General features: G+C 40.8%; 4 protein-coding genes, 1 long non-coding RNA gene and 1 other non-coding gene across 16 annotated transcripts; 4 read left to right on the top strand and 2 right to left on the bottom strand.

Annotated features, from left to right (window-relative positions):
* The first annotated feature begins 10,183 nt into the window (after positions 1-10,183).
* UBN2 (ubinuclein 2) lies at positions 10,184-89,459 on the top strand. 4 transcript variants are annotated; one of them, NM_001193208.1, is made up of 18 exons: positions 10,420-10,890; positions 15,985-16,077; positions 42,334-42,435; positions 48,133-48,270; positions 48,928-49,031; positions 50,918-51,407; positions 55,264-55,334; positions 59,196-59,325; positions 61,351-61,469; positions 61,945-62,058; positions 62,652-62,795; positions 63,512-63,562; positions 65,491-65,533; positions 68,512-68,556; positions 69,226-70,776; positions 76,729-76,960; positions 77,400-77,489; positions 79,278-79,744. In NM_001193208.1, the coding sequence occupies exons 1-18, from the start codon at positions 10,420-10,422 to the stop codon at positions 79,325-79,327; spliced, it is 4,038 nt and encodes a 1,345-aa protein (NP_001180137.1). In that variant the 3' UTR covers positions 79,328-79,744. The 4 variants fall into 4 exon arrangements, with proteins under 4 accessions (XP_005205927.1, XP_024846613.1, NP_001180137.1 ...); XM_005205870.5 differs by lacking the exon at positions 68,512-68,556 and having other exon boundaries at positions 10,184-10,890; positions 79,278-89,459; XM_024990845.2 differs by lacking the exons at positions 62,652-62,795; positions 68,512-68,556 and having other exon boundaries at positions 10,184-10,890; positions 79,278-89,459.
* On the bottom strand, positions 40,875-105,699 carry LOC132345134 (uncharacterized). Its single transcript, XR_009494270.1, has 3 exons — positions 105,525-105,699; positions 79,379-79,449; positions 40,875-41,216 (listed from the first exon to the last, which is right to left on the bottom strand). It is a non-coding gene; the product is annotated as an uncharacterized lncRNA (long non-coding RNA).
* Positions 105,168-105,240, top strand: TRNAR-CCU (transfer RNA arginine (anticodon CCU)). Its single transcript has one exon. It is a non-coding gene; the product is annotated as a tRNA-Arg (tRNA).
* A 160-nt stretch (positions 105,700-105,859) lies between the features above and the next one.
* On the top strand, positions 105,860-110,178 carry FMC1 (formation of mitochondrial complex V assembly factor 1 homolog). Its single transcript, NM_001076997.1, is given in 2 exon segments — positions 105,860-106,006; positions 109,884-110,178. Coding segments are annotated over 2 exon segments (342 nt in total). The 5' UTR covers positions 105,860-105,868; the 3' UTR covers positions 110,088-110,178.
* A 12,088-nt stretch (positions 110,179-122,266) lies between these two features.
* On the top strand, positions 122,267-178,844 carry LUC7L2 (LUC7 like 2, pre-mRNA splicing factor). 7 transcript variants are annotated; one of them, XM_005205902.5, is made up of 12 exons: positions 122,543-122,624; positions 125,494-125,577; positions 135,296-135,366; positions 136,938-137,032; positions 155,321-155,419; positions 158,197-158,307; positions 161,176-161,319; positions 166,062-166,238; positions 167,704-167,795; positions 169,996-170,025; positions 173,505-173,696; positions 177,555-178,844. In XM_005205902.5, the coding sequence occupies exons 2-12, from the start codon at positions 125,540-125,542 to the stop codon at positions 177,730-177,732; spliced, it is 1,227 nt and encodes a 408-aa protein (XP_005205959.1). In that variant the 5' UTR covers positions 122,543-122,624; positions 125,494-125,539; the 3' UTR covers positions 177,733-178,844. The 7 variants fall into 7 exon arrangements, with proteins under 7 accessions (XP_002687046.1, XP_005205959.1, XP_059741934.1 ...); XM_010804600.4 differs by lacking the exons at positions 122,543-122,624; positions 135,296-135,366 and adding exons at positions 128,247-128,348; positions 132,514-132,590 and having other exon boundaries at positions 125,562-125,577; XM_059885949.1 differs by lacking the exons at positions 122,543-122,624; positions 125,494-125,577; positions 135,296-135,366 and adding exons at positions 125,606-125,770; positions 128,247-128,348; positions 132,514-132,590.
* Positions 178,845-179,067: 223 nt separating this feature from the next.
* On the bottom strand, positions 179,068-205,940 carry KLRG2 (killer cell lectin like receptor G2). Of its 2 annotated transcripts, XM_010804597.4 has the most exons (5): positions 204,851-205,933; positions 199,629-199,730; positions 198,676-198,821; positions 190,207-190,310; positions 179,068-189,724 (listed from the first exon to the last, which is right to left on the bottom strand). In XM_010804597.4, the coding sequence occupies exons 1-5, from the start codon at positions 205,644-205,646 to the stop codon at positions 189,604-189,606; spliced, it is 1,269 nt and encodes a 422-aa protein (XP_010802899.2). In that variant the 5' UTR covers positions 205,647-205,933; the 3' UTR covers positions 179,068-189,603. The 2 variants fall into 2 exon arrangements, with proteins under 2 accessions (XP_010802899.2, XP_024846942.1); XM_024991174.2 differs by lacking the exon at positions 179,068-189,724 and having other exon boundaries at positions 190,207-195,169; positions 204,851-205,940.
* Between the last annotated feature and the right edge of the window lie 21,563 nt (positions 205,941-227,503).

The following is a 227,503-nucleotide window of genomic DNA, read 5'->3' on the forward strand; positions in this document are numbered from 1 at the left end:
AGAAAGCTTCCAAATACTTGACTGAATAATTTAACATAGTAACTGGAAGAGCAGGGTACTTGTGAGATCTGACCTCATGGATTCTTGTTCCCATCTAATTTTTTTTTTCCTTTTGAACTTTTTATTTTGTACTGGGATATAGCCAGTTAACAATGATGTGATAGTTTCAGGTGAACAGTGAAGGGACTCAGCCATGCATATACATGTATCCATTCTCCCCCATACCCTCCTCCCATCCAGGCTGCCACATAACACTGAGCAGAGTTCCCTGTGCTGTACAATAGGTTCTTGTTAGTTATCCATTTTAAATATAGCAGTAATTGTTTTCTGGTGTGCCAAGCATATACTGGGCTTCCCTGGTGGCTCGGACAGTAAAGAATTCACCTGGATTGTGGGAGACCTGGGTTTGATCCTTGGGTTGGGGAGATCACCCAGAGGAGGGCATGGTAACCCATTCCAGTATTCTTCCCTGGAGAATCCCCATGGACAGAGAAACCTGGCGGACTACAGTCCATGGGGTTGCAAAGAGTTGGACATGACTGAACGACTAAGAACAGCATAGCACAGCAAGCATATGCTAGGTGCTAGAGATGCAGAGAACGCACAATCCTGATCCTTAAGAAACTCAGTCTAAAAGAAGTATACCCACCGAAACACAGTAACATGTGATTGTTGTCTCAATAGGAACAAGCTACTGAGAGATAAAATAAGGCAGTGGGAATGTCTGTATCCTTAAATAAGAGACACCTCCTTCCCCATTTGGGAGAAGCAACCAGAATGGATCCTAGAACTCAACAGCTACCAAGACGCCCAGACCTCTGCCGTTTGTGCAGCACATGCAACATATATCCAAGTACACAGAAGCCAAAGGACTGCTTTCCTTCTTTATGGCTTGATACACTTAAAAAGTTTCAAGCTAGTGGGCATTAAATCACAATAGTTATATCTACTTTCTAATAACAAAAATGAATTTGTGATTTCCTTTGTTGTTTTTATTCAGTCACTAAGTTGTGTATGACTCTGAGACCCCATGGACTGCAGCACGCCTGACTTCTCTGTCCTTCACTAGCACCTAGACTTTGTTCAGACTCGTGTCCATTGAGTCGGTGATGCCATCCAACCATCTCATCCTCTGTCATCCCCTTCTCCTCCTGCCTTCAACCTTTCCCGGCATTAGAGTCTTTTCCAATGAGTTCGATCTTCGCATCAGATGGCCAAAGGATTGGAGCTTCAGCTTCAGCATCAGTCTTCCAATGACTATTCAGGGTTGATTTCCTTTAGGATTGACTGGTTGGATCTCTTTGCTGTCCAAGGGACTCTTAAGAGTCTTCTCTAGTGCCACAGTTCAAAAGCATCAATTCTGGGGTCTCTGGGGTCCTTCTTTATGGACTTACTCTTATATCCACACATGACTACTGGAAAAACTATAGCTTTGAGTATACAGACCTTTGTTGACAAAGTGATGTCTCTGCTTTTTAATACACTGTCTAGGTTTATCATAGCTTTTCTTCTAAGTAGCAAGCATCTTTTAATTTCACTGCAGTCACTGTCTACAGTGATTTTGGAGCCCAAGAAAAGAAAATCTGTCACTGTTTCCAGTTATTCCCTTCTATTTGCCATGAGGTGATGGGACCAGATGCTATGATCTTAGTTTTTACTAATTTTAGTGATTTACTAGTTCCTGTATTTATGACTCCCTTAATATGACTTAGATAAATAGTTATCTTTCTTCTTCATCCTATAAAATACTTCTCAGGTTTGTGTGTATTTTATGATAATGTCCAAACAGTCATCTGCTTATTTAGAGATGCTCTCAGAAAAGCAGAGCTAGAGACCTGATGATGTGCCCACAACCTGCCTCGACTCTGGAGGAATATGTGATATTATGAGGCAGCCACACACCAAAAGGATGTGTGAACACAATCAGCTGATGCATGTGTATTGACTGTGTAGTGTATAGACAACCTTGCACTCTTTTCTGCATCAAACCCCTTCCTCGGAGAAGGCAGTGGCACTCCACTCCAGTACTCTTGCCTGGAAAATCCCATGGGCAGAGGAGCCTGGTAGGCTGCAGTCCATGGGGTCGCTAAGAGTCGGACACGACTGAGCGACTTCACTTTCCCTTTTCACTTTCATGCATTGGAGAAGGAAATGGCAACCCACTCCAGTGTTCTTGCCTGGAGAATCCCAGGGACAGAGGAGCCTGGTGGGCTGCTGTCTCTGGGGTCACACAGAGTCAGACACGACTAAAGTGATGCAGCAGCAGCAGCCAAAGGACTGCCTTGGTGGTTGGGGCAAAAAGAGAAATGGAAGCAGACACAGCAGGCCCACCACTCAGGCTACCGAACAAGGCAACACAGTTTACAAACCTCAGATACAGGAAAGCAGGAGGCTGCTAGGTGAACCTCAGGAGAGAGGGCAGTGGGAAACACAGATGTGAGCATCCATACTGCAAATTACAGAAGCATTTGATTTAATTCACCTTTGTGTGTGTGTGTAATGATTCATGTATTTATTTGGTCAGTTACTTCTACTGTGTTCAAGAAACAATTAGAGATAAATTAGCAAATATATATATATATATACATACATATATATATATAACAAATAGAAGGCATTTAAGAGTAAAAGAAGGAATACCCTGGTGGCCCAGTGGTTAGGATTCTGTGCTTTCACTACGGAAGGTCTTGGTTTGATCCGTGGTCAGGGAACTGAAATCCCATAAGCCATGCAGTCTGGTCAAAAAAAAGGAAGGCACGAGTAAAGTTAATACACAAAAATACATACCAGAACTATGAAAAATGGGCCGTAAATCTACTTTCAAGCTTCCCACAAACCAAAGCAAAAAGAGAAATACAAGCAGATAAAAAACTCAGTCCACTTGTGTAAATGAACCCTTTCTCCTTACAGGGAAAAAAAACTGAGATCTCTGTTGATGGGGTTCTGAGTTGGGTTTCTGCATCATAACTTAGACATAGCTATATGTGTAACAAAAATTTCAAGGGAATCTTATTGCATCTCTAAATATGTATAAGTCTTTCCCACTATGTATAAACTACACATACATATTATGTACAGTTAATTACATGAGCCCTTCCAATTTTTCATTTCCTCCATAGACATATAATTATACCCTCCTTTGCTAGTTTTAAACTGAGAAGTAGCTATTAATATGGTGGTGATGAGACATGTTATTCAAGTCTTAAAAATTGAAAGTGTATGTTAGGATGAAAATGTAGATAACAGCAATCTAAAGAATAATTGCAAGGTACTGTAAAAGCAATGAAATGATAGGATAGTATAGCTTATATTAATACATTTACTGAGAAAATGTAACAGGGGAAAATACTGTGGATGGGTCACACAGAAAAGGCTACATAGGGGAAGTGCATCTTAAGATGAAACTTGAAGTACAGACTTTAACCACATAGAGAATAAGTCAATAATTATGTCCAATGAAGATAACATAAATGAAGGCTTGAATAATATTTATAAGATGTTTAATCTTAACTTTAATTGTTCCTATTTACCTACTTTCATTTATTCTTTGAGAAACAGTATGGCCTTTTTTGCAAACTTTAGCTTCATACTATGACCCAGGAATTCCACTCTTCAGTAAATGTTCAGGAGAGACTCTTGGATGTCCTTGGTGGTCTTGGGGTTAAGAATCTGTTGCCAGTGCATGGGGACATGGGTTCGATCCCCGTTCCAGGAAGATTCCACATGCCATGGTGCAACTAACCCCGTGTGTCACAGTTACTGATGTCCGAGCACCTAGAGCCTGTGCTCTGCAACAAGAGACGCCTGTCATGTCAGGAAACACGTGGTGTGTAGACTCTCCCACTTGAGAAGAATTCTATTCTTGTTAGTAGACTTGTATTACCAAAAAAATTGTGGTCAGTTTCTATTTTTAATTTCATCAATAAGAAATTTGGGAAGCTTTGTTTTCTCTCTTGTTAAGTAAATAGCTACCGAATAGTCTCAATTTGCCTCTTGGTCTGCAAAACCTGAAGTATTTACTAACTGATTCTTTATAGAAAGAGTTCTTTGACTCTTGCCCTAGAATATTACCTTATTTTCCTCAAGTGAAACTTTCAAGCAAGGTGTGGTTGCTTGAAAAAATTGTTGGGACTTCTCTGAGCTCCCATACTACACAATTACACTTACATGAAGTATCCAAAGCAGTCAAATTCACAGAAGCAGAAAGTTAAATGGTAATTGCCAGAGGCAGGGAGGGAATTGTTTAATGGATATAGAATTTCTTGTTCTCCAAGAAGAAAAAGTTCTGGAGTGTACATTATGTATGGTGGTGGTAGTGGTTTAGTCGCTAAGCTGAAACTGTTAGTCACTCAGTCATGTCTGACTCCTGTGATCCCATGGACAGTTTCCGCCAGGCTCCTCTGTCCATGGGATTCTCCAGGCAAGAATACTGGAGTGGGTTGTCATTTCCTCCTCCAGGGGATCTTCCTGACCTAGGAATCGAACCCTGGTCTCCTGTATTGCAGGCAGATGATTTACCAACTGAGCTATGAGGGAAGCCCGTATATTATATATAAAAGTTGTTAAAAGAGTAAATCCTAAGAGTGCTCATCGCAAGGAGAAGTATTTTTTTCTATTTCTTAATTTTTGTATCTATATGAGGTGATGGATGTTCACTAAATTTGTGGTAATTCATGATGAAGTCAAATGATGCTGCATACTGTAAACTTCTACAGTGCTGCTGTACATCAACTGTCTCTCAATAAAACTAGAATAAAAAGTAAATAAAACATAAAAAAGTTCTGGAGATCTGTTCCAAAACAACATGAAGGTACTTCTGAACTATACACTTAAAAATGATTAAGATCATCAATATTATGCGATTTTTAAAATCACTATGAAAAAAAAAAAGGACTGTAAAAAGATATACCATACAAATAATAATCAAAAGCAAGCTGCCGTGTCTATATTAATAACCAGGCAAAGTAGACTTTAGCTTCCCTGGTAGCTCAGCTGGTAAAGAATCCACCTGCAAGGCAGGAGACCCCAATTTGATTCCTGGGTCAGGAAGATCCCCTGGAGAAGGGATAGGCTACCCACTCCAGTATTCTTGGGCTTCTCTGGTGGCTCAGCTGACAAAGAATCTGCCTGCAATGTGGGAGACCTGGGTTCAGTCCCTGGGTTGGGAAGATCCCCTGGAGAAGGGATAGGCTACCCACTCCAGTATTCTGGCCTGGAGAAACTGTATAGTCCATGGGGTCCCAAAGATTTGGACACAACTGAGCAACTTTCACTTTCACTTCAAAGTACACTTCAGACCAAAGAGCCCACAGAAACCACTCAAATCATTTGCCTTGTTTTTGGACTGACTCTTGATGTTGCTCCCAATATCTTAGCTCCTTGAACAAAAGGCTGATTTATTCTATTTGCATACATTTTTCATTGACTGCTACAAGCAAACACAGTTTAATTAACTCTCCATTGGTAAATGGCTTTCCTTGCTTGACTAACAGATGAGCCACTCAGAAACCACTGCAGCCTCATTTTCACATTTTATTTTTGTGAAGAAATTCTGCTGTAATGAAACATTGTTTTAAATTTTCCTGTGTTTTCAAACTTTCCTTTCCTGTGAGCTGGAAATAGTGTGGGGACTGCTTAATCTGGAAATGTGACATATTGTGTTCTTCTAGAATTACTACACTGTTATTACATAATAAGCATGAAGCTTTGACATCTAATTTGACACAAAATAATTCACACTCCACTGTGCCTTAAAGGCTCCAATATCCAGGGTAAGAAGTCATTGGGGTTTCTCCGTCAAGTTTGTAGATCCTGATTATATGTTAAAGAAAGGGGAAATGACCACAAAGTGGGTCTGCCAACCAGCAGACCCACAGTAAGATGGACTTGGACCAGGGCTGCACTTATTACTTAGTTCCCAGACTCCAAAGCTGTACCAAAAGGGCAATGGTACATCCTGGGTCTCTGTATCAATGTCAACTATGACTTTGAGTCTCCTAGTCCTCAGAAAAGTGAAGTATTCCTCAGTTTACTATCATCTGAGTAAATGGCCATAGGTCCTTTTGGGAAAGGACTGGGGAAATCACCAAATGTATGTTTTTTATGGTTCGACGGTTTTGACAAATGTATACAGTCATTAGTTCAGTCGCTCAGTCGTGTCTGACTCTTTGTGACCCCATGGACTGCAGCACGCCAGGCCTCCCTGTCCATCATCAACTCCCAGTGTTTACTCAAACTCATGTCCATTGAGTTGGTGATGCCATCCAACCATCTCGTCCTCTGTCATCCCCTTCTCCCGCCTTCAATCTTTCCCAGCATCAGGGTCTTTTCAAATGAGTCAGCTCTTCGCATCAGGTGGCCAAAGTATTGGAGTTTCAGCTTCAGCATCAGTCCTTCCGATGAATAAAATATATATGTTATATATAGATTTGTTAATATATATATATGCTTTTTTTGGTATAAAAAAGCTATTTTTAAAAAAGAATACAGGGGACTTCCCTGGTGTTGTCAGTGGTTATGATTCTCTGTTTCCAGTGCAGGGGGTGTGAGTTCAATTCCTGGTTGGGGAACTAAGATTCCACATGCTGCAAGGTATAGCCAAAATAATAATAAAATAAAAAATAGAAATACAAAAGAATCCCAGGTTTAAGTTCATGCTCACCTGCTATGGTTGCAACCACTGTTTGGAAACTGGCATGAGACCTGGGCCATCTGTCCAGTGTGTCAGTGGAACTAAAAAAGATAATTACTGGAACACTGGTGACAAAGAGAACTAAAGCTTATAATGGGGAAGGTCTGCACAGATTGCAGACAAAGGCACTGGCGACCCACTCCAGTACTCTTGCCTGGAGAATCCAATGGACGGAGGGGCCTGGTAGGCTGCAGTCCATGGGGTCGCTAAGAGTTGGACACGACTGAGCGACTTCCCTTTCACTTTTCACTTTCATGCATTGGAGAAGGAAATGGCAACCCACTCCAGTGTTCTTGCCTGGAGAATCCCAGGGACGGGGAGCCTGGTGGGCTGCCATCCATGGGGTCGCACAGAGTCGGACACGACTGAAGCAACTTAGCAGCAGCAGCAGCATCCAAAAATCAAATTGATAAATGGCCTCGGACTTCTCAGTAGCAACTCTGGAAGCTTTAAAACAGTGTTGCAAAGCCTTAATAATTCTGAGGAAAAACTGTTTCCAACTAGAAACTGTCATTCAAGTATTCAGACATGTATTTAATTTCATAAAATTAGCTCCTGAGTTTTGTGCTTTACTATCTGTTCTTGTATTTCTCCATTTTTCTATTAGGTTATTGTGTGCCTGTGTGCTATCTCTTCAGTCGTGTCTGACTCTTTGCAACCCTATGGACCGTAGCCCGCCAGGCTCCTCTATCCATGGGATTCTCTAGGCAAGAATACTGGAGTGAGGTGCCATTCCCTTCTCCAGGGGATCTTCCTGACCCAGGGATCAAACCCGCTTCTCCTGAGGCTCCTACACTGCAAGCAGATTCTTTACCACTGAGCTGCCAGGGTACTGTTGTTGTTTCTCCTCGATTATTATCAGGGTAATTCACCCTTCGTGAAATGTGTTATAATTGTTTCTTTCCAATTTGTCTTTTGACTAAGGCTATTTTTCTTTCATAAAATTTATTTTAAATAGTCAAAATTATCAATCATAATTGGAAAGGCCTTTCCTAGTGTGAGTTTTTAAAAACATCTCAGCTGATTACTTCTAAAGTTTCTTTTCTTTTTTTTACATTTAAAATTTTGATTCACTACGTATTTATCCTTTTGTAAGGTGTGAAATAAAATTTTATTCTTGTCTCAGATTTGTCTCTTGCCTCTTTCCCCATCTCGCTTACTGTGCTCCAGCCACTCTGACCTTTTGTCCCACTTACTCCCTGCTGCTGCTGCTAAGTCACTTCAGTCGTGTCCGACTCTGTGTGATCCCACAGACGGCAGCCACCAGGCTCCCCCGTCCCTGGGATTCTCTAGGCAAGAACACTGGTGTGGGTTGCCATTTCCTTCTCCAATGCATGAAAGTGAAAAGTGAAAGGGAAGTCGCTCAGTCGTGTCCGACTCTTAGCGACCCCATGGACTGCAGCCTACCAGGCTCCTCCATCCATGGGATTTTCCAGGCAAAGTACTGGAGTGGGGTGCCATTGCCTTCTCCGACTTACTCCCTACACAGACCTTTTGCACTTGCGTTTCTTTCTCAGTGATACTCTGCCTTTGGATCTTCCCAAGACATTCTAGTCTTAAACCTGTCATTCTCAGAGAGGATTAACATAAAAGGAACTAACATGACACTGAACTGTCTTTAAATCTACCTATTCATGTTAATTCTGTTTGTCTCTGCTATTACCATTTAAGATTTTCCTATTTAACTCCACAAAGCAGCTGTTTTAAGCTTATTGCTAAATTCATTCTGGGGAAGACACGGATTTGGGGACAATCCTGCTGCTCTGCCTCTAGGACAGAATATTAAGGGAAAGGCATTAAATTAAGGATCAGATTGACCTGCTCTTTCTCTATAAGTATAGTTCTCCATAAGTGTAAGATTACCGCACCCTGGACAGAATATTAATCCTCAACCTGAGATTTGAGAGTCTGTAAAGTTATCAAAATTGCTGTGAAGATGTTTTAGATAGTAATTATCCATTAAAAAGGTATGAGTAGCTTGATCTCATGGATATTTTATAGATAACAAAGAATGCCTGTGCTCACAGCCGCTATGTGGGCTTCATTTGTGGCTCAGCTGGTAAAGAATCAACCTGCAATGCGGGAGAGCTGGGTTAGATCTCTGGGTTGAGAAGATCCGCTGGAAAAGGGACTGGCTACCCACTCCAGAATTCTGGCCTGGAGAATTCCATGGACTGTATGGTCCATGGGGTTGCAAAGTGTTGGACACGACTGAGGGACTTTCACTTCACAGCATTACAGTTAGATAACATGAGTATCTGACACATTTTAGGTAATCTAGTATTTTAGACAAAGATATTTTGACTTTGAATGAGAATTGACTTTGACCTCTTCCCAGGTTCTTCAAATGACCCCAAAACTAGGATTCTCATATTAGCTTAGCAGTTGAGAGCTGGGAGGGAACATCAGAACGATCGATTCCAACACCATCTTTATACAATATGAAAGTATTAATAATAAGAAGGCAAAAAACCCAGAACCAACTCATAACTCGTCTACAACATCACACTGACTCAAAGTCATCCATAGGTGTTAACACTGTTAACCTGGTTAATGGAATTAACAGAAGGCGTGGAGGGCAAGCTATCAGATTTGTTTTCCATTAAATGTATTATTAATCAAATGGACCGTAACCCTCATTCTTTTAAAGGTGAATTTCAATTAGTTTATGACAGGTGTGCCTGTGAGTCGTTTCCAACTAAGGCTCCTCTCCTACCAGAAATGGGTCATGTAGCATTCCACTTTCAAGAGAGTTTCATAAAATACCACCACACTCTGTTGAGAAGGGTTTTTTGTAAATTAAACAGTTTAGACTTTATGAATGAGTCCAGAAGTGTTCATTGGCTGGTTCAATTTCCCAACTGCAAAACGTTACTGGGCATTTTATGACCCTGTGACACAATCCGCGGCGCAGTCCGACCAAAAAAAACCAGAGGAGTCGGTTTAGGAAAGGGAGGCCTGTGGGAGTCAACGTCGCGCTTTGCGCAAGGAAGCTGCAGGGTGAGTCAGGTTGGAGTTAGCCATTTCCTTTCTTCCCCTGACATTTCGGGCTGCCGGGGCGCTGGGCGGGCAGACACCGAGGCTGGTGTTTGCGGCCTTCTACTCTTTCCCCGCATCGGCCTTGACTAACCAGCTGACAACCCCAACTCCCTAGAAGCGACAGAGACAGAGAGAGACAGAGAGAGAGAGATGACCGGGCGCCATAGCTAGGTCGGTCCCAGGCACATCTCCACGCTCGCCACTGAGCGCCCCTCGGGTTTCCAGGTGCGAACAGGAAGCTTCTCGCGAACCCCCAGACCCCTCCCCTTTAGAAAGGGCGCAGACAGCGTCTCTGTTTCCATGGAAACCGGTCCTGCCATGATGTCACTTCCGCTGACCTGTCTGGACTCCAGACTGTTGGGAGGAAAAGAGGAAAACTGAGCCACAGCCACGACGGTGGATGCGAGCGTCTCCTGTCTGCGCATGCGCCCGCTCAGCGGCCTGCTTCTATTTATGTGGGGGATCCAACATGGCGGCTGCGGCGACCCTGACGATGGCGGTGGAGCCCGTCAGAACATAGTGGCGGGGAAGGGGGCACAGTCCGCACTCACGGTGGCGTCGGCGGAGACGGCTGAGGGTGGTGGAGGGAAGAAAAGCTACAGCGAGCAAAAGGAAGGGCAGGCAGGCAAACAACTCGGCGTAGAACCGAGCGCCGGCTCGAGCGAAGGCAGAGGGCCAGAACAGTGGGGATGGCGGAGCCACGCAGAGTAGCGTTTATTAGCCTGTCACCGGTGAGGCGGCGCGAGGCCGAGTTCCCAGGGACCGAACGCGAGCCCGAGTATCCTCGCGAGCCTCCCCGGCTGGAACCGCAGCCGTACCGCGAGCCGGCCCGGACGGAGCCGCCGGCCCCGCGGGAGGTTGCCCCCAGGTCGGACGCGCAGCCCCCGCCGCGGGAGAAGCCGCTCCCTCAGCGCGAGGTCAGCCGCGCCGAGCCGCCCATGTCGCTGCAGCGCGAGCCCCCGCGGCCCGAGCCGCCGCCACCGCCGCTCCCGCAGTTGCACTTGCAGCCGCCCCCGCCGCGGGAGTCGACTTCCCGGGCCGAGCCGCAGCCGAGGCCGCCGAGGGAGACGGTGCGCCTGGAGCTGGTGCTCAAAGATCCCACCGACGAGAGCTGCGTGGAGTTCAGTTACCCGGAGCTGTTGCTGTGTGGAGAACAACGGGTACAGAAGATCCCTCCCTCATCCCCCAGACCCCGGGAGCCTCGAGACCCGTCCGCCTCCCCCCAGTGGTTTGCACCTTCCGACGCCCACCTTGCGCGTCTCGGGTCTCCGCAGAGGGTGGCTGGAAGGGGCAGGGGCCGAGCGGGTGTGCTTTTCTCTGCTCCCCTGGGTTGGCCCCGAGGCTCCTACCCGCTCCACCGACCATCCTCCCCTACCCCCCGCATCCTGCTCTCGCTCCCGCTCCAAACGCTGTTCGGATCTGGCTTTTCCTTGCACCTTTCGAAACCTCAGGTTTCCTCTGTGCCTTCTACAAAAAAAACCTGGGGGCCCTGCAAGTTGCGTTGTTGGGTTTTGCTTGCGGACCTCCAGCAGTCGGTAGAAAGGAAGAGAAAACCTGGGGGACACGCCCCCCAGTGTGAAGCAGAGACATTGTGTAACCCCTCCAGGATCATCTTCACCTTCGTCGCTGTTTGTTGTTGTGGGCGCTGAGATGTGCTTCTGAGCGTGGGGTATTTTTCTTAATTGAAGGGGATTTAAAAGTAATCTAAACATTTTCAGACTAAGGATTCCACTTTAGGAATGAAGGATACCTGAGCTAGTTATCTGGTTCCTTATTTTTCTCTTTCGTGTTGATATTGGTAAACCTTTTAAGCTTTGTTTTCTCTAGTGTTCATGCAGCAATTGAATGGGAGGGTGTCTCTCGTTTTATTTGGCGCTTACCATCATATTCTTATTTGAGTGTACATATCATTAGTTTATTGGTTCTAGTTGAAGGATATTGCACTTGGCCATTGTGATTTTTGGATGATGAAAATAATGTTAGCTTTGAATTTCTAAAAACTTTATTAAAAATACCTAGGTATGCCTTTGGTGGAACTGGTGAACAATGGAGATAGGAGAGGGGCTTGTTGGTAGCTGTAATTTTTATTGTTGGTTGGTGATCTTCAGAAGTAAGCTAGAAAGGGAAATGATGGAGTAAGTGTAATAAGAACAATTTCCTCTGTTGTTTAGAGACTATTCTGTTTATTAGGTTTTGCTTTAGCACTCGTCTAATGGACCCCAGAAGTCACTTGTTTTATTTTCATCCTTGGTTATCTTTATAGTTGAAATGAATAACTTAGTTTAAAAATACCATATTAAACAGTGTCATTAGATTTTGTTTGTTGTAAAGCCGGCCAATCTTTTGATCATTATTTACAAATACTGTTGCGTGATCAAATCATTACTAAGTGTTTGCAACCAAAATGAATTGTTAAGGATAGAGATCATTTTGGTCATTTCTACACAACATTTTGCCCTTTAGACTCACTTTAGTGCCCATGTTATTCATAAAGTGATGGCATATTTTTCCTCCAAAGAATTTTGAGAATATTGGACTGAAGCATTTTTCCAAAAAATTGTGCTATATTTGATCTTCTAATCTAAAGAAGGTTTGCAGTTGTACTCCCTAATCTACTTCATAAATTATAGGTGATTATATTGGGGAAAAAATACATAATAATGACTAACATTTACTGATTTCTCACTGTGTGCTAAACACAGTTCTAATTGTGGCTTGTGGAGTTTAAGTCCAGCAGAACTGCATGAGAAAAAACCTTCATCCCCAATTTACAAAGAGGTGGCTGGTTCCCAGAGTGCTCATATATCATCTTATTAGTACTTTTTCCCATATGCTAGTACCAATTCTTAATAAAAACAGAATTCTTACAATTTACTCATATAGTATAAATTTAGAAAGTCCTGCCCAATTGAACTGAAAAAAGAATTATAGTAGAAATACAAAAACCTCTGTTATGATCTTTATGCTATAATATTCATGGGATGATAGACTAATAATAGATATGTATCTTTTAATTATTAAGTTGATTTTGACACCCTACCCTATTAATTTGATAATATCAGAACTAATAATTAAATGTACTAGGAGAAAGGTGAATAATTCATTTAATTTTTCTTTTACACTATCAGTTTGTGGTGTATTAGTCTAGTTATCTTGTACATTCAGCCATATATCATTTGACATATTCCATTTAACCAAAATATCCATTGTTTATACATACAGTGTGCCTTTGCAACAAATATTTGCCAGATTTTCCTATGATTATTCCCAGTGAACATATTTATTACATAAGGAAGTATAGAAAACACCTTTCTAAATGAAGTTGTCACATTTCCATGAAAGGAAATCCTGGGAAGAGAAACCAGGAAAAGGCAAAATGTAAGCAATAGAATTAATCTGCAAAGTGGAGATTCCCAGCTTTGGTTTTTCTTCCCCTCAGGAGGAGTCCAGTTTATTTTCAGTGATGATGGAATATTTTCAAAATAGTTTTTAAATTTTGTGGTGACTTAGTGGCTAAGTCATGTCCGACTATTTCGACCCCATGGACTGTAGCCTGCCAGGTTCCTCTGTCCATGGGATTCTCCAGGCAAGAATACTGGAGTGGGTTGCCATTTCCTTCTCCATGGGATCTTCCTGACCCAGGAATAGAACCCAGGTCTCCTGCATTGCAGGAGATTCTTTACCGACTGAGCTATGAGGGAAGCCCTCATTTTGCCTTATTGTAATTGAACAACATACTATGTAGCAGGTTAAGAGTAGCAAGGGAAGGAAAAGAGATCTTGTAAAATTAAAAGAAGGAAACTTTCTGCAATATTGAGATAGCTGTCTATTACCCAGTAAGATTTTACTTGATAGATATGTAAGTATAAAAAACCTGTTACATGTGAGTACAATCTGTACTGGGGTGAATTTAAACCATCTTTCATAAATATATAACAGTAAAACCCCTATTAACTAAATGCAGTCAGGAATTTTTCTAAACTTACTTATTTATAAGGGAAAACATAATCAAATGAGCAGGTGTTGGCAAAATATGGAAAACAAAACCCACTCTAGTTGTCAGAACACAGATTAGCTAAACCCTTAACCTTGTCTGCAGAGCATTGATCCTGGTTGAGGTGGAGGCACTGTAATCATCTCTATCCTGAAAGAGTAATTTGTTCACCTTTTCTGGCTCAGGGGAATTGATACACAAGAAATTCTTTTTTAACTCTTAGTAAACCAGAGAATCACTTAACCAGAAAACATCTTCCCTTAAGCATGATTAATTGAGCATTTTGTATAAAAATAAATGATTACAGTGGTAATGTGATTATACTGTTACCAGAGCATTCTGTGGTATTCCATTATTTGTCATACTGCATATTTTGGATAACATATATGAAAGCTCTTCTGAAAATGGTGTTAATTAGTTAACATCAAAGGAAAGAATTGTTGCATCAATTTTGCCTATGGGTTGATCGGTTATTTTGGTATTTACTAATTATTAGGTCTTTTCACCCCAAAAATGTAAAGCTTAGAGCCTTAATTTTGAAAGTGAGTCAGTTTCCTTAAATTTACTTTTATAGATTATCAAGAGTAAATAAGTGATTTAATTTTGCTGCCTATATAAAAATCCACATATAAAATATTTGATAATGGTTTATAAGGTGATTCTTATTTAAAATATCTATCCATGTGTTTATATTTGCTCATATAGAAGTGGGTCAGATCAGTAGTGAGATGTAGTGTTTGGACTCCATCGTGATATGAGGAACAGTTTATAATGGCAAGGCACAGTGGTTGTTGACTGTCCTTAACTCTGATCTCGTGTTAAGGCTGTCCCCTGCACATGCCTGGTGCTTCTTGTTTCATCACCTTTCTGCTTGCTTGCTTGCTTTTTTTGTTTCTGTCATTTATGTTTTGTTTCTTTCCTTTCTTGTTTCATCACCTTGCTGCTGTTTTGTTTCCTTCAGGTCATATTTATATTTTCCTTTGATAACTCCTGTTGGGATAAAGGACTGTACATGTTATTTAATAGATAATTTTCAAAATTGATTTAAAAGTTCCTTTAAGCTTTAAAATGTATCCTTTCATTCTAATGCCTCCTAAGTATGATGAATTGTTTTGTATTCATTCTGTCCATGTTTTTCGATTAATCATGTCTCAGCCTTTATAGCCAGGATAAAATATCTTGGTTTCAAAGTTTGCAAAACGTCATCCCTTCTACATTTTTTCTTGACCTTCAGGGCAAATCTGTGTCTAATATTTCAGCTGTAATGTACTCTCATTTTAATTACTGCTTGAAGATGGTACGTCAGTTAAAGCATTTAGCCTTTTTTTCCATGAACTTTCTAGTCAGTTGTTCATAATTAGATTATGTGTAGCTCCTTGTTTTGTTTTTTTTGTATATTGAAATGTATCTATCTATCTATATATATATATATATGAAGTGTGTCTGTGAAATAGTAAGCTTGAGTAAAAGATGTGATGTGTCTTTTTGTTTATTTTGATCAGTAGGTGGTAAATGCAGGATCCTAGCTGTATGTTTTAAACTGTGCTTTATAGTAGATTTTAACTCTACCTGCTAAAAGGAAGCCTTGATAATGTAAGCTGTAGCTATCAAATTTTTCTGCCTTGTTTAGAAGTCGTATGAATTTCTTGAATGGATATTCATTGACAGGATGTAGATGATATAGAGCTTGTCTGTGCTTGGCCTTAGCAAAAAGCTGTAGCAGCTACAGATACTCCAGTGCTAACTCAGGGCAGATGATTAAATGATAATTGTAATAAACTTTTAGAAGCAAAAGATTTTCTGACCAAATTGGTTAATCTTTGTTGGGAAGTTATAGGTGTTTTGTTTTTTTTTTTTAACCTAATTTTCTTGGGTTTCTTTGGCCTTTTTATTTTGGATAGGGTAACCATAGATCATTTTGTGACTGAAGACAATTTGAATTGTTGAGTTTTTAACTGTTGAAAAACTTTAAAATGTGTAAGAGTCCATTAAAACTGCAAATATTTTTGCTATAAACCAACATGTCTTTCTAATTAGTTTTTTTTTAATTTTTGAATTTTTAAAAAATTAAAATGGATTTTTCAAATGAAGTGTAGTTGATTTACAGTGTTAGTTTCTTTTTAAATTACTTTTTAATGCTTCTAATTTATTTGTTAATATTTGGAAAAATTGACTTATTTACTAAATTTTAAAGATATAGTCAACTGTAATTGAAGTAATACTAATACTTCTGTTTCTTTTACCATTCACTTTGAATCAGAAAAAGCCTGTTTACACAGAAGACCCATTCAATGATGATCATCAAGAGAGGCAAGAAGTGGAAATGTTGGCTAAGAAGTTTGAAATGAAATATGTGAGTATAATAAACTTCACTCAGGTAATTTTATCCTATTGGCCTATTTTTTTTTTTTCCCTGTGACTGGTTGGGAGGGCTTATGACATCCATTGCTCACATTATCTTGTTCTAATAAATTGAACCCAGATGAATGGTTAGATGATCAAAGAAAGATTCCAGTAGGTTTGTGGTGGCTATAGTAGTAACTGTCATTTCTTGTACTCCTTCTGGAGTTTCAGCAGTTTGCTTATCATTACCTACAATCCTTGTAACAGCACTGCAAGGTAAGTGACATTGACCACATTTACAGATGAGGAAAGAGGTCTGAGCTTAAGGTTAAATAACTGATCTAAGGTCACATGTACTGATGGCAGAAATGAGACTGCATTTCCAGGTCTGTTTAGCTTAATCCTTTGCTCTTTCCACTGCCATTGAGAACACTGCTTTAATTCCTTTGGTGTAGTAGTTCTTAAGCCTTCCTGCCTCTTAAGTGTTTAAGAGATTTTGAATGTGTGTCCTTCTAGGCCACTTACAGGATCAGTCAAGAAGCAGCATGAAATTTCTTTATAAGTGCCTTGTCTACCTTAAAAATCCATGTGCATTTTATAAACTGTGCCACAATAGATTAGTGTTTGTTTTAATATAAAAATAAATTTGAATTTCCTGATTGTGAAATTGCTTACTATTATTCTCATTTTTTCTGATATAGTTGACTTGGTTGGAAAATCCCTCCCATACCCTTCCCATGTTTATTCTATGGCTTTAACTACCCCTGTCTCGTTGCTCAGACCTGACCCAAGAGAAGCAAGACCTTACCTCTCTTATGGTTCCCCTGAGAGCACTGGAAAGTATCTCACAGAGATAGGACATCAGCTCACACTAGCCCCGTCATTCGTGTTATCTTCAGAGTGCAGTTAGGGTGGCTGTAGTAGTAACTGTCATTTCTCGGTGATCTTGGTGAGCACTTGTGAGGAAACAGTTTGAGGGGAGGAAAATAGATGAGAATGTTTTGAAATGTGGGTCAGGTTCTAGGTCATACTTTGCCAGCTGCTAATTGTATCCATTGGTGAGTTTATTTAACCTCTTTGTGCCAAAGTTTTCTTCCCTGTAAATTTGAGAAGTTCAGATTTTTCCCATCCTTCTCTGGCTCTGTATTCTGTGGCTGTATAATATCCTGAGGGGTGCACTGATGGAAAGAATAGCCAAAGTTGTTACACTGATTTGTAGTGTTAATTATAATGCAGTGTTCTCAGATTATAAATCCTGAAATAGCTGTTTATAATTTTTATACAAATTAATAAATACTTGGGTTAAATTTAGTGTTTTAACCAGCTAGTACATTTTACATGGTTCAAATTCAAAAGTATGGAGTGAAAAATCTTCCTTTTATTCTCTTGTCCACCCACCTAATCTCATTTCCAAGAGGCAAATAGTGTTCTTGAGTGTCCTTCCCAAAGATATTTTATGTGTATCTTTCTGTATACATTATTCCTTCCCCTACCGCCACCCTTTTACACATATAGCAGAATACATGATTCTGCTCTTTGCTTTTTTCATTTCCTATATCATGGAGATTTTTTTTCATATCCAGGTAAAGGGAGCTTTCTCTCTTTTTCAGAGCTACATGGTATTCGGTTGTATGGAAATATCACAGTTTATTTAACTAGTCCCCACATAATTGCAAAATTGTTTCCAAAAATTTGCTTTTCTAATAGTGCTACAGTAAATTATTTAGTAGCATGGCATTTCATACTACTTCAAGTTTATCTGTAGAACAAATTCCTAGAAGGGGATTTTTTAGGTCAAAACATTTATGCATATATATTTTTGGTATATACTGTATTATCAAATTAGGAGTTTCAGTTATTACTCTCTACTCCCTCCAACACTCTTATTAAAATGTTTTTTTCCCCCATGGGTTATAAAACCAAGGGTTACAATTGCCCTTTGAAAATGGAAGACTCCCAGCATATCCTATAAAGAAGGAACCTCACAGTTTGCATTAAATCTTATTGGAGATCTTTCCTGGCATAGAAAAACCAGTGTCCAAAAGAAGTTGGTTGATGTGTAAAATTGTTTTATGTGATTAGGATATACTCAAGCACTGTCATTTTGCAAGGATAAAATGTTACTCTTGTTATCATTGAATTTAATGGACTATATTTCTTCCCTAGTTTTTTATTTTGACTGCTGACTCTTTTATTTCATTCTAAGTAGAGATTTAAAATATTCTGCCTCATCAAGGTTTTATGTACATAAATCTAAAAGCATGCCATGAATATCATAACAGTGAATGTTATGTATGCATATTATTACAAGTTATTTGGAACCTTTTAAGAAAATCATCAGACTCTTAAGTGACCTGTGAGAAGATATCTTGTCCGCTCTAGGCTCCAGGCTTCATAAAAGATCACTTAAACAGCAGAGATTTTCATTGGTGTTTAAAGACAGTATATGTAGATGTCTATATGTATAGTTATACATATATGACAATTGTTTATATAAGCACCATATGTGTATTTATATTTTAACTAAAAGAAAATCTTTTAGATATCTGCAAAATGTTAACCCACCAAAGTTCGATTACTTTTTGTGCATATGACAAAAAAATGACTTAGTTTTTTGAGGTTTATAAAACACAAATAAAACTTGTATCCCTAGCTACCTTTTCTTCTTACTTTTTTCCCTTTTGTAATATAACTTAGATGTCCTTGTCATTATTTCTGAAAATCACTTAAGGTTATTTCTGACCTTTTGTTTCTTGGAACAAGAGATGGAGATAATTTGTTAAATTCTGTATATAAATAATGAAATATTTGAGTATTTATGTTGGACATACAAAGAATCATGTTATTTGCCGCCTCCTGGAGAAACTTTAAAAATAATTGGGAAGACAAAACATATGACACACAAATGCAGTGTCTGTGGAAATGAATGACTCTCCTTTGGGGACCTAAAATTGAGTAGAAGAGCCAGTCTCATTCTTGAAATTGGGAGGAATTTTGGAGACTTGAATGGATCCTTTGAACCTCCTTTCCACCCTATGTAGACTTACACTGGATGAGAGGCAGCAGCAGCAGCGGGCTGTAGTGGAAAGAACCCAGGGTTATGATTTAATGAAGCTGCATTCTAATCTTCTCTTTGCCATAACTAGCTGGGTTACCTTAGTGAAACCTCTTGGCTTCTTTGTGCTTTAGTATGTGTGAGGTGAAAGTAAGGTCTGCTTAGTCAACTTTATAACACAAAAGTTTTGTCAGCATAAGATGAAAAATAGATTGTTAATGTTTAAAATGTTTAAAGTGCTATCTAAATGCGAAATGCTGTTTAGTCACTTAAACATATCATTCTTTTCTCTGAAAAATAATTTATTTCAGGAAATAGCAAGTAACAGATTAATTTTGCAAAAAAAGACATTAAAAAACCAATATTTTTCTCTCTCTTTTAGGCAGATATATTAACCTGGCCTCCTGATTACCCAGAGGGCTAGACCTATGCAGAGAATTACTTCATTGGATAAAACAGAAATTAAAGCTTATCATTCTTGTGGAGAGTTGCTTTATTCTGTACTTGTCGTAAATTCTTTGTACATAAACATCTGTGTGGTTTTAACCTCTTAATTGACAACCCCACTGATTTTGATCTCCTTCAGGCATTTTGTTCCATGTAGCCTTTATCTTTGGTCCTCCAATCACTTGTTACATATTCTTCTTAACTGTTTTGTCTTCTTACAGACCACAATAGATTATTTGGAGCCCTTTAAGAAAAATTATTGGCCAACAATGACTTGGGAGAAGATATCTTTTCCAAGCCTAGACTCTCACAAAAAAGAGTACGGTTAAACAACAAATGGGGATATTATTGCCCTATAGTTTATACTGTCCTGTAGTTATTTTAGTGTTTGAAATTCAGGAGTAGCAAATTCAGATGTCCTCAGTTGTGCACTGATCAATCAGTGAAGCAAGTCTGATGGACACTGAAAGTGGGGGATTCTTCCAAACGGAAGACAGACAGCACATGCCCTGTCTGAAGGGGACACTGCTGCTCGGTTCCAGCCTTTGTTAACTTTGCAGGAATTTGGCCTTAGGGTTGCCAAATCTTTCCATTTCTCAAAAGAATGCTGAAATCTGCATTTTACTCTATTATTCTTACTTTTAAATGTTGCCTTCTAACTAAAACACCTCCTGGGCTGGCCAAAATATATCTGAGGGCCGTATTTGGCTCTCAAGCTTTTGTTTGAGACCTCTGTATACTTGGTTCACCTTTTTTTTTTCCCCTAATACATTTAACTTGTCAGTTCATCTACTTTTTACATTCTGCCCTTTCTCTTCTGTGAGCAGGGTGGCTGGTGGTACATGTGGGGGCCTATACCATTTCTACTGTGATGGAGCATGCATTTGTATGAAGATTCAGAGAACTGGGCAAGCTAAACTCAGTTGGGGATTTCCAGATAAGGAGAAAAATAGGATGCATTGAGATGTGGCCGGGTCCAAGAGAGATGTTAGTGATAAATTCTGTGATTTGTTGGAAAGCCTGTGAGGCCAGTTTGTGGGCTTTTTGTATATATAGCTGTTACTTATGCTGGAGAGGAGTTACGTGAAGGGGGAGCAGGTGACCACCTAAGGGAGAAAGGAAGACTGCCTGTGGCGTATAGGATGCACTTTATCCTGCTGCCGTTGCTTGTGGATAGAAGGACTAAGACAGCTTTGGTAGTTGAAAAGCAGTGATAACAAATTATGGGGCATATAGAACCCTGTATTGAATGATTGGTTTGTGTTTTTCCCCCCTTCTGTCCTATTTTTATTGTCTGTTGTATTTCCTGTTACATTACTTGTCAAATAATGTGACAGTGTGTCAGTTCAGTTCAGTCGCTCGGTCATGTCCAACTGTTTGCGACTCTCACATCCATACATGACTACTGGAAAAACCATAGCCTTGATTAGATGGACCTTTGTCAGCAAAGTAATGTCTCTGCTTTTTAATATGCTGTCTAGGTTGGTCATAACTTTTCTTCCAAGAAGCAGGCATCCTCTAGTTTCATGGCTGCAGTCACCATCTGCAGTGATTTTGGAGCTCAAGAAAATAAAGTTTGTCACTGTTCCCATTGTTTGCCCATCTATTTGCCATGAAGTGATGGGACCAGATGCCATGATCTTAGTTTTCTGAATGTTGAGTTTTAAGCAGCTTCTTCATTCTCCTCTTTCACTTTCATCAAGAGGCTCTTCAGTTCCTCTTCGTTTTAGGCCATAAGGGTGGTGTCATCTGCATATCTCAGGTTACTGATTTCTCCAGGCAGTCTTGATTCCAGCTTGTGCTTCATCCATCCCGCCATTTTGCATGATGTACTCAGCATATAAGTTAAATAAGCAGGGTGACAATATACAGCCTTGACATACTGCTTTCCTAATTTAGAACCAGTCTGTTGTTCCATGTCCAGTTCTAACTGTTGCTTCTTCACCTGCATGCAGATTTCTCCGGAGGCAGGTCAGGTGCTCTGGGTAGTCCCATCTCTTGAAGAATTTTCCACAGTATGTATTTCCTCAGTATGTGACGGTATGCATTCAGCATCAGTTGCTAAATTATTTTTTGGAAAAAGAGCAATATAGGTATTCAGCACTTACTTCTACCTAGAATATATCAAAATGGTTGTTGTACACTCATAATAAATAGTTAAGTCCAAGTTTTGACATTTGGCATTTGTCGTGTTGGTTATTGTAGGCAGGAAGTAGAATACAGTTTAAAGAGACCACCATAACTTCCTCATTCCCAGTCTTAAGACTCCACATGTTGAGGCTAAATATGTATAGTACTTCCCAGTTCAGTTTTTAGATATTTCTGTATTGTGTATGTTTTTCTGAGGCCATGTATACTCTAGATTAGAGCATGTAATGAAGTTTGGTTTGATGGGTGTAGACTTGTTCTCTAAGCCTGCGAGGCCATAGGATGACATGTGATGGTTGGAAGATTTGTTTTAGTGATTTTTCTCACTTTCTTACCCCAGCATCTTGAAAGATCATGCTGTCCTAGAACTGGATATAACTTCAATAATCTAAAGGGAAGTGCTTAACCCAATATCTGATACCTTGCAGTTAAAACTGTTTGAATCTCAATGACTCTCTAAACAGGAAGACATGTATTCTTCCAGGCATTTATTAGCCTTTATAAAGTCACATTGTGACTTTAAAATCTGCTTATTATACCACAAAGATTTTGAACCCACCTCTAGTGCTTTGATTTTGGACTTTCTGAACCCTTAAGTGGCTTCATATTTATTTTAAAAGAGAGGATAGGGGTAGATTTGATGGTGTAAAAGTTATGAGCAGTCTTATAAGTAAGGCATTTGATGGAGTTGAGTTAACACTTTTTAGTAAAAAAGTATATAAAAAGTCATTCTTTTGGTATGGCTTTTAAAACTGATTTTGTTCGATTATGTTTTAAAGAATGGCAATGTCTTGGCATAACTAATTTTCAATGAAATTGGCTTCTTCATAGTATATACTAAACTGAGTTGAAAGGAAATATATTTTTGTACTTAAAATAATTGTAAATTATTTGAAAAGTGTCCTCAAATGTGAGAGTGATGTAAGTGGATATCAGAAAGCATTTATGTGCCCTGTCTGGGAATTTTAAGGATTCTGTCTGCTCTTCATATTATTAGATCATCATCCACACTTGCTGAGGCATTTGAGCTTCCTTGAGAACTTCCTGGGAGAAGGCACTGGCACCCCACTCCAGTACTCTTGCCTGGAAAATCCCATGGACAGCGGAGCCTAGTAGGCTGCAGTCCATGGGGTTGCTAAGAGTCGGACACGGCTGAGCAACTTCACTTTCACTTTTCACTTTCATGCATTGGAGAAGGAAATGGCCACCCACTCCAGTGTTCTTGCCTGGAGAATCCCAGGGACGAGGGAGCCTGGTGGGCTGCCGTCTGTGGGGTCGCACAGAGTCAGACACAACTGAAGTGACTTAGCAGCAGCAGCAGCAGCAGAGAACTTCCTGGGCTGGTTTTCCTCTATTTGTTTTGGCCTTATACTAAATCGTGTCCCTAAGAATGAACTTGGTAAAGCAGTTTGGGCCAGCTTGTTAATACTACCACAAAATGAATTCTACTTAAAAAGCACATGTATATTTAACTTCTGTTGACCAGTAATAGTGTGGTACTGCAAATACAATAAAAATGTAAAATAATAGCCTTTTAAAGCAGTCTGATGGGTGTGGTTTTTCAAAGGGCAAGAGAGAATTGTCCCCTCAAATAATAGTTTCTTTATTGCAGTTAACAATTCTAATTGCTTGCCATGACATGCCTTTTTAAGTCCTTGGCCTCTTTAAGCTAAATAAATTTCTCTTCATCTTCTTTAAATCCCATAGGAACAGTTGAGAATCAGCAGTTTTAGGGTATTTGGGAGGAAGGTTCTGTATCCATAAGTGGTGATTATAGAAATCTGAGTATACTGTTTCTTTGTTGTTAAGTCAGCTCTTGACTGACTTTCCACTGACTTAAATCTCTACCTTTTTCTGTTGGTAGGTTAAGGAAATTAGTAAAGGTGGAAGATAAGGTTGTGATAGGGCTGCAGCAACTATCTGTATGACCAGCAGATATTTTCTCCTTGGTTATCAAACTGGAGTTTTGGCAGTGTCATGCTTCTGTCTTCCGTAGGTGATCGATGAAAGTTGGTTATTAGTTTAGGGTTATTATAACTTGGAGGCAATAGGTGGTTCTGTAAGTTTGTTTTCCATTTTGGTGTTCCAGTATAATTAGACTTCATTGGCTTGAAACACTGATTATCAGGTTAAGTTCTAATGACTCGGTAAGCCATTTTTTTCTGAGTCATGGTATGTGAACTAGTGCCCTCTAGGAATAGATTTAAAGGGATTTCTTCATCTTATATGTAGCAAAATTCAAAGGCTTTTAAAATTTGGAAAATAAAATTTGCATTGCTTTAAGATGCATTTACTGTGTAAACTATAATATCAATAATTGCAGGAGGCCAGACAATTTATCAGGTAAGGGTTTGATGCTACTGAGAAGTATTTTTGCTAAAGATACTGGACAAGAGAGCAGCTCAAAATAGGCCTAGTAGGAAAGACATGATAATACAGTCCTTTGCCAATCTGTCTTGAGTTTCTTTAGGTGAATTTAATATTTTTAGATTAAAAAAAAAAGAAATTTCACTGGTGGCCTAGAGGTCAGGATTCCAGACTTTCTTTGCTGTAGTTCTGGATTCAGTCCCTGGTTGGGGAACTGAGATCCTGCCAGCCAAAGTCTCCCTTCACTGCTACTTCCAATTATATCCCTTCCACACTGGTAATAACCATGGTTATCCACTGGTTATAATTCTTTGAGCTTTATATATATAAAGCTATATATATAGCTATAGATGTATATTGTTGTGTTTTTCTTAAATGAAATCCTTCTGTTTGTATGATAGTTGAATAAACAACTTGTTATTTTTAATGTTGTCTCTGTGATTACCAGTTAGGTTGAGCACTTCCAGATACTTAGTGAATATCAGTATTAGTTTTTCTGTGAATAGCCTGAACTGTACATAACATTTGGTAAATTGTTCTTGTTACCTTCTATATTATTGAATAGTCTTCTACCACATTGTTTTAAAATGGCTGTTAATATTGAATAGGTTTGTCATAGTATATATAATTTATACCTTTATCATTGTTATGGTGCTATAATTGATATGAGCTTGGGAAAATCCTTATACTTCTAAGATCCTATTTTTAGAGGCATTTTAGTTTGATTAATACTCTTAGGTAAAGAATTAGCCATTTTGGTTGCTATCATTGACAAGTGTCACATTTCCTTATTTAACCATTTTACTGAATATAATAGGGATTCAGTGCTATCATTTCCATTGGTAATTACTGGTATCTTTGACTAGACTTAAATGTTCCTAAATCTCTCTACTTATGTGTAAGTTACTAGACTTATGCATAAGTCTCATTGTGCTCATTAAAATAGAACCTATTTGTTTTCCAAGATTTCCCTGGATAAGTCTTTTATAGGCAAATAATTGTGCCTAGACAAAAAAATACATTAGGAGAGCAGAAAAAGATCATTGTGATTTTGAGTGGAAAACATCTAGGAGAAAAGCTTTACAACTTGGGCTAAGCTGTAAAGGGTGGGAGTATTCAGAGAGGAGTAAGAGATTATTCCAAATAAGGGGAAAGCATGAGGAAAGATAAGCCAGCATGTTTGGGAGGAGAGTGGGTATATAAACTGAATGGATTAAAGTGCTCAAGTGAAAAAAAAGTTGGAAAGGTAGTTTTGAGTTAGCATGTAGAAGGCATTTAATTAATGCCATAGTAAGAGTTTTGGATTTATTTTGTAATACGATGCTTCTGAAGTATTTTGAGCAAGGAAATGATACGAAATGATATTTTAGAAATGTTAGATGATATTAAGCAGGATGAATGAAGGATTAATATGAGGAAATAATGTGACAAAACTAGGCAGCATATTAAAAAGCAGAGACATTACTTTGCGGACAAAAGCTATGGTTTTTCCAGTAGTCATGTATGGATGTGAGAGTTGAACCATAAACAAAGCTGAGCGCTGAAGAATTGATGCTTTTGAACTGTGTTGGAGAGGACTCTTGAGAGTCCCTTGGACTGCAAGGAGATCAAACCAGTCAATCCTAAAGGAAATCAGTTCTGAATATTCCATTGGAAGGACTGATGCTGAAGCTGAAGCTCCAATACTTTGGCCTTCTGATGAGAAGAACTAACTCATTGGAAAAGACCCTGATGCTGGTAAAGATTGAAGGGAGGAAGAGAAGGGGACAACAGAGGATGAGATGGTTGGATGACATCACGGACTCAATGGACATGAGTTTGACATCACCTGGAGTTGGTGATGGACAGGGAAGCCTGGCATGCTGCAGTCCACGGGCTCACAAAGTAACTGAACTGAACTGAATGGGGAAATAAAATGTTTGATGAACCGCACTGAACACACTCTAATGTAAACCTCATCAATGGGAACTGTGAGACAAGCACTGATTCTGTATATATGACTAGCTTCCCAAAGCCCCTGTCAGTATGTCAATGAGCAGAATCTTTATTTCTCTGAAGGGCTGATACAACAGACTTTGAGATGGAACTTCTACTATTATACAGGAAGTATCAGTGGTTTAGTAAGTGTTGTATTAGTAGTCAGTCGCTCAGTCATGTCTGACCCTTTACAACTCCATGCACTGTAGCCTGCCAGACTCTTTGGAATTCTCAGACAAGCATACTGGAATGGGTTGCTATTCCCTTCCCCAGGGGATCTTCCTCACCCAGAGATTGAACCTGGGTCTCCCTTATCACAGGCAGATTCTTTACCATCTGAACTATCAGGGAAACCCCTTAATATGAGGAAGGAGATGCTAGTTAAGGTTTTCATTACATTTAAGTGAAAACAATGGCCAGGATTATAAGCAATGGCAGTTAGAATGGAGAAGAAACTGTAGATGTGAATAATTATATGAACAAAGGTTTGTGGGGAGAAAGAGTTGAAGTAGAAGTATTAATGAAGAGTTTTTAAAAATTGTTATTGGAGTATAATTTAGGTACAATTCATTCATTTAAATATACAGTTTGGTGAATTTTGATAAATGTATGCTGTCCTATAACCACTACAGCAATGATGATACAGAACAGTTTCAACATCCCAGAAAGTTCACTTCTACCTCTCTACAGATAACCCTCTCCCCTCCAGCCCTGGCCCCTGGCAACCTCTGATTTATTTTGTGTTACTATAGATTTTCGGGTTTTGTTTTTTCTTTTCTAGTGTTTCCTATAAATGTCCTCTTACAGTTTTTTGTATATGGTTTCTTTAACGTGGTATAATGCTTCTGAAGTGCATCCAAGTGTTGCATGTTATCAGTAGTTATTTTTATTGGTGCAAAGCATGTGGATGTAACACTGGGTGATGGGCACTGGGTGGTTTCCAGATTGTGGCTGCTAAAAGTAAAGCTGCTCTAACATTGGAACATAAGTGTGTGTGTGTGAACATATGTCTTCATTTCTCTTGAGGAAATAGTAAGAGGGGAATTGTTAGGTCATATGATAAGTGTGTGTTTAACTTGATAAGAAACTGTCAAACTTTTCCAAAGTGGGTGTATCATTTTGCACCAGCCACGAGGGTTTGAATTGTTCCACATCCTTGTTAATAATAAACATCCCAGTGTCATCAAATTGTGTAATTTTAGTTAATAATGAAACTTTAAGGCAGAAAAGTAGAAGAATAAAATGGAACGTCTAGTGGGGAAGCTAATTTGGAGATGATTGACGGTAGGAACACTGGTGTTTTGTATTGAGTTTTATGTGTCTCTGAGTGGAAAAATGACCCAGAGGTTCTATAACTTCTCTTACAGAACTTTAAAAAAAAAACTTTATTTTTAATTGGAGGATAATTGCTTTACAATACTGTATTAGTGTCTGCTATACATCAACATGAATGAGCCATAAGTATACATATGCCCCCTCCTTTTCTTACAGAACTTTTAATAGAATAATACTTTAGAGTCAGATGGTCATGAGTTTGAAAATTGACTCTATTACTTTCTCTATGATCTTGGACAAGTTATTTATCTTCTCCAATCTTTAGTTTTTCCCATTTGTTAAATGTGAAATAATACACAGTTGTACTTAGTGTCGGTGCTGATGCAAGTTAGCACTCAGTGGATGGTGGCCATCGTCTTTATCATGATTGGTACTTAAGTATATATTTTATGCCCCCAGTAACTTGTGACTTTCTTGCAAATCTCTGCAGTTTTTCTTTCCTAATTGATCTCCTCAACTGTGTTCATTCCCCACCACTGTGGCCAGAGTGATTTTGTTAAAGCACTGATCTTTCTAGGTTATTTCCCAGTTCCAAGTGAACTGGTTACTTCCCAAGTGAACTGGGCTTCCACAAGTGATTACTTCCTCTTATCCTTGTCTGGGCATAAATATCTCAGGAAAGGCTTGATTTTGTCTTCTGTTAAGAAAAAAACCCAGTACTACTTATATTTTCCTATTTACCATTTATTTATCTTTCTCTTCTCCACAATACTGTAAAATCCATGAAGGCTGGCATTTGATAGGTGCTCAGTTAATTTGTTGAGATTATTTTCAGGTTCTTTCAGGACAAAGACTTCTTACTTAAACCTAAGGTCCTTCTGACGTCTAACATTGTTGTTTTTTTTTTTTTTAATATATACTCACTTTTTAAGAGAAATTTTATTTATTTTGGCTGTGCTGGGTCTTTGTTGCTTCATAGGATTTTCTCCAGTTGTGGTGAGCAGGGGCTACTCTCTAGTTGCGGTGCACGGGTTTCTCATTGTGGTGACTTCTCTTGTTGCAGAGCAAACTCTAGGGCAGGGGGTCATCAGTGGTTGTGGCTCCCTGGCTCTAGAGCACAGGCTTAGTGGTTCTGGGACCCAGGCTTAGTTGCTCCATGGCATGTGGGAATCTTCCTGGATCAAGGATCGAACTTGTGTCTCCTGCATTGGCAGGTGCATTCTTTACGACTGAGCCACCAGGGAAGCCCTGCTTTCTTCTTTTTTTAAAATTATTTTTTCTTAAATAATTAAGGTATAGTTTATTTGTAATGTTGTATTAGTTTCTGCTGTACAGTAAAGTGAATCAGTTATACATGTATTCACCTTTTTTTAGATTCTGTTCCAATATAGGTCATTATAGACTATTGAGTAGAGTTCCCTGTGATATTCAGTAGGTTTTTATTAGTTACCTATTTTATACATAGTAATGTGTGTATGTCAATCCCAGTCTCCCAGTTTATCCCTGCCCCCTCAGCCTTTCCCCTTTGGGTAACCATAGTTTGTTTTCTATATCTGTGACTTTATTTCTCTTTTGTAAATAGGTTCATTTATACCATTTCCTTAGATTACACATATAAGTGATAACATATAGTATTTGTCTTTCTATGTCTGACTTCACTCAGTATGGTGATCTCTAGATCCATCCATGTTGCCGCAGATGGCATTATTTTGTTCTTTTTTAATGGCTGAGTAGTATTCCATTGTGTATATGTATAACTGTTTCATGTCTTGGCTATTGTAAACAGTGGTGAAATGAATATCTGGGTACATGTACCTTTTCAAATTATGGTTTTTCTCTGGTTATATGCCTAGAAGGGAGATTGCTAGATCATATGCCAGCTCCATTTTTAGTTTTTTTTGAAGAACCTTCATACTCTTCTCCATATTGCTTCTACCAGTTTATATTCTCATAAACAGAGTAGGAGGGTTCACTTTTCTCCACACGCTTTCCAGCATTTTCTGTTTGTAGATATTTTGATGATGGCCATTCTGACCAGTGTGAGGTGATAACCTCATTGTAGTTTTGATTTGCATGCCTCTGAAAGTGGAGAGTGAAAAAGTTGGCTTAAAGCTCAACATTCAGAAAACGAAGATCATGGCAACCGGTCCCATCACTTCATGGGAAATAGATGGGGAAACAGTGTAAACAGTGTCAGACTTTATTTTTCTGGGCTCCAGAATCACTGCGGATGGTGACTGCAGCCATGAAATTAAAAGACGCTTACTCCTTGGTCGGAAAGTTATGACCAACCTAGATAGCATATTCAAAAGCAGAGACATTACTTTGCCAACCAAGGTCCGTCTAGTCAAGGCTATGGTTTTTCCTGTGGTCATGTATAGATGTGAGAGTTGGACTGTGAAGAAGGCTGAGCACCGAAGAATTGATGCTTTTGAAGTGTGGTGTTGGAGAAGACTCTTGAGAGTCTCTTGGACTGCAAGGAGATCCAGCCAGTCCATTCTGAAGGAGATCAGCCCTGGGATTTCTTTGGAAGGAATGATGCTAAAGTAGAAACTCCAGTACTTTGGCCACCTCATGGGAAAAGTTGACATTGGAAAAGACTCTGATGCTGGGAGGGATTGGGGGCAGGAGGAGAAGGGGATGCCAGAGGATGAGATGGCTGGATGACATCGCTGACTTGATGGACGTGAGTCTTTGTGAACTCTGGGAGTTGGTGATGGACAGGGAGGCCTGGCATGCCGCAATTCATGGGGTCGCAAAGAGTCGGACATAACTGAGTGACTGATCTGATCTGATCTGATCTGATAATTGGTGATGTTGTGAATCTTTTCATGTGTTTCTTAGCCATCTGTATGTTTTCTTTGGAGGACTGTTTGTTTAGAATTTCTGCCCATTCTTTGATTGGGTTCTTTGGTTTTTTATTTTTTTGATACTGAGCTGCATGAGCTGTTTGTGTATTTTAGAGATTAATACTTTGTTTGCAAATATTTTCTCTTATTCTCAGGGTTGCCTTTTCATCCTGCTTGTGGTTTCCTTTGCTGTGCAAGAGCTTTTAAGTTTAATTAGGTTCCATTTATTTATTTTTGTTTTTATCTTCATTACTCTGGGAAGTAGATCAAAAAAGACCTAGCTGTGATTTATGTCAGAGAGTGTTTAGCCTGTGTTTTCCTCTTAGGGATTTATAGTATCCAGTCTTACATTTAGATCTTTAATCCATTTTGAGTTTATTTTTTGTATGGTGTTAGAAAATTTTCTAATTTCATTCTTTAACATGTAGCTGTCCAGTTTTCTAGTACTACTTATTAAAGATACTGTCTTTTTTCCATATTGATATATTCTTGTCGCTTTTGTCACAGATTAGGTGACCATATGTGCGTGTATTTATCGCTGGAGTTTTATGGCAGTACCATACTGTTTTGATGACTGTAGTTTTGTAGTATAGTCTGAGGTCAGGAATCCTAATTGATTCAGCTCTGTTTTTCTCAATATTGCTATGGCTATTCAGGGTCTTCTGTGTTTACATAAAAATTGTAAAATCTTTTGCTCTAATTTTATGGAAAATGCTGTTGGTTATGATAGGAACTCCATTGCATCTGTAGATTACATGTTTCTTTCCATACCATGCACTTTTATCTGATACTTTTGGGTCTAACTAGTGGTTCAGAGTAAGTTGAATTATCAAGTCAAATATGAAGTTTTAAAACTTTAGTTCTCAGTTCAGTAGCTCATTCCTGTCTGACTCTTTGTGATCCCATGGACTGCAGCATGCCAGGCCTCCCTGTCCATCACCAACTCCCAGAGCCTGCTCAAACTCATGTCCATCGAGTCGGTGATGCCATCCAACCATCTCATCCTCTGTCGTCCCCTTTTCCTCCCATCTTCAATCTTTCCCAACATCAGGGTCTTTTCCAATGAGTCAGTTCTTCACACCAGGTGGCCAAAGTATTGGAGCTTCAGCATCATTCCTTCCAATGAATATTCAGAACTGATTTCCTTTAGGATTGACTGGTTTGATCTCCTTGCTGTGCAAGGGACTCTCGAGAGTCTTCTCCAACACCACAGTTCAAAAGTATCAATTCTTTGGTGCTCAGCTTTGTTTATGGTCCAACTGTCACATCCATACATGACTACTGGAAAAATTATAGCTTTGACTAGATGGACCTTTGTCATCAAAGTAATGTCTCTGCTTTTTAATATGCTGTTTAGGCTTGTCGTAGCTTTTCTTCCAAAGAGCAAACGTCTTTTAATTTCATGGCGGCAGTCACCATCTGCAGTGACGTTGGAGCCCAACAAAATAACGTCTGTCACTGTTCCTCTTGTTTCCTGATCTATTTGCCATGAAGTGATGGGACCGGTACCATAATCTTCATTTTTTGAATGTTTAATTTTAAGCCAGCCTTTTCATTCTCCTCTTTCACTTTCATCAACAGGCTCTTCCATTCCTCTTTGCTTTATGCCATAAGGGTGGTGTCATCTGCATATCTCAGGTTACTGATATTTCTCCCAGCAATCTTGATTCCAGCTGGTGTTTCATCCATCCTGCCATTTCACATTATGTACTCTGCATATAAGTTAAATAAGCAGGGTGACAACATACGGCCTCGATGTACTGCTTTCCCAATTTGGAACCAGCCTGTTGTTCCATGTCCAGTTCTAACTGGTGCTTCTTGACCTGTGTACAGATATCTCAGGAGGCAAGTAAGGTGGTCTGGTATTCCCATCTCTTGAAGAATTTTCCACAGTTTGTCATGATCCACATAGTCAAAGGCTTTGGCAGAGTCAATAAAGCAGAAGTAGATGTTTTTCTGGAACTCTCTTGCTTTTTTGATGATCCAGTGGATGGTAGCAATTTGATCTCTGGTTCCTTTGCCTTTTCTTTCTTTTTTTTTTTTTAATTTTTATTTTTAAACTTTACATAATTGTATTAGTTTTGCCAAATATCAAAATGAATACGCCACAGGTATACATGTGTTCCCCATCCTGAACCCTCCTCTCTCCTCCCTCCCCATACCATCCCTCTGAGTCATCCCAGTGCTCTAGCCCCAATCATCCAGTATCGTGCATCGAACCTGGACTGGCATCTCATTTCATACATGATATTTTACGTGTTTCAATGCCATTCTCCCAAATCTTCCCACCCTCTCCCACAGAGTCCATAAGACTGTTCTATACATCAGTGTCTCTTGCTGTCTCGTACACAGGGTTATTGTTACCATCTTTCTAAATTCCATATATATGCGTTAGTATACTGTATTGGTGTTTTTCCTTCTGGCTTACTTCACTCTGTATAATAGGCTCCAGTTTCATCCACCTCATTAGAACTGATTCAAATGTATTCTTTTTAATGGCTGAGTAATACTCCATTGTGTATATGTACCATAGCTTTCTTATCCATTCATCTGCTGGTGGACATCTAGGTTGCTTCCATGTCCTGGCTATTATAAACAGTGCTGTTATGAACATTGGGGTACACGTGTCTCTTTCCCTTCTGGTTTCCTCAGTGTGTATGCCTAGCAGTGGGATTGCTGGGTCATAAGGCAGTTCTATTTCCAGTTTTTTAAGGAATCTCCACACTGTTCTCCATAGTGGCTGCACTAGTTTGCATTCCCACCAACAGTGTAAGAGGGTTCCCTTTTCTCCACACCCTCTCCAGCATTTATTATTTGTAGACTTCTGGATCGCAGCTATTCTGACTGGTATGAAATGGTACCTCATAGTGGTTTTGATTTGCATTTCTCTGATAATGAGTGATGTTGAGCATCTTTTCATGTGTTTGTTAGCCCTCTGTATGTCTTCTTTGGAGAAATGTCTATTTAGTTCTTTGGCCCATTTTTTGATTGGGTCATTTATTTTTCTGGAGTTGAGCTGTAGGAGTTGCTTATATATTTTTGAGATTAGTTGTTTGTCAGTTGCTTCATTTGCTATTATTTTCTCCCATTCTGAAGGCTGTCTTTTCACTTTGCTAATAGTTTCCTTTGATGTGCAGAAGCTTTTAAGGTTAATTAGGTCCCATTTGTTTATTTTTGCTTTTATTTCCAATATTCTGGGAGGTGGGTCATAGAGGATCCTGTTGTGATGTATGTCAGATAGTCCTCTGCCTTTTCTAAGACCAGCTTGAACATCTGAAAGTTCTCGGTTCACATACTGTTGAAGCCTGGCTTGGAGAATTTTGACCATTACCTTGCTAGCGTTTGAGATGAGTGCAGTTGTGCAGTAGTTTGAACATTGTTTGGCATTGCCTTTCTTTGGAATGAGAACTCACCTTTTCCAGTCCTATGACCACTGGTGAGTTTTCCAAATTTGCTTGCCTATGGAGTGCAGCACTTTCACAGCATCATCTTTTAGGACTTGAAATAGCTCAGCTGGAATTCCATCACCTCTACTACCTTTGTTCATAGTGATGCTTCTTAAGGCCCACTTGACTTTGCACTCCAAGATGGCTGGCTCTAGTGAGTGATCACACCATCGTGATTATCTTGGTCGTGAAGATCCTTTTTGTACAGTTCTTCCATGTATTCTTGCCACCTCTTCTTAATAGCTTCTGCTTCTGTTAGTTCCATACCGTTTCTGTCCTTTATTGTGCCCATCTTTGCATGAAATGTTCCCTTGATATCGCTAATTTTCTTGAAGAGATCTCTAGTCTTTCCCATTCTATTGTTTTCCTCTATTTCTTTGCATTGATCACTTAGGAACGCTTTCATATCTCTCCTTGCTGTTCTTTGGAATTCTGCATTATGATGGGTATATCTTTTCTTTTTTCATTTGCCTTTAGCATCTCTTTTTTTTCTCAGCTGTTTGTAAGGCCTCCTCAGACAACCATTTTGCCTTTTTGCATTTGTTTTTCTTGGGAATGGTCTCAATCACTGACTCCTCTACAATGTCATGAACCACTGTTCATGGTTCATCAGGCACTCTGAAAGTGAAAAGTGAAGTTGCTCAGTCGTGTCTGACTCTTTGCGACCCCATGGACTATAGCCTACCAGGCTCCTCTGTCCATGAGATTTTCCAGGCAATAGTACTAGAGTGGATTGCCATTTTCTTCTCCAGGGGATCTTCCCAACCCAGGGATCGAACCCAGGTCTCCTGCATTGTAGACAGATGCTTTACCATCTGAGCCACCTATCAGATCTAATCCCTTGAATCTATTTGTCACTTCCACTGTATAATCATAAGGGATTTTATTTAGGTCGTACCTGAATGGTCTAGTGGTTTTCCCTACTTTCTTCAATTTCAGTGTGCATTTTGCAATAAGGAGTTCACGATCTGAGCCACAGTCAGCTCTGAGTCTGACCGTATACAGCTTCTCCATCTTTGGCTGCAAATATATAATCAGTCTGATTTGGTATTGATCATTGGTGATGTCCATGTGTAGAGTCATTTCTTGTGTTGTTGGAAGAGGGTGTTTGCTAAGATCAGTGCATTCTGTTGGGAAAACTCTTGTTAGCTTTTGCCCTGCTTTGTTTTGTACTCCAAGGTCAAACTTGCTTATTACTTCAGGTATCTCTTGACTTCCTACTTTTGCATTCCAGTCCCCTATGATGAAAAGGACATATTTTTTTCGGTGTTATTTCTAGAAGGTCTTGTAGGCCATCATAGAACTGTTCAACTTCAGCTTCTTCAGCATTAGTGGTTGGGGCATAGGCTTGGATTACTGTGATATTGAATGGTTTGCCTTGGAAACGAACAGAGATTATTCTGTTATCTTTGAGGTTGCACCCAAGTACTGCATTTCAGACTGTTTTGTTGACTCTGAGGGCTACTGCATTTCTTTTAAGGGATTCTTGCCCACAGTAGTGTATATAATGGTCATCTGAATTAAATTCGCCCATTCCAATCCATTTTAGTTCACTGATTCCTAAAATGTCAATGTTCATTCTTGCCATCTTGTGTTTGACCACTTCCAATTTATCCTGATTCATGGACCTAACATCCCAGGTTCCTATGCAGTATTGTTCTTTACAGCATCAGACTTCACTTCCATCACCAGTCACATCCACAACTGGGCATTGTCTTTGCTTTGGCTCCATCTCTTCATTCATTCTGGTGTTATTCTCCACTCTTCTCCAGTAACATATTGGGCACCTACTGACCTGGTACTTCATCTTTCAGTGTCATATCTTTTTGCCTTTTCATCCTGTTCAGGGGGTTTTCAAGGCAAGAATACTGAAGTGGTTTGCCATTCTTTTCTCCAGTGGACCATATTTTGTCAGAACTCTCCACCATGACCTGTTCATCTTGGGTGGCCCTACATAGCATGGGTCATAGTTTCATTGAGTTAGAGAAGGCTGTGGTTCATGTGATCAGTTTGATTAGTTTTCTGTGATTGTGGTTTTCATTCTGTCTGCCCTCTGATGAATAAGGATAAGAGCCTTATGGAAGCTTCCTGATGGGGACACTGACTATGGGGGAAACTGGGTCTTGTTCTGATGGGTAGGGCCTTGCTCAGTAAATCTTTAATCCAATTTTCTGTTGATGGGTGGAACTGTGTTCCATCCTTCTTGTTTGGCTTGAGGCCAAACTGTGGACCCATGCCTCCACTGGAGACTCCTGGACACTCTTAGGCAAGTCTGACTCAGTCTCTTTTGGGAACACTGCTCCTTTCTCCTGGCTACTGGTGCACACAAGGTTTTGTTTGTACCCTCCAAGAGTCTGTTTCCCCAGTCCGGTGCAAGTTGTGTAATCAAATCCCACTGGCCTCCAAAGTCAGATTCCCTGGGGGTTCTCAGTTCCTTTGCCAGATCCCCAGTTTGGGAAATCTGTTGTGGGTCCTAGAATTTTCTTAACAGTGTGAGAATATCTTTGATATAATTGTTCTGCAGTTTGTGGGTCATCTGCTCAGCAGCTCTGTGGTGGGTATAGCTGCATGTCCTAGGTCTACTGCAGCCAGAGCTAAGAGTATGGAAGAATCTTTGCAGATTCTTTTCGATTGCTTTCCAAGAGTTTTATTGGTATACTCTTGAAACCATTTATCACAGATTGGGACTTGAACCCATGTACTGGGACTTGAACCCAGCCAAAACCCAGTTTGGGACTCAAATCCACATGGCTGTGACTCAAACTCAACCAGAACCGTGCTTGGGACTTGAACCCACATGGCTGGGACTCAGTTCAGTTCAGTTGCTCAGTCATGTCTGACTCTTTGCAATCCCATGAATCACAGCACGCCAGGCCTCCCTGTCCATCAGCAACTCCTGGAGTTCACTCAAATTCATGTCCATTGAGTCAGTGATGTCATCCAGCCATTTCATCCTCTGGCGTCCCCTTCTCCTCCTGCCTTCAATCCCTCCCAGCATCAGGGTCTTTTCCAGTGAGTCAGCTCTTCGCATGAGGTGGCCAAACTATTGGAGTTTCAGCTTCAGCATCAGTCCTTCCAGTGAACACCCAGAACTGATCTCCTTTAGGATTGACTGGTTGGATCTCCTTGCAGTCCAAGGGACTCTCAAGAGTCTTCTCCAACACCACAGTTCAAAAGCATCAATTCTTTGGCACTCAGCTTTCTTCACAGTCCAACTTTCACATCCATACATGACCACTGGAAGAACCATAGCTTTGACTAGACAGACCTTTGTTGGCAAAATAATGTCTCTGCTTTTCAATATGCTATCTAGGTTGGTCATAACTTTCCTTCCAAGGAGTAAGCGTCTTTTAATTTCATGGCTGCAGTCACCATCTACAGTGATTTTGGAGCCCCCCAAAATAAAGTCTGCCACTGTTTCCACTCTTGCCCCATCTATTTCCCATGAAGTGATGGGACCCGATGCCATGATCTTCATTTTCTGAATGTTGAGCTTTAAGCCAAATTTTTCACTCTCCTCTTCCACTTTTCATCAGGAGGCTTTTTAGTTCCTCTTCACTTTCTGCCATAAGGGTGGTGTCATCTGCATATCTGAGGTTATTGATATTTCTCCCGGCAGTCTTGATTCCAGCTTGTGCTTCTTCCAGCCCAGCGTTTCTCGTGATATACTCTGCATATAAGTTAAATAAGCAGGGTGACAATATACAGCCTTGACGTATTCCTTTTCGTATTTGGAACCAGTCTGTTGTTCCATGTCCAGTTCTAACTGTTGCTTCCTGACCTGCATATAGGTTTCTCAAGAGGCAGGTCAGGTGGTCTGGTATTCCCATCTCTTTCAGAATTTTCCATAGTTTATTGTGATCCACACAGGCAAAGGCTTTGGCATAGTCAATAAAGCAGAAATAGATGTTTTTCTGGAACTCTCTTGCTTTTTCGATGATCCAGTGGATGTTGGCAATTTGATCTCTGGTTCCTCTGCCTTTTCTAAAACCAGCTTGAGCATCTGGAAGTTCATGGTTCACATATTGCTGAAGCCTACTAAGAATATAATCAATCTGCTTTTGGTATTGACCATCTGGTGATGTCCATGTATAGAGTCTTCTCTTATGTTGTTGGAAGAGGGTGTTTGCTATGACCAGTATGTTCTCTTGGCAAAACTCTGTTAGCCTTTGGCCTACTTCATTTTGTTCTCCAAGGTCAAACTTGCCCGTTAGGCCAGGTATCTCTTGACTTCCTACTTTTGCATTCCAGTCCCCTATAATGAAAAGGACATCTTTTTTGGGTGTTAGTTCTAGAAGGTCTTGTAGGCCTTCATAGAAGCGTTCAACTTCAGCTTCTTCAGCGTTACTGATTGGTGCCCAGACTTGGATTATTGTGACATTGAATGGTTTGCCTTGGAAAGGAACAGAGATCCTTCTGTCATTTTTGAGATTGCATCCAAGTACTGCATTTCGGACTCTTTTGTTGACCAGGATGACTACTCCATTTCCTCTCAGGGATTGCCCACAGTCGTAGATATAATGGTCATCTGAGTTAAATTCACCCATTCCAGTCCATTTTAATTTACTGATTCCTATAATGTCGATGTTCACTCTTGTCATCTCCTGTTTGACCACTACCAGTTTGCCTTGATTCATGAACCTAACATTCCAGGTTCCTATTACCAACCTAGACAGCATATTAAAAAGCAGAGACATTACTTTGCCAACAAAGGTCCGTCTAGTTAAGGCTATGGTTTTTCCAGTAGTCATGTATGGATCTGAGAGTTGGACTATAAAGAAAGCTGAGTGTAGAAAAATTAATGCTTTTGAACTATGGTGTTGAAGAAGACTCCGAGAGTCCATTGGACTGCAAGGAGATCCAACCAGTCCATCCTAAAGGAAATCAGTTCTGAATATTCATTGGAAGGACTGATGCTGAAGCTGAAACTCTAATACTTTGGCCACCTGATGTGAAGAACTGAGTCATTTGAAAAGACGCTGATGCTAGGAAAGATTGAAGGCATAAAGAGAAGGGGACAACAGAGGATGAGATGGTTGGATGGCATCACTGACTCAGTGGACATGAGTTTGAATAAACCCTGGGAGTTGGTGATGGACAGGGAGGGCTGGCATGCTGCAGTACATGGGGTTGCAAAGAGTCGGACATAACTGAGCGACTGAACTTACTGACTGATGCAGTATTGCTCTTTATAGCATCGTACTTTACTTCCATCACCAGTCACATCCTCAACTGGTTGTTGTTTTTGCTTTGGCTCCATCTCTTCATTCTTTCTGAAGTTATTTCTCCACTGGTCTTCAGTAGCATATTGGGCACCTGTTGACCTGGGGAGTTCATCTTTCAGTGTCCTGTCTTTTTGCCTTTTCATACTGTACATACTGTTTGTACTGAGAAATCTGTATGCAGGTCAAGAAGCAATAGTTAGAAGTGGACATGGAACAACAGACTGGTTCTGAATTGGAAAAGGAGTATATCAAGGCTGTATATTGTCACTCTGCTTATTTAACTTATATGCAGAGTACATCATAAGAAATGCCAGGCTGGATGAAGCACAAGGTGGAATCAAGATTGCCAGGAGAAGTATCAATAACCTCAGATATGCAGATGAAAGCACCCTTACGGCTGAAAGCGAGGAAGAACTAAAGAGCCTCTTGATGAAAGTGAAAGAGGAGAGTGAGAAAGCTGGCTTAAAACTCAACATTCAGAAAATGAAGATCATGGTATCTGGTCCCATCACTTCATGGCAAATAGATGGGGAAACAATGGGAACAGTGACAGACTTTATTTTCTTGGGCTCCAAAATCACTGCAGATGGTGACTGTCAGCCATGAAATTAAAAGACGTTCGCTTCGTGGAAGAAAAGCTCTGACAAACCTAAATAGCATATTAAAAAGCAGAGACATTACTTTGATGACAAAGGTCCATCTAGTCAAACTGTAGATTTTCCAGTGGTCATGTATGGATGTGAGAGTTGGACCATAAACAAAGCTGAGCACTGAAGAACGGATGCTTTTGAACTGTGGTGTTGGAGTAGACTCTTGAGAATTCCTTGGACTGCAAGGAGATCAAACCAGTCAGTTCTAAAGGAAATCACTCTTGAATATTCATTGGAAGGACTGATGCTGAAGCTGAAGATTCAACACTTTGGCCACCTGGTGTGAAGAACGGACTCATTTGAAGAGACCGTTATGCTGGGAAAGATTGAAGGTGGGAGGAAACGGAGACGACAGAGGATGAGATGGTTGGATGGCATCACTGACTCAATGGATGTGAGTTTGAGCAAGCTCCAGGAGTTGGTGATGGACAGGGAAGCCTGGCATGCTGGAGTCCATGGGGTCGCAAAGAGTTGGACACAAGTGAGCGACTGTACTGAACTGAACTCAGTCATCTTATCCAGCAAAATAAAAGGGTTTCCACTCTGTGTTGGTATGGCAGAAAGTGAAGAGGAACTCAAAAGCCTCTTGATGAAAGTGAAAGTGAAGAGTGAAAAAGTTGGCTTAAAGCTCAACATTCAGAAAATGAAGATCATGGCATCCAGTCCCATCACTTCATGGGAAGTAGATGGGGAAACAGTGGAAACAGTGTCAGACTTTATTTTTTGGGCTCCAGAATCACTGCGGATGGTGACTGCAGCCATGAAATTAAAAGACGCTTACTCCTTGGAAGGAAAGTTATGACCAACCTAGATAGCATATTCAAAAGCAGAGACATTACTTTGCCAACCAAGGTCCGTCTAGTCAAGGCAATGGTTTTTCCTGTGGTCATGTATGGATGTGAGAATTGGACTGTGAAGAAGGCTGAGCACCGAAGAATGGATGCTTTTGAACTGTGGTGGTGGAGAAGACTCTTGAGAGTCCCTTGGACTGCAAGGAGATCCAACCAGTCCATCCTAAAGGAGATCAGCCCTGGGATTTCTTTGGAGGGAATGATGCTGAAGCTGAAACTCCAGTACTTTGGCCACCTCATGCAAAGAGTTGACTCATTGGAAAAGACTCTGATGCTGGGAGGGATTGGGGGCAGGAGGAGAAGGGGACGCCAGAGGATGAGATGGCTGGATGGCATCACTCACTCGATGGACTTGAGTTTGAGTGAACTCCAGGAGTTTGTGATGGACAGGGAAGCCTGGCGTGCTGCGATTCACGGGGTCGCAAAGAGTCAGACACGACTGAGCGACTGAACTGAACTGAAAATCTTAAAACGTGAGCGACTACTTTATCTCACACCAAAATGACACTCTCGCTGGTGATGGTATTGTAATGGTTTTATTCAATGAAAAGCATACAATGAAGTCATAGTTATGGGGGGTAGGTTCTTTTTAACATTAATATGCAATACAAACAAAGCATTTACTCAGAATTACCTTACAAAATTACCTAAAAAGGAAATATTTTATGTTGGAGACATTTCTCAGTAAGTTTGTCATAATTTTTTTTTTAATGTGAACACTGGAAGAGATCCCCATTTCTTCACGTGGAAATAGATGAAGTAATTTGCTTTCATTTGAGAGCCATGTTGCAAAAAACTCAGCCATCTTTCACCGGTGGAAGAAATGGTGAAATGAACTGTGCATTGAGAGACACATGCACTGTGGAAATATAAGCCATAGGAGAGTTAGGTCTCACGTATTACAGCCTCTACAGGGCTCGTTCGCACTCAGTGGTGGCATGTGGGCAGGCAGTACCCTTAGCACTGTTGGTTTTCTCTCTGCTTTCTGAGCCTTCTTTTCCTGACTCCTGCTTCACAGCAGGTTTGACGTGGTTTTTCTCAGTAGTGACTTAACTATAGTTACCAAAACTAGGAAATTGGCATTGGCACAGTCCAGTTAACTAGACTACAGACTTTACTCAGATTTCACCAGTTTCTCCATGCATTCATTTTTTATTTTCTTGTATGTCTATGTGTATAATTAACTCTAGGACATTAAAAATACTTTTAAGAATAGTTTGGATTTACAGAAAAGTTGAAAAGAAAATACAAAGAATTTTCATATAGTTTTCACCCACTCTCCCCTATAACATCTTATGATTCTATAGCAGACTTGTTACAACTAACAAACCAACTTTGGTACATCACTATTAATCGATGTTGCAGTTTATTCAAGATTTGCTTATTTCCCCCAATGTCCTTTTTTAGTGCCTGCACGCCAGGCAGGAGAGCAGATCACATTTCGTTTTTCTGTCTATCTAAGCTTGTCTAGACTATGACATTTTTTCAGATTTTTCTTGTTTTTTATAATCTTGACCACTTTGAGGAATACTTGTAAGAATTCCTCAAATACTGGTTGCTTATAAGAATGTCCCTCAGTTGAGTTTGGTGTTTTTCTTGTGGTTCTCTTTGTCATGATGTTTATCTCACGGTTAACCGATAACTGAGGCGACAGGCTTTTGAGAGGAAGACTGCAAAGTTTCAGTGCCATTTGTGTCACATCGTGTCAAGAGTAACGCTATATCAGTATGACTTATACTGTTGGTGTCGACCTTGATCATGTGGCTGAGTAACGTTAGCCAGGTTTTTCACTGCAAACTTACTTTGGAAGTGAGTCCCTAAGTACAGCTTTCGTTCAAGATGTGAGGGGATTTAAATTCAACCTCCTGAGGGGTATTATTTACAGAAGTCATTTGCAGATTCTTCTGACAGGTATTTTATAATTTAATGGAAACAACATGAGTACTGATTCAGTCTAACATATCTGTTCTTCACAGGGTGGGAAGCCCCGTAAACACCGGAGGGATCGGCTACAAGATTTAATCGATATAGGCTTTGGCTATGATGAGACAGATCCGTTTATTGATAACTCAGAGGCTGTGAGTAATTTGTCTTTAATATAATAGCACTTCTTTGTTTATTTGGGTAGTGGAATTCAAAGTTAAAGTAAATGTTTCAGCAAGTGTTTTTACTAATTCCCTTTTGATGTATGTCTAAATCAGTTACAGTTTGGGTAATTCCCTGGCATTCCACTGCTTAGCATGCGGTGCTTTCTTGGTCGGAGCCTGGGTTCGATCCTTGGTTGGGAAACTAAAATCCCAAAAGCTGCATGGTGTAGCCAAAGAAAAAAATAAGTTTCCAGTTTTATGTGCTTATAAGTAATTGAGCCATCAGTAATATACATTTCTCTTTGTGTACTTGAGTATGCATGTAATATAATTATAGTTAAAATTATATGTATAGGTTAAGTTTCTAGTAGTGGGATTTATTGATCAGAGAGTATTTCCATCTTGAGTTTTTAATCGACGTTCCCAGGGGCAGGTGTGTTTTGAAACGCCTTCCAGATCAGAACCATGAGATTTTGAAGATTGGGGCTGCTGGGTTGTAGTTAATCTGGCAAATACCTTGAAATTGTGCTTCATGGTTTTATTGCTGCCAGTCCTTACTACAGTGGTGATAGTTGAATGCTGTCCTTCATCACAGTCTGTTTTGATGAAGCCCTACAGCTTTCCCCCTGGAATCTTCTTTCTCTTATAAAGGAAGAGGAATTCAGGAGAGCATTTCACAACTACAACAGTGCATTGGTCACATAGCAAATAAATAAAGGCATGTCATGTTTAGGGGTTGGTAAGTTGTATGTTCTTACATTCTTCTCAGCGTGCTGGAATAATCTAATCCCTGCATTATGATATCCCCTGCACTGTGTAGTGACTGCTTAGAATATACAGAAAGTGACAGTAAGGTGGCCATTGGACTACCCACAAATTCGTACCTCTTTTTCCTGTTACTACAGTGCTTGGTTGTGTAGCGGATGACAAGGCGTGTAGTGGTAGGGAAGTGATAGGAAGGACTTCCAGCATGAGGCGTACATACCCTGTCATACTCCTATGTTACTTTGGTTTCCTGACATAAACTGGTTTGCAAGCCTACTCTGTAGGAGTAAAATGTTGACAGTATCCTTTGGAGTTGAGAGGACTTTGTGTTACCAAAAAGGTTGTCAGCCTTTTTGTAGGTTCGGGCATGGAATGGTCTCAAAGAGTTTTGACCTTGATTTGACATTGAAGTCAAAAGTCCTAGATTCTAGACTCCACTTGTTTTCTAATTCACTATGGACCAGGAGCAAGTCTTTTATTTTAGCATCACCCAGTTTTCTCTGTTACGACTGACTTGCCCAGCAGAATTATGTACTCTGAGACTCAAGATAATGACATGCTGCAAAGCCTGCGTAGGTGCTCAGTCGCTTCATTTGTGCCCAGCTTGTTGCAATCCCATGGACCGTGTAGCCCATCACGTTCCCCTATCCATAGGATTTCATAGGCAAGAATATTGGAGGGGTTTGCCGTTTCCTTCTCCAGGGGATTTTCCCAACCCAGGGATCGAACTCATCTCTCCTACTGCTCCTGCAGGTGGATTCTTTACCAGTGTGCCACCAGGGAGGCCCATCGAAAAGCATAAAGCAAGTATAAAGCAACGGTACTGATGTTAACACTCTATGTAAAGTAGATTTTCAATTCTAAATAACCCAAGAGGAAACTCAGCCATGGCCATATATAAATGAATATTGCATGTACTCAGGCTTACATAAATAGCATTTAAAATTTTTTTAATTAATTTTTTTTATTGAAGGATAATTGCTTTACCGAATTTTGTTGTTTTCTGTCAAACCTCAACATGAATCAGCAATAGGAATACATATATCCCCTCCCTTTTGAACTTCCCTCCCATGTCCCTCCCCATCCCCGCCCCCAGTTGATACAGAGCCCTTGTTTGAGTTTAATTAGTAAACCTAATTTTTTTAGAGCAGTTTGAGGTTCACAGGAAAATTGAATGGAAGGTGCAGAAATTGCCCATATACTCCTTGCCCTCACAACATGCACTGCTTCCCCCATTATCAATGTTCCCCCACCAGAGTGGTATACTAGTCACAGGGGGAAAATCTGCATCAACACATCATCACCCAGAGTCCACAGTTGACCTCAGATTCACTCTTGGTGTTGTACATTCTATGGATTTTAACAAATGTATAATGACATGTATCCACTGTTATACTGTCATACAAGATAGTTTCACTGCCCTAAAAAAAAATCCTCTACCTATTCATCCCTCCCTAACACTTGCAACCACTAATCTTTTTATTGTCTTCATAGTTTTGCCTCTTCTCCAGCGTCATACAGTTAGAATCACATGGTATGTAGCCTTTCATAAAGAGCATTTTTAGTATTTTCCTTTTGTAGCATTCCAAATATTTGAATAAAAGTGTTTTTCAAACTGATTTTTGCGAACTGTAATTTCTTTATGTATCGATTTAAAGACTGGCCAGCATTTTCAAAGAGAATGAAATAGAGTAGGAGGTGTTATAGTAATCGACTGATACGTTATGCAGTTTTTATTATGTGTGTGTGTTTATACACATGCACTGGGTTTTGATGGGTAGTGTATTTTCCACTTGGGCTGGTGAAGAAAATTTGCAAGCCACTGCTTTAATAAATGAGGATAACTTTTGTAGGTATAAGTTGTTGTTATATATATATATATATTTGTTACATATATGTATATATAACTTACACAGTTACTGACATTTATAGGACAATTTTGGTCCCTATTTTATAGGAGGAAATTGAACTAAAGCACAGGTTGTTTATTGACTTGCAAAATAATTTTGCATCATTTTCTTTAACAGATTATTTCATTTTTACATGAAATAATTCAGTGATTCAAACATAAAACACTTATGAGCCAACCAAATGATTTTCTTGTTTTTTTTCAATGGGTATATTGCCTATAGGCTTTTTTTTTTTCCCTTTGAGTCACCTTCATGGGATCTTAGTTCCCTGACTGGAAATTGAACCTGGGCCCTTGGAAGTGAAAGTTCAGAGTCATAACAACTGGACTGCTAGGAAATTCCCACTAGTAGGCTTTCTCTGTTTGTATATTATTCAATAGGGATTAAAAATAATCTGGTTCTGATTCACTTTAAGAATTGTGTACTATTAATACTTACTACTGTAATATCTGAAAATAAATGCTTTTGAAGATTATTTTTAGTCTAACAAGCATGCTGCCAAATTTTTAAAAAACAAGGGAAATCTTTTTATTGTTGAAATAATACCAGACATGATTAATGGTTTTATTTAGGTTATGTCTTTTAAATTTCTCTAGAACTTAGTGAAGTAAGTAATACTGAATCTTTTTTACAGCTGCAAAGTATTGATGTGAAGTGATTTATTCTGGGTCACAATAGCTAGGCATCTCTGTTGGCAAAGGATCTAATAAGTGTGGTTTGCAGGTTCAATGATCCATTGCCTCTTAATACATTGTACTTAAAAGGCTAAAATTATTGCAGAAGTAGAAATGTCACATACTCATGAAACTTATGTAAGGTTATAAACGAGTGTTACCTTAACAAAAACAACCCCAGAATATATCCTGTACCTTTCAAGAAAAAAAAAATGCTTGGCATGTTTATAACTCACAGTGCAGTAGAAGCTGTGTATTAATCCTTGCTCTGTCACGTTGGTTGTGTCATTTTAGTATGGTTGCCAGGTTTATCAAACACAACTGTAGTCCACCTGGTTATATTTTTTAAAAAAGGCTAAATAAAATATCCATAAAGAGTTTGTTCTCCTGAAGAGTGTTTTGATAGGGAAAGCTCAGCAGAATACTGCAGAAGATAGGCACTGAGCACCTCCACATTGTCCGGTAGCCTGGTGATGAGTGTGTTTCTAACGCGAGATGCTGCTTACTATAATGGAGAGGTTGGGAAAAGTCAGTGACACTGCCATAAACCAATACAGTTACTGTGGCAAAGTTCTTAACCTCTCTGAATTTGGTTTTCACTTATAAAATGGGAGTAATATTTGCCTTCCTTGCCTCAAAAGGGGATCAGGGGAACCAAGTGAAATAATTTATATGAGGAAGCTAAAAATTGTAAAGCATTATACAAGTTTATGTAAGCAAAAAGTGCAGGTGTATTTATATTATCACAATTACACATTTTCAAAATAATTACTACAGAGACTTTTCACTTTTTAAAAAAATTTATTTATTTTTGTCTGCTCTGGGTCTTCATTGCTGTGCATGGGCTTTATCTACTTGGAGCAAGCCGGGGCACCTCTCTAGTTGCAGTGCATAGGCTTCCCATTGCAGTGCCTTCTCATTTGTACCGCATCTTCTTTATGCATTCCTCTGTTGGCCATTTAGGTTGTTTCAATGCCTTGGCTTTTGTAAACAGCGCTACAGTGACCATTGGGGTGCATATATTCTTTAGGATCATATTTTTCTCCAGATAAATGTGGAGATTCCTAACCACTGAACCACCATGGAAGTCTGATCTTTTCACTTTTAATTCTTTACTCCTCACATCACTCCTTTACTTACAGATAGTACTGGGCCCTATCAGAAGGTCTTAGCTGTAGGTCTTTGTAGTAATCCCTCAAGTGGAGCAACAAGAAAGGAGTGCATTCCTTTTTTCTTTTTCTAACATCATTCAGTTTTGGTTCAAAATCATTAAATGTACAGTCTTTCTCCATTCTCCATGTAACTTAAGAGGATACAGTTTAAAATCACAAGTTTTGTACTTAGCCTTAATATGTTTAACAAATATGTTATGTATATTTTTTGCCCGTGGCGAAAAAATTTTCCTTACAAATACGACTTTCTTAAAGACTAATTATATAATATGAAGAGAACCCTTAAGTAGAGTTCTGGGGACCTCAGGTAGCAGGTATCTTGCTTCTGTTAGACAAGTAGTTCCTTTTTTTCTCTTTTGCCATGAACACCTTCATTTACTTAAGATTGACCTTCCATTTAATGCTTGTTTTTTCTTCTTCAGGTGAGATAAGATAAACCTTGAAATCCAGACTTCCACAACTAGAGAAAGCCCATGTAGCAACGAAAGACCGAGTGCAGCCATAAATACATACATACATAAAATTTTAAAAAATTGAAGCTTAGAGGACATCAGCTTACTGTGATATTCTAGACCAGATCTTCATATTGATTTATACAATTTGAATCTTTTTTTCAAAGCAGTACCTGGATTCTCAGTGTATGCTTACTGAACAGGACAGTTCTTTTTCTACTTCCCTTTAAAACTTATTTTTGTTTTATATATTTAAAAAATATTCCTTACTTAAAAGCTTAGAACTAAGGCAGAAGAAATAACCTTTAATTTTTACAATCTATCTATGAATAAAATTATATATTAATACCAATATTGGTAAGAAATGAAGTTCATTTGTCGTCTGGCCATTAGTCTTTTTTAACTTGTTTTGATTTCTGAGCAGAACCATTTGTCATTAAGAATAGCAGTGATTGTTAAGTTTTTCTCAGCAGACAATATATTTAGAATTAGCTTCAGTGTTTGAGAAGTTTCTTTTTTTGACAAATACTGAATGATGATCAGAGCTCATTTCTGTTCCAGATACTAACTTTTTCTAAGTTTATTCACAGACATCTTCATTGCAGTTAGTTTTGTAGTTAAGATGTAAGGAAGATGCTGACAGGATTGAATTTCTTTGACGTATTTATAGAATTAAAGATAGTAAGATACATCTGAAAAATTTTTTTCAATCTAGTATGACGAATTAGTTCCTGCTTCTCTAACAACAAAATATGGAGGCTTTTATATAAATACTGGCACTCTCCAGTTTCGCCAAGCTTCAGATACTGAAGAAGACGATACCACAGACAACCAAAAGCACAAGCCACCCAAAGTGAGTTTATCCAATACTTCAACAGCAATGAGAGGATTCAATTAAAAAGATGTGGTTTTTGAATTTTACTTGTGCTTTACAGCTGTGAATATAAGGAAAAGTAAAATGCTAATCATTTTTTAATGAATTTATAGTTAATTACATGCTTTAAAGTAAAATTATATAAATATGGGGAAATATATTTTTATATCATAATAAGTTATATTTTCTGTTAAAACTTCTCTCTCCATATCTAGTCTAATAATCCACTATTTCTGGATAAGGTTGTGGTTCTAGGATAGCTTAAGACTTAATATGGAAATGACTGGTTTAGCAGTTGCTTGTTCTACGATGTAAAGCAAATTTTATAGAATATATATATTGTATTTAAGAAATGACTAAAATGTCTTTAGATGTTTCCTGAAATGTGAGCCAAAGACATATTTTCACCAGAATTATCAAAATGTTTGTTAAAAATGCAGATTAAAAGGCTCTCCCCCAGATAACCAAAACCAAGGTTTGGGAATTCTCATGGACCCAAAGAATTTGCATTTTTAATAAGTAATTCTAATGCACCCCTAAATTTGAGTAAAACCATTTTCCCTGGATGCTGGATTGATACCATCAAAGAGTAAAGCAGTAATACTTAGGTAAGTGATGTACTTTATCATTTTATAGATTCCCAAAATAAAAGAAGATGATATTGAGATGAAGAAGAGGAAGCGGAAAGAGGAAGGGGAAAAGGAGAAGAAGCCAAGAAAAAAAGTACCCAAACAACTGGGGTAAGTGAAAATAGACGTAATGAGGGAACTAGTATTGTAGCATGACAAGCACTCTTTTTTAGAAAGATATATTTAACATTAATTAGTTCAACTTAGCTGGATCTAATTTAATACAGTATTTATAAATGTCAGTGACCTATTAACTTATATTTTAGTATTTATTATTAAGTAGCAGTCATCTTAGAGACTTTAGGTGTTTTAGATCAGATTTACATATTTGTTCATGAAGTATTTTGCTCATTACAACATTTTATCAACAAGAACCAGTTTGAAAAATGGAACACGTTTTCTTAATTTTTTGCACTAAAACAAATACCCGGGGTCTGAGAATTGGCAGTAGTCTTTGTGTTAATGATTGATGGTCGTTTTAATATTTTTTTAAAAGTCACTCATTTTATTTAGCTATTCTAAATGCTGGTCACAAGTCATAAGAGGGAATTCCTTGGCAGTCCAGTGGTTAGGACTTGGTGCTTTCACTGCCAGGGCCTGGATGCAATCTCTGGTTAGAAACTAAGATCCTGTACATTGAGAGGCACAGCCACAAAAAAAAAAAAAAAAGAGAGCGAGGGAGAGAAATGGAATAAAAAGTCATAAGAATAAAATGTACCTTGCAATTATGAAACTACCAGTTGTCCCTACTTCTCTATGGCTTTTTTAAATAGAGCCCAGGGACAAAAACTTGTGAGAGGCTGGATTTTTCTCCCCTCCTTAGCAGAGGAAGAGGTACATCTGAATTTGGGACTCTCAAAATCCCAAGAGTTAATATAAGAACATATTTAGCCCCTCAGGTGGCGCAGTGGTAAAGAATCCACCTGCCAATGCAGGAGACACAGGTTCAGTCCCTGGGTCAGGAAGATCTCCTGCAGGAGGAAGTGGCAACCCACTCCAGTATTCTTGCCTGGGAAATCCCATGGACACAGGAGCCAGGCAGGCTACAGTCGGTGGGGTCACAAAAGAGTCGGACACTACTGAGTGACAAACACACTTCCTGCATACCAGACACTGTCTGGGTTTTGGATATATAATAGTATGAAATGAAACACTGGCCTACCTTCAAAGCACTAACCATCATTTTTAGTTTCTGTAGTGCCCATAGAAGCATATAAGCCAATGAAATTAGAAAAGATTTTTTAGAGAAACTGATGGCTAAACCAAGACCACCCTTGCCTTATAATCCCCACAGAGAGAAAGTTGTCACTGAAAATTACATGTATCTATCCGACACCCTCGGAGAGAATGGAAAGTGAAGAAGTATCAGAAGGTAGTAGCAGACAGAATGAGATCTGGATAGATGACATGGTGATGAATGAAGGCTCACAGATTGACACAGAGGATTTTGCATTCCTTTGGCAGTTTGTAGCACGAACCACCTGGGGTACCAGTTTGAAGGTATACTATGTAGGCTTCTCTGGTTGTGATTAAAGTCAGCTCTGTTTTCAGCAAAAGTGCAATTCTTTACTTCATTAATTCTTTAGGTGACTACTTTATAGATGTGGCAAAGAAAGAACATTCCAAAAGGTGTAGAAGTTTAAGTTCATATACTTTACTTTTTTTTTTTTTTTTTGACTTGCAGGATCTCAATTCCCTGACAAGGGATCAAACCTGCACCCTTGGCAGTGAAAGCGCAGAGTCCTAACCACTAGACCAGAGGGACTTCCCTAACTTTGTGTACTTAATAAACCAGAGCTCTATTCAGTGTTGTTTATTTCTGTTGACTTTATCCCCTTCATTTTATTCACTCTAATGGCCATTTACCCATCTGCCTTTCATAAATGACAGTCCAGATGATGAAGATGATGTTACTTTAACTCTATGCCTCCTTATTTCCATGAGGTTTTAACCTATGAAATCATACATAGCCTAACTGATCACTATTTTCTTCACAGAGTTATGGCTCTAAATTCACACAAATCTGAAAAAAAGAAGAAACGTTATAAAGATTCTCTTTCTCTAGCTGCCATGATAAGAAAATTTCAGAAAGAGAAGGATGCATTAAAGAAGGAATCTAACCCTAAAACCCCACTGAACTTCTCAACCTCCTCTCTGAATAAACCCCCCTCTGCTGCTGTAGCGTTGGGAAATGATGTCTCAGACCTGAATCTGACCAGTGCTGATCCGGACCTCCCCATCTTTGTTAGCACAAACGAACATGAACTATTTCAGGAAGCTGAAAATGCCCTAGAGATGCTAGATGATTTCGACTTTGACAGATTACTGGATGCTGCTTCTAATGGTAGCCCCCTCTCGGAGTCAGGGGGAGAGAATGGAAACACCACCCAGCCAACCTATGCCTCTCAAGTTATGCCCAAGGTGGTACCTACACTCCCAGAGGGTCTGCCTGTCCTCCTTGAAAAACGTATTGAAGACCTCCGTGTAGTAAGTGGGATAATTCTCTTGTTTTTTATTTACTGCATAAACATAGCAATAAATACTTATTTTCAAGCAAAAATAATAACCTGTAATCCTAACATACTTTTAAGTAACTTTATTTTCTATATTTCCTTTTAAGCATTGGATCTGTGCATAGGCTTTTTAAGTATAGTTATAACATGAGAATGGCAACCCGCTCCAGTATTCTTGCCTGGAAAATACCATAGACAGGGGCACCTGGTGGGCTACAGTCCAGGGCATTGCAAAGAGTCGGAAGTGATTGAACACAAATGCACACATGACATGGATACAGTTCACTGTTTTATTACCTCACTTCATCTTATTTTTCTGTATAATTTTCATAAATATAATTTTTATTGGCTTACATAGCCTGGTAAAGAAAATACAGGGAAGGTAGGAACAAATAACTGTACCTGAACTTGGTCCAACTTTGTTGACTAGTTATTCTACAGTTGATTTTACCAGCTAGTCCTGACCCACTAATCAGCTTTAGTAAGCACACATTGTGTTCTCACTAGACAAACTTTTAAGAGTTGAGCTTTTAGCATTTCACAGTGGATTCCTCTGCGGATTGACTTGGATACATAATCTTTGTTTAGCTGCAGGTTCAGGTATGTGAGTACACTTTTTCCTTTAATCTCAGGGAGATATTATTTTGACTTAAAATGTTCCAAACATAGCTTAAAATGCCACCCCCCCTTTTGTTACTCCTTTGGCATGTTTGTCTAAACCCATGCCATGTTTTTAGTCCTCTTTTTTTTTCCCCCTGATTACAGAAGTTATATATTCAATATAAGTTGTATTTTTCACTTAGGGAGGGAAACATGCCCGATAATCAGACATTTTCCACCTCTAGTATGGGACAACCCAAAATTTATATTTAAATTTTAATTTAAAAATAAGTTAAACTACTTATTTTTCTGGATTTTATTTCATGCATTTGCAAATATGTTGTTATTAAAAATAATTATTGTGATTATTAAAAATTATTAAATAATAAAAAATAATTGTTAACAGAAGTATATTCTATAACTTGTTTCTTCTAAGGTTATAGTAGCCGTTTAAATCACATTGTAAATTTATTAATCATCCCCATGTTGTATTTATTTCTCTTAACTCTTTCTAGATTTTAAGTATCTGATTAGGGGAGCAAGAGATCTATCTAATTTTTCCAACAGGTGACTCATGGTTTTAATTATCAATTTTATTTTTTTTCTATTTTTTGTTCTTTAGCATTTCTTCTGAGCTCATCGCTTATTAAATTCCCTAAAATTTTTACTTATTTTAAGGTAATTTGTTGGTTCAGGACTTACAGAAGTGTGTTCAAGTATCTCATTGCCAGTGTTTTTTAGTTTATGGCTTGTATTACTGTAATTTTTGCTTTATGTCTATGCTGTGTTTATTTGTTGGCCCATATGGTTCTTGCTGGCTAGGTCTCTGTTGTGATGTGTATCATTTGAAGATGGCCCTGTCTGTGCTATTAATGTCTCTTACCGCAAATTCAGTATTGTCTGATTTTACTGTGGATTCCTTTCTCTTTATTTTTGCATGGAATAGCTTTTCCCATCATTTCCCTTCATTTTAGCTCTTTTTTGAGTTCATTTGTTTAAGATTCTCATTAAGATTTTATCTTACCTACAGCTGTTAAAATGATAATGACATAATCTTTATTCTGTCATTTTCTTTTATATTCTGTTTTATTCCCTCCCCCTCTTTTGTTTTTCACTCTTGCTATTTTCTGTGCTTATCATCATATAGTTTTTTTATTTAATCTTCTTAACCAGTGTATGAAGTACAGGTATTGTTTCCTTTTTATAGTTAACAAACTTAAGTGGAGGTAGATTAAGTAGCTTGGTCAGGTCCCACAACTAGTAAGTGGTGGAGCCCTAATTTAAACACAAGGGTTCACCTGACTCCAAGGTATGTGCTTTTTCCTATCCCATATGGCTCCTAAAATCTTTAGTTTCTTTGATGGTTTAAATATAAAAGTGCTAGGGATGTAATCCAGGTTTTTCAACATGTAATTAATAATAACAGCTATTATTATTAAGAAATAGCAAATAGTTATTAGCAAATAACTATACTGTCCACTGAGTGTAGTGCTCCTGGGACCCACAACTTCACAGGAGCCCACTTACTGTTGAGGAGACAGTGCCCTGAGTGGAAGTGGCTAAGCTGTGATGCAAAGTCAGAATTGAAAGGGAGGCCCATCAAGCTTTATATAACTTGCACTCTGCCCACTGTGTTGTGTGCCATTCTTTCCCACTGAATAAACAAAACTGATTAGCAGTGAGTGTGCTTCAGTTTTGTCAGGTGCTGTCATATCTCATATACTAAAACTCTCTGTAGTAGCCATGGCAGGACTGAAACACCTACTTCCTAACCTCTTAGGAAGTGATCAGTAAGAAGGTTAATTTCATTTGCTAGTATCTGTAAATTCTCCATATTTTTCTCTTTCAAATAGGACATAGTATTTTTCCTCAGAAAGTAAGGATTCATCATTGCCTGCAGTGCTCACCTCTGTCTGATAAGGACTTTCTTCTTGTAGCTCTTTTCTCACTTTGTAACATTCTTCCACTGTTCAGCCTCTGGAAAGTTTAGTTTTCATTCTGGCTTTCTTTCTATATTTCTTCTCCCTACACATACCCAGTCTTCCTCCTTTCTAAGAAATGCTGAGGCACATCCCCCAAATTGTCTTCATCTATTTATAGCATTTGAGGTCGTCAAACAGTGTAAAATTATCAACAAAGTTGACAGAGTCAGCATATTTCTTGCTCAGATTATTGGATCAGGATGTTTTACATCTTGGGTGTCTTAAGATAAACTGTCTTTTGTGATTTCCCCAGTAAATTTTACTTATGGTAGTGTATTGGTTTGCATACTCTTTGTTTCTGGTAAACTGGTTAAGAGACACAGTGATGAAAATATCATTCTTATCCTTGTTGAATTGATTTTCGTTTATTCCTTGGTAATGACCGTGGCCAGTTTTTTCATTGTTAGTAATTAAGTGGAACCCAGACTGGCTGCGGGGCTTCCCTTGTGGCTCAGATGGTAAAGAATCCGCCTGCAATAGGGGAGATCTTGGTTCAATCCCTGGCTTGGGAAGATGCCCTGGAGAAGGTAAAGGTTACCCACTCCAGTATTCAAGCCTGGAGAATTCCATGGACTGTATAGTCCATGGGGTCACAAAGAGTCGGACATGACTGAGTGACTTTCACTTCACAGACCGGCTGCAGAAGCTGAGTATCTTTGTATAGAGTCACAGTGTTATACAGTTGAAGTCAGAAAGCTTCTGGTCTGAGTCTTGGATCCACCACTTACTAGCAGTGTGATTTGGGGGCATATTACGTAATTTCTGTAAGATTTAGGTTCCTTGTTTGTAAAATGGGAGCTATAATGCCAGTGTCATTGGCTGTAACGAAGATTACACATGGTAATGTGTACAGTATATAGAATATCAGACATATTGTTAGACAGTATTGTCTAGTAAAAAGTGAGACAGCTGCTTTCTGTTATCTTAGAGATAACAGAAAGAATTAATAAAACTAACAGATATTCAAAATACACAAGACACCCATAGCACTAAAAAATCTTATATGTAAAACTTATTGAATTTGGGAAAATTCAGAAAAATGAAATACAGACATAAAATTAGGAAAGAATGTTATGTATGCTAAATTTTGTTTCAGCACCCTTTAATTGCCTGTCATGCCAGGTAATAGCTGGGATGTGAAGTGAAACTAATTCTAGCCCTGCCCTCAAGGAGCTTATTCTAAAGTAAATAGATATGGAAACAAATGTGTTTACTGAGAATTATATTGACAATCTTGTGTTTCTGTAGGCTGCCAAACTTTTTGATGAAGAAGGAAGGAAAAAATTCTTTACACAGGATATGAATAATATTCTTCTGGAGTAAGTAATTTTCTTCTTTGATTAAAAAACTGTAAGAATTCTTTGAGAAATATTGTAGACCTTTGAGGTGCAGATGCTGCTTGCTTGGTTAGTCTCAGGCCTTAGCTCTTTCCTTTTGGCCTCACGACATGTGTGATAAAGTTTCTTAGCAAAACTATGTGTCTGTGTACAGTGACCCCTTAGTATAATCAAAGCTTCCAATGTGAAAACCGCCAGAGCAAGTGACCACTGTATGGGTTGAATGTAATCCTACTTTTAAATGCATTCTTTGTCATGTTATGTGAAGATATCTTTTTGAGACATCTCTGATTGTTTACATTAAAATTCACACAAACATTTTATATCCAAATGGAAAGTATGGTTTAACGAAGAATCATTGTTATGGGATAGAGTGGAGCAGTGTAGAGAAGACAGATGTTCAGTTGGAAAGGAAAGGGTAAAAGCTGCTGTATGATGCAAACAGTATTTAAATTAGTGATAATCTTCACCCTTAGGTAGAATTTGATGTTAATGAAATTGCAGGTTCTAAGATTGTGGTCAAATAAGCTGTATTTATAAACCTATTGGCTTATAAATTTTGACCATGGTTCCAAAAATTGAGTATATAATTGGCTACAGGCAGGAATGGGCAAAAGAGAAGTGGTCCTGGGGAAAGCAGTAAATTCCTTTCTGATGAAAATAATGTATGCCTACTTTTGGTGGTTTAGTAGCATCATATATACAGAAATGAGGCAATGTTTCCAATACTGTGATTCCTGTCTTTTAAATGTATAATGGAGATAGTTTCTCATGAGATATAAAGGATGAGTTGGTTTACTGGTTTTGATAACTATTTTAATTAATACATTCTCTCTTTTTCCTGAAGTACTTAAAAAAATCATTTTGGTCCCATGGACTCATAAAACACATAACCTAGTATGCTGCTAGCATGGAGACAGAGGAATTTCTTGTTCCTATTATTTATTTTAGCCAGGGGTTTTCAGATTTACTCAGTTTGCTTGCAAATGCTTCCTGTCAGTGCCACCTCCTTTTACCTAGCTCTCCTCTAAACCTTAGATTCAACAACCTGTGTAACCATTAATCATCAGAGCTGCCCCAGATTCCAGGATCAGGGATCTAACTGGCTCTTTTTCTTTTTACCTAATAGCCCAAGTTTACTAGATTAGGTCTTTTTACTGTGACAGAGAGTGTGCCTGTAATTCTACAAGCCTTAGTGTTCAGGCTTTGAATTTTTTTCCCTTTTAGTAACTTTCTTATGCTCTCTTGTCTTCTTACACTTTCCTGAACAAACAATCCCTTATTTCTCTGTACTGAGTTGATTGTCTAAGGGCATATGATACACGATTATTTGGGGTAGTAATTCCATGAATTTTTTCAGATAAATTTTAGTCATCCCCATATACTAAAAGCAGAGAAGGCAATGGCACCCCAACTCCAGTACTCTTGCCTGGAAAATCCCATGGATGGAGGAGCCTGGTGGGCTGCAGTCCATGGGGTCGCTAAGAGTCGGACATGACTGAGCGACTTCACTTTCACTTTTCACTTTCCTGCATTGGAGAAGGAAATGGCAACCCACTCCAGTGTTCTTGCCTAGAGAATCCTAGGGACGGGGGAGCCTGGTGGGCTGCCGTCTATGGGGTCGCACAGAGTTGGACACGACTGAGGTGACTTAGCAGCAGCATATACTAAAAGATTGGAATTCTTAGAAAAAAATATTAAAGTATATATTTGAGGGATGTGTACTTAAACTGCTCTCAGATACGAATTTGTATATTTGGGATAGACCAATACAGTCAGAAACCTCTAGGGTTAATCCTTTTCTCTAATTTTTGCCTAATAGGGGCTTGGGAGCAGAGTCAGTGCTTTCTGAGTTACCCCCTCTTTGGAAACCACTAATTTTTATAAGTAGGTCATTGATTTAATCTGTTCTTACTTGGAATCTCTTACTATTTGAAGTTTCTATTTTATTTTCAGCTTTAACTAACCTTTTATGATGGGACAAGCCTAAAATGCCTCCTACTCAGAGTCTAGACTTTTAATACGTTCTAACCACATTATTTAACCAAATGTTTATACACAGAACTCATGACCATAGTGATTATCTTCCATATGTACCTCCTCTGCATTTGACCCTCTGGCTCTAGTAGGTCTTAAACTTTTGTTCGTTTATTTCTTTATTGGGTTGGCTTCTCTAATACTGAAAATTTTATACTGTCGATTTTAAGGCGTATAGTTAGTTTTCCACATTTCATTGTTTCTGAAATTGCAGTGTATATTTTAAGTGTTAGGTACATTTGATCTGGCAGGGATTCTGGTTTCTTTTTTTCTCCAAAAGCTGTTAATTGAATCTTTGGATGCACCTACATTTGTGAAAGTATTTAAGTCTGTCAGCACCTTCTATAGAAGAACATGATGATTTGGACATAATTTGCTACCAAGGGCCCCAGTTTGGTCTTGGCCTTCAAATTAAAATCTGTTCTCACCTTTCTACAGTAGCAGCTGCCAGATATAATGTCTTCCATCTTAAAGAAACCTCAACTATTTATTATAGACCTGTCCTGCTAAGAATATGGTGGCTGTTACAAAATCTTTTTTTTTTTTTTTTAAGCAACTATTTGGCTAAATAACCTTTAGGAACTGGAGAATTAGAATATATTGAATAAACTAATAAATACCTAGTTTGTGCAGTGGAGGCACAATAAGGCCAATAAAAGATGGATAAAATGATCTGTGTGTGTAGCCTCTTCTGAATCTATAATTTTTTCAAACACCTTTAAGGAAAATTTACTCTGAGAACTTACAGAAATTGTAACTCTAGTATAGCGGCTGCAGGGTGGTGAGGGGAATTATGAAATCTCTTTGATGAAATGAGTTTTTGGTTAATAGTGGAGTTCCTGTGCTTTATGCAAAAATGGAGACTTTATCCCTGTCATTAGGAAATTATCTGGTTATAGCTGATTCATGTGGTGGTGTTGTACAGCAGAAACCAACATAATGTTGTAAAGCAGTTATTCTCCAATTAAAAGTAAAAGACCCCCCCAAAAATTATTTGCACGGAAGGGGAGTAAATTAGGAGTTAAGGACTTTTTTTCTGGCCATGTTGCGTGGCTTGCGGGATGTTAGGGTCCCAACCAGGGGTCAAACTTTTGCCCCCTGCAATGGAAGCATGGAGCTCTAACCACTGGACTACCAGAGAATTTCCAGGAATTTAGGGGTTAACAGATACACACTGCTGTATGGTAGAGAATATGCTTGCAGTGCAGGAGACCTGGGTTCAGTCACTGGGTTGGGACGATCTCTTGGAGAAAGGAATGGCTGTCTACTCCGGTATTCTTGCCTGGAGAATTCCATGCCTTGCTGGCTATAGTCCCAAGGAGAATTCTTTGCCTGGCAGGTTACAGTCCATGGAGTTGCAAAGAGTCAGACACAGCTGAGTGACTAACATGAAGTGATATATAAAATAGATAAAGATACTGTATAGCACAGGAGACTATATTAAATATCTCATAATAACCTATAGTTGAAAAGAATCTGAAAAAGTATATATATAAAACTAAATCACTTTCCTGTATAACTGAAACTAACACAATATCGTAAATGGCTATATTTCAATTTAAAAAAGGAAAGCAAATTATTTGCTATCTTGTTTAGGGTTATAAATTCTACTCTTAAACTAGATTCATTGAAAATTTTTTATAGCATTGTTATTTATGTTGGTTTTTTTGTTTTTTTACTTGAACAATGCTGTCTGGGAAATCAGGGAAGTATAAAATGAGAAAAGAATCTGCCTCTGTCTCCTTGCCTGTTTGTTACTACCTAAAAGAAATTCTCTGCTACATATTTGTTATTGTTTTTGGTCAGCATTGAGTTACAGCTGCAGGAACTAGGCCCTGTCATTCGTAGTGGTGTCTACTCCCACCTTGAAGCTTTCGTGCCATGCAATAAAGAAACACTGGTAAAACGTCTGAAGAAGTTACATCTCAATGTCCAGGTAAGAGGAGGAACAATAACAACTGCATCTGGGGTTTTAGAACCTGTAAGGAGACTGGTTTCTGTTTGCTGCTTTTGCATATTAATTGCTTTATAGTCATAGTATATATATTTAATAAGCATAGAATGTTCTTTTTAAGGCCTGGGATACAATTGCTTTTCAACAATCGGTAAGTTTCAGTGAGAATAATGTTTTCTGATGCTTCCTGGATGAGGTAAATAACTTCATTCCACAGGTGACACAACTTTATCCTCAACAAATAATCTGACATGTGTCACTCAATTTTCTTATTCCTGAAATGGACCTGTATAGATATACTCACTCACACAGGTATGAAGACCAGTGGAAAGAATCACAGGGTTGCATGTAAACTCAAAGGTTATTCATTGTGATCATCTGTGTTTTGCTAGGTTCTTTTCCACTACAACCCCTCTAAGTGTTTCATTACAATATCAGGAAGTTCTTCTATACGCTGGGCCAGATCCAAGTCCTTTCCCTCCTTTCGACCCTAATTCTGCTTTTGGCATGGAATTCTGTGTTACAGGTTGTATACTTCCATTAATAAAATGGTTCTTTTGAATTGAGAAACAATTCAATTCTTTCTCAGTTCAAGCAGGTTAATGAACAAATGAAATTTATTCGAGGTCGCAGATTTCCTGGACTGTGGAGTGTTAGCTATGGAAGAAGACATTTATCTAACCCTTGCTTTTCTTCATGTGGTATAATTATGTACCTTTGTATCCCTAAACATATTATGTGGTTTGCATGTTTTTGACCTTCATATAAATGGAGAAAGAGTGTCTGTTTTCTTCTTCAGCTTGCTAATTTACACTCAACATTATGCATTTCAGGTTTATCTGTCTTTACGTGTAGTGGGACTCTTATTTTTACTGATGTGTGTACAATGTTCCATTATATGAATATATTTCAGTTATTTGTTTAACTGTTGATGGATACTTGACGTTTTCCCAGGCAGATAGTCTCAACTATATAATTCTTAAGATCATCAAGAAACCATGATACTGGATTTGCATTTTTAAGAATGGTATTTTATAGCAAACACTGTCATGTGTGCTGCAGTGTTAATTAGTATGCATGAAATAAGTAAAATGCTTGTTAGTAATATTTGTGTTTTATTTTTATTAGATTTTGGTCTCTATTTAATCATTTTATTACTGTTAAAGTGTCCATATAATTTACTGCCCAAACATGGAGTATTTTTAAGAATGTAATTGAACACTATTAATTATGCTGAGGCAACAGGCAAATGGAAGGAAAGTTATGACCAACCTAGACAGCGTATTACAAAGCAGAAACATTACTTTGCCAACAAAGGTCCGTCTAGTCAAGGCTATGGTTTTTCCAGTGGTCATGTATGGATGTGAGAGTTGGACTATAAAGAAAGTTGGGCGTCGAAGAATTGATGCTTTTGAACTGTGGTGTTGGAGGAGACTCTTGAGAGTCCCTTGGACTGCAAGGAAATCCAACCAGTCCATCGTAAGGGAGATCAGTCCTGGGTGTTCATTGGAAAGACTGATGTTGAAGCTGAAACTCGAATACTTTGGCCACCTGATGCGATAAGCTGACTCATTGGAAAAGACCCTCATGCTGGGAAAGATTAGGGGCAGGAGGAGAAGGGGACGACAGAGGATGAGATGGTTGAATGGCATCGACTCAGTGGACATGAGTTTGGGTGGACTCTGGGAGTTGGTGATGGACAGGGAGGCCTGGTGTGCTGCGGTTTATGGGGTCGCAAAGAGTTGGACACGACTGAGCAACTGAACTGAACTGAACAGGCAAAAACTGGGACTCTGTTTGGCTGTCTGAGAAGTATGGTTATCCTAATTTTATATCTAATGTACATTATGAAAAGTCAGCGTTGTAGAAAAAATGTCTGTATTTGAGTATGCTAACATTTCAATTGTGTGATCAATATCTAAAACCCAGATTTCATCTTTTGAGGATCTGCTTACAAAATAGGCTATGTAAATATGCTTGAAAAAACTTTTAGTTTTTTTCCCTCAGGATGATCGTTTAAGAGAACCTCTGCAAAAGCTGAAACTGGCTGTCAGCAATGTCATGCCTGAACAGCTATTCAAATACCAGGAGGACTGCCAGGCTCGTAATCAGGCTAAGTGTGCCAAGTATGTACCTCTTCTATTTGGACTGGCTTTTGCACTTGAGAAATACTTGTTGCTGTTAGGGATTGGTCTTAGGTAGAAATCCACCTAAACCACTAGAGTGGTATAATTGAATATTTTCTAAATGGTAAATCACTTCCCACTCAGTTGCTTTGGGGTAAAAGGCAAAAGATCTTTTGATGTTGTGTATGTGTGTGATCAAAGCTAAAGCTGACACTGGTAAGACATTTCACAGGTTGACCTACTTGACTGGTTGCAGTTGGATACAAAAGATAAGTAAGTGTTCATGCCTTTATATTAGAATTTGAAGATCTTATTTACCAGAGTGCTATATAATGCACTTCAAATTCAAAGTATTATGTGGAAAGTTAAATTCCTTATTTACCCTGTCTTTGAAGCAATTCAACAAGTATCCAAGGAACATATTATAGCAATGTTGGGTTAAAACTTTACTGCATAAAATGTTTTCCATTTTTAGGTTTCAGACAGATGAAGAACGAGAAAAAAATGGGTCCGAGGAAGATGACGAGGAGAAACCAGGGAAACGTGTCATAGGACCAAGGAAGAAATTCCACTGGGATGACACTATTAGGTAAGGTTTAACGAAAACCTTCATTTTCAACCAAATAGATAATGCAGAAGTACAGTGTTTACGGTTTCTCATTAAAAAAGACTCTGTAGTAAATGGAAAATTCGATTAGAAGCAACCAAAAGTTAGTGTGTAGGAAAATTTTATTCAAGAGAAATTAATTTGGTTCTAATATCCATACAGTTCTATCACTTTTATTTTCATATAGTACTTTTCATAAACCAATCTTATTATTGAGTAAATTATACTGGTTTGAGAGGTGAAGTACTCAGTATGTTTGTGTAACGCATCATCTTTCTTACCAGTATTTCTGTACTCCGAGTAGAGGGTTTAGTTGTAGAACTACTCCTTTTAAACTTTGGTGCCTGGATTAAAGGTACCAAAGGGAATTATCTCATACTGGGGATTTGGCTATAGTGCACTGAATGATGTATGTTAGAAATTATTTATCTTCATGTCATCTTCTGAATTCTTCAGATAATATTCTTTATTATTGCTGTCAGATTTGTGTGCTTTAAAAAAAATCTGTTTCAAGCTTAATTTTCTACAATTTGCAGTCAGATTTATATATAAATATATATTTTTAATCTGTTTAGAACTTTGTTATGTAACCTTGTTGAGATCAAATTGGGATGCTATGAGTTAGAGCCAAATAAAAGCCAGTCTGCTGAGGATTATCTTAAATCCTTTATGGAGACAGAGGTGAAACCATTGTGGCCTAAGGGCTGGATGCAGGCAAGGTAAGAAATGTGACATCCTAGATTTTATTTTACTCTCTTATTGCCGTTGTTAAAGACACATATATACACACACATTACATTCATTTTCCTAAGAACCTAGTGTGTTTAACATTCTGTAAGTCATCTCAGATGATGCCTACTCTGAAAGCTTCACTCACTTAAAAGAAAAATGTCATATGGACATAGAGATACACATAAAAGTGACTCTCTTTAACTGACCACTTTTTGTTTTTTGCACCTAAATCTTCCTAATAGAGAAAAATGGAGGGGGGAAGAAGGTTATGAACTTTGGGAGGGGGACTTTATATGGATATCTTGAAGATAAGTAACTGAATACAAGATTTAGACTGCAAAAAAAGAGGCACAGCCTTAGTTCTATTGAAAATATAGTCAGTGTAGAGTGGTATCTCAAAAACTAAGGGTAGCTCAGTTTAAAGAGTTAAATATAGAATGTTAAAATCAATAGGCCTGGTTGTCTCAACCTGTCATCCTAAAGTGTTCATCTTAAATCAACAGAAATCTGTTAAAATATTTAAATAAAGAGGTAATATAAAATTTTGCGTAATATAGGTTATTGAATTTACTGTACCATTGTAAGTCTTTATTTGGTAAATAGCAAGTAGTAGCCTATTGAGTATCAAATGATTAAAATGACAAAATGATTATCCTGTTATTGTCTGCTATGGAAAACAACTTTTTTTTTTTAATTTTTCCAGAATGCTTTTTAAGGAAAGTCGGAGTGTACATAATCATCTTACTTCTGCTCCGTGAGTAAATGCAGACCCTGGATTTCTTCGTTTATTTTTATTCACATTATGATATTTCGAAAACAATATTCATTAAATGCTAGGTAAAATAGGACTTAAACATACAATCTGTCTTAACACAGCTTAAAAAAAAAATCATTTTAACTGTTGACTCTCTAGACCTAAGGACACATTTTTCTCTTAAAAAACTTCTCAGGCTAGTCTCTAAAAACTTGAATCCATAATGTAACATATTGGCTTGAAATCTGGTGGTGAGAAGCCATTTAAATAGGAAGGCTTCAGTGGTTTCCTTTGTTCCTGGACAGTCTGCCCTCCAGTTCTTCTGTATCCTTTTTCTTTTCCTCTTAATGACCATCTACAAAGGTCATCTGTTAGCCTCCTGCTTTCCACTACAGTTCTGTATATATCCTACCTAGCCTTGCCTTGCAGAGTGTTTTATTCCACAAGATTTATGTACTCTTCATGTCCTTCCTTCTGTCCCAAAGTGGATCTTTTCATTAGTGATGTAATTACTAAAGAAAGGTCTCTAGTAAAAAGGCAGATTTTTCTGTGGTTATATTTTTGGGTGAATACTGGTTATCTTGACAAGGATTCTATTTTTGGTTACAACTTAAGGCTCCTTCTCTATAGCCTAGAAGTGTAGTGTTAAGGGTTAATAAAATATAAAATTATCAGGTCACTGAGAAGTTACTGAACAACTCTAGTTCAGTACTCCATTAAGAGGTCTGGATAACATCTGGGTAGTGTTACAAAATTCCCCCTCTCCTTATATATAATTGTAGTAGATAGAATTTTTTTACAGCTTTTAGGAAGGACACTTTGTTAGTATACTATGGTAGATATATTGAAGTTGGTTTTGGTTTTCAGATCTTGCTATTTTTGTTTTTTTGGGGTATAAATTTGGAGTAGTTTGGTTTTATTTGTTATAGGTTTACTTTGTTGCAGGTGGTTTACATATCCTAGGGTCGGTGTAAATGTATTTTTTTGTGCACTTAGGTGTATTTATGTCAGTATTCTAGGCCTTTAATTTCCCTATAGTCCTAAAATCCCATTACAATTTAAGTATAGAAATAATTTATTTCTTTAATTCTAAAACATAGAATTTACATAGATCCTTTCCCTCATTTTTTTGTCTTTTTTTTTTTTTTTTAGTAACCTCATTATTATGGCTAACTTTTTGTTTTGTTTTGTATCAGAAAGTAGGAATCTGTGTGGTAATGTAGGCCTGGAAGTCATGAATATTACTGTTACCTTAATGAAGTTGTAGATTGACTGTAAACTTTTAATTAAGACATTTGTTAATTTAGTGAAGTAGAAATATTCAGACAGTTTTAGCTTTACAACCCTTTAATTATTCAGCAAACATATGAGTACTTTCTTATGCTGAAGAACCTGTAAGAGTTTTTTAATCTTTTCACTTTTTCACACTGGTTCACAAATGTTCTAAGCGTCCATGGTATTTTTTTATTGCCCTTTTTCTGTCAGCTTTGAAATTTTTTATTTGAACTATTATGTTAAAAATAACTTTCTTAAAAAACTTGAGGATTTTTTTGTTTTGTTTTTTAAATAGTATCTCGTTTATAACCTCTTAGCATGGTTTCATTTGAGCTTGAAGTTCCTTGAAGCTCTTTTCTATAAATAATTACAAATTCCTACCAATTCTTTGAAATAAGTCTCCTTTAGGCACCTTCATTACCCTGTTTTGAGTTTTAATTTTTATTTTTAGTAATTATATTTAATTAAAAAAATTTTATTATCTACATTTTACTAATGGTTTGACCTTTATTGTAGTTAATTGAGATTAGTAAAAATATTGGTGTATATTCACATATAAACTGAATACTTACATATGAGATTATGTGTTACCATTTCCTAATGAGTGACTTAACTGCTACTGAGATAACCTCCTTTTTAATCTTTTCTCTTAGGGCAAAGAAAAAGGTGATTCCTGCACCTAAACCCAAAGTGAAGGTAAGTATTGAACCAAATCTTTAGTTAGTGATAATTGGTGACTATTGAAATATGTTCTTATGATGAAAAGGTTATATGGCATTTAGCATAGATTTAGGTACTGTTCTCTTAAGATGGGTATTTTTAAGCATTGTAAAAATCCTGGAACCATTGTATTTGGGAGAACAGATGACTGTGGCAATGGGAGGTTTATATACATTAATTGAATTCTAAGGCTTAGTACTACTTAGAAATGTTGAATAAAATATTAATATGACAAATAGCTTTTAAAAGCATGGCTGGGATCTTGAATGAGTGAAATCCATGTCTCAAAACAAAGGAGAAGCTGCCAGAAAGTTAATCTGTCACTGAAACTTCAGTTGCCCTTAGGTGCATTTGCTGGTTTCTGTCACCTTTCACAGCACAGCTGATAAGATTTTCTTATAGACTTAAATAGATTGGGAATTGGAATGAAGCTCTCCATAAACCTGGGACTCTGAGAGGATGACATTTTTAGTAAAAGGACTAGAAAAGGAATCCATTCACCAGTAGAAAGATTAAGAAATTTGTGTGTTTTGGCCTTGGTTCTGAATTAGGGAAAGAAAGTCTTTCCTGAAAATTTTCCATGGATTAGTTTATACAACCTGCGTGATCTAGGAAAACCTTAACTTAAAAGTTGTTAGATTAGTATTAACCCACGACACTGGCAAATCACATTCTTTCTGGAATAACGTACCCTCATCCCAGACCTCAAAGGCTTATTACATATGTGCTTAGTTGCTGAGTCATATCCCACTCTTTGCGACCCCATGGACTGTAGCCTGCTAGGCTCCTCTGTCCAAGGGGATTCTCCAGGCAAGAATACTGGAGTGTATTGCCATGCCTTCCTCCAGTAAATCTTCCCAACCCAGGGATCAAACCCAAGTCTCCCACATTACAGGCAGATTCTTTACCATCTGAGCCACCAGGGAAGCCCCAAAATACTGAAGTGGGCAGCCTATCCCTTCTCCAGGGGAACCTCCAGACCCAGGAATCAAACTGGGGTCTCCTGCATTGCAGGAGGATTATTTATCAGCTGAGCTGCTGGGAAAGCCCAAAGAAAGGTTTCCCTGACTGGGAAACGAACCCAGGCCATGGTGGTGAAAGCGCCAAATCCTAGTCACTATATATACTGTGTCAAACATCTGAAAATATGGGATACGTGAGAAAATTGTGAGGAAGTGTTCCTATGAGTGGGTCAGCAGAGACAACCAATAGAATTGGTTGTCTGAGAACAGCAAGTGATGAATTTATTATGTATAGGACATAAAGTAACAAGTTATTTAATATTTAAAAATGTAGAAGGGTGGGGAAAAACATCAAAATAGACAAGGCAGAGTTGAACCAAGTATTGGGTTGGCCAGAAAGTTTGAGTTTTTCTGTAGGCTGTTATGGAAAAAACCTAATGAACCTTTTGGCCAACCCACAATAACCTTTAGAAGTGAAAACTATAATCATTTGAAATTAAAATTGTAATGAAAGCCCACACCTTTTAGATTTCAGACTTTTCCCATAGCCTTCACTCTTTGCATAGAGTTTCTTTGCTTGTGAGGTTATGGCCAGAAGATCTGTATTTGCTACTCTGTGGTCTTCTTAACTTAATATTGTCAGAGGCTTTTTGAATACAGATGAAGTAGTCTTCTTTTTCTTGGTTAACCTTCTTTTAACTTCTGATCCAAATAATATTGAGCCAGTATTTGATTAAATCTATTGGTTCATGTTTTGTTTTGACATTTGACTTATTTTTAAACTCCTAATACCCACCATAAAGAGTTGGTTAAATTTTGGTACATCTATTTAAACATACAATTGAATTTACCAGAACTCCGATAACGGGTGTGTTGGGATGGTACAGTGGGATTGTCTGTTATGTTCATCTTAAAAAATTTTTTTTTTATTTATTTTTGGCTGCACTGGGTCTTTGTTGCTGTGCACGGGCTTTCTCTAGTAGCTTTGAGTGGGGGTACTCTTCATTGCGGTATGCGGGCTTTTCATTGCTATGGCTTCTCATTGCAGAGCACAGGCTCTGGGCACAAGGGCTCAGTAGTTAATGCTAGTAATTGTAGGGCATGGGCTTAGTTGCCCCCAAGGCATGTCAGATCTTCCCAGGCCAGGAATCAAACCCATGTCCTCTGCATTGGCAGGCATATTCTTAACCACTGAACCACCAGGGTAGTTCTGTTTTGTTCATCTTTGTGATGAATTTACCTTTTCTTTTCCCCAAATGGAAAGAACTGTATTCTGATTTGTTTTTTCTTTCCTGCTCTAATGCCCCTTCAATACCTATTTCAGTTATAAAGGTAATACAAGGAATGCTTACAGGAGAAAATGCAAACAATATAGAAAAGTGAAGGAGGAAAGTAAAAGTATCCTGAAATTTCTGCTCACACAGAGGGAAAAAAAGCTTCTTACTTTCTGGTACACATCTGCCCTCTGTCCTTGCCTCCCCTCCTTCCTTCTGAATCCATCTGCCCATCCAGTCATTGATTTATCCAGATTGAATTAACATTTTATATAAAAGGAATAACCTGTTTTTTCCACTCAAATATATATCCTAAACAATTTGCCAGTATAAATCTACACAGTACTCTCGGGTGGATTAAATGTTATTTTTATAAAGAAAAATATTAAAGAACTTACTTTAAAATGGCAGTTTTATACTGGTAACACTACCAATATTATTTTGATACCCTCCCTCACTCTCAGTTTCTGTCCTCTTTATAGTGATGGAGTTTTTGGTATGTCAATGCCATCGTGCCTCATCTGCATTTCGTCTTAGCAGACAGGCTTGGCCTTAATGTAGCTACACTTCAGACTGCTGAAAGGCACTGAGGCTTTCAGTCAGGGCTGTTTAGAAGTTTTAGAGAAATTGCTAAGAAAGTTAGAGTGCAGTGGCATTCTTAAGAGAAATAAGAATTTACTATTCCTATTTATTGTTATCATAAAACCTTAGAAGGTAGATGGTAGAGACTCTTTTTCTCCATGCTTTCCCCACTATAGTTAAGGTAAGTGCTATGGTGGTATAAATTAATAGATAAGGCTTTGGTTTTATTTGGATTTGTGTCTTTTTTAAAAACTAATTGAAACTTTGAAATGATTTTTATGTAGTTTTCTTTCTTCTTAATTATAAAAATAAAATGTCAAGTACTTCATATTTTTCTTGAGAAAGACACTTTTTTAATGCTTTCGCTCTTTAAGTATTTTAAACTGCTCTAATTCTATCTCTTCCTTGAATTTTAAGAAGGTTAAATTCTTAATTCTCTCTTAGGTATTTAGAGTTTTAATTTCTAATACTCTTGTTTTCTGAGCATAGTACCTTGCTCATAGTGAATATATATGAAATAAATTATGAATGACTTCTACCATAATGAATAGAAAACATAATTTAAGTGTGCTTGAATTGAATCATCAATCAGTTTGATATACTGGTTTCTCTGTGTACTGTCTGTAGGTAGCTGTAAGACAGGCATACAAAGAGGCCAAAATGCAAGGAAGCAGGGAGTGATGGTCTGTATCATAGCAAACTATACTACATAAGATGGGTAAAATCCTAAGATAAAGGCAAAGAGATCTGTAGAATTTTAATTATGAAAATTCTAATGCTTTAAAAACTAATACTGTGTAAATTTTGATTAATTGTTTTTGTTTTTCCAATATAATGCTTCTTATGCTAGGAGTGTAGTCCAAAAAAGGACCAGAAAACTCCTGCATCCTCGGTGGCTTCAGTTGGTGGTCCTTCAACAAGCTCTAGCACATCGGCCGTGGCCTCTACCAGTTCTGGCTCCACGCCAGTGCAGGAGACCATCTGCCTTGATGACTCACTAGATGAAGAGCTTTCCTTTCATCCACCTGCACTGGATCTTGTTTCTGAAGCCTTAGCTGTTATCAACAATGGGAACAAGGGCCCTCCAGCTGGCTCAAGGATAAGTATGCCAACTGCAAAACCTCGTCCAGGACTGAGAGAAGAAAAATTAGCAAGTATCATGAGTAAACTGCCACTGGCTACACCCAAAAAACTAGATTCTACTCAGACTGCACATTCGTCGAGTCTCATTGCTGGCCACACGGGGCCAGTACCAAAGAAACCCCAGGATTTAGCTCATACTGGCATCTCTTCAGGCCTTATTGCTGGTTCTTCGATTCAGAACCCAAAAGTTTCCTTAGAACCTTTGCCAGCCAGGCTGCTTCAGCAAGGACTACAGAGGTCAAGCCAGATTCATGCTTCTTCCTCTTCACAGACCCATGTCTCCTCCTCTTCCCAAGCCCAAGTTGCTGCCTCTTCTCATACTCTGGGAACATCAGAGGCCCAAGACGCTTCTCCGTTAACACAAGTAACAAAGGTGCACCAGCATTCAGCTGTCCAGCAGAACTATGTGTCTCCATTGCAAGCGACTATTAGTAAATCACAGACCAACCCAGTGGTGAAGTTAAGTAATAATCCCCAGCTTTCCTGTTCATCCCCACTTACTAAGACTTCAGACAAGCCACTTATGTACCGCCTTCCCTTATCTACACCCCCACCTGGAAATGGTTCTCAAGGGTCCCACTCCCTGGTTTCTAGGACAGTACCTAGCACCACTACCTCCACTAACTATTTAGCCAAGGCGATGGTGTCACAAATCTCCACGCAGGGTTTCAAGTCCCCCTTCTCAATGGCTGCATCCCCAAAACTTGCCTCATCTCCAAAACCCGCCACGTCTCCTAAACCCTTGCCCTCACCTAAGCCTTCTGCCTCACCCAAGCCCTCTCAGTCAGCTAAGCCTTCAGTATCAACTAAACTTATTTCTAAATCCAACCCAACTCCCAAACCTACTGTATCCCCAAGTTCTTCCAGTCCAAATGCACTAGTGGCCCAGAGTAGCCACTCAAGCAGTAACAACCCAGTCCATAAACAGCCCAGTGGAATGAACATCAGCAGACAGTCTCCCACCTTGAATTTATTGCCCTTGAATCGCACTTCAGGCCTTCCGTCTACAAAAAATCTTCAGGCCCCTTCAAAGCTAACAAACTCACCATCCACTGGAACTGTTGGGAAGAATAGCTTGAGTGGAATTGCAATGAATGTACCTGCCAGCAGAGGTAGCAACCTTAACTCAAGCGGAGCTAATAGGACTAGTCTATCTGGGGGAACAGGAAGTGGAACACAGGGTGCTACTAAACCGTTGTCTACTCCACATAGACCATCCTCTGCCTCAGGGTCTTCAGTGGTAGCAGCCAGTGTGCAGGTATGTATGTTAGATGCACTTACGTGATGAAAACGTTAAGGTGGTGTAATTTCTCTCCATTTAATGATCTTATTATAATGTGTCAGTTGTTTATAATTTATAACTTATGGATGTTGACATCACAGTGATGGATAATCTTGGGGACAAAACTTGTTGGGGTGTGTTTTTTTAATCACATGTTTGCTTTCAAAATTTTTGAAAAACACAATTTAAAACTGTATCTTATCAAAGTCCAGAACAAAATCATCACTTATGATTTTAACATACCTTCGCTTGTCTCTTCTCTTCCCTGTCCTTGTCCCTTTCTCCTGTCAACTTTCATAACTTTTAAAATCAAATTTATACATTCATATTATTTTTTTCCTTTAACTGCGTCTTTTTGAATAAAATTTTTATTTTTTATAAATTTTGCAGTTGTTCATGTATAATTATCTGTCAAATTAGTATCAGTAGTCTGTTTATACCATACTTTCCCCATTCATGAGTTTTTCATTTAAATTTCTCTCTCAGTTAACAGGAGTACCTAATTCAAGGAATCTTTTCAGAAAGGCTAATGTGAAAGTTGTTCTACTTCAGCACTTATATACCTGATGATTTCTGTCACACTTGAATAGATAGACTTCTTGGGTCACTAAGTGTCTCACTCCAGATTTTATAAATACTGCTCCACTGACCCTTACTATTTAAGGTTATAAAAAAGTTTGAGGCCATTCTGACATTTTGTTCCCTTATAAGTAACATATTTTCTCTGCCTAAATGCTAATCACATTTTATCTTTTTCTTTGAAAATCAAGTGTTCCCAGATAATGGCCAGGTTTATCTAGATAGTTTTCAGTAATTTTGTACTTAGAAAATAGTAACATCTTTCAGTCTCTGACCCACCCATTTTTTCAGCTCAAGAATATTTTATTCTATTATGGGCCTGCTTATCATTTCTGATCCATTTGCCTAGGTTTTTGAGAGCTCTATTGCTCATATATTTCATCTCTCTGCCTTTCATGTCATCTTTTCTGTTATCATTTTCATCTATCTACCACTTATTTGTATTCTGAGGCTTTCTCAGATTTGTTCTTCACTTTACTCATTTGGTTTCTTTAACTTTTTCCCCTCTCCCTTGAAACATAATCCATGTTCACAGTTGGTAAAATTCAGAAAAAAATTAAAAAAGAAAAGTCATGTATCATCTCACCAGTGTTGATGTTTTCCAGATACTTTTTTTAGACTCTTCAAGAAAGTAGATTTTATATAATAGTATGTTTCATAAGCTTTTCTAAAAATAGCATTTTATGATGTTATTTCTTAGCTTCTCAATTATTCTTTGAAAATACGACTTATTTATGAAACTCTGTTGTCTAAGAAAGTGCTCTGACTTTGTACTGCATCTTATTTATGTGGAATAGGAACATCTAATGAAGTAAGTTTCCCCATGGTATCTGAGAGATTTCCTGCTGTTCAGTACAAGCTAAGTGTTGGTATTCAATGTACACCTAAAACCCAGATCATCACTCTGCCTCTACTATAGGCTTAGGAATGAATGAATTCTAAAATTCTAATATAGAACAAAATTCCATTAACTGACACTTCATTAATTGAATCTAGGATTTATAGATATTTTAGCCATATGATTTTGCTTTTATCAGAAATAAGAAAATAGCCAAAAAAACCCCTAGGGATCGTATGTTAAAATTTAAGTTATAACTAAGGTCTAGGAGTTCGTCTGCATTCTTATTTTATTATCTTTGTTAAAATATTGACTGCTTTTGAAATCAATCTTTAATTTGATTTAATTTGATGAGAGGATTATAACCAAAATGACAGTTCCATGGCCCATATCCTCCTTCCTATTGTCAACTACTTTAACTGTTAGCTTTTTCTCTTGTGTTTTTTAAAAATAAGAATGAATGGAAGTCTCTTTTAGTGTTATCTTTCAGCTTCTCATTGTGATAAATAAGGCTTTTAACTGTCTTATACTTCTCCCATTCTCTTCAGAGACTAAAATGACAACTTTTGGTTAAATCTGTGACTTTGTAAAAGATTGTCTATGTTGAGCTAACTATTGTGAACTGTGGTTTCAGTCATAAATTTTGGGCTTGTTTCCTGGAGTTAAAATTTGCTTGTTTTTTTCTTTCACTTACTTTGTTTTCTTTAAAGTTAAATCTCCCTCTGTCTTTTATCATCTCCAGAATCTATCAGTTCTGTTCCCCACGCCCCCACCCCCACCCCCACCCCGACCCTGGAAAACTTCCTACAGTTGATCATTTATCCCAAAAGAACAATTTGGTTTATTGTTTACCGGTTAGTTTCTTATCAAGGAAGCTACATGGCAAAATTTGTGTTTCTAAAATGTAACTCCTTCCTTCTGATTTCTTCCTCTCCAAAATGGCTTTATGATTTGGAGACCTTAATGTTCCTGCCTCATATCTGATCCTTTTTGTCTTTCTTATTGGTTTGACTGAAGAAAAGATCAGTAATTGAATAAGGTTATTCCTAACTTTTGTTCTCTTTTTTAACAGAACATCTTATTGATGTCTTATCAGCTACCCTGTGGCCCCTAGATCCTGTCTTTCTAAAGCTAGCCAACACGAAAAACAGATTTCCTATCTATGTCTATAAAATATTCCACTTGCCTCTGAAAGATGTCTTTAGCTGTGTGCAGATGTGAAAATGACAGGTCCTGAGGTTAACCAAAGTTAAAGTCTTTATAGGTTCAGATTGATCTCTACCTGCTTTGTATTTAATAACTTTGCACTGAAGGCTTTCTTGTTCTTTCTTGCCCTTCAGCTTATTGATTTTCTGTGAATCCAGTCTTTGCCACTCTATAATTTCCAAAATAATTCACTAAGCAAATATTTACTAAGTGTTTAATATGTGCCAGGCACTCTTCTAGGTGCTGGGAAAATTGGGGTGAGTCAAGATCAATATATGCCCCCTCTCATGGGGCATATATTCTAGGACGAAGATAAGCAAAACACAGTATTTAAAAATACTTTGTGCTATAAAAATAAAAACAGAATAATATGATAAAGTGCGATTGCTGCTAACATGGATAAGGGAGATGGAGAAAGCCTCTTGGAAGAGGCAACGTTTGAGCTGATAATTGAATGACTAGGACCAAGCCTTTTGGAGAGAAGAGCAAACAGCCCAGGCAAGAAAGGGAAGGTAGATGTGAAGACACTGAGATAGGAAAGAGCCTGACAGGGCTGGACAGTTGGGAAAGATGGGGGGGTGACAGGTCAAAAAACAACTCCAGACCATGTGACTGAGGACCTTGGGGGCTACAATAAGGACTTGGGCTTTTACTTCGTGTTCAGTGGGAAGCCGTTGGAGGGGAGTGGTATGGTCTGATACACATTTCAAAAAACCACCCTGGGTGTTATAGAGAATGTGGGGGGCAGATGTACTCACCAAAATGAAACATGTCCTTAAAAAGAAGTCTAATGCCCACCACGAAGAGCAAGGTGTTCCTTTATATTTTCCCCTGGGAATGAAATGTGGAGGTCATGGAAAATATTTCTGATTATGGGGCATTATCCTGAACTGTTTGCCTGCTTCATGTTGATAGCTTCTCCTGTAATGTTTCTGAATAATACCAACAATGGGATACCCCGCTTTTAAAAGGTCTCCGTCTTCTGTGAGAGAAAATTATAACTGCGATGTAACATTTAGATAATCTGGTGTTTGATTTTAGTTTTGTAAACAAAAGTGGATATGGAAGGTTTTTATAAGTATAAAATGTCAGACAGTTAGGACCTGGTGCCATTTTTTTCTTTTGCTATTACACATAACTTAATTTTGGAAGTTGCCCTAATTTACATTTTCTGTCAGCTTTAATGCTTCAGTGAACCTGCTCCAGAAAAGCATAAGGGTTCTCCTTATTAGCAGTATTTAATGTTCCTCACCAGGAGGGCTCTGCTTGGGGAACATGGTTTTAGAGTGTGTTCCCCATATTATCCTGAGACAGTAGTAGAATGTTGATGAAAAAAGAAGAGAAAACCCTTGTTAACTCTTGATACTGATCCTTTTTTTTTTGCTTCAAACCACTGTTGTTTCTAAGTCAGTAATTTGTTCCCAAATCACCCATTTTTAATATCATGGTTGGCACAGTAGAGGGGAACAACCGGCAAGTAAGAAAAACAGTTAAGTCCAAGTGTAAATTTGTAAAGATTTGCACTTAAATGTGGGAGAAAGTTGTGATTAAAAAAAAAAAGGATATGTTGAATATGAGATCATCTTGTCTTTCATTTTGTGTTGCTTAAAAACTAAGGTTTCAAGCCTTGAGTGGTGGGAAAGAATTGAAACTACTGATCTTAGCAGTTAACATATATGGGAGGGAAATGATTGTAACAGATGATGAGTTCAATTCTGGGCATACCAATTTGGTGAGGTTAGATATCCAAGTGGAATTCTTCACTAAACCATTAGCTAAACAGGATTGCAACTGAGGTGAGAGGTCAGAACTATAGGTACAAATTTGACACATAAATAAAGGAGGTAAGGGAAGGCAATTGGAGAACTAGTGAAAAAACAATAGAAAGCTTTTTAAGAATGTTCTTCATTTTTTCGTTCAGCAGTGGTGTGGACCATTGAGTGTATAAATATGTGAGATGATGTGGCATTTTTGCATGGGAAAATCACCTACATTTTCCCTATAGATTAACTGAGAAATAAAATGACCAGCCCTTTATTAATAATATTTACTGGTAGAAATCATTAGTATACAAAATAAAAGTAACAATTGCTAATGCTTATTATTGATTAACAAATATTCAGAGAATTCAGTTTTCTTGACCAAACTTAGAACTGTGAAAATTTTTTACCACAGAAATTTGGAGTTGATAAAATAAGGCTATAAAAAAAAGCTCACAATTGCAGATGTAGTAGGTAATATCTGATACTGAGAAATTTTGGTTATAATCTTTATTAAGTACACAAAAAAAGTCGGAATGGAAAAAAATGTTTACTTGCTGTATAGGAAATTGTTCAAAGAACTAAATTAGCTTTATAAAGTATATTTCAGTAATTTCTCAATGAAAGCTTATCAGTGCTGGCATGTTTTGAAGTGTTTTTCTTCATAATGATGGCATCAAAGCCCAAGTTGGGGTGTGTCAAAACACTCTGTAATTTACCTTTTGCCTTAGGAGTCTGAGTTCAGAAATGTAGTGGAATTGAAAATCAGCTTTCAGGGGTTAAGAAGAGATGAGATAGTGTGGAAAATGAAGGTTGCCATTCAATAAGTTTGATAATAAAAGAAAGATACATAAGTCAGGTTGTTGCTAGGGGTTAGGGAAGAGTAGTGGTTGGTTGTAAGACAGTTGGTTTTAAGATATGTCAGCAGTCTCTGTATATGCAAAAGCAGAGGAAATGCAGAGAAGGTGCAGTGCTTGGTTGACATCTGTGACAGAAAGTTCTGCAGGGGTGGTATTCATGGCATAGGTCAGGTGGTTAGCTTTTGAGGAAGAGGCAGATAAAGCTTTTGAAGAGGAAAACACGGATGGCCATTAACGATGAACGTACAGGGTACTGAGTTGAGGGATCTGAGAGAGTAATAGTCTAGAACAGAAGCTGCAGAGATTGTGCCCAGAAAGACAGTTAAATTACAGATCAGAGACCGAATTGAAATTATATGGAATTAATTCCCTGTGTCAGATGTAGAGATAAGAGCAAAAGTGGAAATCCAAGTTTAGAAATTAAGAGAGGAATGGGTGTTAATACAGACATTGCAATAACAGTTAAGGAAGCTTAACTGGTGCTGAAACGTAGAAGTATTTCCAAAGCCAGTATTGGTCACTCTTTGAAATGTAATTTACACTTCAGCCTTCATTTCTGTCTCCCAGAGTTTGTGTTAGAGTAGACGTAAGACACAGTCTCACATTCATGAGGATATTAAGTAAAATAAATCAATTCAGGTTAAAGACTTGATTTCTTATGTATTTTGACCCCTGGTTTCTGCAGTCCACAGCAGGAGCATCATTATTGGCTAATGCCTCACCTCTGACTCTCATGACATCACCTTTGTCTGTAACAAATCAAAATGTGACTCCTTTTGGGATGCTGGGTGGCCTTGTTCCAGTGACCATGCCCTTCCAGTTTCCCTTGGAGCTGCTTGGCTTTGGAACGGACACAGCTGGAGTGACAACCACCTCGGGATCTACCTCAGCCGCTTTCCACCATAGCCTAACTCAGAGTAAGTAGGGCTCTTTTTCTTACATGGCTGCCTAGTCTTGAGAGAACAGGAAACCTTACAAATTTATACTAATTGAGAGCAGTCTAGTTGGAGTTAGTGGAGATTATAGAATTTCTTTTTAAAAGAAATCCAGTTTATTTCTTGTGTATATATAAAATAAGTGGAATTACTGGACTCTGAAATTTTTTTATAGTTTCTAAAGTGAACTGGCTATTCCACATTTCTATCTTAATGAAATTTATAGTAAGAGAAAGTCAGATTTCCTGGGTTATTTGCATGCACATTTATATTTATACACATAATGTATGTGCTCTAGTTTAAAAAAACCTTTGAAGTCGAGGCCTGTGCTTGCATTGGATAAATTATTTTTATTTTTGTATCTAAGAGTGCTCAGGTCTTAGTTTGAAGAAGATCACTGACAAGTGTGTTCTTCCCCCAGATTTACTAAAGGGTTTACAGCCAGGAGCTCAGCACGCAGCAGCGCTTTCCCACGCACCTCTGCCTACACATGTACAGCAAACATTTAATGGTAAGAGAGCCCCCCGTTTCTTCCTCTATCTAATATTTATACAGATTTACCAATATATTAAATCTTTCCTGAAAACAATGTGAGAGAATGACAAAGATTGGAAAAAGTAATTTTCATATGAGCAAATCCTCATCGGCAACAAACGCCTTTTCAGAGAAAGGAAACAGGTAAAGGAGATCTTTTGTTACATGTGCAGAGAGCCTTTTTGAAGGTGTTTGTTATATGGGAATGAGGACAAAGAATAGGATTCATAAGACAGTATACAAAAATCATGTCCAGTAGTTAATCACACTTGACCTTTATAGAAATTTTCCAAAGTGCCAGATAGTCTTGTGACACACATATTAGTTAATTTAATCCTTAAAATAAACCTGTGAATGAGATCACAGTTCCCATTTTACAGATCAGGAAATGCAATCAGAGGTAAGCAACTTGCCCAAGTTGATGGGATAATAAGTGTTTAATCTGAGATACAAATCCAGGAAGTCTGACTCCATGGCCTGTATCCTTAACTATCACTCTTCTCTGCGTCTTAGCCCTGATTAAACCAATGTGATTTCAGACTCTCTGTGTTATATACTTGCAGCCCATCTAGATTCTCTGAGATCTGGAGTTGAACAGTGGACACTGCACCCAACGCTGGCCTCCAGATTCTCGCTCTCATCAGCAGCTGACCCCAGGAAAATGCTGAAACTATTTTGAGGGCCATTTTCAGCATCTTTGAGCAGCTCAGCTGCTCTCTTAACTTTGAAAGCTGACTAGGGCCTCACTGTTCTTTTTGGCCACTGCATTTAAAATGGTTGTTGAGCAAGTTTACAGCTGACCACAAAGTGGAAATGGGAGCTTCAGAGCAATCATGAGGCAGTAGGTTGTAGTAAATGCTCTAAGACACCCGAGTGTTGAGCTGCCCCAGACTAACTCCTTGAGAGAATGAACACAGGACCATAGTTGTGCCAGCGTGGGAACAAAGTGTGAGTCACTCGGTCGTGTCCGACTCTTTGTGACCCCATGGACTATAGCCTGCCAGACTCCTCTGTTCATGGGATTCTCCAGGCAAGAATACTCAGGCCTGGTGGAGCTTAATTTTCCTTGATAAGGCAACAAATGATAAGAGATTTTCTACATTTTTTGGGGGCCCTCGAGGTCACCCAGTCCTACTCTTGTCCAGTTTAAGTAGAGTGATTAGCATTTTCCCAATATAAGTTACATAGCCATATGTAAAACTAGAAAAATCATTCTTCCCATAGCAGACTTTCCTACCTTTTACAATGTTTGCCAGGTTAGGACTAAAAGATGCAGCTGGAGTTTTCACTCCCAGTGTGGTCCAATCATTTACATAAATAATTGAGAGTTATTAATTACTATGTCATGGCAAGAAATTTTCACCTGCATGAAAATGAAATCGACCTTGAAGTTGACCTTGTTTTCTAAGGGAATCAAAAAATGTGATAAGTTCCTTGAAGGAGGGGGACTGATTGTGTTTTTGCGTTTCTTTATAATCCTCGCAGCATTTGACACAGTTGACTATAAGGTAGATAACAAATACTTGTTGAAATAGTATTTGTAGGACACTGGAAACCAGTTAAACCATAGTCATTTTGAGATAAGAGAATCATTCTTCTTTATATGTCAACTTCTCTGTGTTGTAACATGTAAGGTACTAAAGGTTATCTTTCTAGCAATGTCATCATCCACGTGAAAATTAGAAGTTAATTGTATGTTTTGCTTCATATGCTTTTATTTTTTATGACATGCCGACCCATACTGATTAAACACCTCTTTTCTCAGATGGAGGCCAAAGTAAAGGGGACACTAAATTACCACGGAAATCTCAGTGACTTCCCAGCAAGCGAAGGAGATGACACACTTGGCTGGCTGTTGGAACCTACCTGATGGGAAAGTACTCGTGTGGTCATAGGGCTGCTGTTCTGTCGATGTTTACATTCTCTCGTCCCAAGCACTGTGGTGAGGAGGAAAAAGAAAAGAAAACATTACTTGAGTAAAGCCAGGTGCAGGAGGAAGAAATACTTTTGTGCAAAGTTAAGTGTGACCTTTAGTCTCTTCTAAAGAAAGACAAAGTTACCATATTAACTGACTTGAAAGAGACTCAGTTGTCAAACCCACAGAAATACAAATTTGATTTTTCCCTGGGCAGGAAGAAGGAAATTGAGGATTTGGGTAAACTCCATCCATCCTGGGGGTTGGATCTGAACACTTGTAGACATAGTTGCATAATAAAAGGCAGTATACCCCAAATTAGGCCAGTTTGTCAGGAGTAATGGTCATGTCTGAGTGGACTATGCAGCTAATTTGCCACAAAAAATATTTAATGGCCCTATGTCTGATGCAGACAATAGCTGAGTATAAATCATGTACCCTCAAAAATCCTGAACAAACTTGAATCTTCTCCAGTGTGTAGCAACTCCTGTGTAAATCAGTGGACTAAAGATGTTTCAGGAAAGTTATTTTAGCACAGTGATATATATTACATTTTTTTTAAGTCAAAAAATTGAGCCTGTTGCTCATAACAGATGAAACTTAGATGTCCCCTTTTTGTAAAAGGGTCAATTACATCTTCCATTCAGAAGCAGGTACTTAACTCTCTTCTTCAGGTGATTTGTGCATCTGGTGTTGACTGGTTAATTCTTATTTCCATTCTTGATGTTAAAATGTGACTTGTGTTCACATTTTCCTCTTGAGAAATGGGGATCTTTGTTGTAGGACTGCAGCTTTGGTCCACTTAGCCTTTGCAGGCCTGCCAGTATGAACTGTCAATTTCCCCCAACATCACTTTAGTTCACAACCTCTCCTTCTGTTCTTTTAGCTAGTGGTATTTCAGGTGATTATTAACTATTGATATAAACAGGTATAAGTGTGTATTGCAGTGCTTCTTCATTGGTCATTCAAATGGCATATATGTATTTGGGGGGAATTTTGAAGATGGTATTTTAAAGGGAGGAATTAAATTAGGATCATTGTGTACAGGGGATTATTTTTATAACAATCATAGTGTATTTTTACTCCCTATATCCATTGTAGTGAAACTGATTTGGAGCATTTGAGATTTTAAAGTTTTACTAATACTTAGAGTATTGATATATGAGTAAATCTGCAGATAATAAAACTCCGTTACTAGAGCTTCCTCATGCAAATTGCATGTTCAACAAAGGATGTTAAGGGAGAGATTTATAGTGTTTAGATACATTTTGTTGACTTTTTTCACCTCATCATTGTTCTAGTCTTTTTCTTCCTGTTTAGGCTTCCGAATGTTTTCAAACTGTTCACAAGAATGGTGTAAGCTTGGTCCATTAATAATGCCAGACACCTAAAAAAACTGCACCAGATTGGTAGTAGCAAGATTTCTTACATATGTTTTCATTACAAGTCCCCCAGTACCATTAATATTTATCCAGATAAGGGTATTAATCGGGCCCTTTTTTACTTTCATAGCAAAAGTTGCAAATAGGCTTTAGGACTGAATAAATTAACACAATGCTTTAGATCTGTAAGCCCATATTTTGACTTCAGAGTCATATTGGCTTACTTTACAGTGGAAAAAAAAGTTAATAACTGAAAACTTTAGTTCCAAGAACTTGTTACAATAAGGGGAAAGGGTTATTTCAAAGGAATCATTGATATAATTACTTGCCTCTAAGAATTTAGTTAATCAGTAAAGCAAATAAGAATGTCCTGTCAACCCTAGTAGATACTTTGGAAGGATACTGGGATGTTGCAGATAGGTTTGACTTGAATGGAGAATGTTTGATTAAAGTTTGTTCGGTTTTTTTAACTAGGGAAGCTTATCCAGTTCTTGAGTTCTTCCAATGTAGCATACCTCTTGCTTTTATCTAATTTAGAGGGGGAAAAAAGTCTGCTAATCTTTAGGAATTTTCCTTTGAGAAGCCACCTTCATTTTACTTCCCTGAACAAGGAGAGAACACAATGCAGATTCATCTCTCTTCTGGTGGAGAGTGGTGCGTGTATTCATCTGTGTGTGTATTTTTGTACACATATATTTATTGATAGATGAGTTCAGTGGTAGTTTAAGTTGAGGAATGACAACTTTAATTTGTTAAACCCATCAACTCAGTCACACCATATGAAGACCCCCCATGATTCTGTCTTCATTCGAGAAGAGTGGGATTATCAGTTCCTCCCCCATATCGAAACACCTGAGGGCTCTGGGCTCTGAGGCCTCCTCTGTGGAGATTTTATTCTGTTCTCTTCAATCCTGATTCTGTGAGAACTGCCTCACCCCCATCACATTTTCATTACCTTCATCCATTTCAATCAGACTGCCCGTTTATGTTGTACAAATCAAATAAACATCCTTATATTTCTTAAAAAGTATGATCAGAGAGTTACTGCATGTAAATACCTGTTTCTTTCCTAGATCATAACATTGAAAATGGTGTCTATACTGTACGGTCACCTATTTTTACAGCTTTTCTTACTAAAAACATACATACAAATCAGTTATTTTTTAGCACAGAGGCTTGCAACTCATATTCTATTTTTGCACTTGAAAATCAAATTATGTTATTTTTTAAAGTGGGGAGTAATTGGAAAGGCTATAGAGCAATGTGTCTTTTCTGAAGAGCATTAGCAGCATCCCAGTGTAAAAGTAATCAGCACAGTTACATCCCATGCCATGGGATTCTTGATTCAGGAAAAGGAAGCTATTTTCAACGGTCTTGTATTTTAAATTGCCTTCGCTGACGTATAAGCTGTTACTGTACATACAAGTTAATCCTCAGTATTCACAAGCAATAATGAATGATCAGCAGAGCTGTCTCCAGAGATAGCAGTGCTGAGCCTCGGCTGGAGACTGAGAGCAAAGTGTCAAGCTCATTCAGAGCCTCCACAATCGATGTAAGCAATAATTTCATTACCAGTTGGTTATAATTCTTTCTCATCTGCTTCTGAGATCAGAGGGTAAAAGAAATCATGATTTTAAAACCAACTGAAAAGATTAAGTATTGGGGGAAGAAGTGAAGTTCATCTGAGGTCCGCAAATCTTGATTTTGAGGGACTCAGAGCATTGTGTCAGCACATTCCTTCATGCCTGCCACCCCTTTGATGGATGTTGTTAGCCCAAATTTCTTTCTTTCTTTTTTTTTTTAACATCATAGAAGCTGAATAGGGTTTATCATATCACCCAGCTAGACGGAAGAACCGGGCACACACCTGTTTGAATGCTGTGGGTTTGACACCTGTATGAAAACAACTTCTACGAAAAGATATTTAACCCAGGATTTCCCCCCGACCCCCAAAGCAGATTTAAATTGTTTACTACCCAGGTTTGGAAAGGGCAGACACCTCTAATCTTTCTCCTGTCGTTGCCCTCTACCACACCCCCTTTCCACCTCTACTTGGTTCAAGACATTTTCTGAAATGGAATTCTACTGTTATTCAAACTACCATTGATTACGTGAATACTGTGTCCCTTGGGATCATCTCTTAGCACTCCAATTAATCTATCAGATTTGCTGCTACATTTGTAAAATGAACTTTGCCTGTAATGTTCAACTTCAATTTACAGTTCTTTATTTCTGGGAGGCTTTGTCATATAATTTGACCCATGTGTAGAACTAGGATACTTTAAGGGTGTACCATAAAAGCACACTGGTCCTTGTATTCTTTTCATCATTGAGGTTTTGGATTTTTGTTTGCTCTTTTTGTTGGTCGATGTTCATTTTGTCCTGTTTTAAATTAGAAGAGTGAGAGAAATCTGCAGTCGGGCCAAACTTGAGACCTTGCCCCCGTGCTGCAGCGCTGCAGTTTCTGCTGACTTTACGTTCTCAGAAGGGCACTTTTACTTGCTGTTGTGTATGTATGGTTGTTTTTGTTTGTTTGTTGTTTTGGTTTTTGCTTTTAGGGGGCTTTTGTTTTTCTAATAATGATGCAGAAGACAAATGCAGTAGTAGGTAAATGATTAGAAACATGTTAGACAGTTTTATTTTATAAAATTTAAGAGGAAAGGTTTAACTCTGTAAATCATTTCTTAGCTCTGGTAAAATGGCTTATACTACTCCTCTAAAGCATATTCAATTCAGGCCTTTGTCTTTGTTAAGTGCCTTTTTTGCTTTCTTTTTTCCCCTCTTTGGAAACTATTCTCAGATACCCTAAAGTGAAGGCTAATAACGTCAGGGGATTCAGGAGGAAGAATCTCAGAGTTGCCAAGATCATGTCATGCTGTAATATTCTTCTTTTTCTTTATATGTATATGGATATATGTGTAAGATACACACATACATGCATACATATATATGTGTGTATATTTGTATACATATGTAATATATATATATATATATAACTGGTAGCTGCTGTACCATTGCATCCTTTCCAAGCACTCCCCTTTTAATGTTTGCAAAATTTTTGCCTTGTTTATTCCATTGCCTTTAGTTGATTTGAATGGGTAGATTGGGAAATTGTCTTCTCACAAGATACTGTGTTCGCCCTTTGAATATCTGTTTGTAGAAGTTAATAGGAACAACAACTACATATAAAACAAGTCAGTTACTATAACTAAAATAAATTTAGTGGGCTCATTGGCTGCTCCTGGATGTAATCCACTGGTCTGTGCCCTTCAGACTTGGCATGTGTAATACTAGAGAAAGCATTGGAATAACAAGAGTCTTTCCAGGTCAGGTTGATAAGGTACATGATGTCAGGCAAGACTAAAGACACGGGAGAGCTAGAGTTAGAACCATGGTATTGTTTCTGAGTTTCGAAGCAAGTTAGCAACTTTGTCCATATTAAAAATGTACCATATACTCTTCTGGAAAATGGGTTTTGAAGAATTCATATAGCTGCATATCTGTTAAAAGGGTAATAAACTTAGAAGCAGAAGGACTTCAGATATGGAGAGAAACACTCATATAACCCATGGCATTCTTGAGAGAGCTTCAGTTTTCTCATTTGCCAAATAATTACATTTGGCTTAATATGATTTAATGGTTATTTATGTTTCTCCCTTGAGCAAAATAACATAATATCAGTAATTAGTGTTCATCTGTTTCTTGTTGAAAACAGATGTGACATGTGAAGGGAGACTAAGTTGAACCAATCCTCAAAACCCAGTATAAATATATCTAATAAATGCCCCCTTTTAAATACATTTTAACTGAGGAGACTGGTGGCCAAAAAGGAGAAAGCAGAGGCTCCTGGCAGTGTTACTTGATAGCAAGACTGTTATCAGGTGGCCTCAGTTCAGTCATGTTACTCTTGAATTATTGTGTTTAGGGGGAATATCGTTTAACCTTTGTGCCTCAGATTACCCATTAGAAAATTGGGTATAATAATATTCACCTACCTCCCAGGGATATCAGAGACTTTTTCAAAAATATTTTGAGTTTTTCTAAAATGTCCTATATAATTTAAAAAAGTATTATCATCTTCCTGCAGAGGCTAAAAAAATGTTTCCCTATGATGGGTATAAAAAGCACCATATGATTTTTAGGTTTAAAAAAAAAATCACTGGAATTCTAATTTAGATACATATGTGTTATTTAAACATATTATATTTGTGGTTGGATAAAATGCTTAGTTTCAGGTTAATAAGAGGGGAGGGGGTAAATAACACTAAGTTTCCTAATTATAAGTAGTTTTTTTGTTTTTTTTAAGCTGTTTATGGTATTATTACATGTGTGATTTTTGCCAAGATTGTGGAGCTGAAGCTAGCTAAAGTGTGAATGATTGGTTACTAGAGTTGATTAATGATCCCAAATGTTTTATCTGCCTCACTTTGCCATGTTCTCAGCCTAATTTCCTTATATTACTTGTTCAGTGATGAATATAGCTAAGGTTTTAACTTTCTAAGAATGAATGGGGGCTCCTTGTAGAGATTGTGTGCTATTCCTGTAACCATAGGTTTATCCAGCTTTGCACTGAAGGGGCAAGCACTACACAGTCTGCTAGGTGTACTTCAGCCAGTCTACCTTTGTAATTTATGCTTCTTTAACGTGAAAGAGTTGGAGCCATCAACTGCTCAGGTTGTAGAAAAATGGGAGAGAGGAGGCAGGTTTCTCTCTTCCTAGCTGGGGCAGCCATGGGAAGGGTCGGGGTACAAAGAAATATATTTTGCCCGGCTCCAGGGACGAGAGGAAGGTCATCTTATCCTACCCTCCCTCCATCGGGTATATGAAGCAGTAATACATAGAATTTTCCTTTTATCATTTAAAACAATAACAACAGGAAACATTGGATGCTGCTTCTCTGTTAGAGCTAGATGCTGAGCACCATTTGTGAGGAGATGTGTGTAGATTTTGTAGCACATATTCAGGGTCAGGAAAGAGAATGTCAGGTGATTAGGAACAAATGATCCAGTGTTGAGTGAGTCGGGAGAAGGCCCCAGGCCCAAGAAGACAAAGCCTCTGAGTTAATTCCCAGAACTGGCTGAGGCCCTCTCTAGTGATAGGATGTTTTTCCTTAAAAGTCACTTTTTGGTTTTTTGTTGTGTTTTCCAGATAAAGCCTTAGTTAGTAGCCTCTAAATATCAACTATGCAGATAAATATACATGTTTTCCACATTCTTCCTCTTTTTTTCATTCTTTAAATAACAGATGTTAATTAAGACTTCTACCCAAAGAAATAAGGCATAAGGGTTTTGTTGAATGTGTGTTTGTTCCTCTCGGGAAAATTAATGGAAACATAAAAATAGAGATATTTTGTGTGTCCATCTGTCCTAAAATGTGAACTTTATATTCAAAAACTAAGTACAGATTCTGGTGCACACTGTAGTTAGAATCATGGAATGTCTTCGGGTTGTTAAGATAAAACCATCCCAGTGTTCAATTCTGAGAAAGTTTTAGATTCTCTGGCACAGTGTTCAGGTTTGTGGAGCTAATAAACAGATGGTCAGACTATCATTATAAAGTGGCATTAAATATTAATGTCAGATTCTCATTCTTTCTTCACTTTCTTTAGTTTTCATTCTTCTTTTCTCTAGTCTGAGCTCTCAACCATTTCATCAACCAGTGGCTACACTAGAATAAAAGTTGCTAAGAGTCTGGGGAGGAAAGGTTAAACTTTCACCTCCTTTTCTCATTCACATTGGTCATCTACGCTGGGTCCCCACTTAATTTGAAAGTAAAGACTACAGGCATGTTGTAGGAGACTGTTTACATCCCAGCACACTCAGACAGGGACTGGTAGGATTTTAATCAGGCTGCCTTTGAAAAACTTGATATTTTTCTCAGATATTCCCAAAGTACCATTTGCTTGAAAGTAGCTATTTGCGATCTTTATTTAATTTCCTCATACTGTAATATGTAATACGTATGCTTTTCAGACTTTCTTTCATATGTCCATTTTAGAGCAGGTTAGTACTTAAATTTTGGACACTTTTCCGAACTGTTACCCAAACAGGTCAAGAATACTTAATAAATAAATAAATAAATCTCAGTAGTATAATTAAGGGGGTCTATATGTCCAGGACTTAGAATCATCACTGGTGACCTGAATTTTCTTTTCTCTTCTCCTTTGTGTTAAAAATAGATTTCTCTACTATATAATATAGAAGTAGCTACATTGCATGGCCTCTTCTCGATACTTTTCAAGGTTATTCAAAAGAGAACTCTTACTTGTTTTTATTATTTGTTGGGCTTCTATTTCACATAATAGTCTGCCTTGCTTCTTTTCATTAATTCCTCTGGAATAAACCTACTTTACAAAGTTCTGCGTCAGAAAGGCCATATGAATCCTTAGTACCAATTTTAGGTTCCTCAGAAAACTCTTGATATATTATTTGTTACTGTTTTGCCAATAATAATATAATCCTATTTTATCTTGTCTAGTTTTAAAATATTTTGTAACAAAGCACTAACAGAAACTTAATTGAAACACAAGCAAGGTGACTATTACCTTAGATAACGTGGGGGTACCGTTTTTTAATTTAACAGTTCCATCTACCCTCCAAGCACATTTAGGAGTTGGCAGTTACCAAGACTAGCCAAGTGGCATATTCTTCTATGTGACAGCCTGCTATATTACATTTCATGGCCTTCTGGCTGTAAACTTCCCTCCTTTTTCGCTTCTCTCATCTGTTTGCAGGAGTAGTGTGCCCTGTGCCAGCATATTGGGTTTTCTTTCTTGTACCTGTGAAATTACCAAGAATTACCCCCAATTTTGGCCAGAGGCATTAAAAGAGAAATTATTCTCAGTTGACAGAGTTATTACTGTTTTATATAGGTGGTCGGAAAGTTGACCAAGTTTGGCCAACTTTTAAAATCCTGGCTATGCTTACATAATTAATTACATAGACCTTCTGAGACTTGTAGATAAGCAAGGGGCCCTTGCACCAGTAGAGGTAGGTTTCCAACATACACACAATTTTTTTGGCCAGCCTCCAGAGAAGGGATTCAAGCTTTGTACTGCTCTATTGTTGGCTGTCTTTGAAAAATTATATTACAGAATGTATCAAAAATATCTAATTGTTCTTAAGAGTATGTAAATCTTAGAGCTTGCCCTTCCTTATCTGTTGCTTGCTAAACACTGGCAAGCTGAAAAGGAAAGGAAAGGAAATCTCTGGCTGGTGAAAATTTTGTGCCCCAAACAATAAGTTAATCAAAGTCTCCCAAGGTAACCAAATGATGAGTGTTTTCTCATTTATTACAAGCAAGAAAATTTATTTGCAGTTGTAAAAATTATCGTGGGACTGCAGACCGATTTGCTATAACTGATTGGAAATAAGGATTCTGATTTTTAGTCTGGGTAAGCACATATTTCCAACTCTTGCAGTATGAATTTTGATAAAGGAAAGACTTTTGTTTGGTAACAGAAGGAAAAACGGGACTTATTTATACAGTGAATGCTCACTGTATAGAGAAATGTCCCTCTGGTTACACAGCATCTTCTTTCTTGAGCCACCTCCCCACTTTATATAGATGCCAACAGGTTTTATAATGCATCTTGAAGGAAGGAGCCTAAATAATTGCTGCTCCTCTGGGTGAAAGGCCCTGACTACCATATTGCAGTTGTTTTTAGGGAGGTGTGTTTTTGCTAACTTGAAGGGATATGCTGTATTTTAAATTTAAATAAATGTGTGACTTAATATTTTGGGAATTTTTTTTTCCTCCTTTAAAACTGGACCTGAACACAGCTTTGAGTTGATATTTGTAATAATCTCAGGACCTGAAAGATTGTAGCATTTAGTGTGTCTTAAAAATTATGTACTGTACCAGCCATGGATTTTTGTAAATATACCTGTCTCCCTTTTTTGTATTATTTTAGTAAAAAAATAATAATAATAAATTTAAATAAAAGGGGGTGGTGATGAGATGTGAATGGGTGTGGGTATGTATGTGTGTATGTTTGTATAAGGCTCTTTTGAGATGAACTGGTGCTTGTTTAATTTCCGGCTCTAAGGAGAGCAGGAATATGGACAAAACTGCTGCTACCGAACCCTGCACTAAGCCTAGATGTTTCCATTGTGTTTCCTAGTGACTGATCAGGAAATGACTAAGTTAAATTCTTCTTCCCACTGCCATCTTGCCTTTGAATTCTCAGTTCTACACACTTTTTGGACTTTAATGGTAAAGTTTTCCAAACTTTGGGTGGTTTGCTGGTCTCTAGTTTTTAGAGAGCTCTTGTCACTATTTTCTAAAGACAGAGGAGGACAGGTAAAATTTTTTAACCCCCCAAAAAAATCACATTTCATAAAACCCTGATGACTTTTGGATATGTGAGAGGATTTAAACATTCCTAGATGTGGATCTGTGAATTTAGTAAATTGACCCCATTGATACATATACTCCTTCAGTGCAGGGATTTTTTTTTTTCTTTTTTTCGCAACAGCCTTGCTCATATTCCAAGTGTAGCTAAGCAAACCCCTGTTTTAAAGCAGGAGCCTTATTTGATTGTGTAGATGTTTCCTGTCTATCCTTTGCGACAGGGCCTTTTACATGAGTGTTTTTTCTTTTTGTATGTGTTACGTGTTGTTGTATTAAATAAAGAGGAATGTACATATTATTCTTGTGTCTGTTGTATCATTGAGTTAACTTGAATTTTAATATCTCATTCTTTCAGTGGTGCTGGAGTATCTCTTGCTTGTAACACACTGTGCTGGGTGTTATGGGATACAGAAATCAGAGGCATGTATTTACCTACCTACCCTCCATGTATTTACAAAGAGTCTGCAATCATATGACAAGTTACAGTTCAAAATGTGTCACAAAGGTGTGGTCCATGGCCACCTGCCACTTGAGTTCAGAGCAGGGGAGAAAATAGGCTGGAAAGATCTGAGGAGACCTTGTCAGGTTGATGACATTTGAACTGGGCCTCCACGGATAAATGGGATTTGACTGGGAAGGAGGAAAAGGGAGCATCCTGAGCAGACTCAGGAAGAAACAGGAAGGCGGCCAGGCTGGTGTGAGGTGGGTGCTGGGGTGACTAGAGGAAGCCAGACTGTGTGAGTCCTGGAACGCAGGCTTACTAGGTTCTTCCTTCAGATTAGAGGGTTGTGTGCCTGTGTAGGCGTATGCCTGCCTCCAGGGTCAGGGCTTGCAGTTGTAGATGCAGGATGCTCACCTAGTTGCATAAGTGAGCATCTTTTAGTCTTACTTGTAGAGGACTTCTTTAGGGAAAATATTGGCATGAGAAAAAAGTGAAAAAAACAATTTAACCTTAGAAATCCAGGTAGGGACTGGGAAAGAGGGTGAAAAGGTAGCAATTTGTGAGAGAAATCGAACAGTTTCGTGATTTATAACTGTATATGTGCATATAAGATACAGAAAAGAACATATGCCCTCAAATATAAACAGTCCTGGTATTTAAGTGTATTTTCAATGCACTGTCATTAAGATGAAGAAGTTTAAAGACATGGTCCTCAGGCAGGAGAGGGTAGGCTGCAAGTGCTTTTACGAAAAGCTAGTAGTTTTGCAAAAGCGTGTTTTGGGGAGTAACAGCCCCTCAAATTTGTAGCTAAGTAATCTGACTACCATCTTGCAAATGTGGATTAACGTATTAAAGCTGCCATTGTTAAATAGGATTTTTTAAAGCCATAATTTCCTCAAGCTTCGACTGTGGAATACTTTTTTTCATGTAACTTTGATTAACATTAAATTATATATAAGGCATGTGAAGCACTTAGTACAGTGACTCATAGTGAGTACTAGATAAATGTTAGCTTTTATTATCATTTATACTAGTTCTGTGTTATTATTGATTGTATGGTGTGTGTGTATGTATGTGTGTGTGTGTATGTATATATATATATATATATATATATATATGAAGTTTTTAAGAAGAAAAAACATGGCCCAAGGAGTTAAGGATTTCAGACTAACCAAGTCAATTTAGAGCCAAGAATTAAACACGAGATGCAGCCTGTTCTCTGAGGCTGAATTGAATGAGGGACACATGTCCAGAGGAGTTGGTTCACAGGAATACAGAAAACTGAAGCAGCAAGTGTGTTTTATACTTGTCCATGTAGTCAAGAAATCATCTCCAGCCTTAGCTTTAGTGCAGAAAAGTGTGAGCTAATAACTGCTCATGCACATGCATATGCACAGAAAGAAAACATGGACGTACACTGCAAAATACAGAGTGGTGAGAGAAATGCTTTATCTTTTTACATAAACGGGTTTTCAATGAACGTGGATACCATGAGTAAGTTTTTGGTTTGGGAGTTTTGTAAAGAAACAAAGAGGTGGGTTTAGTTGGAGAAAAGGGGAAAAAAATGGGAAGGAGCCTCTTGCTATCTAATCACTGGGAGAGGGGAAATAAATAATTTATTTCTTCCCACTCAGACCCCAAAACTGGATCTGGTTTAGAGGGAAGACACAACTGAACAGCTTGATATAAAGATTTTAGGGGGAAAGATCGTTCTTGCACTTGGGTAGAAGAAAAAAAACACCAAATACATGATTGACAGTGAGTGCAAAGCATCTTTCCTACCCATTGTCCCCCTTTTTCTCCCCAGACCAACTACTGCCACCAAGTTCTCCAGTTAAAAGCATAAACATGTATCCAGCTTTTTAACATTATCTTGGAGGTTATTCCATCTCAGTACATAGAGATCTGTCTTTACTTGTTGACAGTTCATATAGTATTCCATAGCTACAGTAGCACAGTTATTGATGAGCAGTTAGCTAGCTATGACAGGTCTAACTGTGCTGTCCTTTAGGTATTTGGTGTCTGTTTGCATAACCAAACCGGCAGTCGCACGTTTGTTTTGTAATGGATAATAAGGCCTGACATTCCAGATTTGAAACTCAGTGTCTGAATCTGCAACATTGCTTCATATCCATGTAAAGCTTTAAGGAATATTTGAGAAAATAAATATTTTTTAAAGAGTTTTGAAAATTGGAAGTAAAAGCAGAAGAGCTGATTCTGGGTGCTCGAAGGATTGCATTACATTGCAGGTGAGGGCACGAGCTTTTCAAAGGGCAGTGACGGGTATTGGCTCATACAGTAGTTCTTCCTCATCGGAACGTGCCCTGATGTGGCTTGTTTTTTTTTCTGTCTCTGTGTATATTTACCTCGTCTGTGTCCCTGTGTCTGTCCCTTCACTATTTCCCCACTATCGTTTCTGTACTAGGATGGCACAGCGTGCAGAACAGGCTGACATCAGACTTGGGCTCTGAGGTCCCCTTTATGAAGGTGGCACTTCAGACAAGATGTGGCTTTCCATTCAGCCTCCTCATTTCTGCAGGGATGATTCCCAGTGGAGGGTTTTGTTGTTGAATTAAGAGACAAGGTATGGAAAGCACCTAGCATAGTGCCTAGCACATGAGAACTAATACAGGGTGGCTACTATTATTCTGTCTCTTCTGCCTCTTTTTTCTCCCCTGCATAAATTCATGCTTCCTCTTGCTCTAATATTCCCAAATATATAAGTGAAACCAGTACTTTTAAAAATCTTAAAAAATATATATTTAAAAGTACAAGAGTGGATAAATACCAGTTAAGATTTCTTCCATCACAGGTGTCAGTCCCTTGGCATATAAAGTAAAGGGAGACTGCTCTAAAAGTCTGTTAAGCAAAACAATTAAGGGAATCTTTTGGTTCATGTAATGAGCAGTCTAGAGGTAAACCTAGCTTTGTTGCTGTTCATTTGCTAAGTTGTGTCATTCTCTTTGCAACCCCATGGACTGCAGCATGCCAGGCTCCTCTGTCCTTCACTGTCTCCCAGATTTTGCTCAAATTCATGTCTATTGAGTCAGTGATGTTATCTATCTCATCCTCTGCCACCCCCTTCTCCTTTTGCCTTCAATCTTTCCCAGGATCAGGGTCTTTTCCAGTGAGTTACCTCTTCCCATCAGGCGGCCAAAGTATTGGAGCTTCAGCATCAGTTCTTCCAGTGAAAATTCAGGGTTGATTTCCTTTAGGATTGACTAGTTTGATCTTGCTATCCAAGGGACTCTTTAAGAGTCTTCTCCAGCATCACAATTCAAAAGCATCAATTCTTCGGCACTCAGCTTTCTTTACTGTCCAACTCTCACATCCATACATGACTACTGGAAAAAGTAGGTTTGACTATACAGACCTTTGTCAGCAAAGTGATGTCTCTGCTTTTTAATACGCTGTCTAATTTTGTCATAGCTTCTCACCGTCCACACTGATTGGAGTCCAAATCACCACTTCCACTTTTTCCGCTTGTATTGGAGAGAAGTAAAGCTTGAAGTGAAGCCATGAAGAGAAATAAAGCTTTATCCAGTGATTCAGTTTCACCTCTGTCTCTGCCCTTGCACTCAAAGTGTCAGGTTTCACATGTAACCCTCTGACAACTACTGCCTCTCCCATCATAGTTTGCTGCTGCATTTTCAAACTGTGTGTCAGTATGTGTTGTATATAGTTCATTTCTGCTTTACTGTACCGCAAATGCAAAGCAGTGCATTAATTGTGTGCCTTAATCCATAGCGCATGGTTTTCATCTCTTTTTTTTTTTTTTTAAAGTTTTATTAAAGTATAAAGGAGATAGAGAAAGCTTCTGACATAGGCATCAGAAGGGGGTAGAAAGAGTACCCCTGGTTTTCATCTCTTAATAGAAGCTCTCGTTTCCTCATTTTATGATAAATTAGGTTTCTCCTTCCTTTCTTACTTCCCCACTCCCTCTATCCCAAAGGTACCCACCCTTAGTTTTGCTTCTTGTTCCGCTTCTTGTTCTTCATTTTTAAAAATCCTCTTTCATGTCTTCTAGTAAACCTTTTAAATTTTCTCTGTAAAGATATTGTTCATGTATTGATTTCTACCATTTCTAGGATTTGTCGTTTTTAGAAATGGTTATGTTAATCTGTTTTCTAGTGGTTTTCTTGGGATCAATGCTTTTGATTTCACAAATTGAGTTAGTAATCCAGCAGCTTTATTCTCTTCTAATTACTTGTCTGATTATTAATTTTTTAACTGAGTTGATCATATAATTATAAATAATGGCAGGTTAATTTCCTCTTCCAATTTTTTCACTTTTTTTTTGGTCATGCCATGTGGCTTGTAGGATCTTTGCTCCCTCATCAGGTATTGAACCTGGGCCCACGTAGTGAAAGTGCCAAGTCCTAGCCACTGGGCAGCCAGGGTCCCCATCTTTGTTTCTTATTTTAATGGGAAAATTTTCTCTTTTAAGTATAGCATTTATTCTATATTTTTGGTATATAGTTTTTATGAAGTTAAAATTCTATTCCTAATTTTCTGGAAATCTTGTTAAGTATGAGTTGAATTATGTCAATTGCTTGTCCTATAGCACCTATATACAATCAATCCACTTGTAGACAATTTCTTAGAAGTGTATTAAAAATATTTTTATTATATAATCTCTGTTGCATCTGTACTTGTTTTCCTGCTCTCATTCTCTGTTTTTGTTTATGTGCATCTTCTTCCTTTTCCTTCGGTCTTGGCATATATTGAGTGCATATATGTTCATTATGGTTATATCTATTTTTTCTTTTTTTTTTTCAATTGACGTATAGTTGATTTACAATGTTGTATTTGTTTTGGTTATATCTTTTTGATATATTTTTATTTTCAACAATATATAATGTTGCTTATCTTTCTTTATATTTGGCCCTAATATTAAATTTAATATCCAAGCTATCTATATCCTGAATAGTATTTTGTATGAATGTATTACATTTTTATATATCCATTTATTAGTATAGATACTTGGGCTGTTTCCACTTTTTAAATATTATGAATAATGCTGCTATGAACATTTGTGTACAAGCTTTTGTGGAGTATATGTCTTCAGTTCTTTTGTATATATACCAAGGAATGGTATTCCTGGGTCATATGGTAACTTTATGTTTCTTTTTTTTGAGGAAACATCAAACTGTTTCCCACAGGAGCTGGACCATTTTACATTTCCAGCTGATGTAAAATACTGTATATTATAGTATACAATATAGTGAGTCATAATTTTTAAAGGTTATATTCCATTTATTATTATAAAATATTGACTATATTCCCCATGTTGTATAGTATATCCTTGTAGCTTATTTTATACCTAAGTTTGTACTCTACCCACTTCCCTGTCCCCACTTGTAACCACTAGTTTGTTCTCTGTATCTGTTGAGTCTGCTTCCTTATAATATAATACACAATTTTGCTGTATATTTTAAATTTCATATGTAAGTGATATTATACAGTTTCTGTCTTTCTCTGACTCATCTCACTTAAGCAGGAGGGCTTTCAAAGAGACTTTTTGTGCTGTAAATTTTCTAAGGCCTTGTATGTCTGAATATATCTTTCTGTATGTCTGAATATATCTTTCTGTCCTTACATTTAAGTAATAGTTTAGCTGAATATAATACTCTTAGGTTATTTTCCTTAGGAAAAATATATTCTATATTCACTTAGAATTCACTTCACCAGTTTTCTTGTCTCCATTGTATTTCTTAGGAAGACTAGTATAAATCTAATTCTTAAGCTTTTGTGAGCTTTCTGCTTCTTCTCTCCAGAAGCTTTTAGCATTTTGTCTTTTAAAAAATTTTTATTTTTAATTGGAGAATAATTCCTTTACAATGTTATGTTGGTTTTTGCTGTCCAACAATGGGAACCAGCCATAAGTATATACATATCCCCTCCCTCTTATATTCTTAAATATCATGTAATATGTCAAAATTTTGATTTTTCCATAATTTTTCTATTTGGTGCTCCATGAGACCTTTAGAGTCCTTTTTAATCTTTAATTTTTGAAAGTTCTTACTTATGATTTAAGATCTCTTCCCTAAATCCATTTCTCTCTTTCTGGGTGGGATTCATGTTGTTCAGATATTGACTTATTATTATTTCTTAAATGTTCTTTCACATTTTCCATCCCTTTCCAATACTTTCTAAGAAAATTCCTTGAGCTGATCTAGATTATTATTCATTTTTCAGCTAGGTAGCCATTGTTTTTATCCACTGTATTGGGTTTGTTCAGCTATTACATATTTCATATATATTTCCATTTAGTTCTACATAATTGCTTGTTTCTTACTGTTATCCTGTTTGTGAGGACTTTTATTATGCTCAAGTTTTTGATCAGTGTTGTTCCATTCTGGTTTGTCTAGCACGGTATGTTGCGTTTATTGTCTCTGTTGTGATTATACTCCTCAAATATCTCATTTTCAAAAAAATGAGCTTATTTTTTCCTGGGTTTAGCAGTATTCTTAGCTGGTGAAGTGTACTAAAGAGAGAGGCCAAGGTCAGGGCCCTAGCATGTGCTTAGTGGGTTGGGAGCATCAGACCCATAAAGTTCTAGACACCAGAGTAAGATCTTGAACCAACTGTAGGTCCAGTCCTACAGTTTTTCTACTAACTTGCTTATACTGGCTTATTTCTGCATGTGTTTGGTGATTTCTTCTTCTTCTTTTTTTAATGCTCCCCTGCACTTTGACTTTGTGCATTCTTTGAGGCCTGGATTTAAAGTGTGTTCCTCTAAAGAGTATTTGAGTTTGCTGCTTCCAGGTTTCTAGGGACATTGCCAATCCAAGACCATTTCAAACTAAATGTTCAGCTTAAGGATTTCAAGGCCACAGAGATAGGATAACTTTCCAGCCACAGATGTATATGAGTGGTTACTGCTGGTCATTAAGAATTCTTGTACAGAAGCTTTTCCCCACGTGCCACCCAGCCCTGAGCTGAGACAGAAAAGTCTCCTCTCGGTGAGGTCAGGGGATATTGTTTTCATTCCCAGCAATAAGGTTAATTGTTGGGGGTGCCATCATTTTGTAAGAGTTTATGATCTGACTTGGGCTTCCCTGGTGGATCTGTGGTAAAGGACTGCCTGCCAATGCAGGAGATATAGGTTTAATCCCTGGGTCAGGAAGATACCCTGGAGGAAGGAAATGGTAACCCACTCCAGCATTCTAGCTTGGAGAATCCCATGGACAGAGGAGCCTGGCAGGCTACAGTCTGTGAGGTCCCAAAGAATTGGACACGACTGAGGAGCATAGCAACATGATCTGACCTCCCACCAAGGTGATCTGAGGCTTTCTCTTTTTTTTGGACTGCCTAAGGCAAATTAGAGCTTCCCTTGTGGCTCAGCTGGTAAAGAATCCGCCTGCAATACAAGAGACCCCGGTTCAATTCCTGGGTTAGGAAGATCTTCTGGAGAAGAGGAAGGCTACCCACTCCAGTATTCTGGCCTGGAGAATTCCATGGACTGTATATAGTCCATGGCGTCCCAAAAAGTCAGACACGACTAAGTGACTTTCACTAAGGCAAATTAAAATCCACACTCTAGGCCACCAGGGATAGCAGGCCACCAGGATTATCCCTCAGGGTAAATGCTACTTTTATTGTTCCCTTTCTTCCTTTTTGACTTGTGGTTATTCTGGCTTCTTTTACTCATTCACACGTTGAAAAAATATTTTTATGTGTATGGAAATTTCACCCAGCACTTTAAGGTGTCTTATATTGAGATTTCTCTGCACATCTAATCTTCCACAATGTGAAAAACGAGTCTTACAGTAATTTTCAATTTCTAGGAAATATTTCAGAATGTCAGCTAATACCTTTGCACAAAGATTTTCACACCAGCACTGTGTTTAATCAAGAAAGAGTTCATAAATACCCAACAATAAAGGAAGTATTAATAAAATTCCTTCTAAATTATATTTATGGGGAATTTTTATAAGGATATTTTTAAGACGTTTTCATGATGAGATTAAAGGTATGATTTCATATCGCAAAAAAAAAGTCTTATACATAGTTTTCATAAAAATAGCTATCTCTCTATATAAACATATGTTAAGGTCAAGGTCCCTGTCCTCAGTCGTGTCTGATTCTTTGCGACCCCATGGACTGTAGCCCGCCAGGTTCCTCTGTCCATGGGATTCTCCAGGCAGGAATACTGGAATGGGTTGCCATTTCCTTCTTCAGGGCATCTTCCTGATGCAGGGATTTAACCCACACCTTTTGCGTCTCCTGCACTGGCAGGTGGATTCTTTACCACTGCACCACCTGGGAAGCCCCATAAACATATATAATATTGAAATTTAACAAGTCAATAAGATATACTTAATAATTAATATGTAAGGGCAAAGAAACTGCCTGCAATGCAGGAGACACGGGTCCAATTTCTTAGTCAGGAAGATCCCCTGGAAAAGGGAATGGAAATCCCCACTCCAATATTCTTGCTGGGAAACCCCATGGATAGAGAAGCCTGGTGGGTAACAGTCCATTGGGTCACAAAAGAGTTGGACATGACTTAGTCACTAAAACGAAAAGACAAGTATTAATAGTTCTGTATTAACTGTACATTCAGGCAGTCTAGTTCACTAGTCGTGTTGCCTGCAGTGCCTCAGGCATCCTGATGAAAGAACAGGGGTTCCATAAGGAAGGTCTGACAATGGTACCTTCATTTACTAAAGTGGGACTCTCTCTGTGTCAGTTTCACCAGAAACCCCAAAGGCCGAGAACAAAACAGTAGGTGCCAAGTCCATCCACGTTCTAAAGGGAAAGGGAACTAGATTACCTGTGCACCACGTGCTAAGAGACTGTGAAGCGGATCCTGGGAAGCACTAGCTCAGTGCTGGGACGGATGAGCTGGCTTGGCACCTGCCTCCAGGCTCCATGAGAAAATGTGAGAAGATTCCTCTGGAAGCAGTTGTCAATATGCTGGATGTTTCCCTTCTGCTGCCCAAGCAGGAGAGGGTCAGGGTGCTTCCTCTTCAACTCGTGCCAAATGAGGGGGCCCCTCCACAGGACTGTTTGGAGGGCTTGACCCATCTCCAGTGGAATCTGAGGGACATAGGAGTCTGACTTACTCCTTAAAGTCTAAAGACAAGTGAGGAGTAGGTGACTAGCTCCTGGAGAAGACATTAGAGGAGAGAAGGCTGCATGGGGAGTGTGGCATGACTGCATGCCAAAGTTCCTGAGTTCCTGTGGGTCCGATGTGGTTCTCAAGAAAGGGAATCAGATTTGCTCATTTTAAGAAGGAACCCAGCCAAAGGGAACACCTGGATGGATGAAATGACTTCAGTGGAGGGGCGGATCCTGGAAACTAAGCGGCGGGTGCAGGCATCCTGAGTAACTAGAGGACACGGCCCACAAGGGACTGCAGCTGAGAGATCCCCAGAGAAAGAGGAACTATTGAGCTATAAAAAAAGCAACGCTGGAATCTGCTGCTCCTAGAGGTCACAGACACCAGCTTATCTCTCCACCAACAGAAAGAAACCTCATCTCTTCTCTCCCTTGCTGCAACTGCTGCTGCAACAGCAGCCAGCAAGGAGGCAAGAGGGGGTGAGAAACAGAAATGACACTGACCCTGGTCCCCCTTCTCTTCACATTTCCAGGCTGGAGGAGGAGAGAAATGTTAAATCAAAACTGGCGTTTGCAGTTTTGATCTGATACTGGATGAGACTGGTTCATACCTAAAAAGAAGACTGTTTTTTAAAATGATAACTCTAACCTGTTTGTCACCTAAAAGAAAAAAAGCCGTGAATTTCATCCAAGCATAACAAATCATTACAGCAAGTGTGTAGGGGCACTCCTGAGAAAACAACTTGCTTTCTGTTTATACAAATCCAGCTTGTTCCAGGAAGAGGTTACATTTGAAGAGTGGGAGAGTAGTTCAGGGGAGATGGAGAAGTAGGCTCCATCCTGCAGTCCTAACTGCTCACCTTCAGCCTGTGGCAGCCGCAGCTGACAACGGGGAAAAGTTTTATGGAAACAAGTTTGGAGTTTTAATGTTAAACAGGTTGAATTTTTTAAAAAACCAAAGCAGGGTCAGTGGGGGGAGGGGAGGGAAAAAAAAAAAAGCCAACTGCCTGTTATTCCCTGGAAAAGCTATGTGAACCACCCAGGATTTCATGCCAGAGAGAAAGAAGTCCATGAGCAGCAGTGGTGGGAGGGATAAATTGCATTCTGCTTACATCTAGCAAGTCTGGCTTGCTGGTTAATAGTCACCTTTGCTTCTGAGTGTTATAACATACTGCAGTCTATATGCTACAGGATGTTATTGGTAAGGTTAATGTTTAAAGTAAGACCTTTAAAAAGCAGAACTACCATGTAATGGGAAGTAGACTACATAAAAATACATAAGCTACACTGATGCAGTGATTAGCTTGCTTAAAAGGATTTACAAGAGCTGTCTAACTTAAAATTTACCTATTTTTCTTATACGATAGGGGCGAGTGTTTCTCACTTGCTGTCCCTTTCTGTGATGACAAGAGGCTCAGGAGTATGCTGCTGTGTGGGCTACAGCCTGGTTTTTGGCAGCCAGCATTCATTCCTACATCCTTTTATGTATCACAGGGATTAGAATTATGGAAACATTTCCCAAACTCCTTGCCTTCCAGGTTCTGGGTGTGATTTCTTTCTGCCAGATGTATTCATAGGCTATTTTGTGGATGGGAGGGAAAAGCGGCAGCGCCTAGCAAAATGGGCCGTCCGTGGGAGACTTAAAAGTTCTCCGCAGCTCACATGTAATCTCCTGTCAGCTCCTATATGAGTACTTGGGGGTGGGGTGAGCAGCTCTGATCAGCACTGGGGGGGTTCCCTGTATTTTCTGACCTATGTAAGAGCAGCAACCTCCTGATACTCTGAACTGCTGAATGTGAGTAGCGACTTCCCCTGGCTCCTGCAGGTCCTCTAATAGCGCCATCGGGCATCTCAGTGCCCTGCACTCGACTGCTTTCTGCTTGAAAAGCCTGCAGTTGTTTCTCTTTTTCTGATTCTTCCCTGATGGATACAACTGCCTAGCTGATCTTCTGAAAGAAGTGAACATATTTAAAGGTTCCCTTTAAGTTAAAAGTAATTTTTTAAAACTGTAAGTGACTGCCTTTTTAAAAGAAGCTCATGCAATGAAGAGAGAAATTTGAAAATGGATGTTTAGAAATGTTTATCACTATGTGATTTTGTTGCCCCAAATGTGTTAGACCAAGATTTTAAAAATAATAAAACGTATTACACTGCATTTTCAATAAAGTATGTTCATCTTTCTTTACTGAGAGAAATTAGGACTTTGTTTTTTACTGTTAATAAATAACAATAAAAATGTTTTCAAAATACTGTTTTTCATTTTAAAAAATTTTATTTCTACTTTGTGCATGTTTTAAATATATATTCTACACTAATCAATAGTACATGTATGTGATTTTAAAATAAATACAAAGACTTATGGGGAGGCACAAGATTTTTACCACTGTGGATACACAAAGAAGTTTAGAAATCACTGACTGATGGAAGCAAGTGCCTATGTATGTCTCATCTCAGAATCACCCTCTTTCATTAGTCCCGTCTCTTTCCCACTAAAATTTCCTCCAGATTCCCACGTGCATGGCCAGGTAGCCAGTCACTGCTGTAGTTGCAGAGTTAAGACTAGACCTCCTTTCTCTGGGCATAGAAAACTTGTCCCAGAACTTCTCCTGTACCTCACAGAGCTTGAAGGACAGAATAGCGGTGGCCTCACAATGGGTGGGAAATGGAGGCAGGGTCTCTACTTAAAATGTGGGCACACATACACACAAACACACACAAACACAAGCTGAAGATGCAGTTTCTGCACATCATTTGGGTCTCTGCTCAAATGTCCTTACCTTATCCAGAAGGACCGCCCAGAACCCGTAACAGGTCTTAATCCCTGGCCCCTGGCTTTATTTAGTTATTTTTCATAGCACTCCTCACCATTTGATAAATTTTATGTTCTGCTTGTTTATTTGCTTATTGTCTGTCGGCCCCTTTCTAGAATGGAAACTTTGATGAGTAGAGGAAAGGCTGACCTGTACTACTTGTGCTTCTGTTTCCCTAGCATCTAGAAGTGCCTGCCTCATCAGATCAGATCAGATCAGTCGCTCAGTCATGTCCGACTCTTTGCAACCCCATGAATCACAGCACACCAGGCCTCCCTGTCCACTAACTCCCGGAGTTCACTGCGACTCACGTCCATCGAGTCAGTGATGCCATCCAGCCATCTCTCATCCTCTGTCGTCCCCTTCTTCTCCTGCCCCCAATCCCTCCCAGCATCAGAGTCTTTTCCAATGAGTCAACTCTTCGCATGAGGTGGCCAAACTACTAGAAGCTTAATAAAATTCAATGAATGACAAAGTATTTGCTTTCCCAGCCGCCTCTGACCAGCATGGGAACATGACCCAGGCCATGTTTATTAGAAGTACTCAGCCCAGAGCTCTGACTCTTAGGTAATGACTTTCTCCATTCTGGCACAAGTTGGCGCATAAGAGCCAGCTACTGCCAGTGTCCTGGAGCCACAGGCTTGGTGCCAGTGTCCAGACCCTGTGCAGCGTCCCTGTGTCAGCACTGCAAGCTGCAGTGACTGCTGTTTTCACTGGACCACTTCTGGAGCAGGCTTTTAGGTGAGGTTCTTGGCTGTGTAGCTTCCAAACCTGGTCTCTAACCTTACCCAGTTCTGATTATGACACCCCACCTCTTTTTCATAAAAATCCCTTTTCTGCTATAAAACTTTAAGTTTAAAAAATAGGCTTTGGAGTTAAGACTGCCTGAGAGCAAATGTTGACTTTATCACTGAGCAGTCAGTAAAGCTGACTAAACCATGAAACTGCCTTGAGCTTGTTCCCACATTTCAAAGTAGGTAAAATCAGAGTACTACCTCATAGGGTCCCATGAGACATTGCCTGTGAAATGCCCTGGGACACAGTGTAAACTTGCAACCTTAGATTATATAAGGTCAACAGAAGTTTTTTATTTGACAAACAGTATTGGTTTTAACTGACTGCTAACACTTTTAATTAGAGAAGCATTGCATTGACTGATTTGGTTTTCTGTTGACACACAGTTGTTCTAAAATTTAGTGGAATTTATTCCCAAACAACAGTCATGTTCTTTTAACATGACTCTTTTCTTTGAGTTGACTAGATTCATCTGGGCAATTCTCTGCTACATATGACACCAGTTAAGACTATCGTAATTTGTGGGTGCTACTGGATTGGAACATTCAAGATGGCCCACTTCTCTGGTTGGTAATTAGTGCTGTCAGTTGAGAGCTCAGCTGGGCCTGTCTCAGGATTCTTCTATGAGCCCTGTAGTTTTCATAGCATGGTAGCTAGGTAAGAAGCACACTGTGAAAGCTAACAGTTTTAAAGCCTGAGGTACCATAGAAGTTCCAGAACATTCTACGTATTAGTTAAAGCTAGTCACAAAGCCTGCTCAGATTTAAGAGCAGGAATGGTGGGAAGGAGGGGTAAAACGCTTCACCTCTTGTTGTAATAAACAATGTATGTATGAAAGGGGAAGCTTGTTTGGAGGCTGCCTTTGGTTAGAACTAACATTTTATGATTATCTATTTACTCTGCTTTAATCTAAAAATGGAAGAAGAGTCCCTTGGCAGTTCAGTAAAAAGGAACTCAGAATTATGTCTTATCGCCCCTTACCATAACATACCAACAGTTACTGAAAACCTACTTCCAATTATTCTCCTTTCTCAGAGCATGCTTAAATTTGCAACATCTTTGAAAGCTGGATTAACAAATTTCAATTCAGGGGAGAATATCTGAAAGAGACGGGAATACCAGACCACCTGACCTGCCTCTTGAGAAATCTGTATGCAAGTGAGGAAGCAACAGTTAGAACTGGACACAGAACAGACTGGTTCCAAATAGGAAAAGGAGTACGTCAAGGCTGTATATTGTCACTCTGCTTATTTAACTTATATGCAGAGTACATCATGAGAAACGCTGGGCTGGAAGAAGCACAAGCTGGAATCAAGATGGCCAGGAGAAGTATCAATTACCTCAGATATGCAGATGACACCATCCTTATGGCAGAAAGTGAAGAACTAAAGAGCCTCTTGATGAAAATGAAAGAAGGGAGTGAAAAAGTTGGCTTAAAGCTCAACATTCAGAAAACAAAGATCATGGCATGTGGTCCCATCACTTCATGGGAAATAGATGGGGAAACAGTGGCTGACTTTATTTTGGGGGGGGGGGCTCCAAAATCACTGCAAATGGTGACTGTAGCCATGAAATTAAAAGACGCTTACTCCTTGGAAGCAAAGTTATGACCAACCTAGACAGCATGTTAAAAAGCAGAGACATTACTTTGCCAACAAAGGTCCGTGGAGTCAAGGCTATGGTTTTTCCAGTAGTCATGTATGGATGTGAGAGTTGGACTATAAAGAAAGCTAAGCGCTGAAGAATTGATGCTTTTGAAGTGTGGTGGTGGAGAAGACTCTTGAGAGTCCCTTGGACGGCAAGAAGATCCAACCAGTCCATTCTGAAGGAGATCAGCCCTGGGATTTCTTTGCAGGGAATGACGCTGAAGCTGAAACTCCAATACTTTGGCCACCTGATTCGAAGAGATGACTCATTGGAAAAGACCCTGACGCTGGGAAAGATTGAGGGCAGAAGGGGACGACAGAGAATGAGACGGTTGGATGGCATCACCGACTCAAAGGACATGCGTTCCGGTAAACTCCCGGAGTTGGAGATAGACAGGAAGGCGTGGCGTGCTGCAGTCCATGGGGTCGCAAAGAGTCGGACACGACTAAGCGACTCAACTGAACTAAACTGAAGATACAGGCAACGGTCAATTTAGGTACGGTCCAGCGGTCTTAAGTTTACTGGCAACGGGGAGCCACTGCGAGATTTTAAGCAAGGGGTAATGTCGCTGAGACTCAGAAATGAATTGTCCGATTTATGCAACTAAATAAAGAACCAAAATAAACTCCTATTTGTTTCCAATTAACTAATTCTTAATTAACTAATTCCAATTCCCTGCTGTCCCATGTTTCCCACTGAACAGCCAATTCAGAACGCAAGATAAACATTTCTAACTGGCCCCTTAACCCTGCGGAAATGGCCTCAGAATTTCAACCGGAAACAGAAAATGACCGCCAGAAACGCCACCTAATGGCAGGATGGAGGGCAAGCTACGTCCAGAAAGCCGCAACGCCGGAAGGGGCCGGCTGTTTCCGGAGAAAACCCAACGCGACAGAAACTCTAGAGGCGAATCTACAAGAGTCAGCCAGCGTCCCAAGAGGGTTCGGCTCCGCGACGTCGTATGTGCGCTTCAGCGCAGGCGCGGGGGCACCGCGTAGGAAACGTGTACACAAAACCGTGCGCGCGCCCGTTGTCCGTCCGGCGCATCGGTGCTGTTTTCGAGGGTAAAACCTTTGGAGCTATAACGTGGGATTTTGTTTCTTGAACTACAACTCCCAGCATGCCTCGCCCCCCTATTATTGGTACTAAGTGTGGTTTCCTAGGATAGGTTAAAAGGAAACTCTGACATGACGTACGAAGAAGGAAAAAAAATTGAAAACGTTGTCTGAGCGCGTTATTCACAGAAGCCCCAGTGGCCTAATGGATAAGGCATTGGCCTCCTAAGCCAGGGATTGTGGGTTCGAGTCCCATCTGGGGTGGCAAAGTTTTTGTTGCCTTTAAAATGAACTTTTCAATAAAACTTTTACCTTTTCCGCTTCTTAAACAATTACAGCGAAATATGCCAACTTGATTTTACTTTTTAAAGATGGGAAGTGTATGCGTGGTTTTTCTAGGTTTGGGGCTACATTTTGCGATAGACTCCCATTTCCTTCTGAGCCGTAATCTCGTTAAGATTTTGGGAAAGCCGATAGATTGAATTTTGATATCCCCTTTAGAAATAAAACAAAATCTCAAAGTTTTCTATTTTTAAGTTGACACCCACTTGCGATATGCCCTCCTTTTCTCCAGGTTCAGCGGTGCTCCGTCAGCGAATGGCGTCTGACATGACGCAGTCAGGAAACGAACAAGGACTTACTTTCTCTCCGCCAGGCTTTTTCCAGGCCATTCAGTTACACTCGGCTTTCGTTTGCTTTTCTCTTAGGAAGCCGCTCGGCGTTCGATTAATGCTGCTCGGCAGAGAAGGGAAGTGAGACATCCCACTGTCGTGCAATCGATAGGGGGAGCCTGCAGTCTGGTCCCAACCCTACCATTAAGCGGCTGGGCAGGAGGGTGAGGGAGCAGGAGGGTCGTAGGGCGCCATCCCGCACCCGACTCGGCGACTGGAAAATGGCGGCCTTAGGGTCACCGCTGCGCACTTGGCGAGGCCTTCTACGGGAGTTGCGCTACTTGAACGCGGCCACAGGCCGACCCTATCGCGACACCGCGGCCTATCGGTATCTCGTCAAAGCTTTCCGTGCACATCGGGTACGGAAGCCTGTGTCCGGGTGCTCAAGCGTCCCCTTTCCGGGGAGGGCGGGAGAGTCGCGTCTGGGCGGGACGGAGCGCGCCTGGCCTTAACCCGCAATTCTGAGGCCCAAGCTTCCTCCAGACAGACCCAGGCCCTAGGCCCTGGTCTAAGACCTAAGCCCAGGGACTAAGCAAGGACCGGCGGGAGAGCAAAGTCGTCCTGGGGTGGAGCCGTCCCTGGAGATTGCACTGGCTGTCTTTGGCCTGTGTGGATGGGAAGGTTAGAGGAAAGTGAAATGGAAGAAACAGAGGGACAAGCAGAAAGATGAGTGTAGGGTTACTAGTCACAGCATCTATCCAACACACACCTTCACTAGGAGAGCTATTCTGAGAAGCAGTTGTAGATGGAGCGAGGGATATGGGAGCTACTTGAAGAGCGTGACTACGCCGCCACTTTTAGCTGGCTCCGTGATAAAGAAGCCGCCTGCTAATTGAAGAGACGCGGGTTCAACTCCTGGGTGGGGAAGAGCCCCTGGAGGAGGAAGTGGGGGCTCATTCTTACCGGGTCCCAAAGAGTGGGACAGGACTGAGCACGCACGTTGTAGAGCTGAACTAGACACCTGTAATGAGGTGGTACTGTTGAATGTGTGATGTATGACCAAGTAACAATTTTTCCATCTGTAGCAGATAAATATGAACATCCATCAATTCAGTTCAGTTCAGTCGCTCAGTCGTGTCCGACTCTATCCATCATCCTTGGACAATTCCTTTATGAATTCTGCACTCCAGCACTCTGTTTACCACGGATAGGCAAGATGGAATGAAAGATAGTTTCTTTTTTCAAATGGGGCAACTGAGACTCAGGGACAGTTGAACTATACAAGCCCAAGTAGATTTAGAGTTACTGATCTGACTTGGAAAGAATTTGCAACCTATCTCAGAAGTTGAATAATTAGCTTGGGCTTTAGCGAAGGAAACCTGGTGTCCTTTGAACAGTGTGGAAAGGGGAGAACCATTATCTTAAACTCTTGATTGTCTGAGCCATGGAAGTTAGAATGCAAAATGTTAAAACTAAAGTTCAACTAAGTTTTGAAAGGTCACAATAGTAGGGACTAACAGGAACTTGACTAAAAATGATGAGTAAGATCCACATGGGTCTTGTCTTTTAAGAAGCTTGCGTTCCACCTGAGGAGCCATTTGACCAAGGACTTAGAATAAACAAATGCTAAAGGAGTAGAGACCCCGGAGTCCTGGTATATAGAAGAGGTAGGCTTTACAGGATGGAATTTATTAAAATTTATTACCCAGGAACTTTAAGAATATTAGAGTTAGCAAGTAAGTGAGGGTTAGTAAAAGTCCAAGAAGCTGCACAACTGAAAGTCAAGAGGAGAGAGGAACTGACAGTTGAGAGCAGCTGAAGGAGTACGTCAAGGCTGTATATGTCACCCTGCTTATTTAACTTATATGCAGAGTACATCATGAGAAACGCTGGGCTGGAAGAAGCACAAGCTGGAATCAAGATTGCTGGGAGAAATATCAATAACCTCAGATATGCAGATGACACCACCCTTATGGCAGAAAGTGAAGAGGAACTCAAAAGCCTCTTGATGAAGGTGAAAGTGGAGAGTGAAAAAGTTGGCTTAAAGCTCAACATTCAGAAAACAAAGATCATGGCATCGGGTCCCATCACTTCATGGGAAATAGATGGGGAAACAGTGGAAACAGTGTCAGACTTTATTTTTTGGGGCTCCAAAATCACTGCAAATGGTGACTGCAGCAATGAAATTAAAAGACACTTACTCCTTGGAAGGAAAGTCATGACCAACCTAGATAGCATACTCAAAAGCAGAGACATTACTTTGCCAACAAAGGTCCGTCTAGTCAAGGCTATGGTTTTTCCAGTAGTCATGTATGGATGTGAGAGTTGGACCGTGGCGAAAGCTGAGCGCTGAAGAATTGATGCTTTTGAACTGTGGTGTTGGAGAAGACTCTTGAGAGCCCCTTGGACTGCAAGGAGATCCAACCAGTCCATTCTGAAGATCAGCCCTGGGAGTTCTTTGGAGGGAATGATGCTGAAGCTGAAACTCCAGTACTTTGGCCACCTCATGCAAAGAGTTGACTCATTGGAAAAGACCCTGATGCTGGGAGGGATTGGGGGCAGGAGGAGAAGGGGATGACAGAGGATGAGATGGCTGGATGGCATCACTGACTCGATGGATGTGAGTCTGAGTGAACTCTGGGAGTTGGTGATGGACAGGGAGGCCTGGTGTGCTGCGATTCATGGGGTCGCAAAGAGTTGGACACGACTGAGCGACTGAACTGAACTGAAGGCTTAGGGTGTGGTGGATGAAGTGGAGGAAGATAGGTAGGCAGGAATTTAAACTTTATTTTAATTGTAACAGGAAGTCACTCTAAGATTCTTAATGTGACAAGATTATAGTTTATACCTTATGGAGGCAACATTATTTGCCCTTGAGAGAGCCTTGGAAATGGCTGTGAAATCCCTTGGGAATAAATGTGAAATTCATGCTAAATATTCTAGAAACAACTCTTTGGAATGCATGAGAGGAATGGGGTATGGTTTCTATTTCCTGCTGGCTCAGAGCTAACTCAGTAATCATCTTTGCCCATTGTCTCTCCTTTCTTTAGGCTGAAGGGATTCAATTAGGGAAAGATCTTCCCTTTCTCTATAGGGAAAATACAGCTTTCTTTTTCATTAGATCTCTTGATCTCTGGTGGTTCATTTACTACGTTATATTACTGACACTTCTTTCCTCATAATTCAGGCTTAGCTGAATCAAGATTGGTTATGTGCTGTCTTATACTAATGTAGAGTTCCTATTTAAAATTCTGTCAAACTAGACTTAAGAGATGAATGTTACTCTTTGTTGATGCTTAACGTTAGTGTTGATCTCATAAATTTTTAATTATAAAAGTTAAATTGAAAAAAAAAGTTAAAATAGATGAATTCTGTTTTTGAGCAGCTTATATTTTCATATATATGATCTGCAGATCTTAAATCAGACATATTAATTTTCAGATTCCAAACCTAGATATTCCAGTAAAGAAAGGTCAAAGAAAAGCATATGTAGGCAGTGGTGCCCAGAGCTTAATCCACACTTGGTCAGGGCTCCTTAAGTCATTTGAGGCTGTGCACACATCTCCCTCTCACCTTTCCTACGCCTTTATCAAGCCTCAGAACATAAAACTAGTCAAGTAAAGTCTGTGTTTTAATGTACTTAATTATGAAAGTTAATTATGACCAGCTTCTGATGACCTTAGGTCATCAGAATATAGATTTTTTAAATGAAAATGTACATTGTGAGGGAGTATAATTAAGTAATATCAACATATGATTCTTATATAAAACCTTCATTTTGTTACTGGTGAAGACAAAACTATTTTTCAGACAAAATAAGTTTTTAATTTTTATTGAAAGTCATGTGCCATATTAACCAAAGTCAACAGTCACATAAAATAAAGCAGTCCTTCATTTTTTGAAGGGTAGAAAGTTCTGTATTTTATTCCTTAGGTGACATTAATGATTAGTGACCTGACTATAGTTCCCCGTCTCTGCATTAACCAACGATGGAAACTCTCTGGGCTTTAGATCCCTCATTCGTTAAATGAGGATGTTGAAAGGAGGTAACTTTATTTTTCCAGTATTAAAATTTGAGGACACTCAATGAAGTGCTTCAGTGAAACTCGTAAAATTCTTCAGTTAACAGGTGCCCAAATGACAGATGTATTAAGTATACACAAACATATGTTTGTATTTCCTGTGTGCAGTTTACTTTTATTCTGGAGAATGCTTGTTTAATAATGCTCTCAATACAGTGCCCCTGTATCTGCAGCTGGGCTGTTAATAGACTATCTGACCTTGCTACTTCTCCAGGTCACCAGTGAGAAACTGTGCAGAGCCCAGCATGAGCTTCATTTCCAAGCTGCCACCTATCTCTGCCTGCTACGCAGCATTCGAGAACACGTGGCCCTTCATCAGGAATTTCATGGCAAGGGTGAGCGCTCAGTGGAGGAGTCTGCTGGCTTAGTGGGTCTCAAGTTGCCCCAGCAGCCTGGAGGGAAGGGCTGGGAGCCATGAAAATGGAGAAATTCCTTGGATGCTGTCTTCATGCAAGAGTTCACTAATTTTTGTCAATATGTATTTATCATTAAATTTTTTTTTTAATTTAGGGGTTTTCTCTGAAATTTTGTTGACTGTTTCTCAGGGAGGTTTCATCTTTACTCTCTGAATTTACTGAAGTTCTTACACTGGGCTGATTGATGTTCTTGATTTACTTTGAAAACTCTTAGTTATTTTTCAATTTAGAAAGTAATACAGCCTATTATTAAGGAATTCAAATAGTATAGACATATAAAATAAAGCCCTCTCATCTTTTCCCTGTATCTCCCTCCCCTCTTCCAAACCCATTACCAATCCTACAATTGCTAACAGTTGGTGTGCATCCTTCTAGATGCTTCCTATGCACAAACAAATAATTATACAGATGCATCTTTTATTTAAAAATACACAAATACGACGTTAAGATCCTGGTAGGAAACAGATGGTACGTTCAAACAGGGTTATTGAGAGTTAACGACGGGATATATATGTATATGTATGTGTGTGTGTATATATAAAGATATGGTTTGAATTAAGGTGAACGAGACGGGCTACAACAGTGGAGAGCTAGTGCCTCCCTAGGCCTGACCCTTAGGTAATGAGAACACAGCCACCACTCAAGTACAAGCTGCGGAAAGACCAAGGAGAGGGGGATGGATTGAGAACACTGACTTCTCTCCCCTCTGCCTTCTACCCTTCATGTCAAATTGCTCTTCCTCTTGAATTCTTTATCAAGGTGAAGGACTCTACCATGCACTTGGCTGAAAAAGTCAAGAACTTGGGCTTCATTCTGTATTTCTCTTTCTTCTCACTCTCCACATCCAATCAATAAGTTTGGAGTGAAAAACAGTTCTGCAAGAACTGTTAGCATCACTATCTCTGTCCTAGTTGAAGCACTGGAAATCATTGGGCTGAACTATTAAAGTAGACTCCTAAATGTTTCCTTTGCCTCTAACATCCTGAATTCCTTAAATAAAAATTCTCTCTGAACTACCAATAATTCTTTACCTGTGCCCCCTTTGTGGTATATGTCAGTTTCTTCTGGTATAATCGTAGACATACAACCTCTTTTTCCCTGAACTACCAGCTCCTTTACAGTAAGGAAGACACCTCTTTCATTTTTGTATTCTGTAAAGCGTCTTCCACAGTGACTTACATAGACAGTTATTCAGTATTTTGAATGCACGGCTCAATTCTACTCACTAGGAGTACAACCTAAACAAACACTCATAAAGTACTTCAAAACATCTTTTTCTTCTAAGAGATTAACATTAAAATAACAGTATTGAGAGTCAAACCAAGCATCTATTCAACTGAACAGATCAAAAAAGTAAAAATGTTTAATATCCTATCTCCCCTGTTTTATTTCATATATGCGTGTGTGCTCTGTTGCCTCAGTCGTGTCCAACTTTGTGACCCCATGGACTGTAGCCCGCCAGGCTCCTCTGTTCATGGGATTCTCCAGGCAAGAATACTGGAGTGGGTTGCCATTTCCTCCTCCAGGGGATCTTCCCTACCTAGGGATTAAATCTGCGTCTCTTCCATCTCCTTGCCCTGGTAGGTGGGTTCTTTATCACTAGTGCCACCTGGGTATATTATTATCTGAAGATGTTTTACTTTACTAAGATGAAGAAAGCAAAAGGATTAAGATAGACCAATCTTTTGATTGCTTTTGTTATATACCCAGCAGCTGTATATAATAATTTTTTTTTTTTTTTTTTGGTTACGTGGCTTGTGGGATCTCAGTTCCCCGACCAGGGATTGAACCCAACACACAGCAGTGAAAACGCCAAGTCTTAACCACTGAACTGCCAGGGAATTCCCATAGCATTTTTAAAGAATGAGATTTGAGGCAGAATTGCATAACAGGGTGGTTGTTTAGTCAGTAAGTCCTATCCAACTCCTTTTCAGCCCCATGGACTGTAACTTACCAGGCTTCTCTCCATGGGGTTTCCCAGGCAAGAATACTGAAGTGGGTAGCCATTTCCTTTTCCAGGGGATCTTCCCAACCCAGGAATCAACTTGTCTCTCTTGCTTGGCAGGTGGATTCTTTACCACTCAGCCCCAAGCCCTGAATAGCAGGATAAGAAATACTTACTATGGGTTTGAAATCATATAGTATGCATGCTCAGTCGCTTCAATTGTGTCCTACTCCTTGCGACCCCATAGACTAGCCTGCCGGGCTTCTCTGTCCATGAGATTCTCCAGGCAAGAATACTGGAGTGGGTTGCCATGCCCTCCTCCAGGGGATCTTCCTGACCCAGGGGTTGAACCCACATCTTCGGCTCCTGCACTGCAGGCAGATTCTTCACTGCTGAACCACCAAAGAAGCCTGAAATACAGATGTAGGCTTTAATCCCACCTTTATAATTTACCACCTTTATATTGTGTGTGATCTTGGCTAGGTTAATTGACCTGGGCTTGTTCCCTCTTCTGTAGAATGGGAATGCCAACAAGGTAGTTATAACAAATGAGAATAATACTTACATAAAACATTTGCACAGTACCTAAGTGCTTGACAAAGAAAATCTTGTTTTCATCTCAAACCACTGCACCCTTATTCTTTTATCACGAACCCTTCTCTAAGCCCTGGAGAAGGAAGTGGCAACCTGTTCCAGTATTCTTACCTGGGAAATCCCATGGACAGAGGAGCCTGGCAAGCTACAGTCCATGGGGTCAAAAGTCAGACAGGACTTAGCAACTAAACAACTTCTCTAAGCCCTATTGCTACCAGTCTTCTGAAATAAATTATTTCCCATGGTTTAAATGATTTGCTTAGGCCATTTCTGTCCATATATAACCAACCTGTACCTCTTATCAGTGGTCTTACTATCCAGAATTAACTGAACTCAACATTTGGAAGGAACCGATTGTGGAATATGAATTGTATTGGCGATAACCTTTCTATACTTGGAATGTCCCAAAACTAGGGACTCCTGAGGTTTGGGCACTTGTTAGCTCACTATTCTAATTTCTGATGTGGTACGTGCTTTATCATATTCCTTCACTTTAGTGTCTCTTACCTGCTATGCTTTAACTGCTTCCTTTCACTGAATTTTATTAGTATTTAAATATGCTCCAGGCTCTTCCATCTAAAAGCAACTATAATTGACTCTTGAACAATTTGGAGGATTAGGGGCACTGACCCTCCACTCAGAACTCTGAGTATAACTACAGTTGGCCCTCCATGGTTCTGCATCTGTGGATTCAGCCAACTACAGATCCGGTAGTACTTTAGTATTTCCCATTGAAAAAAGTCCAGGTATAAGTGGACCAGCACAGTTCAAACACCTGTCATTCAAGGCTCAGTTGTAGTCGGCTTTATCTCAAATATTTCTTCAGCTGCTCTCTTCTAACTTGTTCCTCTTTGCAAACGAATGTATTCAATGAATTGAATGTATTCAGTGAATTGAATGAATTTTCATTTTCTACATTAAAATTTTTTATTATTTATTTTTGGCTGTGCTGAGTCTTTGTTGCTGCATGTGGGCTTTCTCTAGTTGTGGCAAATGGGAGCTGCTCTCTGGTTGTCTGCGTGCTTCTCACTGCAGTGGCTTCTCTTGGAGCAGAGCACAGGCCTTTAGTAGTTGTTGTGCTTGGGCTTGTTGTCTCACAGTATGTGGAATCTTCCTGGGCCAGGGATCAAACCTGTGTCCCCTGTATTGGCAGGCAGATTCTCAACCACTGGACCACCAGGGACGTCCTCACTTTCTATATTTTTTAAACTTGTAAAATAAGTTGTATTGAGGTATAATTTACATATGATAAATACGCAGGTCAACAAATAATGACAAATGAATGCACCTGTGGATTAACCACCCCAGTAAAGCCATATAATATTTTCACCACCCCTCAAAGTTCCCCTATGCCCCTTTGCAGACATCCCTCCTTCCCCACACCTGGTCCCAGGCGACCACTGACCTGCTTGTTGTCACAGTAGATTAATTTGGCCTGTTCAAGTATTTAATACAAATGCAGTCATAATATGTATGTACTGTTTTTAAGTTGGCTTCTTTGGCTCAGCAGACAGATTCTGAAGTTAATTATCTATGTTGTCTCATGACATTTTCTATTTTTCATGGCCATTCATCCTTAATCCGCTGCAGTCTGGTTTCTCCCCTACTAGAACTGCCTTGCAAGTTTACAAATGACCTTCATCCACTAAACCCAATGGATCATTCCTTATCTTGCTGAGCTCTAAGGAGCATTTGCCACTATTAACCATTCCTTCCTTTTTTCTCTTGGCTTTCGTGATACATTTTGTTTTCTTCTCACTCGAGCCATTTGTCTTCAGTGTCCTCTTCTGTATATCCCTTACGTGTTGGTATTTCTTGGGTGCAGACCTAGGTCCTTAACCTCATACTCTACGTGCTTTCCCTGGTTGATCACCTCCATTTCAATGCTTTAATTATCAAGAGGCTAACTCCAGTCTATGCCCCCCACCCCAGTCAAGTTATAAAAACCTGTATGTCCAGTGGCCAGAAACCACTACTTAGATGACTCAAAGGCATCTCAAATTCAGTGCATGTAAAATGGAACTTCCTCATTCCCCCATAAATCTCTCTGGCATTCCCTAACATTTTTACTCAATCACTCAAGTCAGAAATCTGAGTTATTCTAGACTGCTTCCTTACCTTCACATCCTCAGTTAAATAATCACTAAATTAGATTCTACCCCCTAAGAATCTTGAACCTCTATTGCTACTACCCTATTGCAGACCTACCTTATGTCTTGCATCTTTTCTCTGAAACTTTGCCATTCCTAATTGGTCTAAATTCAAATTATGCTCTTCAATCAATTAATATTCCATAATGTACAGATCTGATCTTGTCTCTCCAGCTTTTAACCCTTCAAGCTAAACTTAACAAGGTCCTCTAGGATTTGGCCCTTGCTAAATCTCTTTAGCTTCATTTCTCCTCTCTTTACATCTGACAGTCTAGCCATACAGAAATTCATTCAGTTCTAGAAGCCATGGCTCTCTTTCAACATTCTGTTGTTCCATATGCATGGAAAGTTCTTTCTCCCAACTATCCCCCACTTCTCAGACTAATTCCTATTCACTCTTTAACTCTCAGGTTAAATTTTGCTTTCTCTCTTTTTCTCCTTCTTCCTTCAACAAGGTTTTTATTTTTTTGCACGTGCTGTGTGCCAATCAGGGGTTGAACCCTGGGCAACAGCATTGAAAGCGCCAAGTACTAACCACTGGACCGCTAAGGTATTCCCTCAACAAGCATTTTAAAATGCCTATTATGGGGCTGACTGTGGCTTCGATATCTTCTTTTCACTGTTTAAAACCTCTGTCTTTAATAGACCAATCAAGAAGCTCACTCAGTTTAGGCTTGGTTCTTGCTATTTCGGTCAGTTCACTTGCTCAGTAGTGTCCGACTCTTTGGGACCCCATGGACTGCAGCACACCAGGCCTCCCTGTCTATCACAAATTCCCAGAGTTTACTCACACTCATGTTCAATGAGTCAGTGATGCCATCCAACCATCTCATCCTCTGCCATCCCCTTCTCCTCCCACCTTCAATCTTTCCCAGCATCAAGGTCTTTTCAAATGAGTCAGTTCTTAGCATCAGGTGGCCAAAGTATTGGACTTTCAGCTTCAACATCAGTCCTTCCAAAGAACACCCAGGGCTGATCTCCTTTAGGAGGGACTGGTTGGATCTCCTTGAAGTCCAAGGGACTCTCAAGAGTCTTCTCTAACACCACAGTTCAAAAGCATCAATTCTTTGGTGCTCAGCTTTCTTTATAGTCCAACTCTCACATCCATACATGACTATTGGAAAAACCATAGCTTTGACTAGACGGACCTTTGTTGGTAAAGTAATGTCTCACTATTTCTCCTCTCCGTAAACTTCAAATGTTTATGAATTTTGACTAGACTGTTTTTGTCTGGTTTTGAGTCAGTACTTTGGTTGTCCTTTGTATGGACAAATGTTCAGGACATAAATACAAACATAATAAGAACAAAAGGTTCACATATTAGGATTATGTGGGATGGAGAAAAAGCAGTGTAGTTTTGAACTAAAGGCAGACTAATCCAAGGCACTTTATGTTTGTAAGGTAAATTTTTAATCACTCAACTAAAAAGATATAATTTACATTGATTTTTGGGGGGGGGGGGTCATGCTGCATACAGGACCTTAGCCCAACCAGTGCTTCCCTGAGGTGGAAGTACAAACTCAACCACTGGATCACAAGGGAATTACCCCAGAATTTGAATTTTTTAATTTGTATTTAAATTAACAGGAACATGTTTATAAAATTTGTTATTAGGTAGGTACTCATGACGAAAGAATCACTGCAATATTAAATTTTACTATATAGCCTTTATTTACTAGATTAATTTATAAATTACAATAAAATGAAGAGTTGTCTGCTCTGGATGGCTAGCAAAATGTATGCTATTTAGGTTGGTGCAAAAGTAATTGTGGTTTTGGATCATGAATTTTAAATCATTATAACTAGACTCAAACACATCTTTATTAACCAAAATAGGAACCATTACAATCAACATATTTTTGCCAACAAGAAATAAGTTTGTTTATTCCTGTGGCATAAAAATCCATGCTTCAGGATCCCATGAACTCCTGGAAAGCATTTTCTGCCTCCTGCTGGTTGTGGAAGCGTTTTCCCTGCAAAATTTGTTGAGATGCTTGAAGAAGTGGTAGTTGGTTGGCGAGAGGTCAGGTGAATATGGCAGATGAGGCAAAACTTCGTAGCCCAATCCGTAGTACTTTTGAAGCACTGGTTGTGTGATGTGCAGTTGGGCATTCTGGTGGAGAAGAACTGGGCCCTTTTTGTTGACCAATGCCAGCTGCAGGCGTTGCAGTTTCCCGAGCCTCTCATCAATGTGCTGAGCATACTTCTCGGGTGTAATGGTTTCCCAGAGATTCAAAAAGCTGTAGTGGATCAGACTGGCAGCAGACCAAACAGTGACCATGACCTTTTTTTGGTGCAAGCTTGGCTTTGGCAAGTGCTTTGGAGCTTCTTCTCAGTCCAACCACTGAGCTGGTTGTCATATAAAATCCACTTTTTGTCACATGTCACAATCTGATTAAGAAATGGTTCGTTGCTGTTGCACAGTATAAGAGAAGATGACACTTCAAAATGACGGTTTTTAAAATTTTCGATCAGTTCATGAGGCACCCACTTATCGAGCTTTTCACCTTTCCAATTTGCTTCAAATGCCAAATGACCATAGAATGATTGACGCTGAGTTCTTTCAGCAACTTCTTGTGTAGTTGTAAGAGGATCAGCTTTGATGATTGCTCTCAGTTGATCGTTATCAACTTCTGATGGCCAACCACTGCACTTCTCACCTTCAAGGCTCTCATCTCCCTTGCAAAACTTCTTAAACCACCACTGCACTGTATGTTCGTTAGCAGTTCCTGGGCCAAATGGGTTATTGATGTTTCAAGTTGTTGCTGCTGTTTTACAACCCATTTTGAACTCGAATTAAGAAAATTGCTCGAATTTACTTTTGGTCTAACATCATTTCCTAGTCTAAAATAAATATAAAATAAACAGCAAGTAATAAGTCATTACCAAAACAGCAAAGCAAGAAATGTGCATTAAAATAATGTATAATACAACCACATTTAAGAATGTATTCCAATATCAAACAGCAAATTTTAACAATGCAAAAACTGTAATTACTTTTGCACCAACCTTGTACCTATTCTAATTTTTAATTACCTAGTTGATGGCATGTATAGATTAAGAGTATATACTACTCTTGTAAGTTCCTGTTTCCTTATGACAACTTATTCCTAAAGGAATGGATATCATTGCTAGGATGTACACAAAGACATATTCACAGGTTTTGTTTTGTTTTTGGATAAGAGTAATACACAGTTACTAAATTTTAAAAATTAAAAAAAGTTTACAAAGAGAACAAACTTCTAATTCTGTTAATGACAGTCTAGGTAATTTAGATTAAAACTTGGTTGAACACAGCTAAAAACCATGGATGAAATATTTTAATTCTTAAAATCATTAAAGAGCTATTAAGATAAGTAGGAAATAGTAGACCAAATCTTAAAAGACAAGAACCAAGAAAAGTGCAGCACACAAAGGCACATTTTTGGCCTCAGGGCATTTGCCAATTTAGTAGCAATAGCTTCAGTTTTGGAGAAGGCAATGGCAACCCACTCCAGTACTCTTGCCTGGAAAATCCCATGGGCGGAGGAACCTGGTAGGCTGCAGTCCATGGGGTTGCTAAGAGTCTGACATGACTGAGTGACTTCACTTTTACTTTCATGCATTGGAGAAGGAAATGGCAGCCCACTCCAGTGTTCTTGCCCGGAGAATCCCAGGGATAGGGGAGCCTGGTGGGAGGCTGTCTATGGGGTTGCACAGAGTCGGACATGACTGAAGTGACTTAGCAGCAGCAGCAGCTTCAGTTTTGAAATTAACCTGCACTTTTGGTAGGATCATAGAGGTTAGGGAGGCAAAAGGCAAAGTCTCAGGCCCACCAAGGTGGGCATTCTAAGAAACCCACACTGACTTTAAACTAGGACTCTGGAGTTAACTCTCAAGGGTGAACTGGAAATAAAAAAGTCCTTGTCAGCCTTTCAGACTAGATTTTTGCCATTTTGGTATCAAGAGAAATTAAAGCATTGAATTTGTATTATGATGATCCTTGACATGTATTTCACATTACTATCAGAAAATAAAAATAAAAATCCTCTTTGGAGAAAGACAGCATTATATCCTAAACATATTTTTTCAAGTACATGTTCAGCAGACGAAGAGAATCAGATACATAAGAAAACAAGACCCCAAAAGAGAAATCCAGGAGAAACAACAGACACAGAACCATAGAAAACTTCAGATATTATAATTAGCAAACTCAGATTACAAAACAATTATGATCACTGGGTCAAACAATAGCCAGCCTTGGGAATTTCATCAAGGAACCAGAAACCATAAAAAATTACTTAGATTTGAAAAACAACCAAATAAAAATTCTGTAACTGAAAAAATAAAGAATTCATCAGATAGGTTTAACAGCAGACTAGATACAGCTGAAGGGAGGTTAGTGAACAATAAAACTCATCAGAAAAAAAAGCATGAAGAAGGGAGCTTGGCACAACAAGGTGGAAAATGCAAAGAGAATAAAGAGATACAGAGGAAACAATGAAAACTTTATTCGGAGGTCAAGAAGTTGATGAACGACAGTATTCAAGAATAGCTAAAAATTTTCCTGAAATTGATTTAAAAAAATATGTCAGTCCACTGTTTCTAAAAGCTCAATGAATCACAAGCAGAATAAAAATAAATCCATACCTAGATAGAGTTAGCTACAGAATAATACAGGCAAAAAGAACACAATTTGAAAGCAGGCAGCCCAGCTTTCTTCGAAGGAATGACAGCCTGGGAACTGACTTCCCAGGAGCAAGGAAGGCAGCAGAATGATAGAATCTATGTGCCAAAAGAAAATAACTTTCAACCTAGAATATCCATCTAGAATTGAGAAAGGCAAGATAAAGGTCTTTTCAGATCAACAAAAATGGCAGAGTTCTCTACTAGCAAGCCAATAGGAAAGCAAACTCGGAGGCAGGGCAGGCAAGTGTCCGCAAAGAGATAGACAGTAAATATTTCAGTCTTCCAGGTCATAGGGTATGGTATCTGCCAACCACTTAACTCTGCTGTTGTAGTCTAAAGAAACTGTAGACAGTAACAAATGAACAAGCCTGACAGTATTCCAATGAAACTAGTCACAAAAATTGGCAATGGCCTGGATTTGATGAGTGGATTGTATATTGCTGACTCCTGTCCTAAAGTTTAAACATCAGACAAAAGGGAAATGATCCCAGATGGAAAGGCAGATTCCAGAAAGAAAGAAAAAGTGGTAAATAAACAAACATTGATATGAAATTTGATTTTAAAAAGCCATAACGAACTGGGAAATCCCAGGTTGCCCAGTGGTTAAGACTTCACCCTTTCACTGCTGTGGGCCCAGGTTCAATCCCTAATCGCGGAGCTAAAATCTTGCAAGCCCAAAAAAAGAAAAGAAAAAAAGAAACCAAAAATCTAAACCATATGATTAACAAGTGCATTTATCTTGGAAAGAGGTTTAAATGTAGTGTTTTCTTGGTTCTCCGTATTAGCTCTCTGAGTGAAGTGTAAAGGCATTGATTACACCTTGATACATTAAAAATGCCCCTTATAACTTCTAGAGTAACTGCTAAAAGACTAAAATTTCCAAACTACCAGAAGTGGAAAAAATGAAATGATTAAAAGGCAGACAAGAAAGGAGAGAAAATTAAACCTATAACAGGTGAGATAAATAGCCAAGGGCTTTAAACTCAAGCACGTATGTAATTACATGAATATAAATGAGTAAATGCTTCAGTTAAAAGGCAGTGAATATCAGATTATTAAAAAAGACAAAAACTATGTTTTCTGAAAATAAGAGATTTATCTAAAATGTGAGCAATCAGAAAGGTAGAAAGTAAGCGAGAGATAAGAACTAAACTCTCTTCACTAACACAAACCATTTCAATATTTTAGTGTATTTTCCTCTTAAGGATGGCGTGCTGCAGTCCATGGGGTCGGCCAGAGTCGGACACGACTGACCGACTGAACTGAAGGATACTGTGCATGTAATAGTGTTAGTTGTTCAGTCGTGTCCTACTCTGACCTCATGTGCCACCAGGGACGGCCATATATAATAGTGCATTTCTCTCACACGTATTAATTTGTAAAGTTTTCTTTTACTGTAAATAGTTTCCAAAGAATGACATTCCACGTATTTGGAGTTGTTTGAATTTTCAACTTTCTGAATAACTGGTAGGAAACTATCTTTTCAGTTACTAAACACTGCGATGATTCTAAGATAGACCCAATATGCTTTTAAAGGATCTCGGGGGATATTCCCTGAAGGTGGGGCCTGTGGTTAGTTCTCAGAGCCTTCTCTCCCAAGCTGCACCGTAGGGCCGAATAAAAAGGGTGTGGTGGGGGGCAACTTGAGACCACAATTGCTATTTCATGTACATTTTTTTACTGATCTTGCTAATAAAGTTCAAAGGCAATGTATATAACACTTTAATGAAACAAAAATTTTCACCATTATTTACCTGTGTCTCCTCTTAAGGAATTATTATTTTACAATAAAAGTTAAAACATCGGGACAAGGCTCTGGGATAAGCATTTTCTGTGAGCTCATTTAGTCCTCACATACGTATAGCTTCATCGGAGGTTGAGATTTAAGGAAAAAAATCACTTAAGGTCCCACAGTTAGGAATCCGTCCACCTACGTCTGGAACGCAGGGTGATGGCTAAGCTAAACCCACAGGCTTTCTTTTCCATTGTCAAAGCTGTTGATATACCAAAAAGGCCTCATCCTTCAAATGTAGCTGTCAAATAGGGGAAAAAATTCTCTACAAAATGACCTCCTTTCCTTTCTTAGAATAGTGCTTAATTTTTATAGCTTCTAATTTAGACTAACAGCCTCCTGCTATATAAGTTACGATGATAAATCCGAATGGGTTGGATGGCCTGCTCCTAGTGTATTAATTTCAGGCGTTATTTCCTGAACCTAACTTATTCCAGTTGGGCGGCTTCAAGCCTCTCTGCATAGATTAAGGAAAATGACCCAGCTGTCAGATCTCCAGGGCTTCTTTCGTAGAGGGTCGGGTCACAATGAGAAAAGGGTTGAGTCTACATGATCACAGGCCCCTGGGCCTGTGAAAACGAGTTAATTGGTCAGGTCAATGAGTATTGTCAAGATTACGCCCATAATAGCTACTAACGGTGCTAACCTCCGTCGAAATGCCAGATATGGTTTCTACTTACTTTCGACTCTGGCTAACCCTCTGGCCCACTGGCTAACTTGGGTCTGGCTCGCCAGCACACCGTGCGGCGAAGCCCTAACGGACCCGCAGCCGGGAGAGCGAGGTTTCGCGCCCGGGGCGGATCCAGCTTGAGGCATCCGAGTCTCGCGAGATCTGGAGGTAGGGGCGGGAGAGGCCGGCGTGCACGCGCCCGAGATACGTTAGGGTGGAACCCCTCCCGTGCGGGGCGGGCGGAGCGAATACAGTTAGACGCCAGTTGGTGGAGCCCCCGCGGGAAACGACTAAGCGCGAGGAGCGTGCGCGCTCACGTCGCGGCGACGGTGGCGGCGTCAGAACTTGGAGGGGGGGCTGACGTCTTCTGGCGGGTGGCGGTGTTGGAGACGAGAGCTTGGTTAGCCGGTATTGCTTCCGTCCCAGGAACCGACGGAGAGAGAGGGAACGAGGGTCGCTTTCGGGGGCTGCTGACTTCCACGTACGCGTCGTCGTGAGGAGCCGCAGCCCGGACTCTCCTGCAACCCCTCCGGCTTCCTTTACGCACGCCTCGAGGCAGCGGCGGCAGAAACAGGCTTCCCCCACCCCTTCCCCTTGTCCCCCCCGCCCGAAAGGGCCCTTTCTGCGCCCCACCCCCGCCCGCCCGCTACGCCGCCGCCATGTCGGCGCAGGCCCAGATGCGCGCGATGCTGGACCAGTTGATGGGCACCTCCCGGGACGGTAAGTCTCTGCCAGTGCCCTGGGGGTGGGGGAAGGGATGGGGAAGGCGAGGGGAAGGGGCTCCGCGGGCGCACCTGGGCTTGTGTGTGTGGCTGAGTAAGGGGCTCCCAGATTGGTAACACGAGGTCCCGGCTCCCGTCCCATCCAATGAGGGTTGGGCAGGCGGGCCCGGGGGGCGGTGACCGAGCGGATTGGCGGGAACTGCTGCCAATGGGGTCAGGCGGGGCCTGGAGCCTGAAAGGAGAGTTTGCGCTCCGAGTGTTGACTTGGCTGGGACGGGAGCGCCCACGTCTCTCCTGCGTAGTCGGGCGGCCTGTCTTGTCGCTGGTTAGGTACCTGCGGACCGCTAAGGCCTCCGCCCCCTGAACTAATTCCTTAACCCAGAGCTGTGGGATCAGCTCTCGCCGCCGCCCTGCGGAGTATCCAGAGAACTGGTCCCCACCCTCCACTCCTTTACCTGGGTCCGGAGAAAACCTTTCCTAGAATCCAGTCCCAGAGATGAAACCACCATTCTTATGGGAAAATCTGACCCAAACCATGGTTTCCTGAAGCGGGTGTGTTTGGCCCATTTTGTGAAAAGAATGTTACGGCCTGTTTTTTCCGAGAGACCTCCATTTTGTTAGGCAATTTAATAGAAGCTTTGTTCAGTAAATATTGACGAACTTTGTATGTGCCCCGAATAGAACCATTTTGAAAATGTGCCCAGTGAAGTAGAATTGAGGGAAACAACGATGCTTTTAGGCGCTTAGGTTAGTGTTTGTACAAAGAACCACTAATGGCTGGTTATCTTTTTGTCACAGAGAATTTCTAGGTAAGATGAAATGCTGTTGCTTTTTTGATGATGGTAATTAGTAATATACTCTTTGAAATTCGAGTGAAGCCCATGCTAATATGGAGGAAGAGTCTAGTCCACTACTTTCTTAGAAACAAAGCCAATACTTGCTCATTTTTGTATGTTGCTTGTTCAGGCAAATAGTTTCATAGCCATTAAACCAATGCTTTTTTCTTGACAAGTTACTTAAGTTGTTTGATGTAAGAGAACAGGCACACTCTTAACTTTTGAGCAGTCGCTGTTATAATTTCCTTGAGTGCTTTGCAGCAAAATGTGAGTAGATTTAAAACATTTTATTGAATTCACATGTTTTTAGTGCATAATTTGCATGGTTTATCAGTGTTCATAATTCATTTTTAACAAAAACCCACATTTGGAAGTTTTCTTCTTAGAACGTATAGAAAAATAGGTGTAGATCGCAAACCTACTTGTGGTTGTGTATAGAGGAGGGAGGATTGGGAAGGAAATGAATTTTATTTATGTACTAAACCCTTGAAAGTTAGCATTAATTAAAAATGCCACTGGAGAAATTTCTATCAGTTAACATTTTTCACTTTTAGGTTAGAGTGGTTTTTATAACAGTAGCATGTTTTAACATTGCTCCTTTTCCATTATGAAGCTGGTGTTGAGAAGGGGCTTAATTCAGGATTTTAACTAACAGAATAACTAATCTTTGTAGTATAATTATAGAAATCATTTTGTTTAAGACGTACTTTACACGAGCCTATTAATCCTAGTAGGGTGCCATTTTTGGTCCCTTCCTCATGGATTTAGATTCCGAATTTTACTGGATGGGTAGTTGAATCAAAGCAACTATTATCACCTGATAAATTCCAAACTAGACTGCAATCTACTATTGCAAAACTGAATTAAAATATATGTGTGTGTGTACTCACTCACATATAATACATACATATTTTTCCTATGTGTGTAGTCCACAGAAACTTGCATTTCTTAAAATCCACTCTGCTTTGTATACAGATAAATTTATATTTTTATGTGTCTGTTACTGGATTTTTTTTGCCTCCAGACTGATTTACCAGTGAACTCAGGTTTACAAGTCCACGATATTATTTTAGCTGAAATGACTGGATTTTCACTGCTGTGTTGGGCTAGAAGTAAGAAACATACTACTTTCAAGGAGAAGAATGTTTTTTAGATACCCAGATTAGTTCTTTTATGTATATAGAAATCAGAGCATTCTTTTCCTTCTTACCACATAGTTAATGAGTTTATATACTCATCTTATTCAGGACCTTCAAATAATTAGGATTTTTTTTTTTTAAGTGTTCAGTCAGCTTCAAGTTATCCAGGGATAGGGGATATGGACGCCTTCCTGAATAATACCATGTAATTTGAAATTATATAATGGGAAGCTTTGTATGGGACACAGGAACAGCTTAAGGGAATGGTTTCTAAGAAGTGGAAATGGGGTCCAAGGGGTGGGAGAGAGATGGAAAGGGTAGGTTGGAGAGTGTTTAAAGCAGCTGTGTCCTTTTTTTTTTTTTTAATCCTAGAGACTAACTATAAAGCAACCACTGTCTTTTTGTCAGGGTGGCAGTAACCACCCCCTCTACTCTTAGAGTGCTGTCTGTGAGGGAATCTGAAGTGGCACAGGAAGCCCAGGGCACTTTCTCTTTCACCTCCTTTGCCCCTCTAATGAAAAATTTATTTCCTCTTTTCCATCCCCAAATCAGAATTTTTAATTAGTTCCTTTTTAAACTCCTTGGAGATTTGTCTGTTAAATGTAAGTTGGAATTACTCAAATCAGTTAATCATGTAGATGACCTAAACTTTATGGAAATTCTCAGAAGAGGGACTTTTAGTAGGGAAAAGGAGAGGTAATTTTGGATCACTGGGCACTTCCAGAAAGGACAGTCCTGGGTGAGTGGTGGAAGTGGGAGGCTTTGAACAACCAGAGGGCAGCATGATCGCGCTGGGAGGCTGGGCAGGGGGATGACAGGAGGTGGGAGAGGAATGCATAAGGGAAGTGGGAGGGCCAAAGACAAACTTTGCCTTCTTTGCAATTTTGCCTAGGGCCCTGGTGGTGGCAACCGCCTGTGTGCCACTGAAAATCGTGCCGATGCCTGGCATACTGCATAAATGGAAGCAGGGTACCGCGTGAGTTGAAACATTGGTCACACTATATAAAGTTTGTATATGTGAATCAGTGTAACTCATACACATGTAACTGGGGGTCTGACTGTATTTGGATTTTTCTGATAAGGCATCATGGGCTAAGGAAAAGAGCACTGGGCTGAGACTCAGGAGACCTGGTTTCTAGCCCCAGCTGTACCTCTAATTGTAACCTTGGGTAAGTCACTTAACCTTTTTTGCCTCAAGTTAAATCTATACTTTGTTAAATGAGAAGCCAAGTAATTTCTTATGTTATCCTCAGAAATGTTGACAAATAAGTATATTTTAAAATTTTTTAAAGGAAGAAACCATAGGTAGATATTAGCATCTTATTTTAAGATACATTAAATTTTATAAATACTTTGTTTTAGTTGTTAGCAGTGACAGAAAAGAGAGGGATAATTTGTTTTCCCCAAAATATTCCATTTAAAAAGCAGGAGCAACACAGGAGAAGTAAAACAGTGGTTCAGTTGAATTGTCTGTGATGGTCGGAGGAGCCTAGTGTCCCCACACAGACTAGCCATTTTTGTTGTGTTGGTTTAATTGAAAGGGTGTCCCTTAGCTAAAGCCCTTTCACCAGCAAGTATGGTTTAGTTATGAGAGGTCTCTAGTCCTGACCCCAGAAAGGTCTTGCAAGATTTGAGGGATAGGAGTTAAAATTGAGGGTGTATATTTAGATTACTTTCTAAGTTTAGCAACTAGGGAAGTTACAGAAGGTAGTTCTAAGGATTCCATACCTCTTGAATTGCTTATAACTCTTAAATGGGAACAGAGTCCATCTCTGAAAGGTTATATCAGGCCAGAAATGGCAATCTGCCCTCAAAAACAACCAGTAGGATTCAGAATATAGATAAGAATTTTACAGCATCATTTGTTGTCCATTATGATTAGGGAATGTTAGGGCAAGTTAAAGCTTTCGGGTAAGTTTAGCTGTTTTGGATGATAATCTTTCTGAACCTATGATGTACTTTCTCAGTTAACAGAGTACATTAACCATAATTAAATATTTTTGCTGATCATTTATAGTGTACAGTGGTTGTATCTTATGGGATGTAAAGTTAAAGGGACGTGCATCCTAGGAGATAATCAGGAAAATACAGTTCAGAAAATCAGTTACTTGTTCCTGGTACTAGTGATACATAAGTGTTGAACCTATAGGACAGTATGACCATGCTGCTTTTCTTCAAAATAAATAGTGAATCAAAGATTGTAGTGTTCTTTTCAGTGGATTTTCTTCATAAAATCACCTTGACTGTAATCTGTGTTCCTTGAGTTGTCATCAACATCGAGAGCATTTTCTCCTCATTTTCTCTCATTAACATAATGGATCATTTATTTCTTGGTCAGTTGTAAATCATTTCTTCTCTTCCACTTGGATTGTTCATTTTAAGTGAAGGAGGCGTAGCCTATAATGTGTAAGCACACAGTTTTTGAAATGATAATGGGATATATCTAGTTTTAGAGCTTGTGAATTCTTTTGACATTTTAAGAAATTTTAACAAACATTAAACAGTTTTAGTAAATATAGGATTTTATCAGAGGTCCAGGCATATCAAAACACCGAAAACTGTTAACACCCACATAGTGAATTCATTTAAAAAAAACTAGTTTTGAACTCTGGTATTTCTGACTACAGTACAATTCAGAAAACAATAATAGTATCACCTCCTACAACTCTGCATCGTTCTTGGATTTTCTACATTTTAGCTCTCCTGAAGGAAACCTGTGCTTTTGAGACATTCTTGCTTCGGGTAAAAAAAAATAAATAAAACCAAAGAAATCATTTTGTCTGTCAGTGCATAAGCTTTATAAGCAGCAAGTAAATACTTTGATTTGGTTTGATTAAGATGTCATATAGGGATAAATGTTAGTGAGCTACATCTTTAAGATGGATAGCAGGAAGTTAAGGGCAAGTAAGGTGTCATGGATGTGGGTGAGGGTTAGTGAGTCAATGTTCAGTACCAGGTGGCTCATATAAACATTAAACCTCGGAGTTGCTAGGGATTCAGGCAAATTCGGGGTTGCAAGGATAGGCAGAGGGCTTAAAACTGTGGGCAAGACTAGATAAATGAGACAGGTACTCCTCAAGAATGGAATTCCAGAAAGGTGCTTGAAATGGACTGAATCCTAAAAGCTCAGGGCTATTAGTATATTCATTGAGGACACATACATGACTGTACTACCCAACTTAATAATCAGTGTGTGGAAAAATTGTAGGTAAGAAGATGAAGAAAGTTGAAACATTTTGCTGGAGAAAGAGTGAGGGAGTGGGCGGAAGGGTAAGTTTATGACAGGAATCTTATGGATTCAGCACCTGCAGAAGTCATTCTATTCCTTTCCAGTTTAAGTTCTCATACACTAGCAGCTGCTAGGATAGAAATTAGAAGGCAAGACCTTTTGATCATTTAATCAGTTATGTAAGATTATTGAGGATGTAGAGAAAAGTAGTTTGTAAAAACTGAATTTAGGTACAGTTTTGTGTTTTAACTAAGTGTAAGACTTGAAAAGTCAAAGCCATTAGAAAATAACATGTAACTCAGTCAGCTGAATAAATGTTATATTTTGCTATTTAACATGGGCTAGAGAAAGGAGTCTTTAAAACTTTTTTCTTAAAAAAGCACTCACTAGATACTGATCCTTATGTTCTAATTTAGTTGTGAACCGTGTGCAATGATGTTTGACCTCTGTGATTCTACATGAAAAGAATTTAACCAGCTGCCCTTGCTGAATCTTTTGTCATGTCTCCTGAATGCATGGTAAATTGTTTTGTTTTTATTTTCTTGAGACCTCAGTTTTCTGCAGACATCAGTTTTTTCTTTCAGAGTTAAACTTTACAAAACTTTTCCTTTCAATAAAATTGGTTAGATATTGATGGATAGTGTCTATAGTATATGTACCTTGCTGTTTGGTGGCTCCTATATTCTGTCCTACTGCTGTGTTATACATGATACTCTTCTCTGTCTCTTGAGGGTGTGTTTTAGATCGGGGTTGGCACGACGGCCCACTCGCTTTTTGTAAGTTTTGTTGGAACATAGTTGTGCCCATTTGTGTATGTATGGTCTATGGCTACTTTGCTTTGCAGCCGAGATATATAGCTGGTAAGTTTAAAGTATTTGCCCTCTGGCCCTTTAAGAAAAAGCATGCTGACCATTGTTCTAGATCAGTGTTTCTCAAAAGTGTGGTGCCTGATCAACTTTAGCATCACCTGGGAACTTGTTAGAAATACAGATTCTTGGACCTAACACTCCAGGCCTACCAAATTAGACCTTCTGGGGTTGGGTGCAAGCAATTTGTGTTTTAAGAAGCCTTCCACATGACTCTGATGCACATTAAAAGTTTGAGAAACCCTGTTCTAGATAAATGTTTTCCAAATGTTAGTCACACATATCACTTTACTATTTTTTACCCTGTTTTAACATTTTTAATTGTCAACTCACTTTCTGAAAATTTAAGGTAACTTTAAAGTGAAAGCTTACGTCACCAGAAAAATAAATACAGTGAAAACAACATGGTGTTATAAGAGAAAACTAGATTCTGCTGTCATTTACCTGTGCTAAAAATTAGAGCTCCTTAGACATATTAATTAAACACATACTAGGCAGTAAGTGGGAACTTTTTCTTGACTTAATCATGGTATAATAATCACCACCAAGTGATTGGTGTTCAAAATGTCATGCTGGTGAAATTATATAACACCTAAAATCACTTTTTGTACAAATTCCGTACTTTAGGAAATGCAGTTCTAGTTCCTTACATGGAAGGAAAGCTGTTTGAACTGTACATATCTAAGCCCCTAAGTAGAAATGACTTTTCCTTAGAAATACACACCCATAAGATGGAATGATATAGAAGTCCCTAGAGAGGTCCATTCAGCCTTCTAGGATGAAATTGCCTATTTAGCTTGATCTTAGCTCTCCATTAATGTTCCGGGCTGTGGTGGTCAGTATCTCTGCAGGATTTCACCAGCCTGTTCCACAGTGGGATTGTGAAAAGGTGCTGGTTGTTTGTCAAAGAAAACTCATGGACTAGAAACGGGAGAAGTGCTGTGATTCTGCATTATGGGCAGGCTAAGGAAAACAGTTGATTCACCTCAGATTTTAGAAACCATGTATTTTGAGAAATTATGGTGTGAGAATAAATGATTTAATATGCCTCATAGTATTACAGGGAATACTTTCCCAGACACGGTATTCTGATACTGGCTGAAATGTTTTAGGATGTAGTAATTGTTGGTGCGACTAGAACCTGAATATCTCTAGGTTGCTGGCTTGCTTCAGATTTTTCTTGCTTTATTTTTCTTAGAGATTATGGACATATTTGCTGCTTTTGTCATTTGACTCTGCAATAAAGTAGTAACATAAGACTCTGACCCTAGATGGACTGAAAGTCTAGTAGGGAGTGAAGATGTATAGTAAGTGATAAATTCTGTATGCTGATTACATATATAGATACCTAATTTTGAAAAAATGTTAATAAATATAAAAGACGGCCAAACACCTCTAAGACTGAACAAATGTTTTGTAAGTTTCCCTTAAGTTAAAAAAAAATTTTTTAAGTGTTACAAATGAAGTCTCTTAGGTTCTCCTTCACAGTTTTAGTCCTTTCCCCCAAAGGCATTTTTTGTGAATATGTCAGTGGATTTTCCTCTGTGTTGTTTCAGTACTTATAAGGCTCAGTCTCCTTCTTCATGCTAATCTGTTTTTTCATTTTAAATTCCTTTATCATTGAGTTGTCTGTCACCTCTGTCCTTTGATATTCTCATTTCTTTCCATTTTTGTTTCTTTACTTTGTTTTAGATTTGGGGAGGCTCTGCTTAGCTTTTATAGCAATCACCAACCATTGAAAACTTGCCTCATTAATAGACAGATCTGCCAAATACTTTTTCTTCTGCTCTTTTCAGCTATTTTTTCATAGCCAGAGATAGCTTTTGTTACTTCTAATTTTGTGTATAAAACATTGTGGATGATAGAAGGCACCGGATATCCAGAGTATGAGTAGTATTGTATCAGAATTGCAGCTCTGTAAGTAAGCATCAAAATATAAAATTTAGCAGGCTACAACTTTTTAATAATTGACTTCGCTTAATGGCATATACCATAAAACAAAGTATATGTAATCCACTTTTAGGACTACATTTGTGGATAACTATTTATTCAAGACACACTTCTAATGTGTGCCTTAAATCTAAGAGGAGCGACATGTTGATTTCCTAAAGTATATATCCCCTGGCGGAAATGTGATGGCACTGACCCCTGCCAGTGGCCAAGACTGCTTTATAATGAGAGAAAATAGGGTTGTGGCAAGGGGTGGAATAGGATTCTTGGAATGCAGCTACTTTAGTATTTATTTTTGAACGTTTCTTTTACCATTCTGTTAGCTCTTAAAGACTCTGAGTAAGCTTTTTCTCTTGCTACAAGGCTGTTTCTCTGTTTCATTCCTTATAATTTTTTTGATATGGATTTTCACAGACAAATAGACTGGAAAATTTGAAAAATTATTTTAGCATTATTTATCTCTGATATTCAGCAAGAATGAACTTTCTTGGAAATTACTTCTGCAGTAGGCATTGCATTTTAAAAATGGGCTTGTCATGGGGAATATGATGGTGGGGGTGATACAAGTACCGATTTGTGATGATAAACCTATAGGACCATATGAAAGAATTAAGAGGGCTAGCCTTGTAATACCCTAATTTTTTTGGATTTTTCTAGAGGAAAGGAAAGCCTCTACTAGTACTCAGGATGATTTCCTAAGTTCTGTTAGAAAGAAATGACTTGATATTTCATTTGGAAGGGAAAATGCCCTCATTAGTTTTTCCTGCTGCCATATTTGACTTGAGTATTTTTTCTTTCCTTATATAATAAATATGTTCCTGGAAAGTTTCATATGTACCAGGTCATATTAAATATTTTCAAAGCATCAATAATCATTATTTTAAGACATGGTAGTGAATGCTTTCGTAAAATGAACTTACACTTTGTACTGTATAAATATATGATGAATTAAACTGAGTGTATTTATTAACAAGGTAAATGGAGTAATGAGTTTTTTCTTTGAAGATTATTTTAAAAGGATCCTTATAGGTGAGCTTTAGGCTAAATTTAGGCTGTAGATGAGCTTCAGGCTAAAGGAACAACAAAGGTAGGTGGGAGAAGTTAGGGGTTGGTGAGACTGTTGCAGAAAGCTGTAAAAATGATCAGATTTGTTCTTTACTATAATAGTTACTGTGCAGCAGTAGCTGTTATCTTGGTTCCACAAGAAGACCTAAGAGTTTCACGAAAAGATATGAAGATGAGTGTTTGCCAGTACAGGACAGGTCTCTTCCCACTCTGTACTAGATTAGAAATTGGTGTTTATATAGTTTCCACATTCTATGGACTCATAGCTTATGTTGTAAGAAATGGTAATAAGAAGGTGAGATATTTGAAGATATGAGGGCACAGGGAAATAGGAAACTTTAAGCTTAAAGAAACTTAAAGATTATTCACTGCTTTTTCTAGCTCTGGCTTTTCTTTAACTGAAAGAGTATGGAAATTATTTCAGAGGGAGTAAGCCTACCCTGCTCCAGCCAACAGTGACACATGGCCCCAACAAGTATACCTGTGGGGAGGGGAGGGATTTGATTGTCACATCAGAGAACGTGGGAGAGCTTTTCCCCTCTTGGCCCCGTTTATAAACTACGATGCTTCTGTTTGCTTTGTGTGCTGTTGAGTTTTTCCCTCTCTGTTTTCTCTAAGCTAAGCTTTAAGCTAATTCTGTACAAAAGAAATACTAATTAGTTGTTTTTATAAATTGCTTGCCATTAATGCCTGATAAAATGCAGTAAAATAAGGATTCTGCATACCATTATATATGTCAAATATTACAAACTTTAAGGTTCTTTTGAAATTACAATACTAAACTCAGTTCACTTTTGCTTAGCCTTCACAGTTGTTGATCACATAGCATGGTCATCCACTCACAGCTTAAAAAAATACAGGGAGCATCGGAGAGAATGGGTAAAGTAAAATTTTGATGTTTTTAAAATAGCACCTAAATCTATGAAAATTGATTTGATTTATTGTTTGTATGGGGGGGAGAGGGTGGTTGGCACTCGAAGGGAGGGGGTGGATATTGGGGAAATAGCATGCACCGTGTAAAATGATGTTAGATATCATATAGGCTAAAATTATAAGTGTTGCTACTGCAGTTTGAATACAAGTCTGTTTCAGAAGAGGCAGGACCATACAGTGGCAGTGTTGGGATTTACAGTGGGCCTAGCTTTTTCTCCCTACAGATTGAAGGAGATTTTGAGAATAGCAGTTTTTGAGTAGTTTGGACAGAAGTCGCCTTTTTAGAGTGACCTGTCCATATTCCCTGAATGAAGCTGCTTTGGTAGCACCTCAGGTTCCGTTAATGTTACTGAGGAACGTTGTTTAAGAGGAACAATGTGCATTCTAGTTTTTATTGTACACCCATGACTCAGGTGTTCCTAAATATAGGTTAGGATTCATGAAGCCCTTGAGGGGGTTGAAGAACAGAGCGAGGTTACTCTGAAGTTAGTTGTTTGGTAGAAAAAATAGAAATTTTGGGGCTTCCTTTCAAATGAAGAATACTTTTCCTTTCACAGTTCTAAATCAAGGTTTTAATCTCAATCCTTACCATTATAGTTATCTACAAAGCCTAATTAATTAGTATTGTGGAGGTTATAGAGAAGAGAGTCTGCCATGTTTTTATGGGTAGGGCATTTTGTTGTAAATTGTGTTGACTTGATCTAATCTCTGCCTCATTATTTTTAAGCTTTTCCTTTGTTTACACATTTAAAATCTGGGGGAAGAAATTAAAGAAACCAGATTTTACCCTAAAAATATTCTTGCCTCAACTTTGCTATTCCCCTACATGAAACCACTTGCCAAATCCAGATAAGATAGATTTACGTACTGTTTCCCAAACCTTCCTGCCTTCCTAAGCTTTGTCAAAGATGGTATGCCGATTTGGAATGCTCTTCTCTCCCCATTCCTTTGGTCTAAGTCCTATCTTTCCTTCAAATAATGGCTTCTATGTATTACACGAAGCTTCCTCTAACCTCTTCAGTCCTTGTGGTCATTCTAGTCTTAGAAATCCTGAAGTACTACTATTTAATAGTATTCCATCCATTTTAGACATTCATTTGGCACTTGGATCATGCCCCCTTTTGTTACTGTATTTAAATACCCTCTCTTCTCTAGGAAAGTGATGGGCTCCTTGAGGGTAGAGAGCTTGTCTTAATTAAATGCCTCTTTGTAATCCCATTGGCTGGCACAGAGGATATCTTCAGGAGTCGGCTTGATTCTTTGATTTGGATCCAGTATTAGTATAACAGGACAATTGTTTAACTTAGGTTATTTTAATAGTGAGTACATACCCAGAAACCCCAAACATAAAGTACATTTGAAGTACATTTGATTAATAAAATAATTTCTTGTATTGTAAGGACATTTGGTTCATATTTGTTTCTTATTAATTACAGCCCCTCTCCCCACCTTTGTTCTTCAGTGGGTGCTGTTTTACCTAGTTTCTTTTGAAAAACATGGTTTGGGCCAGATATATTGACAGAAATCAAAATTACTAGTATTTTTATTTTAAAATTCTTTGATTAGTCAGATGATACTTTCATGGTATAAGCCCAAATAAACTTATTAAATACTACATGGTAATATAGCCAAATTATTTTAAAATGTTAACCTTAAGGTCTCTGAAGTAAAATTTAAAAAATACCAATAGACAGATACTCAGTTGCTAATCCTTTTCATTTCTGTATCTCAGATTATTAGGAATTTTATTATTTCTTTGTTTATAAAGATTTCTTTACTGTGCAGGCTGATGTTTGATAACTGTGTTTATTGTGTTTGCTGCAGTTATCAAATAGAGCAGACGTTTATATGCAGTGAAGAATTAATTAAAAATACTTTTTGATGTTTATAGAAACGGATGCTTTTTTTAGTATCCCCACACTCATTGGGGATGATTTTGTTTAATTCGTATTTGAAACTGTTTACATTTTATCTGATGGCAGTATCTTCAAGGCACATATGTTAATATTAGGTTTATGTTGTGATTTCTTACAAAATGCTCAACTAGTAAAACTTCTAAAATCTTAATTTTACTCTGAAGCCTGGCTTATAGTATTCTTGAGCCATTAGTTTGACAAAGCACTGGAACGATACTGCTGTTGCATTACTGAAAAGCTTAGATAATTGTGGCAGGGGACTTGTAGAATATATGATTTTCTCCTCTTCAAAAAATTTTTTTTTAATTTCTTACCTTAAAGGTAAAATATTTTTTCTTACATGTGAGGAAGCAAAAAACCTCTAATAATGGCATTGCCATTCTGATGTGAGCTCATCAGAGTACCATTCTGACATGAGCTTAGGGCCCTGATCAGTATGAAATACGCTTTATAAAAATTTTTTTTCCTAAAACCCCAGTTGGCCCAGGGACCACTTTACAGAGCTCCAGCCTTGGACTTTTACCTATGATCAGTCCTATTCTTCTCCAGGGTTTATACTTGTTAAGTCAATATTAAAACACAGAAAACACCCCCCCGCCCTGATTTTGTTCACTTTTGTTTTCATATACAAGAATCTTAACAGTGAACATGTACTTCTAGATGCTGTATTGAAATTGCTGGCAGAGTCTATTCTATACAAACTGAACAATCTGGCCCCTTGTTTTATTTGTAAAGGTTCAATGTATCTATGCCTGACTACTTCAATCTGCAAGGGAGTGTCAGAAAGGCCCCGCATTCGCCGAGCCGTGAGTTATCACTAACTTTTCAGATGTGTTAATAAATGTGGAACAAAAAGCAGTTGTGTTTAAAAGGAAAAAAGGACCATCAAAATAACCTCTATTATAGTAGCAGGCGTGAACACTAAATGAATTACTCCAAATTGTGGTGTCAAAAATAACATTAACTAGAGACTAGCCTCTAGAAAACCTATTGTTGAACTGCTCTGAAGCTGTTGTTTTAGCCAAAAGTTACTGTTCTTAAAGTTTTATAAACCATGATTGCAAATTAATATGTTGTTTAAGTCTTTTGAACCAAGTTAAAACAATCTGAACAAAATCTTACCCTGCCTAAAAATGATAGTATTTAATTGACTTTGAGTTAAGCTCTTTAAAATAATACCATGTTAAAGGGGTAAAGTTTTAACCTTTTTTGTTACTCACATGTCAAAAACAAATTAAACAATTGAATCTCTTCCTTGAAAGTTTTAGTACAGTGTTATTTACAGTCTGTTTTGGTACCAACAGTTCTTGCTTCAGTAATTCACCAGTAGGTTTTCATTCATCAATGACTATGTCAATTTAAGGCTAAAAATAAAACACTTTCATTTCTTAGGGCTTAATCAGTCTCCTTAGAGGAAACCATCCTTAAGAATTCCCCCCTCCCAAAGAGATTTGAAGCAAAAAAAAAATCTAACTAACATCTATTTTTTTTTGTTATTAGAGATAGTTAACTTTCTTTTTCTTATATTCTTTCAAGTTTTGAGTAGATAGGCCTATTTGACTAGCAGGTCGGAAGCTTCTGTTGCCTAGGAGGTGTATTGTGTTAAGTGAAGACAGAATAAATTTAAATGGACCCAGTTTGGCCATTTATAGCACAGACTACCTAAAACTTGGAGATATGGGACCTTTGGAGCCATTAAGTTAAATGTTTCATTTAGGCAGTGTGCCTTTGTTTGACTGGTGTGTAAGTCCTTCTTCCAGGTTTGTACACTCTTAAACACGTCATTCTACCCTCTCTAACTCCTCCCAGCAGCAAAAGGGAGACACTTCAGCTGGAACAAAATAGTGGAAGAAATGGCGTCTGGGGTTCAGTGGGGATTCGCAGTGTGTATGCAATGTTTGCAAGATTACTTTTTATGTTTTTCAATTAATGTAAATAATTACAGAATGAATCAGTGCTTAGTGTCAATGTAGGGAACATCGTATACCAATAGAAATTCTCCTAGTGGGTCTGCTGCAAGTCGTTTAACCTCTTGGGTCCTCAGTTTTCTCATCTACAGTATGAAGGAGTTGGACTCAATAATCTTTAAGGTCCATTCCTGCTCTAAATCCTGTGCTTTTCTGAAGAACTGTATTTAACAGAATGCATTGCTTTCCCACTTTGACTGTTTGAATTACATGTGCAGTACATGTACTGCAACTGCATGTTGTCTAAAATAGTTTTTCTGTAGGATATTATATGAACTAACCCCTCTTGAGGTGATTTATAAATGTGTGTGTATAGCCACACATAAAAAGCTAGTGTTAGTAGGGCTCTCAGAAAATACATATTTTCTAAATGTCTAACCTTGAATGTCATTAACTTTCCTCTATTACAGGAGATACTACTCGTCAACGAATCAAATTCAGTGATGACAGAGTGTGCAAGAGTCACCTTCTCAACTGTTGCCCCCATGATGTCCTGTCTGGAACTGTATGTGTTTATTAAATCTATTATTTTATTGTTGGTATACTACAAAAACAAACTACTTGATAACGTCTTAGTTTTGTGTCAAATTACTCTGCAGTGATTTTTTTTAAAAACACTTGTTAGCAGAGCAATTTACATCTATTATATTCAGGTTGATTATTTAGGTCTGCAATAATGGGATTCCTCACAGAAATTATTGCTATTTTACTTTATAATATTTTCCATTCTTTAGAGCATTTATTTGGAACAAAGAGACAGTTATAATACATCAGTTACATTTTTAGTTTAGAAATAATGTAAATGATTTTTTAAATTATTTGCTTCAGTTTTGAGCATAGGAGACTTTTATCCAAAACAGTTTACATTTTCGTTAAGATTTCTGCACATTTGTAGACATTATTGTGAAGCAATATATTGGTAATTACTTAAATTCACAGTAAAGTTTGTGAGTAGTGTTGGTTAAAACTCACTTATATTGCTTACTCCTGATAATACATAAAGCTCACTTAATTTATATTCTACATCTAGTGATGTTAGTTTATCTTAAAGTATTATAATTTTTAATTTGATGGATAAATCACATGATCATGGATCTGTAGAACAAAGGATTTTGTTACCTGGGTTTTGGATTTGATTGAAATGATACTTTCAAGAGCTCCTGGTCACCCGGATAGCACAGGAGGGCTGGTAGGGCTAAATATTTAGCTGATTTTGTCATTTTTCTAAAATGAAAGGATTTCATACTTCATTTGAAGAAGCAGTGAGGTCCCTTAATTAAAAATGTCTAAATGAATGGTTTCTTCTGCCATAGGATGTGGGATGTTAGTTCCCTGACGAGGGATGAGACCCACGTTCCCTGTAGTGGAAGTGTGGAGTCTTGACGAGTAGTGTCTTTTTGATAGGAGTAGAATACCCCAAATGTATAGGTATCCAGGCATTTTTGATTTAAAAAAGCACCTGTCTTTTGGGGGCTTCCCTGATAGCTCAGTTGGTAAAGAATCCACCTGTGGTTCAAGAGACCCAGTTTGATTCCTGGGTCAGGAAGATCTGCTGGAGAAGGGAAAGGCTACCCACTCCAGTATTTGGTCTTCCCTGTAGCTCAAATGGTAAAGAATCTGCCTGCAATGCAGGAGACCTGGGTTCTATCCCTGAGTCAGGAAGGTCCTCTGAAGGGAATGGCAGTCCTCTCCAGTATTCTTGCCTGGAGAATCCCATGGACAGAGGAGCCTGGTGGGCTACAGTCCATGGGGACCCAAAGAGGCATACATGACTGAGTGACTAACACTACTACACTTGTCTTTTTCCAATAGGAAAGACCATTGAAACTGTGTTATATAAGTTAATAGAAGTGCTAACATTTAAAAAAATATATAAATACTTAAATTTATTTTTTAAGTATCAATATATTACAAGACAAGCATACCGGTTTCTCAGGGCTTGAATTAGGACTGTGACAGATATCTCTGTTAGACCTTCATATCTACTCTTTAGAATTTGCATAATTAAAATATTCTGCTCTGCTGTAATATTGAAATCTATATTATCTGTAGTTATCTGTGGTATTATTTGATTCTTCACATTTACTGTTTAACTCTTAATGATACTTAATGGATAAATTATCACTTCAAATGAATTTTGAGAACAAGATTAGTTGATAAGTGGCAGGATTTCAGTTTTTGGTACTTTAAAACCAGCAAGAGCAAGACTTTGACATATTATTACATTCTTCAGTTATGGCATTTAATAATAATTTTAAAAATCTGATATCACAGTTGTGCTTTTGCATTTTATAATTATATAATTCAGTTACACTCATTTATTTCTCTGTTGGGTAAAACAATTTGTTGAGTATATGTTCCATAGTTAGCCTTAATGATAGTAAAGTGATTTATTAAAAATTATTCAGTTCTGTTGATTTAAAGTAAAACTGGGACCAAAGCCAAATTTTCTGAGGTCTAGTTTTATTCACTCTAGTTTTATTTACTCTGTAGGTAATACTTAATCCTTCATCATGTTGGTCTTAGACTTTCATTGTAAAATTCTTGCTGGTGGATTTGTAAGAAGCACATTTTTTCAAATTTCAGTGTTTCTGTAGTATGCATCTTAAAATTGATGATAGAAAAATACTGTTTTAATTTGTAACATTTTTCTTACAGTGAGGCTTAAAATTGGTGTTTTGGATCACATGAAAAATAGCGAATGACCTTTGAAAGGCACTTGTTAGAGAAATTCTATATGAGACCTATCTTCTTTATGTCAGCTTAATAGGCAAGAGATTGTCATTTATGTAAGGATGGAGTTAAGTCCTTATGAGCCTCTGAAGCAAAATTTTCAGGGCTGGCTCTAGAATTTTGTAAGAGTCCAAGGTTGTCTAGAGTGATGAACTTGAGAACCTGAAACCACCCATGAGTGACTGTCTTATGACGCTTACTGTAATACTAAAAAGGGCTGTTTATAGCAGTTTTTGGAGAAGGCAATGGCACCCCACTCCAGTACTCTTGCTTGGAAAATCCCATGGACGGAGGAGCCTGGTGGGCTGCAGTCTATGGGGTCGAAAAGAGTCGGACACAACTGAGCGACTTCACTTTCTCTTTTCACTTTCCTGCATTGGAGAAGGAAATGGCAACCCACTCCAGTGTTCTTGCCTGGAGAATCCCAGGGACGGGGAAGCCTGGTGGGCTGCCGTCTATGGGGTCGCACAGAGTCGGACACGACTGAAGTGACTTAGCAGTAGCATAGCAGTTTATCCTGTGTGCGTGTGGTTTTTACCTACAGAGCTCTGACTTCTTGAGCAACCAGTCTCTGTAGGGCTAATGCTTTTCTGGCACAGAATCTAATAGTTCACACCTCTGTATGTTGAAAATATTTTTTTGACCTGTTAGATCACAGATGAAAAGAACCAAATTGTAATTATTGATTTTATAGTGCTTTTTGTCTTTTTTATAACTAAAAGTTGCCCTTTAGTTTTCCAGACCTTGTTCCTCAGATCTGTCACTTCCAAGAGAATATGACTCATCAGTGTTCTAGATTATTTAGCAGAAGATAACCCAAAAATATATTCTTTGGCTTTTCTTTATTATTATTGTAAAAAGGTTGAACTTTATACTGAGTACTTGGAGAGAAAGGGTATGGTTTCTGAAAACATACTCATAACTGACAAATTGGAATATTTTTGAAATTCACTTTGATGAAAATGGCCCTGTAGCATTGTACCTTTCTTTAGTCTGGTACTTTGGTATAACCTTTTTTTTTTTTTGGAGTATAGTTGATTTACAAAGTTGTATTTCAGGTATACAGCAGACAGATTCAGTGTTTTACACGCACACAGTGTTTACGCACACACACACACACACACACACAAATACAGTTGGTTGTTTAGTCGCTTAAGTCCATGTGACCCGTGTGCTGTAGCCCGCCAGGCTCCTCTGTCCATGGGATTTCCCAGGCAAGGATATTGGAGTGGATTGCCATTTCCTTCTAATTCAAAAGCTTGGATTATTTTCCTATTCATCTAGAACTTTTTGTTTGTCCCACTCTTTTCATCCTTTGGTCCATTTAGTTGTCTCCTTATATTTAGCATGCATAAAGTAGACAGCACCCCCTTTCAGATTTAGGCAAAACAAAAAGCCTAAGAGTTGTCATCTCCCCCTGCTCCCTCCCTCCACCAAAATAAACCACATTATTTCTGGTTCATATATTCCCTAAGGAAAGATAAGGATATTGAAATGCTTAAAAAAATCTTTGCATCTAGTTCTTAGGAACCTGGGGAAAAGGTATGTAATAGTAGTAATTTACAGAAGGCATTAAATCGGAAGCAGGCGGCATCAGAGATTGAAATTAAGATCTGCAGGGATGGGGATGTATACTCATAATACATTTATCCTAAATTCAAAAATGGCCACTATTAATTTTCTTACAGACTTCATCATAGGATAATTTTAGTGTTGACAGGCCATCATGTCTTCTAGCTTAAGGCCATCATTTTATATAGATAGAAAAATTAAGATTCAGGGAAATTGTCTTTGTCAGATGTCTCACAAATAATCATGGTATATTATGCCACGTGGGAATCTTAGAGTTATTTTAATCCAAATACTTCTTTAATGTTTTATGTTTGTAAAGAGCTGATCTTGAGAAATACTTCAGTTCAGTTGCTCAGTCGTGTCTGACTCTTTGCAACCCCATGGACTGCAGCACGCCAGGATTCCCTGTCCATCACCAACTCCCAGAACTTGCTCAGACTCATGTCAATGATGCCATCCAAACATCTCATCCTCTGTCATCCCCTTCTCTTCCTGCCTTCAATCTTTCCCAGCATCAGGGTCTTTTTCAGTGAGTCAGTTCTTTGCATTGGGTGGCCAGGTACTGGAGCTTCAGCATCAGTCCTTCCAATGAGTATTTGGACTGATTAACTTTAGGATTGACTGGTTTGATTTCCTTGCAGTCCAAGGGACTCTCAAGAGTCTTCTCCAACACCACAGTTCAAAAGTATCCCTTCTTCAGGGCTCGGCTTTCTTTATGGTCCAATTCCCACGGCCATACATGACTACTGGAAAAACCATAGCTTTGATTAGACAGACCTTTGACAGCAAAGTCATGTCTCTGCCTTTTAATATGTTGTCTAGGTTGGTCATAACTTTTCTTCCAAGAAGCAAGCGTCTTTTAATTTCATGGCTGCAGTCACCATCTGCAGTGATTTTGGAGCCCAAGGAAATAAAGTCTGTCACTATTTCCATTGTTTGCCCATCTATTTGCCATGAAGTGATGGTACCAGATGCCATGATCTTTGTTTTCTGAATGTTGAGTTTTAAGCCAACTTTTTCACTCTCTTTTACTTTTCAGCAAGAGGCTCTTTAGTTCCTCTTTGCTTTCTGCCATAAAGGTGGTGTCATCTGCATATCTGAGTTTATTGATATTTCTCCTGGCAACTTTTATTCCAGCTTGTGCTTCATCCAGCCCGGCAATTTGCATAATGTACTCTGCATATAAGTTAGATAAGCAGGGTGCCTATACAGCCTTGATGTACTCCTGTCCCAATTTGGAACCAGTTCTGTTGTTCCATGTCTGGTTCTGACTGTTGCTTCTTGACCTGCATACAGATTTCTCAGGAGGCAGGTAAGGTGGTCTGGTATTCCCATCTCTTGAAGAATTTTCCACAGTTTGTCGTGGTCCACATAGTCAAAGCCTTTGGTGTAGTCAATAAGGCAGAAATAGATGTTTTTCTGGAACTGTCTTGCCTTTTCTATGATCCAGTGGATGTTGGCAATTTGATATCTGGTTCCTCTGCCTTTTCTAAATCCAGCTTGAACATCTGGAAGTTCTCACGTTCTGTTGAAGCCTGGCTTGGAGAATATTGAGCATTACTTTGCTAGCATGTGAGATGAGTGCAATTGTGCAATAGTTTGAACATTCTTTGACAGTGTCTTTGGGATTGGAATGAAAACTGACCTTTTCCAGTCTTGTGGCCCCTGCTGAGTCTTCCAAATTTGCTGGCATATTGAGTGCAGCACTTTAACAGCATCATGTTTTAGGACTTGAAATAGCTCAGCTGGAATTCCATCACTTCCACCAGCTTTGTTCATAGTGATGCTTCCTAAGGCCCACTTGTCTTTGGACTCCAGGAGAAATACTTAGGGACAGGGATAAGGTAAAATTTTATCTGCTTCTTTGAAGTGATTGGATGGGAGTATTGGTTGTCAAAATTCCTGAGTCGATTTTATGGTGTCCCCAGTAGGTTCTGGGTTTATCCAAAATGAAATTTTTATTAATCAGAACTCCTTTACTGCTTCTCTCTTGAGACCTGGTTAAAGTCAGTTCCTTGAATACCTCCAAACCTGAACTTTACAACTGCTGAAGTGTGTTTGATAGTACAAATTTAAAGGAGCCATGAAAGTTTAGAGAAGCATTATAAGAAATAAACCTGCACAAAATTTTCTCAGCCACTAAGTAGAATGTAAATTTCATAGTGAGAGCAGACCCGTTTCGTTCAGTGCTGTATCTAGCATCTAGAATGGTGTCCTTCCCTTGTGTTAACATGAATAATCAATCACCCAGAAGTAGGACATGGAACACGTGTTGTTCAGAGCAAGCTTTAAGTTTCAAAAATTAATTATTGTGGGAAAAAGTGTTACCTTCTAATGGATAAGGAGTGTATCTTGATTTTGGATTACTTACCAAAACATGACAGCAGTGGTTTTACATATATATATGAAAAAGTCTGTAGATAATTTAAACTCATAACCTTTTCTCTGGAAAGGGTTTGTTTTGAGACACTTAAGATTTTTAAGCAAGTGTTTGTTTTTTTAATATAAATTTATTTTAATTGGAGGCTAATTACTTTACAATACTATATTGGTTTTGCCATACATCAACGTGAATCCACCACAGGTGTACACGTGTTCCCCATCTTGAACCCTCCTCCCGCCTACCTCCCCGTACCATCCCTCTGGTAAGCAAGTGTTTTTAACATTAGGTTCCCTAGTGATCTAGTGGTTAGGATTTAGCATTCTCACTGCCATGGCCTGGATTCAGTCCCTGGTCAAGGAACTGAGATGTCCCTTAAGCTCTCGTGGCATGGCTAAAATAAAAAAAGAAAAGAAGGAAAGCAAAATAAAACACACACCTAGATAACTAGCTTGAAATTTTTTCCCCCTAATTTCTATGACCCCCAGTTTCTAGAGCTTCCCAATTTGTGAAACTGCCAGATAACCCAGGTTTTTAGCAGAATTGGCTTTTGAGATGTTCTTACATTATCAAACTTGCTGTTTGTATTTTAGTCTCGGTTTCTTACAAAAATTCCTTTAACAAGCAGTTCTAGAGAATGCCTTACACTAAAAATACATTTGATGCCTAGGAAATCAGAGGCACATTAAGAGCTTCCCAGTGAATAATTTGATCTTTACTGCCACACTTCACAGAGAAGGCAACGGCACCCCACTCCAGTACTCTTGCCTGGAAAATCCTATGGACGAAGGAGCCTGGTAGGCTGCAGTCCATGGGGTCGCTGAGGGTCGGACACGACTGAGCGACTTCACTTTCACTTTTCACTTTTCATGCATTTGAGAAGGAAATGGAAACCCACTCCAGTGTTCTTGCCTGGAGAATCCCAGGGACGGGGGAGCCTGGTGGGCTGCCGTCTACGGGGTCGCAGAGAGTCAGACACGACTGAAGTGACTTAGCAGCTTAGCAGCAGCCACACTTCAAAAACCTAGTCCTTTTTATGGCTGACTAATAATATTCCATTGTATGTATGTAGCACAACTTCTTCATCCATTCATCTGTTGATGAACATCTAGGTTGCTTCCAAGTCCTAGGTATTGTAAATAGTGCAGCTCTGAACATTGGGGTACATGTTCTTTTTCAGTTGTGGTTTTCTCAGGGTATGTGCCCAGTAGTGGGATTGCTGGATCATATGATAGTTTTATTCATAGCTTGTTAAGGAAACTGCATACTATTCTCCATAGCGGCTGTATCAGTTTACATTCAGGGAGTTCAATCGTGTACAATGTGACAGGTATAGGAATGGGGAATGGCCGGGGAGGCTCAAGAAGGAGGGGGAGGGGTCATAAATGTACTTGTGTCTGATTCACACTGTTGTATGGCAGAAGCCAGCACAATATTGTAAAGCAGTTATCCTACGATTAAAAAAAAGAAAAACCCAGTCCTGGGGACTTCCCTGGCAGTCCTAGTGGTAAGGAGTTCGCCTTCAAATGCAGGCGGTGTCGGTTCAGTCTCTTGAGCCCAAAAAATGAAAACATGAAACAGAAGCAATGTTGTAACAAATTCAAAAAAGACTTAAAATGGTCCACATTTAAAAAAAGAAACAAATTTGAAACCAAGTCCTGAATATAATTTGGAGTATTATTGACTTGGGATATGAATACCCTGAACTGTTCAGCTTCAGGTGGTTCTGTCCTTTGGAAATAACCTTTTTCTATTGTTCTGAATAATCTTGCAGTCATTCATTTCATGTTCCTAAAACAAGTTAATATACTTTAGGCTTGTGGAAGTAATCTTTTAAAAGGAGACCCTGAGACCATCTCTGGGTCTTGTTCTACTTTAGTGTCTCTAGTTAAGATCAGTCAGCATATTTGTCCATGACACTTGCATTAATGGTTAAATACAAAAGTACCTATATGTAAATATACGTGCATCTATTGTGCTCATGTCCAGTCTTTGTAGATCAAATACAAATTAATTTTACTTTTCATTTTTATTCTGTGCTGTTGAATCAGTTTGAGGGAAAAAATCTTTTGAAACTTAAATTTCAGCTATGTAAAAGTAGAGTTGTATACTGAGCTTCATCTCCCCATATTCCAGCTTCATAAGTATTTTATACACAACTACCTTATGTCATTTATAATTACTTAATGTCCTCTTCATCCTTTTGTTTGTTTTTTGAGGTAAATCTTAACATTTTGGACCTGTCATTTAGGATAACTCTTGAAACACTATAAAGTAGCAAAGACCAGTAACTTCCAAGCAAAGAAGAATAAGGTCTGGAAGTCATTGTTCAAGCAGATTGTTTTTAATACCCTGGTACTTGGTCAGTATATTTCACTGTCACATTGGTTTTTCTTTTGGGGGCAGGGCAGGGTGTTTTGTGGGATCTTAGTTCCCCAGGGATTGAACCTGGACCCTCCACAGTTAAGAGTGTGGATCCTAACCACTGAACTGCCAGGTAGTTCCCACACATTTGTTTTTCTGTACAATGGCTCTCAATAAATGTTTATTATTTAAAAACTAGGAATCATCACTCAGTAATCTCTTGAACATTTTAGGTCTTTTTTAGACGTAGGAACAGTTTTAAAAATTGCATTTTAACAAATCTGAATTAGTGTGTTCTCTGAGGCTATTCATTGAGAAAGGTGGGATGGAGTTATAAATGCATTGTTTGGAAGAATCAGACTGTGAACACAAAGCAAACATAGTAATAAATGAAAACTTGAAACATATTTTTATTGTACAGGTAATTAACCGCAGGCATCAAGCAAAATCATAAAATGTCTTATCACTGAAAATGTTTTTTTTTAATGTGATGCATTCTACCTTGATGTGCTGGTGGCAAGGTCAAATGACTTAGTATAACCCTTCCTTATTTAAGGGTAGTTACAAAGGAAACTTTTAAAAACATTTGATGTTTTACTCTGATTTATATTGACTAAAACATCTTGACTATATATTACCCTATAGCCTTTTTGTTGGTCTATAAAGTCAAAAAATATAAGCATATATGTTGATGTGTTTGTATAATGCAATTTTGTAAAATATCTAACTTTAGGTAGATTTTTGTGTGTTCCCTACCCCTTTTGTATTTATTATTACAGTGTTTGGAACAATGAAGTTAAGCAGAGGAAGAAATAGAAAAGGGTGAGCAAGAGTATCAGATTAATGAGGGTTAGATGGAAAATGTAAAGAAAATTCACAGTAAAAATTAACAGAAAATTCTCTTTCAAGAAATTAATTTTTTTTTTTTAATATCTGGGAGTGTTGCTGATTGCTGAGATCAGCATTCATTCATTAATTCACTTAACAAATACATATTGAGGACCTGCTCCGTGTCATATGCAAAAATGCTGGAGATAACAAGTATATCGGGGTTTCTCTTTCAGTGATGGGAGCTTACCTTCTAAGGTTCTTTCACAATCAAGTGTGAAAAGAAACACTGTGATTTCAGGAATGTTGCAAGCCCTGTGACAAAAATGCGTGGTTAGATCTGGGATGGTGGGCAAGGGGCTGCTATGACAGGACGACTGGAGAAAACATTTTGATGAGATGACATTTGAAGAGTTCTAAATGTGGGGAAAAGAAGCCAGTTATTCCTGAGAGGAAATAAATTTGGCATATATCGCCTCCACTCAAAAACTTTTGGTCGTTCCCTATTATGTATTTATATATGGTCAAAAATCTGAAAGTCTTCAGTTGGATCTGTCTCTTCTTTGAATAAATAAATCAGTTTGGTCCTCTGTTTGGACCAGACTGATTTTTTCATTGTTGTCTCACTGCTGTCCTTGCCCAGCATGTTCATTATTGCCTATCCGCCTTTCTATGCCTGGAATAACCGTTTCTCAAATTTAAATCCTGCCTAGGACACTACATGTGATTTCTCTGAACCCCAGGGGAGCACCTACCCTCCATATTACCGAGTGGTCACTTGTTTTATCTTGTTTATATATATCCTTTCTCTCCTTGATTAGATGGTCTTTGTGAGGCAAGGCCTTCTGTTTTAATTTTATCCCGTTATGTTTGCATATCTAAGATTAGAAATGGATGAGATATTTCCTACTGTATTCATGAAAAAACATTCATTAAGAAATCGTAAACAAAGAGCTTTATTTTTCTTTATCCACTCAGGAAAAAGTGAACTTGGAGGAAGAACATTCAAGTGAGAATGGGCAGTTAACAAGTGGGGAAGTGGTGGAAAAGCAGGAGCTACTTGGTGCGTTCACAGTGGGCCCCATTCCTCTTCATTCGCCACTCACGTTTAGTTTGTTAGTTTTGAGTGCCAGCATTGGAATTAGGATGTTAAAACATCCAAACATCCTAATTAAAACATCCTTCTTAAAACAATCGTGGCATAACTGAAACTCGTATCCAGGTTTTGTCATTTCAAGACTTCTTCCGAAGTTTTTTCAGCTTTCTCTTGTTCTTAAGCTGGGTCTTAAGGTGGGCATTGAACATGGATGGAAGAGCAAGATTTTATCATTGTGAGGAGGAGGAGGAAGAAAGTGAAGATGTAAAATGTGAAGATGTGAACGTCAAAGTATAGATGATTTGTGTTTTGGAAAATAGCGTTGGCATTGGAACCATGCATGGAATGGTTCAGATGCTAGACTAAGGGTTTGTATTTGCTGTGCTCTCTCCCCTGCTGTCATGGTTTTGTTTTACTTTTTCTTCAGTTGGTATGTATTCCTTTTAGTACTTTACCAATATTGCTGTCCATTCTTAAATTGCTTGCTGTCTGACAAGGATGTTCGTCCACCTAGTAGTGTGGTGTTAATGCTTCTGAAACAGGTTTTATCATGTCATATTCCTGTCCAAGTAGTCCAGCATTCTTCTCTGCCGCAGAGAAAGTTCTGCATGTGTTGATTCACATTCAGAATCTTCCACAGTGTAGTCAGTCTGTAAGTAAATTGTGCTGCAGTCCTGAAGTTCTGGAGAAAAGAGAAGTTCTGAGAGATTAAGTGAATTTCTCACAGTTAAATGGATAATGAGATATGGGATAATGAGAAAATGGGATATTTTCTGAGTTCAGACCAGGTCAGTGCCTGGTCTGTCATATTTTATTTATTACTTTGGCAATATAGTCTTCAAGTAGAAGAGGAAAAGCATAAAACATAGAAGTTTCCCCTTGTTCGTCATACCCCTCTTCCCAGAACTAAACCCTGTTAACAATTTAATGTACATCTTCCACTCTCCTTTCTGTGCATTTACGAGTATGTGTGATGTGTGTGTTTTAACAAATAGCATCTTTGAATTTTTCTCACTTGTCTTGGAGAAGTTTCCATATCAGTGGTCTATATTTTTTAAATGCAGATATAATATTTTACAATATAGCCATTCCCTAAGTTACTTATCCAATGACTCTTAATTGCTCTTGTTTTTGGTGTGCAGTATGGCAGTGGAATGCTTGTATATACATCTTTATTTACATTTAATTCAACCATTATCCAAAAATCTAAACAAAATATTCAACCTCACAGCAGTGTCTCTTTAAAAATGGCTAAGTTGTGGGTTATGCAAACCTGATCTGTGTTGGAATTTGAAAAGAACAGTTAAAAAGCACTTAACAGAATCAGCTTTGTTAAATAGTAAAACATAAAATGTTGGGAGGTTGTAAGAGAATTCTGTTACCAAGATCAGGTATAGTTATTTGATCAAGACTTCATGGAAAAAGTGGATTTAGGATGGAGAGGGCAAAATGCAGAACTGAATTTATCCATTTTCCCAATAATCTAAGAATTTAAATGTGCATTAATTAAAACACCAAGAGTAAGTTTGTGGAAAGAATTTATGGAGTAAATTACTTGTTAAATTTAAAAATTTAAAACTCTTCCTGTGGCTTTCATCGTAAATAGTTATTTTAAGTTAAAATAAATGACCAAACATTTTATTTTGTTCAGTTTGAAGCTCAACTATTTCAAAAGAGAAGCAGTAGCAACAGAAAATATCCGTGCACTTAGTGTTCAAAGCACTGTTGCACCATCAGTGATGGAGTCAGGTTCATGCTTAGTCATGGTGTGGTTCTACCATGCTTGGCTCTGGTGGCTTTTTAATTACATTACTAGGATCATGAAGAGCATTACTATACTTTCCCTTCACTCAGTTTTACAGTGGCAGGTAATTGTTGAGTTTATTTTGGCTTCTTAAAAACTCATGTGCACAATATGACGCCAGTGTAAGTGCTTAGTAATGATGTTACAGACTGAAGAAAAAACATGGCTAGTATCCAGAATTGAAAATCTGCCTTTTTACACATACTGTCCTGATAGGTCCCTGAAGAAATAAGCACTGAGGCTATTGGGCTGGGGGGGTGGGGGGGAATTTTCATCATAACTAGGCTCTTTGAGCTCCTACAGCTTTGGCCCCCAAATCTACTTTGGTGAGCTAGACAAGACTAAAGCTGAAGATGCTTTTAGCCCACCATAGTGAAAAGCCCAAGTAAGTCTTCCTCCTGGAGGAGAGGAGTGCATAGGGAAAAACAGAAGAGTAGCTCAAAACAGTTAAGAAGAAAGGGAGCCTCCAAAAGGATAAAATCCAAGGAGAGGCTAAGAAGACCCTCCCTTTTCAGAGCTCAGACCAATTTTGCCCTAGTCCAATTTTGCATCTTGACCACCCTTGCTTAAGGATAGGACCCTCTGTGCCAAATGTTCTTCTCTGCCCAGTTTTGTTCATTCAGTAAAGGTTAAATATTTCAAGCATTTTGATGTATAGACCCAGATATGTAGTGGATAAAGTAGAAAAAAGTCTTTATCCTTGTGGAGCTCACATTTTCCCTTCCATGAGTCCCCCACAAGGCACATATTCCCCCAGCTCTACTCCTTTCACCCAGATTCCAACTTTGCTGTAGTGACATAATTGGATCTTTTTTTAGTGTTCATTGTGTTCTTGATCCACATAGTTGCTTTTGTTTTGATTGGTTGTGTGGTATGAATTTAAAGATAGAGGTGGGCGGGGGGCGGGGGGAGCCTGGAATTCCTGCCAAAGGATAGTATGGGTGGACGACAGATGTTTAGGTTAAGCGCAGTGAGGCAATTAACATGTTTCTGAAAACACATTGGAAATACAGTTAAGCACAAGATAAAAATAAGGGAGATTGCTGAAGTAAAGGCATTAGACAGCTGCTTTGAATATCTGCAGTACAGAGCTTTTTTAGATGTGATGGGGAATGATTGTCAACTAAAAATACTAAAAGATAAATTAGTACTGAAATAATTGGAATTAGCATAATAAAGCAGAAGAGGTGTTAGAGCAGAAATCTCTAACCAGATTTCCTGATGAGTGCCCTGAAGAAGGCAGTCTGTGTGCTTCAGTTCCGTCCTCTTTGAAATGGGGATAAAACTAGATCAAATAGTGAGTCACAACACTGTGCATTAAAAACTTCTGGGGGACTTTTACAATTCAGTTTTTGGAGGTTAGGGCTTGGGCCTATTTTCAGAAGCTTCCACTGATAATATTTAAATCCAAGTTCAGATTCAGAACTGCTCCCAAGATCAAAGGCATTTCCAACTCTGACATCTTAACATTTGATGAAGTAAGTGTAGCATGAACAACTATAGCTGTGGAAATATGTGTAAATAGGATTGTTGGGATGAGTAATATTAAGATATTATTAAATCAACAGGCTAGTGTAACAGAAGGTAAGAACATTCTTTTGCCATTAACTTCTTTCATTCCTCTTATTTTCCTGCAATTTTTTTAAAGGGTATTAAGTGTTTTTCTAGTTATTTGTTTTGTTTTGTTTTAATAAGCATTGCCTAATAAACAGCTTTGAATTTCCAGACATCTGTAGAAAGTTTCAGTTGCTGTTGCTTCTCACTGGAAATCTCCTTAGTTTGTTAATCCATGGACTAATGATTGAGAGTAAGCATTGGAGCCTGGAAAAATCTCAGCATCCTCAGCATCACAGTGACACTTTAGTAGTCCCCAGCCTTTGGATCGGAGAAGGCAATGGCACCCCACTCCAGTACTCTTGCTTGGAAAATCCCATGGACGGAGAAGCCTGGTGGGCTGCAGTCCATGGGATCGAGAAGAGTCGGAAGCGACCGAGCAACTTCACTTTCACTTTTCACTCTCATGCATTGGAGAATGAGATGGCAACCCACTCCATTGTTTTTGCCTGGAGAATCCCAGGGACAGTGGAGCCTGGTGGGCTGCCGTCTATGGGGTTACACAGAGTCGGACACGACTGAAGCGACTTAGAAGCAGCAGTAGCAGCAACCTTTGGATACCAGGGACTGGTTTCATGGAAGATTATTTTTCCACAGACTGAATATGAAGGACTGGTTTCAGAGCGATTCTTGTAAGGAGCAACCTAGATCCCTTGCATGTGCAGTTCACAGGCTGGTTCCCACTCCTGTGAGAATCTGATGCCACCTCTGATCTGACAGGAGGTGAAGCTCAGGTGGTAATGCAAGCAATGGGGAGCAGCTGTAAATACAGAAGAAGCTTGGCTCACTCGCCCACTGCTCACTTCCTGATGTGTGGCCTGGTTCTTCACAGGCCATGGACTGGTTCCAGCCTCGGGGTTGGGTTCCAGCCTGCTTTAAACCATTAGTGTGATGACTTTTATAATGGTGGTGAATAGTCCTTATTATTTCCCAAAGGATAACTGAGGACATTGTCTATTTATATTTTCCCATTCATTCCTTTACATAATTAAGAACCAAGGTAATACAGTTTTGAGAACCTTTTTTTTTTTTTTTCCAAAGATAGTCATAAAATCTCAGAGTTGGAAGAAAGACTAACAGTTACCTGATGTTCGAATTCTTTATTGAGTACCCCAAAGAAGTAATTGTCTAAACAGTATTTGAATCTCTGTTACCTGGAAACTCAAGTAACTGCCAAGAAAGCTTGTCCATCTTTTGAATAGCATTAGATTAGAATGTATTATGTTAAGATGACCAAAGTGTCTCTGGAGTCCCTTGGGGCCATAATACAATCTTTGTCTGATTCCATCTTAAAAAGTTCTTCAGTTGACTTTTCACATCTTAATTCTCCAGTTTAGTTACATCTGTTCTCTGGCTATTTTGTAAAGCTTTGTTTTGAGACACTAATTTATTCATATCACTTTTGAAATGTGTTAGCACACAGAATGTGTGTTTTGGAAGAGAGGGACTTGCTTTTAAACCAGCTTTCAGTAACAGTATTCTCACTTGCTCATATTATATCCTGTAAATTACTATTGTATCACTTAACTTGATCTCAGTCATGCCACCCTGTAACCCTTACTCTTGACTAGCAAGTTTTTCAGTTTGTCTGATTTTTTCCTTATACTTAGTTATTTATAAATTTCATTTTTTGATGTAACTGTGAAAGTGAAAATATTAGTCATTTAGTCATTTCCGACTCTTTGTGACCCCATGGATTGTGTGTAGCCCACCAGGCTCCTCTTTGTCCATGAAATTCTCCAGGCAAGAATACTGGAGTGGTTTGCTGTTTCCTTTTCCAGGGGATTTTCCTGACCCCAGGGGTCGAACCTGGGTCTTCTGCATTGCAGGCAGAGATTCTTTACTAACTGAGCCACCAGGAAAGTCCTTTAGAACTTAGCACTTATTTCTTCATATTAAATTTAATCTGGTATATCAGTATTTTTGAATCTTAATCCAGTAAATTCACTATCCTTTTTCGCTTGGGATATTGCACAGAATTGTTGATCATATCCTTCTATATGTCCAGGTGGTTGCAAAAATGTTAAATAGGCAGAGTCATTTTTAGGTAATATATACAGAGGTAAGACCCAGACCTGTGTGCTATGGATACGTTAGTCCTGTTCCTTGCTTCTAGAAACTTCCCTCTTGAGTTACACTTGTATATATTTTCTTAAAGATCTGCTTTCTAAATCTGTAAAACTGAAAGACTCTCTTCTTAGCTTTCCCTAAGGTTAGTCTGCTTCCTCTCACTTTTCTAGATCCAGTTGGAATGTAGCCTCATCAGAAAGGGCTTCTCTGACAACCTTATCCCAAGTAGCTTCCCCTGGTAATAGGAATGTTACTGTTTTGCTAGATCACTTAACATTGGTCAGAGATACAAATATGGTTTATTATTAACTTCTCCTCTTCTAGAATGTCAGCTCCGTGAGGTCAGAGACCAATATCTTTGTCATTTAGTGCTATGTCCCTTGCACCTAACATAGTGCTTGGCACAAGTTGGGGACTCAGTTGAAGGAATAATTTTACTGCTGCAATGTTTTTTTGTAGTTTTACTTTATATATATTTGTGTAATAAATACAAAAGGAACATTTAGCTTTTTGAATTACTATATTCCCTTTTACCACCCTTATAGAGATTCTGTCACATTTCAGTGATGGGATATCATAACTCCAATTGGAAAATCTGCTTTGCTCTGATCACCTTTCAGTTCAGTTCAGTAGCTCAGTCCTGTCCGACTCTTTGCAACCCCATGAATTGCAGCACGCCAGGCTTCCCTGTCCATCACCAACTCCCGGAGTTCACCCAAACTCATGTGCATCGAGTTGGTGATGCCATCCAGCCGTCTCATCCTCTGTCGTCCCCTTCTCCTCCTGCCCCCAATCCCTCCCAGCATCAGGGTCTTTTCCAGTGAGTCAACTCTTCGCATGAGGTGGCCAAAGTACTGGAGTTTCAGCCTCAGCATCAGTCCTTCCAATGAACACCCAGGACTGGTCTCCTTTAGGATGGACTTGTTGGATCTCCTTGCAGTCCAAGGGACTCTCAAGAGTCTTCTCCAACACCACAGTTCAAAAGCACCAATTCTTCGGCGCTCAGTTTTCTTCACAGTCCAACTGTCACATCCGTACATGACCACTGGAAAAACCATAGCCTTGACTAGACGGACATTTGTTGGAAAAGTAATGTCCCTGCTTTTGAATATGCTATCTAGTTTGGTCATAACTTTCCTTCCAAGGAGTAAGCGTCTTTTAATTTCATGGCTGAAATCACCATCTGTAGTGATTTTGGAGCCCCAAAAAATGAAGTCTGCCACTGTTTCCACTGTTTCCCCATCTATTTGCCATGAAGTGATGGGACCAGATGCCATGATCACCTTTAATCACATCTAATTATCTTTATAGCAAGCCCATTTTTTTTACATAATATGCTTCTAAAAGAATTTCATGAAAGATCTTATCAGTTGTCCAGATACATGTAAAAATGGACAGATTTTTAGAAATCTTTGTCTCAGATACGAGGAAATCTTCTAATTGGGTGAAAAAGTAAAACCATTAGACTCCAGTCCTGTTGACTGGGGACTCTGTGACTCTGTGGACTCTAGCCCTCCAGGCTCCTCTGTTCATGGGGTTTTCTAGACAAGAATACTGGAATGGATAGCCATTCTCTTCTAAGGGATCTTCCCGATCCAGGGATTGAACCTTGGTCTCCTATATTGCAGGCACGTTCTTTACTGTCTGAGCCACCAGGAAAGGTAAATAATGTCAAATTGGAATTCCCATAGAAGGTTCCTACTAGATTCCTTATTGAAATAAATACTTAACTTGGTATAAATAAATACCAAGTAGGTATTTATTTTCCTGACATATGCTAATCATAGTGGGGCTAGATACTTACTCTTTGTCAAATTGTTATGGGTTTTAATAAAGTACCTCTTTACTAGTTCACCTGGAGTCTTGTCTGGAATCCATATCAAGATTACCAGTCTGTTGTTTGAGGACTTCATCTTTATTTGAAAGTTAGAATGTTATTCATAGAATATTGAGTATAATTCAGCAGTTTGGTTTACACGTTCTGCTAGTTTGATTTTAAATTTATCTTTTTTTGTCTTAAACAACCAACTGAAATGTCTTGAGGTAGAAGTGAGAAGCTTTTTTCAGTTTCTGACAGGCTTTTCCTTTTCTATTTGTTCTTAAGTACAAAAGTAATCATCTTTCCCATCTGTTGGTAGATAGAATTCATTTGGGTTTTTTCTGGCACCTAGTTTTATAGTTGTCTATGAAAGTTTGCATGATTTGAAAAATCCATAAATAAAGAAGCATCTGTATGACTCAATAATTATTCTGAAGAGAACTGTGATTGTTAATGAATTTTTGAAAAAAGTGTTTTCTGTTTTAATAATATGTGTCTTTTTTCCTCCTCCAGAGAATGGATCTTGGAGAATGTCTGAAAGTCCATGACCTGGCTTTAAGAGCAGATTATGAAATCGCATCCAAAGAACAAGATTTTTTCTTTGAACTTGATGTATGTGATTTTGTTTTAACAAGTTGGATTACCTTTTGCAGTAAAATATTTTGAATATAGATTGATATTTCTTAATGGAAAAGCCTCTTAGAAAAATCATCTTATTTTTGTGGTTAATATGAAGGATGGTTTAAGGGAAGTCCACAAAGAGTCAGACACACAGCTGAGTGACTAACACACACAACACACACATGAAGGGCAATACTAAACTAGTAGGATTATGTACTTTCCTAACGATAATTTTGAAAAATATGAGATGAAACTGCATATTTTAAGAAAGTGTGTGAAAGTTGTGTAATTCATACATTGATTTGAAAATTAAGGATGTTCTTCCCAATTAGGTATTTGTGATTAAGAAAATAACCATTTTAAATGTAGACAACTTAAAAAAAAAATGTAAACAACTAATTTCTAGTGTATATAAAACCCTTTAATAATTAACTGAATTTTTATATTCATACTTGTTTTTGTATCTATAAGTATACGTGTAAAGAGAGGGAAGATATTAAGGGCAGTGTTTTATTTTGTTTTGTTTTTTTTTTTAATGTGCTTAAGAGAAGAAATATTAGAGGAAATAGAAGATGCTATATAGGTATCTAAAAGGCTCAAACTTGTTCTACAAACATGAGAGTAGTGACTTTTTTTTAAGTAGAAGACATACTAATCAGCATTATATAAAACATACTGATGACCATAAACCTTATGGTATATTTTATCAGTGAGGTAACAGATGGTTTATTTGGTTTGGGAGAAAAGTAGTAAATAGCCACCTCCCCTCCCCTGCCCCCCATTTACTTCTTTGAACTTCCAAGAATTTCTGCTAATGGAAATGAAGTCATCTATGTAAACATAATTTTAATATGGGGCTGGAGCAGTAGGGGAAATGCCTTAAGTGAATTTGTTATGATTTAACGTACACTGGGCATAAAATACTGCAGAAATTCACCAACATCTAGATGTATGGGTGTGGGGTTTTCAATCTTAAACTCCCACAAGTATGTTTGAAACTATTTCCCATATGCCATATAGTGTGTTGGTCACGATTTCCTTGCAGCTTTAATAAATGAAATGGACTATAAGTATAATTTTAATTTGCATTTCTTATTATAAGTAAGTTTGAAAATTTTTCATGTATTTAAGATCTATTTATATATCCTTTTCAGTGAACTTTCAGTGTACATCATTTTGTGTGTATGTGTGGGGGGTGCTATTTACTAATTTCAGATACGTGTGTGTGTGTGTGTTTTAATTTTTGCCATGTGGCATATGGGATCTTAGCTCCCCAAGCAGGGATCAAACTCACACCCTTTGTAGTGGAAGCAGGGAGTCTTAGCCATCAGACTACCAGGAAAGTCCTGGATGTTAGTATTTTTCTACTTGATTTGTACTAAATAGCACCTTACATATAATGAAAATTAGTCCCTTATCTCAGATAATATGTTGTGGGTTTTTTTCTATTTCTTTTTTGGAAGTTGTGAGTTTTGCAAAATATTTGTGTAGTTGTGTCGTTTATTAACTGTTAAAAATCTGTTAAATTAAGTCAAAAGGCCTTCCCTGTCCTGCTGTGATAAGAATTCTGTTTCATTATTTCTTCTGGTATTTTTATGGCTTTGTTTTATGTATTTGAATCTGTGAATTAAATTTATTCTGTTACAAGGAATTGAGGTATAGGTCTCACTTTCTACATAGCTGCTTAGTTGACCCAACACTATTGATTAGTTCCATCGTTTTTTAAAAATAAAATTTAAGTTAATTAGAGTTAAATAACTATTTCTTTTTCATCACAGATAAAAGGTTTTACATTTTCATGAAATTCATGGGTTAAATAACCATTTTTAGAATTTTATGTGTGTCTAATAAATTTATATTTTTAAACATTGGAGTTTCGAATTAGCTGTATTTCTGTACAGTAAGATATGAAAGTCTAAATTGGTTGGGTTGGGAATACATCTTTAAAGCTTAGTTTTATATGAACTGTGATTTATTTATAGACATACTAACATATGCCTGATAAACATCTATGTAAATACTGATGTAGATTTTTACAAAATTCTCAGTGGTTTATTCTTTGAGAAAAGAGCAATTGTTCCTGATTGTAACATTTTCATTGTGGAAAATTTGAAGGACACAGAAAAACAGATTACTAAAAATTATCCATGTATTCAGAAATTGTTAATATCTAATGTATGCTTGTCAATTTTTCTACTGTTTGTTTATTTTACAAAATTGGGCTCGTACTGCATATACCATTTTGTAACTTTATTTACAAATGAAGCATGAGCATTTTCTTAGGTCCTTACGTGTTCTACTGACACCTTTTTTAAATGACTGAAGATTAAGTTCTCTACATGTTACCTGGATATTTCCCCATTTAACACTGTGAAGAACATTTTTGAATATTAATTTCTCCATATACCTCTGATTACTTTCTTAAAATGGATTCCTAGAAGTAAAAGTTACTAAGTCAGGGCATATTGTTAAGGCTTTTGATAAAGATTACCATATTGCCTTTTTATTGAGCCTGCACTGGTTTGTGATTCCTTCAGCAAAGTGTGAGAGTGGTGGTTTCCTTACAGCCTTACATTTTCTGGGAATTTTTATGTTTGTTCTTTGTAGATTTGATAGATAATGATAGTGGTTTTCAATTTGTAGTTGAACTCACTTTTTTTTTTATTCCCATAATAGCATTTAAAATAATAAAGTATACTTTTTGAGTAAAGATATTTACAGATACAGTTGATTTTTCTTACAGTAATTGTCTTAATTAAACTTTGTAGGCTATGGATCATCTGCAGTCATTCATTGCAGATTGTGATCGAAGAACAGAAGTGGCTAAGAAAAGATTAGCAGAAACTCAAGAAGAAATTAGTGCTGAAGTTGCAGCGAAGGTAAGATGTCAATTATTTCATTAATACAAAGTAGTTTTACCTTACTATACTTTGAGGTATACTTTTTATGACTTTTTATTTTTTAATAATTATATTTATAGGAGGCCTGGTGTGCTGCAATTCATGGGGTCGCAAAGAGTCGGACACGACTGAGCGACTGATCTGATCTGATTTATAGGAGATTGCAGAGACATATGTAGAGATTTTGCATACTCTTCCTCTAGTCCTCCCCTATGTTAACATCTTACATAATTAATAGTGTCAAAGCCATGAAGTTGATAACTGGGCCAGTCCTTACATTTTATTCACATTTCATTAGTTGTGCATGTGTGTGCAGCTGTATGCAATTTCGTCACATGTGTAACGGTTAACTACCACTGTAATTGAGATACTTAACTGTAGCATCACCACAATACTCCCTCATATTACCCCTTTATAGCCACATTCGTTCCTGTATCTCTCTAGCCCCTGGGTACCACTAATCTATTTTCCATCTCTGTAATTATTTTATTGAATATTGCATAAATGGCATCATGCAGGTTGTATCCTTTTGAGATTGGCTTTTTATAGTCAGTACAACGTCCTTCAGTTTCATACAAGTTGTGTGTATCAGTACCTCATTCTTAGGCAAAAATGTTTTGTTGTGAACTTATGCATAAAGTAGAGAGAAAGTACAGTGAATCCCAATGAATTCAAAGGCATCAGTCTTCTGCTATTTCATTATTTGAAAAGCAAATTGTAGATGTCATATCATTTCACCTTTAAAACATAACCACAAAATTACATTCATAAAGGTAACAAATTTTTAATATCATCCAATACCCAGAATGAATTCATTTTCCTATGTAGAGTTGGTGTGTTAAATCAGAGATCCGAAGTCCACATATTGACTTTAGCTGATTTGATGATTCACTGCTTTATAATGTTGTGTACCATTCAGTGTAGTCTGGCACATTTTATGAAAATGCAGAATGGAGACAAAGTTATCCAATAGAGTTTAGGTAACGTCATTAAATGTAGTGCTCAGATATGTGTATACAAAGTGAAATGGATCCCTTGTCTGAGGAGAGGATTATGTATAACCAACTTTTTTCTGGAAAGTTTTCTTAATATGGGGACTATAAAGATAGGTGTCCTAAAGTACATGGGATTTCATATCTCCTGGTAGGAAGAGATCCATAGCAGTTGGCTAGACCCCAGCTATATTGGTTTATAAAGCTTTGTATTAGTTATCCATCACTACAAAAATGCTGACAGGTTACCTCAAAACTTAAAACATTAAGAATTTATTTAGCTCATGAGTCTGTAATCAGTAACTTAAGCTGAAATTGACTAGGCAGTTACTCCTCTAAGCTGGGCTCACTCATGTCTTCTAGTCAGCTGGAGGCCAGAAGCCTGGCCTGAACACATTCTCATGGTGGTAGCAGAGGTGCAATAGTATCAAGCCCCATCGTACAAGCAGTTTTTAAGCATTTCCTTATGTCATATTTGCTACCATCCTGTTAACCAAAGCCAGTTAGTTACATGGCCAAGTTCAGAGTCAGCGTATGATGGTGTTCACATAGCAAAGGGCACAGGTGCAGGAGGGTGAAGAGCTTTGGTCACTAATGCAGTCTTTCTGTGGCAGATACTTGAGGAAAATACCATTTTGTTAAAGTAGGACAATAGTGGTAATACAATTGGGAATTTCTTTGAGGGACAAATATCTTGGATTGAGGGAAATTTAAGGAGTAAAGATTATTGGCACACTACTTTGTTGGGATTGGATGTCAATATCAAATCAAAACCTTTTTTGCTAATTGGCCATATAGGCTGAATACTTACTTTGTAGCCAGAATAAAGACTGTCATGTGCCATTAAAACAATAGGAATGAACTAGATACCCATAACGGTGGTGATGAGGTGGTATATCAGAACCCAAGGAAAGAAATAATCCCAATGGAAAGGGATGGACCATGGGAGAAAGGTGCCATGCTGGTATACTGAATATTAGTAATATGCCACATGCATATACAAGGCACATTTTCTCATCTCTCACAACCTTGAGAGATAGGTATTATCCCTACTTCTCAGATGAGGAAGTAGATTCAGGTGTGGTAATCTGGCCACAGTTACATAGCTGTTAATTGGTTTGGCCATAAACCAGATAGATATGTTGGACTTTAAAGCCATATCTTCACTGTAAAGAATATCCCCCAATTCATTTCTTTTACTCATATTTGAGCGTATCTTAGGCATTGGAAATACAAAAATGGCATACAGAGTAATGTGATACAGATAAAATAATTGTCATAGAAGATACAAAGATGGCACAAAGGAGTGTATGATTCTCTCTGCTTAAGTGTCTTAAGTGAGGGTGAGGTGTGACTATTGATTGTTCACATAATAGACTGTTCAGTTGGATCTTACTGAAAGGATAGACACGCATGAGGCAGGTAAAAGAGATAATGGACGACATCCTAGCAAGAGAGAGCAGTATGTGGAAAGTCAGAGAGGAAGAAAACAACAGGGTGAGTTTGGGAAACATAACAGATTTGTTGTGAAGTCAGAGAACAGAAAGAGATGGTTTGGAAAGGCACAGAGTTCCAGAATGTGGAAGAAAATGTATTTTATACTTGGAATACACTGCCAAAGCAGAGGTTAAAAAGCAGTAGTTATATTGAGATCAGTTGTCTCCCTGAACTCACAAGTAAAGGCAGGCAGGCTCAAAATACTCTAATGTCCACCAATTCATTTATGATATGCTCAGAAAGCATTAGTTATATTGCCTTAGATAGCTCAAACGTCTTTTCTGAACACTTACGAAATATTTTGAACTTTGGTACGTGCTGATTTTTATTCATGATCATCTTTTCTGTTTCTTTCTAGGCAGAACGTGTTCATGAGTTAAATGAAGAAATTGGCAAATTGTTGGCCAAGGTGGAGCAGCTAGGAGCTGAAGGAAATGTGGAGGAATCCCAGAAAGTAATGGATGAAGTGGAAAAAGCACGGGCAAAAAAAAGAGAAGCAGAGGTAGTTTATAGTTACAGTTTCTAGAGCCTTAGCATCTGTACTTCCAAAAGAACATATATTTGATCAGAAGTTACTGAAAAGTTAAAGGAAATTTAAACCAGTTTAAAAATAAATATCTAGTTTATGTCGTGCCAATGGGTTATATATCAAAACTAGTGGTTGTTTTGGAATTTAGAGTCATTGATCTGTTGAAATTGAAATTACCTAAACAACGTCTCAAGGAGATCAGCCCTGGGATTTCTTTGGAAGGAATGATGCTAAAGCTGTAACTCCAGTACTTTGGCCACCTCATGCGAAGAGTTGACTCATTGGAAAAGACTCTGATGCTGGGAGGGATTGGGGGCAGGAGGAGAAGGGGATGACAGAGGATGAGATGGCTGGATGGCATCACTGACTCGATGGATGTGAGTCTGAGTGAACTCCGGGAGTTGGTGATGGACAGGGAGGCCTGGCGTGCTGCGATTCATGGGGTCGTGAAGAGTTGGACACGACTAAGCGAGTAAACTGAACTGAACTGAAACGTCTCTCACACACACAGACACACACATACAGTATTCATATCCATGGTTACTATGATACCCTACCCCCTTCTCCATCCCCATGCAACTATAGTATTCTCCCTTTTCTTCCTTCCTCATTATAGTCTGCTAGCACACTGGAAGCCTCCTCTCATTCTTCTTCGACAGCACAGCTCAAAATCTGCTATCCTGCAGACAAAGTTCTATTTTTTTTTTGCCCCTCCCCCCGATATTTTTCAGGAAATCAAATACCTTCAAATAAGATTGTACTCTCCCCTTTTGCTATAGTCTCCATTGTTTTTAACTGTATCACAGCTGGGTGTAATTTGTTCTTTTTTTTTATAGTGTTTTAAGGCAGAAGCTTAGAGCATTGATTCAGTTTATTTTATTGATTTATTTTTCATTTTTTACTTCTACTGAAGTGTAGTTGATTTACAGTGTTGTGTTAATTTCTGGGCTTCCCAGGTGGTGCTAGTGATAAAGAAACTGCCTGCCAATGCAAGTTAGACCTAAGAGACGCTGGTTTGATCCCTAGGTCGGGAAGATCCCCTGAAGGAGGGCATGGCAACCCACTCCAGTATTCTTGCCTGGAGAATCGCTTGGACAGAGGAGCCTGGCAGGCTACCGTCCATGGGGTTGCAAAGAGTCGGACACGACTGAAGCAACTTAGCAGGCCCAGCAAAGTGACTCAGTCATTACATACTTTTTTTCTTTGCCATTATATTTTATCATGAATTATGAAATACACATATAGTTCCTGTGCTATACAGTAGAACTTTGTTGTTCATCCATACTGTATATCATAGTTTGTGTCTGCTATTCCCAAGCTTCCAATCCTTCCCTCCTCCAACCCCCTTGGATCATTCTTCTAACCACAGCAATAGCATCTCATAGATTTTCATATGTTGTGTTTTTATTTTCATTCATTTCTAAATATTTGCTAATATTGCTTATGATTTCTTTTCTGACCTGTGGGTTTTAAGAGATCTGTTTAGTCTTTATTTTCACTGATTTTAATTCTGTTGTGGTCAGAAAACATGTTGTGATTTCAGTTCTCTTAAATATGTCAGTACACTGGTTTTGTGACCCTGCCTATGGCCTGTCTTAGTGAATGTTCCATTTGCACTTGAATGATACTCTGCCTTGTTAAATGAAGTGTTCTGTAAATGTCCTTTGAGTGAAGATAGTTGATAGATTTTTTCAACTTACCTATATCGTGTTGGTTTTCCTGCCTACTTACTCTATTAATATTTACTGAGAGGAGTGGTTGAAGTCTAATTGTAGATTTGTTTCTTTATGCTTTCCATTTAGTCACTTTTTGCTTCATCTATTTTGAAGCTCTGTTATTAGCTTAATACACATTTAGGATTTTTATGTCTTTTGATTAATTTAACCCTTTGTTTTGAAATGTCCTTCTCTCTCCCTATTAATGTCCCTTGTTTTGAACTATCCTTTGTCTGATTATAATAAAAGATTCTAGCTTTTTTTACAAGTTGGAGTTGTATACTATAAACTCTAGAGAAACCACTGGAGCAGAAAAAGAGGTATAGTGAAAGTGAAGTCGCTCAGTTGTGTCCAACTCTTTGCGACCCCATGGACTGTAGCCTATCAGGCTCCTCCATCCATGGGATTTTCCAGGCAAGAGTGCTGGAGTGGATTGCCATTTCCTTCTCCAGGGGACCTTCCCGACCCAGGAATCAAACCCGGGTCTCCCGCATTGCAGGCAAACACTTTACCGTCTGAGTCTCAATAGTCCAATTAAAAAGAGATTGTGAGACTAGATTTACAACAAAAAGAAATAAGACTTAACTGTGTACTAGCTGCAGGAAACCCACTCTAAATACAGAGACACAGATTAAAGGTTCTAGGCTGGGAAAAGGTATACCAAGTAGCCATTCTAGGTAGTTTTAATTTCTTAATATTAGGATTTTTTTTAATGTAGTTAATGTCAATGCAGAAAATAAACAGTTTGTGGTACCACCATGGTCTCTAAGCCTAAAGCCTTTCATTTCTCCCTAAGCAGAAAGAGGAGGAATAATAAGGCACAAAAATTGAGTTGACCTGTGCTTTCTTGTGCTTTCGGATTTTCTTTTTAAAAATATTTTATTTTGAAATATTTTAAGAAAAGTAAAAAAAAAAAAAAAAGAAAAAATATCGGGTGAAGAATTCTCTATATCCTTCACACAGACTCTTCAAATGGTAGCATATTACCACATTAGCTTTATCATTCTCTTCCTACATCAGTGTGTGTGTGTATTTGAACTGTTTGACAATAAGTTATAAAAATGATGCCTATTTATCCCTAAATACTTCAGTGTGTATTTCATAAAAACAAGGATATCTTACTATATAACCACAGTACCAGTTGTCTGAATCACAGAATAATATTGTTACAATACTATTAATCTGAAGACTTTGTTCATATTTTACCATTTGTCCCAATAATGTTCATTTTCAGAAAAGAAAAACTTTTGCTTAAGATCCAGTCCAGGATCATGTATTGCATTTTAGTTGTTATGTCTTACTCTAATCTTATTTAATCTGGTACCTCAGTCTTTGTCTTACATGGTCTTGACCATTTTGAAAAGTATAGACCTGTTATTCTGTAAAATGTCCTTCACTTTGGATTTGCTCAATATTTCTTTCTCATTAGATTTTTGAGAGGAATACCACTGAAACAATGTCATAGCCTATCAAAGGCATGTGTTAGTGGTTTGTTTACATGTATACCTGTACCTCCTCCCTCTAGAGCCTCCCTCCCACCCCACCCCTTTAGGTCATCAAGGACACGGTGCCATACAGCAGCTTCCCACTAGCTGTCTGTTTTACACGTGGTAATATGTGGTTTTGTCGTTAAGTCATGTCCGACTCTTGCAAGCCCATGGACTGTAGCCTGCCAGGCTCCTCTGTCCATGGAATTTCCCAGGCACGAATACTGGATTGGGTTGCCATTTCCTTCTCCAGGGGATCTTTCTGACCCAGGAATCAAAGTTGGGTCTCCTGCATTGCAGGTAGATTGTACCAGCTGAGCTAATAGGAAATCCCTAGAAATGGGAGAAATGTCTTATTTAGGAAGAAAATATTTGCAAATGAAGCAGCAGACAATGGATTAATCTCCAAAGTGACAAACAGCTCATGGAGCTCAATATTAAAAAAAAAAATCAAAAAATGGGTGGAAGACCTATATAGACATTTCTCCCATTGCCTGTTTTTTTTTTTTTTTTTTAAAGAAAAAAAAAATTGGTATACAAAAACTGGGCCCAAAGTGGAGACTGCATTTTATTATTTTTTGAAAAAATTTCACTCGTTTATTTTTGGCTGCATGTGGTCTTTCTCTAGTTGTGGAAAATGGGGGCTACTCTCCAGTTGTGGTGCAGTGGCTGCTTTTGTTGCGGAGCACGGGCTCTGGAGTGCTGGCTCAGTAGATGTGCTGTGTGGGATCTTCCCAGACCAGGGATTGAACTGGTGTCCTTTGCTTTGCAAGGCGGATGCTTAAAGAACCTCCTATAGATATTCTCCAGCAGTGTCCACTTATATTTCCTTAGCCAAAGCTATGTGGAAACTTGGAAATGTCATGCTTTTATATGGGCATGCTGCTGCCTCAAACAAATCAGAATTCTGTCAGTATAAGGAAAAAGGGTAGAGTGGATGCACAAATATACTAATTTATTATCTCCTTAGTATAAGTAAAATGATGAGTCCAAGACCTCTTAATCTCAGTAAGGCACCTTTCATCTATGTCTTATAGAGCCGCTCTGTTTGAGGCGAAGTTTTTTGTAGGCCTTGTCTGTATTTACATCGTGGGGAGAACGATACGTGGAAGGAAGCTGTAACAGTATGGAAGGCGTGCATTCCTTTTCTGCAAGCATGGGTGGCGACTACCTTGATTCTTCACTAGTGTATATTTTTGAGGTTGCTGCATCTCATTTTTAACAAAAAAATACAGAAAACAGAAAGAGAAAACCTTTGAAGAAAGTTATATCCTGTTAATGTTATTGTAGTTCTGGCAAAAGGTAATTTGAGGCTCTGATCTTTCATTTCTAGTGGAGAAGTCTTGAGGACGGAGGATGGGAGTAAGGGGGGGAAATCTGTTTCATGACAAAATAGCCATACTTTCGTATGTTCACTAGAAGCATTTTTTTTTGTATGAACATAGTGAATTTTGTTTAATTGTGTGATTTGAATGCAGTTTATATGAACATGGTTTTTCTCACTTTTGTTTAGGAAGTTTATCGGAATTCTATGCCCGCTTCCAGTTTCCAGCAGCAGAAACTTCGAGTCTGTGAAGTTTGCTCTGCCTATTTAGGTCTTCATGATAATGACAGACGACTGGCTGATCATTTTGGGGGTAAACTGCACCTGGGATTTATTGAAATAAGAGAGAAGCTTGAAGAATTAAAGGTACATTGGTAAATTAATATCCCACACTTTTTACAGTTATAGCCACTCATTTTGTGTAGTATTTTTCTTTGATATTGAAGACTATTCTTAACTGTGATTCTGTTAATAATTCAGATTATAGGATTTTGTGTAGGATTGTAAATGGAAATAGCTTGTTTAATGGATATCTGACAAACTTTAAAAATCCTCTTATTCTTGGTGGAGATAATATTTTCTCTTGGACATTATATTGAATCAGGTAGGAATCTTGCAAACTGGGTTAGAAAATCCTACAAGCCCCCTAAAATTTCCAATGATACTTTCTTTAAAAAAAAAAAAAAAAACTGGTAATAATGTTAATATAACATTTAAAGGAAGATTAAAAAAATGATAATATTTTAAATATTTTGCAGTTCACTAAATAGCAGATTTTAAAACCTCTAGTTTTATGCTTCTGCTCCCACTTGAGAAAGCTTAGAAACCTATTTTTTTAAATGGACAGTCTGTGTCATTTAAATAGGCTGATGTGAGAAAGGCAACACAACTCTTACTTGTCTGCCAAATTCTTCTGAGAAGATAAACAAAGACAGAAAAGGATATTTCTAAACCATTGAAAGTGAGCACAGTCAATGGATAGGGCCAGTTTACTTTTCAGCAGTCTGATGTGGCTAACTGTTTTTTGTCTTTTTTTAATTGGCACTGTCGCATTTTGTCATGAATTGAGGACTTTCTTAAAGATGGCAAACACATCTTTAAGTCACAGTAGTGACTTCTTGTGTAGTTATCACTGAAATTAACCCAGCATCCATAGCTGGGCATTTAAAATAATGTAGAATCAAATCACCTAGGGATTTCTCCATATTTTTAGTTTATTGTGAGCTCTTGTCCAGTATTCTGAGTAACTTAGATGATCTTGGGTAAGTTTTTTGAAATTACGAATGTGTCACCATAGCAAATGATCATTGGGCTCAAAGATAAAAATGGTACCTGATTGGGTACCAAATACAGACCTAGAAGCAGAACTGTTGAGCATTTCACTGGTATTTTTATTTTATTTTTATTTCTTCTGTTGTTAGTTTATCACTGGTATTTTTAAAAGTAGTAGCATCAGGATTGTAACTAGAAGTCAACAGAAGACATTTCTGTGTTGGAAATCATAGAGCATGGAAATAGCGATTTATAATGATTGATTTTTTTTAATCATTTTTAAAGAATTTAGAAGATATAAGAGGAGAAAAATCTTAAAAGTGATTTTGAAATATCATTAAGAAGTCATAGAGAAATATGAAATTTTATATGAAAGGGAGGAAAGATTTTGGAAACCAGACTTGTAAGTGAAGTGATTAAACCTGACAAAACTTCAAATTGAATTGGTATTAAAAAGTTTTGATATTCGATATGGTAAAGTTGAGGATAATGCTAAGAATGGGCCCGGTAAATAATGCTTCTCATTTAATATTATTTTGAACTGTCGTTGTGTTTTAAGAGAGTTGTAGCTGAGAAGCAGGAGAAAAGAAACCAAGAACGCCTGAAAAGAAGAGAAGAAAGGGAGAGAGAAGAAAGGGAGAAGCTGAGGAGGTATGGCGTGATCACTGGAGTGGTCCAAGGACCTGAAGTGGGGCATAAAAAAAGATGTGATGGCGCATAAGATTTTAGACATCAGTAAATCTGGACTTGGGAAATTTCTGTTTACTCTTAAAAATATTACCATATGAAACAGTGTTTATTCAAGTATATTAACTAAAGACTGTTTAAGTCCAGGAGATTTCCTTCAAAATGTATGGAAGAGGGAGCCAAGAGCGCCTCACATCTTTGTGTTTAGTAAGATAACAAGGCCCGTTTCTAGCCCTTTGATTACCATAATAGGCTCACTTTGAGCTAGACTGGCACAGAACTATTTTATGGTACATACTTGTTGATAGAAGGGCTGGGTGTTTTTTTTTTTTTTTTTTTTTTAATCTGTTTCACTGATTATTTTACATGCTACTTTGATTATCTATTTGTTCAATTTAGAAGCTATAAACTGTTAAAACTTTTATTAATTTAATATAATAGCTAAATGTGCACAGTTCTTTTTATATTGGTATATTGATAAAATCAGGATTCTTCATATTTAGAACGTGTGCATGTTCTGGATCATTGTTACCCATTGGCAGCATGTTGTGTGATAACATGTTTAAAAACTTAAACAATTTTCAGATGGAGGGATGTGCCAGAAAAGATTTACCTATCATTCTAACTTACAGTGTTTCCTTAATGGTATTATATTGCTCTGAAATTTAAATAGCTTCTCTTCAGTAGATGTTCCTAAGTTAATTAAAACCTTTGATAATATGTGACTCAGCTATGTCACCTTCCTCCAAGCTTTGAGATTGTTACATGCAATCTATTTCAAGACACTTAAACTGACTTCATTTTTGTTACATGGCTTGTAACAGGTAATCTCTTTGCACTTTGATGACAAAAATGAAACAAAGCTATATATGGACATGTTCCTGTTTAGAGGAAGTGCTTTTATTCTTCCATCGATATATTTTCTTCATTTACTAGTAAATTTTACCTTAGAGCTTTATCCCTGTTCTCTTTTGTGTATACTAAGTTTCCATGGAAATAGCACCCAGTATTGTAATATTTAAGATAATACAAATGGAATTTGAATCTCAGTTTAAGTTAAAATTCAACAGAATATACTGCCACTAATACAAATTATACATCTGAGATGACAGCCAAATAAGAAAAAGAATTCTTTGCAAGACTACATTTTCACATCTGTCAGAGATGAAAGTACATCACATCTTACTCTTCTAATGCCACATTTCTTTTAATATTGGTTATGAAATGTTAATGCTATTTCAGAAATGTTTAAAAAAAATTTTTTTAAACTATCTGTGAACTTGAAGGACCCTAAGTATGGAAGATGAGGAAATTACTAGTAAGTATAAAATTATACACAAAATGGGATTCCAACTATGGTGTTGAAAGGATAATGATAAAAACTATTATCACTTTACTAGATGCTTACTGTGTGCCAGATACTGTGCTAATAAGTAAGACTTCCTGTATTTATTTATCTATTACTTGAAAGCTCCCGGTGAATTTTTTATTATTATTCCTCTTTTTAAAATGGCAAACTAAGCTGCAGGAAGATAAATAATCTGCCCAGGCCACACAGATAGTGAGTGATGGAAACAGTTATGGCTTTATATGAGGCTCAGTCCACATTCATGTTCCAACCAAGCTATATACACTCCACTAAAAAAAACCCTTTGACTTCCTGGTAACCGTAATACTTGCTCTTACTATCTGTTGAGCTTTAATTGTGTACTGGGCAACATGAAGAGTACTTTGTATCAGAGAATTGTGTGTCATATTAAGAAACATTGTAAGATTGAATTGAGTGTTCTAGGGGTTATTGTATGAGGTGATAATTCCAGGGTATGTGCCCCTCAGAAGTTCTGATCTAAGAGGGAAAGACGAAATGACAGATGTAAAGAACAAAGAATTCTTTCCAGGTTGGGAGGTGGTTTTTGGAGAATTAGTGAATTGCATTGTGTTTTAAGTCTTCTAAGAGCTAGGTAGCCTAGGTAAGGGATGTGCCAGAGTGAGAAAGTCTGTAAAGTTTGTGGTGCTTTTTGGGAAAATTTGTGTATACACACATGTGCCTTGTATTTATAAAAGTAATATAAAAATTAGAAATGGGAATGTAATTTTAATACCACATTGTACCCTTTCTTCCTTATTTATAGTTATTTTTCTAAAAACAGAATTCTTTTTTTAGGTCTCGCTCACATAGCAAGAATCCTAAAAGGTAGGTATTATACAAGATAAGTGGTGAAGCTGTGTTTTCTGAGGGTAGTGAATGAGAATTTATTAGTTCTCTTAATTCTTTTGTAGTGCATATTTGAGCAGTGTCATTTGAGAAGTTGGTCAGAAGATACTCATGAGCTACAGTTTAATTTTATCAGAATAAATTATATACAGTGCCCTGAAGTTACAGAGAGAGCTAAAAATATTTCAGAATATTTCATTAAAATCTTATTTAGAAGCTGAGTATACATGTGACAAGATTTATTTTTTAAAAATCAGTTTGGGTGGTACATCTAAGAAACACATTCTAAGAGGTTGTATCTGTTCAAAATACAAATAAATAGTTGGATATGTTTTGAATGAGGGAATCCATGGTGAGTTAATTAAGGGAAACGAAAATGTTGGTTTGCACCCAAGCTAGACTTGGGCTTTATTACTTCTCCCTTTGCACAGGTATCACATAAAGCTTTAATGGGGCATTTTACATCCATAAAAGAGGAAGAGGAGAAGACTTAATTTTGATCTTTGGCCCTAGTATTGGTGGACTTTTTGAAGCTTTTTCCCCAAATTCTTCCATTGCTCTCAACTCAAATCACATCTTCTTTTTGAAACCTTCTACGTATTCTTGACTTTAAAGAATAAGAGCATTTGCTGTTATGAAAGCAAAACCTTGTGTTTCTATTAAACGTCCCTTAGTACTTTTTAGTATTTTTTTTTAGTACTAAGTACTACTTAGTACTTTTTTTTGGTGGCAGGGAGAAGAGGGTTCCCTTGTAGCTCAGTCGGTAAAGAATCCGCCTGCAGTGCAAGAGACCTGGGTTTGATCCCTGAGTCAGGGATTTCCCCTGGAGAAGAAAATGGCAACCCACTCCAGTATCCTTGCCTTGGAAAATCTCATGGACAGAGGAGCCTGGTGGGCTGCAGTCCATGGGGTCGCAAAGAGTTGGGCATGACTGAGCGACTAACACTTACTTAGTACTTTTTAGTATCTTTCAGTGGTATTTCTGCATAAAACACTAAAAAACTAAGACATTAGTCAGGACCAGTTGTATCAGCTAATTTATATGGTTGTGAGTTTCTCAGTCCAGGATGAGAAGTAGAAATATTAAATGATGATTATTTTTTACTGATTGGTTACTGCAGGCTTGTCCCTTCATTGGAGAGAAATTTAAACTCTTTGTACACAGAACATCCTTAGATATTCAGGCTAGAAATTTAATTTCTGCTACCCTAGTCCAAGCCACTTTTTACCTCGCTATTTACAGTAGCCTTTTAACAAGTCTCTTAATTTCTGTTCATGTCCACGTCCCTTTTTGGCCTCAGTCTGTTTTTTACACATTAGCCAAAATGTATCATTTTAAAAAGTGGACTAAAGCAAATCAGCTCTGTCTTCAAACCTTCTAAAGGTATTCCGTTTCACTCAGGAGAAGTTGAAATCCTCACCATGGTTTTTAAGTAGAGTGATCAATCTGCCCTAGGAGAGTTACAGTTTATTTCTTGTCTCAGCATGTTTATTAATAGCTCCCTCTTTTCCTCTGTATAATTTAATACTGAAAGCATCCTGGTTTGAATGACAAAGTCATTCAGGTCAAGCAGGTCATCCTGCTTATTAGACTCCTGATATTACTCCCCCTTGCTAATCTCATGACAGCCAGAAGGGTGTCTCGTTCCTGTGAACTTTCCCCCCCTCAGGGCCTTTGCACCTGAGTTCCCTCTACCTGAAGCATTCTTCTCTGTGCTCCCTGATTAGCTGGTAAACCTTTTCCTGCCTATTCTGTATAAAAGAGGACCACCTAATTTTACTCTCCTTTTTTACTCTTCTGTCATGTCCTTACTACCTGACCTATATTTTATTTGCTGCCTACATGTCTGGAGGCCTCTTTCTGGACTTTAAGCACCATGAGGAGGTTAAGGACTTTGCTGTATGGGCTGCTCAGTCTCCCTAGGACCTAGAACAGTGCAGTAGGCACCCAATAAATGTTTCTACCAGACAGTTATTGTCAAGTAAAATGAAGTATGCCTTGGGGAAATAATTTGTTACAATAGCTCAGAGTGAGTGATAAAAGAAAATACCATTTGATAAAAACACATGGACTGGATTTTCTCTTTTCCCTTTGTTTCTTCTCAGAAATACTCAATTGTGGAAACACTATTCAGCTGCGATTGATACTAGATCCATAGTAGATGCCTTTCTTTCTAATGTTGATAGAAGCTGAATACTTTTAAACCGTAACAAAGTAATCATTTGAAAATAAACCCAGTTTATAAATTACCTGAATAATGTGCTTTTGAACTTACTGTAATCAGATTACGAGAAAATACTTCATTATTTACACACCATTTGATAAGTTTACCTATTTAAGTTTGCAGGTTGATTTTTCAGTAAATTTTTATGTTGTGCAGCTGTCACAATCCCGTTTAAAACATTTCCATCACTCTTAACAATATTCTGGAGAAGGCGATGGCACTCTACTCCAGTACTCTTGCCTGGAAAATCCCATGGCCGGAGGAGCCTGGTGGACTGCAGTCCATGGGGTCGCTAGGAGTCGGACACTACTGAGCTACTTCACTTTCACTTTTCACTTTCATGCATTGGAGAAGGAAATGGCAACCCACTCCAGTGTTCTTGCCTGGAGAATCCCAGGGACGGGGGAGCCTGGTGGGCTGCCGTCTCTGGGGTCGCACAGAGTTGGACACGACTGAAGCAACTTAGCAGCAGTAACAATATTCATTCATTTCTTCCCATTGTTCCCCAAATGTTTTATATCCTCTATATATGTTGTCCCCACCGTGACCATATACACAATACATAAATTAGTTTTGTAACCCAATAGAGGCTACAGAAGTGTTTTTCCTTCTCTGTATGCCTACATACTTGTTGTAAATTATTATTATTATTTTGCAGTATAAGTAAAGTTCTCTAAAATGATTTTTGCATGTAATCTTTTTCTTCCCAATAAATTATGTACTACTTGCAGAGATAACTGTCTTAACTGTTTTGATTACACTGACAAGACACATTGTGGGCATTTATTTTGATGTTCATACAACCTTTCCAATTCAGCGAGTTAAAACTTACCCTAAACAATATTCTTTCTCATGTGTCTCCTCCCTTCTGTCCGTGTTCACCAGGTACATACTTTGTTGCTAAAGTATACTAAAAATCATAGTTAAATCCATAGAGATTTAAAATTAAATCCATAAAACATCTAGGTAATATAGTCCTTGGCATGTAGTAGTATTATAGATTGTTTCCTCCATTTAAAAAAATATTCCTAATGTAAATTTATACAACACTGACCTGAGAACTGTTTATTTCAAAATTCTAGTATGTAGTTATTTAATATACCAGCAGTTTATTTCATTGTAGATTTAGCTGATTTGAAATAGTACTGGCATTAAGTTTCTCTATAAAGAGTAGGCTTTAGTAAATGAGAAACTTAAGTGCCAACGAAACTAAAAACTAAATATCTTTTATAGATCCAGGTCCAGGGAGCATCGCAGACATCGGTCTCGCTCCATGTCACGAGAACGGAAAAGGAGAACTCGATCCAAATCCCGGGAGAAACGCCATCGCCACAGGTCCCGCTCCAGCAGCCGTAGTCGGAGCCGCAGCCACCAGAGAAGTGGGCACAGTTCTAGAGACAGGAGCAGAGAGCGATCGAGGAGGAGGTACTGAGGTCCATAGGAGGATATGGAACTACCTTTACAGTTTAGACTTGGAATACTAGTGGTTTGAACTTGCATCTGGTAATTTGTACACATTTGTGTGTGAGTGTATAACTTTTTTTTCCTGATTATATGGGTAGTTCAGAAAGAATATACTTATGAGCCAGAGTAAGAAATTGGAACCAGTACATGCAGAGGTTATTGCTTTTCTCTGGTTAGTGTGTCTTGGGGAAAAGTACTTTATGGGCAAATAATTTTAGGTACCAGTACTGTGAGAGCTTCTCCAGTATGTATTGGAAAATTAGGGACTCTGAGAAGTCCTTTTGTTAAGAGTTATTTGACTTACTGTTTTCTAAACTTCCTGGAGCTGGTGTACTTTTTCAGAGCAGATACATTCAGTATATTCTTGTTTATTCTGCACTATAGGTATGCAATGTTACATACAGTTAGCTTGGCAGGGCAGGTTCAGAATTTTAAGGAAGTTAGATATCACTGGCATGAAAATTCAAAACATGCAGGGAGGGCAGACCCAGGTTGAGGTATGTTTAAGGACTTGGTTTGACAAAGGACAAAGGATTAGAATGTGATGGAGCCTTTGCACTCATGGTCTGTATAAACCAAGCTCCCCAAACTTCTCAGGTCCCATCATGGCCCTTGAAGAGCCAGGTCATTTCTAAGGAACAGAAACATTTTTTTGAGTGCCTAGTATCTACTAATCTCAAGCTTTCTATGGATTATTACTCCACATGAAACCTGTGATAAATTTTTAACAGCTTTCTGCAGATTCCTTTTTTTTATTTTTGGCGCCTTAGCCAGCCATTCCCTGAAACTGCTCACAGACTGAGTTGGATATGATAGGCCCTTTTATTTATTCTTTATTTTCTTGCCTTGTTCCAAGTAGGTTCCCACCCCCTCCTCCAGCTTTACTGAGGTGTAATTAACAAAGTTGTAAGATATTTAAAGTGTACATTGTGGTGATTTGCTATACAGGTACATTGTGAAAGGATTCCTCCCATCTAGTTAACACATCCATCACCTCACATATATTTTTGTTGTTTTTGGTGAGAACATTTATGTTCTACTCTTAGAAAACCAAGTAGTTCTTCTACTGCACTAGGCCTTATATATATATATATAAGGTAGTTGAGCAACTTTATTCAAGTGAATTAGGGCATAGGACTAATATTTTGACAATAATGAGGTTGACCTAAGCGCTAAACTGGAATCAGAGTAAACAGTATGGGAGTTTAGTGCTAGTGCTAAGTCGCTTCAGTCGTGTCCGACTCTATGCGACCCTAGGGATTGTAGCCTGCCAGGCGCCTCTGTCCCTGGGATTCTCCAGGCAAGAATACTGGAGTGGGTTGCCATTTCCTTCTTCAGGGGGTCTTCCCGACCCACGGACCGAACCTGCATCTCTTATATCTCCTTTGTTGGCAGGCAGGTTCTTTACTGCTAGCGCCACCTGGGAGTTTAGATGAGGGAAATATCAGAGTAATTTTAAAAGATAGCTTCAGGGAGTAGCCTAAAGCCTAAATAGAGTAGGTATAATTTGAATAGATAAAACCAGGTAGGAAAGAGATATTTTAGATATTACAGGCACATGCAGAGAATGAGCTGGGAATTTGTGAATTTTTAAGGGACAGAGTTGTTCATAGTGTGCTTTTAGGTCCCTTATCTCATATCCTTAAAACTAGGCACACAGTACAGTGCCCAGAAAAATACATCTTAAAAAATTCTCCGTGAATCTTAACCTACATTGTAAATTTTAAGAATCATCTTGCTGGTTGGTAGAAGGTCTAGATAATTTCTCTTGTCACCTTGGCCCCCTGTCATTGTTTTGGTATCTCTGCACTCTTAAATGTTGTCATTGGTGGTGGGGATGGCGGGATAGGCATGAAGTCTCCCTCTTCCGGGACCCAGTCTCTAATGTTTCCTGCGTTTATGAAGATATATAGGAAATTTGACCACCATGCTACCTGACAATCCCTCATCCAATATTTTCAGCATATTGTTCATAAAGAGGATTATTTTTGTAGAAGTATTTTTTTCTCAAGAACACTTCTAATCTTGATACTCAGATTACTGTCTCAAAGCAGTATTTTGTTTTTTGCCGAAAATGAGCAATTGCTATTGAAATCTACTTGATATAAAAGAGAATATCAAGTTATTGCTACATAGTACCAGTTTTAATTTCAAAGTAAAAATCCCAGTTAAAGGTCTTTTATGACTTGGCTTTCTTCTGCTTCAGCTATGAAGTACTGGTCTCAGTAGAGTCTGCGTGCGGCTTTTGCTGGGAACTCCCACCCTTGGTAAACGAGGACCATGTGCATTTTTCTGCTGTGTTCAGGCGCATACAGTGCAGACTTCAGAGTCAGACTACTTGGATGAAAAGGGCCTTGGCCAAATTATCCAGTTACCCCTCCTGTCTCTCCTCATCTACTTAGTAGAAGAGTACCTGCTTCATCAGAATTACTGGTATACTGAGTAGAAACTGCTTCTGTACAGGACATTGTAACCTCTGGCAAAATATTAGTTGATACTCATCTCATAGTTTGTCATCGTTTCTCTGGGGCTTAGTACATGTCCTTATTCTTAGGCAGCATCTCAGTCTTCTCTCTCCATATTCCATTCCTACAAAGACATCCTACAAAGGTAGGATGTGTGGAGTGATTTAACACATCATTTTTAAATTAAGCTTATTAAAACCTTAATTCAGTAGAATGCTCAAAGTTGACATTTAATCTTTCAACCTTTCTGGTTTAGTCTTTTTAAATGATATTTCTACAGCTGCCTAGTATAGTAGTGTTTTTTTCCCCTTGCCTTAGTAGTTGAAAGTATTACTTAATTAGGCTTCAGATCCTAATTCTAAGCATGGATTAAGTGAGATAATTATGTAAAAGTACCATGTCACCTGTAAAGAACCAAATAAATATGATATGTTCCTAATTTATTCTAGATGTTGAAGGTATAGAAGATTCCATGTTAATTCTGATCCCCTAGTGTCCTTTGGTTTTCCTTCTGATTGAATCTCTGGTATGAGCTTATATTTACCTTTCTTACTGGCTGGGTATGGGAATGGAAAGGCGGTATTAAGAAACAGTCACGGTTAATCAAGATTGATTAGTGTGATCACCTGTCTTTTATTCTGTTTTTTTTTTCTTTTGGTTGAATGAGCTGACTCAGGAGGAATAAAGCAGAGTTTTAAAATAATCGATGGTTACCTAAAGCCATATCATTGAGTAGTTCTCTTACCTAAGTTGAACGTTGGCAAACTGTTGCCTGCAGGCCAAATCTGGTCCATTGGCCCGTTTTTATACAGCCAGGGAGCTATGGATGATGGTTTTTATATTGCTAAGGAGTTGACAAAGGGAAGAGGAAGAATATACCACACTTACATGACCTGTAACACCTAAAATCTTTACATCTCTGGCCAGACAGCAAAGAAAAATTAGTTCCTGACTCCTATCATAAGTCAGTGCTTTCCATCTAATTTGGAATGTACATTCTGTTTTTAAAATGTTGGATAACATTTTTAAGGTATTATCTTGTATATTTTCATATGAAATACATTTGCTGTGAGCTGGAGAAGCTCTAGGGTTGCCTCTGAGATAATGAGACTGTCTTGGAAATCATTATTTTGGCTTACGGTTTTTTACCCTTAGCTCTTTGTTTTCACCCATCTCCTTATTTAGTCCCCTTAGCAAAATACAGTAGTGCTCTTTTCTGTCAGAAAACTGACTCCTCTTTCTTGGTTGTATTCTGTGTATCTTCAACTAATCAGTACCTTAATATTTATCCGATTCTTTCATTTGGGTTTTGGGTTTCCCAACACATTTTGCTCCTCAAATTAATATTTTTCAGATCCTCAAAAGAAAGATTCAGAGACCAAGACTTAGCATCACGTGACAGAGACAGGAATTCAAGAGACAGATCACCTCGTGACAGAGATCGAAAAGATAAGAAGCGGTCCTATGAGAGCGCTAATGGCAGATCAGAAGACAGGAGGAGCTCTGAAGAGCGCGAAGCAGGGGAGATATAATTAGCTGTGTACATATCCTCAATCCTTAAGCTTCTTCTGGAGTTACATACTATTGTTTAGTTTACAGCTGTTCGGGGTGGCACAGTGAGCAGTTCCAGACACCGATCCAGCTAGGCTAGGTGTACAGCATCTTAACTCAGTCTGTACTTGTTTTCTTTGATGAAGCCTAAAACTACATCCATAGTTTCTGGTGAACCTGTAATACACTTCTGAAAGTCCAGTTTTATATAATAAGACACAGATGTCTTTATTCTTTCTAGTAGGACTGATAGTGGGTGAATTGTGTTACTTGCCTTGGGATTTTCTGAACATTTGTAAAATGCTGTCTTCCTCTCTAGTCCCAAACAACAGCGACTTTGGGTATTTCTTTTTAATCCTTCTTCCTTTGACTCTATATCCCCTGACACTTCTACCCTCTAGTGGTAAGAGAAAGGGGTACAAGGAAGCAATATAACTTCTGTTCTAAGGTTCTATGCCCATTATTAATTACTAGCTGATTACAGTTCAAAACATTTATACTGGAATGTGTGCTGGAGAAATTTAAAATACGAGGAGTTTTGTTTGTCTAACGGTGCCTATTTTAGAGTTGGAAGTTGAACAGCTGTTGCATTACATACTTTGCTTTTTTATTGAAATTTGGAAATCAAACATGTCTTGATTTTTCTGTTCTTCTTGAATAGCTACATTCAGGATGTTTTGAGATGGGGGTGGGGGCAGGGACTTTCATAAGCACTTGTTTTATTTTGTGTGTGTGGAGTACAAAGATGACACCCTTATTGTAAAAAATAATAAAGTGAAAGAATCACCACCACCATCATTAAACTGTAACTTGTCTAGTCAATTGTCACTAGAGCTATTTGCGGTGGCCATTTCTATTCTGTTATTATAGTGCCTTACTGTGCAAGGCACCAAAGGAAATAAATATATACTTACAGAGATTCAAGCTGAATTGTTGCTCCACCTGGGCCCTTGCTGATTATATTCCAGCTGCTTCAGGACTGTAACAACCACTGTAGAGAAGGACCAGACCTGCAGAAGAAATTGGGTTTGTTTGTTTTGTTTTTCTTCACATTGAACAAACCGAAATAAAAACATGGTGTAACCAGTGTAAAGAGACTTAACGATTTCTGCATTGAAAAGCTGTATATCCATTCATGTTGAAACAGTAGTTAAACTTGTGATTCTAGAAAAGCTGAGAAAATATTAAGTAATATAAGGATCTGTGAGTATAACTTAAGATCCTTTCAAGGATCACATCTCTCAGGTTAGGCTGTGGCACAGCTGAGAATCTTTGGAATCTGATCCAGCACAATATGCTGTACTGATATTCTGGGGGAAGAAAGTTCTTGTCTGTTTTTCCCATCCAAAAAGAAGCTGTTAACATCCATTATTCATTATACCTCAATTACTGGTATTCAGATTTTCCCCGGTATAAATAAGGCAATACAAAGTTGTTCTGTTTTTTCTTTAGCCGTTGTAATTTGAAAATGAAAATAAGGTCTCACCTTCAGCAGAGGTAGGGAAGGCAGGAGAGGGCTGAGAACAGAGGTTTGGTGGCAGAGGCTGACTTGGAGGGCCAGGCAGGGGACTGCCAGTGGAGTGAGTAGTGCTGGGGCCACAGGTGAGCAGGACTGTTCTGAACTTCAAGGTGGGCCTTCATGTTTTCCAGGTATCAGCAGAGACCAGGATGTCAGAGGTTTGGGGTCTATAAATACACCAAGGGTCAAACCAAACCGACAGCATAACAGGGTTCAGGCTGCAAGTAAGGCATTCAGACTCGCAGAACTGGGCTATTGGTCGAGGATTCAGCCAAGGGAAGCCTTGTAGGAAGCGCCCACACCTGAATCTGCTGATACTGCTCTGGGAGAAGCTGCTAGGGTCACTCCTGTACCTGGGTACTGCTGACTGCTTGTAACAGAAGACCCAGCTCCAGCAGCCTTATACAAGGAGATCACTCAAAACTCAGCTGCTTGAGTTCCATGTGACAGCTCCATTCTCAGGGTAGCACCAGATAACCCAGATGAACTGTTCCCAAACCAGCTTCATCTTGCCTGACACACGGAACCAAAACGCTGACATGCCAAGGTTTAAGGCAAAAGAGGGTTTCTTGGCAAGTCAGCTGAGTGAGGAGATGGGAGAACAGATCTTAAACTGGCCACCCCAAAGGTGTCAGAGTATTGATTGGATGATGAGTTATGAAGCAGGGCAGCATGCCTTGCCTTGGAAGAATTGACATTGTTAAAATACCCATTCTACACAAAGCATTCTGCAGGTTCAGTGTTCTGTCAAATTACCCATGACGTTTCTCACAGAACTAGAACAGTCCTAAAATTCATATGGAACCATAAAAGATCAAGACAGATGGAGTAGAAGGTTGGTGTGAAGGTTTGGTTTTTGTTTGGTTGCTTGGGGTTTTTTGGGGTTTTTTGGCTGCACTGGATGACTCTTGGGGTCTTAACTCAGCGACCAGGGACCAGACCCAGGCCCCCTGCAGTGGTAGCGTGGAGTCTTAACCACTGGACCGCCAGGGAATTCCCTGTAAGCTTTTATGAACAAAGCCCTATTGTATAGCACAGAGAACTGCATTCAGTACCCTATGATAAACCATAATGGAAAAGTATTAAATGTGTATGTATAACCAGATCACTTTGCTATACAGCAGTAATTAACACAACATTGTAAATCAGCAGTACTTCAATAAAAAGAATCGGAGGTGTGGGGTGCACGGGGAAAGGTGATTGGAAAACGTGCAGGGGTCATTCTGCGCTAGTGGAACTCAGCTACAGGCCTCTGCAGGTTGGAAAGGTCACCAGGCAGGTGTCTGAGCGTGCTCCGCTGGAGGTGGGTTGGGGGGTGGTCCTCGCCAGCCTTAACCAGTTCACTTGCACCAGGTGCGGTTGAGACTCCCAAGTGCCTGGGAAGGAGCCCAGCCAGCCATCTTAGTGTTCAGGCTCCTGGCCTCTTGGGAAACATACAGATGTTAACCGTGAGCAGTGAGGCAGGTAAAGCAGATTTGACTAATCCTCATGCACCATTTCAGCCCACTGCATCTTTGGATCATTCTTCAATCTTTTATTTAAGTGTTAAAAATTTAGTTTTTTGACTGTACCACATGGCTATGGGAGCTTAGTTCCCTGAATAAGGATCAAACTCGATTCTCCTACAGTGGATACGCATTTCCTTAACCACTCATCCATTGAGAAAGTCCCTTGTTCCTCAGTCTTGAGGAAGGAATGGCAGTGCCCACTCTGAATACTTTTTGCTGGTAAGGGGTGTGTAGACCTAACAAGGACTTAGTAATGAAGCTGTTAGCACTCATTTGAAAATACTCTTACTCCTGATTTCAGGTTAACATTTTGACCCCAATAAGCAAACGGCACCTATGTGCCAGCTGTCACAACATTTATAGGCCAAAGTTGGTCATCAAAAAGATGTACCTTGGTGGGGAGGGGAGGGTAAAGCACACAGAATGTAAGTGCGAGACATATTGATAAACTTCACACATCAAGTCAGGGGTCAGTGGCTTACTTTGACCTAAAGTGCCTCAGTTGTTAACCAGTTTAGCTGAAACACTTAGATGCTAAATATGGAAGGGACATGGGCAGGGAAGATTAAGTATGATTGCTACAATATTCTGACCAAGTGGACTCTTAAAGGGGAAGGACACCCAGGGTTATTTGAGGACACAAGGAGAGGACCAAGTTCCAGCTTCCGGGGGACTGGAAATTGGGTTGATTAGTCCAACCCGACCTTAACATCTGAGGGCTCTTTTCCTAAGTGTCTGTGAAGGTAGAGGTGGTGGAAAATTGCTGACCAGCATAACTAAGGGGTCAGCATGATCAAATATATAAAAAGGTTTGGAGTAACATGTCCAACAGCTAGAGAGAGTCCCTGCTTTTGCCAGAGTCTGAGAAATCCTAATCATTGTTCTTCCAAGCCCGGGAGGTCAAAAGAACAGTCATTCTGGTAACCTAACAAGTTACTAAAGTAACTTACCTTCTGAAGAATTTTAACCAAAGCCAGCACTGCAGCAGTCTTGTTCAGCTTAGTTTCTTTCTCACAGCTTCTTTCTGGAAAGCAACTTAAGATCTGCTAGGGACTCCCTTGCCCATTCAGAGAAGTCAGTGTCAGGGCTATGGAACCAGACAAGGTTTGGATGACCTTGGGCAAGGTTTGTTTCCCTTCTGCAGCAGGGTCTCTTTTTCCCATTGTGTTCATCAGAAGGTCTAGTCCAGCAAGGATGGCACTGGTCTTCTAGATGTTTACCCTTCTAAGATTTCAGGGCAGAGGTTCATTATCTCCTCCTCTAAGAGTTTCCTGGGGAACTTATGCCTGCCAATACAGGGGACACCGGATCAATTCCTGGTCTGGGAATATTCACGTGCCACAGAGCACATAGCTGCTTCGGGGAGGCACTAGTCCAGGCACCAGTTAGATCCTTGGCACTTTCACTGACAAGGGCCCTGGTTCAATCCCAGGTTGGGGAATAAAGATCCCACAAGCTATGTGACTTAAAATCGTAGCTGCGTCACATGAATCTTCCCCATCTGACGGTCTAGAGACTGGAGACCAGGCTTTTCAACATTTCTCCAGACACCTTAGTTATGAACGTAGTCTCAAAGCTAGATATTTGAAACAGAGTAAGTGGCCCCCATATTGATCAGAAAGTCCAAAAATTGATTTATTACTGTCCTAGTCCTGTGAGGTTCTATATGCTGGAAATTGATGGACTTGGCAGGACTTAGGGGAGCCCTTGGGTTCCTTGGTCTCTATCATTCTCAGCTATCTCAGCCATCTGATGTGCCACTTGTCTTACTTTCTTCTTCCAGAGTCTTCCTTAGAATGGCACAATCTTTTCTGGGGTCCCTCCTGTTTGAAATATGCACAGTGGTGGTGGGGGGTGTCTTTTTTTTTTTCGGTTGTGCTATGTGGCATAGAGGATCTTAGTTCTCTGACCAAGAATCAAGCCCACACCCCCTGCAGTAGAAGTGTGGAGTCTTAACCACTGGATCGCCAGGGAAGTCCCAGAGGTCTCACTATTGATTGCCCCATTCACATAGAAGCCTGGGGCCTCCTACCTTTTGCCAAGTGCCTTGTAGGGTCTTCACCCTGGTCCAGCTCTTCCCTCTGTGAAGACAGAGTGGCCTGTTTCATTCTCTTGTTCTCTTCTGAGCCTGCCCTGCCATTAGAAACTGCAGGCAATCTCAACAGGTTAAGACATAGTCATTCCAAGAGCACCTTCCATTTTTTGTGTATGGTAGAAGGTGGGGGCGGGGGTGGGGGGGCGCACTCTGACCAATAAGTTTTATTAACCACCTTTAAGTTCTGGGGCCTCAGGGTCTGTATCTGTATAATGCCTCTTAGCTTTGAAGACCCTTGCTAGAAATTCTGAAAGACCCTCATTTGGGTTCTGTTTATCTCTTGTACTTTTAAAACTTCTTCATTTGCGCATCCCTCTTTGAATCAGTCTCAACTTTTGGCCTATCCCCAGCATTCACATCCCACTTATCATCTGCTGTTGACATAGCCATGCTCACAGCCTCCCACACCGGCTTGTCAGGGCTACATAACTGCCTCCTCACGAGTTTTATCCAGCACCATTCTGCGATCTTCTGAAATGAGAAGGGTATTGAATGAAATTCTGAACATCTGCCCAGGTCGGATTTGGAGTTTAAAAAAAAAAAAATTTTTTTTTTTTTCTTTGACGAAAAAAGAATTCTTCCATTCTCTCTGCTTCATCTCTATAAGTTGGCATATTGTTCTTCCAATTAAATCTGAAGTTGAAAGGGAGACTGGACCCAGATCATCCCCATCAGCTGCCCGGTCTCAGCATTCACATCCCCAGTGGGGACTTGCCTGTTGGACGCTGCCCCACCTGAGTTTGCATAGCTCCCTGGCCCAGTCAAGTGACAGGTATGAGAAGGGCGAGATCACTCCTGTGGGCCCCTCAGAGACCGGAGGGCCCCAAGCCTGAGGCTGTGCTCAGGGGAAAGAGCAGCAGCCGCCTTGGGTAGGGTGAACAGCAATCCCCCTTTCCGTTAGGATTAAGCAAAACAGGTTTCTCTGCCTTCCCTTCCTGTTGGACCATGACCTGACGTCTTTGCACAGGCTTATTCTGATTCAGTCACTGTACCTAAGGTACTTCATCCCATTTTTCTTCCCATTTACAAAGTAAATCCAGTTGCAGAGGGATATTGTAAATGCAGGATCCATTTACAGGCCATTTTGCTCAGGAATCTACAGGATATTGTGGTCATGCTCTGTTACCAAAAATTACCATCACTTTCTTTTCCATGGATTCATACCTGAAAGTCTCCCAATTTTGGAAAATGCAGCCTAGAGGGCTGCAAGGGGGAACTGAGTACTTCCCGTTTTGAAGGGGCTTTGCTTCCAGGTGGTCTCAGTAATGAAGTCTTTCTAAGGGTCCTTGCTGCCATTACCAAGCTCAATCCCCAAGTGTCAATTCTTTTATTATTTACTTATTTTTGGCTGGGCTGGGTCTTCATTGCTGCACACACGGGTTTTCTCTAGTTGCAGAGAGCGGGAGCTACTGTATGTTGTGGTTCACGGGCTTCTCATTGCGGTGACTTCTCCAGTTGCGGAGTGCAGGCTGTGGGGTGCTCAGGCTTAATTGCTCCATGGCATGTAGGATCCTCCCAGGCCAGGGCTCAAACCTGTGTCCCCTGCATTGGCAGGCAGATTCTTTACCACTGAGCCATCAGGGAAGTCCCCCCAACAGGCAATTATGAACAACTGAAACAATAAGATGAAGATGGACAGAGACAAGACCCAAACAAGATCAGCAACCAAAAACCCTTGGCCTCCAACGCAGGTAGAGGGTACCTCAGCAGCTGTGACTTTTGTATTGTCTGCCAGAATCCTTCCAGGTAGATGGGCCCCCAGCCCATGACCTGGTCAGGGTTATCGGATGGTTTAAGCACTGCTGGATTTCTTTGATGCGGTTACTCACCCAGAAGACATCTTCCAAACTAGCTTCTGTGAAATGAAATGTCGGTGGCACCTGGCAGGGGAGATTCGGGGGAGGTCCTGGAACAAACGGACCAGGCAGCTGCTTGGACCCATCCGCGGGCTCTCAGTTCCAACCAAGGGCCAACAAGCATAAAGTCCACCTGGACTTCCCCTCCTACCAGGCTCCACAGATGTGTTACCAACTCAATGTGTTACCAACTCAGCTTTGTCCTACCACATTGCACAGAGAGCCAAACACTGAGATGCCGAGTTTGGGGACAAAGAATGGGTATATTCCAGCCAAAAGAGGAGATGGGATAAGAGATCTCAGATCTCGAGTCTGCCTCCCAGAAAGGGAGGGGCTCAGTGTATATACAGGATGACGAAGAGGCAGAGCTGATGAGGGATGGGGAGAGGAGACAGGAAAGAGGTGCAGGAATCTTCCTGTGCACAGGTGCAATGAAGCTACAAGGAGGTTGTGGGAGCGGGCACCCACTCATGCTGGGGGAGGTGGAGGGTGGGTGGTTCCATCCAGCCTTAACCGGCTTAGCTGAGGCTCCAAGGTCCCGGAAAATAACCCAGGCACTGTTCAGGCTACCTGCTGCTGGAGAGAACACCCAAGTGTCCTTGATTAGTGGAGACAGGTGAAATGGATTTGATCAATCATCACGTACCGTTTCAAAACCATTGCTCCTGTGTCTGTAAAGAGCAAGGCCATCTTTGCTTAGGTCTATGGCTCAATTGAGTCAAGTTCCCATTTGGAAACCAAGCAAAGTGGACAGAGTTAGTGACATCCCTAATTGACTTCGGTCTGGACTCCTGAACCAAACACTGGCCAGAGGGCTGGGACCACACGACGAACGTTAGGCTTAGATGTATCAGGTGCCTCCCAGGTTATCGCTGCTCACCTCCACCTGCAAACTGGCATCACTGCCAGACCACACGGCTGCTCCATGGTGGCGGTAGGAGGTTGGAGCTTATAGGGAGAAGCCCAGTATCCCCAATGATTCCTTTGCCTGAACACACACCCGTACCATACAACCCAGTAACCCTACTCCTAGATATTCAAGAAAATTGACAGCTTCCTTCCACACACAGACTTACATTTGAATGTCCATAGCATTGTATTCATAATGGCCGTAAACTGGAGACAACCAACTAGAGAGATGATAAACAGATTCTGACTTATCCCTACAAAGAAAGGAACTCCTATCAGTAAAGGTGGCAACCTGAACATGTCCTTAAAAGCTCGTGCTGTTGCTAAAGAAGCACACAGTACATAATGTACAGTTCATGTGAAATCCCAGAACAAGCAGTTTGCCTGGGGCTGGAGGTCAGGAGAAAGAGCACTGACCACAAACGGACAGGAGGGAACTTCCTGGAACTACTCCATGTCTTGACTGGCAGTGGTTTGGGTGCCTACAGTCTTCAGAAGGTACCCTCTTGATTTTTCATCTTTGGCCATACCATGAAGCCTGTGGGATCTTAGTTCCTTGACTGGGGATCGAGCCCATGCTCCCTGCAGTGGATTCTTAACCACTGGACCACCCAGGGTTGTCCCAAAAGGTACTCTTGAGATGAGGTTATTTTCTTCTTTGCAAAAATACGCTTTTCCTGGTGACAGTATGGACTCTTAGACAGTGTGTCTCACCAGGAAAGCTGGTTAAAAACCTGACTTGGGGGTCGGTACCTACCCCCTGCCCATCTCAGGATGAGTTGTGTGTGCTGCACTCTGGTGACTTCCACAAGCGAGGTGGCCTCTGAGCTCTACCGCAGAGGCCGCTGTGACCTGCTAGGCCAGCCTGTGTCAGAGGCTGTTCTCCAAAGCTCCGAGAAACGTGGGTGCCGGTGGCAGCGTTACTAGTGTGGTTTTCAAACAATAGCAGTTGGCAGTGCCTGGTGGGAGAAGAGCCTAGAAAAACTACTCAAGAGGAATTCCATGCAGACCAACCTGCTGTGTAACTTTTCCAGCTTCCATTTAGTAGAAAGGGAAACACACGCTCTGAAGGTGAGGTGAGGCTGAAAGTTGTGAAAACGTATCTTGATGTAAGAGATAATTACAGGTTGTAAGAAAAGGCATTCCAGTCACAGGAACCCTTTCTAAAACGAGTAGTTCTCAAGCCAGGCTGCACATCAGTCTCTTTAGGACCTTTAAAGCATTTCACTTTCTCTTTTTATCGAAGTAGTACACAAATACAGGTTTTTTAATTAATTATTTTATTTCTTGGCTGCATGGTACAGCAGGAGGGATCTTAGTTCTCTAACCAGAGATCGAACCTGACCCCTCGAAGGGGAAGCTGGGAGTCTTAACTCCTAGACTTACAGGGAAGTCCCAAACACAGTATTTTTTTTTTTTGAACTGAATATGGTTTTAATAGTACTAAAGGATGTATATTTTAAAAAAAGAACAAACATCAGTCCCCTTGTAATCTCACTCCTGTTCCTTAGACATTTAAGCTTTTTAACCTTAAGTGTACAGCTTGATGAATTTTTACACGTGTATCCACCTAACCTCACCCAGATCAAGATCCAGACCATTCCAGCATCCTCAAATACTCACTGGCACCTCTGTCCAGTTAATACTGCCTTGCCTCAAGACAAGTACTGTCACCATCAAATAGTTTTAAGGTGACCATCTGAAATGATTTTTGCCATTTCATCTAGTGAAGTGAAAGTCACTCAGTCCTCTCTGACTGTGACCCCATGGACTGTATAGTCCATGGAATTCTCCAGGCCAGAATACTGGAGTGGGTAGCCTTTCCCTTCTCCAGGGGATTTTCCCAACCCCAGGACTGAACCCAGGTCCCGCATTGCAGGCAGATTCTTTACCAGCTGAGCCACCAGGGAAGCCCATTTCTTCTAGTACTTTCTCCATAATTCTAAATAATAAGTGTACACTGCTATTCCTTGGTTTGCCAACTTTGGACAGTAACTAGGAGCTTCCTACTTTGGTAGATCAAACTTCACTCGTTTACTCACCTTCCTTACCCACTGACGGAGAAGGCAATGGCACCCCATTCCAGTACTCTTGCCTGGAAAATCCCATGGATGGAGGAGCCTGGTGGGCTGCAGTCCATGGGGTCACGACTGAGCGACTTCACTTTCACTTTTCACTTTCACGCAATGGAGAAGGAAATGGCAACCGACTCCAGTGTTCTTGCCTGGAGAATCCCAGGGATGGCAGAGCCGGGTGGGCTGCCGTCTACGGGGTCGCACAGAGTCAGACACGACTGAAGCGACTTAGCAGCAGCAGCAGCAACTTACCCACTGAAGCTGAGAAACTCTCAGGTTTCTACACCGCAGCACCACACCACCCACCCTGGGCACCTGGGTCCTTTAAACACCACAGGTGATCCTAAGTGGCACTGAGCCCAGAGGGCCCCAAGCCGGTGGTGACCCAGAAACTGACATGAAACCAGCCTGACAACGCCAGAATGTTTGCCAAGAAGGGCTCTGATGATAGTTAAACTAGGACACGTCATCAAGCTCTGGACTAATTTGTAGTTGGAAGGAAGTCATGAGAAACACCAGCGTGTTTCTAAGATTTTTACTGATCATCATGTGTGTTCTCATGGCTCTCCACCCCTTTCTCCCAGGCAGCCACACACTCTGTACAGTTAAACTCGACCAGTAGAGCTTTCCCTGAGGAGTGCGGGCACCGGGCCTGCCTTAGAGGAAGGCTGGTTTGCACCTGATTGGCACCATAAGCAGGGCAGGCAGTCTCTTTCCTTTGGAGGAGCCTCTCCAGCCTGGAAGGGCCTCCCAGGTGGTGCTCGTGGTATAGAATCTGCCTACCAAGGCAGGAGGTGCAAGAGACGTGGGTTCAACCTCTGGGTCGGGAAGATCCCCCTGGAGGAGGAAATGGCACCCCTCACCCCAGTGTTCTTGCCTGGAGAATCCCATGGACAGAGGAGCCTGGTGGGCTATAGTCCATGGGGCCTCAGAGAGCCGGACACAACTGAATGAGCCTGTGTGCATGCGCGTGCACACACTCTCCCTTCCCCCCACTTTGCTGCCATGCCCTTCAACCCGAAGACCCTCACTGAACCTCAACTGGGGAGCATCTCCAGGCTGTGTCCCCACAACTGTGAGAGGCAGGGCTGCCTCGCGCCTCCCCACATTTCTGATTGCTTTTTCTCACTCAGACCCCAAGCTTTGCAGCAGCTTCATCAACCAAGAGGGGGTGCTCCCTTGGTTCCCCTTGCCTGGATGGCTCTGTCCTCGCCACATCCTCAGCCTCTGGCATCAGCTGGGCGGACGCCCCACCAGCAACCCACCGATGCTGGTCTGCACAAAGAACCTTACTCTCTGCCTGCTCCCAGAGCAGGGATGGGACCTGCTTCCTCTCTCCTCCGAGGCGGCCCTTTCTCCTGCCCCGTCCTCCACATGCTGTGGGTGTGTGGGTGCGTCTGACCACCTGGAAAGGGTCCTTATAACGACGTCATTGCTGCCAAATCCCAGGCATGAAATAGGAGCCTCCCTCTGTGGGCTCAAGAACCCAGGCTGGGATCACCTGTGAGTCCTCTCTGTTCCTCTCGGAAAGGGCATGCACCTGTGAGGCAGCAGGTATGTGAGAATGGGGAATGGCCAGTTTAACGAGGGAGAAACAGGCTTAGAATGCTTTAAAAACACACACACACACACAAGGTCACAGCAAATGCACTTCAGCAGCTGGAGATCCAGTGGGGGGCTCAGCTTCGGGGCCACAGTGGCTCTCCTCTCCCGTGGACCCCATCTTCCTGTCCCAGAACATGCTCCCTGGTTTGCTGAGGCAGGACTGTTAAGCACCAAGCGGGGAGACCTGGGCACCCCGGTCCAGGGAGGAGGCTGCCCCAGCTCTCAACCTGGCCTCCCCGGGGAGCCACAATCCCCCAGCAGACTCAGGGCTGGCAGAAACCTAAGTCACTTGGTGCCCTTGGCACAGACCCAGGGTCTGGGGGAGGCACAGTCCGAAGCCACCAGCTTGCCTCCCTCCAGGCACCCGCACTCGAGATCTGGCTGGTCCTGGTCTTCCTCTGGGAGCCTGGGGAAGGGTGAGAGGACAGAGAGGCCTTCAGGAGGACGGGCCCTCCTGGCCTGTGCGGCCGCTGCCTGTGTACTGCTGGGATCGCCGCCTGGAGCCCGGGGTCGGGGAAAGCCCTGGGGCAGGAGCCAGGAGGCCGCACCCCCTCCCCCTCGCCCCAGGTGTCAGCTGGGTGGCCCTGGGCAAACCACCAAACCTCTCTGAGAGGCACACCCCTTATCCAGAGAAGAGGGTGACAGTCCTTCTTGGGCAAATGCGTGGGGGACCCAAACAAGGGATGGCATGATGGGGACCAAGTGAAACTGAAATACCCATCCTAGGAGGGGGATGGAGAAGGGGAGGGGGGTGGGAGAGGACTCAACTTGGGGACAGGTGAAGGGGAAGGCTTCAGGGTCCTTCTGGTGCTGCTGTGATGTCACACTGGTCACACAGGGGGGCCAGAACTAGCAAACGGGACAGAGGGGCCAGCCACGGTCACTCACAGCTGGGGTGGCAGGGGGGTCCCGTCGATCCAGTGCCAGCCCTGGGGGCCTCGTCGGGCTCCCACCCAGGAGTACCTGGTGACCGGGTGTCTGCTCAGGAAATCCTGAGGGAGGAAAGCAGTGGGTCATTCTTCTCACGTCACTGGGACGGCTCACCTGGGCTTCCATCCCCGTCCGATCCCCCCACCCCGGCTTCCACAAGTTCCCAGCTCCCCAAGCCAGAGACGTGACTCATTTCTCCCCAAACGCCAGGAAGTGGGAAGCTGTCTTGGATGCTTGCTGGTTGACAGGCACTGTGCTCAGGGCTGGGGACCAGAAATGGGGCGATCCCCTCTCAGCCTTCAAGGGGGTAACGGATGTGATCCTCCATCCCCACAAGCAATGCATGATGGGTACTGAGCAGACAGAGAAACGAGGAAGCTCTGAGAAGATGGTGAAAGGCGTGGGGAAAGCTGGGAGCCTACGGAGAAATCCAGGTGACAGACAGCAAGCAGCCTCACTGGGCGGGAGGCTGCAGAGGTGGTCAGGGAACAGATGGTCACCACCACAGTTGCCAGCAAGAATAATAAACTACATTACATCCACTGGGGAAGTATTGTTAAGACCACTAAAGGGGACTTCCCTGGGGTGAAGTGGGTAAGAACCTTCCAATGCGGGGGGACAAGGGTTCAATCCCTGGTTGGGGAACTAAGATCTCACATGCCAAGGAGCAACTAAGTCTTGAGAACCGCAACTACAGAGCCCTCACACTCCAGAGCTTGTGTTCCGCAATGAAGACCCAGTGCAGCCAAAATCAATAATAGTAATAATAAAAGATGTTTTAAAGAAAGACCATTAAAAATAAGGGTGAGTATGAAATCCATGGGGCAACATGGGGAAAAGTTATAGTATGTGAGGGGTTAGAGTCCATGAAAAAGCTGAATTTAAGTTGTGGCCTGATTATAAGAATGGAAAAAAATGTGTACACCCCTGGACACAGACACATGAGGAACAACAAAACCAAAACAAGGATGTGCAGGGAGCTGTTGGAGATGCTTTTTTCTTTTAAATACTTGTCCTCAATGCTATGTTTTTAGCAATGAATTAAAGCAAAAAAAACCCGTGTTTAAAAATGTTGACGGGGGGAGAGTGGGAAAGAGGCTCAAGAGGGAGGGGATATATGTATATTTATGGCTGACTCACGTTGTAGTATGGCAGAAACCAACACAACATTGTAAAGCAATAATCCTCCAATTTAAAAAAAATCTTCAACTCGAAAAAAGATGTTTCCATATCCTAAGCCCTGGTGTAGGGAACTGGAAGGTGGAAGGGCGGGGCAGCTGTCCATACCAGCCCAGTCTTTCCAGAACATAAGCTGTGCTATGTCACAAGAGCGGTATCATGGTTCCTATTGCTCAGATGGGTAATTCCACTTTAGGGAAGAAATCCAAGAACAGAAAGAGAAAATGAATGTTCTCAAAATTTCCTGCTGCTATTTATAAAGATAAAATGGAAACCACCCAAATGCTCAGCAGTCAGGAAATAACTAGGCAAATTATGGGATATCAACATGATGGAAAATTACAGTGCTCTTAAAGATGACAGGCACACCAAAGACACAGTTAGGCAAGAAAAATGTAAATTTGAAATCATGCCAAGTGGAAAAAAGCAAACCATGCCAGCAAGCCCATGGCGCTCACACATGGCAGCACGCACATTAGTGATGACAGGAAGTGGCCTGGCATACGTCTGACATAGACTTAGTTCCTCTCTACCAGTGTTCAGGATGACAGAGACAAAAGTTCTATGTTTGACCCTGGGGATTAGGAAGCAAGCACGGGGACTTCCCTGGAGGACCTATGGTTAAGACTCGCACTTTCACTGCAGAGGGTGCAGGTTCAAGCCCTGGTAGGGGAACTAAGATCCAACAGGCTGTGCAGTGTAGCCCCAAAAAATAAAACCCACAGAAAGGAAGCACAGAATGATGCCTGCCCCCTTGATGACACTATTTGTCCTTCGGGTCTCAGTTTAAAGGTGACTAGGGACACTGCACGGAACCCCTCCCCTGGATCACTACAACCTTCATAGTTTGGAGCGTGGTATGAGACACTGACCTTGTCAGTTTTCTGTATCAGTGAACTTGGTGAGGACTGGGGGCCTGCCCTATTGATCACTGACCGTGAGAGCCCAGCACACAGCAGACCAGCCCAACAAAATGCACCCCCCAACCCACATGTCCCTGCCAATAACCAGCAAAGGCCACAGGTAACATGCGAGCTGTGAGGCCAGCCCTGCACCCAGAGCTGTTGGTGCAGACCCATCCCCACCACCCCTTTCAGGAACATCAGCTGGGAGAAGAACCTAAAAGAACTTCCAGACTGAGGGGTGACAGCCTTACCCCTTTTGAAACCCCAAAGACCAGAAGACCAGACTGCACAAGGCACACAGCCATTCCTGGGAATTTTATTTGCTCTCTGGCTGGACTCCACAGGCTGGGGCCCAGGGGCAGGGCTGGAGGGAGCTTTGGAGGGGATGAGAAGGAACCTGGGCTGGCTTTGAGTCAGAGGGCAGGCCAGCCCTGAGCATCTTGCAACTGTGGCTGCAGCAGACGGGCCTTCTGCTGCCCAGCCCCGGCCTCCTGGGAACAGTCACTGCCTAATCACCAGATCTTAGAGCTTCTTCCAGTGCTGAGAAGGAAGCTATCACTGCAGAGCAGCGCTATGGGGCCTGGCCACCCCTTACTCAAATTCTGGTTCTGTGACTTGCAAGTTACGTGACCTTAGGCAAGTTCCCTGACTTTTCAGAGCTTCAGCATTATCCTCTGTAAAGTGGGGGATGAGTGCAATTGTGTGGTAGTTTGAGCATTCTTTGGCATTGCCTTTCTTTGGGATTGGAATGAAAACTGACCTTTTCCAGTCCTGTGGCCACTGCTGAGTTTTCCAAATTGGCTGCCATATTGAGTGCAGCACTTTCATAGCATTATCTTTCAGGATTTGAAATAGCTCAACTGGAATTCCATCACTTCCACTAGCTTTGTTCATAGTGATGCTTTCTAAGGCCCACTTGACTTCACATTCCAGGATGTCTGGCTCTAGGTCAGTGATCACACCATCGTGATTGTCTGGGTCGTGAAGATCTTTTTTGTACAGTTCTTCTGTGTATTCTTGCCATCTCTTCTTAATATCTTCTGCTTCTGTTAGGTCCATACCATTTCTGTCCTTTATCGAGCCCATCTTTGCATGAAATGTTCCCTTGGTATCTCTAATTTTCTTGAAGAGATCTCTAGTCTTTCCCATTCTGTTGTTTTCCTCTATTTCTTTGCATTGACTGCTGAAGGTTTTCTTATCTCTTCTTGCTATTCTTTGGAACTCTGCATTGAGATGCTTATATCTTTCCTTTTCTCCTTTGCTTTTCACTTCTCTTCTGAAATTTCACAGCTATTTGTGAGGCCTCCCCAGACAGCCATTTTGCTTTTTTGCGTTTCTTTTCCATGGGGATGGTCTTGATCCCTGTCTCCTGTACAATGTCACGAACCTCATTCCATAGTTCATCAGGCACTCTATCAGATCTAGTCCCTTAAATCTATTTCTCACTTCCACTGTATAATCATAAGGGATTTGATTTAGGTCATACCTGAATGGTCTAGTGGTTTTCCCTACTTTCTTCAATTTCAGTCTGAATTTGGCAATAAGGAGTTCATGGTCTGAGCCACAGTCAGCTCCTGGTCTTGTTTTTGCTGACTGTATAGAGCTTCTCCATCTTTGGCTGCAAAGAATATAATCAATCTGATTTTGGTGTTGACCATCTGGTGATGTCCATGTATAGAGTCTTCTCTTGTGTTGTTGGAAGAGGGTGTTTGTTATGACCAGTGCATTTTCTTGGCAAAACTCTATTAGTCTTTGCCCTGCCTCATTCCATATTCCAAGGCCAAATTTGCCAAGCCAGGCTTCAGCAATATGTGAACCGTGAACTTCCTGATGTTCAAGCTGGTTTTAGAAAAGGCAGAGGAACCAGAGATCAAATTGCCAACATCTGCTGGATCATGGAAAAAGCAAGAGAGTTCCAGAAAAACATGTATTTCTGCTTTATTGACTATGCCAAAGCCTTTGACTGTGTGGATCACAATAAACTGTGGGAAATTCTGAAAGAGGTGGGAATACCAGACCACCTGATCTGCCTCTTGAGAAATTTGTATGCAGGTCAGGAAACAACAGTTAGAACTGGACATGGAACAACAGACTGGTTCCAAATAGGAAAAGGAGTATGTCAAGGCTGTATATTGTCACCCTGCTTATTTAACTTATATGCAGAGTACATCATGAGAAACGCTGGACTGGAAAAAGCACAAGATGGAATTAAGATTGCCGGGAGAAATATCAATAACCTCAGATATGCAGGTAACACTACCCTTATGGCAGAAAGTGAAGAGGAACTAAAAAACCGCTTGATGAAAGTGAAAGTGGAGAGTGAAAAAGTTGGCTTAAAGTTCAACATTCAGAAAACGAAGATCATGGCATCCGGTCCCAGCACTTCATGGGAAATAGATGGAGAAACAGTGGAAACAGTGTCAGACTTTATTTTTCTGGGCTCCAAAATCACTGCAGATGGTGACTGCAGCCATGAAATTAAAAGACACTTACTCCTTGGAAGGAAAGTCATGACCAACCTAGATAGCATACTCAAAAGCAGAGACATTACTTTGCCAACAAAGGTCCGTCTAGTCAAGGCTATGGTTTTTCCTGTGGTCATGTATGGATGTGAGAGTTGGACTGTGAAGAAGGCCAAGCGCTAAAGAATTGATGCTTTTGAACTGTGGTGTTGGAGAAGACTCTTGAGAGTCCCTTGGACTGCAAGGAGATCCAACCAGTCCATTCTGAAGGAGATCAGCCCTGGGTTTTCTTTGGAAGGCATGATGCTAAAGCTGTAACTCCAGTACTTTGACCACCTCATGCGAAGAGTTGACTCATTGGAAAAGACTCTGATGCTGGGAAAGATTGAAGGCAGGAGAAGGGGATGACAGAGGATTAGATGGCTGCATGGCATCACTGACTCGATGGACGTGAGTCTGAGTGAACTCCGGGAGTTGGTGATGGTCAGGGAGGCCTGGCGTGCTGCGATTCATGGGGTCACAAAGAGTCAGACACGACTGAGCGACTGAACTGAACTGAACTGAAGTGGGGGAGATGTTTGCAATGAGGCCTGAGATCATGTCCACAAAGCCAAGGGCGTGTAGTATACACTCATTAAATGAGGAGTCTCCAGTCTGCTGGGTGGAGTGTAAAGCTTCGTGTCTCATTCCAACATACAAGACCTCATCTGATGTTTGCCAAGGTGATCCTGCCCTTCTCTGTCAGCCCTAGGCCATCAGGCTCTCTCCCTGGGCCTTCCCCACCCAGCTCCACCCATTCCATTCCTTGCAGCTCAGACTCCACTAACCTGTTCCTATTGTTAGCGAAAACTGTGACGTGGGAAAAGCACTGTTTAGAGATAAAAGTTTAAGAGAAGGCAATGGCAACCCACTCCAGTACTCTTGCCTAGAAAATCCCATGGACGGAGAAGCCTGGTAGGCTGAAGTCCATGGGGTCACAAAGAGTTGGACACAACTGAGTGACTTCATTCTCACTTCACTTTCATGCATTGGAGAAGGAAATGGCAACCCACTCCAGTGTTCTTGCCTGGAGAATCCCAGGGACAGTGAAGCCTGGTGGGCTGTATCTAAGGGGTCACACAGAGTTGGACACGACTGAAACGACTTAGCAGCAGCAACAGCAGAGATAAAAGTAAATTCTAGAAATTTGGGGGGCTTCCCTGGTGGCTCAGATGATAAAGAATCAGCCTGCCATTCAGGAGACCTGGGTTCGGTTCCTGGGTCGGGAAGATCCCCTGGAGGAGGGCATGGCAACCCACTCTAGTATTGTTGCCTGGAGAATCCCCATGGACAGAGGAGCCTGGCAGGCTACAGTTCATGGGGTCGCAAAGAGTCGGACATGACTGAGCAATGAAGTACAGAAACTTAAGAGTAATTTACAGCTCAAAGGAAAGCTCTGTAAGGGCGGCGCTGACACTGGGCCTCCAGTGTCTCTAGCCGGTATGTCTCCTGGAGACCAGTTTTGCTACCAATGTGGGGGTGGGGGATGTGATCCTGATATTACCTGAAAACTTATGCTCTACATCTTAAAATTAAGGTAAACTACTTACCATGCTTTCATACATTTCTTCTTTAAAAACTGTGGTAAAATATACATATAAAATTTACCATTTTTAAGTGTGTGGCTCAGAGGCTTTAGGTTCACTCACTGCTGTATGACCATCACCGCCCCCCTTCATCTCCAGAACTTTTTCATCTTCCGCAACTGAAACCTTGCACCCATGAAGCAACTCTGATTTCCCCCTCCCCTGGCAACCACCATTCTACTTTTTGCCTTCAAACATTTCTGTGTTAATATTTAAATGTTTTAATGTTTAAATGTTTTAAGCTGAATCCTATGATATCTATTTGTGTTTTCATCTTTCTGCACTCAAGATGTGGCTTACAGTCAATGTGTACATTTCAAGAATCTTCTTCCTTCCCCATTCAGGAAACTAAGATCATGGCATCCAGTCCCATCACTTCATGGCAAATAGATGGGGAAACAGTGGCTGACTTTATTTTTCTGGGCTCCAAAATCACTGCAGATGGTAATTGCAGCCATGAAATTAAAAGACGCTTACTCCTTGGAAGGAAAGTTATGACCAACCTAGACAGTGTATTACAAAGCAGAGACATTACTTTGTCAACAAAGGTCCATCTAGTCAAGGGTATGGTTTTTCCAGTGGTCATGTATGGATGTGAGAGTTAGACTATAAAGAAAGCTGAGCACAGAAGAATTGATGCTTTTGAACTGTGGTGTTGGAGAAGACTCTTGCGAGTCCCTTGGACTGCAAGGAGATCCAACCAGTCCATCCTAAAGGAGATCAGTCCTGGGTGTTCATTGGAAGGACTGATGTTGAAGCTGAAACTCCAATAATTTGGCCACCTGATGCAAAGAGCTGAATCATTGGGAAAGACCCTGATGCTGGGAAAGATTGAGGGAAGGAGGAGAAGGGGATGACAGAGGATGAGATGGTTGGATGGCATCACTGACTCAATGGACATGGGTTTGGGTGGACTCCAGGAGTTGGTGATGGACAGAGAGGCCTGGCATACTGCGGTTCATGGGGTCGCAAAGAGTTGGACATGACTGAGCAACTGAACTGAACTGAACTGAATTTCCTCACCCCTGGGAAACCCAGCTGATCTTAAAGCAGTGGCTAGTGAATCTAATGATTGATGGCACATGTGTGCAAGCTAAGTTGCCTCAGTTGTGTCTCTTTGAAACCTGTGGACTGTAGCCTGCCAGGCTCCCCTGTCCATGGGATTCTCCAGGCAAGAATACTGGAGTGGGTTGCCATGCCCTCCTCCAGGGGATCTTCCTGACCCAGGGATCGAACCTGTGAATCTTGTGTCTCCTGCATTGGCAGGCAGGTTCTTTACCACTAGTGCCACCTGGGAAGCACTGAAACTTTCTCCTTTCCTCTTAAACTCTTGAGGAAGAGGAGCTGTGTGTATCATTGGGCTGTGTGTGCTACTGGCACTTTGGCGTGTCCCATGAGTCTGTGCCTCCCAACTCGTGAGCCCAGCCTTTGCCAACCAGCCCAGCCCCTCTGCCAGCCGCCGGCCTGTCCTCAGCTGCTCTTTCCCACCTCTGCCTCGGTGCCTCCTGCAGCTTCTGGCCCTCATCCAGAACTCGGGACAATTCTACAACTCCACAACCATGATATTCAGGATTTTAACTGCTTGAGACCCAAGTCTTCACTTTGGTCTTTTTGCAAAGGGCATTTTGGAAGTTCCTTTTTGAAAAAAGCTTATTGAAACTTTGTGATATATTTTCTGATTATATATACTTGTGTCACAAATGATTGATCCTATGTGCTAAGTTTTAAAAGAATTTAAGATCCATTTGCAATTGGGATAGTTCAGCCCATCTCCCCTCTTGGAGGACCCCAGTCACCGGGAGGCCATTTGTTCAGGTGATATCCAAAGTCATTGTAGACCAAACCTGTCTGATGTGAGGCCAGAGAGCAGGGACCTTTTGCTTCACCAGTTTTCTGATGACACTTGCTGTGCTGAGTGGGTCTCAGGAGATGGGCTGCTAAGTCCTTGCCCAGTTCACCCTCCACCCTCCATCAGCTCCAGGCATTCTCTAGGGACCCAGCAAGTTCTCACTGGCCTTCACTTTGCAGACCCAGCCGGGCTGGGTCTGGCAGGAACCATTATATTCTGATCTCTTGGGCTACCATTCCTCTACCATTTCCCCCTACTTCTAGAGCACACTATTTGTGGAACACCTAGAACATTCCAAAAAGCTGGAAAGAAGAAAAATCATCACTTGTGGCTCCAGTGATAACCATTAGTATACTTCCTTTCAGTACTTTTCATGCCCCTCCCCTGCCCACCTACCCACTTCTCACCTGGGTGTGTCTCAGCAGGGGTAGGGTAGCCTGGTGGGCTGAGCAGAAAGCCTGGCTGGTCTCCCAGGCCTCGGCTTCGGCAGCGAGGTAGTAGCACTGCCCCTCGGACCACATCCAGCCCTGGGGGCATGGTCGGCATCTGATCCCTGCAGCACAGAGGGAGACCGGAGGTGAGCACAGGGTAAACTGTACAGAGCTCAGGGTTGGTATGGATGTTCAAATATCAGGGGGCAGGTGCGGAGACATGGAGCTGGCGAGCCTGGAAGGGGAGAGGGAAACGAGCGGGGGGCGGGGCGAGCACGGGGGGGTGGGGCGAGCACGGGGAGGCGGGGCGAGCACGGGGGGGGGGGGGGGCCGCGGGGGCGAGCACGGGGGGGGGGGCCCGCGGGGGCGAGCACGGGGGGGCGGGGCGAGCACGGGGGGGGCGGGGGCGAGCACGGGGGGGCGGGGCGAGCACGGGGCGGGGCGGGGCGAGCACCGGTTGGGGCAGGAGCGGGGGCGGCGGGGCGGGGCAGGTCCCGGGAAGGCTTAAGCACAAGCTTCATCCATCATCCATCAGGAAGGGGCTCTAATCCCTTACCTTTGCTCACTGAGCCCCCTATCTTTGTGCATCTGCCCAGGGGGGTGTCTTTTTCCTTTTTTTTTTTTTTCCCTCAAAAGATTTTTTGGATTTGGCCCATTTTTACAAGTCTTTATTGTATTTGTTACAATATTACTTCTGTTTCATGTTTGGGGTTTTTGGTCGCGGTGGGAGCTTAGCCACCCAACCAGGGACTGAACCTGTACTCCCTGCGTTGGAAGGCTAAGTCCTAACCACTGGATTGCTAGGGATGTCTTTTACTAATTTCACAAAGAAGCTGGAAGGACTAGACACCCTGCTGGTGGAGCAGGGGAGGAAAGGGAGGAAAGGGGATGGGGAGGAGAGGGGTGAGGGTGGGGAAGAAGTTCCACACCTGTTTTCGAGGCCAAGGCCACAACAGCCACCGCCAACACCGCCAGGAGCACGGCCATGACTGCCAGGGCCCAGCGCAGGGACCTCATGTACATGGGCAGCCCTGGGAGGAGGGGAGGGGACAACCAGGAGACACAGGTTAGGGTGTCATCACAATTCAGGACCATGCTGAATCCTACAAGAGCATCACACCCACCTCAGCACCCACCCCCTTGGCCCATAACACCATTCAATTTAGGTCCAAACTTCATATTTGGGAGAAAACTGCTAGAAGATATTCCACGTCTTAAATAACTAGGAGACACGAGATTCTTTTCAAGTGAGAGAGTTAAGTGGCTAACAGCCATTAACGGAATACCTGATGTGCACTAGAGGCAAGGCACCAACAACACAGAGGAGCGGGCAAGGTCCCTGCGCTCAGGTTGCTAATGGGACAGGCAAAGATGCCAGGAGATAAAATTCCACAGGAGAGAGGGCCCAGGGCTAGATTCAAAGTTCAACAGACCCTCCAATTCAAGTTCAAATCCTGACTCCAAGGGCCCCTCAAGTGTTCTTGGTGTTTTCCCATTTTAATGTTGGACTCACACCTGCCTCTGCTCTCTCGCTCCAGGTCACTGGAGACCACTGATGAAGCATCAGGCAAAGAGTGCTTTGCAGGCTGCAGAGCACTAGACAAATGTGAGCAGTCAGCCGCTCAGGGACCAGGGGACCAGATGGCTGGAATGAGGCTGTGGAGGGGAAAGGAAGACAGGGGACACTCCAGGAGGGAGGAAGGACTCAGAGATAGAACGTGTTCAGAGGTCACATCCTACCCTGTAGACAGACTAACTGGGGAGACCAGAGGGGAACACTTGGAGAATAAAACATAGTCAGTGCTTGCTCACAGACATCGATAGTTATAAGCAGCTTTCCACCCAGAAAGACATGCGCATCTGAAGTCACTGAGCACTCAGGATGGGACCTCGGCCACAACTCCGGTGTGAAATCATTCAGAGCAAAAACATCTTGCTGCAGGGGGCCCTGGACCTACCCAGATCTTGGGGATGTGGGTCAGGAATGTCACATAATCGGTGTGAGGGTCTTAAGAAATCAGTCATATTTCCCAGAGTCTAGAACAGCAGAAGTAAGTCTGTGGCAAATATTTCATTATTTTGAAAAGACCAATTCCATTAAAAAAAAAAAAGAAGCTACGTACATTGTATATACCCACCATCTGATTCCCTTTTTGTATCTGGTATTGACATCTCTGATGTCTCACCCTGTACTGCTATTCATCACGGCTCATCCATTGTCATTCTCTATATTTTGACTACCTTTCCCAACCCACAACTGAAACACTACCTGCTTCCTCCTGTAGCCAAATCCCACAGCTGGGGTAGAGCCAGTTTGGGGGGACTCACAGTTTATTCACCTGGGGCAGCTGAGGGGCATCATAAAAACTAAAATACACACTTCCAAATACAAAGCTTGCCAGAGGACTCAGAGGGCTCCTGCCACTGAGAGACCTGCAGGTCAGTCTACTTTGGCCGGTGGCCTCTGTCCCTCTGGCTGAGCTCAAGCATGCTGGACACCACTCTCTCGGCTCCACTTCCTCCAGACACTGAGAACATTCTTCCTCTGAATGTCCCCCACCTCCCCCCGCCATGCCATTGCAGACTGCCAGGCCCTTTTGTTTTCTCCAGAGTAAGGACTGCCAGAGGGCAGGGGCAGGGCTTTGTTTCCTCCTATCCTCTACCCCTGACGTGCTGAGCACAATGCCACCAGCACCAGCGGGTTAGACAACCACTGAGATCCAGCTGCGGCTCTCCTGCCCCGACAGGGCTGGGGAGGAAGCGTTCCTGGCACGTGCTCACACTCTGAAGTTAGTGCCATTCATTGAGTATTGATTCACAGAGCACTGCCAGGTGTCAGAGATTTGGTGAAATGTAGGCTGTCACCAGCCATGCCCCGCAGGGCTCGGGAACCCTGAGGATACTCACAAGAGGGATGCTAAGCTGGGCAGCACAAGAGCCCGTGGAGCACAGAATAGAGACACCTACCAGCCTTGGGACCAGATGAGGTGACTCTAAACCAGCACCTAAGGGGGCATATTCTCCATCTGAAGATCCAGCTGTCCCCCCAGTTTTAGGCTGTCTGCAAAAAGTGACTTCTGGTCTGCATGCTGCCATAGAGAACATTCCCTGAGTCTGTGTTTTTTTTTTTTTTTTTAATATTTATTAATTTGACTGTTCCAGGTCTTAGTTGCAGCATGTGGGATCCCAGGGATTGAACCCAGGCTCCCTGCATTGGGAGCTCGGAGTCTTAGCCACTGGACCACCAGGCAAGTCCCTCCCTGAGTCTTCGATTTTTCAGTTTACATGGGGCCAGCGCCTCTGGGACATTTGCCCCCCAAAGCAGTGAAGAGACAAAGCAGTGATGTCCCCTAACTCTCTCCACAGTGGCTTCCACCCTCTCAGGTTCATAAGGAGGGGACATGAAACAGCGGGGTGGCAGCATTACTGTGCTGGGGGTCTGGGCAAGTCCCCCAGCCTGTACCCTCGAGTGCCCTCTTGTTAAGGTCACTAGCTTGATCCCTCGTGGTAAAGGCCATAGCAGGCAGAAACCACACGCAGAGTTCCTCATCCAGGCAGCCTCCCTCAGACCAAGCCTCAGCCAGGTGCTGGGGACCTTACAGTTCTTTGATCCCACACTTCCCAGAGAGCAAGCCCAAAGCACCAGTGTGTGTGTGCACCCTGCAGTATTTTATGTTAGCTGTCTTCCCCCTATACCCTCAAAATTCGTCCCCACGCCCCCAGGTTCCTTGCCTCATGCCCAGAGCTCTGTTCCCACGTGGCAGCACTCCCTGAGTCTGCCTCTCCCCAGGACACTGCTGACCACATCTTCCTCAAACTTTCTCCTTTTGCGGCTTCTTTGTATCCTGATTCTCTCCCTACCACCTATACTTTTCTTTCCCAGTCTGTGACCGGCTCCTCTTCCTTTTGTTTTTTGGTGATGCATGGCATGCAGGATCTTAGTTCCCAGGTCAGGGATCGAACCTGAGACCCCTGTAGTCGGGCTTGGAGTCTTAACCACTGGACTCCCAGGGACGTCTGACTCTTCTTCCTTTAAATGACATCACTACCTGGAACTCCCAAATGCACCTGCTTATTTCTTCCCCACCTCTTTCCCCATTCTCCACTCTGGAAGGATAACCCAATGAATCCATCACTCCGCTACTCAGATCAGCAACTTGGGGGGTATCCCCACTCCTCCTGTTCGCGCATCTTCATGGGCACAGTGGCCTCGCTCACTAATCCTACCTCTTGAGCCCTCCCTCCCACCCCTGCCACAGATCAGGCCTTCATCATCTCTGGTTGAACAACTGCTATCACCTCCTAAGGTCTGTCTTCCTTCAACCTCATGCCTGTCCCAACCTTCCTCCACAGTGCTGTCAGAGCTCACTTTTTAGTCATTTCCTTGTTACCCCACCCTTCAGATGGTAAAGAATCTGCCTGCAACACAGAAGACCCTGGTTCAATCCCTGGGTCGGGAAGATCCCATGGAGAAGGGAATGGCAACCCACTCCAGGATTCTTGCCTGGAAAATTCCATGGACAGAGGAGCCTGGAAGGCTACAGTCCATCGGGTCATAAAGAGTCGGACATGACTGAGCAACTTATATTATTAATCTCATAAAAAGCTATAGACTCATTATGGTAGACAGAATAACGTCCCCTTAAAGATGCTGGTAAAGAATCCACCTGCCAATGCAGAAGATGCAGCTTTGACCCCTGGGTCGGGAAGATCCTCTGGAGGAGGAATGGCAACCCACTCCAGTATTCTTGCCTGGAAAATTCCATGGACAGAGGCGTCTGGCGGGCTGCAGTTCATGGGGTGACAACAAGTCAGACACAGTTGAGCACACACAGCACAGCAGCAAAGACGTCCACATCTTAACCCCTGGGACCTGGGAATATGTTAGGTTACAGGTACATGGGGATTACGGTTTCCTATCTGCTGACCTTGAGATGGATTTCTGGGTGGGTCCAATGTAATCACAAGGGTCCTTATAAATGGAAGAGGGGGACAGAAGGACAGGAGAGTCAAAGATGGCAGTGGGAGGCTTCAAGCAGACATTGGTTCTGAATATACAGAGGTCTGTATATACAGAGGTCTGAATATACAGACCATGAGCTAAGGAACTCGATCACCCTTAGAAACCAGAAAAGGCAAGGAAACAACCATCTCCTGAAGCCCCCAGAATGGATCACGGGGGTTGATAACTGGACTTTAGACCCCTGAGCCTACATCAGATTTCAGACTTACAGAACTGCAAGATAATAAATTAGTGCCATTTTAAGCCTCTAAGTTTGTGCCAGTTTGTTACAGCAGCTCCAGAAATCGACTACACTTCTCATGCACAAAGTGTGCTCCCACCCAACTCTGCACAAGTTCCTGAGTGATCAGAGTCGTTGAACTCTACCATGTCCAAGAACAACCTCCCCACCTCTGGCATAGAGCCCCTCGGGATTTGCAGCCTGTCCAGCTGAACCGTCCTTCCTCTCGGCTGGCCAAGCTTTTTAGCAATGTGTCTGTCTAGCTCCACAGGGTCCCTGTTCCCGTTGGCTTTCTACCTAGGAGGAGGCTACCACCCGCAACTCCTTAAGCTTTCAAGACTTAGCTGAAGGAAGCTTTCCCATGCCCTCAAGTTCACCAACCACTCCCTTCTGCTTCTGTGTCCAGGATTTTTATATTTAGGATCTTTCTTCTTCCCTGCAAATCCCCACGCCGCGGGGCACGCCCCAACCCCACCCCGCCCCGTCTGGCCTGTTGTCCCCCCGCAGTAGCTGCTGAATGGATGAGTGTTAGGGGCCAGGTGATCCCTGATATATGGGAGGGAAAGAGGAACCCTGGGCCTAGAGAGGTCGGCCAGCCAGAGCCAGGAGTAGGCTGTTCTACCCGGTCGCCACCACCGTCACGTGATCCTGAAAGCCTTCCTCGCGCCTGGAATCCGTCCACCCCTACTTCTCAAAGATGCTGCGCACACTAAGATGGAACGCTTAAGTTCTTAGAGGGTCAGGGAGGGAGAATAGTGGCTTTATTTTTTTACTACCAACAATTTGAATGATAATTACGTAGACCTTAAAGTTATTGGCTCTAAGCCAGAGGGACCGGGTTGGGGTTCCTCCGCCCCAGTGGCTCAACCCCTACCGGGCAGCGCTGCTCCCAGCGCCCGCGCGCTTACCTACGCGCTTTATGATCCGGGACATCTTCTTGTCTCCGTCCAGCTCGGCGTGGGGCAGGAGCACGGAGTCCTCCCGGCAGCGGCAGCGGCACATAGGGGAGCCCGAGGACTCTGCGCGCCCCTCCGCGGGACTGGCGCAGCCCTCGACGTCGAGGCCGCGCTCAGTCCCGGCGGCGGCCGGCGGCGTGCCGCGGCCCCACGTGCCTCCCGGGGACGGGGTCCGCCGCAGGAGGGTGTGCGCGGGGGAGGCGTGGCGGGAGAAGCCCGGGGACTCGGGCACTGGGACGGTGAGGAAGCGCGTGGAGGGCGCCGGCGAGGGCGCGCGGCTGCCGCCGGCCGTGCCCACAGACTTCACGCGCACGTCTACCTGCAGTTCCACCGGGGTCCAGGCGCCCGGAGCTGGCTCACCCGGCGCTGCCTTGGGTATCAGCTCGGTCTCCGGCGTCTCGCCGTCCCGGGGCTGCTCGGCCGCGGCGGGGTCCGGAGACGGCGGCTCCGGGCCGGTCGACGCCTGGCGGCGGAAGGCGCCATAGCCCAGGCTGGGTGGCAGCAATCGCAGGGGCGCGGGGCGAGGCGAAGGCAGCATTTTCCCGCCCGACAGGTCCTGGCCCGCGCCCGCCGCCTCTTTGGCGGGGGCCAGACTCAAACTGTTCTCAGGACTCTCAGGGCGTCTTTCCTCCGCGGGATGCTGCGGCTGCTCCAGCTCCGGGACCTGGTTTCCCAAGGAATCCATTTCGAACTCGGCTCCGGCTCCGTCTTCCTTCGACGCCCCCCACGCCGCCCGGGCACCCTCCATCCTGTGCGCAGAGGAGCGTAGAGATGCCGAACGGGACGCACCTGGGCCCAGGTAGAGGGTTAACTTCTCCTCCCGGGTTGGGATTGGTCCAGAGGAGTCGCGTAAGTTGTTAAGCCACACCCCTCCCTGTCTCCACACCCACTTCCTCCTCCCAAACCAGGGCCCGGCTGGGATGGGCTACGGCCCGGGTTCTGTTGGCCACGCCCTTCAGACTCCCTTCTGAGGTTTTACTCAGAAAGACAGAGCTGGGAACAGACTCATCCCAGAGCTCAGACTCTTCTCTCTTTCTTGTCCCTGGTCCCAACCGTTTCTCCCTCTAGCGCTCTGGACTGTGCTGATTTTTGAGAGTTATAGCTTGGGCGGAGAGCGATTGGCCAAGCCTGTAGAAATCCTGGGACCTCAGTAAAATCAGCGAGTCCAAGGGAAATGGGCCTGCTTGTGGAAAGGAGCAGAGCTGAGTATCCGGACAACGTAGTGGGGGAAGGAGCGGAACACCTGACAGGTCCCCCCCAAGGCAGAAGTCGCAGGGACATCTGCTCTGGAGGCCCGACTCCCACTGTGCGAACTCAATAGACTGAGAGATTAATAAGCTTGAAAATGTGTATTTTCACCGGGACCAGTAATCTAAATACCGTTTAAAAATATAGATTCCTGGCGGACTCCTCCTAGACCTACTGAATCTCATAAGGGGATAAAGAGGGCAATTTTCAACAAGTGCCCCAGGATTCCCAGGTGGTGCTAGTGGTAAAGAACTTGCCTGTCAATGCAGGAGACATTTGGTTTGATCCCTGGGTCGGGAAGATCCCCTGGAGTAGGAGATAGCTATCCATTCCAGTATTCTCGCCTGGAGAATACCACGGACAGAAGAGTCTGGCGGGCTACAGTCCGTGGGGTCGCAAAGAGTGGGATTTAGCACACACGGCACAGCACAGCCCCAGGGCAGGATTGGCAGATACAATACAGATCACTCAGTTAAATCTGAATTTCTGATAAAAGTTGTTTTTTTGTTTTTTTAAGTATAAGTACGTCCCAAGTATTTATGTCCCTGCGACTTCTGCCTTGGGGGTGACCTCTCATGTGTCCCGCTCCTTCCCCCACTACGTTGTCTGGATACTCTCCCCTTCTGGAGAAGGAAATGGCAACCCACTCCAGTATTTTTGCCTGGAGAATCCCATGGAAGGAGGAGCCTGGTAGGCTACAGTCCATGGGGTTGTAAAGAGTCGGACATGACTGAGTGACTTCACTCATTCACGTCCCAAGTGCTCCCTTATCTGAAATTAAAATTTAACCTGCCTCCTATATTTTTCTTTTTTTTAAATGATGTGATTGTATTTATTTACTTTTTTTGTCTTGGCCATGCTGTGCAGCATGCGGGATCTTGGTTCCTCAACCAGAGACTGAATCCGCACCTCCTGCATCAGAAGGTGGAGTCTTAACCACTGGACCTCCAGGGAAGTCCCTGCCTCCTATATTTTTATTCACGAAACCAGGCAACTCTACTTCTAGGGACTTCTGCTGGAGTGGTCTTGGGAACAGCATTTGAAAAGACCACTGACTTGTTACTCCTGGGGTAAAGAAGGAAGGAGGTGGTGAAGGGGAAGGATCTTAGGAGGGCAGTTAAACTGCTAGAAAGGAAGCTCCCTGAAGACAGATAACTGCAAGAAAAAGTCCGGCAGAAAGAAAACACAATATGAAAACACTTTATATTTAATGTCTTCCAAACCCAGGCTATATATTTAATGTGGGGACATATATATGCATGAAAATGAATTTTAAAAGATATGGAAAGATACATACCAAAGTGATAATACTTTGCTGTATTTGCTGTAGGTTGTTTGGAGGGTGGGCGGAGGGATTGTCTAGGAGACTTAACCTGATCTGCAATGTTTCCACTTTCTTGAAAGAGAACGGATTTATTGTATGTATTTGTTGTTCAGTTGCTCAGTCGTGTCCGACTCTTTGGGACCCCATGAACTGCAGCACAGCAGCCTTCCTTGTTCTGCACTATTTCCCGGAGCTTGCTCACACTCATGTCAACTGAGTCAGTGATGCCATCCAACCATCTCATTCTCTGTCACTCCCTTTTCCTTTTGCCTTCAATCTTTCCCAGCATCATGGTCTTTTCCAATGAGTCTGCTCTTCACATCAGGTGGCCAAAGTACTGGAGCTTCAGCTTCAGCATCAGTCCTTCCAATGAATATTCAAGGTTGATTTCATTTAGGATTTGTTTGATCTCCTTGCTGTCCAAGGGACTCCCAAGAGTCTTGAGAGTCTCCAACACGATAGTTTGAAAGCATCAACTTGTTGGCACTCAGCCCTCTTTATGGTTCATCTCTCACATCTGTACATGACTACTGGAAAGTATGTATATTCTTACATAAAAATTCAGTTTTTAAAGAGATGACATGTACTAATAGTAAGTTTTTTTAGTGCTAGACAGGGAGGCCTGGTGTGCTGTGATTTCACGGGGTCACAAAGAATCGGACACAACTGAACGACTGAACTGAACTGAAAGATTACTATAAAAATGAAAATAGTTCAACAAGTATATTAAATATAAAGAAAAGCTCTCTTCTGTACCTGGATGTCACCTCTCAGGGGCAGGTGCTGTCCCTGTTGAGATGGACTGCTCTTCCATTTTCAGCATGGACTACAGCTGAGAGGGAGGCTTCCTGACTTGCTTTCCTGCTTAAATATCTTCACCTGAGATGATGATCATCACATATGTAGTTTATAAAAATTAAAAGACTTCTTATCTTCCAGGTGTTTTGACTCAGAGAGAATCAGCGAGGAAAACACGACATGTTTCACTGCGACACGGTTCCTCAGAGGGGGAGACGCCAAGGCCTGGCTCCCCTGGCAACAGCCACCAACCCAGGCTGGGCTCCAGACTCAGAGGCACTCAGGATTCCATCTTGAATTTGAGCTGTAGACCACAGTGCTCATGGGATGCTGGTGATGGGCACTGGCACTGAGGGATCAGAAGTGGAGAGACCCAGGGCAGCAGAGTGAGAGCCTGGCCAGTCCCTCAAACCTGCCTTCTGGATTTCGTCCTCTCCTGTCTGCAGTTTCAGTTTACCACTATTTATGAGCACAGGCTGTATGCCTGGCATGTGGGTAAATAGCCAGGGCACCAGCTTAGGAGCCTGCACCACAATGATCTATTTTTTAAAAAAAATATTTAGTTATTTGACTGCATTTGGACTTAGTTGTGGCAAGCAGGATCTTCAATCAGATCATTTTGTTGCAGTGCACAGACTCTCCAGATGTGGTGTGTTGTTCCATAGTTGAGATGTGCGCAGGCTTATTTGCCCCTTGGCATGTGAGATCCTTAGTTCTCCCACCAGGGATCGAACCCACATCCCCTGCATTACTAGGCAGATTCTTAACCACTGGACCACCAGGAAAGACCGTCCTCTGTCTTCAGTCTCTCCCTTTTCAACTGGTTCTTTCCCATCATCATTAAACACGATCAAGCTTTACATGCCTTCTTGGACCCCAAGTCCCCTCCAGCCAACACCTTATCTATTTCTTACTTATAACAACCAACCTTTTTTAACAAGAGAATTGTCCCCCTCTCTCTCCATTTTGTCACATCCTAAGCACTCCTAAACCACTTACGGTCTGTTTCAACCCTCGATAGTCTGCCAGCCTTCTTTGCCAAGAACCTAACCCAGCAGACCTCCTTCAGTACCTCTTACCTCGCAGAAGCTCTCACCATTGTCAGTCATTGCCTCATCCTCGCGCCCCATGCCTCTGTGGCTTTCCTAGCCCCACCTTCTGCTGGGCTTCCTTTACTACCCTGCTGCTCCTCCTTGAGTCTGCTCCCAGAGCTCTCCCCCCTCCGTCATGTCAGGGAGTCTCCAGCTCTCTCTCCAGCCCAGATCTTTCTCCTGACCTTGACCATAACAGCTGCGCCATGGGTTGGATTTTGTCCCACAACCCTGTCTTGCCCCAAACTCATATGTTGAAGTCTTAACCCTGAGAGCCTCAGAATGTATCCATATCTAAATTTAGGTAATTTGTTAAGATGAAGTCACACCGCATTAGGGTGGGCCCCTAATCCAATATGACTGGTGTCCTTATGAAAAGGGGAGGTGTGAATACAGACACACACACACTGGGAGAACACCTTGTGAACACGAAGGCAGAGATCGGAATGAAGTGCCCACAAGTCAAGGGATGCCAGAGATTGCTGGCAAGCTACCAGAGCTCAGGGAGAGGCCTGGGACCAGTTCTTCCTGGCAGCCCTCAGGAGGATCCAGGCCTGTTGATGCCATGATCTTGGACTTTCAGCCTCCAGAACTGTGAGACAATAGATTTCTATTGTTTAAGCCACTGGGCTTGTGGTACTTTGTTACAGCAACCCCAGGAAACCAATACAAGGGTCTCCAATTCAGATGGCTCCCTGTCAGGGGGACAGCTTACCCTGACGGTTCACTGCCTCTGACTCAGCTGGGCCAATCAGATTGTCCCTTGCAGGAATTTGGCACTTGATTCTGAGAGACCTGGAACTGGGAGTTGTCACAACTCCCTAGAGCTCCACAGCTCCACAGCTCTCTAGAGACAAAGGGGCTTCCCAGGTGGCGCTAGTGGTAAAGAACCCGCCTGCCAATACAGGAGACACAAGAAAACTCACTGGTAAAACTTACCTAAGCCTGGAGTTTGTAGGAAAAGTTTGATAAGAAATTCAATTTCTATAATAGATATAGGACTACAATATTCAGATTTTCTGTTTCATCATGTCAGTTTGGGAAAATTGTGTTTTTCAAGGAGTTTGTCCATTTCATCCCTGTTTTCTAATATATTGGCAAAACATTGTTCAAAATACTCCCTTAATATTTAAAAAAATTTTTATCTATTTATTTGGCTGCATCAGGTCTTAACTGCGGCATGCAGGCTCTGGGGCAAGTGGGCTTCGTTGCTCTGCCATATGTGGGCTTTTAGTTCCCCAACCAGAGATGGAACCCATGACTCCTTCATTGGAAGGCGGATTCTTAACCACTGGACCATGGGGAAATCCCTCCCTTAAATACCTGTGGAATCTGTTATGATATTCTCTCTCTCATTGAACTTGATATTTTCTTAGTCATTACTCATCTGATGGGTGAAATTTCAACTTGCATTTCTTGAGACGTGAATGAGGTTGAACATGCTTTGTTCACTGCGTTGCTGACAAGTTCCTTTGGCAGCCTCAGTGAAGAGGGCCACGGAGATTCCCTCTGAGGCCCGTTCCAGATCACGAGTTGGTTCCAGGAAGTGGCCCAGCTGGTACCCTTGTCACCTGCTGGCAAACCACAGAGCTCACTGCTCCAGGAGGCTGATGGTATCTGGTCTGTCTGAGCGTAAACTGAACCACAGCTGGTCACTCCCAGAGAGGGACCAGACACGCCCAGCCCTGGCTCTTGGCTGATGTCACCCGCTGCGGCATCCTGAGCCCTTCCTGGGCCCCTGGATGCTCAGATGGGGAGGGGGAGGTTTCTGCACGGCTGGCTCACTGGCACGGTCCATCTTCAGTTCACATTCCACCTGCTCAGAACCTCAGGGCCCGCCGAGCCAGTGTGGCACTCCCACCCCTGGGGCCCTGGTCCCTCACCTGTGACTGTCTTCATAGCACTTGGCACTGTCTTGGGCCAATGTGTTCATATATTTATTTTGTCATTTAATGTTTGTCTCCGGGCCTCTAGCAGCCACTGTTTTGTATCCCCAGGACAGTACCTGGCAGGCCCCTCTGTGGTTCTCTGCTGACATTACCCCTGGTGACATATCATTAATATTTATGAAATAAACATTGCGGAATGGGTGCTGGGCGGGGTGCTTGACATATCTTGTCTCATTTCTCCTTCCTCCCCCACCCTCCTCCAATTTTTGACAAATTTTAAACATTAAGGAAAATGGAAAGCACATCCCGTGAACACGAACACTTGCAGAGCCTCCAACGGTTAGCATATCATCATATTTGCTTTGTGGTTCTCGCCACACAAATGTACTTTTTGTTGGTGTTGAACCACGTGAATGAGCTTCAGACCTCAAGAAAGTTGTGCCTAAATCCTTTAGCATGTTATCACCCACGAATATAGTGTTCTATGGAGGTCCATTGGCTTCCCTGGGGCTCAGTGGTGAAGATTCCACCGCAATGCTGGAGGCACAGGAGCCACAGGTTCAGTCCCTGGGCCAGGAAGATCCCCTGGAGGAGGGCATGGCAACCCACTTCAGCATTCCTGCCTGGAGAATCCCATGGACAGAGGAGCCTGGCGGGTTATGGTCAACGGGGTTGCAAAGAGTCGGACACAACTGAAATGACTCAGCACAGTATGGACCATCCTTGTGCCAAGAAATGAACAAGTACTCCACACCAGATGATGTTACAGAGACATTCCCCCCAGTGAAATCCCCCCATTTTAAATTCCCCCAATTAGTCTCAAACTAGGATCCAGTCAGTTTATTTTGGTACAGTGCATTTGGCTGTGAGGTCTATTTACTCTTCACCTTAATAACCCTGTGGAGAAGACACTAAAATTACTAAAATTCCTACTTTACAGGAAATTGAGAGTGAGAGAGGTTGAGGCACTTGCCAGGGTCACATGACCACGAAGTGGGAGACTCGGGATGCGGTCGTGTATCTCTGAACCCCAGACACGGCTTTTCTCCCCATTTCCTACTTCTTGCCCACCCTGGCCCTCGGAGGTTTCTCTCCCAGTCTCTGGAGGCTCCCTGCAAGTCATGGGCTGAGGCCAAGGTGAAGGAGCTGACCCAGTTACTCGGCAATTATTTGCTTTCAAGTTCCTCCAGCCACCTCCTCACCCCGATCTTTTCTCTGTTGCTCTCTGAGATGGTAGCTGTCGGCTGTGAGTGACACGGCGTCCTGCTTCTGCCTCGGTTATTTGGTGGAGGGTCCACCTGAGCTGGAGGAGGGATAAATGTGGATCCAGTGGAGGAATAAGTGGTGGCCTTCAGTCAGGTGTGCAGATACAGGGAGGGCTGCAGCAGGGATGAGAAAACGTCCCACCTGGAAGCATGCAGGCTCACCAGAGGAGACTCAGGAGCCATAAACAGGAAAACAGCTCCCTGAGTCATTGGTTGCTCGCTCCCTGCGAGTCGAAACAAAGAGCCTCCCTTGCTGGGAGCTCCACTCCTAGAATCTGTTCCCCTACAACACAGCACACTGAATGCTCTGCACTCAGGCTTGAAAGTGACTGACCTGTGTGAACAGAGAACCCTGATGAATAGACAGTGACACGTGGGACAGACCCAGCCCTCCTGTGGATTAACGTTCCCACTGTAGCTGACTGCTAGGGGTCTGGGGCTCCACATGTGGAAAGACCTGGATTGGGGCAGGTGCAAGGAACAGGAGACCAGGGGCGGAAAGAGACAAGGAGGGGCAAAGGGGATTGCTCAGCCTCTATAATGCGATGAGCCGGCTCCTGATTATACATACAGGAAAAAAAAAAAAAATATATATATATATATATATATATATAGGAAATATATATACACGTATGTCTCTAATGGGTCTCCCTCGTGGCTCAGGGGTAAAGAGTTTGCCTGCAAATGTGGCAGACTCAGTTCTGATCCCTGGGTCGCAAAGATCCCCTGGAGAAGGGAATGGCAACCCACTCCAGTATTCTTGCCTGGGAAATCCCATGGACAGAGAAGCCTGATGGGCCACAGATCATGGAGTCGCAAAACAGTTGGACATGACTTAGCGACTAGACAACAACAATATGTCCCCAATGTTTCTGTCTCTCTAAAGACCCTGACAAATCCAGCCTTTGTGGTACAGACTGCCTCTTTCCTGCCGTCCTTCCAGGGCCGCACCTCCCAGAGGCAGCTCCACACCTCCACACCTCCCCGGGCTGAGGTCCTGCCCCTCCCTGACCCTCCTGGGCAGGCACCTGGCACTTTAGGAGTGCCTGTCCCCACCCAGTCCTGGCCAGCCTCGGGCTGTTCTTTGGACTCAGTCCATGGAGTCTTCCTCTATCCAAAACCTCTTGTGTTATGATTATTTTATGAGTCCAGGCAGGCTTTTTAAAATGAAAGCACTCAACTCTCCCCTGGGGCTAGGAACAATTCAATTTCTAGGACACAAAGTCCAACCGCCCTCTGAAGAGGAAGAAGCAGAAAAACCCTGCTCTTTTGGTAGTGAGTCTATTGGAAACCGAGGTGGCTAACTTGAAATCAGACCATTCCTACCTGTCAGCTTTGTCTCTTCCTGCTGTCGGGAGCAGAGGTGATGAGATGCTGGGCTTGCACTCACATCAGAGTCCAGGGGAGTTCATGGCCTGCACTGTTGAATGCACACCCACCGCTGAACTCTGTGCCCAGGCCCCAGGGGTGAGTGACCACAGTGGAAGATGTGGGGGTCTCCCTGCAAGACGCCAACTACCTTCTCAAGGCCTACTGTGCAGACCTCAGATCAGATCAGATCAGATCAGTCGCTCAGTCGTGTCCGACTCTGCCACCCCATGAATCACAACACGCCAGGCCTCCCTGTCCATCACCAACTCCCAGAGTTCACTCAGACTCACATCCATCGAGTCAGTGATGCCATCCAGCCATCTCATCCTCTGTCATCCCCTTCTCCTCCTGCCCCCAATCCCTCCCAGCATCAGAGTCTTTTCCAATGAGTCAACTCTTTGCATGAGGTGGCCAAAGTACCGGAGTTTCAGCTTTAACATCATTCCTTCCAAAGAAATCCCAGGGCTGATCTCCTTCACAATGGACTGGTTGGATCTCCTTGCAGTCCAAGGGACTCTCAAGAGTCTTCTCCAACACCACAGTTCAAAAGCATCAATTCTTTGGCGCTCAGCTTTCTTCACAGTCTAACTCTCACATCCGTACATGACCACTGGAAAAACCATAGCCTTGACTAGACGAACCTTTGTTGGCAAAGTAACGTCTCTGCTTTTGAATATGCTATCTAGGTTGGTCATAACCTTCCTTCCAAGGAGTAAGTGTCTTTTAATTTCATGGCTGCAGTCACCATCTGCAGTGATTTTGGAGCCCAGAAAAATAAGGTCTGACACTGTTTCCACTGTTTCCCCATCTATTTCCCATGAAGTGATGGGACCAGATGCCATGATCTTCGTTTTCTGAATGTTGAGCTTTAAGCCAACTTTTTCACTCTCCACTTTCACTTTTATCAAGAGGCTTTTGAGTTCCTCTTCACTTTCTGCCATAAGAGTGGTGTCATCTGCATATCTGAGGTTATTGATATTTCTCCCAGCAGTCTTGATTCCAGCTTGTGTTTCTTCCAGTCCAGCATTTCTCATGATATACTCTGCATATAAGTTAAATAAACAGGGTGACAATATACAGCCTTGACAAACTCCTTTTCCTATTTGGAACCAGTCTGTTGTTCCATGTCCAGTTTTAACTGTTGCTTCCTGACCTGCATACAAATTTCTCAAGAGGCAGATCGGGTGGTCTGGTATTCCCATCTCTTTCAGAATTTTCCACAATTTATTGTGATCCACACAGTCAAAGGCTTTGGCATAGTCAATAAAGCAGAAATAGATGTTTTTCTGGAACTCTCTTGCTTTTTCCATGATCCAGCAGATGTTGGCAATTTGATCTCTGGTTCCTCTGCCTTTTCTAAAACCAGCTTGAACATCAGAAAGTTTACGGGTCACATATTGCTGAAGCTGGCTTGGAGAACTTTGAGCATTACTTTACTAGCGTGTGAGATGAGTGCAACTGTGCAGTAGTTTGAGCATTCTTTGGCATTGCCCTTCTTTGGGATTGGAATGAAAACTGACCTTTTCCAGTCCTGTGGCCACTGCTGAGTTTTCCAAATTTGCTCGCATATTGAGTGCAGCACTTTCACAGCATCATCTTTCAGGATTTGGAATAGCTCAACTGGAATTCCATCACCTCCACTAGCTTTGTTCATAGTGATGCTTTCCAAGGCCCACTTGACTTCACATTCCAGGATGTCTGGCTGTAGGTCAGTGATCACACCATCGTGATTATCTGGGTTGTGAAGATCTTTTTTGTACAGTTCTTCTGTGTATTCTTGCCATCTCTTCTTAATATCTTCTGCTTCTGTTAGGTCCATACCATTTCTGTCCTTTATCGAGCCCATCTTTGCATGAAATGTTCCTTTGGTATCTCTGATTTTCTTGAAGAGATCTCTAGTCTTTCCCATTCTGTTGTTTTCCTCTATTTCTTTGCATTGATCGCTGAAGAAGGCTTTCTTATCTCTTCTTGCTATTCTTTGGAACTCTGCATTCAGATGTTTATATCTTTCCTTTTCTGCTTTGCTTTTCGCTTCTATTCTTTTCACAGCTATTTGTAAGTCCTCCCCAGATAGTCATTTTGCTTTTTTTTCATTTCTTTTCCATGGGGATGGTCTTGATCCCTGTCTCCTGTACAATGTCACGAACCTCATTCCATAGTTCATCAGGCACTCTATCAGATCTAGGCCCTTAAATATATTTCTCACTTCCACTGTATAATCATAAGGGATTTGATTTAGGTCATACCTGAATGGTCTAATGGTTTTCCCTACTTTCTTCAATTTAAGTCTGAATTTGGCAATAAGGAGTTCATGGTCTGAGCCACAGTCAGCTCCTGGTCTTGTTTTTGCTAACTGTATAGAGATTCTCCATCTTTGGCTGCAAAGAATATAATCAATCTGATTTTGGTGTTGACCATCTGGTGATGTCCACGTATAGAGTCTTCTCTTGTGTTGTTGGAAGAGGGTGTTTGTTATGACCAGTGCATTTTCTTGGCAAAACTCTATTAGACCTCAGTGAGGACAAAGAGCCTGGTCTTCCCAGGAGGGTGGGCTGCTCCAGTGTGGCCCGATGCTAGGCTACATGATGATGCTGGAGACAGCAGGCAGCCCAAGCCACTCAGGACAAAAACGTCGAGATGAGAGGTCTCAGCAACCCCATAGCCCACAAGGGGGTCCCCCGACTGTCTTTCAGGCCCTAGACTTGGCTCTGTCAGGGTTGAACTGACCTGGTTACTTCTGCTGGTCAAAGATGAGGGGCCGCCAGTCTCAGGCATGGAGTCGTCTGCCTCCCAGGCCCCGGCCCATCCCAATTCTCTAAGGGCTCCCTCTCCCCGCTTCCATCTGTCCCCTGAGTCCCTCCACCCACCTCAAGACAGGTGGTGCTTCCCGAGACCTGTCTCAGACACTGGAAGTGCCCCACACCCTCAAGGACTTTCCATGTGAAAAATAAGAGGGGTCTCACGCTTACACTGTGACACTCCCCCCTGAGATACCCACCCCCTTCATGAGGGAGCAGCCCCGGGACACAAGGGATTCCCCACACACTGCCCTCAAATCCTGGCCACCTCTCCTCCCTGCCGACCTGATGCCAGGACACCCCATGGCCACAGAAGCAGGCCTTGTGAGGCTCCTCCCTGCCCAGGTGAATAACACTGGTAATGATCACAGCCTTCAGGGGAGGCCAGGAGCAGGCGACAGCGTGACGCCCTGGCACTCATGCCCGTGAGGAAGTCTAAGCCGGGGAGGGGGTTTTCATCAGACCTGGCTCTCGGTGATGTCGTACAGATGCTTTCCAAACAGTGAGTGTCTTTGTGCAGACCCTCCCCAGTCCTGCACCCGTGATGCGTGTGACTTGGCTGCCAGCCTGTCAGATACAAGGAGAGGGATGGCTGAATGGAGATGCTCACAGCACAGAGTGAGGTGGAGATACTCCCAGGTGTGGTCCACATGCATCAAAATACCCCAGCTTTCCAGAAGACGTTAAAACAATAATGCAGGCAAGTAGAAAACAAGAGGCTTTCTCCCCCCAAAATAAAAGCCAAATTCATCCGTTAGTGAAAAACTGAGGTCTGATGGGGAGACTATTGGAGATCTCTGGCTGTGAAGGAAACTTTTAGGAAACTATTAGTTTTAGGAAACTATTTAGTTTAAACAGCTTGCTAAAATTTCTTTTATTTCTGTAAAATAAATCTGGCAGGAAAAGCTAGATTTTTTTATAATAATGCAGACTGAGAACTTTCCCTACCATGTACCATGAAGGTATACAGCTATCTATCTAACATCTTTCTTTCATCTATCCATTTACCATAGAGGAGAGTAGTGGCAGAGGGCTCCCTAGGTGGCGCAGTGGTAAAGAATCTGCTTGCCAATGCAGGAGACATAGGAGACTCAGGTTTGATCCCTGGGTTGGGAAGATCCCCTAGAGAAGGAAATGGCAACCCACTGCAGAATTCTTGCTTGGAAAATTCCATGGACAGAGGAGTCTGGCAGGCTACAGTCCATGGGGTTGCAAAGAGTCAGACAGACTGAGCATGCCCACACACAGTGGTGGCAGAGGGTCAGACAAATGAGAGACAGAGAGAGAGAAAGAGAGACAGGGAGAGCAGGACCAACTTAGTCTTAAATACAAACACTGTGAATCTTTGGTCAAGTAGAAGTTGTCGGTCACTCAGCTCTCACTCAGCTCACTCAGAACAAAAACCCTCTAGAGAGGCAAACTTCTAGGGAAAGGGTCTTACATCGCTGTCAGTCTTGGGACCAAGCTTATGGACTCCATCAAGGTCCATCTTTCTCTACAAAGGAACAGATATTTCTGTTCCTGGGGACCCATCAGAGAACCCAGGCCACAGGGACCACACTGCATGCTATTCTGTGACCACAGAACCTAGCCTGCATCAATCCAAGTTATAGAACCTCATACACAGCCCTGAAGTTCCTTCGGGGCTCAGATAGGGAGACAACCATTGTCAAGATCAATTCCCAATTTCACGATGAACGTCTATGCTTTAGAAGAAAATTGAAACTACTCATTTACCCTAAAGATGTGTGAGGGGATGAGAGTTTTTAGGACAGTATTTCTTAATTGGTTTATGTATAGATTCCTTTGACTCTGCAGTGAATCCTGGGAACATCCTCCCTGCTGCTAAGTCACTTCAGTCATGTCCGACTCTGTGCGACCCCATAGACAGCAGCCCACCAGGCTTCCCCATCCCTGGGATTCTCCAGGCAAGAACACTGGAGTGGGTTGCCATTTCCTTCTCCAATGCATGAAAGTGAAAAGTGAAAGTGAAGTCGCTCAGTCATGTCCGACTCTGTGCGACCCATGGACTGCCGCCTTCCAGGCTCCTCCATCCATGGGATTTTCCAGGCAAGAGTACTGGAGTGGGGTGCCATTGCCTTCTCCATCCTCCCTAGTAAAATATATATACTTTGCAGTTTTTGGTGTTGGGAGGCGGGGTCACAGATTCCCTGAAGCCCACCCATGAGCAGCAAGGTAAGGACCCCTGGTCTACAGGCTGAAGCTCTAACCATCTGGCTTATCTATTCCACTGCGTTTTTGCCCATGAAGCTTCTTTCATAGGCCATCGGAAGTCTGGTTTCCACCTGTCTCCTCAGACCCCCAAACTGGGATTACATGACTTAAATACCCTGACGCAGACAGCAGGAGAGCCAGTCTGGTCACTGTGCCTGAGAATTAGACACAGAACCGTGCCGTTTCTGCAAGCAAAATACAACAACTGAAACAGGCATTTAAGCTATGGCTAATTTTGAAGAGACCTTCACTGCGATGATTAAGACAAGGTATAATTTTAAAAACCTGAAGGGGTAAACGCCTGCAAGGATGATGATAGCTCTGGCCAAGGAGGCCAGCTTTTCATAGCCTTATGTTTCTTTGGCTGCTGAGACAGCTCAGGGTCTGTTTGGGCTACAAAGCCTCCCTTTGCTTTGGGGTCTGGAGACACATAAATTTGAGACTGTCTGGCTTGTTTATCTTAAGAGATTTTATTGGAGATCAGACAGGTTTCTGAATCCAACCTGACACAGAAAGAAAAGCTTTCTAGTAACTTTTATGAGCTGAATTTCTCTGTCCCTCCAGCCTCCCCTCCTCCCATCACCATGGCAATGGAGGAGAAGATGAGGGGTTTAGTGCTATCTTGTTTGGGGATCTTAATGGTATCTGCTGAGCTGTGTCCCCACAAATTCGTATGTTGAAGTCCTAATCCCTAGTAGCTCAGAATGTAACTTTATTTGGAGCTGAGGTCCTTGCAGATGTAATTAGTTAAGGTGAGGTCATTAGGATGAGCCCTTCGTGCACGCATATATGCTTAGTCACTCAGTCAGGTCCGACTTTTTGCCACCCCATGGACTGCAGCCTGCCAGGCTCCTCTGTCCGTGGGATTCTCCAGGCAAGAATATTGGAGTGGGTTCCCATTCCTTCTTCCAGGAGATCTTCCCAACCCAGGGACTGAACCAGTATCTCCTGTGTCTTCTGCTTTGCAGGTGGATTCTTCACCCACTGAGCCATCAGGGAAGGTCCTAATACATCATAAAAAGGGGAGGTCTAGACACAGACATGCATGCAGGGAGAATGCCATGTGAGCATAAAGGCAGATGGGGGAGACGTGTCTACAGGCCAAGGAACACCAAAGATGGACAGCAAACCACTGGAAGCCAGGAGAGAGGCAAGATTCTACCTGACAACCCTCAGAAGGAATGAACTCTGCTGATGCCTTGACCTCGGACTTCTAGACTCTGGAACTGTGAGACAGGACATTTCTGTTTTCTAAGCAAGTGATCCCCAACCTTTTGGGCACCAGGGACTGGTTTCACGGAAATCTTTTCCACAGACCGGGGAGGGGATGGTTTCAGGATGATTCACGTTATTACATTTACTGTACACTTTATTTCTATTATTATGATGTCAGCTCCTCCTCAGATCATCAGGCATAAGATCCCGGATGCTGGGGACCCCGTTATGTCACCTCGTTTATGATACTTTGTTACAGCAGCCCCAGGAAACAAACACACCGACCCGGGCCTTTGGTAGCCCACAAGGAAATGCCTCATTGTCCCGTTTCAGACATCATCAAAAAGTGCTCAACTACACAGATTTTTATAGACCAGGTGGTGGGAACATAAACTCACTCTTGGCCCACCTTAATCTCTGTCTGCCGGAACTGTAATGACCTTTCTATTTACAGAGGAGTGTCTGTATATCTAAGATAGTCTGGGAACAAGAGAAACGAAGGTGAGCCATTCACAGCTTGGCTTGAAGAGCTAGGCTACAGTCAGCAGAATGGTGCAAGCACGTTTTCTGCCTGAAAACCTTATGATCAAATACAGAGGTAAGAGTCTTGACGTTACACACCGCAGCTGCACCCCCTGGTGGAGACCACAGGCACAGGAAAAGATTTGCCACTCCAGCTAATACACGGAGCAACTCGGGAAGGGATTTCTACCTGTAGGAGAACACAGGTGAGAAGGGGTCCAGAGAAGCCAGGGAGTCATGAGCTGGGACTCCATGCAGGAGCCTGTTCTCCAAGGAGCCACCTAACTCCCCGAAAGCTGCAGTTGGCCCCTATCTGTGAGAATTAGGAAAAGCCCCACCACTCCCATCCACTGTGGGCAGGCTCACAGAGAGCAGGTGGATTTGAAAAATGTGCCCTTTCCTCCAGGTGACATGGCTCTGCGATCAGGTAAGAGCTGAATTCCAGGTCCTAATGGCTTCACCACCCCCCCCCAACGCCCCCACCCCCGCCCCAGGCCAGGCATCGGGTGTTCAGTGAGCAGCTTACACAAACGTAAGTAGCCTGTTCTGATTGCTCTCTTGGTTCTCAGTCTGTATCTGCTTCTATTCATGCACTTGTCCCACATGGGTGGGGGACAGCCTGTTGCTCAAGAATGACAGCCGGGACTTCCCTGGTGGGCCAGTGATTAAGACTGGGAGCTCCCAATGCAGGGGGCTTGGGTTCAGTCCCTGGTCAGGGAACTAGATCCCACATGCCACACCTAAAGATGCCACATGCAGCAACTAAGACCCAGCACAGCCAAGTAAGTAAAAATAAATATTAAAAAAAAAAAAAAAAGAATGGCAGCCAAGGCTCCAAAAGTGGGTAAGAAGTGCTGGGTGGTCCACATTTTAAGTCCAAAGAGGCCAACAATCAGACCAAGCCTATCCACAGGGCTTACTGAGTGGTGCCTATTGAAAACTTTCCCTTTTCCTCATCCTCCTCCCCAACAACCCCCTCCGCCCAATAGGGAAGGAGGTCAGCAGCCTTTGCGAGCTCAGTGCTTGTGGGGAGAAGCTATTCTCTTAAAAGGCGGGTGGTGCCTTCCCTCCGTGAAGTTGGGGACTGCAAGAAAACCCCTAAGCGGGGTGTCTGAAAAGAGGAGAGTGGAGTCCTTTTCCACCTGATTGTTTGCTGAGCTGCAGAAACCACTTGCCTCCTGAGTTTTTTCTGGAGCAAGTGGGCTGGTGGGGATGAGGTGGTTTCTGGAGCAAGTGGGCTGGTGGGGATGAGGTAGCTCAGGGCCAGGCCGGCCCAGAAACTTCGGAGGTCGGTCCGGCCGGGTCTTCTGAGTCTGTAACCCGGGTGCACTCAGGGAGGGTGCACTCAGGCTAACCCTGGTGATGCTCCCTCTGACACCCTGGTCTCCCCGAACACCTTCCCCAGTCCCGACAAATAGTGGGGTATCTTGAACCACAATTCTCCCAGAGAGGTCTTATGCCCAGTGTGGCTCTGAGCCGACCTCTGTGGGGCCACCGGCCTGCCCTGCTGAAGAGCAAGGCATCCTCAACAGGAGGCCTGACTCAGGGCTTGGACCAGACCCGCCTCCACCCGCGGAGATGGCCCCAGGCCGCGTGTTGTTGTCGGGCAGGGAAGCGCCATCCCTCATCCGCCTGCAACAAGGCCTTTTGGAACGGGGTCCAGTCCTCTCCACAGAACTTTCCCGCACTCATCAGAACGTTCCACAGGTGTACTTCGGCCACCCGAAGTTAGAACGTGTGGTAGTATACCCTTAGATATCGCTAGATGGCGACCCTGCGTTAAGAGAAAGGGAAACATCGCTGGAAACAGCGCCGCTCACGGCCTGCTTGCCTCTCCTCAGAGGCGGGGTCCCTGGAGGGAATCGAGACGGTAGACGGTGCAGGAGGAAGGTGCTGGCTTTCGGGTTCGCCCGGGGACTCCGGGGGCGTGGCTCCTGGGGGCAATTCCTCCCCCAGACGCCCCGGGAGCGGGTGCTGTCCTTCCCCAGGAGCGCGCCCAAACGCCAGCCCAGCTTCCCGCGGCTCCGGAGCTGTGCGCACTCGCGGAGTGGCTCCTCGCGTTACCCGCTGGGGACCGGTTTTGCCCCTAAAGGCTGTTTTCAGGTGAAGCCCATCTCAGGGCAAGGACGTGAGCCCTGCGAGGGGGGAGAGAACACTCTCAGCTGAGCACCGGCCTCCAAGGCACAGGCTCAAGGCCACGGCCAAGGTGGCGCCCGCGCACCGCAGCAAGGTCAGACCCCGGGCGTGTTCCTAGAAAAACCAGAGTGGATCTGTGTGCTCGCAACTGTACAATTTAAATAACAACAACAACGGGCTTCCCAGGTGGTGCTAGTGGTAAAAAAAAAAACCTTCCTGCCGATGCAGGAGATATAAGAGATGCAGGTTCCATTCCTGGGTGGGGAAGATCCCCTGGAGGAGGGCTTGGCAACCCACTCTAGTATTCTTGCCTGGCGAATCCCATGGACAGGGGGGCCTGGTGGGCTACGGTCCGTAGGGTCGCAAAGGGTCGGACACAACTGAAGCGACTTCGCCAAAACAAACAACAGCAACAATAATGAAAGCTCTGCAGTGTTTGGAAGCTTGTGGAATTGGTCTGAGGGTCCTCAGTTGTGTCCGACTCTTTGTGACCCCATGGACTGTAGCCCCGGTTCCTCTGTCCATGGGATTTCCCAGGCAAGACTCCTGGGATGGGTTGCCATTTCCTCCTCCAGGGAATCTTCCCCACTCAGGGATTGAACCTGCGTTTGCTGCATTGCAGGTGGATTCTTTACCAGTGAGCCACAAGGACGCTGTCTGGGCATATTTGAAAAGTGGCAACTGGAGGCCGCTTTCGAATCTTCACCCTTTATATTAATTTGCAGTACTATATATTTTGTGTATGTTTCATTTCAGTCCTGAAACTCCCTCAGGGCGATGGGGAACAGAGCTTTACTGCAGGGAGGCAGTGGAGAAGGCAATGGCACCCCACTACAGTACTTTTGCCTAGAAAATCACATGAACGGAGGAGCCTGGTGGGCTGCAGTCCATGGGGTCACTAGAGTCGGACACGACTGAGCGACTTCATTTTCACTTTTCACTTTCGTGCATTGGAGAAGGAAATGACAACCCACTCCAGTGTGCTTGCCTGGAGAATCCCAGGGATGGGGAAGTCTGGTGGGCTGCCGTCTATGGGGTCGCACAGAGTCGGACACGACTGAAGCGACTTAGTAGTAGCAGCAGCAATGGTAAATTAATAGCCCAACTAGGGCCGAAACTAGTCCGTGCCGTATCACAGGAAGCTTTTGCCAAGATGGCTTCTGTGCTAGACGCTGTGTAAGGTTCAGGGAATTCAGCACTAAATAAGATGCCAGGTTCCTCTTTTTGATAGTTGATAGTTACTCAGAGAGATGTTGGGCCCTGATCACCCCACCTAAACAGCGCCCCCTACCTGCCAACAGTCATTACTCTCTCTCCTTAAGTCTCCTCATAGCAAACTACCCCACCTGGGTAAGGTTTATTGCCTATCCCTCCCCCCACTACAGCATCCGCTCCGGAAGCCCAGGAAGATACCTGCAAGTCTCCAATCTCCAACCCGCCCCCTCACCCGGGCTTTCTTGCTCAACCTCTCTTTGGGCAGGGCTGCCCCAGAACTTTCAGTTCTCTAGAAGCGTTCCCTGCCACCACAGCTGCTGCCCCAGAAACCGAGTTATGGGTTTCTTGTTTGGCTTCTGGCCCCCAGAGGACACTCTCCTTCCCTGTGGGCTATTCACTGTGCCCCACTGTTGCCAAATTCGGGCTTCTTGTCTGGGTGAGGGAAAACATCTTACAGTAACTACCGGAAGTCCAAAGCAGTTCACATGGTTGGGGGAAGAGTCCCCAGCAGCTGCTTTGTCTTCAAGAGACCTGTTTCCCAGGGGCTTCTTAAATCTTGAACTGTTCAAACATGGCAATGGCTCTAGAGAATTTAATGACTGTCGCAAGTGTGTGTGAGCGTGTGTGTGTGTGTGTGTGTGTGTGCGCGCGCGCGCGCGCGCGCACGCTAGTGACATCTAGTGGATAGACAGACACCAAATTGATGTTTTTGAACTGTGGTGTTGGAGAAGACTCTTGTGAGTCCCTTGGACTGCAAGGAGATCCAACCAGTCCATCCTAAAGGAGATCAGTCCTGGGTGTTCATTGGAAGGACTGATGTTGAGGCTGAAACTCCAGTACTTGGGCCACTTGATGCGAAGAGCTGACTCATTGGAAAAGACCCTGATGCTGAGAAAGATTGAGGGCCAGAGGAGAAGGGGACCACAGAGGATGAGGTGGTTGGATGGCATCACCGACTTGATGGACATGGGTTTGAGTGGCTCCGGGAGTTGGTGATGGACAGGGAGGCCTGGCGTGCTGCAGTTCATGGAGTCGCAAAGAGTCGGACATGACTGAGTGACTGAACTGGACTGTACTGAATGGTGTCATTAGGGCTTCCCTGTAGCTCAAATGGTAAAGAATCTGCCTGCAATGCAGGAGACATTGAACCCAACCTGGGTTCAGTCCCTGGGTTGGGAAGATCCTCTGGAGAAGGAAATGGCAATCCAGTCCAGTATTCTTGCCTGGTGAGTTCTGTAAACAGAGGAGCCTGTTAGGCTACCGTCCATGGGGTTGCAAAGAGTCAGACATGACTGAGCAACTAAATTTCACTTTTCATTTCCTGCTGTCATTACACATCCCACATTGCACAGGACAGCCCCCCTCCACCCACCTACTCCAGTAACAAAGAATCATCTAGACCAAAATGTCAACAGTGCAGAAGTTGCAAAACCCTGGGACATGGCTTTTTGGGTTTATTTGACTCCTGAATTGCTCCTTAAAAAAAAACAACTCAATCTGAAAGAAGTTTTGGTGTATATATACATAACGGAATATTACCCAGCTGTTAAAAGAGTGAAATAACACCATTTTCAGCAACATGGATGGACACAGAGATTATTATACTAAATGAAATAAATCAGACAGAAAAAGACAAATATCATATATCACTTATATGTGAAATCTAAAAACAAGAATACAAATGAATCTATTTACAAAATAGAAACAGACCCACAAACATAAAAAACAAACTTATGGTTACCAAAGGGGAAGGCAGGGGTGGGATAAATTAGGAATATGGAATTATCAGGTACACACTGCTATATATAAAATAGATAAGCAAGAATGGTTTACTATATAACACGGGGAACAATATTCAATATCTTGTAATAACCTATAATGTAACATAATCTGAAAAATACGACTGACCCACTTTGCTGTACACCTGAAACTAACACAATATTATAAACCAAATATAGTTTAAAAAAATCTCAATCCAGAGTGTTCCTGTGCTTATTCTCATACTGCGAGTTAACTACTTGTTAACTTGTCTACTTGTTACTAGTTTCTTTTTTACTTTGTGACCTTTTTTCAAACCATCGTGCCAGTTTGTATCATTTCTGGAGCATCGCTTAATGTTCAGTAATATACTGCATGCATGCCTGTGTGCGAAGTCGCTTCAGTGTCTGACTCTTTGCGACCTTATGGTCTGTAGCCCGCCAGGCTCCTCTGTCCATGGGATTCTCCAGGGAAGAATACTGGAGTGGGTTGCCATTTCTCCTCCAGGGGATCTTCCCAACTCAGGGATCCTCCAGGGTATCTTTGCAACCCAGGGATGGCACCTTCATCGGCTATGTCTCCTGTATTGGCAGGCAGGTTCTTTACCACTAGCGCCACCTGGGAAGCCCTCAGTTATGCAGGGACAATGGCAGGATTGCAGTGAGAGGTGGATGCTGGCTAAGTGAGCCCCACTCACTGGATAACTGTTCTACACCTTTGAAAAACTACACACGACTACATATCATGGCACTTTGGTCACACAAAATGAGAACACTAAGACTTAGACTCACTACAACTTACCCAGAGTCTTCTTGGGTCGTATGGTATTACTTTTCTTTAAGAGGTTTAGACTGTGAGTATTTACTGGGTGGGTTTAGAGGAAGTGAGAAACTAAGCAGGAAGAGATACAGCCCCTTGTGTGAGGACAGGTGCTGACACCTAAACGCCTCTTGGGGGCGCTGTTCTCTCTTCAGAACAGCACTTAGTAGGAGTCTGAGGGCTTAGGCTCACCTGTGGTCCCTTCCCTCCTGTGATCAACTGATGTGTTCAGTCCATGAATGATTCTGATGCTGCCATCAAAACCCTTCACACGTTCCCGTCAGTGAGGTCAGGGAGACCCGGTTCAGAAATCCTGCTTTGCTGATTTCCTGTCCTCAGGAGGAAAGTGGAATATTTCTGACCAGGCAGTGCAAAGGCACGAAGCATACCCTTGGGCACACTTCAACTCTCACTCTGAATAATTAATCTTGTGCATTATTTTATAACTCTCGGCTCTGCAGAATGTTTACTCACAGTGTTTTGAGTTGAACCATTTCAGATAACTTTTTACCCAGTAATTCCTCTTCTAGAAATTTCTTCCACAGAAACACCTGTACAGGGCACAGAAGTAAATGTGCTGGAATATTTATCGCAGCACTGCTCGTACTATTAAAAAAATTACAAATAATTTAAATGTCCATCCATAGGAGAATAATGAAGTAGTAATAATTATGGTATCTCCATTCTGTGGAATTCTATATGTTAAAAAAAAAATGCTATAGAGCTATAGGAAGTGACACAAGAAGCAAGTTGCAGGATGTATTAGCTTCATTTTTGTAAAAAAAATCATAAATACTTATTTTACATATATTAAAAGGTGTTTAGAAGCACACGAAGTATACCAAACTCTAGCAAAAGGTTATTTTAAAATTTACATATTGCCTGCATGAAAACATTTTCTGTATTAGCTTTATAATTTAA

Source organism: Bos taurus, chromosome 4 (genome assembly GCF_002263795.3).
Source record: "Bos taurus isolate L1 Dominette 01449 registration number 42190680 breed Hereford chromosome 4, ARS-UCD2.0, whole genome shotgun sequence".
Lineage (NCBI taxonomy): Eukaryota > Metazoa > Chordata > Mammalia > Artiodactyla > Bovidae > Bos > Bos taurus.

Bases quoted from the DNA above. Each gene is read 5' to 3' on its own strand.
- KLRG2 (XM_010804597.4), bottom strand. From the start codon at position 205,646: ATGGAGGGTGCCCGGGCGGCGTGGGGGGCGTCGAAGGAAGACGGAGCC. The intron at 198,822-199,628 runs GTGTGGAACTTC...TCTGTGCTGCAG, and splicing joins GGCCTTGGCCTCGAAAACAG to GGATCAGATGCCGACCATGC. The intron at 190,311-198,675 runs GTGAGAAGTGGG...TTCCTCCCTCAG, and splicing joins CCCTGCTGAGACACACCCAG to GATTTCCTGAGCAGACACCC.
- UBN2 (NM_001193208.1), top strand. From the start codon at position 10,420: ATGGCGGAGCCACGCAGAGTAGCGTTTATTAGCCTGTCACCGGTGAGG. The intron at 42,436-48,132 runs GTGAGTAATTTG...TTTTCAATCTAG, and splicing joins TTATTGATAACTCAGAGGCT to TATGACGAATTAGTTCCTGC. The intron at 62,059-62,651 runs GTAAGGTTTAAC...TAATCTGTTTAG, and splicing joins CACTGGGATGACACTATTAG to AACTTTGTTATGTAACCTTG.
- LUC7L2 (XM_005205902.5), top strand. From the start codon at position 125,540: ATGCCTGGCATACTGCATAAATGGAAGCAGGGTACCGC. The intron at 125,578-135,295 runs GTGAGTTGAAAC...TTATTTGTAAAG, and splicing joins AAATGGAAGCAGGGTACCGC to GTTCAATGTATCTATGCCTG. The intron at 161,320-166,061 runs GTAGTTTATAGT...ACTTTTGTTTAG, and splicing joins CAAAAAAAAGAGAAGCAGAG to GAAGTTTATCGGAATTCTAT.